The 269,398-nt window shown below is 45.0% G+C and overlaps 1 protein-coding gene across 3 annotated transcripts; it reads left to right on the plus strand.

The window, feature by feature from the left end:
* The first annotated feature begins 13,806 nt into the window (after positions 1-13,806).
* Positions 13,807-220,441, plus strand: FLI1 (Fli-1 proto-oncogene, ETS transcription factor). 3 transcript variants are annotated; one of them, XM_068240347.1, is made up of 9 exons: positions 13,807-14,002; positions 72,977-73,185; positions 91,161-91,306; positions 95,080-95,283; positions 134,288-134,356; positions 189,450-189,518; positions 196,826-196,888; positions 201,446-201,493; positions 216,317-220,441. In XM_068240347.1, the coding sequence occupies exons 1-9, from the start codon at positions 13,970-13,972 to the stop codon at positions 216,832-216,834; spliced, it is 1,359 nt and encodes a 452-aa protein (XP_068096448.1). In that variant the 5' UTR covers positions 13,807-13,969; the 3' UTR covers positions 216,835-220,441. The 3 variants fall into 3 exon arrangements, with proteins under 3 accessions (XP_068096448.1, XP_068096449.1, XP_068096450.1); XM_068240348.1 differs by lacking the exon at positions 13,807-14,002 and adding an exon at positions 15,239-15,354; XM_068240349.1 differs by lacking the exon at positions 13,807-14,002 and adding an exon at positions 51,104-51,124.
* The last annotated feature ends 48,957 nt before the right edge of the window (positions 220,442-269,398 follow it).

Here is a 269,398-nt window from a genome sequence, read left to right on the forward strand (position 1 = left end):
AGCGTAACACTAGAGTGAGCAGGTTCCGTAATTCGAACATCAAGAGAAAGTAGACTGCATGGTGGGGATGATTGAAATCTAAACCCTGGCAAGAATAAAAGGTCATAAACAGGGCTGGCCCTAGACTTTTTGCCGCCTGAGGCAAATTTAGGAGAGAGCTGCTGCCGCCGCCCCCCCCTCCTGCCGCCGAGCCGGAGGGGTAGCGGGCAGGTCGGGGGTATTGAGCCTAGCGGTGGGGAGGGGTGTCGGACCCCCCCTCCCTCGCCTGGGTCCCCCGATCTGTGCTCCCCTCCAGCCTGTAATTAGGAAGCCGCTGCCAGATCGTAAGAGGCACGGGCGGGGAGGATTCACCTTATCCGCATTCCATCGTGCGCTCCACTGACGTCACTTCCTGCATCGCCGTCCACTTACAATACAGTGGGCGGCGATGCAGGAAGTGACGTCAGTGGAGCGCTCTCTGGAACGCGGAAAAGGTGAGTCCTCCCCGCCCGTGCCTCTTACGATCTGGCAGCGGCTTCCTAATTACAGGCTGGAGGGGAGCGCAGATCGGGGGACCTAGGCGAGGGAGGGGGGGTCCGACCCCCCTCCCCACCGCTAGGCCCAATACCCCCGACCTGCCCGCTACCCCTCCGGCTCGGCAGCCGGCCCCCCCGGGCGGGTGCCGCCCTTAGAAGTTTGCCGCCTGAGGCAAATGTTTCACCCCGCCTCATGAGCGGGCCGGCCCTGGTCATAAACAGGGCATAGATTTCAATTATTGAGTATGCTTTCTAGAATAAGTTGTAGAGATCTGTGCATATATTGTCTATTCTGTCAAATTTTGTTTGTCTCATATCGCTCATGTGGGTGGCATAGTGACAAATGTGTAACTTGGAGCACTAGGGTCCTGAGTTCAAATCTGGACCAGGATACCATCTGCACGAGTGCATATTCATACTGATTTTGAGTAGATTTCCTCATACATCCCCAAAACAGTTAAGTTAATTGGTTCCTTCCTTCCCCCTTACCCCTCTATAAAAAAAAGTGGCCATAGACTTTGATAGGAATAGTTTTATGTTAGACACCATAGTATTTTTTATTATTTCTCCATGTAATGACCTCCTTTATAAGGATCACTGTCACGAAAAAAGCACATATGTATAAAATGATAAAATGTGCAATTGTTCCAGAGTAAAAAACCTTATAAAGTACTTATTCCTATGTCACTGTCACTTATAATAAGTTGTAAAAATCTGGTATGTCTGACAGGTTTTGGACTAGTCCATCTCATCATGGGGGATTCTCAGGGTTTTATTTTCAAAAGCATTTAATGAATGACAGTTGCTCAGTCCAACTGTCAAACTAGTGTGCAAGAGCACAGGGATAAAGACCGTGAAACGTGTTTGAGATTGAGAACCAGTCATCCTTTTTTCATTACAGTGCTTTCCAACACCCTTGGTGGATCTGGGTGTTTTACTGGTCGACTTTCTGGACGTGAATTTCCAGCGGTAGAGCCTGGGGACTACTGCTTTTTTCTCAAGAGCACAGAGAGGCCAGGCGGCATGTCTGTATAAATCCTTTCCATAGAGTACTTTTAGAAAGAATATAATGTATTTATTCTTAAAAGCGTGATCGAGGCATAAAGTGATTTTGTGAGTGCTTTGAGTTTTTCCTATACCTTCCATAGTAGCAAAATTGCCCTAAAAATAATACAGGCAGCGCTTTGCTGAGCGGAAAGCAGACAAAACGCGCTGATATGAACCATCCCATAAGGATTAATTGCACAAGCGATTTTAGGGCATTTTTTAAAAAATTAAAAAAAAAAAACGCAAAACGCCCTAGGTGTGAACAACCCTAAGAATCCCCATAAGGAGATGTGCTATTCCAAAACCTGTCAAATATGTCAGATCTCTGCTGGCTACTGTAAGAGGCAACAACATTGGAAAAAAGTAATTTATAGCTCATTTTTCTCTGGGAGAAATGTACTTTTTGCAGTACGTTCTCACATATTTTCAATTTTACAATTGTTTGCAATAGTTGTCCTTAAAGGGAACCTGAAGTGAGTAAAATTATTTAAAATAAAAACATAACGTAGCTGCAAATTAATATTACATACTTACCTCACTGTCAGTTCCTCTCAGAAGCTCACCATTTTCTTCATACAGTGATCCCTTCCAGTTCTGGCAATATTTTTTCAGAACTGAAATATACCAGTTGCTGTCAGTTATATATTAGTAGCTGATCGGTTACAACTGAATGTGCAAGGTAATGTCCATGTTTCCCTATGGCTCAAGTGGGTGATATTACAGTTTAACAGTGTGCTAACCAGGAAGCTGTTATGGGGTAATGGCCATTTTTAAAAAGGAAATGGGGATTTCCATTGATCACAGTGGACAAATGGGACACAGGAGAGGAGAAAGAGATTGTGGAGTAGACCACACAGGAGGTAAGTATGACCTGTGTATGGTTATTTTGACTTTTTATTTTCAGTTCAGGTTCTCTATAAATGACACCTGAAGTGAGAGGAACATGGAGGCTATCATATTTATTTCCTTTTAAACAATGCCAGTTGCCTAGCAGTCCTGCTGCTCCTCTGCCTCTAATACTTTTTGTTTTCTATTTCTGTGCAATTTATCAATTGGACTGTATGGACATCTAGGTGATGTTATTCAAGCTACACATCAATTGTATGTACAACAAAGGCCCCGTTACTTGGAATTCAGGCAACCGGAAGTCTCAACTAACCAGCATGCCTGAGAGATAACGGGACCTCTTTATTTGGGGGCTTTCTGTGGGTGCTGGCTGGCAGAAAAATACTTATCGAGGCTCCAGCGATGCCTGGCAGTCTCCCTCTATCTCCCTGCGGCCGTGCAGCAGCTCGGAGCCCGTGGGGAGATAGAGGGAAACTGTGAGACATCACTGGAGCCTCCATAAGTATTTCAGGGGGGAGGTCTGTGCTATTTCGGCCAGTTGCTCCAGCAACTGGCAAGCACATGTATCCGGCATTAGACGATCCCTGCCAGTGCTGGATACTGGGGATTTTGCTGTATCTGTACTTGTGTCACTGGTTCTCCTAATTGTATAATACCGTATATCGAACTGTTCATGTATCTATACTCTCCAGTGCACTACAGAATATGTTGGCGTTCTATAACTAAAAATAATAATAAATAATTTTAATAATGCAGGTTTCAGTGTGTGATAAAGACGTTACTGATGCCAAAGGGATTATGTGAAGTGGATTTGAAGGACTGCCAGACAACTGGCATTGTTTAAAAGGAAATAAATATGGCAGCCATCATATGCTACTCACTTCAGGTACTTTTTACCACTCCAGGTTCAGGGGTTTTTACCCCTTAAAGTGAATCCGTGATGAACTTTTACCGATTGCATAATTGTGTTCCTTTCCTACTGTGTATAGGGCATTCCTCAAGCTAAATACTTTTTTGTTTTTGTTTTAATACTCTAATTCCCTATAAACTAAACAAGCCACGCCCACAGGTTTTCAGAGAGCCAAGGCACTTTCAGACAGTAGCAAGGGCTCATGGGAGCTCAGTCTGGGCATGAGTAGGGGGAGGTATTACTAGCCAGAGATTTCAGAGGCAGAGGGGAGGAGGGAAGAGGAGGGAGGATTAGGTTTTTTTGCTCAAGATGCAGTTAAGCCTGCCTCTGTGTAATGTTTACAAACAACATGGCTGCTGTCATTGTATTACAGGAAGAAATAATCATATTCTATTAAAGCTGTTTGCAGCTAGATTTAAATAAAAGTAGGGGACAAAAACAGTAGCTGTCAAACAACACGTGTAGCGCCTCTGTCCAAAATAATGCCTCTTGCACATCGTCTTATTATCTCTTGGGAGACATCTATGTTATTTCCCATCAAAAAATTACTTGCTGGTTGAATAAAAGTAACTTTAAGTCAAAGTTTGCCAGGGGTATGAATAATAATGGGCAGCACTGTATATATATATATATATATATATATATATATATATATATATATATATTTTTTTTTTTTACGTATTTATTTTTTCTTCAGAAAGTAACAGCTGGCTTCAATTGATCAATTGAGAAAACATGTTATTTATAGACATGCTGTATTTTCTGGTTATTTCTCCATATAATCATTAGAGTTGGGCCGAACGGTTCGCCTGCGAACGGTTCCATGCGAACTTCAGTGGTTCGCGTTCGTGTCCCGCAGGCGAACTTTTGCGGAAGTTCGGTTCACCCCATAATGCACCATGAGGGTCAACTTTGACCCTCTACATCACAGTCAGCAGGCCCAGTGTAGCCAATTAGGCTACACTAGCCCCTGGAGCCACTCCCCCCCTAATAAAAGGCAGGCAGCGGCGGCCATTAGGCTCACTCGTGTGCCTGCGTTAGTGAGAGTAGGGCGAGCTGCTGCAGACTGTCTCTCACAGGGAAAGATTAGTTAGGCTTAGCTTGTTCCTGGCTGCATACCTGTTCTGTTGCATACCTGTACTGTGAACCCACCACTGCATACCTGTACTGTGAACCCACCACTGCATACCTGTTCAGTGAACCCACCACTGCATACCTGTTCAGTGAACCCACCACTGCATACCTGTTCAGTGAACCTGCCACTGCATACCTGTTCTGTGAACCCACCACTGCATACCTGTACTGTGAACCCACCACTGCATACATGTTCAGTGAACCCACCACTGCATACCTGTTCAGTGAACCTGCCACTGCATACCTGTTCTGTGAACCCACCACTGCATACCTGTACTGTGAACCCACCACTGCATACCTGTTCAGTGAACCCACCACTGCATACCTGTTCAGTGAACCTGCCACTGCATACCGGTTCAGTGAACCCACCACTGCATACCTGTTCAGTGAACCTGCCACTGCATACCTGTTCTGTGAACCCACCACTGCATACCTGTACCTTGAACCCACCACTGCATACCTGTTCTGTGAACCCACCACTGCATACCTGTACTGTGAACCCACCACTGCATACCTGTTCAGTGAACCCACCACTGCATACCTGTTCAGTGAACCTACCACTGCATACCTGTTCTGTTCAGTGAACCCGCCACTGTATTCCTGTTCAGTGAACCCACCACTGCATACCTGTTCAGTGAACCTGCCACTGCATACCTGTTCTGTTCAGTGAACCCGCCACTGTATTCCTGTTCAGTGAACCCGCCACTGCATACCTGTTGTGTTCAGTGAACCCGCCACTGCATACCTGTTCAGTGAACCTGCCACTGCATACCTGTTCTGTGAACCCGCCACTGTATACCTGTTTTGTTCAGTGAACCCGCCACTGCATACCTGTTCTGTTCAGTGAACCCGCCACTGCATACCTGTTCTGTTCAGTGAACCCGCCACTGCATACCTGTTCTGTTCAGTGAACCCGCCACTGCATACCTGTTCTCGCCATGGTGCGCACCAGTCCAGCACGGCTGTCACTACACAAACAGCTGTTTGCGGTGCGTTACACGGTGAGTTTGGTGTGTCAGTGTGAAGCAGTACTCTAATTACACTCCCTGATTGATGTATACACATGCAAGATGTTTTAAGCCCCATCTACACCATGCCATATTGCAGCGATCCGGCGGCTCGATTAGCCGCCGGATCGCCTCTTCCGCGTGCCCACCGCGTCCCCGCTCGCCGCGCGTGCGCCGCATTCGATTCCCCGCTCGTCCCCGCCGACGCCGCTTATCTCCCGCACGATTCCCTGCCATTGTCCCCTCGCGGGGAGCGAGCAGGGAATCGGCGGTGCGGAGATCCGTCCTGTCGGATCTTATCAATCGAGCCGCATCAGCGGCTCGATTGATAAGGGGCATCGCGGCCGCATCTACTCGTGTAGATGCGGCTTTAAAGCACTTTAGGCCTGTCACTTAGCATTCAATGTGATTTCTGCCGTTAAAACGCTGCTTTGCGTCAAATCCAGATTTTTCCCGGGGACTTTTGGTATGTATCCCACTCCTCCACCTGGGGGTCCAGGTGTTAGACCCCTTGAAACATCTTTTCCATCACTTTTGTGGCCAGCATATTTTTTTTTTTTTCAAAGTTCGCATCCCCATTGAAGTCTATTGCGGTTCGTGAACTTTTACGCGAACCGAACCTTATGCGGAAGTTCGCGAACCCGGTTCGCGAACCTAAAATCGGAGGTTTGGCCCCACTCTAATAATCATTGCAATTGGGGGAGAGGAAGTTTCATGTTAATGTTGCTGAACAAACAATTACCAGCATTCTTTAATTATGTGACAAGCACTGCAGGGGTGCAAAGAGAGAAGAGCACCAGACAGATGAAACAAAGAATATCTTGTGTGTGGAATAGAAAAGCAAATGGCTGTTATTTTCTGGGTAGGAGCAGTGGCATAGCTAAGAAGCTGTGGGCCCGATGCAAGTTTTACATTGCCCTTCCCCCCCCCCCCCCCCCCTCCAAGTACTCTGTACATAACAATTTATACGGCACACCAAAACCTGCCAAGAACAACCACAGTGTCAGAGGTGCAAGAAGGGGATGGGGAACAGTTTGTTAATGATTACTAATATTCAAAGCATCTATAGTAGTAAATATTGTCAGCACAGGACCAATAAAAAGGTAATTCTGTGGTTGAGGGTGGGCCCCTTGGGGCCCCTCTGGCCCAATGCTGTCGCAACCTCTGCACCCCCTATAGCTACGCCATTGGGTAGAAGCAACTGACAAGGGTGTTCATTTTAACTACTTACTGCACCACGTGCAGTATAATCATGCCCTGGGAAACTTCATTTGACGTCCCAGGGCTATGAAAGTCAGTTAATGGGAGCGGGCACCACCGGCCGCTCCCACATCGGCGCACTGCCGTTACCGTTGGTTAGCGGGGACATGAATGAATGGGAATGCAGTTCCCATTCATAAATTTGGGTCTCTGAGTCAATGAACGCTGGCAACTATTAGATGCCTGCGTCATTGTATCTTCCAGCTGTTACACTGCCACACATTATTTCCTATTCATGTCCTTACGTACGTGAATCAGAAATAATGACTGAGGACATCTTGTAGCCAAATAGTAAAAGTACATCACAACGTATTTTATTAAATAAAAATACCTACACTTACAATTAAAATTAACCATTTCCCTCCCACACTCTCCATAGTACCCAAACATTATATATATATATACAATGGGTTGCAAAAGTATTGAAGTTTTCCGCATTTTGTCACATTACTGCCACAAACATGAATCAAATTTATTGAAATTCCACATGAAAGACCAACACAAAGTGGTGTACACATGAGAAGTGGAACGAAAATCATACATGATTCCAAACATTTTTACAAATAAATAACTGCAAAGTGGTGTGTGCATAATTATTCGGCCCCCTTTGATCTGAGTGCAGTCAGTTGCCTATAGACATTGCCTGATGAGTGCTAATCACTAAATAGAGTGCACCTGTGTGTAATCTAATGTCAGTACAAATACAGCTGCTCTGTGAGGGCCTCAGAGGTTGTCTAAGAGAATATTGGGAGCAACAACACCGCGAAGTCCAAACAACACACAAGACAGGTCCAAGACAGATCAGGAAACAACTTATTGAGAAATTTAAAGCAGGCTTAGGCTACAAATTTCGAAAGCCTTGAACATCCCAAGGAGCGCTGTTCAAGCGATCATTCAGAAATGGAAGGCGTATGGCACAACTGTAAACCTACCAAGACAAGGCCATCCACCTAAACTCACAGGCCGAACAAGGAGAGCACTGATCAGAAATGCAGTCAAGGGGCCCATGGTGACTCTGGACGAGCTGCAGAGATCTACAGCTCAGGTGGGAGACTCTGTCCATAGGACAACTATTAGTCAAGCACTGTACAAAGTTGGCCTTTATGGAAGAGTGGCAAGAAGAAAGGCATTGTTAACAGAAAGCATAAGAAGTCCCGTTTGCAGTTTGCCACAAGCCATGTGGGGGACACAGCAACCATGTGGAAGATGGTGCTCTGGTCAGATGAGACCAAAATGGAACTTTTTGGCCAAAATGCAAAACGCTAAGTGTGGCAGAAAACTAACACTGCACATTACTCTGAACACACCATCCCCACTGTCAAATATGGTGGTGGCAGCATCATGCTTGGGGGGTGCATCTCTTCAGCAGGGACAGGGAAGCTGGTCAGAGTTGATGGGAAGATGGATGGAGCCAAATGCAGGGCAAACTTGGAAGAAAACCTCTTGGAGACTGCAAAAGACTTGAGACTGGGGCAGAGCTTCACCTTCCAGCAGGACAATGACCCTAAACATAAAGCCAGGGCAACAATGGAATGGTTTAAAACAAAACATATCTATGTGTTAGAATGGCCCAGTCAAAGTCCAGTGTTGTGAACTTCTGTTCACAAACACTGTCCATCTAATCTGACTGAGCTGGAGCTGTTTTGCAAAGAAGAATGGGCAGGGATTTCAGTCTCTAGATGTGCAAAGCTGGTAGAGACATACCCTAAAAAACTGGCAGCTGTAATTGCAGCAAAAGGTGGTTCTACAAAGTATTGACTCAGGGGACGACATAATTATGCACACCCCACTTTGCTGTTATTTATTTGTAAAAAATGTTTGGAATGATGTATGACTTTTGATCCACTTCTCACATGTACATCACTTTGTATTGGTCTTTCACATGGAATTCCAATAATATTGATGCATGTTTGTGGCAGTAATGTGACAAAATGTGGAAAACTTCAAGGGGGCCGAATACTTTTGCACCCCACAGTGTATATATATATATATATATATATATAATAAAAATGTACCGTACATAGTTGTCTTAGGGACTGAACATTTTTAATATTTATGTCAAAGGGGTATATAGCTGTTATTTTTTTATTTGTGGGCTTATAAATAGTGATGGACGTAAAACTGAAAAAATGCACCTTTATTTCCAAATAAAATATTGGCGCCATACATTGAACTAGGGAAAAATGTAAATGTTGCAATAACCGGGACAAATGGACGAATAAAATGTGTAGGTTTCATCCACAGTAGAATGTTTTATTTTAACACAATAAATGGGCAAAAACTGTGAAATTTTTTCCATTTTTTTCTTATTATTTCGATGAAAATGTGTTTAGAATAAAATAATTCTTACCATAATGTACCACCCAAAGAAAGCCTAATTGGTGGCGAAAAATACAAGAAATAGATCATGTCGTTGTGATTAAGTTATTGGCAAAAGAATGGGAGGAGTGCTGACAGGTGAAAATTGCTCTGGTCCTAAAGGGGAAAAACCCCTTAGTGGTCAAGTGGTTAATGCATCTTTGAGGGGCAGCATTTATTGTCTAATGTTCTATTTATTAACTGACGACATAGTTTGTAAGAGGGTTGCTTTTGTAAAGGACAGAGAATATCTTGGTTGGGAAATGAAGTACAGTTTCAATAAATTCCACAGTTAGCTATTTCTAGAGTGGGTTGATGAAGCAATATTTGAAATGTGGAAGCAGAAAAGGGTTAATAAACTATGACTGGGATTAGCCCTGAATGGATTACTCCATCACACTTGAACAATACCAGTAAGAGGTATGGCTGATTTCCCTGGATTGTGTGAATGAAAAAGCTAAGGAATTCTGGGGTAAATTGGAAGCAGACCTACTATAGATGACTTCACAGCAAATGCCAGAATTCATTCAGGCGCATCACTGACCCATTTAGAGACTGTTTTCTCAAGGTCAGTAGAGAATGCAGCCTTTCCAATAAAAATAAATCTCAAATTAATTATGGTCCAAATAGAGAGGCCAGACAGAGTTCCCTGCAGAGGCAGCAATTCACTATAATCTACAGGACTGAGATGATGGATTTTGAGTGGAGTAGTCCATGGATTATGAGAAGACCAGCCCAGGAACAGATTAGCAGGAGGGTTAATCTGGGATGGCTGGGAGTTGGATTAACGGGTAGAAAATAGAGAGGAAACACATCAGAATACTTGTTAAGGGCCCATTCACACAATAAATCGATGTTGAACAATCAGATTATGAGGCAACATATTTGAATATGGACCTACTAAGAAGAGAATAATAGGGCCATCAAAAACTGGCTGACATTGAATTATGGTCTGACCACGGCATGGATTGTAGAAGCAGGATTATAGAGCAAGCAAAATCCAGACCAGATTATGAAGTACCCAGATGTGGGATTATGATAAAAACATGAGGATTATGGAGTGACCAGTAGGTGGGTTATGGTGTAACTAGAGTGACCAAAGCTGGGTTATGGGGTTACCATGGTAAATAGGGGCTGGGTTATGTTGTAACCAGGGGAAGGAATATGGTGTGACCGGGGACAGAATTATACAATAACCATTGGCACAGATATGGAGTGAGCAATGGACTGATTAATGGGCAAAGGGCTGTTCACACTATACTTAGTGAACCTGGATGTTCGGGTTCGGGAAAGTTCGCCGAACATGGCCGAGATGTTCGGCATGTTCGGGCCGAACCCCGAACTTCCCGAACATCCCGCTTTTGGGGGCCCTATGGGGTCGCAGGCATAAGGGGGGAGCATGCCCCGATCGCGGGGGGGGGTCGGAAATTCCCCCCACCCCCTCCGCTAGCTCTCCCCCCTCTGCCCGCTTCCCCATACAAAAGTTTAAGCAAAGTACCTGTAATAGTGGATGGCCTGGCAGTGGCACTGTGGAGTGAGGAGGAGGAGTCCGGAGAGTGACGCGTTGAGGGAGGCCGGGCAGCGGGCGTGAGGTCAGAGAAAGGGCGGAAGTACCACAAGGGTACTACCGCTGAACCGCCCGCTGCCCGGCCTCCCTCAACGCGTCACTCTCCGGACTCCTCCTCCTCACTCCACACTCCTCATGCCCCCCCCTTATGCCTGCGACCCCATAGGGGGGCAGTATTCGGCCGAACAGGGCCCTGTTCGGCCGAACAGGGGCCCTGTTCGGCGGCCATTTAGTAGTTCGGGGTGAACCCGAACTTAAAAGGCCGAACACCATCAGGTGTTCGGCCGAACTCGAACATCACCCGAACAGGGTGATGTTCTGCAGAACCCGAACAGTGGCGAACACTGTTCGCCCAACACTAACTATACTCAGTGAAGTGATATTCCAAACATGTCACATCACCATTTGTGGTTTGCAAAAACATGGATAAATTGTAACCTGCATACAAATGAGCATATAAATGGATATGACAATTTAATCAGAGTGCAAATGTGTGTGTTGATAGATATAATGTAATCAAAACTAGTTTTTTAATAGTAATATTTGTACAATTTGCCACATATGCTTGGTTATTAGGGTACCGTGTATTCTCTGTGTTTTGGAATTTTTCTTTCATTCAAATATTTACAAAACTACAGCTTGATCTGTGGCGTAGGGAGGAGTAAAACTTACACGTGGGCCCAGTAATGTACGAGTAAAAGGACTGTAGGATAATAATGGGGTGTCTGCAGAATGCAGCCAAATTCAAACACTATTATGCTATACCTACTGTTTGACTCCATGTAGGATAATAATAGGGTGCCTGCAGCATGCAGCCTAGGTCAAACACTATTATGCTATACCCACTATTTGACTCCACACCTATAAACTATTGTGGCCTACTCTCTTTTTTGCACACCTCACACCTGCCCCTTCTATTTTGTCTAGAGGTACTCCAGATATTCTGGGATCCTAGACACACCCCTGTAACCTCCAAAGGAGAGCACCAGTGGCAAAGCTAAGGAGCTATGGGCACCGATGCAAGTTTTACAATGGGGCCCCCCAAGCACTCTATACATAACAATTGATATGGCTTACCAAAACCTGCCAATGGCAACTACAGTGTCAGAGTTGCAAGAAGGGGATTGGGAACAGCTTGTTAATGATTACCACAATTCAAAGTATGTCTATAGAAGTGATTATTATGAGCACAGGACCAATAGAGAGCTAATACTGTAGTTGAGGGAGGGCCCTTTGGGGGCCCTCTGGCCTAAGGGCCCTGATGTGGTCGCTGCCTCTGTACCCCCTATTGCTACGCCCCTGGAGAGCACTTATAGTAGGGGAAGTTGCAAAATTGTGAAGAAGTTGCAAAATTGTGAAGAAGTTGCAAAGTTGTGGAGAATATCCTTTCAGTCACATGTGTGCCTGCATTTACAAATGATTTATTACAGTGCAGTCAGCAAGCAGCAGGATTATAGCAGAGGCAGGGTCCATGTTACCAGTTTACCAAAGTAGCATTATGGGACAAGCAGAGTCAGTTTATGGTGTAACCAGGGTCAGATTTATGTCATAAGCCTTGTTATACAGTCACCTCAGTCACACAGGGTTTACAGCAATGATGTCAGGATAAACTGTAGAGGTTGGTGACACAATCTACCCGAGTAGGGAACCTGATATGAAAGAGATATGGAGGCTGTTATATTTATTTCCTTTTAAACAATACCAGTTGTCTGGCATCCTGCTGAACATTCTGGTATCAGAAGTGTCTAAATCACAAACCTGAAACAAGCATGTGGCTAATCTAGTCAGATTTTTGTCAGAAACGTGATCTGTATGCTTGTTCAGGGTGTATGGCTAAACGTATTAGAAGCAGTGGATCAGCAGGACAGCCAGGCAACTGGTCTTGTTTGGAATTAAATAAATATGTCAGCTTCCATATCCCTCTCACTTCTGGTTCCCTTCAATAAAACCACATACTATCAATATTGTGAGTATCAGGTTACCGACAAGCCAACAGGGAACTGCTACAAAAAGGAAATATTTGTAAATAACATAGAGTGAACCCAGCAAAGGAAGCACAGAGGACACCAAAAAGGGGTCAGTATGGACCACTGTATTACATTATTACAGGAGACAAAACACATGACAGGGCTTCCCCTTTACAAAAGGCTCCCCCTGTACTCACCAACTGAGCCAGAGGAATACCCTCCCATATAACCAGAAATGCAAAATGCTTTTGTGATTGTCCTAATATCAGTGTTATTTACTCTGGAGCTGTGAATGGTTAGTGAACATCGGCCAAATGGTAATGATTAATTTATTATGATCAGCATTGTTATTGAAGATTTATACCAATACAACTGGTTGTCATGTGATGTGTATCACTTCGCTTTGCTACACCACTTAATATCAAATGAGCTAAATCGGGTTATTTTTGGAAAGTTTATAAATTAAGTCAGAAAAGGGCACAGGGAGAAAATGATTCAAACCTTAGGTTATATCAGAGAAAATCAAGCACCCATAGAATAATATATCACTACAGAGAGGATAGAGCCATCTGCAAAAATTATATATAATACACAGCATACACAGTGGGGCTTCCACTTCCACATCACTCTCGGCTTACAACTGAAGGTAAGTTCATTCTCCAGGAGGTTTTAGTCCAAACTAAATAATAATAATAATATTACTAATAATAATTATTATTATTATAATTGTTAATAATAATAATAATAATAATAATAATAATAATAATAATAATAATAATAATAATAATAATAATAATAATAATAACCATATGAACATAATAATAATAATTAAAAAAAAAACATGTCAGGAATGTCTTATGCACGTGTAATTAATGTAATACATTAATAAATATAATAATTACACATTTAGATAGTGGGGTTGCTGGGGCATGTAGTGCTGCACTGTATCTGGATGGAAAGCAAGCTGCTCCTAGCTGCATGGAAGGAAATGGTTAAGTTCCTGTGCCCCCTCCCCCCCATACAAGGGGAGAGGTGACCCCGCAAGCAGCATCCAGATGTGCTGGACTCTGGGGACCTGGAAGCAGACCCCTGGATTGTGGAGCAGACATAGTGGGGGGGGGGGGGGGGGGGGGAGGTCTCCATCCTCCCCCTCCAGTCTACATGGAGACAGGCCCTCCCTCCCATACCTACAAGCAAGCAAAGACCCCCTGCACCCCCACTCCGCATCTGCTGCAAATTGGACTAGAATTGATGAGGATAATTCCAGCCTGACAAACTGCCAGGGAGAGCAATGGCTCCGTGATCACTACTACCTGCTGCAGACACCCCACTCCGGAGACCCCCTGTAGCCCCCAGATATGCATCTGAAGAAGCTGGTGGAACACAGGAAGGTCGGTAAGAGAATCGTCTGTGCTGCGATAGACCGATGCGTTACAATCACACTGCAACTGAAAATACACATCTAGTTGGCAAACTTTCCTATATTACATGGCAACACAGTAATAGTTAACCAAAAACCGTAAAGCCAGCAGCATTACACACCGGACTTTCAACAGAGCCACTGTCACTGTACTCCAGTATAGACAATATAACGGGTGCTAGCGGGAGCAGCACACAGGCACTTCTCTGTCACCGATGGGATGACAAGAGATGGAGAGAGATAGAACTGAAGTGGACATGGCAGAAGTTACAGTCTGTAAACTGGCAGAGGCAGATTGGCTTAGTTAGTAGTACATGCTCTATAGACGGGCAAAGGCAGTACCTGGCTGAACACAGCAGACTCTTTAGGTGGTCGTAGACAGTAGCACAGAGCAGGCTGCCAGGCTCTACAGACCGGAATAACAGTGCGGCACAGAGCAGATCGATGGATATACTTGCAACGGATGAACATTTTAGATGGATGTAGACAACGGTACAGTCCAGACTCTATGATTAGATAGTGGGCACGGGCAATAGAGCTAATTAGAACAATCAGCAGTGGAACAGTGCAGCTTCTGTACCTGACAGCCAGAGGTGGCATAGTGTCTGCTTACTAAAGCCTGGCACAGTGCAGACTAGAGGTGAACGTGGGCATTAGTGGCAGAGTGCAGACTGTGGACGAACATGGGCATTAGTGGCATGGTGCATACTATAGGCGAACATGGGCATCAGTGACAATGCAGACTATAGGCGAACATGGGCATCAGTGACAGTGCAGACTATAGGCGAACATGGGCATCAGTGACAGTGCAGACTAGAGATGAACATGGGCATTAGTAGCACAATGCAGACTAGAGGTGAACATGGGCATTAGTGGCACAGTGTAGACCCTATAGACAGATAAGGCATCACTGCAGTCTGTGGTGAAACAATATAAGCTAGTATGGAGAGTAGTGGCAGAGAGCAGGCTGTATACAGAGAGCAATAGTAGTGCAGTATATGCCCTGCGGACTGGCACTGGTATTGCCTGGCATTGAGCAGGACGCAGAGGAGAGCTGGGACTGCTGACTGGAGACAATGCAGTCCCCAAGTCCTTATCTCCATACGGCACATATCCTGTACTGGGGCTGATGCAGCGCAGCTTCCTCTTCTGAAGTGACTTCACTTCCCAAAATTAAGAAAAAAAACTTTCATCCGGTGCAGAGTGTGTGTGTGCCCCTCTCCGGCAACAGACAGACATCGGCTGGCTCTGCCGCACCGGCTCCATGTGTGGGATGATTCCAGCCTCTCTGGCACCCAGCGGCTCATGGACGGGACCATCAAGGTAAGAGGAGCGATGTGCGGGGCACAGCTGGCCAATGCCCGTCCACTTTCCCTCTTCATAATTCTCATCAGCAGCAGCAACAGTAGCCTGTGTATGTGACTTCTGTACACACCAGCAGCAGATCAACCATCCTCCTTCACAGAGGTGGCCTTAGAGTACGCGGGGCCTGGGGCGACTGTCATATGCGGGGCCTAGAGACATATACTGTGGATACACACGTTGTGAAAGCACACACTCTGTATAGGTTAGATAGGTAGGTGCCTCCAGTATAGGTTAGATAAGTAGGTGCCCCGCAGTATAGATTAGACAGGTAGGTGCCCCGCAGTACAGATTAGATAGGTAGGTAGGTAGGTACCCTGCAGTATAGATTAGATAGGTGCCTGCAGTATAGATTAGTTAGGTAGGTACCCCACAGTATATATTAGATACGTGCCTGCAGTATAGATTAAATAGGTGCTAGCCTGCAGTACAGATTAGATAGGTACCTGCAGTATAGATTAGATAGGTGCCCACAGTATAGATTAGATAGGTGCCAGCCTGAAGTATAGGTTAGATAGGTGGCTGCAGTATAGATTAGTTAGGTAGGTACCCCGCAGTATAGATTAGATGGGTGCCAGCCTGCAGTATAGGTTAGATAGGTGCCTGCAGTATAGATTAGATAGGTAGGTGCCCGCAGTATAGATTAGATGGGTGCCAGCCTGCAGTATAGATTAGATAGGTGCCAGTATGCAGTATAGATTAGATAGGTGCCAGCCTGCAGTATAGGTTAGATAGGTGCCAGCCCGCAGTATAGATTAGATAGGTGCCAGCCTGCAGTATAGATTAGATAGGTGCCAGCCTGCAGTATAGGTTAGATAGGTGGCTGCAGTATAGATTAGATAGGTGCCTGCAGTATAGGTTAGATAGGTGCCAGCCTGCAGTATAGGTTAGATAGGTGCCAGCCTGCAGTATAGATTAGATAGGTGCCAGCCTGCAGTATAGATTAGATAGGTGCCAGTATGCAGTAAAGGTTAGATAGGTGCCAGTATGCAGTATAGGTTAGATAGGTGCCAGCCTGCAGTATAGGTTAGATAGGTGCCAGTATGCAGTATAGGTTAGATAGGTGCCAGCCTGCAGTATAAGTTAGATAGGTGCCAGTATGCAGTATAGGTTAGATAGGTGCCAGTATGCAGTATAGGTTAGATAGGTGCCAGCCTGCAGTATAGGTTAGATAGGTGCCAGTATGCAGTATAGGTTAGATAGGTGCCAGTCTGCAGTATAGGTTAGATAGGTGCCTGCAGTATAGATTAGATAGGTGCCTGCAGTATAGGTTAGATAGGTGCCAGCCTGCAGTATAGGTTAGATAGGTGCCAGTATGCAGTATAGGTTAGATAGGTGCCAGCCTGCAGTATAGGTTAGATAGGTGCCAGTATGCAGTATAGGTTAGATAGGTGCCAGCCTGCAGTATAGGTTAGATAGGTGCCAGTATGCAGTATAGGTTAGATAGGTGCCAGTATGCAGTATAGGTTAGATAGGTGCCAGCCTGCAGTATAGGTTAGATAGGTGCCAGTATGCAGTATAGGTTAGATAGGTGCCAGCCTGCAGTATAGATTAGATAGGTGCCTGCAGTATAGGTTATATAGGTGCCAGCCTGCAGTATAGATTAGATAGGTGCCAGCCTGCAGTATAGATTAGATAGGTGCCAGTATGCAGTATAGGTTAGATAAGTGCCAGTATGCAGTATAGGTTAGATAAGTGCCAGTATGCAGTATAGGTTAGATAGGTGCCAGCCTGCAGTATAGGTTAGATAGGTGCCAGCCTGCAGTATAGATTAGATAGGTGCCAGTATGCAGTAAAGGTTAGATAGGTGCCAGCCTGCAGTATAGGTTAGATTTAGATAGCAAGAAGGCTGCAGCGGTGGGGAGCGGGCATAGTTGGTAAAACTCACGTGTCTTTACCGATGCTCACACTGTGAGTCACAGCTACCATCTAGTTCCTCTCCCAGCATCTGTGTATTGGTAACAGTGCCCCCCTGTGGTGACATGCGGTCACGTCATCATAGGGGGCGCTGTTACCAATATACAGATGCCGAGAGAGGAAATAGATGGTAGCTGTGACTCAGTGTGAGCATCGGTAAAGACATGTGAGTTTTAACAACTATGCCCGCTCTCCCCAGCACTGCAGAGGGTGCGGGGCCTCCTCAGGCGCGGGGCCTGGGGCGATTGCCCCACTTGCCACCCCCAAAGGCCGCCTCTGCTCCTTCACAATCATCCTCAGCACCTTCCACCATCCTTTATAATCACCCTCAGCAGTATTAGCAGTCCGAGCTCCTCAGGTACCCACTTATCTCTATATATGTAACTCTCTATATACCCTAACAATTCCACCTTCCTCTATGACCATCCATAGTATATCCTCCCATCAAAGTTCAAACCCACATCCCTCTGCCCCTCCTTCCCTCTGTGCACCCCAGTGTTACCATCTCTTCTCCTCATCAGCAGTAACTTGTCTCCATCAAGGGTGTAACTACACTATAGCCTCAGCAGACCATACAACTGCTATGGAAGTAGCGCAGACAGAGGACCCCATACTGTTGGGTTACACAATGATTTATACAAGTAGAAACAGTGTTTGACAGTTAATGCAATAGAAAAGACATTATAGCTGAAGTGGCTCAGTAGGATTGATTTGAAAGCTGTTAGCATTATGATCTGCAGTTTCTAGTGATCTACTACTGAGTGTCACAGGTTACATTTGAGATAGTGGTTAAAGAAAGCAGGGAGCTCTAAATGTTTCTGCTGTGAGGATCTAACAGGATCCATCATCTCTTCACTCTAAATAAATACAAATGTATCCATCTTACAACACTTTCCCCTTTATGACCATCAGCAGTCCGTGCCATCTACCTCTAACCCCCTAATCTGCTTCCTCCATCCCTCTGTGTACCTCAGACAGTCCTTTCACCTTCCCCATCCACTGCCCCACACTTTGACCCCCAGAACAGCCAGAAAGACAGGATATATGTATATTGCCAGCATGTTTTACAAATTGGAAATTACAATCCTTTTATGCATCTGTCAAACCTAATCACAATTTGTAAAACAAGATCAGCAAAAGCCTTGTTTTTGAACTTAGGTAACCATATAAAGCAGCATTGAACTGAATGTTCAGAAGGAGTAAATCAAGCCCTAAAGTGTCATAATCACAATAGCATGGATGTGTCTATGCTGTGCACTACGGGTGGAGTGCTGTACTGCCTACAGTTGATTCGGTGGTGACACTATATAACACAGTCACTGTTGCTTTACACTAGAACACACTGAGGTATGCATCATACCCTCACACTGCACACAGCTAAATTCTAAACCCAACCTCTACAGAGAGAATTCGGAGCTGTGTTTCCTCTCCACAGGCTTCCACCTCAAAAAGATCAGCTATTAGGGGCAAAAACACACACGCTCTCTATATATGCGTATCCTAAATAATATTTTAAAAGATGAATGGATGTTGTTTGTTGTTATCGTGATCAACACTGAAAGGCACAAGTAAAGATCTCGGACAGAAATACTAGGAATCCTGAAGTCTCAGACCTGAGGTCCTGGGTACTCCTGTGCCACACTGCCACCCATCACATGCCCCTGTATTTGCCGCGTCTTATTCTGCACAGTATTGAAATCATGAAATGCAGAGTAAAAAAAAAAAACAATCTCCCCTTTTTCTGTAACTAGTACAGAAATATACAGCGTATCTGTTCCAGTAATTAGTGTATCTAAAAATACGAAATATACATTATGTTTCTAGGCAATATTCACTTAGACAGTATTTCTATAGGTAATTGTTTGTTTAGGTGTCTCTGCATTTCTGTGCATGAGAGATTTGTGTGGCAGACTGGGCACCGTTGCCAAGGACATTCCCAGGTATCTACAGCTGGTAGTCATTTGGGCCTTCGCTATTAATGGCGGCACTGTGAGATATGGTACCTTCATTTGTTATTATTGGAATATGAGGCTCCATGTTCGTAATACTAATACATGATGGATATGTGTGGTTAAAGTGGACCTATACTCTTGCACAAGACAGAAGGAAAACAGAGAGAAATGCACCCTGTGTGTATTTAGAGTTTAGCCTGTCTAATTCCCCCTCTTCTGTGACTAAATACAAGTTGTAATTTGATCTGTCAGCTGTGTCAGCTGACTGATACAGCAGAGAGCTAATTGGTACACACAGGATTTTAACAATATGCCTGCTTCCATGAAAGCAGGAAGTAGATACACTGCAGATTTATTGCAAGATTTATATCAGCTGTAACAAAGAAATGATTTTTCTTTAAATGTTAGTATGCAATTGCTTACCTTTTAGAGCAGAGAGGAAGTTCAGAGTTCAGGTCCACGTTAACACGAATAACTGTGTTTCTTTGCACTTAGCATTGTCATGGGACATTGTACTTCCATCATTATTTATAGATTTGGCACTTTTGACAAAACCTGTGCTAAATTAAGGACACAGGCTTACAATTCAGTAGAGTTGGCATTTTTACAGCCTTAGCGGTGGCAGCATCTTAAAGCATACATGTGGATTTGATGTTAATGCCAGGTTTCAGCTACACATTTTGGGGTAGTGTTTCTGGTCTGTAATATGTTGTTGTTGACAGTATAGGAGTCTGTACTCTGTACCACAGTTGCTCGCCTTACCCCAACTCCTCTTTTTATCAAAACACTCCTTACTAACACTCAGCCTTAAAACCCTCATCCTTGATGAATATTTCCTTCTTGTTTCCTAACCTTAATCTATGCCTTGATTGAAAATCCTCTTCCCAAGACCAACCCTTAAACTTCCTGGCCATAGGTTATAGATCAACCCCCCTTCCCCCATGCCTCCAGTGGGTGCCTAAACGTAAAAGTTGTAATGGTCATCAAACCCTAATTGGTATCATTTGTCATGTTGTCCCTGTACCTATAGTGCATAATTTATTACCTCGGAGTCATAATCTTCTAAAATGCTCATCTACACAGCTGTAGTAGTTTCAGTTGCACTAAATATGTAGGTCCTCAGTAAGCTCTATTGATGGTCTCAATGTTTAGTTTTGAAGGACCTGAAAAAATATAGGGATCCTATTACAGCATATACTTCCCCATTAAGCCTAGCACCCATACCCAGCCAGTCTGGTACACTATCCTAGCTCCCCAGCCAGCCTGTATCTATCCCAAGCACCCCAGCCAGCCTCTACCTATCCTTCCTTACCTCCCAGCCAGCCTGCACCTGGGACACAGCACTAGGCTTGATATTCACTTGCAGATTTGCAGGCGTGTGTTTGCTGGTGTGAGTTTGGTGGTTCGAGTGGATGAGTTGTGACGGGGTGGCCATCCCATGTGTTTTTTACTATATATTTTTAACCTGAATTGCGGATTTAATAAATATATTTGATACCTTTCACTTGTGTTGGCTCACTGGGAGTGTATGTCCTACCTCTTAGAGATTTCCACTGCCAAGTTTGATTAGTACTGTACCCATCCATAGTGCCCCAGGTAGCCTAGTACCCATGCCTAGCTCCCCAGCCAGCTTAGTTCCCATCTCCAGTTTATTGGTTGGCTTAGTGGCCTTTAACAAACTTAATTGTTTTTAAACAATAATAAGGCGTACTGCATTAGAAGTGGACAAGCCTGTGAACATGGTGGTACGGTATATGGCCTACACTTATGGCTCTAGGCCCCGCATATGACACTCACCCCAGGCCTCTGCCGCCTCTGCCCAAGGGCAACTGATAGGGCTTAGTCTTGATGACACAAACTGTGGGTTCAGCTCAGGGCATTAACCTAATAGATCCGTGATAAAGAAGAATAATAGAGACAGGAGACTGGGCCCAATCACATCAGTAGTACATGGAAATCTGTATAATTTAAATGAAAACAAATAAAATTTACTAGGTGTTATGTAGCAGATGATTTGACACCACACAACCAGACAAGAAGTGTGGGCTCTGGTATTCTACATACAGTAGAGTCATGGTTATCTGGAATTTAACCAACCAACAGTCTCAACCAACAAGCACAAATCCCCAGAAGTGCTTACAGTGGTGAAGGCCAACTTCTTAAAAAACAGCCTGAGATGAAGGTGGTAAAAGAACTGATACCTGCTTGTTAAAAGTAACTGTAGGAGGCGCCCCAAAGATATTCTTTTCCCTAAATCATAAAATATAGGAGTAGACGTGGCCTTACCTCCATAAAAGAACTAATCAAAAGACTAAAACTAAAAGACAACGCATTACACGGATACTGGCCCACTTCCTCAAGTCAATAACAAGTGCCTAGGTCTGCAGCAGTCACGGGTGTAGGAGCCTCTTATTTGATGCTCTATGATTTAGAGAATAGAATATCTTTGGGTGCCTCCTACAGTTCCTTTTAGCAATAGTTCAACCCCTTGGGGTAAAGTATGGGACACCACGTGTTTCAATTAACCAAGGAGAGCAACTAGCCAGTACCTGCTCAGCAGACCTGGGATACCGAACAGGAATGGTTAATTTCCCATTGCCTCTGCCGGTGGTTGCAGGAGTGCAACCCACCTTTGTGAGTATGTTTTATTATTCTGTTCTTATCTATATATTTAATGATACTGCACCATCGGGCCCCTGGACTCTTTCATTACAGAATCTTGGCGGTTGGAAGCTAAAGCACCAGGAGTCATCCTAAATCTTGATACCTATTTGGGCTTTCTCCAGCCCCATGACCACCGTCTCCTCCCTTGCCATCCTCCCAGGTAGCTCCATTCGCCTGCTATATGGTAATCCTCATTCAGTGTGTCAGTTGGCCTCTTCTGCGCATGTGCAGCCTGGGCGCGCACATCTATTGTGTTCACATTGCCAGGAGCGTTCTGTGCCTGCGCAGTACTGAACGCGATGGCTGTGCATGTCAGGGCCGCACATGTGTAGAACAGCCAGGTAAATATCAATTATTTTACCCCGTTCCGTCTCAGGCTCTCTTTAAAGTGTACCGGAGATGGTACACCAGACTTAATTTATACTTACCTGGGAGTTCCTCCAGCCCCATAAGCAGCACTGAGTCCCTTGGCGTCCTCCTTGGCCCATCCGTTCTAGCACTACGTCTGCCGGTATTACGGTCAGTCACCGCCAGTCGAGGTCTTCTGCGCATGCGCAGGTCAGCCACGAATGCGCCCCCGATTCGTTCCCGTCCCCTGGAGCATTCTGTGCCTACCTAGTAGTACTGCACAGACACAAAACGCTCCAGGAAACTAGAGCGCGACGAGGAGTGCGCCAGCGGCCATGCATGCGCAGAAGGCTGCAACTGCCTGGATTACCAGGAGTCAAAGTGGCTTAACGGAGGGGGCGAGGAGGATGATGAGGGACTCAGTGTTGCTCATGGGGCTGGAGGAAGTATAAATTAAGCCTAGTGGACAATCTCTGGTTCACTTTAAGCTGCTGTGTTTAAATACGGTGTTCTCTGGCTTCCTAAATACCGTGTTCTCTGGCTGCCCCTTTAAGGACCAGAGACCACTGGTACAGAAATGGCGGAATCCAGACAAATCACCGCACATACCCGCCGCAACCGACGGGAACCTGGGCCACCAGAGTTCCTGTGAACCGGCCAGGAGCTGATTTCATTGGCTCCTGGCCCTGTTTTTCAGTGTAAGCCAATTGGAGATGCTTACATTGAAAGACAGGGCTAGGAGCCAATGAAATTGGCTCCTGACCCGCTCACAGGGTGCTGCCGTCATAGAGACAAGCAGAGTGAGTGAACTGCGACGGGAGACGGCGGGGATTCAGCGGTGAGATCGGCGGGAGAGACGGAAACGACGGATGCGCGCAGAAGCAGTTAATTGAAATCTACGCCCTGGCAGCCAGATAGTCATCAAAACGGCATAGATTTAAATTACCAAGGTCCTCAAGTAGTTAATGAAGCCATGGTTACAAGGTAGTGGAATACTAAGTGTATGGCATGTTTTGAAGCTCATAGCAAACTGCGGTTTTATTTTGTTGTTTTTTGTAGCCTGGGGATTTTGTTGATGTTCTTTACTGTTTACCTGGAAAAACCTGGAACCCCATTAAAGCCCTCGGTGTCACAAGGACAAGAAGTGAAAATCATGGGAATGCATTCCACATTATTAAACTTCAAACATTAAACATCTACCAATTATTAAATAATTGAGACACACACCACCTTGGTGGTTTACAGGCCGCGGCCATTGTTTATTGGGGGGTAAAAAGGGGGGTATAACAAACAACCAACTTTATTGTAAACTCCGTAACTATTTAACTTTATGTACACGTGAACACACATAAATTGACCAACACAACAACCGCGATCGATGGTCTGTGGACCCTACACGACCGCACACCAGTTCTTTACTTTCACCATACCCCCCCCCGCCCCCCCAATAATAAAGGCCCGCGACAAAATTTTTTAATTAAGGGACGGGTGGGTGGGCAGCAGCTTAGGTCTGTCCAAAAGTTCTCCTCAAGTGACACTGATAGTGTTGTCCGGATCATGAACGATTCGGATCTTGGATCCGAATCTATTTTATGAGTCGATCATCCGAATCATCAAAATGAACGATTCGGATCGCAAAAGGGGCGGGGCCAGGAGCGACACGCCCCCTCTCAGCGGGCAGCGGGGTCCTGGAAGCAGGGATCGCTCTGTTGGAAGGGGAGGCAGCCTTGCAGGGAGACAGGTAGATGAGAGAGAGGGGACATGGGTGCCACTGCCAGATATGTGTAGAGCACACATACTGGCTGCAATGTGCTGCTCATTATAGGCTGGCTGTTCCGTAGTGCTGCACAGTGATCACATTGGAAGCTTTTGGCTCAGCACAGCTCAGTAACTTTGCAGACAGTGTGATTGCAGGGCAAAATAATCCTCCTGCACTCGGCACTAAACAGCTACACTTATCTTCTGGGAATGCTTTCTTTCACTGTGCGACCTTTTCTTTCAAAGTGTACAGATGAACATATAGGTGAAATATATGTAAAGCATATGACTTCAGCATGTGGGTATTACGTGCAAACATTTCTGCTCTCTGCTCGTCCCTCCTCCCTTCTCTGTCCACTCCCTGCCCTCTGTCCATCTTCTCCCCTTCTCTGTGTGTCCACTCCCTCCCCTTCTCCTGTCCACAGACCTGTCCTGCTGTTCATTTCACCCCGAATGCTTCGGTAGTAAAATGATCCGAGATTCGGATCAAAGATCCGGATCTCTTCAATGATCCGATTCGAATCATCCGGATCATTGAAAAGATCCGAACTTCCCATCTCTAGACACTGACTGTTCTGACAGGGCTGGTTTTGTTTCACCTCAGCCAACCTCCTGATTGGCTAAGGGCTTTGGAGGGAACAAAGCTCCAACCAATCCGCTTTCAGCTGTACCTAAACAGCATACAGCTCAGCTTTGCATAACAACAGAATCTTCTGAGGTGATTTACCTCACAGCATCTGAAATACAAAAAAGACTGCCAGTACCAATCCTTAACATATACATCTGTGCATATATATACTGTATATCTATCTATCTATCTATCTATCTATCTATCTATCTATCTATCTATCTATCTATCTATCTATCTATCTATCTATCTATCTATCTATCTATCTATAAATACACACCTTAGTTCAATAGTTTCAGCATGCCCATGTTCACTGCCCTTCTATTGTAATGCAGCTCATCCATTCTCTCCATCTAGAACACAAGGAGTGTTATCAGCCACCCCAAAAAAAATGAATACAAAGAAATAGAATTTATGCAGAGTGTAATTTTTAATAACAGTAGCATTTTCCTATGAAGTTTTAAAGACAGGAGATGTAATGTAACTGAGTGTAGTAGGCACACGCCTGATGATGGGGTACAAAGGGGTTGAACGCCCTCTGGTTTGTGTATGCTGGGACTCTGAGTATGATTCCATAGTCCTGTCTGTACCACAGACTCAGCTGCTGAGAATGGCGCTTGTCTGCAGGCCTTGGGTGGAGAGCGCTTTTCATCTGTGTATTTTCTCACTGAAATCTGCTGAGCTGCTGGAAAATACAGTTAAGAAATAACAAACTGCACCAAGTGAAAATGTGTGATTAGATCTCTGAGTGGAGATAGCTGTGCAACAGGCAGTGATGTGTTCTGTGGCCAGGGAGGAGGCCCTGGATACAGCGATTATCAGCCTCTGCTATGCAGGCTAGTATGCCGATTACACTTCATTAGAAAGGCAGAGACACTTTTGTTGCTGCACCAGTGATTTAGGTCAGTGATAAACAGTACCTGTCAAGTGGTCACAGTGTTGTAGAACACAAATAATGTAGACATCGTTTTCACTTTTCTGGTTTATGCTGCAATTAATTAGCAGTGGAAAAATCAGCAGTCTAGTGCCTCTTACAGCCCAATAGGAGAAACAGATCCAAATGCACCCTCTATAGTTCATTAATGTACCCAATTAGAACCTCAGATCAACAGTCTATTCCTTACCTAAGAAGAGGGCCGCCTCTGGATCCTGTAGAGGTTACCCACACCGTCCTCCGATCCACTGTTGCCAAGCGTGGAACCCCCAAAAGCATTTTCCAAGCTGGTAACCGTGCTCCTTCACAAGCACTGCCATTCTTGTGCAGGTGCAGCATAGGCACGCTCTTGCATGAAGAGGCGAATGGTTGCGATGTGCAGGACGGTCACGTGCAGTGGCAGAGGACCAGAGGACAGCATGCGCCTCTCTTTTGCTAATTATTTGATTTTTAACCTAAGGTTCACCTCATGTTCTCTCTAAGTAATCAGAATTCCTCAGGGCTCTTTCACATCAGACAACGCGTGCAGGAGCCGTTCTCCTGCACGCGTTGTCTGCCTGCGGCGTGACGTCGGGTATCTGCGGTGCGACGCAATCAGCGGCGGTAGCTGGTAATTAAACCCGACGGAAAACACCGGCTCGCGGGTGCGTTGGACGAAAAACTGCGCTCGGGTGCGTCGGAACCGCAACGTATCGAAACGCAGTGTGGGGTGTGAAAGGTAAAATGAAAGTCTATGGACTTTCATTTTACCTTGGTTAACGCAAACGTTAGCCATTTGCATTAATGCACAAAATCTGCGCAGGTGTGAAAGAGCCCTAAGGCTCCTTTTCACACTACGGGGTTGATTCACTAAAGAAGATAGCGCAAGTAACCTCCTGTTACTTCCAGAGTGCAGGGATCACATCCTTTACAGTGATTGGCAGCATAGCGTGCACTCCTGTAATTACGCATGCTACTGGCCGTGTAGCGCGCGTAATCACAGTGCCAATCACTGTAAAGGACGTGATCCCCACACTCTGATTGGCCCAATAGGCTGCCTGTCACGTGACCAGTAGGGCGCATATTGTGCAGCCATTACATTTAAGCCACACTGTGGAAATAGTGCGAGTAACAGGAGGTTACTCACACTATTTTCTTTAGTTAATCAACCTCTAAGTGTTGTGCTGCATTTCAATGGGGGCTTTCACACCAGGAAAAAAGGGTGCATGCGGTAACTGGACTAAATAGGGCCTGCCATAGGTGCCAATACAAAATAGCCGTCTGATACAATGCCTATTATATATCGGGCATCGCAGACACCTAAATGCCACTATTCTGTGATGCCTGATATTTTATAGGGTGCTTTTACTTTTTTTTGTGTGCGATGGGATCATCGAACTGCACCACTCCTGCTGGGGGGGTTTGCAGTGTTAGGTAGTTTGTTCAAGGGGGGGGGGGGGTAATTTTAGGGAGTAGGTAGTTTGTGTGTGGGTAGGGGGGTTAGTTTTAGGCATGGGGGGGGGGCAGTTAGGGTTAGGCAGCGGGGGAGGGTTCTGCGTGAGAGTAGGGTTAGGTTTAGCCATAGTAAAATATTGGGAATTTATATTGATATTTTATGTTTTTATAGTAAAATATCGGTATTTCATAAAGATATTTTCCTATCGGCCCTAACTATGCACCCAAATTTCCAAGCGCCCTTAATTGTCGTACTCCTTTCACACTAGTACTTTTGTGGTGCAGTGCAACAGAATAATGCACAATGTGTTAATGGGTAATGCGCGTGATGCAAGCATGAAATCTATGAACCGTATGCTGCACTGTATGGGTCATATTGTAGTGTTAGGCTCCAATGCACCTTTACATCGTCATTGCACTGCAATCCTATTGCTAAGTATGTGTAAAGAAATGTATACAGTGTGAAAGTAGCTTAAGGCTTATTTCACACTAGGAACATTGCATTGGGATATGATTGCTATGCAGTTGAAAGGCAACAGAGCCGAAAAGTTGCACTGGTGTGGTGTGACCATACAGGAAGGAATGCAGTACAATGAAAGTATGCCTAGCTGCCACTGTATACTATACGTTACACTGTAAATGCATTTTTTATTTTTATGTGAAATTAGACAATGAAGGAGCTCATGCACAGGTAAAAAGAGGCTCTGTCCCTATATAGAACTACTCAAACAATCCTGTTAACAGAGTCATAATAAACCCATTACCTTTGCCCGATGAAGGCCAAAACAGCCTGAAACAGCTGTCAGCAAATCAGATTAAGGCCTGGAACCCACTGAAATCCGCAAACGCAAAACGCAACCGCTAGCGTTTTGTCTGAGCGGTTTGCAAGCGGATTCATGCACGTTTTCGGTCGCGTTTTGCAACAGTGTATTTTTTTGCTCAGCGGTTGTGTAGCGTTTTGCGTTTCGCGTTTTTATCCTGATTGGTCCTGTGAATTATTTTTAATTTTGTTACAGTGTGCTGAACCGCAAAACGCTAGCAAAACCGCTCAGTTTAGGTTTTGCTGAGCGTTTCTGCTAGCGTTTCAATACTTTACATTGAAGCGCTAACGCTCCCAAAATGCTGCAGGTCCTGCGTTTGCGTTTCCCAGAAACGCAAACGCTCCTGTGGAAGTTGCCCCATCCATTAACATCAGCTGAGCGTTTTGGCAAAACGCTAGCGTATCGCAGCGCTGCCAAAATGCTCAAAAAAAACGCTCTTGTGGGTTCCAGCCCTTACTGTGTTACTAGCCAGTGATTTTGCATGCATGCTGTGCTGACACGGGCATAACTGAATGATTTGCATAGCTCTAGCTGATGTGATCTATTAATTTAAGACACAAAAATTGTTGGAGCTGCATTACACAAACCTCATGCTAGTCTAGCAATTTGCAAACTATAAATTTAGAGAAAGAAAACTAGATCGCTGCACTGCAGTGTAAATAGTCAAAATAAAATGTATTTCATGGAAGCCAAAACAACATTAATAGGGGCAGTCCCCTTTAAGAAAGAGAAACATGGCTGCCCTCTCATAACTTTTACCAGTTCATCATAAATCTGCCATTGGCTCCATCAAACATATGTAAATAAGAATTGGTAAAGCAATGTCAACTTCAGACTAGATTGGCAAGGGTGTAATCTCTAGTGGGGCCGAACCTCCGATTTTCGGTTCGCGAACCGGGTTCGCGAACCTTCGCGGAAAGTTTGGTTCGCCGAATAGTTCGCGAACCGAAATAGACTTCAATGGGGATGCGAACTTTGAAAAAAAAAAATTATGCTGGCCACAAAAGTGATGGAAAAGATGTTTCAAGGGGTCTAACACCTGGACCCCCAGGTGGAGGAGTGGGATACATGCCAAAAGTCCCCGGGAAAAATCTGGATTTGACGCAAAGCAGCGTTTTAAGGGCAGAAATCACATTGAATGCTAAATGACAGGCCTAAAGTGCTTTAAAACATCTTGCATGTGTATACATCAATCAGGTAGTGTAATTAAGGTACTGCTTCACACTGACACACCAAACTCACCGTGTAACGCACCGCAAACAGCTGTTTGTGTAGTGACGGCCGTGCTGGACTGGTGCGCACCATGGCGAGAGTGCAGGTTTTGGTGGCTTTACAGCCCATATGGTCGCCTGGCTGATGTAGCTGAATGACAGAACATGTATACAGTGGCGGGTTCACTGAACACAACAGGTATGCAGTGGCGGGTTCACTGAACAGGAATACAGTGGCGGGTTCACTGAACAGAACAGGTATGCAGTGGCGGGTTCACTGAACAGAACAGGTATGCAGTGGTGGGTTCACAGAACAGGTATGCAGTGGCAGGTTCACTGAACAGGTATACAGTGGCGGGTTCACTGAACAGAACAGGTATGCAGTGGTGGGTTCACAGAACAGATATGCAGTGGCAGGTTCACTGAACAGGTATGCAGTGGTGGGTTCACTGAACAGGTATGCAGTGGTGGGTTCACTGAACAGGTATGCAGTGGTGGGTTCACTGAACAGGTATGCAGTGGTGGATTCACTGAACATGTATGCAGTGGTGGGTTCACAGTACAGGTATGCAGTGGTGGGTTCACAGTACAGGTATGCAGTGGTGGGTTCACAGAACAGGTATGCAGTGGCAGGTTCACTGAACAGGTATGCAGTGGTGGGTTTACAGTACAGGTATGCAGTGGTGGGTTCACAGTACAGGTATGCAGTGGTGGGTTCACAGAACAGGTATGCAGCCAGGAACAAGCTAAGCCTAACTAATCTTTCCCTATGAGAGACAGTCTGCAGCAGCTCGCCCTACTCTCACTAACGCAGGCACACGAGTGAGCGTAATGGCCGCCGCTGCCTGCCTTTTATTAGGGGGGGAGTGGCTCCACGGGCTAGTGTAGCCTAATTGGCTACACTGGGCCTGCTGACTGTGATGTAGAGGGTCAAAGTTGACCCTCATGGTGCATTATGGGGCGAACCGAACTTCCGCAAAAGTTCGCCTGCGGGACGCGAACGCGAACCACTGAAGTTCGCATGGAACCGTTCGCAGGCGAACCGTTCGGCCCAACTCTATGCCTGGGCCCTCATTAGCTCATGCTGCACCCCCATACTGACTCCCCTTGAGGGGAGTGCGGGGAGACTTGGGAGCCTATAGAGGTTTTGGGGTCCTGGGCAATTGCCAAGTGGCCCCTGCGGAAATGCCTTCCTTGCACAAAAGCCCAGTGTCTGTATATAATAAGAGTAATGGCTGTAACACAAGCAAAAACACATTCAAATATTTGAACGTGCCAATACATTAAAATAAATACTTAAACTACAGATGGAGTTTGATGGGTTACAACTCTTATTTTTTAATATGTCCATGGACCAGCGCTTCTATAAGATAAAATTAGGCAATAGCCCCTATAGAGGACCTCTAACGAGCCCCAAACCAGAGTTCTCATGGGACACATCTTAAATAAGGTCCCTGGTTCTGAGTAAGGGCTGACAGGAGCTCACACGTCCTTAATCCCAATACTGAACATGGGTTGGCAGGGAAATGTGAAAATCTGCCATATTTAATATGTTCTCTGTGGTCCTCCTCTGTCTGTTCACTTGTCTGTTGGTTTGCATTGCAATATGGGCATTATGGCTGCACTATATGTTCTGGGACACATACTAGTTGAATTTAATTTACATTATGACATTATGTATGCACTTGTTTTAAAGAGACTCTGTAACAACATTTTCAGCCTTAGTTCTTCTATCCTATAAGTTCCTTTGCCTGTTCTAATGTGCTCTGGCTTACTGCAGCCTTTCCTAATTGCACAGTGGCTATGTTACCTCTGTTATATGATCTAATCTGTTTCCTTCTGTCAGCTCTGTCAGGCTAAGGCTTGAATGTGTGGAATGTGCAGGGCTCAGGGCCGGCCCGCTCATGAGGCGGGGTGAAACATTTGCCTCAGGCGGCAGATCTGGGGGGGCGGCACCCGCCCGTCCATGGACGCTGGGGCCGCCCGCCGAGCTGGAGGGGTAGCGGGCAGAAAGGGGGTATTGGGCCTAGCGGCGGGGAGGGGGGTCGGACCCCCCCCTCCCTCGCCTGGGTCCCCCGATCTGCGCTCCTCCTCCAGCGTAAAGTACCAGCCAGCGTGCATATGAGAAGAGGCAACGGGCGGGGGAATCACTCACCTTCCGCGTTCCATCGCGTGCTCCACTGACGTCACTTCCGGCAACGCCGCCCACTGTATTGTAAGTGGACGGCCTTGCAGGAAGTGACGTCGGTGGAGCGCACGATGGAACGCGGAAGGTGAGTGATTCCCCCGCCCGTTGCCTCTTCTCATATGCAGGCTGGCTGGTACTTTACGCTGGAGGAGGAGAGCAGATCGGGGGACCCAGGCGAGGGAGGGGGGGGGTCCGCCGCTAGGCCCAATACCCCCTTTCTGCTAGCTACCCCTCCAGCTCGGCGGCACCCCCCCCCCCACCCACGGGGGAGGGGGGGTAGCGATTTTTTTTTCTAATTTTGCCTCAGGCGGCAAAAAGTCTAGGGCCGGCCCTGGCAGGGCTGCTTGTGATTGGATAGAAGCGACACACACCCTCTGCAGGCCCCCTGCAGGCTCTGTATGACTCACACACTCTGCTTATGTGAGCCTATCACAAGCTGGTTAGTTTGTTTAAAAAAACTGCCTAAAAGTGTTAATTACAAGCCAGGATTGCAGCAGAGAGTGGCAGAAACAGCACAGAGGGGCCCAGGAGAACATAATGAATAGAATGGTATGCTTTTTGCTGTAAACATTTTAGAGTACAGATTCTCTTTAAGGGAGGCCTGATGGCTGCATTTGTTATATGAAAATCATTGTACATGAAATGGCTTTAGAATGGTTTGTAATAGTGTATTGGCTCTTAAAATCTGGTACAGCATGCAATATTCTCTTTCTTCATCAGCATAATATAAGTATCACTTAGAATGTGGCACTTTTTGATAGTTGTCGTTTAAATAAGGATTTAAAGCTGTATATGGGCAGCATGGTGGCTTAATGGATAGCACTGAAGTCTTGGGTCCCTGGTGTGAATCGCAGTCTGGGTGCTATCTGCATGCAGTTTGTATGTTCTCCCTGTGTCTGTGTGCGTTTCCTACGGGTGCTCTGAGACCCTCCCACATCCTTAAAGAGGAACTCCAGTAAAAATAAGGTAATAAAGAAGTGCTTAGTTTTTACAATAATTATGTGTAAATGATTTAGTCAGTGTTTGCTTATTGTAAAACATTCCTCTCCCTGATTTACATTCTGACATTTATCACATGGTGAAATTTTTACTGCTGGCAGGTAATGTCAGTGGAAGGAGATGCTGTTTTTTTGCCAGTTGGAAACAGCTGTTATTTCCCACAATGCAACAATGCTCCCATATTGTGATGTCAGGACCTCAGAGCTGTGAGGCGCTGACATCACACTGTGGGAGAGGTTTCACCACAAAATCAGCCATACAGAGCCCCCTGATGATCCATTTGTGAAAAATAATAGATTTTTCAAGGGAAAGGGGGTATCAGCTACTGATTGGGATGAAGTTAAATTCTTGGTTACGGTTTCTCTTTAAAAACATACACACACACACATATATATATATATATATATATATATATATATATAATTGGCTTCCCTCTAAAATTGGCCCTTGATTATGATGGACATATCACTATGGTCAGGATTAGATTGTGAGCCCCCCTGAGGGACAATTAAGTAACAAGACAATATACTGGGCAGCGCTGTGCAAGATGTCGGCAGTATATAAATACTTATTAATGTTCATCTCTTTTTATGCATCAGAATATAACCATTCATGTTATGTTTAAATCAACTTAAATAGTTCTCGCATGAATGCATTCATGGCACTTTATCTTCAATGCAGTTTTACAATAGGTTTCTAGGGGCTGGAGGAAGCCCCAGGTAAGTAAATCTGATTTTCTTGGATTTGTCTCATGCATCCTTAAAGCTCCCCTTAAAAGAAGAACCAAACTTTAAAAAAAATAACCTTTGTTCATATTGCAGCATTATGAATCGAAAATACAATAATACTATCTAGCTACTTGTCTAAAATTTTTAAAAAGTGGGTTGCTGGCTGCACAAAATGCAAGCTACCACAATTTTTAAATCAAAAATGCATGTAAAATACAAACGCAAGCAATTGTTCTGCTATTTTGTTTGCGTTTGTGATCCTGGGAGCCTGTATGCCAGCATGCAACACACTCCTGCCTCAGCAGGATGCTCTGGGGGTAGGGTGCATGAGACCTCAGTCTACAACTAGTTAAATGAATGTTGATACTTAAAATAAATCAAGATTTCATATTAAAATGTAATGTTAGTTATTTTGTAAGGTACGGTCAGTTTTTAGTTTGTGCAGGGCGTGTCCTTCCCTCCTCATGAGCCACAGCATTGTGCCACATCCTGCCCACACCAGCAGCTGCAACCACATCCCCCACACACATCCATGCTCAAATCAAGCAGTCCTGCACAATACATATTGGGATCTGTGCTGGAACGATCGATATCTACCAGCAAATATGATTGTTAAATGACAGTTTGTCCTTTTTTTAAAATTGGTCAGCAGAAGAATACATTCCCAGGCAACAGACAATCTGAAAATTTTGATCGGTTTGATTGCGAGTGATTATTGGATGCCGTGTACAGGCACTAATGCTAGGTACATACCATACAATTTTGTGGCAGATTTACCTGCCAGATTGATTATTTCCAGCATGTCGACATCTGAATTTCGATCGAGTTTTGGATTTTTTTTTTCAATCGATTTTCGTTTAGTTCTATGGAAAGCGGTAACAAAAATCAGAAAATAAAAAAATCGGACATGATCGAACATGTTGGAAATAATCGATCTGGCAGGTTTGTATGGTGTGTACCTAGCATAAAGATGTTTGAGATCACAAGACTTTTCTGTTTCTGGCTGACATCACATGAACCATAGTCACCGTCTGTCTCACAGTCACATTGCAATAGCAAATAATACTAGGAATAATGCTAATATTTGTGTAACCCTTTTCTCCTAATGAACTCAAAGTGCTTGAGAGCTGCAACCAAGGGTGCGCTCAACAGGTCACTGTGCAGTGTTAGGGTGTCTTGCCCAAAGAGTCCTTACTGAATAGGTATACTGTAGGCTGCAGCCAATATTTGAACTCTGATCCTATGCCAGAGGCAGTGCCCAACCAGTACACTATGCAGCCAGCAGCTGGAGTTAGTTTGTTGGCTGTTACTGGATGACAGCAGTATTATTAGGAAATAATATAGCACCATCACAATGTCGGAAAACCCTTCCCCACACTGGCAAAATAATGCACAAGTTGTAAATGGGTTTAAACCAACCCCGTTATTCTACATATGTCTATAGGTGCCCATTAACTGTACAATTTTTTCACCAAATGAGATCTTTTGATGCGATTTTAATGATTGGATTGTATAGAAAATTCACTGTTTATGAAGACAATTGATAAGGAATGATTCTTTGGTTGATTGCGAAATAAGAAAAAAATCTATCCGAAAGTTAGATTTTATGATTGAATTTGAAGAAAGAAACGTTCAGTAAATGTGAACAATCGATAATTGGCTTCCGATTAGTTACGATCGTTCAAATCGCATCGAAAGATCGCATTTGGTGAAAAAAATTGTACCGTTAATGGGCACCTTATTGTTAAACACAATTTACCAATCAACCAATTACTGGTCTGAGTCATGCCCATGTGCTTTGACTTCTACAGGAGAAAAGCTCTTTACAAATGTTGTTTGTTGTTGTTAAACAGGACCAGTCATATAAGGTGCTACTGTAGACTTGTTTGTAAAAGTGAGTCCCTAGGCTGTTATCAGTATACTTCTTTCAACTTAGAGAGTCAATGACCCAGAACTAGCATGCAGGTCAGGTTACTCAGGACATTACTAGCTGCATGAAGGGTCATTGACCTCACAGGAGCCACAGGTATTGAGCAGGCACAGAGATGGGTATCCTGCAATCTTAAAATGATTACCTAGTATCAGATTTCATCATGCGTTTTCTTTCACTGACGTAATTTGAATCTTCCTGGGTTCACTGATGGATTTTAATGTGTCCAGCCAGTGGTGAAGCCGACATGACATGAAGCACCAGTAGCTTATGTCCAAGGACAGCTGCAATGTGAGAGAGATGTAAGCAGGAGGAGGAGTATAGTTTTCCCATAACTACCACTATTTATAGGACATATACTGTGGCATCAGTGGATCAGATCATTCCTGACTGACAGAACACAGAGAGTATCCCTAGGACCCATAATGTCCAAACCTGCACCTCTAAAATTCGGAGTGCCACAAGGATCAATCCTATCCCCTCTGCTGTTTGCAATCTACATGTTGCCACTCGGTACACTTATCCAACGACATGGCCTGACGTGCCACTGCTACGCCGATGACACACAGCTAAACCTGTCCTTCAAACCTGGTGGAACAGACCCTACTCCAAAAATAAACTCTTGCTTAGCTGAGCTACAGGCATGGATGAATGATAACTGGTTGAAACTGAATGCTGACAAAACTGAGGTCCTTTTTGTCCAAAGCCAGCGCTCGCCATCAAAACAGCTCTATCCTAAAGCAACACCAATCAGGATTGGGAATTCAGACATAAACAGCTCCAACCTTGTGCGCAGCCTTGGCGTACTAATCGATGGGGATCTGAGTTTCAGAAACCAAATTTCATCTGTAGTTAAATCTTCCTACTTTCATCTTAAGAACATTGCAAAGATTAAACATCTGATTCCCCCAGAGGCTCTTCCAACCCTAGTTCACTCCTTTATCACATCACGGCTGTACTACTGCAATGCCCTTTATGCTGGCCTCCCCAAAAAGGACCTGCGTCGCCTGCAATTAGTGCAGAATGCTGCTGCCAGATTACTAACAAACACAATCTGGGCCCTGGATACATGAAGGACTTGCTGAAGCTGCACCACACCTCTCACAACCTCAGATCAGCAAGTTCTATAAACTTGGGCACTCCCAGAGTGCACCTCAAAAAATCTGGAGATAGAGCCTTCCGTCATGCTGCCCCTACTCTTTGGAACTCCCTGCCACACCCAATAAAGACAGCACCATCCCTGGAGCTATTCAAATCCAGACTGAAAGGCCACCTGTTTAGCCTGGCATTTCCAGACTTATAAAATTCTTCCTCTGTATCACGATGGTCTGAGCCATGCTTATGCGCTTTGAGTCCAACGGGAGAAAAGCGCTTTACAAATGTTGTTTGTTGTTATTGATGATATAAAGGGTGATCATTATCTTTACAAAATCAAGAGCTAGTGTGGTTACTGATGGAGTGCCTTATGTGGGCCCAAGAGTCCAGTGCCCTGGGAAATGCTGGGAATACACGGCTCGATTCTGATCCATTTAGATGGCTCAATAGATAATTTCCGACATGTCCGATCTCCCGCATGATCGTTTCCATGCTCGATTCTGCATGGAGGACAATGGGAAAAGATAAGAAAAACGAGCGGTAGATAAGAAAATCACCTGCAGAATCGAGCGTGGAAAACGATTGGGCGCGGAATCGAGCGGCAAAATCGAGCAGTGTATGCCCAGCATTAGGAGCCACATCAGAATGATTCTACATAAGCTTTGTACTGCGGTGAGCAGTAGGAAGCTAGCACCTGCAGCCGGGAAAGAGATATCAGCAAGATTGTTGGAGGGGGGGTGTATTGATTTTCACATAACAATTACTCACTTCCACAATCAGTGCAAGGGGCTCCTTCTCTGGACAGCTTTAAGAAAAGGCTAAAAACCGACTTCTTTTCCGAGCCTTTGAGACTGCATAACGCAGGTCACTGCGCTTTGAGTCCCAAGAGAGAAAAGCACTATCAAATTATTATTATTATTAAAAACTAAATACAGTTTTTGAGAGATTGCAGCTGTATAGCACCTCCCGACTTTTTGTACATAGTTGCAGATCTCAAAAAGTAATATAGACCTGTGTATAAAAGACCAATGTGTTTTTGCAGCGGAAGAATACTGCTGGTATATGCAGCATTGTTTGTCCTCTGGCTGCCTCTATCGACCGGACTGGGTCACATGACACTGGAAATATCATGTGACCCAGCTGAGAGAATATATTTCCCTCTCATTGAGAGAAATGGACATGAATAAAGGCTGAGAATAAAGGCTGAGAATAAAGGGCAGCACGGTGGCGTAGTGGTTAGCGCTCTCACATTGCAGTGCTGGGTTCCCGGTTCAAATCCCTGCCAGGTCAACATCTGCAAGGAGTTTGTATGTTCTTCCCGCGTCTGCGTGGGTTTCCTCCGGGCACTCCGGTTTCCTCCGACATCCCAAAAAACATACAGAGAAGTTAATTGGCTTCCCCCTACATTGGCTCTAGACTACAATTCATGCACTACACAATACATACACAGACATATGACTATGGTAAGAATTAGATTGGGAGCTCCTCTGAGGGACAGTTAGTGACAAGACAATATACTCTGTACAGCGCTGCGGAAGATGTCTGCGTTATATAAATACTAAACAATAATAATAACAACAGTGTAAAGCCTTACGTAGTGTTACTTCTGCCCTGCAGCATATGTGATTGAACGGTGCTGTGTGTGAAGAACATCAAACTGCAGGAAATCCCTGGGATCTGGTGCTGTTTTGTACATGAAATAAATCTGAAACACCACCTATGCACCAAGGCTTCGAATTGACCTTTTCACGTTCATCAGCTGAACTGTTCCTTTTATATTTTCATTTTATTTTTTTTGACTAGTTAGATTCGATTCAGTGCTATTTTCCATTTGAAATGTGTTGGCTTCATATTCTGTAATATGGCTTTAGCAGTATTGGACAAGCATTCCCAGAGATAGGCTACATAATGTTGTAACAATTCTGATCGTGATTCTGCTGAATGTTAAAGATACAAACACATAAATACATATTGGAAACATATAAAAAATCACAATTGCTTGTGTTTGCCCTTAGAGCCATTTTCCATTGGCCGCATAGTGCAAATCACAAGGTCACTTCAATTAAGATGGTAATCTCGATGTCCCTTTTCCACCGGTGCACTTCAATTTTTGCCCATATTAGATTTTTCAATAGCCACTGTGAATCAGCAGTAAAAACGCACTAGTTTAAATATTGAAAATTACAATTGCTGCCAATCAGGATTTTTGTTGAAAAATGGCCATTATAGTAGGACTTGGAAGATAAATGTATTACATAGGACCCAGTTTGATTATGGAGAACCTGACACACTAGGACAGTGGTCCTCAAACTGCGCCCCCCCCCTCCCCCATGAGGCTTTTTTACTGGTCCCTCAAACACAAAAATGTATAACTTACATGTGGCCCACTGCACCTTTAAATATCAGTGGCCCGCATATAGAATAGCAGTGTAGGCACCACCCATCCACATACTGTAGAAGCCAGGGAGCAGTAATTCGCTGGCTTCCAATCCAATTCTGCATCAAGTTACACTGCTGTCCAACTGGACGGCAGGTTGTCACCAGGATATGCTTCACTGGTGCACAAAGACTTTCTTCGGGCGCCGCATGACTAAATGGCTGCTGCTGGGAGTTCTCCTCTGTGCATGATTGGGGGAATCAATACCTAGATTCAATGTAATGTCTTTCATCATAATTTTATGTATGCTCCGGGCCCCCCAACAGTCTGACGTATGTTGACCCGGCCCTTGACCGAAAAAAGTTTGGGGACCCCTGCACTAGGATGTTTGCAGAGGACAAGGAAGGCACGTTTGTAGGATGAGTGTAGCTACAGTTGAAAGCAAACCAGAATTGAAAATAAATGTATGAGGTAATTGATTGTGTGAGTAGCAGCAATAGTATTTAGAACTATCCTGCAAAAACTTTTTGCACTTTTCAGATAGTATAAACGAAAAATAAAACATTTTGTCTGGATTTCCAGTATTAATCTTGTGTAGTTGCTAACCGCATTGTCACACCAGCTGAAACTCATAACTGTGTAAATGTGTATTGTAGCCAACCACAGATCTTTATTGCAAAGTTTCTGGGATGACATAGTCATAAAACATATTAAAACAGAACTCCAAGATGTGTTAAATAAAACTATCCCATAGTATTATGCATTAGCACAATGCAATATGAAGTTGCCTTACAAACTGCTTCAAAGGGCTTCTGAAAGCTAGGAATGGTCGATCAGATGCATATTTTATGCAAATATAGGTAGCAGGAGTGTAGCAATAGGGGGTGCAGAGGTTGTGACCGCATCGGGGCCCTTGGGCCAGAGGGATCCCAAGTGGCCCTCCTTCAACCACAGCATTAGCTCTTTATTGGTCTTGTGCTCATAATAATCCCTTCTATAAATGCTTTGATTAGTGGTAATCATTAACAAATTGCTCCCCGTCCTCTAATTGCACCTCTGACATTGTAGTTGCCATTGGCAGGTTTTGGTGCACCGTATCAATTGTTATGTATTGAGTGTTGGGGGACCCCAATGTAAAACTTGCCCCTCCTCCTGGGGGCCCCAGAGCTAAGAGGGAGGGGGCACAGCTTGGAAGGGGGGGGGATTGGGCACAGAGCGGCGGGGAGGGGGGGAAGCGTCCTCCCCCCCTCTCTCACCTAGGGGCCCCCCCTTCCGCGCACCCCCCCTCCTCCAGAAGTGCAGCCAGCAGCGAGCGGAGAATAGCTACAGAGATGATGCTAGCTCCGCTCCGCTCCGAGTCCGCATGCCGCTGCCCTGCTGGTCACTGTCTGCTGTAGTGACGCTGTCCCATCACGCTCTCGCAGTACTTCCTGCAAGAGCGTGATTGGACAGCGTCACTACAGGAGACAGAGACCAGCAGGGCAGCAGCGACATGCGGAGCGGAGATAGCATCATCTGAAGCTCGGTAAGCTATTCTCCGCTCGCTGCTGGCTGCACTTCTGGAGGAGGGGGGTGCGCGGAAGGGGGGGCCCTAGGTGAGGGAGGGGGAGGCTTCCCTGCTGATCTGTGCCGGCTGATCTGTGCCCTCTGCCCCCCCTTCCAAGCTGGGGGGGGACTTGCATTGTGTGGGGGTATCTCTGCCACCAACCTGATTGCATTGTGTGGGGGTATCTCTGCCACCAACCTGATTGCATTGTGTGGGGGTATCTGCAGCCAACCTGATTGCATTGTGTGGGGGTATCTGCAGCCAACCTGAATGCATTGTGTGGGGGTATCTGCAGCCAACCTGATTGCATTGTGTGGGGGTATCTGCAGCCAACCTGTTTGCATTTTGTGGGGGTATCTGCAGCCAACCTGTTTGCATTTTGTGGGGGTATCTGCAGCCAACCTGATTGCATTTTGTGGGAGTATCTGCCGCCAACCTGATTGCATTGTGTGGGGGTATCTGCAGCCAAACTGATTGCATTTTGTGGGGGTATCTGCCATCAACCTGATTGCATTTTGTGGGGGTATCTGCCGTCAACCTGATTGCATTGTGTGGGGGTATCTGCCGTCAACCTGATTGCATTTTGTGGGGGTATCTGCCGTCAACCTGATTGCATTTTGTGGGGGTATCTGCCGTCAACCTGATAGCATTTTGTGGGGGTATCTGCCGTCAACCTGATTGCATTTTGTGGGGGTATCTGCCACCAACCTGATTGCATTGTGTGGGGGTATCTGCCGTCAACCTGATTGCATTTTGTGGGGGTATCTGCCGTCAACCTGATTGCATTTTGTGGGGGTATCTGCCACCAACCTGATTGCATTGTGTGGGGGTATCTGCCGTCAACCTGATTGCATTTGTGGGGGTATCTGCTGCCATTTGACTACTTGATGAATTATCATGAGGCATGTAACTACTTGAATATTTTATCTATAATGTATCTGGTCAGACCTAATCTCTGTGAATAACACTGCTACTTATTTTGTATTTTGTATTTTTTTTTGTTTTAAGTCTGCCCATGACTCATCATGACCACGCCGATGTTCCAGTGCATGGTGACACCCATTTAGCTTCACTGAGGCGCGCTGCGCGCGCCGCATTTAGACATATCCCTATTGGAGACTGTCCTCAGAATTGCTCACAATCTATTCCCTACCATAAAGTCATGCAAAATTTCTAGAGTACATGTGTATGTGAGCCCAAATGGGGGGGGGGGGGGGATGGAGGAGGAGAGGGGGGGGGGCCCAGGCTGAAACTTCCTTGGTGGGCCCTTGGTGTCCCAGTCCGACCCTGCCCACAGCTCCTTAGCTGCGCCACTGATATGTAGCTTGGAGTCTTAAAATTTGTGTGAATTTTTCATCAGCTCAAAATCATTAGCATATAATTCACCATACCTGCTGAAAACAGCCTTTGTGTAATCTAGCTCTGCTTTACAACAAAAGCTGGAAATATGGAAAATGTCATTTGCTGATTTTGTGTTTAAAGATGGTCTGTCATCCTGATCCTGGGCTGGCTGTACTATCTGGTGAGGAAATGTCATATAACAATGAAGTAAGACAATTTAAACTTTTCAGTATTCTTATATATACATTCTACTCTCCAGCCTGGGCTGGCTGTACTATCTGGTGAGGAAATGTCATGTAACAATGAAGTAAGACAATTTAAACTTTTCAGTATTCTTATATATACATTCTACTCTCCTCCCCCAGCAGTCACCAGGCATTTGTATTGAAACCTGTGTGGCAACACCAGAGGTGGGGTTTGGTATACACTGGTTGCTACTATCAAACCTCCCCATTATTTTTTCTACCCTTTATCCCCATGTTTTACATTATCATACTATGTCTAGTGTTCCCCAACCCTGTCCTCAAGGCCCACCAACAGTACATGTTTTGTGGAAATCCACACAGGTAATTAATCAGCTCTGCTGCAACACTTATTGCATCACCTGTGCATCGTTGTGGTTTTCCACAAAACATGTACTGTTGGTGGGCCTTGAGAACAGGGTTGGGGAGCTCTGGTCTAGAGGATGCATTGTGGTAGGGGGATGACATCACACTTAAGTGTTCCTGGGCCAGCATGTTTCCTAGATACAGTTCTTGTGCCATTGCTGATGGAGGTTTAAGGTTTACTTGATAACAGAAAAATAGAGAAATCATATGACACAAAGATGAAAATAATTGGTAAATAACTGCACATAGTATAGCCAAAATGTTAACATACACGGTCAGTAACTTAACGTTTACTGTTCCAGTAATTATTCACGTGGGCCTCCTACATACCCCATACATACTTAGATTAGACTTAGATTACAGCCATGAATACTAGTATTCATTTGTTTTAACTAACCTTTACAAGGAATGATTTTTATAGTCTTTGATTTCATTTTGACCTATGTACTGTATTTCTCCCAGCTGACAGGCATACACAACACATTACGTTAGTCCGGGTATACCTATATCTGTTGCAGTAGTAGGGTTTAAAGAAAACCTGAACTGAAAATTAAAAGTCAAAATAAGCATACACAAGTCATACTTACCTTCCATGTAGTCTACTCCTCAGTGTCTTTCTCCTCTCCCGCATCCTGTTTGTTCACTGTGATCAAGGGAATTTTCCATCCTCCATTTTGAAAATGGCCATTACCCATAACAGCTTTCTGGTCAGCACACAGTTAAACTGTAATATAGCCCACTTGAGCCATAGGGAAACATGGACATTACCTGGTACATCAGTTTTCCTCTCAGCTATAACCGACAGCAACTGATATTTTATTGACAGCAACTGATATATTTCAGATCTGACAAAATATTGTCAGAACTGGAAGGGATAATTGTCAGAAAAAAATGGTGAGCTTCTGAGAGGAACTGATGGCAAGGTAACTATGCAATGTTCATTTGAAGTTACCTCATGTGTTTATTTTAAATATTTTTACTCAGTACAGGTTCTCTTTAAGTCTGGGCTTATGTCCTTAGTGTTAATGCCATGTAAAAGGTTAAAGTTATCTGAAAATATGTTTTATTCTCGTACAAGCCGCTGGTCCATGAACTGTGTCCAAAACTACCTCCCTCAGGCAGCTTTATCAGCAGCAGCGAGACTTCCGCTAGACACATCCAGAGTTTCCTGGCCTACTTCCTGTCAGAGAACAAAGGGAATGTATGACCTTCCTTTCCGATGTCCTATCCCAGAGCAGTTAGAATATGCAGATGGTGAACAATGGGGATCAAATTCACTAACAAGCTCAAAAACAACCATAAAGTTACATAATGTCAGATAACTATATTTTCAACAGCTTGTTGACTTTAGGGGGTCTTTAAACAATCATCTTGTAACTCCCTTTCAACACTTTTGAAACGTCTATACTGTTATAAATATAAGAAGATTAATATAAGAGTACTTTCTCTAAACCATATAAAAAGATCTAATATTGCTTTTATCCTATAACGGTGATGTTAACTTGTCAAGGTTGGGTGAATCCTGACAAATGTTTCCAGCCTGTATTTAGATTCTGTGACAAATATAGAGGCATGGAGTAAATGTTGCACACATCACATGCTGAAGGAATTGGGCTAACCTTTCGCGAACTCAGTGCATGTATGACTGGCAACATTTTTATAAATTTGGGTGTTAAAACCTGGTATCAAAAGAAGGGGAGAAAAACAGTTTTTTTTGGAATTATTTCTGGACAGAAGAAAAGTAGGATATTAAGACGGGGATACTTTAAAATTGTATGTACTTTATTCATGGGTAAAAATGTAATATTAAAAAATACAAACACTGATTAAAAATGGAGGACCAATAATGCTGGGTGGCTCTAAGAGAGAAAAAAAATGTTTCTGGATAATGTGAATTTGGCAAATCTTTTCTACTTGGGGTGATTTGTCTATAGTGGATGTGAGGCAATCCTAGGGTGGAGGGTGGATGAATGAGACCCTTTAAATAGCCTACAAGGTCTAGCACTAGACATGTAGACTGGAGAAACAGCTTAATGGACTGGCCCACCCATTAGTGATGGCTCTGAACATGTATGTGATTACAATCCCATCTGGAGGAATCTGGGCACCATTTCATCTTTTCTGCCTCTGAATGAGACACAAAGGAAATCTGGCATAGCCGGATCTTAATATGCATTTCTCCGTCTGAACAGCTTATTCTTGGCATTCTGGCTATACAGACTTGGAGGATAAAGTTATAACGTTTAAACTACTTGTGAACAAAGAAGACTGAGCAGTGTGTGCTTATGGCACCAGGCAGGATGCCATGGGATGAGGAACAGCGGGCACTCCGCAGTTGGCTCCGATGATTGCACCAGTCAGGAGTTCCATGCAGAACAGCCAGCAGCATCACTGTTAAGCTGTGTAAAGGACAGGACTTTCCGTACCACAGACTGATGGCCTGGCCATCTATACAAATAGACAGGCATTCACTTGAAATATGCACACTCTTTTTTGCAGAGTGTAAACGATTGCTCCATTCCTTTAAAATCACCAACATTTCATTAGAGGCAGCCATATTGCAAGTATAGCTGAAATTCTCAGCATTACTCATAAATTGATCAGAATCCTCAACTATCAGGAGCACAATGCTTAAGAGGCACTGTAGTGACATATATATATATACAGTAGTAGAATCTAGTAAATTCTACATATAGTCATTCTACATTATTCATCTTTTTCAGAACCAGAATCACCTCCTATATATCAAGTCCTAAACCATATATTCCCCTATATTGATACTGGTATGTAACCCCGTCCTCCCAGTGATGCCGAGCCTAGGCTGTTTAGCTATGAACAAATAAAAACCCCCCAAAGAAAAATAAATAAATAAATCTGGTTGACCCCGGACCAGGTATTATTTCAACTGGCTTCAGAAAACACAGAGTAAACAAACTTTTGCAGTGATACACCTATCAGCAGTACAGATGTCCCCACCCGTAATACATTTCAGAATGTAAATCAGGGAGAGAAAGGAGTTTGGGAAATATTTTACAATGGGCATACACTGAATACATCCTTTATAAATGAATATTGTAGAAAATAAATAATTGTTTTCATTACATTGTTTTCAGTACAGTTCTTCTTTAAAAAAATTATCAGAATGGTTTTAGAAGTGTATTTAGGTGTGCCCAGACAGCTCATGGTGACCCAGAAGGTATAAAGGGCTTAAAGAGACCAAAATTCCCTCTATTAAACATCAATGCTAAATGCAATTTTGCCTTCTTAAAACAGAAGGTATTTGCAATAATTCAGCTGTGGTTTCCCATGATGCATCACTCCTGAAGATTAAAATGTTTTTTTAGAGAAAATAAATAACAGTAGTATTTTCTACACAATAGGTTGTGTCTCAGCCTATCCCTCACAAGGCAGAGTTTGCCAAAGTAGTTTGTGTCTCTACCCCTCTCACAGTTTTGAGATTTCCCAGCTATGGGGTAAGTAGTATCTCTGCCCTTCGTATAATAAGAGATTTTCCTGCTAAAGGTTGTGTCTCCACCCCTCACTCAATATTATATTTTCCAACTATATGTTGTGTCTCTGGCCCTCCTTCATTATGATATTTTTTTAGCTATGATTTGTGTCGCTGACCTGCCCACAGTGGTGAGATTTTCCAGCAGTGCTTAACATCTGTATCTCTTCCATCATGATTTTTTAATGGTTTTGCATTATGGCAAATCAATTAGGGGATAGCTCATGATGTAGTTGTGTAGTGACAAAAGTGGATTTCTGGAAGGGAGATCTCACTATGGAAGTTCATGGCAATTATATTATGTAGACATTTAATGCTACTCGCCAGCATCGGAAGGTAAACATCAGTAATGGCTGGAGTTATAGATGTACATTTTTAAAGTGCTTTCAAGGTTGAATTTATACTTTATGCACTCCTAGGCCAAATATGTTGTGGCTCCCCTTCCATGTGCAGCAAAACCCACCCCATTCCATGTGCAGCCAACTCTTCCATGTATAATAATGTCTATATAGTGCAGACCCTCTTCTGTATTTTCTGTATTTGACCTCTTTGTATTTAACCAGTTGCCATCCCAGAGGATGAGTATTTACATCCCTGAAAACTGCACTATGAGCTCCCAGGGACATAGATACTGGCCCCTTCCTGTTTGCGAGCAGTGCACAGATTGGTGAATGGGAACACATGTTCTCAAATCCAATCAAGGTGTTTAATGTATAAATGATCACTGTTGCAACAAGCAACATTGATCAATCCATTGTAAAAATAAATAACTGTCATTTCCTGGCTGGAACACAGAGATTCAGCGTTCCAACCAGACAGTAGACTGTGTGCTAACATCTAGTGGCCAAACAATATTATTATTACAATAAAGATTACAATATAATTTTCTTATACCTATAACAAGGCTATTACCTTAGTCCTTTCCAACCCCTCCCTGCCCCCATATAACAAAAAAAAAACAACTAATGTAACAGAATTTAAAAGTCAAGGCAAAATATAAATTGTTAACTTAGAGACTTAGCTTTTTAAATATGTATGCCATGAGGGTGAACTATTGTTATTTTTGCAAATAAGAGCTTGTAATGCATTGTTGCAATGCATTGTACTAAGGACATCATTTAACAGTGCAATTACTGGGACAAATGGGCAAATAAAATAGATGGGTTTTATCTACAATAGCACATTTTATTTTAAAACTATAATGGCTGAAAACTGAAATAATGATTTTTTTTCATTTTCTTTTCCTCTTATTCCCTTTAAAATGCATGTAAAATAAAATAATTCTTAGCAAAAAGACCACCCAAAGAAAGCCTTATCTGTGTTGAAAAAAAATGTATAAAGTAAATCTTAAAGGTGTGATAAAATGATTGGCGAATTAATGGAAGCATCGCTGAAAGGCGCAAATTTCTCTGGATTTTAAGGGAATTAACCCTTAAAGGTAAAGTGGTAAATTCTGTGAGAAAGACTGATGAAATTACAAGCCAAGTACATAATTTTAATTACCTTATGACCATATTTATATTAGTAAGTATGTATACATTGTGCCCTTTGGTAAATGTTTCAGCATCGGAAAAGTAATGGGAATATCAGGATTACCTATCCGTCTGTCTGTCTGTCTGTCTATCTATCGATCTAATACAGTTTAAGGATACAGTCAATGATGAAAGTTCCCATAGACACAGCACTGGAGTATTTCTTGAATTTGTTCAAACTGGGTGCAGGGAAAATGTTAAAACATGGTACAATTAATTTATAATAAATGCCATAAAAATGACCCCCCCCCTTCCCCCGAAGATTAGCAACAATGCATTGGCCGCCATAAAAGTGGGTGCGGTAGTAATAAGTATGGTTATGATGTGGGTATGGCTAAATTACAAACTTAATGTCAGTTGCAAACAGGGCCAGACGGAGGCAGAGGCGAGAGAGGCTCCAGCCTCAGGGCGCAGTGTAGGAGGGGGCGCACAACTCACTCAGCTATCATTCCCCTATTGTGTTTTAAAGAGACACTGAAGCGAAAAATAATATATGATATAATGAATTGGTTGTGTACTATGAATAATTACTAGAAGATTAGCAGCAAAGAAAATATTCTCATATTTTTATTTTCAGGTATATAGTGTTTTTTCTAACATTGCATCATTCTATAATATGTGCAGATTACACAACACTCTGCATTCAAAATGATTCTTTCAGAGCAGTCTGTGAACTAATGACCTCTCCTCTGGCAGATAAAAAGAAAACTGTTCACTTACAGCTGAGATAATAAAAGTCAGAAGACAGCCCTCTTCTGAAAGTCATAGAGGTTAATGGCTTTTTTTGCATATAGATAACAACTGGAGTTTCTTAACTCTTCCTGTACTGGAAACAATTAGACTGATGTATCTGATCTTAATGTTTTATTTCTTAGCTGTACTACACATACAAATCATAATATCATCATTTTTTTTTCGCTTCAGTGTCTCTTTAAGCAGAGAAAAATAAGAAAATGGGATACATGGCAGTGACTACAAGCCAGATAACTAGAGATTAAGGTGTTCTGGGTTGTTTTAAATTGTTTTAAATCTTACGTCATCTTACATTATATATTTTTAATCAAAATCTTCATAACAATTATGTGACTGCTTACAGTATTTCTTAAAGAGGAACTACAGTGAAAATAAAGTAGTAAAAAAAAGTGCTTCATTTTTTACCATAATTATGTATAAATGATTTAGTCAGTGTTTGCTCATTCTAAAATCTTTCCTCTCCCCGATTTACATTCTGACATTTATTACATGGTGACATTTTTACTGTGGGCAGGTTATGTAGCTGCTCCTAGCTGTTTTGGCTGTTAGGGACAGCTGTAAACAGCTAATTCCTGTCTGTGAACCTTGTTACATTGTGGCAGTTTGCCCAGAGTACCGCGGTCCCAGAGCTTCTTGTGAGAGGGGTTTCAGCACAAAATCAGTCATACAGCGCCCCCTGATGGTCTGTGTGAAAAGCATTATATTTCTCATGTAAAAGGGGGTATCAGCTACTGATTGGGATAAAGTTCAATTCTAGGTTGGAGTTTCTCTTTAAAGTAAGACTGGAGGATAATTCTAGCGACTCGGGCACAAGCAGTGTGTCTCACGCTTTTGTTGCTAAGGAAGCAAACTGACAGTTCCCATTCTTAAAATGACAGTGAAGTGAAAAAAACCAAAACCTTATGATATAATTAACCTCCCTGGCGGTAAGCCCGACCTGAGCACGGGCTGTGATTTCTATGTGCACAGCGGTAAGCCCGTGCTCAGGTCGGGCTGTGAAGAATCTTGCTGCTGCTTTGTTTTCCTGGGTCCCCCACTAACCTTTTTTTCAAGTTTTTCGGCCGCCGGGATCCCCAAGTCCCCTCTATTCTTCCGGGGACCCGTCGGCCAATCAGTGCGCGGCAGCAGCAGGGGCGTCGTAATGTCACGCGGCGGGGGCGGGGCTTATTCTTAAAGTGGAGCTGAAGATGTTCAGGTCCAAAACGTAAAGAAAAGAGTATGTATATATATATATATATATATATATATATATATATATATATATATGTATGTATGTATGTATGTATGTATGTATGTATGTATATATATATATATATATACGGGCAGCACGGTGGCGTAGTGGTTAGCTCTCTCGCCTTGCAGCGCTGGGTCCCTGGTTCGAATCCCAGCCAGGGCACTATCTGCAAAGAGTTTGTATGTTCTCTCCGTGTCTGCGTGGGTTTCCTCCGGGCACTCCGGTTTCCTCCCACATTCCAAAAACATACAGATAAGTTAATTGGCTCCCTCTAAAAAAATTGGCCCTAGACTACAGTACTTACACTACATAATATAGACATATGGCAATGGTAGGGATTAGATTGTGAGCTCCTTTGAGGGACAGTTAGTGACAAGATATATATATACACTGTACAGCGCTGTGTAATATGTCGGCGCTATATAAATACTAAATTATATATATATATATATATATATATATATATATATATATGTGTGTGTGTAAGTACCAAGGGGTAAGCAGCACAAACCAAAATTTTTTATGCAATTCTATGCAAAGCATGCACGCAGCACAGGAGGTCCCCAACCTCCATAAGAAATATATAATTACAGAGGGGCTGCAGCACACAACAGGAAAACAGTGACAGGGGCTCTTGGTTACGCTTTAACGCACTTAAGCTCACCAACTGCGCCAAAGTGTCCCCGATCTGGTGAGTCCTACTCTATCATGCAAAATGCCAGTTTATAAGCAGTCTAGTGGGAACTAAACCAAAAACCCAAGAGTCAACTAAATGGGAAAAAAAAGGAAATTAAAAACACCTTACCTTTCACTAGCTACCAAATGAATTCTCTGAACATGTGCAATGCACTCATTTATATGCGTAACTGTGCTAGAGGTAGGCGTGGTTATGCAGGCTTACAGGGGAAAATTATAAATAAATACCAAGGGGTAAGCAGCACAAACCAAATGTTTTTATGCAATTCTATGCAAAGCATGCACGCAGCACAGGAGGTCCCCAAGCTCCATATGCTTTGCATTGAATTGCATTAAAAAATTTGGTTTGTGCTGCTTACCCCTTGGTACTTATATATATATATACATACACACACACACACACACACACACACACACACACACACACACACACACATGTAGGTACATGTATGCATATGCTTGGACATACATGTACATACATACATGTACGTACATGTATGCATGTACATGTATGTATGTATGTATGTACATGTATGTACATGTTTGTATGTACTTGTATGTCCATGTTTGTATGCACATGTATATATAGAGAGAGTTTAGCCTCATTTGTCTCTAATCACAAGTTGAAATTTGATATCTCCCCTGTGTCACCTGACTGCCATGGCAGAGAGGGCAGAAAAGCTTATTTGAAAGCAGAGGATAGTAACAATATAGCCATTTGGTTCCCAAATGCTTCTGAGCTAAGTGCTTCTGCCATACTGTAACCAATTTTTGCCCTGATTTTGACTACTCTCTTATTTGTACAGTTTCAACATTTTTAAGTGTCTTCATAAATTAATTAATTCACAAAATTTGTGTTCTAGTCTTTATTTATATGCAGAATGTCTACCAGGCTTTTATTCTGTTATATTTTGGTAAATTATGACTTAAGAATTGGAGGCCGAAAATTCTAGAAAAAAATTTACCGCTTTTGACTCTATTGATTTTAATTAATCCTGACAGAAATGCACCGCCAGGGAGGTTAATTGTATGTGTTGTACGTATAGTTAATAGAATATTAGTAGGAAAGAAAAGTCTCATATTTTCATTTTCAGCTATATAGCTTTTTTTTTTTTTTTTTTTTTTTTTTTTAAACCTTTCATTATTCTGTCATATTTGCAATTACAAACGACACTCTGTATTTTACTAATGACCCTTTGAATGTCCCTGCAGTAACCTTATCTGAAGTTGTCTCTCACTGTTTCTTTGATGTATAAATGCTTCAGAAAATAGGACTGTCTTCTCAGTTGGGTTGGAGATCTCAGAGAAGCTTTTTTTGCATAGATAACAACTGAAGTTTCCTAACTCTTCCTGTACTGTAATGTTCTATTTCTTAGCTTTACTACACATATAATTCGTTAAATCATTTATTTTCAATAAGTTTATTTTCACTTCAGATTCCCTTTAACACTTATTTAACTCCAATGAGACCCTCGCCCTACCCTCTACAATGCTGTTCAGAGACAATCCAACATGCCAAAAATTACACAGTGAGTAAATAAGTGCTGAAATTATGTCCCTCAACAAGTGCTCCATTTATGTGTTACCTCACTCTCAATGCAAGTTACTATTTTGTGTGTTTCTTCCAGTAAGTGCCACTTTGGTGTCTGCCTTCCCCATACATTTTGTGCCCTACCTCAGCAGATGCCCCCCCCCCCCCCCCCCCCCCCTGAGTTCAAAATAGCACAGCCAGGGAAGTGGAGAGGATGCAGTTATATGTACCTGTCCAGCATCGTCAGGTGGTTTTCTCAGGTATCATGTGCAGGCTCTGTACTCTCCTTCCAGCTGTCACGTGTGTGACATTTTTAATAACAACCTAAAGAATCAGAATTCCCCCTCTAAATCAATTATGACCTCAGAGTGGGTAATTCTGATTCTTTAGGTTGTTTGTATATGTTTATGTAGGGGTTGATTGCCCCCAATTCCCACTCATTCACCCATTTCCCGCATTCTGGGATTCACTATCTTCTTATTAGGATAGAGATTTGATTTGCTTTGCTCGCTTTTTCTTTTATTAGTGTGTGACATCTTTATGCACAATGGCTGAGGAATATGACCATACTCTGTCCTGACAGCAGAAAGAGCTGGTGTACACATAAACACGGCTGGTGGTACAAGCAACAGGCTCTGATTTTACATGCTGCATAATGGGCTTGTAATTTATAAATACCAGAAGTGGCCTAGAGAGTAATTTTACCAGCTACTCCAGTGATTTGCCAGCTATGTGGCACCTCTACATTCAGAATCTTGGAAAGGATCATAGCATCATTGTGAATGGGCACCAATTTAAAGAAACATACTGGGAAAAGGATGCAAGCTGTCATTGCTGGTTCCCTTCAGAAAATTCCACTTTTCATGATCCATCTTATCTCACTCACTGGCCTGCACAGATGCAGCTAGTTATTTATTTTTTTATATTACGCAGCGCTGGACATTAGTGAAGGTTACAGACAATATTTAGAGGTGACATACAGCAAAATGACAATACAGGAATACATGCAATCCAGATCAGGCAGCACAGTACGAGTACAAGGTAATGCTTAGTCAGTCACTGGATGGGAGCATGCAGATTAGGACAGTCGAGTTCACTCAGATCCATAGGATGGGTGTACGGTAATGGAGGTGCATGAATAGGTAGAAGACACAAGGAGGAGGACCCTGCCGAAGGATTACAATCTAGAGGGAGAGGTAAGGACACGAAAGGTAGGGGACCAGAGTTTGGTTGCGGGCTTAGAGCACTGGAGGGGTAGGCCTTAGTGAAAAGGTGCGTTTTGAGGGCCTCTTTGAAGTTGTTGAAGGAGGGCGCAGCCCCAATGGGGGAAAGTAGGGAGTTCCAAAGTGTTGGAGTAGCTCTTGAGAAGTCCTGGAGTTGTGCATGGAACTGGTTGATGCGGAGGGTGGTCAGGCGAAGTTCATTGGAGGACAGATTTGTAGGCCAGACACAGTATTTTGAATCTTATTCTGGACTGGATAGGAAGCCAGTGGAAGGATTCACAGAGGGGAGCCGCCGTAGTAGATAGATGGGAGGAGTGGATTATTATGGCTGCCGCATTCATGACAGACTGCAGCGGGGCAATTCGGGTCATAGGGAGACCAGACAGAAGGGCATTGCTGTAGTCAAACCGGGAAATTATAAGGGCATGGATGAGGAGTCTGGTGGTGACAGAGGTCAGGAAAGGGCGGATCTTGCAGATGTTGCGGAGGTGGAAGTTGCAGGACTTTGTGAGGTTTTGGATGTGGGGGGGGGGTTCAAAGGAGAGTGTGGAGTCCAGAATGACACCCGGACAGCGGCCTTGAGAGGTAGGACGAATGGTAGTGTGGTTAACAGTGACATGAACATCTGGGAGGGTCAGGGATGGCTGAGGTCGGAAGATCGTACATTCCGTTTTGTCCAGGTTTAGTTTCAGGTACATCCTGGACATCCAGGAGGAGATGGCTGATAGGCAGGAGATAGTTATGCCAGAAACCCTGATCTGTGCATTACTGCTCAGTCTGAGATGTTGACTTACTGACAGACGGAGATGCACTGAAAAATAGTGCAGTGTACACCAGGCCAACACCTGTCTCTTGTATTTTTACCCAAATACTTTTCATTTACCCCTTTTAAACTATTTGCAAATTAGGTCCATCGTATCACAATTTATCTACTGTCTTTCATGTGTATTCGAACACAAGTTGCTGGAATTGGTTCTTTAAATTTTACCACCAGTCTCAATTACATGATCCTCTGTGAAAGTATTTTTGTAACAATGACATGGTCAAATCACCTTACATAAAGTAATATCAACTACTTTATTCATACAGTGATTTTGCATCTGAACACTAGCACTACCCAAAAAGGGCCATGAGATGAAAATAATTCCAATTTGCATGCAATTGTAATGACAATTGTATACAGCCAATAAAAATCAACAGAAAGTGCATTTAAATGGGCCATTTCCAAGACTCATAGAATTTTTATTAAATATGCATGCAAGTTTAAATTATTTGCATGTAAATTGTCATCTCTACTGTACAATATGCATTGCCGAAGTTGTAAACCTTTAGACCACACTTGTGTGTTCAGTTACCTTTTAAGGCTCATTCCTAAACTCACATTTTTTTTAAATCATTAAACTGACATTATATAAGCTCTCTTATACGACTTACTTCTCATTTGTAAGGTGGAAATCGCGCACTTTCAATATTTCTTGTGTCAATGATGAGCGTATTTTTCTCTCCGACTGGTGCTAGCTTCTGGTAGGAGGACAGTAAATTGTGATCTCCTTTGTGAGATGGTGAGTTGTGCAATTAGCAAATTCAAACAGTATGTCAGTGTTAATTTTTTATCCAGCCAGAATCCAGGCTACCTGACTGAGGCCACTCAGTGTTCAGAGGTAAAAAGATTCACAGATGTCCCTGACCACACAGGCAATATTATGACATCCGATACTGGTCATACAATTCCCAAACTTTTATTTAATAAAACAAAAGTACCAATAATAAAACTCACAGTCCATGCAACCAGGGTCCATTGGCATAAAATTGCATATGTCCATTTGCTTACTTTTTTTTTTTTGTTATAATGCGCAACCAAAGTCCTGTAAGGGGATAACAGAAAAACTTGCCCACTCTCCATCCTGACTAGGTTTTGTCCTTCCGGCATCCTCAGGGGTAATCTGATCTGAATAATTAGTTTAGTGTTTTCTGTAAACCAAAGTGCAACATGTGTCAGTGCAGTATAAATGTCTAAGCTAGAAAAAAAAAATACAAACAACATGATTATGGAGCCATTCCAGAAGCCCACATGCTACATATACATTGTGCCTGACCACCAGGAAAGGAAGAAATCTGAAGGTGAATTCATGATGTAGAAACATTATAAGATCTTCTGGACTGGATACATAATAAATCATTTGGTGATATTAGACATATATCTGGATAAATAAGACAAATAATTATCATTGATATAAAAATAATAATTGTGAAATATTGTAAAATTGCTTGAAATGTTACAGCATTGGTGGTTTAATTATTAAGTATACCATAAGGCGAGTGTGAATGTAAAGTGACAAATCTTGATGCCATGGCATCTTGTGGCAATCTGTGAGACTGAATGCAAACTGTTCCTTAGTGGCTGGATCTATCGTGAATGCTGTGGTCAGCGAAAATGACATAATATAAGAAAGATATTATTTGCAGACACCAGAGCCCAGCACTATTTTATTTAGGATGAGACTGTATTTTCCTGACCAGGGTCCATTAGCTGCTTAGTAAAGTAAGTTGGTTGTCTACCCTTATGGCCAGGGCTGGTGTTTCCATAGCATCAAACTGAGCAATAGCCCACTGCCACAGGCTTCCCAGGTGCCACACAATTCAGGGTCGTGTTTACTGTCAGAACAGTATGAGAATGTAAGGGTCCCCACGTCCATTTTTGCCCAGGGCTCAGTTTTACCCAAAACTGTCCCTGCTACTAATGGCTCTTTGTCTTCACCTGCATCTTAAATGGAATTGTGGGCGCTCACCTCTATAGCATCCTCTGACCCATGTACCAATGTAGAGTACAGAGCATAGTCACATCAATGGATAAAGCAAGGCTGGCAGTGCTTACATCCTCCCAAACTCTATGAGTATGTATACAGCCTGTATTTCACACTGTGGTGATCATCTTTCACATAGTACAGTTCAAGCAGAGAGAGAATGCTATAACAGAGAGCACCATGGTTATACTTTGCCTCATCATCTTTTCTGCTGCCTGTGTTTTGCAGTTTCTAGACTGGCTTTGTGGCTACTGCATCAAAATAACTATGCGTATCATCAATGCTTCACAAAGGAGTTTTTTTCTTCATCTATAAATACCAGCGTTGCTTCCTGTTTTTTTCACCCAAGACAACATCTGCATCAGAGCTAAGCACACCAAAGACATTTATATTCAGAAGACAAGTGTGCAAGAGAGAAATAAATACAGCAATCTACAGTCAGCTCTAAAGTGACACATTTCAGGTGCAAGCCACTCTCACTAAACATAGAAGGTTTAATAATAGGCCAGCCCTCCTAGGGATAGATCACTTCCCAATCAGAAATAGAATGGATAGTAGCTACTATCAATATACCTCATGAGCCCGCTCAGATATCAGCAGCGATCTGATTGTGAATTGAATGATCCATTGCCTCCAATAGCACTGAAGCACTCAATGCACTACATTGTTATTTAGCCACTGATCTCCTGATGCTCCTACCTCCACTGGCGAATTCAGCTGGGGGTTACCAATATCTGGAATACCGCCTTGAGACTCCTGTACCTTTAAAAAAAATTCCCTGAAATTGCTGAAGCGGGCAAGCTGGTAAATTTAAAGAGGCTAGCCTCCTGCAGGGTCTGTGGGAAAAACTCAGCTCTCTCACCATTGTTTTTTACAGTCCCTAAATTTCAGGAGGGCTGCCTGCAGCTTGTGTGAGAGGCTGGCAGGGACAGGAGACACATTACAGGTAAGTAGCCTCTGTGTGATGTGGGACTGCAATACAGAGAGCAGAGAATGCAGAGAGCGTGCTCTATCTCAGTCTCTCCACTCCTCCTCTCTCCCTCATTCACCCTTGTTTTCCCCCTTCCCCTAGTGCTGGCTGGATGTGTCCATGCTGCCATGAATTGCACCTTTGTGACAAAAAGTGTGTCTTCTGATATGAACATTAAATGTGGAGCTATGTTTGCTTTCTATGCTGTGTTGTAAAGTTAGGTGTTAAAAGGCCCAGCACAACTGCGAAGGGTTTTTTTGTCTATTCAATGCTGAAGATACTATTTCGATGGCAGTTGGTATTGTTATTGCTTTAAAGTGAACCAAAGATGAAGCACCCTCATGTATTTACCATATATATCAGTGGGAACATTAGAGAAAACACCTACCCTGCTCTCTGTTTCATTCTTCACTGTTCAGCTTTCTTATTATCAGCCCTGATAAAATCCCCAGCATTCATTCTGGCTTTGCTATGATGACTCAGCTACAATTTCTGAGCAGAGCCACAAGGGGGCAGGCTTGGGCTTGAAAAGACATCACAGAAGTCAGACTCACCTATAACCATTCCTAAGCAAAGCCAGACTGAATGCTCAGTCGAGGATTTTATCAGGGCAGATAAGAAGCAAGCTGAACAGTGAAGAATGAAACAGAGGGTAGGTGTTTTCTCTAATGTTCCCACTGATATATATTGTAAAATGCATGAGGGTGCTTCGTCTCTGGTTCACTTTAAGGCTCATTCACACTATGTGCGGTGAGTCATGACAGACAGCACCACACATAATGCCTGCAATGCAGGTAGTATGAAAGTCTAAAGACTTTCATGTTACCATTCACACTACAGTTTGCGCTCCCGTGTGCTGCGTTGTAACTTAGCCGAGAACATCATTGCACACAACGTATGCATTGTCATGCATTTTTTTTATAGAATGGAAGCTGCTGACCTGTGCGATTTAGCACATTGCAATGCATGTATGAAATTGCGTTCATGCATGCGTTGCCTAGTGTGAATGAGCCCTTTGTATCATTTTTAAAGCTTTGTAAAAACTGGGTGCTAGCTGTTCCTTTTATAGAGGAACAGGTCTTTTGGTGGCAAATTCTTTCGCCCCTTTTCAAGCCTTGGAACTGATGTACTGATCTATATACTGACAATATATGTACCCTTCTACTGGAATTGGTTTGTGAGACTTGAAATTTGTTTCTATTCTCTGAATTGAGATGTAGCTTATTTACAGATGCTAATTTTATTATTATTATTATTTAGTATTTTATATAGTGCCAACATTTCTGCAGATGCATATATCCCTGCATCATATGGCTATCGCTTGCGCTATGAGACACTATGTGGCATATTCCACTGAATTGTCCAAACTAAGTCTATCTCCCGTTCCACTTTCGGGGAGTTGTTCCAGCGCTGTCCCCCGTTCAAATTTGCTGCTTCCAGAAGCCCTCAGAAACACTCGTACCCTTGAGTACTTCCAAAGATAGGCAGCTCCGTAATATGCCAGCGCACTTTTGAGCATGGGCAGTATGGAGCCAACTGTCTTCGGAAGCACTCGGGGACAGAAGTGCTTCTGGACCTTTCAGGAACCCCCCCCCCCCCCCTTAAAAATCCTGTGTTTGCCCCTGTACCCCGGCTTGCTTGACAAAAATTAACTTCTGATCATCCATTTAGTCAATAAACTGTCTGATATGTATTGGGAGTTTATCAAACAGATATGTTGGAATTAACTGAACACAGGTAGGTTCAATCTAGTGATCTAGAAAAATCGACCCATGTGTGCTCACCTTTACAGAGGTGCTGCAATATACGTTCTGCTGCTGCACCTCTAAGTATAGTTTTTATTTGTTGTTGTTTTTTAGTGTGTGTGTGTGTGTGTGTGTGTGTGTCTGTCTGTCTGTCTGGGGCGGAGATGATTGCAAGTTTTTCTGAGCAACAAGTGTCGTGAGAACAGCTCTGTTTGCTCAAATGTAAAACGGCTTCTCTAAGGGCTGGAACCCACAGGAGCGCTTTTGGCAGCGTTTTGGCAGCACTGCGATACGCTAGCAGTTTGCCAAAACGCTGGGCTAATGTTAATGGATGGGGCAACTTCCACAGGAGCGTTTGCGTTTCTCAGAAACGCAAACGCAGGACATGCAGCATTTTGGGAGCGTTAGCGCTTCAATGTAAAGTATTGAAACGCTAGCAGAAACGCTCAGCAAAACCTAAACTGAGCGGTTTTGCTAGCGTTTTGCGGTTCAGCACACTGTAACAAAATTAAAAATAATTCACAGGACCAATCAGGATAAAAACGCAAAACGCAAAACGCTACGCACCCGCTGGGCAAAAAAATACAATGTTGCAAAACACGACCAAAAACGCGCATGAATCCGCTTGCAAACCGCTCAGACAAAACGCTAGCGGTTGCGTTTTGCGTTTGCTGATTTCAGTGGGTTCCAGGCCAAACTGTTGGTTTGCTTTTAGGTTTTTGAAATGCATAGAGGTCCAAGTAGGTCTTACTGCTTAATTTATACATTTCTAAAGTTGCACAGATTTCTTAGAAATCAAATATACAAATTACCATTGCTTAATCTATAGGAAATGTGATTTACATGTCCATTTCTAACTGTTTAAAGGAAAACTGGCCTGAGAGGGATATGGAGGCTGCAACATTTATTTCCTTTTTCAACAATACAACAACATCAAACAACATTTGTAAAGCTCTTTTCTTCTGTAGGGCTCAAAGCACATATGCATGGCTCAGAGCAGTAATCGCAGTCCAAAGAAACAGAAGATGATGGGCATCTGCTGCATAAAAACCCTTTATTGTGGTGGGTAGGCACAGTGGTTACAGCAGTGGGGGGGAAAAAGAGATGTCTGACAGCTGTTTCGCAGAGATAAACTCTGCTTCTTCAGAGACCTTCTTCAGACCAGTAATCGGTTGAATGATAAATTGTGGTACATAGGAAGAATTGTACAAGTCTGCAAATGCCAAATGAAATTTTAGAGGTGCAGAGTTGGAAATTATAGGTTCTAGGAATACTCTCTGTTCTGTTCTGTCAGTTAAGAAAGATCTGAACCACTGGAGGACTGCGCGACTAATGCCACAGTGCTCCTGCAATCTGTTGAGCAAAATTTCACGGTCAACTTGCTGAGAGATCCAACAGGATTAGGATGGAGCACTCCCCTCTGTCCCTTGTCGGGAGCAGATTGTTGCAGACCTGGATGAGAGCTGATTCACAGCTGTGGTGTTTCTTGAAGCCAGATTGTAGAGAGTCCCAGGTGTTGTTTGCGGAGAGCCTGGCTTCAAATTGCAGATAGACAGCCTTTTCAATTACTTTCCCTAAAAAGGGGAGATTGGAGACAGGTCTGTAGCTGCCCATTGCATCTGGACACATGGAAGGTTTTTTGAGAAGGGGCTTGACGGTAATAACCTCCCTGCTTGCAGAGAACAACTAACTATTTTGTGAAATGCTGGTGCAAACAGGTAAGGGCATTTCAGCATGAGCTTAGTCCAGATCACAGGTTGTCTGGTGGAGATCTCTTCTTCACTAATTCCTTTGAAATGAGCCCAGGGTGTTAGGTTGTTCTTACATCTAATATGTTCTGTAGATTGAATGAAAGACCATATAGAGGACACTTTGTCAGAAAAGTAGCAGGCAAATTTCTCACATAGGCCCTTTCAGCGATTTATACTACGTTTTTGTCAGGATGGGTTGCAGAGACTATCAACTGTGCATAGTAATTGGGCTGACTTGTTGGCGGTTTTTGAAATGTCCTGTGATAGGTAGGAGGATTTTTTTCTTGAGGGTTCACTTTTTGGTAGCTTTCCAGGTGAGAGACCAGGGTGTGGTTGTCTTTTAAGGGGCGAGAGTTGTTCCATTTTCTTTCTAGTCTGCACACTTCTTTCTTTAGTTCCTTTAATGAGCTATCAAACCAACGTGCATGGTGAAGTGGTGTAGACCAATTGATGCATACTGGAGCAATGACGTCAAAAATAGATGAAAAAGCATGGCTATACTTCAGGATCATGGAGTCAAGTTCTGAGCAATGATCTGTCAGTCAAGTTGAAGATATTCTGAATATGCTGGGGTGAAACATCTCTCAAAGAACAGTATTATATAAGTTCTTTTACTCTGTGTTTCAACACTTATGCTGCCAGAGCAAAGTGGATGGTGTGGTGGTTTGACGATACCACTGGGTTGATTCCCATGTGGCCTCCTTGCTGATTTATTTGGCTGCAGTAGTGTCTGAAACACCCACCTGAAACAAGCATGTTGAAAATGCAGTCAATCGTAAGTTAAACATTTGATCTTTGCACTAGGCACCTGACATGGATGCAGGTCATGGACACAGATTCCTGGGCTTTTATTAGGAAGGGAGTACGGTGTTGTGTGGTATGTTGATGCTTTACAAAGAAAGGATCATATTAAGTGACTATAAGGCCTCTTTCACACTTACTGTGTTTATTGTGTCCTGATACTGTCCCCTGCTGCAGCTCATCACATGGGCAATGTTAGTCTACTGGGACTTGCACACCACAGCGACGCCGCGCAACAGAAGTAGCAAATTTGCTGCATTGCCTATCACATGGATTATGCAGCAATGCAAGTCAATGGCAACGTGGTAAGAGTAAAAGTACAATCGTGGTTACAGTGCAGAACGTACAGTGGGTGCAGAGTGACAAAACTTGCATGACATATTTCCTGTTCAGCATGCAGCACGTCATTGAGTGGGTATGGCTCTATGCATATTACGCTGTCGGTCTATTCTGCGGCAGGGTAATGTGCAAGCGGAAATGGAGCAGTGTGATTGTCCTATCCTGGGCTATTATGCTGCAAGACAATTGCACCATTCAGGCCCGGATTTACATCACAGGAGCCTATAGGGACAGATGTCCTGGCAGCATAGATTTCGCCCTCCATGAACCTACAAACTCCCACTGAACCACACCCAAGTGTGCTGGCAGGCTCAGCTGTCCCTTCTCCCTTACTTCCCTTGCCCGTCATAGGTAGCTACAGGTGTCCCTTAGTATTAGGTAGCCAAAGGTACCCTCAATGTTAAGTACCTAGAGGTGCCCCCAAGTATTAGGTAGCCAGAGGTACCCTCAGTATTAAGTTGCCCCTGACTAAAGGGAAATCTCATCAGTGGAATGCCAAGCGCAGGGTGATTAGCCTCTCATTTACACTCTCATCAGGACCCTGCATAGGGAAGGAGGGAGGGAGGCCCTCTGGGAAAGGAGTGAGCCACCTCTCCATCATCAGGCGCCTGTAGGTACGTGCCTACAGTGCCTTATGGTAAATCCAGCCCTGGCACCACACCATGTCTGAAAGTAGCCTAAAGGTGAAGAATGAGGAAGAGTCACGTGTGAGGCCCTCATCTGAAATGCATCAGTGTTCACTGTATGACATTGTGAAATATATTAGAATCGTATAATAAGAATATTAATGTGTGTGTAACTGAATGCAAAGAGAGTGTTCTCTAGACAACATTGTAGAATGTCAGAGCTATATACAGTGGGATGCAAAAGTTTGGGCAACCTTGTTAATTGCTGTTGGTTGTTACGATAAAAAAAAGTCAGTTAATATATCATATAGGAGACACACACAGTGATATTTGAGAAGTGAAATGAAATTTATTGGATTTACAGAAAGTGTGCAATAATTGTTTAAACAAAATTAGACAGGTGCATAAATTTGGGCACCACACAAATGAAATTAAATCAATATTTAGTAGATCCTCTTTTCACAGAAATTACAGCCTCTAAACGCTTCCAGTAGGTTCCAATGAGAGTCTGGATTCTGGTTGAAAGTATTTTGGACCATTCCTCTTTACCAAACATCTCTAGTTCATTCAGGTTTGATGGCTTCTGAGCATGGACAGCTCTCTTTAACTCACACCACAGATTTTCAATTATATTCAGGTCTGGGGACTGAGATGGCGATCTCAGAACGTTGTTCTTGTTCCTCTGCATGAATGCCTTAGTGGATTTTGAGCAGTATTTAGGGTCATTATCTTGTTGAAAGATACAGCCTGGGTACAGCTTTAGCTTTGTCACTGATTCCTGGACATTGGTCTCCAGAATCTGCTGATACTGAGTGGAATCCATGCGTCCCTCAATTTTGACAAGATTCCCAGTCCCTGCACTGGCCACACGGCCCCACAGCATGATGAAAGCACCACCATATTTGACTGTAGGTAGCAGGTGTTTTTCTAGAAATGCTGTGTTGTTTTTTCCTCCATGCATAATGCCCCTTGTTATGCCCAAATAACTAAATGTTAGTTTTATCAGTCCACAGCACCTTATTCCAAAATGAAGCTGGCTTGTCCAAATGTGCTTTAGCATACCTCAAGTGGCTCTGTTTGTACTGTGTGCGGAGAAAAGGCTTCCTCTGCATCACTCTCGCATACAGCATCTCCTTGTGTAAAGTGCACCGAATGGTTGAATGATGCACAGTGACTCCATCTGCAGCAATATGATGATGTAGGTCTCTGGTGCTGGTCTGTGGGTTGACTCTGACTGTTCTCATCATTCTTCACTTGTGTTTATCTGAGATTTTTCTTAGTCTGTCACTTTGAGCCTTAACTTGAACTGAGCCTGTGGTCTTCCATTTCCTCAATATGTTCCTAACTGTGGAAATAGACAGCTGAAATCTCTGAGACAGCTTTCTGTATCCTTCCCCTAAACCATGATGGTGAACAATCTTTGTCTTTACATCATTTGAGAGTTGTTTTGAGACCCGCATGTTGCTACTCTTCGGAGAGAATTAAAAGAGGAAATAAACTTACAATGGACCCCCTTAAATACTGTTTGTCATAATTGGATTCACCTGTGTATGTAGGTCAGGGGTCACTGAGCTTACCAAGCCAATTTGAGTTCCAATAATTAGTTTTAAAGGTTTTGGAATCAATAAAATGACAACACTGCCCAAATTTATGCACCTGCCCAATTTTATGTAAACAATTATTGCGCACTTTCTGTAAATCCAATAAACTTCATTTCACTTCTCAAATATCACCGTTTCCTATATGATATATTTAACTGACATTTTTTATCATAACAACCAACAATTTATACAGAAAGATCATGACAATTAACAAGGTTGCCCAAACTTTTGCATCCCACTGTAAGTGTACACTAATAATAGCATGTTGTTTGATATTACATTGTAATCTCCTTTGGTGATAAGACTGATGGGATTTCTGCTGAGGTTTTGGATGGAATATAAAGGAAAATAAATTAGATGATCTGGGAGGGTTCACAGTGCTCAGCCCATACAATTCTATGGGGCTGTTCACAGTACTGCATTGTAACTGATCGCTTTATTCTAACTCGCTGCATGCAAGCTTTGTAATAAAGCATATGTCCAGTCTCTATTGCAGTTTACACTCATTATAACGCGTGTGTTATGCAACAGACCACTCTGAACCTAGCTTGGTGCTAATGAGTTTTCAGAGTCCAGTTGTCACAACTCAGTTTAATATCATCATCATCTGGAAAACTAACAGCAAAATATGAATGATAATCCTGTGTGATTGACTTCTAGGATAAGGGGGTATTGCAGTATGAACAGTGACTGTTTTTAAAGGCTCTTGCTGGATGGCTTACGTTTACACTCTGAGATTTGGTGCTGGTGGTGATTGCACTCTACTGCAGCTATGTGATAGAACAGTTCTGGTTGTGCTTTTGGATGGAATGTATAACATCATTGAAGGCCAGGCCTCCCAGGGGCCACATAAACAGCTCTCGGGCAGAATCCGCACAAAAGACCTTGTGTCAGCTTCACGCAAGAAGGGCGGGAGCAGGGAGCCAGATGCAGAAATGTTATTGGTCATCACCATAACAACTCCATACGCGAACATTAATCGTACACAAGGTGGAACTGGATCCTTCCATGTCTACTGTAAAGCTGGAGGTAGTTATTCTTTTTGTAAGAACAAGTATTGTAAAAATATTAGCAAGCTTTCTCCTCCATACTGACTTCTGTGATATAAATTGCGTAGTCATAACGAGAAAAAACTGAGTAATGTAAGAGCAGAAGAAACTGTTACACACTACAGAGTAAACAATCCCACGCAATTTGCTCTGAAATGTTATGCAACAAACACATAACAGCAATGACACTGTAGGAAATAAGTCTGGAATACTGCTGGCTAATGCTTTTCTGTTGAACTGCAAAGGAACCAAAATAATAAAAAAATCCTCTAAAATAAGTACAAAACAGTGTCTTCACAAGTAATATCTATGAGACAGGACTAAGGTTGGTCAATGAGATGCAAATAATCCCGAGTTGGTGCAGGATTGCGTAAATTTTGTATGCAAATTTGTGCAGCTTGAAGATGATATAATCAGGTCCCACCAAAATTTTAATGGATTGGTCCATTTTAAGTTGCCTCGGAATTATTTGCATCTTACTAGGACCTTGCCAGGATATTGTTACTGTGATATGCTTTTATTTTAATATTACTCAATAAATGCTGTTTTGATTATGATGTTGTCCCCTATACAATACCCTCTTTATAATTGATATATATATATGCAGGGGTTGGACAAAGTAATGGAAACACCTAACATTTTGGCATCATAATCTTTGAACATGTTTTAAGCAATCACAACTTGTTTTACCTGAAGAATGGTCTAAAATTCCTTTGGAAACAATTCACAATTTGTATGAATCAATACCTTGGAGAATTGAGGCTGTAATTGCCGCAAAAGGCGGGACCTAACACCATATATGTTGTCCAACCCCTATATATATATATATATATATATATATATATATATATATATATATATATATATATATATATATATACACTGTATGTCTGTTTATCATGTACTTCTTGATCTCTGTATGCAGAGCAGCATAGCAGGTATGCATGCAACAGCAGCAGCTACCTTTTTTGGCAGGCCAGTCAATTCGACTGTCATGTCTCTTGCTTGCAATGCGATGTCTTACTAGTGTCAGTGATTTTCCTAAGAGCTAGTAATCAACAGAACAGGCAGCTATGCCAATTCCATACTTCCTTTCTGAACTACTCTGTCTATACTGTAGGTGGCCACACGCGATACAATAAAATGATCCGATTTTACGGCAATTCGATAAAAACAATCGGATCTCCCGAAAAAATCGAAAGCTTTTTTTTCATTTGACTGAAAAATCCGATTGGATTTCCATTTTTTCCGATTTTTATCTATCCGGAATGCCAGATATTTTTCTTCAATTTCTCTAAAGATTGTATGGTGTGTGTTAGCTTGTCAATTTATTAATATACACGCCCAAGCAATTTTCTCAGAGTTTCCAATCATTTTTATCATAATTGGGGAAAAATTGAACATACTTGTGTGGTACATTGGTCATATTTTTGAAATGTTACAATCAGTCAGAAAAATTGATTGCAATTCTTAAATTGAACAGATATTTAAAAAATTGTATGTGTGTGGCCACCCTATGAGGGAGAAAGTGGGAGCAACACTTGTGATGGGGGCAGGTAAGACAGGCTGGCAAGGGTGAAAGTGAGGCAGAAGGGATGCACCTATGGATAGCAGACACAGAAATCTTCCTGTTCCAGTTCTAATTTTTTTTTTAAAAAAGAGAGCAGCTTAGGAAGGGGTGGGGATGCCTCTCTGCCCCATAGCCTAGTACAAGCAAAGAGTGATACAAGTGATACAAGTGGTCAATGCAAATAATAATAATAATAATAAATCAGTTTAATCCATCTATATACAGTACCAGATCCACTTATTTACAGCACAGACCAAACCTGAATACAGCCATTTACTGTATGTAACTCCATGCTCAGAACGGCTGGTTTATAGCACAGGTAAAGCCTGAATATAGAGCCGTTTACAGCACAAAGCATAAATATAGATCGATTTATTCTGGGTGTAAGACTAGTTTTAAGTGTATTTATTTATTGTATTTATAAAGTGCCAACATATTATGTAGAGCTGGACATTCATTTTTGGATCAAATGTGGATGGTCACAGCAGATCCAATGTACGATCTGCTGTGCCCAGGGCCGGATTTACAGCTCAGGAGCCTATAGGCACAGAAGTCTTGGCGCCTTAAGCCCCGCCCCTCACTACAGGCCACACCTCCATGCCACACAAAAATTAAGAATAAAAAAAGGATCAGATACATACCTTGGGAGGGGGAAGCCTCTGCATCCTAATGATACTTCCCCTGTCTTTCTCAGCAGAGGGGATCCAGTGCTGGCAGCCCCCAAAATACAATAACAAGTGGCCAGTGCGCATAGGCACAATAGCGGCTTCCCGCTTGGGTGGAAATAACTGAACCTGATCGGGTCCACTTTACAGTGCAGACGTGAGATGACTGTGCAGTAGAGCGAACACGATCAGGCCCAGCTATTCCTGCCAGAGCCTGAGTGGAAAGCCATTACTGTGCCTACGTGCAACACCAAGAAGCAGACTTTTGAGGGTGCCAGCGCTGGATCCAGGAGACTGAGGAAGACTGGATTCTGGAAGCCTCTTTAGGCTTCCCTCTCCCCAAGATAAGTACCCCAAGGTGCACTTTTTTTTCTCCCTGTAAAGTGTACCTAAACAAGAAGCGTCTCGGATACCATACTTACATGGTGCTTCCTTAAGCCCCCTTAAGGCTGCCCATCCTTTGCCATCTCCCTGGCAATTCAGCCCAAAATCCTGGCTGAGTCGCACTTCACCACGCATGCGTGGCCTGGCAAGCTCCCGTCCCTGGGAGCAATCTGCACCTGTGGGCTGAATTGGCAGGGACCGGAGCCACCCAGGGAGATGGCGAGGGACGAACGACCTTAAGAAAGCTCCAGGTAAGTATGGAACCGGAGACTCTTCTTGTCCCGGGTTCCATTTAAAGGAACCTTAACACAAAAAAAAAAGTTTCACTTACCTGGGGCATCTACCAGCCCCCTGCAGCCATCCTGTGCCCTTTACGTCAGTCACGTCTCCTCTGGTCCCCCACTGTCAGCTTCGATTTTGCCGCCTTGAAGTAGGCAGGCCGCCACGCGTATCTTTGCACACGTTCCCACTGGTGCAGGGAACACGGTGCAGTGGGAACACGTATCTTTACAGGCGAAACTAGCTGACAGCGGGGTACCAGAGAAGACGACGTAGAGGGCACAGGATGGCTGCAGGAGGCTGGTAGATGCCCCAAGTGAGTGAAACTTTTTTTCCAGCGTTAAGGACACAGATTCCCTTTAACTATAGAATCCCCCTTCCCCATCAAAAAAGCAATGAAAACAACCACAGAGCACCCTATAAACACACACACTGTATACAACACAAACACACATACAAATACTAAGCCATTGTAACAGCCCCAGCCCCCCTAAGGAACACACACACACACCGTAACAGCCCCAGCCCCCCTAAGGAACACACACACACACACACCGTAACAGCCCCAGCCCCTCTAAGGAACACACACACCGTAACAGCCCCAGCCCCCCTAAGGAACACACACACCGTAACAGCCCCAGCCCCCCTAAGGAACACACACACCGTAACAGCCCCAGCCCCCCTAAGGAACACACACACCGTAACAGCCCCAGCCCCCCTAAGGAACACACACACCGTAACAGCCCCAGCCCCCCTAAGGAACACACACACCGTAACAGCCCCAGCCCCCCTAAGGAACACACACACCGTAACAGCCCCAGCCCCCCTAAGGAACACACACACCGTAACAGCTCCAGCCCCCCTAAGGAACACACACACCGTAACAGCCCAAGCCCCCCTAAGGAACACACACACCGTAACAGCCCCAGCCCCCCTAAGGAACACACACACCGTAACAGCCCCAGCCCCCCTAAGGAACACACACACCGTAACAGCCCCAGCCCCCCTAGAGAACACACACCGTAACAGCCCCAGCCCCCCTAAGGAACACACACACCGTAACAGCCCCAGCCCCCCTAAGGAACACACACACCGTAACAGCCCCAGCCCCCCTAAGGAACACACACACCGTAACAGCCCCAGCCCCCCTAAGGAACACACACACCATAACAGCCCCAGCCCCCCTAAGGAACACACACACACACACTTTAACAGCCCCAGCCCCCCTAAGGAACACACACACACACACACTGTAACAGCCCCAGCCCCCCTAAGAAACACACACACACACACACACTGTAACAGCCCCAACCCCCCTAAGAAACACACACACACTGTAACAGCCCAAGCCCCCCTAAGGAACACACACTGTAACAGCCCCAGCCCCCTGAGGAACACACACACCCAGGGGAGGACTGGGACCTTTTGGCCTGGGGGGACAACACAAACTAGAGGCCCGTTTCACGGCATCCCCAGCCCAAAGCCATATCTTTCTTGTGTGCAAATCTTCAAATTGTGATGACTAACAGCCCCAGCCACACACACACACACACACACACACACACACACACACACACACACACACACACACACACACACACACACACACACACACACACACACACACACACACACACACACACACACACACACACACACTATGTACCTGATGCCTAACCCCATTTCTCCGCACAATCTACCTGTCTGTGTCTGATGCCTAACCTTAAAGGAGTTATCAGGCTTTTTTTTTTTTTATGAAAATAAGTGCTACTTACCCAGGGCTCGTCTAGCCCCAAGCTCTCAGCATGTCCCTTGCCGCAGCTCTGCAGTCAGCTGTTCGCTGCCGCTGCCTCCCAGCCCCCGGCGATGACGTCAGGCCGACTGCGCCTGTGCGAGCGGCGCTGTCAATCACCGCCACATGGACCAGAGCGTACTGTGCAGACGCAGAACTACTGCCCCTGTACAGTACACTCCGGTCCACATGGCGGTGATTGACAGTGCTACTCGCACAGGCGCAGTAGTGGCCGACATCCAGGTCGGACTGGTGCCATCGCCGGGGACTGGGAGGCAGCGGCAGCGAATGGCTGACTGCAGAGCTGCGGCAAGGGACATGCTGGGAGCATGGGGCTGGAGGAAGCCCCGGGTAAGTAGCACTTATTTCATTAAAAATGCTTGATAACTCCTTTAAACAACCCCCCCCCCCCCCACACACACACACACACACAAACCTACCTACCTGGTGATGCCTAACCCCACTCCTGCCCACCCACCATACAAACTACTTGTCTGACACCTACCCCCCCCCCCTCCAACTACCTGTTTGACAGTGCCTAACTGCCTGCCTCCCCCCTCCCCTGCCGCCAATCACACCACAAAAAGAAAAAGCGTTTCCCCTCAGGCCAGGGTCAGAATGGGGATGATTATCACATAAAAAAAACTCAGAGGGCACTGGCCTGGGCAGAGAATTGAATTTGACAGCAGTAGCAGGCAGGCAGGCAGCAAAGTGTGTGTAAGTCAGTGACAAGAAGGGAGAAGAAGTACAGAAACAAAATTTATAAAAACCACCTTCTCCTCTGGCAACCTGGACCCGACCTCCTCTATCCTCCTGTCTCCTCAGTCCTACACCTCCTCCTCCTCCACAGCAGTAAGCAGCTATAGGTGGCATCTCCGACTCCCAGCCCCCAGAGTGTCCGACTCCTCCAGCCAGGACAGCCAGCCAGCCACTCGTAGCCGCAGCTTCAGGCCCCCAGCCCCCCCAGCACAGAAAGCTGAAGAGTGAGACAGCTCACTCCGATGACACCACAGGCACAGCAGCACGTTGCGGGCGGCAATGGCCCCAGGCGGGGGGCTGAGTCAAACAGGGTCAACCCACCGGGCCGGAGAGGACCTAAGCTATTTGTGTCCTTGTGCCGCTCACATCCACCGCAGGCGCGGCCACGCACAAGGGCACACCACGGCCAGCAGCCTCAGCCCCTTCTCTGATTGGATACTTCAACTTGCCGGGAAATATCGCGCGAGGTTGCGATCCCCACTGCGAACCTGTCACCTGTGGTGTGTCTGCGGCCGCTGCGTATAGCAGCGGGGATTCGGGTGGCCCGGGGGGCAATTGCCCCCCATCCCCCTGGGCCAGTCCTCCCCTGCACACACCGTAACAGCCCCAGCCCCCCTAAGGAACACACACACACACTGTAACAGCCCCAGCCCCCTAAGGAACACACACACACACCATAACAGCCCCAGCCCCCCTAAGGAACACACACACACACACTGTAACAGCCCCAGCCCCCCTAAGGAACACACACACACACACACACTGTAACAGCCCCAGCCCCCCTAAGGAAAACACACTGTAACAGCCCCAGCCCCCCTAAGGAACACACACACTGTAACAGCCCCAGCCCCCCTAAGGAACACACACACACACACACACTGTAACAGCCCCAGCCCCCCTAAGGAACACATACACACACACACTGTAACAGCCCCAGCCCCCCTAAGGAACACACACCATAACAGCCCCAGCCCCCCTAAGGAACACACACACACACTGTAACAGCCCCAGCCCCCCTAAGGAACACACACACACACTGTAACAGCCCCAGCCCCCCTAAGGAACACACACACTGTAACAGCCCCAGCCCCCCTAAGGAACACATACACACACACACTGTAACAGCCCCAGCCCCCCTAAGGAACACATACACACACACACTGTAACAGCCCCAGCCCCCCTAAGGAACACACACACTGTAACAGCCCCAGCCCCCCCTAAGGAACACACACACACCAGAACAGCCCCAGGCCCCCTAATGAGCAGGAAACAAGGGGCGGGGAGCGGAGCTGTAACAAATAAACAGTGCAGTGCTGTGCAGCCGAGGCCGGGCTATCTCCTACGACCTAAAGGGGCAGAGCTGTTTCGTCCACCCCCTCCCCGCCTGTCACTTCTACACATGTTGGCTGATTTAGAACAGGACAGGAGAGGGGGGCGGGGCGGACCTTTTTGCCTACCTGTGCTGTACGGCTCCGCCGCTTGATTCCTCCTCCACCTTCTCTCCAATTCTCCCACTCCATCAGGGGGCTCTGGGGCTGGGAGCACTGGCGCAGGCAGGGCAGGCTAATCACGCTGTCCCCGGCAGTAAGTGATGCCATGCCCGCCTCGCCTCGCCTCGGCCGCCCACGTGGTTCTTCAAAGTTTAAACTCCCAGCCGGCAGAAGATGGACAATCGTTCCGCCCCCCCCGCCACCTATGCACGCAGCAGCTGTTTGCAGCGCTGCGTGCAGCCATGGAAACGGCGGCCGGTGGGTGGGGAGAGCGGCGTTATCTATGCTGTCACTAGCTGCCCGCCCCTGTCTGTAGTTGCGGCCGCCCGCTGTTCGCTGTATTATTATGTAAATAAGGACGCGAGCGGCCGCTATTGTTTTTCACTATTTTAAATTTAAAGGGGACATGAAAGAGATGCCGCCTTTGACCAATCAGGCGCCTGTAGGCACGTGCCTAGTGTGCCTTATGGTAAATCCGGCCCTGGCTGTGCCCATCCATGTTGTTGTGGTGTATGTTGTAACAAACATGTCTTAGATAGAAGTGTCATCTGTGATATGTCTATGTTCCATGCTGTGTCCAGAAAAGTCATGCAGGATGAGACTTTGAATATGTTCATTGTGTTAATAGGTTACAAACAAACAGTTACATGGGTTGAAAAAAGATATACATCCATTGAGTTCAACCAGAAAATAAGGTACAATACTAGCCTACACCCTCACATATCTCAGTTGATCCATACCTGTGTGATACTGTAGATACCATAGAATCACTCAACGCGGCCATTTTTCTGTTGGTGTCCATTGTGGAAAATGGCCCTTTATCATTCGTAGTGTGAACCTAGCCTAACAGCTGCTTTGGTCCGATTCAGAGCTCTCCTCACACTTCCCCACCACAGTGTCCTTCACTGCATTACAAGAACACACTTGTTAATCCTGCATTGCTTCACCCTCCACCCATTACACACCCTCCCAGATGTCACAGCAGAGGGCTGGGTTACTGCAGTAATACGGTGGTCCATCTGCTGAAGCAGATGGAAATCTTGGTACAGCCTGAGCACAACGTCATTATTTGAACTTTTAGGCATTCCAGTAAGTATATGGGGGGGGGGGGGAGATGGGGCACAATTGGGTATAGTTATGGGGGCATAAACATAAACCTCTGGTGCCAAGCGTCTATTGGACCCACAGCTGTGTGATACTCTGGTTGATTAATGCCTGATGAAGCGGGGTTGGGCCCGTGAAACGCGTTGCAGTTTTTTCTTGGAGCATGTGAATAAATTGTCTTTATCTCAAGCGAAAGCATCGTGTCTATTTTGGAGTGGCTGGTCCACCACCGCCACCCGAATATTTTAAACTTTTTCGCATATTTTATCCTTTTGGCGCCTCTGTACATCCACTTGTCGAGTTTTCCACCCTTGGTGGAAGGGTGATACACCCTCCTTTCCTTCTTCAGAGAGCAACATCTTATTCCTGAGTGGGGACAGGCCTAATCTCCCCACCTGCCTATACAGTGGTTGCCCAAGCGGTAACCCATGTTTGTGAGTATAATACTTACTTGCCATTGTTCCTCCTTGTTCCAATACATACTACACTATATTGGGCCCTCGGTTTTTCTGTTTTAACTCTCCTCCTCAGTCTGCGGTAATCCGAGGCTGCCCCCTCATCTAGGATCCAGCTGTTCAGTGTCTCAGCCGCCGTGCTCCTCTTCGCTCCAGTCTCGGTATAAACTGTAGACTGCAACCTTCTGGAGTACACGTGCTTCTGCCGGCATCCTTCCTGGTTACAGCATCATAGACACTTCCTGGTCACAGTGCCTCTTCTGTGTGACCTGCAGCGCAGGTGCGCCAGATGCCAAAAATACAGTATATGGCGTTCTGCTGATTAATGCTGAAAACTTGTTTTACAGCAAATTGTACCATATGAATAACATTCCTATGTTACAAATATCTGTTCTTCTTGATGATGAATAGTTGATCACGGCAGTTTGCTTTTCTTCTTGCAGGAAGCTCTGTCTGTGGTGAGTGACGACCAATCCCTTTTTGAGTCAGCATATGGAGCGACAGCTCAGATAGCCAAGGTGGAGATGACAGCCTCGGGGAACCCAGATTATGGCCAGCCGCACAAGATCACTATGCCGCCCCAGCAGGAATGGAACAACCAGCCCATGCGGGTCAACATCAAAAGGGAATACGATCACATGAATGGCTCCAGGTAAGCCAAAAACCCAAATTATCATTCTAAATAAGAGGATGAGGCGCAAGAGAGAAATGTCAACACGGGATGCTCTCCTGTTACAATTTATGGTGTGCCTAATACTGTTATGCAACAGAATAAAGAGAAAATAATTTAAAGGGTAGCTCCAACAAAACATGTTAAATGCACAGTTCACACAAAAAAAGCTGGGCAGCAGTGCAGCTACCGAAGTGTTGTCCCTGGTGGTTAGGCCTGCCTTGTACCCCATCCTCCCTTCTTATTTTCAAATTTGGCAGTAGCACCCAAAACTTCTGTAGTTGTGAATAACTGGTGGGCGTAAAAAGCAGAGGTACTTAGTTTGCCTCCCCTGATAAAAATCCAAACGCTTAGTGATTTGAAGCCGAATACTCGCCCCACAACCCAGGAAGATGGATCTCAGTGACATCCCATGATGACGAGCGCTTTCCAATCCATCTTCCTGGCAGTGGGTGTATGTGACATCATGCGAGGGTACATGACAGGCACAAACAAGAGTCCAAGCGATCGCAGTACTGTACATTGAACAGGAGTCTTCAGGGATTTTAATCATTTCATAATTTGATCACATGCAACTAAACAAATTAATGGATTTAATCAATTGTTTCTCAGATTATGCTTCAATTACTTAAAGAGTAATCGTATTTGAGTAGGTAAAAAGTATCACTTGAAGTAATTAATTTTGTGGCCAACATTGTTCCAGGATGAATGACCTAGTTTTGTATGCTGAAAGGGTAATTCTGGGGACACACATTACGATTTTCTGCTCGATTTTCCCACCCGATCGTTTTTTCCGCTCGATTCTGCACTCGATTCTGTGCTCGATTTTCTTATCTTCGCTCGTTTTTCTTATCCTTTTCCATTCACTTCTATGAGAAATTGAGCGCAGAATCGATCAAGAGTAATATCGGACATGAGGGAATGTATCAATCGGAGATACATCTATTGTACGGAAAATCGTAACGTGTTTACCCAGCATAATGCTTCCAGTTAGCAGAGCCTAGTCCTTTGTAAATGCATTAATGATTGACACTGAATACATGTTGGTGGCACTGGCAATTTTATTTATGGATCACTCTCTTTCCAACAGACTGGGCTCAGCCTTTCTGAAATGTCTGGAGTGTTATCCCGACCCTTCTGTTGATATGCATGGCCATTTTGTCACCAATTATCTCTTGTTATGTTTGAGGTTTATTAGCTTATTTGACACTTGCTTGATTGGTAATGTTCACAACCACTCCTGCTGGTATTGCAGAAATAAGTCAGCACTCAGCAGCAGTTGCTCTCCATACTGATGTACACAGATGTTATCAGAACTTGAACAGAGAGATAATAATGAGTGTTATGATTGTGTTTAATATTTTAGAAGCTGTGGTGCCCAATCGTGTGTAACCTATTTGTAAGTAGGGGACGTCTTTACTGCCACAAAGTGCAGTGCAATTTTCAGTACTAGAAATTAGACTGAAGAATCATTAAATATAGAGAGGGGCAGGTCCATTATATAATTAACATAGTGATTACAGCAGCAACATACTTAAAGGGGAACGTCAGCCTAAGCAAACATACTGTAATCAAGTTACATCAGTTATGTTAATTAAAGGGGATTTCTGATGTTGTTGTTCTCGTTCTGCTGTTTTGATGCAAACATTTTTTTTTTCCAATTTTGAATTTGAGATTTGAAGCCTAGCGCGTGCAGCTAGGAGGGGTGATCAGGACACAGGGCAGTTGGAACCACCCTGGCGTTCTATTAGAACGGCCAGGGCGGCGGCGCAGCACATTTTTTTTTTAAAATCATGTAGCTAGCCTAGCGCTAGCTACATGATAGCCGCTGTGCAGCGGCATCCCCCCACACCTTCCGATCGCCTCCGGCGATCAGAGCAAACAGGAAATCCCGTTCAGAACGGGATTTCCTGTTTGGCTTCCCCTCGTCGCCATGGCAACGATCGGGATGACATCACCCATGTCATGGCGTCGGAGGGAGTCCCGATCCACCCCTTAGCGCTACCTGGCGCTAATAGGCCAGGCTGCGCACGGGGTCTCGGGGGGGGGGGCCCTGTTACGTGGCGGGTAGCAGCACATCGGCGGCGATCGGTATAAACACGCAGCTAGCAAAGTGCTATCTGCGTGTTTTTTTTTTTAATTATGAAAATCAGCCCACCAGGGCCAGAGCAATCCAGCGCGGCGGTCATGGACGAGCTGAGCTCGTCCATACCGCTGAGCTGGTTAATTATTATTAATTTTACAAAATTAATTTATATATTAAGTCAGTGTTTGCCTATTGTATAATCTTTCCTCACCCTGATTTACATTCTGAAATGTATCACAGGCGGTGATATCTTTAGTCCTGCCATGTGATCTGTGTGTAATGTTCGTTTACTGAGAGTTCTATGCAAAGAAGGAGATAGAGGTTGGCAGTTGGAAAAAGCTGTTAATTCCCACAATGCAATGAGGTTCACAGACTGTCAGGACCAAGGTCATGACATCACACTGTGGAAGGGATTTAACCACAATATCAGCCATACAGGCCCCCACGATTATCTTTTCAAGAAAAGGTAAATATTTCTCATGGGAAAGAGGGTATCAGCTACAGATTGGGATGATGTTCAATCATTGGTTAAAGTTCCTTTTTAAGCTATGCTCACAGTATTATTATTATTACGGTGATGCATTGTGGTGTATTGCATTGTTACAAGTGCTGTGCGACTCATTCGTCAGGCATAACGTGATGCATGCAGTGTATTACTGCATAATGCAAGCATTAACATTGGCATTAAATTAAGCGTTATGCTTAACACTGCATGCATAATGTGCCATGCAACTTTTCTCCTTTTTTTGTGTTTCTGTTTTTACAGTTAATGCAACACAACTACCCACTGTGAACATAGCCTAATGCTAGGTACACACAATGAGATTTTCTGGCAGATTTCCTGCCAGATCGACTATTTCCTGCATGTCCAATCTGATTTCCGATCCATTTTCCGATCCATTTTCCATAGAAGTGAATGTAAATTCTATCAGAAAATCGATAGGAAATCAGATCGGACTTGCTGGAAATGATTGATCTGGCATGAAATCTGCCAGAAAATATCATCATGCACACCTAGCATTAGATATCTGTCTTCAGTGCAGCAGCAGATTCAATGAAAATGATCAAATCATCCAAAATTAGTATTTTTTTTCAGCAAACTGTAAATTACCACCTTAAAGCAAACATACCTGCTAAAGGGAAAATACAGAGATGGTTGCTGACTGTCACCCAGAAAGACTGTTCATGATCCTTGTAGGAATGACTGATGCACAGACACTGCTCAGCCCTCTAGGCCCCGCCCAGTTCTGTGGAGAAGGGAGTCTCTGCAGTGTGCTGCACTATAATATAAGAACAACAGTGGTCGCTCAGTAGTGATATAATAATGACAGATCACTAATGGCACCATTGATGGCATCAGTGGACACCTCTACTAAGAATACATTTTTTCACACTGCCTTTCTATGAATGATTATTTTGGTTGACAGTTGGCCAGCGAAAATCTAACGTGTGTACATAGCTTTACTTGGGATCAGTGAATCAAGGGAGTCTTAAAAGCAGAAGAACAGTATGACGGCCAGGGAACAAGCACTTTTTAACAAGCCTGCTAAGATATCCTTCCTGTTATTATATGAACAGGCAAGACAGTAAAAATATTCAATGGAGAGGCGCCACGGAACAAGCCAAGTGTAATCTGACAGCAGAGATCACACGTAATTCGTGCGCCAAGTGATATTAACCTTAACCGCTTCCATGTAGAATGTTATTGTGTAATCGTGCCTCCCGTCCACTCGGGAACGGCTCTTCCATAATGCCTCTGGGGGATGACAAGAGATCTTTGGTCGGCTGCCTGGAAAAACAGTAGCCAAAAGATGAAAACTTAAATTCAAACACATGTTAGTCAACATCTCCCGCCCGCACCGCACATTCGCCAGACTATTGGAGACATTCGGAAAAAATTACAAATGAACTGTTAACCCTCTGGAGAGATGAGAAACACATTACAAAGCAAAATCCGGCATCTTGCTATCTTCAGACCAGCTCTGCTCTGTTTCCATCTGTAAAATGCACAGTGATCAGGCCCTATTCAGCCATACTTGGGGGAGAGAGAGCAACTCAAATATAAAACTCACCCAATACACCAGCTATGAGTTCATTCATTTACTCAGCAGAACATAATAAACATAAAAGTCACCTATACTGCATCCAAACATGACTGCTTGGCAAAAAAATAACTAATAATCACCCTCTGTTTATAAAACCTTTCTGCCATCAGAAGTCACAAAAAAAGTCACAAAAAAATGTATCAGTTCATAAAACACCCCTCAAACATTTCTCTCATGTTAATGCTGGTTGCCTAAACTGTTCTGTAATTATATTATATTTTTCCAGTCTTGCACCAAGTGAGGAATAGTTAAGCTATATACACATAGTGTTGTCACCCAAAACAATTTTTACTGTCATCTTTGCCCAGTCAGAGAGAGTGACCCTCCTTTCCTGTCCCTGTGAAAGTTGACATCAGGGCAGAAAGTGAGATGAAAGCCAAAGCTTAAAGAGAAACAAGCACCATTTTTAGCACCCACGGCATCTCAATAGCATTTTAAAAATGCATGCCAACAATGTGTCTTATTATTAAAAAACCCTTCCAGTTTACTTTTTTTGTATATATATACTTTTAAAAGTTTAGCAGAAATTTTATTAGCCTACTTCAGCTGGACTTCACGACCTCAGAAATTTCAGACAGCTAAGGACTATTGTAATTGTTTTATTGCATACATTAGTAAACAATACAATTCATCAACAGAGGGGTGGGTAATTAGGACAACTGCGTCAAAGAGTTTACAGAAGTCACAAATGCTATCTTCACACATTCCCTCTGGAGTCATAAGGGCAGTTAGAAGGAGAGGATAGAACATATAGCTATTAGAAATTTCAGAAAAAAGGGTCCTTAGTTTCCTTTACAGCCTGGTTCACACTTTCAATTAAAATTAGCCAATCACTGACCACTTTTACCACCTCCATGTAGTATGAGAGTCAACAGATAATGAATGCTATTGTGTAGGTAAACCCTCATTATACATGAAGGTGGTAAAATTGGTCAGTGATTGGCCAATAATAGTTGAAGGTGTGTACAAGGCTTTACATTTGTCACGAGGAGCAGGAGTTGAGGAAAAATGATTTAAAGCTATGTAAACCTATGTATGTACACACATTTCACACATTAGATTTTTGCTGGCCAACTGTGACATTTACCAAAGGTCGCATCTACCCTGTTTTTAGAGGAAGTTTCTTCCTGTTGTGAGACAGGAAACTAGGATAATCTAACCACTAGGGACAGAGATAGCAATAAGATACAATAGCAATCCGCCCAAAAAATCCAAACAGCTGTTTCCTAATCTCCTGAGCACTGCCAGCTAAACAGGATGTGGTACATCTATACTTACATGATCTGATCTAAATTACTGTCACCTCAAATGCATTCGTTTAAGGGAGAGAATTGCAACTGATTAGCTGCATTGGCCGGACAGAAACGTTTTCTTATATGTATACATTTGCGGATCATGGATTTGCCACCAGGAACAGTCCTGTTTTCTAGAATTGATGCCTGTACATAGGAACAATTTTGGTGCAGATCTGATGAGCTGATGAAATCTACAATTTTTGGACCCTTGCATTCCCAAATCAGTGGAGTAGCAATAAAGGATGTAGAGCTGGTGACCACACTGGGGCCTCTGGACCCAAAGGGTCCACATGGGTCTCCTTCAAGTGCTGTATTAGTTCTTTATTGGTCATATTGGTTGTAATGATCACCTCTACAGTGGTGTGAAAAACTATTTGCCCCCTTCCTGATTTCTTATTCTTTTGCATGTTTGTCACACTTAAATGTTTCTGCTCATCAAAAACCGTTAACTATTAGTCAAAGATAACATAATTTGAACACAAAATGCAGTTTTAAATGATGTTTTTTATTATTTAGTGAGAAAAAAACCTCAAAACCTACATGGCCCTGTGTGAAAAAGAAATTGCCCCCTGAACCTAATAACTGGTTGAGTCACCTTTAGCAGCAATAACTGCAATCAAGCATTTGCGATAACTTGCACGAGTCTTTTACAGCGCTCTGGAGCAATTTTGGCCCACTCCTCTTTGCAGAATTGTTGTAATTCAGCTTTATTTGAGGGTTTTCTAGCATTAATCGCCTTTTTAAGGTCATGCCACAACATCTCAATAGGATTCAGGTCAGGACTTTGACTAGGCTTCTCCAAAGTCTTCATTTTGTTTTTCTTCAGCCATTCAGAGGTGAATTTGCTGGTGTGTTTTGGGTCATTGTCCTGCTGCAGCACCCAAGATCGCTTCAGCTTGAGTTGACGAACAGATGGCCGGACATTCTCCTTCAGGATTTTTTGGCAGACAGTAGAATTCATGGTTCCATCTATCACAGCCTGCCTTCCAGGTCCTGAAGCAGCAAAACAACCCCAGACCATCACACTACCACCCCCATATTTTACTGATGGTATGATGTTCTTCTGCTGAAATGCTGTGTTACTTCTACGCCAGATGTAACGGGACACGCACCTTCCAAAAAGTTCAACTTTTGTCTCGTCGGTCCACAAGGTATTTTCCCAAAAGTCTTGGCAATCATTGAGATGTTTTTTTAGCAAAATTGAGACGAGCCTTAATGTTCTTTTTGCTTAAAAGTGGTTTGCGCCTTGCATATCTTCCATGCAGGCCGTTTTTGCCCAGTCTCTTTCTTATGGTGGAGTCGTGAACACTGACCTTAATTGAGGCAAGTGAGGCCTGCAGTTCTTTAGATGTTGTCCTGGGGTCTTTTGTGGCCTCTCAGATGAGTTTTCTCTGCGCTCTTGGTGTCATTTTGGTCGGCCGACCACTCCTGGGAAGGTTCATCACTGTTCCATGTGTTTGCCATTTGTGGATAATGGCTCTCACTGTGGTTTGCTGGAGTCCCAAAGCTTTAGAAATGGCTTTATAACCTTTACCAGACTGATAGATTTCAATTACAGTACTTTTGTTCTCATTTGTTCCTGAATTTCTTTGGATCTTGGCATGATGTCTAGCTTTTTAGGTGCTTTTGGGCTACTTCTCTGTGTCAGATAGCTCCTATTTAAGTGATTTCTTGATTGAAACAGGTGTGGCAGTAATCAGGCCTGGGGGTGACTACAGAAATTGAACTCAGGTGTAATAAACCACCTTTAAGTTATTTTTTAACAAGCCAGGGCAATCACTTTTTCACACAGGGCCATGTAGATTTGGAGTTTTTTTTCTCACTAAATAATAAAAACCATCATTTAAAACTGCATTTTGTGTTCAATTAGGTTATCTTTGACTAATAGTTAACGTTTTTTGATGAGCAGAAACATTTAAGTGTGACAAACATGCAAAAGAATAAGAAATCGGGAAGGGGGCAAATCGTTTTTCACACCACTGTATATGTGCTTTGAATAATGATGATAATTAACAAACTGTTCCCCTCCCTCTGCTTACACCTCCTTAACACTGCAACCCTTCTTGGCAGTTTATTTTTTTTATTGTTTCAACAGTGGCGTAACTAAGGAACTTGTGGCCCCGATGCAAGTTTTACATGGAGCCCTAAGCACTCAGTTGATATGGAGCCCCAAAACCTAACAAGGACAGTTGCAGTGTCCAAGAGGTGTAATCAGAGTAAGGAAACAGTTTGTTAAGGATTACCACTATTCAATGCACATATAGAGGTGTTCATTATCAGCATAACACCAATAAAAAGCTAATAAGATGGATGAAGGTGGCCCCTCTGGCCCAAGGGCCCCAGTGCGGTCGCAACCTCTGCATCCCCTATTGCTACGCCACTTTGTTTGAAATAAGTTATGTATAAAGTGCTTGTGGAGCCCAGTGTAAAACTGGCACCCTACCCAATTGTTTAATAAAACTCGCACTCACATCCCTTTACCCAATTGATAAACTTCTGATTTGTATAAGATTATTGTTATAGGTTTATTTATTTGAAGAGTGATCAGTTGTATTTGTAAATGATCAGCAAGTTGGCAGTGGAAGGAATGGTGTGTGTGTGTGTGTGTGTGTGTGTGTGTGTGTGTGTGTGTGTGTGTGTGTGTGTGTGTGTGTGTGTGTGTGTGTGTGTGTGTGTGTGGTCAATGGACATGTAGCTTTGTACTGTACTGAGCAGTATAATGCTAGCAGAGTGATGGGTTTGATCAATTATTGTTCAGGTATCTGCTAAAGTGCTGCATTCTGATAAGCAACTATTCAGATTGTAGCTTATGTTGATGGTTCCTGTGATTGTAACAACCCCAGGATCATCTAAAAGACAGAAGGAGACCGGGAGACCAATGGTGCAGTATCATTTCAGAAAGGCAAATTGCTAAGGATGTATATACTCACAAAGGTGGGTTGCAAATCGCAAGAAGGATGGAAAACTGAGCGGGGATGGATAATTTCCCGCCTGCTCTGACAGTGGTTGCAAGAACCACTGTCAGAGTAGGCGGGAAATTAACCATCCCCGCTCAGTTTTCCAGGCCTGTAACAGGAACTGGTCAGTCACACTCTGAATGTTCTTTAGGACAAACTAAAAAACTATCACCTCTAAAGAGGTTTTGACAAGACAGTAAAACAGGTGTGGAGGCCCCCCAATGCATAAAAGATAGGCTGATAAAGCTGTCGATCTTATAAACAGAGAGGTAATCTTACCTGTTTTGAAGAATTTGGACCAGTTTATTGAAAAAAGGTCTTTTATTTGAGCACATAAAATTGACGTTAATTGAAGTAAATTTTATGTGCTGAAATAAAAAACCTTTTTTCAATAAACTGGTCTAAATTCTTCAACAGAGGTAAGATTACCGCTATGTTTATAAGATCAACAGCTTATTAGCCTGTCCTTTATGCATTGGGGGCCTCCACCTCCGTTTTAATTATTAAGATTGGGTTTCCATTCCTGTGCATGGCTAGCTGTAGAGATGCAAGGCCTTTGTAGTCATGTGCTTGCTAATAACAGATGGAAGTGACTGTAACACTGCAGAAGACAGTTTGGTGTAAGTGAGCGTGCTGCATGTGACCACTGATCTTGGTGTAATCCTTTCATTACATTATATCAGATCTGTCCTAATGAGGAGAGTAGGCATATTATTGCTTACATTTGCCCAGGAGTGATGTCAGACTCATATAATTATATATACAGCCTAGCAGAGATGACATCATCCACATTTGGCACAGAAGGTTATTTGTCATGTGACTTATTTTGAAATGGTATAAAAATTTCCAATTAACTACTTGCAGTATGTGTGATAAACTCATGTGCAAAGACAACCTTCCAGACATAAGGAAATCTATTTAATCCATGGAACGCATTTAGGCTTAAAGGGAACCTGAAGTGAGAAGGATATGGACACTGCTATATTTATTTAATTTTAAATCTGATCCTCTGCCTCTAATACTTTTAGCCATAGACCCCAAACAAGCATGCAGATCAGATGGTTCTGACTGGTTTAGCTGTGTGCTTGTTATGAGTGTGTGGTTCAGACACTAGTGATGTCATAGAGATCATCAGGAAACAGAGGCGTTGCTAGGATCCTAAAAGATCCGGGGCATCCTGGGGCACCAAGGGCAGAGAGAAGGCAAAAAAATGGGCGTGGTCATGGCTGTAAAAGTGGGCATGGCTATGATGTGGGCATAGCCAACTGTAATGTACCAGAAACTCAAAAGGGCGCAGAGTTTTTTTCAAAACACAGTTAGGCGAAGTGACCCTAAAGGCGATTAGACAAAAACTTTTCCCTCCAAAAGCACACATACTGTATAAGGCAGCATTCCCTCCTGCAAAAGAAAATGCACATACCAAAGAAGTGTTTCCCCACATACTGGAAATGCATAAAACGGAACACCACAGATTTGGATTGCATAAAACGGAACTCCACAGATTTGGATTGCATAAAACAGAACACCACAGATTTTGATTGCATAAAACAGAACACCGCAGATTTGGATTGCATAAAACGGAACACCACAGATTTGGATTGCATAAAACGGAACACCGCAGATTTGGATTGCATAAAACGGAACACCACAGATTTGGATTGCATAAAACAGAACACCGCAGATTTGGATTGCATAAAACGGAACATCACAGATTTGGATTGCATAAAACAGAACACCGCAGATTTTGATTGCATAAAACGGAACACCGCAGATTTTGATTGCATAAAATGTAACACCGCAGATTTTGAATGCATAAAACGGAACACCGCAGATTTGGATTGCATAAAACGGAACACCACAGATTTGGATTGCATAAAACGGAACACCGCAGATTTTGATTGCATGAAATGTAACACCGCAGATTTGGAATGCATAAAACGGAACACCACAGATTTGGATTGCATAAAACGGAACACCGCAGATTTGGATTGCATAAAACGGAACACCACAGATTTGGATTGCATAAAACTGAACACCACAGATTTGGATTGCATAAAACGGAACACCGCAGATTTGGATTGCATAAAACGGAACACCGCAGATTTGGATTGCATAAATCGGAACACCACAGATTTGGATTGCATAAAACGGAACACCGCAGATTTGGATTGCATAAAACGGAACACCTCAGATTTGGATTGCATAAAACGGAACACAGCAGATTTGCAAGGCTGAGGATGCCATGTGTCCGTGGGGCAAATGGCTCTGCATCCACACGTGCAGGGGGCAGAGCTGCTCACACTCTCTCCAGCCCCCGGCCTCTTGACTTCACATCACCACCCCTGCCAAATGCTCATGAGTGGACGGGGGGCGGTGTTGCTGACACGCATGCTGTGAGTGGGGCTTCCAGCAGCCATCCACCCTCTCCTCAGCCTCCGCCGCTGTGTAGCTTGGCCCCCCACACGCTGTGCATACACAAGGAGGCTGGCCGGGCAGAAGGCTGTAAAGAGTTCAATCTGACACTGTGTAGCGTGCGCCGCCTGCGCCCACTATCATGGCGGCGGCGCTACCATGGCAACGCTGCTGAGGTTTGGGGCACTTTATGTGGGGTTGGGGCCCGGGCCACTTATAAAACCCCCTAGCGACACCGCTGTCAGGAAAGCCAGGCAACTGGTATGATTATCAATTAAAAGGAAATACATGTCTGTCTCCATAAAACCCTCACTTTCAGGTTCCCCTTAAAGAAAACCTGAACTGAGAAATAAAAGTAAAAATAAACAAACTCAGTCTCTTTCTCCTCTCCTACATCCTATTTGTCTACTGTGATAGATGGAATTCTCTGTCCTCCATTTTTAAAATGGCCATTACCCCAAAACAGCTTCCTGGTCAGCATACTGTTAAAGGACAACTGTAACGAAAGAGATATGGAGGTTGCCATATTTATTTCCGTATAAGCAATACCAGTTGCCTGGCTATCCTGCTGTTCCTTTGCCTCTAATACTTTTAGCCATAGACCCTGAACAAGCATACAACAGATCAGGGGTTTCTGACATTACTGTAAGATCTGACAAGATTAGCTGCATGCTTGTTTCTGGTGTGATTCAGACATTACTGCAGCGAAAAAATCAAAAGGGCTACCAGGCAACTGGTATTGTTTAAAAAGAAATAAATATGGCAGCCTTCATAACCCTCTCACTATAGTTATAAAAAGCAGAAACCCGTGAGCCCAATATAGTGTAGTATGTATTGGAAGATGGGCGAAAATATGAATCGTAAGTATTATACTTACAAACCAGGGTTACCACCAAGGCAACCACTGTAAGGGCAGGTGGGGAGTATAGGCCTGTCCCCACTCAGGGATAAGACGTCGCTCTCTGTGGATAGAGGAAGAAGAAGGTGTAACACCCTTCTACCAAGGGTGGATATCTGAATATTTGGAGATGTACAAAGGCACCAGTAGGATAAAATTTGCTAAAACGTTTAAAACGTTCGGGAGGCGGTGGTGGACCAACCAACCCAAAACAGACACAATGCTGTAGATTGAGGTATGTCACACAGAGGTACCAATCTCATATTGGACCCCTAGCTGTGTGATACTCCTGTTGTCTATTGCCTGAGGAAGCGGGTTTGTGCCTGCGAAACGCATTGCCATTTGTCCTAGGAGTATGTGAATAAATTGTTTCTACCTTAATCTACAGCATGTTGTCTGTTTTGGGTTGGTTGGTCCACCACCGCCTCACGAACGTTTTAAACGTTTTAGAAAATTTTATCCTACTGGCGCCTCTGTACATCTCCAAACTCTTACTATAGTTCTCCTTTAAAGGGACTGTAGGCCGTGAGGTCCCCCCAGCGGGACCGGGAGAGGAGCCAGGAGGACTTCGATGAACCTCACGGCTTACGGTGGGCTGGAGGAAGCCCCAGGTAAGTACCAGTCTTATTTTGTGACTGCTCAGGGTCCCTTTAAACTGTAATATTTCCCACTTGAGCCATAGGGAAACATGGGCATTACCTTGCTGATCAGTTGTCCTTTCAGTTATTACTGACAACAACTGATATACAACTGATAAGAACTGATACATTCCAGTTCTGACAAAATCTTGTCAGAACTGGAAGGAATCTACGGAAGAAGTAAAATGAGAGGAAATGACAGCAAGGTAAGTACGTAATATACATTTGCAGGTACATCATGTGTTTACTTATAATTTTACTTGGATCAGGTTCACTTTAAGGTGAATACACACATACACACAATTACTCAACCACTCACCCGACAGTTCGGGCTGAGTTCTGAACACATGTAGGCTAGCAATGCATTCTGTTGTTATGGAAGGGGGAGGTAAGCCAATGGCACAGGCCACCATGCATTGAGTAGAGTAAGGAGGAGAACAACAGAATTAGCCTGCACTCGGCTGAGGTGATCTGCCAGCCCAGACAGGCATAGTAAGGGCCTGGGCCCACTAACGCAGTTGTGTCCACTTCTGTCCACTTTTCAGTATCTGTAACACTGATGTGTAACTGAAAAGCAGACACAACTGCATCATTGGGCTCTGACCCTAAGGGCTCGTTTCCATGCCGTGCGACTCTGCATTGCGTGTCACTACCGGGGGCGGAGCTTGCAATCCCGTTCATTATACTGAATGGGATCGCGGGCGCAATCGTCCTGAAATGCAGGCAAGCATGTGCTGCGATTCAAAAGTGAATCACAGCGCATGAATGGAAACAGCAGACAGTGCAGTCTATGTACTGCCTGCTGTCCCTTCAACCGCATTTCCATAAGCTCAGTTGAAACCGCGCTATATTGGCTGTTGGCAGGTTACCTTTATTTGTAACTGCCTCGGTATCTCCTTCACTCATTATACCAAAGGGCTCGTTCCATTAGGGGCAATTCAATATCACAATAGACTGTGTTTCCCTGTCAAATGTGCATGTGGGGGGAAAAAAGGACGGTATGCAGCAATAAAATCACATCACATGCATTGCATGGCTAGAGGAATTGGGAAGTGTTGGCACATCACAGCAAGTGCCAGGATGCATCTTGCAAGACGCATGCCAGTACAGTGGAAACACGTGACACAGAAGCCTGTAAGAGAAATAAAACATTTTCTAGAACAAAAAGGTGACCAAGTGAAACTACCTATTCTTAGGCTTAGTTTATACTATAAGCATTGTGTCACATTCATGCTATAATGCCCTGTAACATAATGCAAGGCGCACTCTGCACGTTATAAATAGGGCCGATTCTAGAGTTTTTGCTGCCTGAAGCAATACATTGTGAGGACACCCTCCCCCCATCACTCACCCGCTCTCAGCAGATTGGCGATGGGATCACCACCAGCTACACGTGAAGTCCTGCTTCCTCTCTGACTACAGCAGCGCCTGATGTGACCCAGCAGCACGTAACAGGTCACGTGAGGCACCTCTGTAGCCATGGATACAGGACGCTGGATGGGCGTATGGAGATGTCACTGCTGAAATGCTGAGGGCAGGTGAGCGAAGCAGCGTCACACATCTAGAGAGGGGGAGTGGGAGGAGAGGGACATTTGGGGAGTGGAACCGTCTCTTGCTGCCATATAATTGTTGCTGCCCAGAAGCACGGATTCATGTTGCTTCATAGAAGAACCGCCCTGGTTATAAAGTGCTGGTCACTTCTCAAAGCATAAAGAATTGCTATGGTAACATGTTCAGTAATACACATTATCCAATAACTCAGTGTAGAAAGTGTGTATAGATAACGTGGTCTTGCAACTTCAAGATGTAAAAATGCCCATACAAATGTACTGGCGGTGCATTCACATTTAGCAATGCAGCACACAGCAACACGCATAGTGAGAGTGTACCCTTCATCTCAGAGCAGTTAAGTTTCACTTGTAAATGAAAGCATTCTGCATGAATGCATTGGATAACTGCTCCAGTTTAGTATACTCCTGTCTTAATAAGTAAGCTTTGGTAGCTCTGAGGAGAAATGAGCCTGATTACAGTCAATTAATTTTTGTACACTAAACTGTTTTTTTGGTCACTTCATCAGTTTTGATAGTTGGATTTTATTAAGATAAATAAGCAATCAAGTTTTAAAGGACACCTGAAAGGGAACCTAAACTGAGAAGGATATGGATTTTTCTTTTTAAAATAATACCAGTTGCCTGACTTTCCTGCTGATCCGGTGTCTCTAATACTTTTATCCACAGCCTCTCAACAAGCATGCAGATCAGGTGCTCTGACTGCAGTTAGACTGAATTAGCTGCATGCTTGTTTCAGGTGTGTGATTCAGCCACTACTGCAGCCAAAGAGATCAGCAGGACTGCCAAGCAACCGGTATTGTTTCATAGAAAACATCCATATCTCTCTCAGTTAGGGTTACCTTGAAGTGACAGTGATATGGAGGCTGCTATATTTAGTTCCTTTTAAACAATACCAGACGCTTGGCATCCTGCTGATTTTTCTGGCATCAGTAGTGTCTGATTCACAGGCCTGAAACAAGCATGCGCATGTCCAGATTTACATCGCAGGAGCCTATAGGCACAGATGTTCTGACACCCTAGTCTTCACCCACCTCAAACCCGCAACCCTCACCAAACCACATCGCAAGTGTGCTGGCACCTCTCCCCTACCCAGCAGCCACAGGTGTCCCTTGGTATTAAGTAGCCAAGGGTACCCTTAGTATTAACTAGCTAGAGGTGCCCCCAAGTATTAGGTAGCTTGAGGTGCCCCCTATTGAAGGGGGATTTAGCCAGTAGAATGCTGGGAGCCAGGTAAATACCTTTTATTTACTAAGGACTGCATATGGAAGGGGCCTACATAGGGAAGGTTGGAGAGAAGCAGCCAGGAGAGGTGAGTGAGCTGCCTCTTCATCATCATGTGCCTATTGATACAAGTCTACAGTGGCCTATGGAAAATCCAACCCTGACAATGCAGCTTATCCAGTCAGACTTCGGTGAGAAACAGATGATATGCATTCTTATTTAGGGTCTATGGCTTAAAGTATTAAAGGCAGAGAATCATCAAGAATCATCCATATCCCTCTCACTTCAGGTGTGTTTTAAAAACTGTTCGATAAACTTCAGAAAAGTTGAGAAAGTTTTTAATATGAATTCTGAGTAGCTCCTTCTTTAAAGATTATGGGATAATGTAATCAGAATTGTGGCACCTCCATATTTAATGGAGTTAAATGTTGATTGAAGTTGGCACCATGCTGATTGAAATTGGCTCCAGAGCATGGAGCAATAAGTCTGATTCAATGCAGGGCTGTGCCATGGCTTTAAATATGGCAGACATAGAGGATGGTTGAAAAAACAACTTGGCATCATCACAGGGTAGAAACCAAAACTTGGTGCTGACAAACATGGCTGAGGAACTGATACTTCATCATAATGATGCCAGCTTCATATTTGTATAATACTGCAATTATATTGTTATACCCCTCTCAGTGCATGTCTGTCTATGCCATTCTCCTCTGTGTCCTCCATGTTTACTGGAATGGATGCCACCTGCATTAGGAGAAACATAGTCCTCAACCCCACATGATCATCTTACAACTTTAGCACGCCTTCTTCAAAGACACATCATCATTGCATATCGCCTCTTTACTTCGGCCTTTGACCTCAGCCTTTGCTGCCATGTTAGGACTCCCAAAATAAATATACCACACTGCCATTTCCACTGCAAGCTGCCCAGACATCACACAATTCTCATAGGCCCCTTTGCCATTTACCTGTGCCCAGCCACCTGGTCCCATATTTTCTATTCAGGTCAGGAAAAAGGGACAAGGGGATTTTTGTTCAAAAAGGGGAGCCGCTGTGAGTTATGCTTTGTCTCGTAGGTTATAAATCCAAATACTGTATCTTTATAATATTCAGAAGGGGTTTCATACAGACTACTTGGCAAAAAAAAAATAAAGGTGTGAAGCTGGCTGCACACAGACAGACAGTGGGCCAGTTTATCAGATTGATCCGGGACCAGCGATCAGTGTTTTGCTGTGCAAGCTGGATTCTCATGAGAGTTAACACAATCCTGATCAGAGTAAACCAAAACCACAGCTATGCATGGAGTGTACTACTGTATTTGTTGCAGAACAAAACCAGCACTTGGAATGACAAAACACAGAGACAAGACTAGAGCCCAATCTAGTGTAGTTTATACGTAGCAATTGAAGAATTATAACAGAAGCCATAGGAATATTCACAAAGGAGGGTTGAACTATCAGGCAACCACTATATGAACATGTGGCAAATGACCATTCCCACTTGGCCTTAAACACAGATAGCGGTTGTTCTCCCAAAAATATATTTTCTGCAATAGAACATGAAAAAAACCCTCCCAAAAAAGCGACCTGATTAAACGGGTACAGGAGAAAGCCACTAGTAGAATATCGGTAAAATTACCAATATTCTACTTCTTAATATCATAGCAAAATATTGGTAATCTTTACTGATATTTTACTATGACCTAATCCTACTCTCAACACAGAACCCTACCTCTACCAATGCCTAACCCCCCCCCCCCCAGTGGTACCTTCCCTAAACCCCCGCCCCCCCCCCCCCCCACCACCATCATAGTGGTGACTATCCTTAACACCCCCCCCCCCCATGCTTAACCTGATTCCCTCCCTGGTGCCTAACCTTAAGCCCTAAAGTCCCCCATACACTCCCAATATTAAAGACCCCTTCCTCTTAACCCTAACCCCTGATATTTTTGTTAAAATGTATGTTAAAAGCTGCAATTAGCAGCTATAAATAGTAAATGGTGGTTATAAGTGGCTAAGTAGCAGCTATAACTGGTTATAACTGGTAAATAGGGGCTATAAACCTCAGGTGCCTCCGGGCGACCAAATTACCATTTGTAGCCTTTTTGAACGGGCGCCTCCAGTGCCCTTTTTATCTGCTTCAACTAGAGGCACCCAAAAATCATAAAATAGACTAAAAACCGTTTAAAATTAGGTGTTGGTCCTACCTTATATAAAGAAGCTTGTAGATTTTGAATAACTTTTAGTGGATATAAGCACAACAAAAACACAATAAGTTTCATGAGTGCTCATGCTGTATGCTGCTCTCTGAGGCATATTTTTATTGACCTAAGGAAGAAGTGTTTACTGTGAAATGCGTTGTCTCTTTGTTGTGCTTATATCCAGTAAAAGTGAGTGAAAATCTACAAGCAGTCATCTATAAGGTAGGACCAACACTTACCTTATTTTAAAGGGTTTTTAGTGTATTTGATGATGGGCGCCTTTAGTATCTACTTATAAAACCAGTACTTCCTTGCTAGGCCCTTACATCTCACAGCTTAATATTTTCAGTGCTGCTGATCATGGTCCTTGTAGTTTTTGCTAAAGAAACTGAGTACTAAGCGTTTTGAAGGAATTGGTAGACAGGCACCAATCATTCCACCCAGTGTCAGGGCAGGATCTGTCTGGATGTCATCAGCTAAAAAACATGCAGTTTGGCAGATTCTGAATGATGTGCAGTAACTAAATCTCTTTTGTACGGTTAATGCTACAACTTAAAACTCTCTCCTTTCTTAGGGAGTCCCCTGTGGATTGCAGCATCAACAAGTGCAGCAAACTGATTGGATCCGAGAATAATGGGATGACTTATAGCTACATGGATGAAAAGAGTGCACCTCCACCAAACATGACCACCAATGAGAGAAGAGTCATTGTGCCAGCAGGTAAAGTGTGTGTGTATTCAAATCTTTCACAGAGTATATGAATCCCCTACTATTTTTGGAGAGATGTTTACAAAAAGTACAGTTGCTGTTGCTTGCACTGTAAAAGGAACCGGTGGTGAGAGACATATGGAGGCTGCTGATAAACTGTGTTTGTGATATGGGTCGTGTGTGTGTTTTCACTTTTATTTGCATTTTTATATGTGTTTGTATGTGTGTGTGTGTGTGTGTGTGTGTGTGTGTGTGTGTGTATGTGTATGTGTGTATATGTATGTGTGTGTGTGTGTGTATGTGTGTGTGTGTGTGTATATGTATGTGTGTGTGTGTGTGTGTGTGTGTGTGTGTATATGTATGTGTGTGTGTGTGTGTGTGTGTGTATGTATGTGTGTGTGTGTGTGTGTGTGTGTGTGTGTATGTGTGTGTGTGTATGTGTGTGTGTGTATATGTGTGTGTGTGTGTGTGTGTGTGTGTGTGTGTGTGTGTGTGTGTGTGTGTGTGTGTGTGTGTTTTTTTTCTGTTTTTTGTTTGTTTTTAATTCTGTCAATTTCCTAGTCTATCCAGAGTAGGAAATAAACAGGAAGAGGAAACATATCAGAGTGAATTTAAAATAAAATAAAAACGTAATAATGCAGTAAAATGCACCACTTCTGCATCTCTATATTAATACATTTTGCGGGATTCACATGCATTTAACAGAAATAAGCAAGCGTTTTCTAAAAGCACATTAGAAAACGCATTTTTCTATGCGGCCTATAGACTTCTATTGTGTGTGATTGATAACGCATGTGTTTTCCACACTCTTGAAAAACAAATGCAGTTCTGAAAATGTTGCTCCCAGCCTCAGCCATAGACCCTGAACAAGCATGCATGTCTGACAAAAATCTGACTTGATTAGCAGCATGCTTGTTTCAGGTGTGTGATTCAGATATTTCCAGACCAGAAAGATAATTAGGACTTCCAGGCCACTGGTATTGTTTAAAAGGAAATACATTGGCAGCCTTCATGTGTCTCTTACCTTGGGTTCCCATTAAATGTTTGCCAGTTCAAGCTAGCTGAAAACTGTACTGAAATAGTCTGGTTGGTTCTGCAACAATATTCAACCTCCCTACTAAGTCTTTCTTTACCCCTGATGAGTCATGCTGTCTACTCAAATGTATTCAGAGACAGGACAGCTGCTCTGTGTGATTAGTGTTTTCTCTGGAGGGACCCTGAGGCCCTGGGAAGAGAAAAGAACTGTAAAGGTAATGAAAAGTTACATTTCTGTAAAATCACTGAAAGTGGCACAAACTCTCTTCTAGGTTCACTAGTATTACAGTGCCCAATAAATGAATCATATTAAATTTGCCATTTTTCTGGATCAAAATAATTACAATGAGAAAAAAAATGCTTCTATACTAAAATACATTATTTGAGAATAATTAACAATTTACTGTTTCTTTCTGTAGGGCCTGTTCACACTACAAGAGCTTTTTAAATGCTAGAGATTTTAAAAGCTCTTGCTAATGCAATGCTATGGGGGATTTTTACAAAATCACATCGCTCCAGTGTGAACACTCACATAGAATAACATTAGCAAGAGCTATTAAAATCACAAAGTGCTCAGAAAAGCTCTCATAGTGTGAACGAGTCCTCCCTATTCATAACCTGTATACTCCTCTGCTCTTCTCAAACTCACTCCCAATACAGCACTGAACCCACAGAGCTGCTGCCTTGTCTCTTCACACAGATGAGCAGCCAGCATGACTTATCAGAAGGGGGGAATAAATAGAAAGCTGGTAGAGAGCTGCAGATCTGCCAATGCTATGGTCAGATTTCAGCACAGTTTTCAGCTGACTGGATTATGAACAGGAAAACATTTGCAGGGTAAGCAACAATGCTTTTAAAAAAAGACCTCTTTTTCAGGACATAGAAATACTTAAAGTGTACCTAAGATGAATTAATGAAAAAGTTTTATACATACCTGGGGCTTTCTCCAGCCCCTTTCGACCTGATCCCTCGCTGTCCTCCTTTGCCTCATTCCTCTGCTACGTTCCCGGTAACGTCGGCTAATCGGGCTAGTTGGAGCAGTGCATCAGTGCAGGTGCAGTGCATCAGCTCATACTTCCTGTCGCGCTCCTGTGGCCGAATGCTCCCTGCTACAGGACCATGGCCGGGCCAAGCATGCGCAGTAAGTACTGACTCCCAAAACTACCAGGAGCCATAATGAAGTATGGAGGAGGCTGAGGATGGCGTTGAGGGACAGATCAGGCCAAAGGGAGTTGAAGGAAGCCCCAGGAATGTATAAAACTTTTGCATTCATGAATCTCAGGTTTACTTTAAAGTAAACCTGTGGGGTTGGGGGGAAAAAAAGAAAAGGTAGATTGTTACCTCAGTAGAGGGAAGCCTCTGGAGGATCCAGTTCCTCCTCCACCCCACAGCTGCTCACCGGGACTCTCCTCTCCAAGCAGCCGTGATCCTGTCCATGTATGAGCAGAAGTGGTAGAGTGAGATTATATTCCACAAATCCTTGTTGAATCAGTTCAGAGGGTCCCAGCACTGGATTGGTGGGCAGAAGGATCATGCCAGAGGTTTCCCACTACTAAAGTAAGTATTAAGTTTCTCTCTCTTTGGCTTCAGGTACACTTTATCCCACTACTGGGTTCCTTCATAGGTTTAAAATCGAGTAAATATTTGAGTTGCTAAAATGTGGGCATAACACGGTGTCTGCGCTGCATGTAAAAATGCACACATTTCATAGCATGGTTAGTTGCTATAGAATATGTGCGTTTTTGTGCATGTTATCTAAAAATGCACTGTAGACATGCAGAGGTGTGAACATACCTATAAAATCGGGTACCACAATGCCTAACACACCACAATTGAACATATAGTAGAATCAACATTGGGGCATATGCAGCAGTGGCCAAATGGAACGCACACAAATGGAATGCTCACTTGTGCATCTTTGGCTCAACACACACCATACAATCTTGGTTGTACAGATTTACCAAATGTATGTAGTATAAGGGTCAACAGATTGAAAATACCTTGAATGATTGATTGGATAAGTTCTTATACTACATGAAAGTGGTAAGATTGAACAACCAAGATTGTATGGTGTGTGTTGAGCCTTAGTCTATTTAGACATTGGACAGAGGTCAGCATGAGCACTTTGCCTGGTCATTGCCTATAGAGCAAGGTGGGATACTTTGTGTGTTCTGATACCTGTCTCAGATTGCAAGCAATAATCTGTACTGCAGTACCTCTTCCATGGGATTGTAGGGGACAGGCTAGCTTTAATTCCCCATGTGCATCAGTGTTTCTTGGTTGCTCATGGCCCTGTTGCCAGTTCACCCTTTGTCCTTCCTTTGGCAACTTTTAGTAGGGATTAACCACTGCATATATAATGCTCAGCAAAACATTATAAAGATGCTATGACCCAGTAATCGAATTGCTGAAGTCTTACCCCTTGCCACCTAAAATATTTCATGAAGAAACAAAATTGATACAGAAATGCTCCTGAAAGGACACATAAAATGAATTGGTATAAATTACAAATGTTATTCCCATTTGAGTCTTAGTTCAATGATACTTGGCGGAATACTCCTTTAATATTGTAGCTTATTGGTATAGATAACAATGATCAAATTTTGCCAAACACCATGTTAAGGCTCTTCTGTAAAATATTCTCTAACTGTGATGTATGAGAGTACTATTATTAGAAAACATACAGTATAGCAAAAACAACTAAGAATAGAAATCAGCAGATACTGATTGGTTATGTTTGTTCTCTCCAGATCCTACACTGTGGAGCCAGGAGCATGTAAGACAATGGCTGGACTGGGCTATTAAAGAATATTCACTCATTGATATTGATTCATCCCTTTTCCAAAATGTGGATGGAAAAGATCTGTGCAAAATGACAAAAGAGGATTTCCTACGCAGCACCTCAGCCTACAATACAGAGGTTCTGCTCTCTCATCTCAGCTACCTCAGGGAAAGTAAGTGCCTCACATTGTCTATCTTCATAAAGTCAACCAGCTATGTCTTGCAGAGGACAAGCCCAGGTCTAACAAAAGTATAGTAGAGTCTCGGTTATCCAGCACTGATGGGGATCAACTGATGCCGGATAAGTGTGCTTTCTGGTTGCTTGAGACTCAATGTTAAAAATAGGCCTAGCTCATACAGTACTGTACCCCACTTTATATACATACCATTAACTCTGTATTAAATGTTAAAATACAGTAATTGAACATGAATTAAAAAGTTCAATGTGCCTAAAAGTAAAAAATGTCCACTAGCAGCCAGAAACACACAAAGGTGCCATATCCAGTGTTCCAGAATTGTATAACAACAGTTCAACGTTTAGTAAATAAAGTTCAATAGCAGATACATCCAGCAGCAGTTACCACCATCGCCTTCCCCACACAGGTGCAGACTCACCGGATAAACAGACAGAGCAAATGGTCATGTAGCACTCCAAAGATAATCTCAGCCTATCTGGTCTAATGGAGGCTGAGGGAACTCGGGATCCTCTTTTTGGCCATTCATAGACCAAAGTCCGTTAATCCGGTGAGTCTGTACCTGTGTGGGCTGAGGGGATGGTGGTATCCGCTGCTGGATCTATATGAAAGTATATTAATCTTGCCGAAAAACCCAGTCTTTAACACCAGCAGAGCCCACAAATAGCCTAAGAAGTTGGCCTTCATCACTGAGTACTACCGAAGATTTGTGCTGGTTGGTTGAGACTGCTGGTTAGTTGAGTTCTAGACAACCGGAACGCTACTGTAATCCTAGGATGAGCTGTAAGAGAGTGAGAAAAGCTAAGTACACACATACAGTGATTGTTACCCATCGTGGATCAGGAAACAATCCCTCGGGTAATAACTTGAGGCCCAATAATGTACAGTAGCATCACTACCCTTCAGTCTAAGGTGGGGGCAGAGGGATGACGATTGCTGCATGACGGAGCGGCTTCCCGCTGTTGGGGGTAGTGAAAATGACAATGCAATTAGGGCTGCTCAGGTGTCTGGGTTCATTAAAGATCCAACATATTTAATCCTTAAACTATGTCGGACGGACGCTGTACGCAAACTAGATAGGTAAGCGATCATCGGCCAAACCTGTCGTTAATATATTATTCTATACTTCGCTACTACACTTTCCTGTACATTATACTTCTGTACTCTACTGTACATCACTACTTCTGCATTGCGTTGTAGTTCACCACTACATTTTACTGTACAACCCTCTGTACAGCTCTGTCTGTGCATTGTTTTGTACTTCACCACCACACTTTCCTGTACATTGTACTTCTGCATTATTCTTTATTTCACCACTACACTTTCTGGTACATTGTGCCTCTGCATTATTCTGTACAGCTGCAGCTTGGCATTATTCTGTATTTTCCCATTGCACTTTCCCGTATCTACTACAGTGGCGTATCTAGAGTCGTGCAGGCATGGTTTGTGCCATGGGCGCCATAGCTCCATGGGCTCCATGCCTGCCCCTGTGCCTCACCATCACTCAGATCAGATTAATTCCGTTATCTGCCCCTGTCCCGGACCCTCACCATCACTCAGACCTCAGATCAGATTAATTCCGTTATCTGCCCCTGTGCCTCACCATCACTCAGACCTCAGATCAGATTAATTCCGTTATTTGCCCCTGTGCCTCACCATCACTCAGACCTCAGATCAGATTAATTCCGTTATCTGCCCCTGTGCCTCACCATCACTCAGACCTAAGAACAGATTAATTCTGTTATCTGCCCCTGTGCCTCACCATCACTCAGACCTAAAAACAGATTAATTCCGTTATCTGCCCCTGTGCCTCACCATTAGAGTTGGGCCGAACGGTTCGCCTGCGAACGGTTCCATGCGAACTTCCGTGGTTCGCGTTCGCGTCCCGCAGGCAAACTTTGCGGAAGTTCGGTTCGCCCCATAATGCACATGGAGGGTCAACTATGACCCTCTACATCACAGTCAGCAGGCCCAGTGTAGCCAATTAGGCTACACTAGCCCCTGGAGCCCCACCCCCCTTATATAAGGCAGGCAGCGGCGGCCATTACGGTCACTCATGTGCCTGCATTAGTGAGAGTAGGGCGAGCTGCTGCAGACTGTCTCTCATAGGGAAAGATTAGTTAGGCTTAGCTTGTTCCTGGCTGCATACCTGTTCTGTGAACCCACCACTGCATACCTGTACTGTGAACCCACCACTGCATACCTGTTCAGTGAACCCACCACTGCATACCTGTTCTGTGAACCCACCACTGCATACCTGTTCTGTGAACCCACCACTGCATACCTGTACTGTGAACCCACCACTGCATACCTGTTCAGTGAACCCACCACTGCATACCTGTTCAGTGAACCTGCCACTGCATACCTGTTCTGTGAACCCACCACTGCATACCTGTTCTGTGAACCCACCACTGCATACCTGTTCAGTGAACCCACCACTGCATACCTGTTGTGTTCAGTGAACCTGCCACTGCATACCTGTTCTGTTCAGTGGACCCGCCACTGTATACCTGTTCAGTGAACCCGCCACTGCATACCTGTTGTGTTCAGTGAACCTGCCACTACATACCTGTTCTGTGAACCCGCCACTGCATACCTGTTCTGTTCAGTGGACCCGCCACTGTATACCTGTTCTGTTCAGTGAACCCGCCACTGTATACCTGTTCTGTTCAGTGAACCCGCCACTGTATACCTGTTCAGTGAACCCGCCACTGCATACCTGTTCTGTTCAGTGAACCTGCCACTGCATACCTGTTCTGTGAACCCGCCACTGTATACCTGTACTGTTCAGTGAACCCGCCACTGCATACCTGTTCTGTTCAGTGGACCCGCTACGGTATACCTGTTCTGTTCAGTGAACCCGCCACTGTATACCTGTACTGTTCAGTGAACCCGCCACTGCATACCTGTTCTGTTCAGTGGACCCGCTACTGTATACCTGTTCTGTTAAGTAAACCCACCACTGCATACCTGTTGTGTTTAGTGAACCTGCCACTGTATACCTGTTCTGTTCAGTGGACCCGCTACTGTATACCTGTTCTGTTCAGTGAACCCGCCACTGCATATCTGTTCAGTGAACCCGCCACTGCATACCTGTTCTGTTCAGTGGACCCGCTACGGTATACCTGTTCTGTTCAGTGAACCCGCCACTGTATACCTGTTCTGTTCAGTGAACCTGCCACTGTATACCTGTTCTGTTCAGTGAACCCGCCACTGTATACCTGTTCAGTGAACCCGCCACTGCATACCTGTTGTGTTCAGTGAACCCGCCACTGTATACCTGTACTGTTCAGTGAACCCGCCACTGCATACCTGTTCTGTTCAGTGAACCTGCCACTGCATACCTGTTCTGTGAACCCGCCACTGTATACCTGTACTGTTCAGTGGACCCGCCACTGTATACCTGTTCTGTTCAGTGAACCCGCCACTGCATATCTGTTCAGTGAACCCGCCACTGCATACCTGTTCTGTTCAGTGGACCCGCTACGGTATACCTGTTCTGTTCAGTGAACCCGCTACTGTATACCTGTTGTGTTCAGTGAAACCGCCACTGCATACCTGTTCTGTTCAGTGAACCTGCCACTGCATACCTGTTCAGTGAACCCGCCACTGTATACCTGTACTGTTCAGTGAACCCGCCACTGCATACCTGTTCTGTTCAGTGGACCCGCTACGGTATACCTGTTCTGTTCAGTGAACCCGCCCCTGTATACCTGTACTGTTCAGTGAACCCGCCACTGCATACCTGTTCTGTTCAGTGGACCCGCCACTGTATACCTGTTCAGTGAACCCGCCACTGCATACCTGTTGTGTTCAGTGAACCTGCCACTGCATACCTGTTCTGTGAACCCGCCACTGCATACCTGTTCTGTTCAGTGGACCCGCCACTGTATACCTGTTCTGTTCAGTGAACCCGCCACTGTATACCTGTTCTGTTCAGTGAACCCGCCACTGTATACCTGTTCAGTGAACCCGCCACTGCATACCTGTTCTGTTCAGTGAACCTGCCACTGCATACCTGTTCTGTGAACCCGCCACTGTATACCTGTACTGTTCAGTGAACCCGCCACTGCATACCTGTTCTGTTCAGTGGACCCGCTATGGTATACCTGTTCTGTTCAGTGAACCCGCCACTGTATACCTGTACTGTTCAGTGAACCCGCCACTGCATACCTGTTCTGTTCAGTGGACCCGCTACTGTATACCTGTTCTGTTAAGTAAACCCACCACTGCATACCTGTTCTGTTCAGTGAACCTGCCACTGTATACCTGTTCTGTTCAGTGAACCCGCCACTGTATACCTGTTCAGTGAACCCGCCACTGCATACCTGTTGTGTTCAGTGAACCCGCCACTGTATACCTGTACTGTTCAGTGAACCCGCCACTGCATACCTGTTCTGTTCAGTGAACCTGCCACTGCATACCTGTTCTGTGAACCCGCCACTGTATACCTGTACTGTTCAGTGGACCCGCTACTGTATACCTGTTCTGTTCAGTGAACCCGCCACTGCATATCTGTTCAGTGAACCCACCACTGCATACCTGTTCTGTTCAGTGGACCCGCTACGGTATACCTGTTCTGTTCAGTGAACCCGCTACTGTATACCTGTTGTGTTCAGTGAACCCGCCACTGCATACCTGTTCTGTTCAGTGAACCTGCCACTGCATACCTGTTCAGTGAACCCGCCACTGCATACCTGTTCTGTTCAGTGAACCCGCCACTGTATACCTGTTCTGTTCAGTGAACCCGCCACTGTATACCTGTTCTGTTCAGTGAACCCGCCACTGTATACCTGTTCAGTGAACCCGCCACTGCATACCTGTTCTGTGAACCCGCCACTGTATACCTGTACTGTTCAGTGAACCCGCCACTGCATACCTGTTCTGTTCAGTGGACCCGCTATGGTATACCTGTTCTGTTCAGTGAACCCACCACTGCATACCTGTTCTGTTCAGTGAACCTGCCACTGTATACCTGTTCTGTTCAGTGAACCCGCCACTGTATACCTGTTATGTTCAGTGAACCCGCCACTGTATACCTGTACTGTTCAGTGAACCCGCCACTGCATACCTGTTCTGTTCAGTGAACCTGCCACTGCATACCTGTTCAGTGAACCCGCCACTGTATACCTGTACTGTTCAGTGGACCCGCTACTGTATACCTGTTCTGTTCAGTGAACCCGCCACTGCATACCTGTTGTGTTCAGTGAACCCGCCACTGTATACCTGTACTGTTCAGTGAACCCGCCACTGCATACCTGTTCTGTTCAGTGAACCTGCCACTGTATACCTGTTCTGTTCAGTGAACTCGCCACTGCATACCTGTTCTGTTCAGTGGACCCGCTACGGTATACCTGTTCTGTTCAGTGAACCCGCCACTGTATACCTGTTCTGTTCAGTGAACCCGCCACTGTATACCTGTTCAGTGAACCCGCCACTGCATACCTGTTCTGTTCAGTGAACCTGCCACTGCATACCTGTTCAGTGAACCCGCCACTGTATACCTGTACTGTTCAGTGAACCCGCCACTGCATACCTGTTCTGTTCAGTGGACCCGCTACGGTATACCTGTTCTGTTCAATGAACCCGCCACTGTATACCTGTACTGTTCAGTGAACCTGCCACTGCATACCTGTTCTGTTCAGTGGACCCGCTACTGTATACCTGTTCTGTTAAGTGAACCCGCCACTGCATACCTGTTCTGTTCAGTGAACCTGCCACTGCATACCTGTTCTGTGAACCCGCCACTGTATACCTGTACTGTTCAGTGGACCCGCTACTGTATACCTGTTCTGTTCAGTGAACCCGCCACTGCATACCTGTTGTGTTCAGTGAACCCGCCACTGTATACCTGTACTGTTCAGTGAACCCGCCACTGCATACCTGTTCTGTTCAGTGGACCCGCTACGGTATACCTGTTCTGTTCAGTGAACCCGCCACTGTATACCTGTACTGTTCAGTGAACCCGCCACTGCATACCTGTTCTGTTCAGTGAACCTGCCACTGCATACCTGTTCTGTGAACCCGCCACTGTATACCTGTACTGTTCAGTGGACCCGCTACTGTATACCTGTTCTGTTCAGTGAACCCGCCACTGCATACCTGTTGTGTTCAGTGAACCCGCCACTGTATACCTGTACTGTTCAGTGAACCCGCCACTGCATACCTGTTCTGTTCAGTGAACCTGCCACTGTATACCTGTTCTGTTCAGTGAACCCGCCACTGTATACCTGTTCAGTGAACCCGCCACTGCATACCTGTTGTGTTCAGTGAACCCGCCACTGTATACCTGTTCTGTTCAGTGGACCCGCTACTGTATACCTGTTCTGTTCAGTGAACCCGCCACTGCATACCTGTTGTGTTCAGTGAACCCGCCACTGTATACCTGTACTGTTCAGTGAACCCGCCACTGCATACCTGTTCTGTTCAGTGAACCTGCCACTGTATACCTGTTCTGTTCAGTGAACCCGCCACTGTATACCAGTTCAGTGAACCCGCCACTGCATACCTGTTGTGTTCAGTGAACCCGCCACTGTATACCTGTTCTGTTCAGTGGACCCGCTACTGTATACCTGTTCTGTTCAGTGAACCCGCCACTGCATACCTGTTCAGTGAACCCGCCACTGCATACCTGTTCTGTTCAGTGGACCCACTACGGTATACCTGTTCTGTTCAGTGAACCCGCCACTGTATACCTGTTCAGTGAACCCGCCACTGCATACCTGTTCTGTTCAGTGAACCTGCCACTGCATACCTGTTCTGTGAACCCGCCACTGCATACCTGTTCTGTTCAATGGACCCGCTACGGTATACCTGTTCTGTTCAGTGAACCCGCCACTGTATACCTGTTCTGTTCAGTGGACCCGCTACTGTATACCTGTTCTGTTAAGTGAACCCGCCACTGCATACCTGTTCTGTTCAGTGAACCTGCCACTGTATACCTGTTCTGTTCAGTGAACCCGCCACTATATACCTGTTCAGTGAACCCGCCACTGCATACCTGTTGTGCTCAATGCACCCGCCACTGTATACCTGTACTGTTCAGTGAACCCGCCACTGCATACCTGTTCTGTTCAGTGAACCTGCCACTGCATACCTGTTCTGTGAACCCGCCACTGTATACCTGTACTGTTCAGTGGACCCGCTACTGTATACCTGTTCTGTTCAGTGAACCCGCCACTGCATACCTGTTGTGTTCAGTGAACCCGCCACTGTATACCTGTACTGTTCAGTGAACCCGCCACTGCATACCTGTTCTGTTCAGTGAACCTGCCACTGCATACCTGTTCTGTTCAGTGAACCCGCCACTGTATACCTGTTCAGTGAACCCGCCACTGCATACCTGTTGTGTTCAGTGAACCCGCCACTGTATACCTGTTCTGTTCAGTGGACCCGCTACTGTATACCTGTTCTGTTCAGTGAACCCGCCACTGCATACCTGTTCAGTGAACCCGCCACTGTATACCTGTTCTGTTCAGTGGACCCGCTACTGTATACCTGTTCTGTTCAGTGGACCTGCTACTGTATACCTGTTCTGTTCAGTGAACCTGCCACTGTATACCTGTTCTGTTCAGTGAACCCGCCACTGTATACCTGTTCAGTGAACCCGCCACTGCTTACCTGTTGTGTTCAGTGAACCCGCCACTGTATACCTGTACTGTTCAGTGAACCTGCCACTGCATACCTGTTCTGTTCAGTGGACCCGCTTCTGTATACCTGTTCTGTTCAGTGAACCCGCCACTGTATACCTGTACTGTTCAGTGAACCCGCCACTGCATACCTGTTCTGTTCAGTGAACCTGCCACTGTATACCTGTTCTGTTCAGTGAACCCGCCACTGTATACCTGTTCAGTGAACCCGCCACTGCATACCTGTTGTGTTCAGTGAACCCGCCACTGTATACCTGTTCTGTTCAGTGGACCCGCTACTGTATACCTGTTCTGTTCAGTGAACCCGCCACTGCATAGCTGTTGTGTTCAGTGAACCCGCCACTGTATACCTGTACTGTTCAGTGAACCCGCCACTGCATACCTGTTCTGTTCAGTGAACCTGCCACTGTATACCTGTTCTGTTCAGTGAACCTGCCACTGTATACCTGTTCAGTGAACCCGCCACTGCATACCTGTTGTGTTCAGTGAACCCGCCACTGTATACCTGTTCTGTTCAGTGGACCCGCTACTGTATACCTGTTCTGTTCAGTAAACCCGCCACTGCATACCTGTTCAGTGAACCCGCCACTGCATACCTGTTCTGTTCAGTGGACCCGCTACGGTATACCTGTTCTGTTCAGTGAACCCGCCACTGTATACCTGTTCAGTGAACCCGCCACTGCATACCTGTTCTGTTCAGTGAACCTGCCACTGCATACCTGTTCTGTGAACCCGCCACTGCATACCTGTTCTGTTCAGTGGACCCGCTACGGTATACCTGTTCTGTTCAGTGAACCCGCCACTGTATACCTGTTCTGTTCAGTGGACCCGCTACTGTATACCTGTTCTGTTAAGTGAACCTGCCACTGCATACCTGTTCTGTTCAGTGAACCTGCCACTGTATACCTGTTCTGTTCAGTGAACCCGCCACTATATACCTGTTCAGTGAACCCGCCACAGCATACCTGTTGTGCTCAATGCACCCGCCACTGTATACCTGTACTGTTCAGTGAACCCGCCACTGCATACCTGTACTGTTCAGTGAACCCGCCACTGCATACCTGTTCTGTTCAGTGAACCTGCCACTGCATACCTGTTCTGTTCAGTGAACCTGCCACTGCATACCTGTTCTGTGAACCCGCCACTGCATACCTGTTGTGTTCAGTGAACCCGCCACTGTATACCTGTTCTGTTCAGTGGACCCGCTACTGTATACCTGTTCTGTTCAGTGAACCCGCCACTGCATACCTGTTCAGTGAACCCGCCACTGTATACCTGTTCTGTTCAGTGGACCCGCTACTGTATACCTGTTCTGTTCAGTGGACCTGCTACTGTATACCTGTTCTGTTAAGTGAACCCGCCACTGCATACCTGTTCTGTTCAGTGAACCTGCCACTGTATACCTGTTCTGTTCAGTGAACCCGCCACTGTATACCTGTTCAGTGAACCCGCCACTGCTTACCTGTTGTGTTCAGTGAACCCGCCACTGTATACCTGTACTGTTCAGTGAACCCGCCACTGCATACCTGTTCTGTTCAGTGAACCTGCCACTGCATACCTGTTCTGTGAACCCGCCACTGTATACCTGTACTGTTCAGTGGACCCGCTACTGTATACCTGTTCTTTTCAGTGAACCCACCAGTGCATACCTGTTGTGTTCAGTGAACCCGCCACTGTATACCTGTACTGTTCAGTGAACCCGCCACTGCATACCTGTTCTGTTCAGTGAACCCGCCACTGTATACCTGTTCAGTGAACCCGCCACTGCATACCTGTTGTGTTCAGTGAACCCGCCACTGTATACCTGTTCTGTTCAGTGGACCCGCTACTGTATACCTGTTCTGTTCAGTGAACCCGCCACTGCATACCTGTTGTGTTCAGTGAACCCGCCACTGTATACCTGTACTGTTCAGTGAACCCGCCACTGCATACCTGTTCTGTTCAGTGAACCTGCCACTGTATACCTGTTCTGTTCAGTGAACCCGCCACTGTATACCTGTTCAGTGAATCCGCCACTGCATACCTGTTGTGTTCAGTGAACCCGCCACTGTATACCTGTTCTGTTCAGTGGACCCACTACTGTATACCTGTTCTGTTCAGTGAACCCGCCACTGCATACCTGTTGTGTTCAGTGAACCCGCCACTGTATACCTGTACTGTTCAGTGAACCCGCCACTGCATACCTGTTCTGTTCAGTGAACCTGCCACTGCATACCTGTTCTGTGAACCCGCCACTGTATACCTGTTCTGTTCAGTGAACCCACCGCATCAGTGCGCATACCTGTGCAGTTAAGTGAACCCACCTACCTACGTGAGTGCACGCAGTGTGATATACCACTCCGTGCATACCCGATATGGACAAAACAGGTAGAGGAAGAGGTAGTGCCAGAGCCAGAGGAAGGCCACCCGGCAGGTCTGCGCGAGGTCGTGTAAATGTAATTTCGTGTGGACCTGGCCCACAGTACAGTGCTCGGAAGAAGGCACGTCCCATCACCTCCCAAGATTGTCAGGACGTGGTTGAGTATTTAGCGACACAGAACACCTCATCTTGCTCAGCCACCAGCGCTACTACTAGCACCACTTCCGCTGCATTTGACACTTCGCAAGAATTATTTAGTGTTGAAATCACTGATGCACAGCCATTGTTGTTACAGCCAGATGAATTTTCACCAGCTCATATGTCTGAGTTACGCGGCAACACTATGGATGTAACGTGTAAGGAGGATGAAGGACCTACTGATGGTGCATGTTTGGATTTGTCTGAGGCAAGCGAAGCTGGGCAGGAGGATTACGATGATGACGATGATAGGGATCCTCTGTATGTTCCCAATAGAGGAGATGAAGAGGGGGACAGTTCAGAGGGGGAGTCAGAGAGTAGTAGGAGGAGAGAAGTTGCTGAAAGAAGCTGGGGCAGCTCTTCGTCAGAAACAGCTGGTGGCAGTGTCCGGCACCATGTATCGCCACCTATGTACAGCCAGCCAACTTGCCCTTCAGCATCAGCTGCTAAAGGTCCCCATAGTGCCCACATCCCAGGGTGGCTCAGCGGTGTGGAAATTTTTTAATGTGTGTGCCTCAGATCGGACCAAAGCCATCTGTTCGCTCTGCCAACAAAAATTGAGCCGTGGAAAGGCCAACACTCACGTAGGGACAAGTGCCTTACGAAGGCACCTGGAGAAAAGGCACAAACAGCAATGGGATGGCCACCTGAGCAAAAGCAGCAGCAGCACACAAAAGAAAAGTCACCTCCTTCTCCTCTTCCTCCTTCAGGTGCATCATCTGCTTCTGCCGCTTTCTCCCTTCCACCTTCACAGGCACCCTCCTCCACTCCGCCTCTGCCCTTGAGCGCTTCCTGTTCCTCTGCCCACAGCAGCAGTCAGGTGTCCGTGAAGGAAATGTTTGAGCGGAAGAACCCAATTTCGGCCAGTCACCCCCTTGCCCGGCGTCTGACAGCTGGCGTGGCGGAACTGTTAGCTCGCCAGCTGTTACCATACCGGCTGGTGGACTCTGAGGCCTTCCGTAAATTTGTGGCCATCGGAACACCGCAGTGGAAGATGCCAGGCCGCACTTATTTTTCGAGAAAGGCCATACCCCAACTGCACCGTGAAGTTGAGAGGCAAGTGGTGTCATCTCTTGCGAAGAGCGTTGGGTCAAGGGTACACCTGACCACGGATGCCTGGTCTGCCAAGCACGGGCAGGGCCGCTACATTACGTACATAGCCCATTGGGTCAACCTGGTGGTGAACGATGGCAAGCAGGGCGCAGCGGACCAAATTGTGACACCTCCACGGCTTGCAGGCAGGCCTCCTGTCACCACCTCTCCTCCTGCTACATGCTCTTCGCTGTCCTCCTCCTCCTTGGCTGAGTGGCAGTTCTCCTCTCCAGCTACACAGCCCCAGCTCCGCAGGGCCTATGCTGCATGCCAGGTACGACGGTGTCACGCCATCTTAGACATGTCTTGTCTCAAAGCGGAGAGTCACACTGGAGCAGCTCTCCTGGCTGCTCTTAAGAAACAGGTGGATGAGTGGCTGACCCCGCACTAGTGTTGGGCGAACACCTAGATGTTAGGGTTCGCGAACGTTCGCTGAACATCGCCGCGATGTTCGGGTGTTCGCGCCGAACTCCGAACATAATGGAAGTCAATGGGGACCCGAACTTTCGTGCTTTGTAAAGCTTCCTTACATGCTACATACCCCAAATTTGCAGGGTATGTGCACCTTGGGAGTGGGTACAAGAGGAAAAAAAATATTTGAAAAAGAGCTTATAGTTTTTGAGAAAATTGATTGTAAAGTTTCAAAGGAAAAACTGTCTTTTAAATGTGGAAAATGTCATGTTTCTTTGCACAGGTAACATGCTTTTTGTCGCCATGCAGTCATAAATGTAATACAGAGAAGAGGTTCCAGGAAAAGGGACCGGTAACGCTAACCCAGCACCAGCAGCAGCACACGTGATGGAACAGGAGGAGGAGGCGCAGGAGGAGAAGGCCACGCTTTTTGAGACACAACAACCCAGGCCTTGCATGAGGACAAGAAGCGTGCGGATAGCATGCTTTTTACCGCCATGCAGTCATAAATGTAATAAAGATGAGAGGTTCCATAAACAGGGACCGGCAACGCTAACCCAGCAGCAGCAGCAGCACACGTGATGGAACAGGAGGAGGCGCAGGAGGAGAAGGCCACGCTTTGAGACACAACAACCCAGGCCTTGCATGAGGACAAGAAGCGTGCGGATAGCATGCTTTGTACCGCCATGCAGTCATAAATGTAATAAAGATAAGAGGTTCAATAAACAGGGACCGAGCGGCAACGCTAACCCAGCAGCAGCAGACGTGATGGAACAGGAGGAGGCGCAGGAGGAGAAGGCCACGCTTTCAGGCGCAACTCAGGCCTTGCATGAGGACAAAAAAATGCGTGCGCAAAGCAATGCAATGAGTAGTTTTCAGGACACAATGGGCTATTCGGAGGAGCTATTCCCACCCCCACAATCTTCTACCTGTGAAAGGTCAATGGAACAGCCACAAATGTTGTGCCCGGATTCACAACCTTTTTCTGTGGAAAATGCACCTCGCACTGAAATGCAAGGCGAGGCCGAGGATGAACATGACGTCAACAACTCAACATGACGCAAAATGGGGGTGGAACAGAAAGCTGCTTTCAATGTTTTGAAGGCCTTAATTGCCTCCGGTGGCCAGTTAGATGCATCATTCATCACACCCAAATCCCAGAGCAATGTGTGCAGGAATTTGAATCGCAGGAGGTGTACCGAGATCATCTGGACAAGTGACCAAGTGACAAGTGACAAAGTGAAAAGTGACAAAGTGACCAGTGACAAAGTGACAAAGTGACAAAATGACAAAGTGACAAAATGACAAAGTGACAAGTGACAAAGTGACAAGTGACAAAGTGACAAAGTGACAAGTGACAAAGTGACAAGTGAGAGGTTGTTCTGGGGAGCTCTACTCCACTGCACACAGTCACATATGAGGAGAGGTCTCGTCGGGACTGCTGATCCTCCTCAGCTTGCTCAAAGCCTTGAGGGTTCCTGAAGATCCTCTGCTTGGAGTTCGCCGGGGTTCAGCTTGGTGTTGGGGTCGGCGGCGTCCCCCTCACTCCAACGCGGCAGATCTTCTGTTGAAGTAAAAAAAAAAAAAAATTTTTAAAGTCCAGTACCGCTTCTGAAGGACTCACCAAGAGATGCAGGAGCGCTTCAATCTAGCGCACCATCGCTCGCTGGGTGATGTCCCTCCCTACGCGCTGGAATTCTACGCTGCACATGCTAGCACGCTTTTGCGCAGTGCCGAGGCGCATTCCAGCAGCTAGCTACCAAGCTTCTGTGGATCTGATTGGGCCACCATGTTGGATCTCTGCCAAGTCCTCCAAAATTTTGAGCAATCCACGTTGCTTGTGACTGAGCAGTGACAACTCTACAGTCAGCATTACAATACCACTTCTGTGTTTACTGAAGAAATAAATGTTGAAGATGGAAACCGCTGGCATGATGCAAGTGGGGGAATCTGAAGATGAAAACGATCAGCGTGATGATACCAACATCAGGCAACCTGCCTCAGGAAACGCTGGTCCCAGCTATGACAAAGAACAGGACGAGGAACAGCTGGAGTTGGAGCAGGAATTGGATGCCCCCACTGCCGAGGGACAGAGCGGTGCACGTTGGACTTCCACAATTTAGCGGGAATGGACAGCAGAAGAGGAAGAAAGTGATGCTGGTGACGAATATGGTGCATCACAACAATCACAACGCTCACAAGAACATGAAGACAGAGGAGTCTGGCAGGATTCTCTGGCACACATGGCTCAATTCATGCTAGACTGCAGTGAACGCGGCCCGCGCATTATTCACTATTCATTATTATTCATTATTCTGGACAACACCAATTACTGGGTTTATACCCAGTTTATACAAACACAATGTTAAAAAACTGATTGAAGAAAGTGTCAGACAGGTCAAAAATGGAACAATTCCAGCAGGCCCTTGAGGATGGAGACTTTAGAGAGGAGATTGACATCCTCCTCCTTCTCTAGCCAGTTGTACGCCGACAGACTGACTTCAGCAAACCCAGGAGGACCAGGAGGGCAGCAAAGAACACAAGCTGCTGCTAGTGCCCAAAAGGGAATGGTATTGGCAGTGTCCTTGGAGTGGGAACATTTTCTGACACCCATGCAGCAGCCCACAGAACAGCAATCGGGCATTCCCACGTCCTCCAACACCAATCGCCTGGAGAAGATGGTCAGGGACTACATGTCAGATGGCGTAGCTGTGTTGAACAATCCATCTGCAGACAGACAGTGAGTGTGACAGCACAGAAGGACCATGGCAACTCACTCATAGTACCACAGTTTGATAGTGCTGCCCAAAAAATTATATGGATCCGTGGACCGGGGCAGTACTGGGAAGTGGGAACGCAGATTTTACTACCTAAACACATGATACAACATGTTTTCTGGGGTCAGACTCTGAGGCACATACAGATGGTCCCGATCATCATCCTCATCATACAACTCTTCTCCTGAGTCTGACCCACCCACCACCTCTGCCACCCCAACATCCCCAGACACAGACCCCTCATCGTCCTCAACATTAACTTGGGATGCTGGCCTGAGCCCGACCTCCTCCTCCACATCAGGCCCCATCATCTCCTCAGGGCTCTTTCACATCAGAGCTTGCGTTGGAGAACGCTCAAAGCATATGTTTTGTTGTATGCGTTTTGAAATGCGTTGCACTGCAGTGAGTGTGCGTTTTTAATCCGTTTTCAATGCGTTACAGGACATAGGAAAACGCAGGTAATTTTTTTTTCTTTTAGTTTTCAACTTTCTACATTGTTCCTCTGTTGCATTCTGGGACTGATTGCCTGCGTTAACGGATTAAAAACGCGCATAGTGTGCGTTTTACATTGACTAACACACAAAGCTAGCGTCGGCCTAAAAACTGCGCCTGGGTGCAGTGTAACGCAACGCACAAAAAGGCTGCGTTATATGTGAAAGCTAAAATGAAAGTCTATGGACTTTTATTTCACCTTGGGTAACGCAAACTTTACCCGTTGCGTTGAAACGCAGAAAATCTGCCCTAATATGAAAGAGCCCTCAATGGCAGCCCTCAATAATCGCTCTGGCGCCGGACCGATGGACACAACGTTCTCCTCCGGAGAGGGCTGCTGCTGACCACTGGCTGCTGGGGTGGATGTTATAGCTTGCGTGGGGAATTGGCTGTTGCTGTTGTTGGGAGTGCTGCTCACAGCGGAGGTCTCTGAGGAACTCATGGTGAGCTCATATAGTGGTTGACGTTGAGTGGAGTATTACTGATCCCAGCAATATACACACTGACTGGCAGAGTACGCAATGCTATATAGTGGTTGACGGTGAGTGAAGTACTACAGATCCCAGCAATATACACAGTGACTGGCAGTACAATGGTATGGGTGGGTGAGCAGAGTACTACAGATCCCAGCAATGCTATATAGTAATGGGGTGACTGAGTGAGCGGCAGTGTACTACTGTTCCCAGCAGACACAGAGTGGCAGTAAACACAATGCTATATAGTGTGGCTGAGCGAGCGGTGTACTACTGTTCCCAGCAGACACAGAGTGGCAGTAAACACAATGCTATATAGTGTGGCTGAGCGAGGTACACAGAGTGGCAGTAAACAGAATGCTATATAGTGTGGCTGAGCGAGCGGTGTACTACTATTTCCAGCAGACACAGAACAGTAAACAGAATGCTATATAGTGTGGCTGAGCGGTGTACCACTATTCCCAACAGCGACACAGAGCACAATGCTATACAGTGGCGGGTGAGCGGTGCACCACTATTCCCAGCAGTGACACAGAGCACAATGCTATACAGTGGCGGGTGAGCGGTGTACTACTATTCCCAGCAGACACAGAGTGGCAGTAAACAGAATGCTATATAGTGTGGCTGAGCGAGGTACACAGAGTGGCAGTAAACAGAATGCTATATAGTGTGGCTGAGCGAGCGGTGTACTACTATTCCCAGCAGACACAGAACAGTAAACAGAATGCTATATAGTGTGGCTGAGCGGTGTACCACTATTCCCAGCAGCGACACAGAGCACAATGCTATACAGTGGCGGGTGAGCGGTGGACTACTATTCCCAGCAGACACAGAGTGGCAGTAAACAGAATGCTATATAGTGTGGCTGAGCGAGGTACACAGAGTGGCAGTAAACAGAATGCTATATAGTGTGGCTGAGCGAGCGGTGTACTACTATTTCCAGCAGACACAGAACAGTAAACAGAATGCTATATAGTGTGGCTGAGCGGTGTACCACTATTCCCAGCAGCGACACAGAGCACAATGCTATACAGTGGCGGGTGAGCGGTGTACCACTATTCCCAGCAGCGACACAGAGCACAATGCTATACAGTGGCGGGTGAGCGGTGTACTACTATTCCCAGCAGACACAGAGTGGCAGTAAACAGAATGCTATATAGTGTGGCTGAGCGAGGTACACAGAGTGGCAGTAAACAGAATGCTATATAGTGTGGCTGAGCGAACGGTGTACTACTATTCCCAGCAGACACAGAACAGTAAACAGAATGCTATATAGTGTGGCTGAGCGGTGTACCACTATTCCCAGCAGCGACACAGAGCACAATGCTATACAGTGGCGGGTGAGCGGTGGACTACTATTCCCAGCAGACACAGAGTGGCAGTAAACAGAATGCTATATAGTGTGGCTGAGCGAGGTGCACAGAGTGGCAGTAAACAGAATGCTATATAGTGTGGCTGAGCGAGCGGTGTACTACTATTTCCAGCAGACACAGAACAGTAAACAGAATGCTATATAGTGTGGCTGAGCGGTGTACCACTATTCCCAGCAGCGACACAGAGCACAATGCTATACAGTGGTGGGTGAGCGGTGTACCACTATTCCCAGCAGCGACACAGAGCACAATGCTATACAGTGGCGGGTGAGAGGTGTACTACTATTCCCAGCAGACACAGAGTGGCAGTAAACAGAATGCTATATAGTGTGGCTGAGCGAGGTACACAGAGTGGCAGTAAACATAATGCTATATAGTGTGGCTGAGCGAGCGGTGTACTACTATTCCCAGCAGACACAGAACAGTAAACAGAATGCTATATAGTGTGGCTGAGCGGTGTACCACTATTCCCAGCAGCGACACAGAGCACAATGCTATACAGTGGCGGGTGAGCGGTGTACTACTATTCCCAGCAGACACAGAGTGGCAGTAAACAGAATGCTATATAGTGTGGCTGAGCGAGGTACACAGAGTGGCAGTAAACAGAATGCTATATAGTGTGGCTGAGCGAGCGGTGTACTACTATTTCCAGCAGACACAGAACAGTAAACAGAATGCTATATAGTGTGGCTGAGCGGTGTACCACTATTCCCAGCAGCGACACAGAGCACAATGCTATTGTAACGATTGTGGAACTTTCTCCGTGATTAGCGCACAACGCGTGCGCTGACACGGCGGAAATCCTCCACAAGCGTGTAATTGCAGGCACCCAGCAAAAGGTGCTACGCACCTGTAGAGGGAAATTCCTGTCGGCAGATGGCGCTGGGGAGTGCAGAGGAACCAATCCTCTGTGCCTCCACAAATTCCAGACAGGAATTGTACGAAGCGCAGAACGCAATCGCAAGAGAAGCGATTGCGAATGAGAACGAGCAAAGGGACAGGTTGTATGTGTGTGCGCCAATCTAGTCGCCACCCCGCGACCGCGCACACACAACAGCAGGTGCGAAACAGAAACGCAACCGCCAAGAACGGCGATTGCCAGAAGTGACACAAGGCAGATCAGAACAGAATACGAGGATAGCAAAGGCACAGCAAATCATACAATGAGAAGATACGGAAAATAAAAAACGCTAGCTAACCGCGAACACCGCACTCATTCGCAACAGTGCACGCGGTTATGCGCGGTCTCCACGTGATAAGCACAATAGAGACAAGCACGCCTAACTAACCATCAACAGACAAACACGAAACAAAGAACGTGAACGCTTGCTTAACGGTTACCTCATCGAGCCCACAGCAAGCGCCGGTATCAGACAAGACAGACAAACGAGAAACAGGAACTAGGCAGAAAGGATCCACCGCTCTTCCGCCAGAGCAAGTGTGATCCAAGCAGGAACACAGATCAGAAAGATCTACAGCCGCTAACGCTAGCGGCTAGTGCGATCTAAACAAGACAGATCAGATGAGGTAGCTGGTAGCAACCGCTGCTCCAGCTTACACTCCAGGAACTAGATCAGAAGGATCCACAGCCGCTACCGCTAGAGGCTAGTGCGATCCAAACAAGACAGAGCGATTCGCTATCAACCGCCGCTGGTTACAGTGCAATCGCGACAGACAAGACAGGACAGAATAGGCAGTACAAATTATACACAAACTGACTGCACTAACTAGGAATGCAAGGAGCACTCCCCAAGAATTAACTATACTAAGATAGCAGTGGCTGACACTCCAGGTGAGTCCAGCAGGAACAAACCTCTATGAGCAGCGAAGCATTGTGGGACAGACATAGTACTTATAGTACACGCCTCCAATGAATGTGGCCAGGCAATTTGCATGACAGCGTATGCAAATTCCTCAGCAAGCACAAGCTGCAAAACTGACAGAAGGTCTTCTTTCCAGAGTCCTGCAGCATGCAGACCTGAATAATGATCAAAAGGCTGCCTGCCTGCGCAGGCAGCTGAGCGGATCGTTACAGTACCCCCCCCCTCTAGGGACGAATTCCAGACGTCTTTCAAAACTGGCGTTACCAAAAAACTCTAACTGAAGACTCATGAAGGTCGGGGCAGCCCGACAAGGTCCAATTCCAGAGTCAGTCCACCCGAAACCGACCTCATCGGAAACAGAAGCCACCGAAACATGCCCATCAGTACTACCAGTCTTAGCGTAACACCCATCAGCACTGTGGATACCAGAGAAAAAGCCATCGACACCCTCCAGACAATACCCACCACCTTCCAAGGAGCGTCCGAAAATACCAAACCTGCCACAATAGCTGTTCGAAGTGTCCCTTACAACACAAAAGCCACCGTTGATCTTATCCAGGGGACCAAGCAAAATCTCTCCCGGAATCTCCCAGAACCTTTTGAAGCTCCACAGAGATCCCAAGAGGGCAGAACAATCACCAGGCTCACATGGAGAATTACCAAGAACCCCCATGGAACCAATGACAATTCCGGATTCAGAATTACGAGGACACCCATCAAGATCAAGACATTCAGGGACCACTTCTGGGCATGCAAGCAGGCAGGCTAAATCAGAGCATGTCTCCACCGAGGAAGCATCTGAGTACGCTGGTAACCGAGGCACACTTGGGCTTTCTGGGTCACAGAGCACACTGGGGTACACCAGCACAGGAGAAACCTCAGTACATGTCAGGGAACTGCCAACCTCAGAGTCCGGCACGACAAGACCAAAACCAGTACCGGACAGAGAATCATCATGAGTGGAGGTCACAGGCACTGGACTTTCACAAGAAGACTCGGATACAAATTCAGAAATTTCTGTGACAATAATATCATCATTGACTACATATGAGTGAAGCTCCATCAGAGCTGAAAAGGTAGCCAGCAAGGCAGCAATGCCTACGGAAGAGGGTAACACCTCAGAAGGACTTGGGGGGCAGGAGACATCTCCTACAATTTCTGCACCCTTTGGGAGGAACTCGGAGACCTCCAGAACATCAAACAAGACCTCAGGAACATCATTTTTCAAGTTTTCTCGGAAGGATTCTGAACTATCCATGTTACAGGGCAAAACTGGAACTTTGTTTTGTGGACAGGGCAGATGTCCCAGGAATGGTTCCACCATAACCTGAGACTGGATCTCTTCATCATGAGGGGAATGTACAGGTATATTTACTGGAACACACACTGACTCCCTAACTTCAATCTCACTGTACCCAGAATTCTGTGTGGCAGTCAAACTAGCTTGTAACTCCAAAACTGCAGAAAAACAGGTGAGTATAGTGGCAATACCTAGACGAGCCTCTAGGGACACTGCAGGAGACTCTAAACAAGGCCATCTTAACTCATCCAGAGTACAGGGTGCAGAATCAGCACTTTCCTCAGAACAAGAAAGGGACTCACAAATGTCAGTGTGATTGGACATCATATTGTTATTCATGGTACAGGGCAGGCTCAGAGAAACTTTCTCTGGACCCAGCAAAGATGTTTCAGAGTCAGATTCGCAAAACCGAAGCGCTGTCTCACTCTTAGATTCGGCTAACAATGTCAAATCCGAGGAGCCAGAACGCAAAACCTGCGAATCCAAGATCGCTTTAGGTTGTGAAACTGACGCTTCCATAGCGCAAATCTCCGCGATCTGCGGAGCAGACTGCAAGGCATCTAGGGTCGAAACACTGGAGCAATTGTCCCCAGGCAACGGGCCCTTACAGGTGTGAACAGGGTGAGACAGAGACTCATCTGCAGAAGAAATAGCGACATCAACAGAATAAACTTTATTAGGCATATTAATTTCACTTTTGATGCTGCATAGTTTAGGAATTTTTCCCATAGCAGGATCATAGATGGAAGATCTTAAAGATCTGTTCTTAGATGACAAGGGATCCCACATATCTTTGAGAAAACTGGCACATTCATGTTGATCACAATCTGCAGGAACATCTGAGAAACAGGCATTACATCGCATAGATTCAAACTTCACGCAATCAGGAGAGAATCTTTCAAGATTCGCACAAGAATCAACCACAGTAGTGCACCCATTCATGTCAGGTCGCACAATATCTAGACTCACATGCTTTACCCCAGAAAGGCAGGAACAATCATCCGATAACGATGTCTCTTTATTGAAGTCAATTGATTGGTGTGTGTGCAATTCATCCAAAATCGTCTGCCACACATAAGTCACCGGATTCACAAAACATTCGTCACACTCATCAGAGTCAATCAAAGCGTAGACCGAATCAAGACAAGCATAAAGAATCTCTGCGCTTTTTGCGATGTAAAAATCGCAAAACGCCTTCCAATCAATCTCGAACTCCTCAATTAATGCTCCAATATCCCATGGAGCAAATGGGGGTTCAAACAACTCGGTTTCCAAGAAACCCTCATAAGGGTTGGGGTCAGGAACATGCAAAGACTTTCTTACTCCTTTAATATAGAAAATAATTCTGCCTATCAAAGGATCCACAAATGCCCTTTCTTGGGGTAATGAAACCTGAGACTGAGAAATTTCAGACTTTACAGAAACAATTTTTTTATTTGTAGTTGCTATGGGCAACGGATTTTTCAGCTGAGAAGTCTTCCTTTTTTTCCTGCTTTTAGTCCTTGCTGCTTTAGGTGGCTGCTGTTTAGACACAGGGGAATAGTTACTGCATTCATTTTCAAACTGAATGGTTTTGCATGAAGTAGGTAGAGCAGCTGACTCATTAGCAACTACACACTCATACAGGGCAGGTGGCAAGCAAGGCAACTCAAACCAGTAGGAGAATGTAAATGTAAGAAACTGATATAGATTATCATTCCAAGAATTGTCTTGCAAGATTTCATGAGCCCATACAAACAGATCGTCTTTCAAAAGCACATAAGCTAATTGGAGAGCAGACGTGGACGGATCAGTAATTTGAAAAGTAGGATTCAGACAAAATTTTATGCATTCAGAGAGAAAATCCTCTTTCGTCTCTGAATTTAATATTTTGAAACTCTTAAAGACACAGGAACCATACTCAGCAAAATCGTACAAATCAGAAATTCCCTCTACACTGGGGTTTTGGGTTGGGCTGCTCATAATGTAACGATTGTGGAACTTTCTCCGTGATTAGCGCACAACGCGTGCCCTGACACGGCGGAAATCCACCCAGCAAAAGGTGCTACGCACCTGTAGAGGGAAATTCCTGTCGGCAGATGGCGCTGGGGAGTGCAGAGGGACCAATCCTCTGTGCCTCCACAAATGCCAGACAGGAATTGTACGAAGCGCAGAACGCAATCGCAAGAGAAGCGATTGCGAATGAGAACGAGCAAAGGGACAGGTTGTATGTGTGTGCGCCAATCTAGTCGCCACCCCGCGACCGCGCACACACAACAGCAGGTGCGAAACAGAAACGCAACCGCCAAGAACGGCGATTGCCAGAAGTGACACAAGGCAGATCAGAACAGAATACGAGGATAGCAAAGGCACAGCAAATCATACAATGAGAAGATACAGAAAATAATAAACGCTAGCTAACCGCGAACACCGCACTCATTCGCAACAGTGCACACGGTTATGCGCGGTCTCCACGTGATAAGCACAATAGAGACAAGCACGCCTAACTAACCATCAACAGACAAACACGAAACAAAGAACGTGAACGCTTGCTTAACGGTTACCTCATCGAGCCCACAGCAAGCGCCGGTATCAGACAAGACAGACAAACGAGGACCAGGAACTAGGCAGGAAGGATCCACCGCTCTTCCGCCAGAGCAAGTGTGATCCAAGCAGGAACACAGATCAGAAAGATCCACAGCCGCTAACGCTAGCGGCTAGTGCGATCTAAACAAGACAGATCAGATGAGGTAGCTGGTAGCAACCGCTGCTCCAGCTTACACTCCAGGAACTAGATCAGAAGGATCCACAGCCGCTACCGCTAGAGGCTAGTGCGATCCAAACAAGACAGAGCGATTCGCTATCAACCGCCGCTGGTGACAGCGCAATCGCGACAGACAAGACAGGACAGAATAGGCAGTACAAATTATACACAAACTGACTGCACTAACTAGGAATGCAAGGAGCACTCCCCAAGAATTAACTATACTAAGATAGCAGTGGCTGACACTCCAGGTGAGTCCAGCAGGAACAAACCTCTATGAGCAGCGAAGCATTGTGGGACAGACATAGTACTTATAGTACACGCCTCCAATGAATGTGGCCAGGCAATTTGCATGACAACGTATGCAAATTCCTCAGCAAGCACAAGCTGCAAAACTGACAGAAGGTCTTCTTTCTATTGTCCTGCAGCATGCAGACCTGAATAATGATCAAAAGGCTGCCTGCCTGCGCAGGCAGCTGAGCGGATCGTTACAGCTATACAGTGGCGGGTGAGCGGTGTACCACTATTCCCAGCAGCGACACAGAGCACAATGCTATACAGTGGCGGGTGAGCGGTGTACTACTATTCCCAGCAGACACAGAGTGGCAGTAAACAGAATGCTATATAGTGTGGCTGAGCGAGGTACACAGAGTGGCAGTAAACAGAATGCTATATAGTGTGGCTGAGCGAGCGGTGTACTACTATTTCCAGCAGACACAGAACAGTAAACAGAATGCTATATAGTGTGGCTGAGCGAGGTACACAGAGTGGCAGTAAACAGAATGCTATGTAGTGTGGCTGAGCGAGCGGTGTACTACTATTCCCAGCAGCGACACAATGACTGGGGGACCCTGGCTAGCGTGGCTGGAGCGCGAACTACCCTGCCTGCCTACCCAAAGCTAAACCCACAGACAAATGGCGGAGATATGACGTGGTTCGGATATTTATTTACCCGAACTACGTGACAGTTCGGCCAATAAGAGCGCGTTCGGGTCCGAACCACGTGACCCGTTCGGCCAATCAGCGCTAGCCGAACGTTCGGGGAACGTTCGGCCATGCGCTCTTAGTTCGGCCATGTGGCCGAACGGTTTGGCCGAGCACCATCAGGTGTTCGGCCGAACTCGAACATCACCCGAACAGGGTGATGTTCTGCAGAACCCGAACAGTGGCGAACACTGTTCGCCCAACACTACCCCGCACCACCTGGAGATAGGCAACGTGGTGTGCGACAACGGCAGCAATCTGCTTGCCGCTTTGCATATGGGGAAGCTGACACACATACCCTGCATGGCACATGTCATGAATCTAGTTGTTCAAAGATTTGTGGCAAAGTACCCTGGCTTAGCGGATGTCCTGAAGCAGGCCAGGAAGTTCTGTGGGCATTTAAAGGCGGTCTTACACAGCCATGGCACGCTTGGCGGAAATTCAGTGGAAAAACAACATGCCGGTGAGACGCCTCATTTGCGATAGCCCGACTCGCTGGAATTCGACCCTGCTTATGTTCTCCCGCCTGCTAGAACAGAAGAAAGCCGTCACCCAGTACCTCTACAACTACAGTAGAATGAAACAGTCTGGGAAGATGGGGATGTTCTGGCCCGACAACTGGACACTGATGAAAAATGCATGCAGGCTCATGCGGCCGTTTGAGGAGGTGACCAACCTGGTGAGCCGCAGTGAGGGCACCATCAGCGACTTAATTCCCTACGCTTACTTCTTGGAGCGTGCTGTGCGTAGAGTGGCGGATGAAGCTGCGAATGAGCGTGACCAGGAACCGTTACGGCAGGAACAGGCATGGGACCAATTTTCATCAGACCCAGCTGTTTCCTCAACACCTGTGGCAGCACAGAGGGGGGAGGAGGAGGAAGAAGAGAAGTCGTGTGCAGAAGATGAGTCAGACTCAGAGGATGATGAGCAAGGTGTTTCTTTGGGGGAGGAGGAGGAGGAGGGGACGGTGGCAGGAGAACACCCGCAGCAGGCGTCGCAGGGGGCTTGTGCTGCTCAACCTTCCCGTGGTATTGTTCGCGGCTGGGGGGAGTAGGTTGACTTACGTGACGTCACTGAGGAAGAGCAAGAGGAGATGGAGGGTACTGGATCCGACTTTGTGCAGATGTCGTCTTTTATGCTGTCCTGCCTGTTGAGGGACCCCCGTATAAAAAACCTCAAGGGGAATGAGCTGTACTGGGTGGCCACACTACTAGACCCTCGGTACAGGCACAAAGTGGCGGACCTGTTACCAACTCACCTGAAGGTGGAAAGGATGCAGCACATGCAGAACCAGCTGTCAACTATGCTTTACAATGCCTTTAAGGGTGATGTGACAGCACAACGCCAGCAAGGTACCACTGCCACTAATCCTCCTCCCGTGTCCACGCAGTCAAAGACAGGACGCTCCAGCGATCTCATGGTGATGTCGGACATGCGGACGTTCTTTAGTCCAACGCCTCGCCGTAGCCCTTCCGGATCCACCCTCCACCAACGCCTGGAACGGCAGGTAGCCGACTACCTGGCCTTAAGTGTGGATGTAGACACTGCTGTGAACAGCGATGAGGAACCCTTGAACTACTGGGTGCGCATGCTTGACCTGTGGCCAGAGCTGTCCCAATTTGCCATTCAACTTCTCTCCTGCCCTGCCGCAAGCGTCCTGTCAGAAAGGACCTTCAGCGCAGCTGGAGGCATTGTCACTGAGAAGAGAAGTCGCCTAAGTCACAAAAGTGTTAAGTACCTCACCTTTATCAAAATGAATGAGGCATGGATCCCGGAGGGCTGCTGCTCGCCCCAAGACTAAGTCAGTCCCCGCACACACAGCATCTCTGCCTGCACGCCGTGTGACTGGCTGCCTGGCCTGCCCCAAGAAGACTAAGTCGCTCCCAGTCCCTCCACACGGCATGTCTGCCTGCAGGCCGCTTGACTACCTTCTCCGCCACCACCAACCGGGTCCGAGACTCCAGGCGGATTGCTAGCAGCGGCCGCTGTAATAATTTTTCTGGTGCGTGTACATGTCTGCCTAATTTTTCTGGCTGTACTGCGGGCAGCTGCAACAACAAAAGAAAAGGCATGTACATGCGCCCATTCCCCTTCGTGATCATTACCTTGCCATGGTGAAGGGGCTTGCGTATCACAATGAAGCAATGACCGGCGCCTAGATGAGTGTCTCGGGGGGCACACAAAAGATAATAAGGTCGTTGCTTCATTGTGGTCAGACCAAATTTGATCAGCTGGACAGTCACTGTTCTGTCATTCAGCTACATCAGCCAGGTGACCATATGGGCTGTAAAGCCACCAAAACCTGCACTCTCGCCATGGTGCGCACCAGTCCAGCACGGCCGTCACTACACAAACAGCTGTTTGCGGTGCGTTACACGGTGAGTTTGGTGTGTCAGTGTGAAGCAGTACCTTAATTACACTCCCTGATTGATGTATACACATGCAAGATGTTTTAAAGCACTTTAGGCCTGTCATTTAGCATTCAATGTGATTTCTACCCTTAAAACGCTGCTTTGCGTCAAATCCAGATTTTTCCCGGGGACTTTTGGCGTGTATCCCACTCCGCCATGCCCCCCTCCAGGTGTTAGACCCCTTGAAACATCTTTTCCATCACTTTTGTGGCCAGCATAATTTTTTTTTTTTTCAAAGTTCGCATCCCCATTGAAGTCTATTGCGGTTCGCGAACGTTAACGCGAACCGAACGTTACGCGAAAGTTCGCGAACCCGGTTCGCGAACCTAAAATCGGAGGTTCGGCCCAACTCTACTCACCATCACTCAGACCTAAGAACAGATTAATTCCGTTATCTGCCCCTGTGCCTCACCATCACTGGGCAGCACGGTGGCGTAGTGGTTAGCTCTCTCGCCTTGCAGCGCTGGAAACCTGGTTCGAATCCCAGCCAGGGCACTATCTGCAAAGAGTTTGTATGTTCTCTCCGTGGCTGCGTGAGTTTCCTCTGGGCACTCCGGTTTCCTCCCACATTCCAAAAACATACGGATAAGTTAATTGGCTCCCCCTAAAAAAATTGGCCCTAGACTACAGTACTTACACTACATAATATAGACAATGGTAGGGATTAGATTGTGAACTCCTTTGAGGGACAGCTAGTGACAAGATATATATATATATATATATATATATATATATATATATATACACACTGTACAGCGCTGCGTAATATGTCGGCGCTATATAAATACTAAATAATAATAATAATAATAATCACTCAGACCTCAGAACAGATTCATTCCGTTATCTGCCCCTGTGCCTCACCATCACTCAGACCTCAGATCAGATTAATTCCGTTATCTGCCCCTGTGCCTCACCATCACTTAGACCTCAGATCAGATTAATTCCGTTATCTGCCCCTGTGCCTCACCATCACTCAGACCTCAGAACAGATTAATTCTGTTATCTGCCCCTGTTCCTCACCATCACTTAGACCTCAGATCAGATTAATTCTGTTATCTGGGGAACATGGTTACTTTGTATTTGTATATAGGGCGCACTTGGCTATTCAATTATTTTATCTTGATGCACCTGGCTATTTAATGTTTATCGGGATACTGTAATGGTGAAGGGAAAGGTTAGCGTTAGGAGGGGAGAGGGGGGAGGTTAGTATTAGGAGTCAAGAGGGGAAAGTTAGGAGCGGAGTGGGAGGTTAGTGTTAGGTGTTAAAAGAGGGAAAGGTTAAGGTAGCCATACACTGGTCGATTTGCCATCAGATTCGACCAACAGATAGATCCCTCTGTGATCGAATCTGATCAGAGAGGGATCGTATGGCTGCCTTTACTGCAAACAGATTGTGAACCGATTTCAGCCTGAAACCGTTCACAATCTGTTGTGGTGGTGGTGGTGGTGCTGCCGCCGCTCCCCCCGCCCGCATACATTACCTGCTCCGCTGGTGCGACTGCCCCCGGTCACCGCTGCTCCGTCTCCGATCTGGTCTCCAGGTCCGGCATGCTTTACTTCTTCCTGCCCAGCAGGAAGTTTAAACAGTAGAGCACCCTCTACTGTTTAAACTTCCTGCTGGGCAGGAGGAACTGAAGCATGCCGGAGACCAGCGCAGAGACGGAGCAGCGGTGACCAGGGGTAGTCGCGCCGGCGGAGCAGGTAATGTATTGCCGCTCTATTGCGTCGGTCGTCGGGCACTCGAACGCCACTAGCGACGCGCTCCCTACCCGCGGGCGATCGACGGTAATTTTCCGCACGGAGCGATCGACGGGATCGGACGAAATGGATCGAAATTCGGTGTGTAGCGCGAACGATTGGCAGCAGATTCGATCCCAGTGATCGAATCTGCTGTCGAAACGGTGGCAAATCGGGCCAGTGTATGGCCAGCTTTAGTGTTAGAATAGAGTACAGAGAGGGAATAAGAGGATGAATTTACAAAAAAGTAACTTTGGCAACATCCCAAGCCAAAACACACAGGCAACCATAACAAATGTACAATTTGAATGCTGTATTTAGAGGGGATTGGAGCTCTGACTGGGGGGTTGCAATTTCAGTGTTTGCCCTAGGCTCTATGCTGCTACCCAGATCCCCCCTGATCCCCACATAAAAACACCTTTTCACCAAATTCATTGAAGCCTAAGGGAATGAGAACGTTTTATTTTCGTGAAATTATGGGCCATTACAAAATTATATGAATGTGCTAAATACATTTCATACTAGTTTCAGGTTTGCATTACAGTTTTGCCTTGTAATTGTAAATTATGTTGCAGATGTACCACCATGTAAAATTCTAGCTCATACCTACTTTACATTGTACCTCTATACTCTCCTGAACAACTCATCCTCTTCACCTTACTGCATGTTGCACTTTCTAATACAGTGTGTCTCTGCCCCCTCCTGTGCATTGTTTCTCTGCATTCTTCTATATTTCTCCACCACTACATTTTCATGTACATTATACGTCTGTACTCCCATTTACAACTTCACCTCTGCTCTTTTCTACACACTGTATCCTTCACATGTCTGTTTATAGTACCAGTATATACTGTGTCCTGCGTATTGTACCTCTGCTTTCTCCTGCACAGCTGCATCTGCAGTCTCTTGTCTAGTTGCATGTCTACATTGTTTTGAAGATAATTATTTCTGCTGTTTGCTGCCCCACACAAAGAGAACAGGAAATGTCTGTGTCAGCCTTCTCTTTGCCCAGGATACAGCACACATCTGCATCCCATGTGCCACAGATCTGACCAATCTCATCTACTGAACAACCTCTACTGACCTCTGATCTATGTCCCACTGAGGTCACTGAGCAATGGCAGTTAGGACTGTGTGTATTTTGCAAATTAACCCTTCCATGATGAATGACTAGCTGCAGATGAAATGCCATTACATAGTCATATGATCTAGAGCTGAGGTTCTCAATGGAAAGTAGTGTTGGGCGAACATCTAGATGTTCGGGTTCGGGCCGAACAGGCCGAACATGGCCGCGATGTTCGGGTGTTCGACCCGAACTCCGAACATAATGGAAGTCAATGGGGACCCGAACTTTTGTGGTTTGTAAAGCCTCCTTACATGCTACATACCCCAAATTTACAGGGTATGTGCACCTTGGGAGTGGGTACAAGAGGAAAAAAAAATTTAGCAAAAAGAGCTTATAGTTTTTGAGAAAATCGATTTTAAAGTTTCAAAGGGAAAACTGTCTTTTAAATGCGGGAAATGTCTGTTTTCTTTGCACAGGTAACATGCTTTTTGTCGGCATGCAGTCATAAATGTAATACATATAAGAGGTTCCAGGAAAAGGGACCGGTAATGCTAACCCAGCAGCAGCACACGTGATGGAACAGGAGGAGGGTGGCGCAGGAGGAGAAGGCCACGCTTTGAGACACAACAACCCAGGCCTTGCATGAGGACAAGAAGCGTGCGGATAGCATGCTTTGTACCACCATGCAGTCATAAATGTAATAAAGATAAGTGGTTCAATAAACAGGGACCACGCGGCAACGCTAACCCAGCAGCAGCACACGTGATGGAACAGGAGGAGGCGCAGGAGGAGAAGGCCACGCTTTGTGAGACACAACAACCCAGGCCTTGCATGAGGACAAAAAGCGTGCGGATAGCATGCTTTGTACCGCCATGTAGTCATAAATGTAATAAAGATAAGAGGTTCAATAAACAGGGACCACGCGGCAACGCTAACCCAGCAGCAGCAGCAGCAGCAGCAGCAGCACACGTGATGGAACAGGAGGAGGCGCAGGAGGAGAAGGCCACGCTTTGTGAGACACAACAACCCAGGCCTTGCATGAGGACAAAAAGCGTGCGGATAGCATGCTTTGTACCGCCATGTAGTCATAAATGTAATAAAGGTAAGAGGTTCCATAAACAGGGACCGGCAACGGTAACCCAGCAGCAGCAGCAGCAGCAGCAGCACACGTGATGGAACAGGAGGAGGCGCAGGAGGAGAAGGCCACGCTTTGTGAGACACAACAACCCAGGCCTTGCATGAGGACAAAAAGCGTGCGGATAGCATGCTTTGTACCGCCATGTAGTCATAAATGTAATAAAGATAAGAGGTTCCATAAACAGGGACCGGCAACGGTAACCCAGCAGCAGCAGCAGCAGCAGCAGCACACGTGATGGAACAGGAGGAGGCGCAGGAGGAGAAGGCCACGCTTTGTGAGACACAACAACCCAGGCCTTGCATGAGGACAAAAAGCGTGCGGATAGCATGCTTTGTACCGCCATGTAGTCATAAATGTAATAAAGATAAGAGGTTCCATAAACAGGGACCGGCAACGGTAACCCAGCAGCAGCAGCAGCAGCAGCAGCACACGTGATGGAACAGGAGGAGGCGCAGGAGGAGAAGGCCACGCTTTGTGAGACACAACAACCCAGGCCTTGCATGAGGACAAAAAGCGTGCGGATATAGCAGCAATGCTTTTTGCCGCCATGCAGTCATAAATGTAATACAGATGAGAGGTTCAATAAACAGGGACCGGAAACGCTAAACCATCCCAGATGTTCATCGGTCATGTTACTTGGTTGGGGTCCAGGAGTGTTGCGTAGTCGTTTCCAATCCAGGATTGATTCATTTTAATTTGAGTCAGACGGTCTGCATTTTCTGTGGAGAGGCGGATACGCCGATCTGTGATGATGCCTCCGGCAGCACTGAAACAGCGTTCCGACATAACGCTGGCTGCCGGGCAAGCCAGCACCTCTATTGCGTACATTGCCAGTTCGTGCCAGGTGTCTAGCTTCATGCCCGGTTTCAGGTCCAGCGGTGCCAGCCACAAATCCGTCTGTTCCTTTATTCCCCTCCAAATTTCCTCCCCTGTGTGCTGCTTATCCCCAAGGCAGATCAGCTTCAGCAACGCTTGCTGACGCATGCCAACAGCTGTGCTGCACTGCTTCCACGATCCTACTGCTGCTGGTGCTGGGTTAGCATTTCCGGATGAGGTACAGCTTTGAGATGCGTTGGAGGAGAAGGAGTCAGAGAGGTAGGTGCTGCTGTTGTTATCCAGCTGTTTGCGGCGTGGGCAACACCCGCGCCGTAGCAGGTGAGGAATCGCTGCCAGGCTCCACAAGGTTCACCCAGTGCGCGGTAAGGGAGATGTATCGACCCTGGCCGAACGCACTCGTCCAGGTGTCAGTGGTGAGGTGAACCTTGCAGGCAACGGCATTCTTCAAGCTTCGGGTTATTTAGCTGACCACGTGCTCATGCAACTCAGGCACTGCAGAGCGCGCAAAGTGGTAGCGGCTGGGAACCACGTAACGTGGGATGGCCACTGACATCATGCCCTTGAAGCTGTTTGTCTCCACCACTCGATATGGCAGCATTTCGCAGGCCAGAAGCTTGGCTATGCTGGCTGGCTGTTACTGCCACGGCCCGGGGGTCATTTGCTGGCAATTTCCTCTTGTGCTCAAACATCTCAGAGACAGACAACTCAACCGTAGCGCTGCACACCGAAGGGCTGTTGGTTGTTGTGTTTGATGAACACTGGGAGACCTCAAGAGCACTAGTCCGGAAAGTGACAGTGTCAGCATCGTCTGATGTTTGTGAATGTTGTGAACCACGCAATGGCTGGGCTACTGCTGCTGCTGAGGCGGGTCTGGTGGTGAGTCTGGTGAACCCAAGGGAGGCAGTGTTGCTGGTGGTACCCTGTCCTGCCGCGTTTGCCCACAGAGTGGGATGTTTGGATAGAATGTGGCGGCTCATGCTGGTGGTGGAGAGGTTGTTAATACTTTTCCCCCTGCTCAGGCGGGTCTTGCACACCTTGCAAATCGCCATGGTAACATCCTCAGTGCAGTCTTCAAAGAAAGCCCAGACTTTAACTGGCTGAGGACTCGGACCTCGTGCGTGATGTGCTGGTGCTGCTTAACCCACTGCTGGACGCTTGAGAGGTCATCCAAGTAATTATCTGGTCCTGTTCTTTTGGATCTGTGAGGGTTGTTGTCCTGGACAACATGGGCAGTATTGAGTGGGTTTTCTTGGGTGCTCCCCTGTGGCCTGTACGTGAACCGTCAGGGGAAACACCTCTTCCCTTGCCCCTCCCTCTTTCACCGGATTTCTTCCTCATTTCACTTATCCTTAAAGTACACGCTGACTGGCAGCAGTACAGTGGCAGTACAGAAATGCTATACAGTGGTGGGTGAGCGGTGTACCACTATTGTCAGCAGTGACACAGAGCACAATGCTATACAGTGGCGGGTGAGCGGTGTACTACTGTTCCCAGCAGACACAGAGTGGAAGTAAACACAATGCTATATAGTGTGGCTGAGCCGTGTACACAGAGTGGCATTAAACACAATGCTATATAGTCTGCTATATAGTCACCCCGAACAGGGTGATGTTCTGCAGAACCCGAACAGTGGCAAACACTGTTCGCCCAACACTACTGGGAGGGAACGCAGATTTTAGTACCTAAACACACGATACAACATGTTTTCCGGGGTCGGACTCTGAGGCACATACAGATGGTCCCGATCATCATCCTCATCATACAACTCTTCTCCTGAGTCTGACCCACCCACCACCTCTGCCACCCCAACATCCCCAGACACAGACCCCTCATCGTCCTCAACATTAACTTGGGATGCTGGCCTGAGCCAGACCTCCTCCTCCACATCAGGCCCCATCATCTCCTCAATGGCAGCCCTCATTAATCGCTCTGGCGACGGACTGATGGACACAACGTTCTCCTCCGGGGAGGGCTGCTGCTGACCACTGGCTGCTGGGGTGGATGTTATAGCTTGCGTGGGGCGTTGGCTGTTGCTGTTGTTGGGAGTGCTGCTCACAGCGGAGGTCTCTGGGGAACTCATGTTGAGCTCATATAGTGGTTGACGGTGAGTGGAGTATTACTGATCCCAGCAATATACACACTGACTGGCAGAGTACGCAATGCTATATAGTGTGGCTGAGCGGTGTACACAGAGTGGCAGTAAACACAATGCTATATAGTCTGGCTGAGCGAGCGGTGTACTACTGTTCCCAGCAGAATCAGAGTGGCAGTAAACAATGGTATATAGTCTGGCTGAGCGGTGTACACAGAGTGTCAGTAAACAATGGTATATAGTCTGGCTGAGCGAGCGGTGTACTACTGTTCCCAGCAGAATCAGAGTGGCAGTAAACAATGGTATATAGTCTGGCTGAGCGGTGTACACAGAGTGTCAGTAAACAATGGTATATAGTCTGGCTGAGCGGTGTACACACAATGCTATATAGTCTGCTATATAGTGTCAGTAAACAATGGTATATAGTCTGGCTGAGCGAGCGGTGTACTACTGTTCCCAGCAGAATCAGAGTGGCAGTAAACAATGGTATATAGTCTGGCTGAGCGGTGTACACAGAGTTTCAGTAAACAATGGTATATAGTCTGGCTGAGCGGTGTACACAGAGTGTCAGTAAACAATGGTATATAGTCTGGCTGAGCGGTGTACACAGAGTGGCAGTAAACACAATGCTATATAGTCTGGCTGAGCGAGCGGTGTACTACTGTTCCCAGCAGAATCAGAGTGGCAGTAAACAATGGTATATAGTCTGGCTGAGCGGTGTACACAGAGTGTCAGTAAACAATGGTATATAGTCTGGCTGAGCGGTGTACACAGAGTGTCAGTAAACAATGGTATATAGTCTGGCTGAGCGGTGTACACAGAGTGGCAGTAAACACAATGCTATATACTCTGGCTGAGCGAGCGGTGTACTACTGTTCCCAGCAGACACAGAACAGTAAACAGAATGCTATATAGTGTGGCTGAGCGAGCGGTGTACCACTATTCCCAGCAGACACAGAACAGTAAACAGAATGCTATATAGTGTGGCTGAGCGAGCGGTATACCACTATTCCCAGCAGACACAGAACAGTAAACAGAATGCTATATAGTGTGGCTGAGCGAGCGGTGTACCACTATTCCCAGCAGACACAGAACAGTGAACAGAATGCTATATAGTGTGGCTGAGCGAGCGGTGTACCACTATTCCCAGCAGACACAGAACAGTGAACAGAATGCTATATAGTGTGGCTGAGCGAGCGGTGTACCACTATTCCCAGCAGACACAGAACAGTGAACAGAATGCTATATAGTGTGGATGAGCGAGCGGTGTACCACTATTCCCAGCAGACACAGAACAGTAAACAGAATGCTATATAGTGTGGCTGAGCGAGCGGTGTACCACTATTCCCAGCAGACACAGAACAGTGAACAGAATGCTATATAGTGTGGCTGAGCGAGCGGTGTACCACTATTCCCAGCAGACACAGAACAGTGAACAGAATGCTATATAGTGTGGCTGAGCGAGCGGTGTACCACTATTCCCAGCAGACACAGAACAGTAAACAGAATGCTATATAGTGTGGCTGAGCGAGCGGTGTACCACTATTCCCAGCAGACACAGAACAGTAAACAGAATGCTATATAGTGTGGCTGAGCGAGCGGTGTACCACTATTCCAAGCAGACACAGAACAGTGAACAGAATGCTATATAGTGTGGCTGAGCGAGCGGTGTACCACTATTCCCAGCAGACACAGAGTGGCAGTAAACAGAATGCTATATAGTGTGGCTGAGCGAGGTACACAGAGTGGCAGTAAACAGAATGCTATATAGTGTGGCTGAGCAAGCGGTGTACTACTATTCCCAGCAGACACAGAGTGGCAGTAAACAGAATGCTATATAGTGTGGCTGAGCGAGGTACACAGAGTGGCAGTAAACAGAATGCTATATAGTGTGGCTGAGCAAGCGGTGTACTACTGTTCCCAGCAGTGACACAATGACAGGGGGGACCCTGGCTAGCGTGGCTGGAGCGCGAACTACCCTGCCTGCCTACCCAAAGCTAAACCCACAGACAAATGGCGGAGATATGACGTGGTTCGGGTATTTATTTACCCGAACCACGTGACCGTTCGGCCAATCAGAGCGCGTTCGGGTCCGAACCACGTGACCCGTTCGGCCAATCACAGCGCTAGCCGAACGTTCGGGGAACGTTCGGCCATGCGCTCTTAGTTCGGCCATATGGCCGAACGGTTTGGCCGAGCACCGTCAGGTGTTCGGCCGAACTCGAACATCACCCGAACAGGGTGATGTTCTGCAGAACCCGAACAGTGGCGAACACTGTTCGCCCAACACTAATGGAAAGTACGTGGACTCCCAGGCGGCACTTATAGCTCAAGGCTACTAAGATTAAACATGATAAATTATATATAAGCAAACATGATTAAGTATTTCCTTAGTTAATACAAATCATAAGGTATTGTTTGGAAAATATTCAAACACAATTATGGAGCAATCCTTAAGAAATAAGAATGTGTGAAGGGCTTCTAGAGATTATTTTATCCACTACAGCCAGTGCCTTGTAAGCACTGTCATTCATAAACTTTCTTAACAATATTGAAAAAAAACTGCTCTAGAGGCAGGCACAAATCCCCAATTTGTTTTAGTGTAATTTAATAGTGAGAAAAGTTCTCAAACATTGGAATGCTTACAGACATGATTATGTGCCTCTTATCCTTGGGTTGTAGTTTTCAAACTATCTAGACAAGACACAGAACATTTATATCGAGATTTTCTCCTGGTGGACTCAAAGCGCCAGAGCTGCAGCCACTAGGACACGCTCTATAGGCAGTAGCAGCGTTACTGTCAAAGCGCCAGAGCTGCAGCCACTAGGACACACTCTATATAGACAGTAGCAGCGTTAGGGAGTCTTGCCCAAGGTCTCCTACTGAATAGGTGATGGCTTACTGAACAGGCAAAGCCGAAATTTGAACCCAGGTCGCCTGTGTCAGAGGCAGGGCCCTTAACCATTACACTATCCAGCCGCTAATACCATCTCCTATAATATTCCCTAACGTTCCACTACACTAAAGGTGCTGTTGCCTTTCTAGCTTCTAGAGGTGCATCCCTCCATGGAAATGCCTCAGACTATCAGTGACCATCAGTGAACCACCACTAAATCGATCATGCTGAACAATGTTACAGAAAGCATAACACTCTCCATGGCTTTTCCAGATCCTTTCAAGTCTGTTACATGTACTCAGAGTAAACCTGATCTCTCATGTAAAGAAAAGCACAGGGAGCCAGTGGTGGACCTGCTAATACTGTTATTCTGCGGTAAATGCCAATCTAACTCTATGGCACCAAGCATTGAGCACAGGGCCCACTAGAGGTTGGGCCATCAGACCACCCTCATGAATTCTGTTTCTAATTGTTTGGTCAGAGACATTAATACCATTGGCCTGCTGGAGGTCATTTTGTAGGGTTCTGGCAGAGCTCACCCTGTTCTTCCATGTCCAAATAAGAAAATACTGGCTCTCCTGATGGGTTAAAGACCGTGTACGGAACAGCTCTCCTAGAGTAACTGCCTGTCTCCTGAAATCTCCTCCATGCCCTTGACACTGTGCTGGGAGCAGGGCTGGGCCAAGGCAGAGGCATGGGCTCCCCAAGTGCCCACCCCCCTTGCCTGGCCATTGCAGAGTATATTGCCCAAAACTGGAGGGGGTTATACTTAATACTAGGGGCACATCTGGCTATCGAAACTAGGCAGGAGCTTTCCTAACATGGGGGGTGGGGCACATCCAGCTGCATAAGGGAGGAATCGACGCAGGAGACTTGGGCGCAGGAGAGGAGTGGGAGCAGGATACTTGGGCGCATGAGAGGAATCGGCGCGGGAGACATGGCTGATCCTGCTGCTGCACAAGTTGCCGGCCGCGTTAAATACTATTCCCCCTCCAGGCGTCCATGAATAGTGGGGAATGAAATAATTTGGCTTCCAGCAATTGCTAGAGGCCGAATTATAGTGTTTTAAAAATAACTTCAGCTCCGTCTTCTGACGGCGCCGAAGTTACTCCCTGTGCTCGACTATAGCCATAATTCCTATTTCAGTCTATGGTGACACCGGCTGCATCCAAGTCTCCTGCGCTGTATGCAGCATGTTCGCATCCAGCTACCAATACTGGGGTGGGCTACTTAATACTGGGAGCACATTTGGCTATCTAAACTGGGCAGAGGCCTTCCTAATACTGGGGGTACATCTGATTGTCTGAACTGGGGAGGGGGTCTACCTAATACCGGAAGAGCATTTGCTACCTATATTTGGAATGAGGTAGGCAACCTACATAATATTTGTGCACATTTGACTTTCTGGCAATGGCAGGTGGATGTGCCATCTTGGAGGAGTTGGGCTGCCTGTGCAACCTCTGTAGGGAACAGGAGTCACATCAGACATCTGATCACATACTGCAGTTACAAAAAAATTAACCTGGAAAAAAATGCATCTCTCTGGCAGTTCAAAGGTCTGGGATCTCTACGTTTTTTTTTTCTTTTTTTTTTTACAATTGCATCGCTCTTGCTTTTTAATATAATTAGAAAACAATAGCTTGCTCCCCCATGGTTGTCCCTCTCCAAGCAGGAAATTTGGGAGCCCACAACAGATAATTTGGGCGCCGTTATAGGCACCAATGCAAATATCGGCTATTGGGTGCTGAAAGCAGAAATTTGGGCGCCCGATAAAAATGGTTTGAAGATAAGAACGTTATAGTTTTTGAAATTTTCATTGCTCTGACAAGAAAGTTATTATTTTTTTAAAAAAATTGTCTTTTGAATTTACAAATCATTATTTGAAAATTATCATTTTGAAATTTATCGTTTCAACAAGTGTAGGGTTAGGAATGGGGGTTTTAAGGTTAGGAGTCAGGAAGGGGAGTTTTAGGTTTAGGCCATAAGCTATAATAATTTTTCTGGTGCGTGTACATGCCTGCCTAATTTTTCTGGCTGCACTGCGGCTGCAATAACAAAACAAAAGGCATGTACATGTGCCAATTCCCCTTCGTGATCGTTACCTTGCCGCGGTGAAGGGGCTTGCGTATCACAATGAAGCAATCACCGACTAAATGAGTGTTTTGGGGTTGGGGGACCCACCTGACCCAAGAAGATAGATAATAAGGTCATTGCTTCATTGTAGACAGACCAAATTCGATCAGCTGGACACTCAGCCACTGTTGTTCTGTCATTGACCAACCTCAGCCCGACCATATGGGCTTGAATACCACCATCACCTGCACTCTCGCCATGGTGCACACCAGTCCAGCATGGCCATCACTACACAAACAGCTGTTTGCGGTGTGTTACACAGTGAGTTTAGTCTGTCAGTGTGAAGCAGTACAGTAATTACACTACCTGATTGATGTATACACATGCAAGATGTTTTAAAGCACTGTAGGCCTCCAATTTAGCAATAAAATGTGATTTCTGCCCTTAAATCCTGCTGTGCGTAAAATCCCGATTTTCTCCTGGGACTTTTGGTATGTATCCCTCTCTGCCATGCCCCCCTACAGGGGTTAGACCCCTTAAAACATCTTTTCCATTACTTTAGTGGCCACAATTAGTGTTTGTAGTTTTGAAGGTTCGTCTGCCCATTGAAGTCTATGGCGGTTCGAAAGTTCGCATGTTCGCGAACTTTTTTTGCGTGTTCGAGTTCGAGGTTCGCGAACCATCATTGGGTGTTCGCGACAACTCTAGTCAGGAGGGGCTTTAGCGTAAGGTATCGGAGGTTCTTTGTTAGAGCAGGGTTAGGTTTATTTGTAAAAAAAATAACCGTAACATTTACCAATGTTTTACTATTGTCATTACCACTGTAAATATTTCTAGTTTTCATTTGTCACCCGATTCACAACGGTATTTATCATTTACACTTACGGTATATCGGCTTCACCCGACGCCCATTTTTCCTTGCACCCCTGTTTCATGCATGTATCCCTCTTCCCTTTTTCTCAGTGTAAGAAAGGAATGTATATACTATGTATAATACAATAATTATGTCTCTGTCTGCCAAGTATAATCATACAGTCTAATATTCTGAATTTCTTCCAGGCAGCTCGTCATTGGCATACAATTCATCATCACACACAGATCAGCCAAACAGAGTGACCCCTAAAGAGGGTAAGTAAACATTTTACTATATCTTGTTTTGGAAAATTTAGCAGCATTGAATGGTTGATGTTTGGGGAAACATTTGTGTACAATTTATTTGTGAATAATTTTATTGCTTAATACTGTGCATTATCATTACTGATTTTATAAAACATCAACACATTCTGTGGGTTCTGTACAGAGTTAGAAATAAACATGGGGGACATAATAATACGTCAAAGGAAAAATATTGGTAAAAGATTCCAGTATTCTTCAGCCTAAACAAACATACTGTCATTACGTTACATTAGTTATGTTAATTAAAATAGATAGGTAATATAAGCTCTTACCCACCCTGTTTTAAAAGAACAGGCAAATGTTTGATTTCATGAGGGCAGCCATCTTTTTGGTTGAAAGGAGGTGACAGGGAGCATGAGACACAGTTCCAACTGTCCTGTGTGCTGATCACCCCTCCCAGTTGCTAGGCAACATGAATAACAACATAGGAAATCCCATCATGCTTTGCACAGTATCAGGGAAAAAAAGCCTGGGCACTTTTCTTTGATGGGTGGAGCTTAGCTAAAAATGCAGCTAAAAATGATGCTTTGGTAAGAAAAACAAAGTTTTGATGCTGTGAAACTGTTAAAGAAACACCAAGCCTTTTCAGTTCTGCTGAGTACATTTTTAGTCCGGAGGTTCACTTTAAGTGATTTGTGTTTTTTGCATCCTGTCTGCTAGTGTTGGCCTAGGTGTCAGTAATTCCACAAGAGCCACTTTATATTGTGTGAAGTTTTTATGGCTAGTAGGTCTAGAGGTGTGACAAGAGGCTTGTCTTTTGCTTAAAGGTTCTGGTTTAGAAAGGTGTTCCAATTACCTATGTCAGGCAGATGCATATCTTATTGATGCTGGTGTATGTTGTTCCTTTCATACAGAATTAAGAGGATAACTAGATTTGCAGCAGAATTTGTAGTTGTGTTCAGATTTCTGCACTGACATTGCAGCTCTATGTGGAAGTAATGTAGCCCTCTAGGTCTGGATGGAGTGCACAGACTATGGCTGGGGGGAGGTATGATGAAATCACAAAATGTCTGGTTGAGAGAAGCTCTCAAGGGACCTACAGAGCTGCATTAATAGCATTAGTCAGTCTCGAGAAACTGCAACACCTTCATGGGTTGCTTTTAGAAAAAAAAGGATGAATAAACATTGTTTCTATAATGTAACACAAAGATTCTGCTGTAGGAATAACAAGTGACTAATACGAGAGGAATCTGCAGAACTAGAGACTTAAGCTTGGTACACACTTTCAATTATGGTTGACCAATCACTGACCAATTTTACCACTTCCACATACTATGAGGGTCAACAGATATTGAATACTACAAATACATGGAGGTGATAACATTGGTCAGTGATTGCCCAATCATAATTGAAAGTGTGAACTGGAACACATTTTCGATTATGATTGGCCAACCACTGATCAATTTACCACCTCCATGTAATATGAGAGTTTTCCTACACAATGGGCTTGATTCACAAAAGAGTGCTAACTGTTAGCACGGCCGTTTTCGTGCGCAAACACTTATTTTACCGCAAAATTGATATCGGTTTGCGCGCGAAACCGTTATCGTTTAGCGTGAAAATTTGTGATCGCAAGCAATGCGAAAATTCGCGCGGAAACGGGCATGCTAACAGTTAGCACTCTTTTGTAAATCAAGCCCAATCTGTTTATAGTATTCAGAATCTGTTGGTCCTCATACTACATGGAGGTGGTAATCACTGACCAATCAAAATTGGTTGTGTGTATGCACCATAAGGCTACTTTCACACTGACACATTGAGCTGCCCAAAATAATTACATGGCAAACACCATACACATGCATTAGTGGTGCGAGGGAGCAATCTGTTAGAATAAAGCAAGGCATGCTGTGCAGTACTGGACAACGTGAGCGTTTACAGTTGAAGTGAAACATACTCTATATTTTGCATGCTTCACTGTATGTTTGAGGTAGCGGTTCTCCCCTTTGTTGCATCTTCATCCTGTTTTTACAGGATGTGCGACGTAACTGCAGTGTGAAACTGATCTCCAATTAACCCAGATATCTTCAGCTCTTAATACACTGATGAAAAAGTACCTGCACTGGGACTGTTCAGTTACTGGCTAAACTACAAAATAAATGTGCAATATTGTTGTCCATGTTAAAGAGGCCTAAAAGTAATCAGCTAATCAGAGTTCTTCTACTCAAACTAAAAAAAAAAAAACAGAACAAAATAAAAAAAAGTTCTGCCACTAAGTGCCTACACGGGTCTAGGAACACATTTTCACCTCTAAGCAATTCTTCTAGTTACTTTCTCAGCATGACAAATGATACTGAAACCATCATTTATATAGAAGGACAGAATACGTCCTGGACACACTGGTGAGTGTTATGAATGAATTCAGTTATGTGTAGAGACCCCTCTTGTGAGAACAGACCTCCTCAGGTTTGCAAAGGTCTTGGCTGCTCTCTCAGCGTCTCTAGTAAAATGCTCATTATTATAAAAGGTGTTTTGTGGCATGTACATGGTTTGCCAGAGCTGGCATACTATATAAAACCTTTCTGTACAAAACTGTGCAGCCTTATAATACCACTGGAGAGTATTAAATCTCACACTTCACAGCCTTCTGTAGATTTATTGCTGGCAGCATTGAAAACTATTTATAAATGTCTATGTTGTTAGAGATTAGGGAGAATAGACCAAACTGTGTACAATGCCAGCTTTAATGCGCACTGAGCTTCTGGGTGATAATTACCACCTCCCAACTTTCTAAGATGAGACAGTCAGACCTTGGCACCTCCAGTCTGGCCTTCATCACACTACCATCACTGATGGCCCGAACAATTCAGCGATGGACTATTCGGGTCACATTTTTACATTAAAGTCACTGCTTTAGCAGTTAATTGCAAAGCCCCAGTACGCGCTAGAAACACCATGGGCTGATGGGCTTAATTCACTAAGACAAATAGCGCAAGTAACCTGCTGTTACTCGCAGTATTTAACCCTGCATGCCTTAATGCACGCTATTGGCAGCATAGTGTGCATTATTCCAAACAAATGAAGAGACGGCACACTACTGGCTGCAATCACTTTGCTTGTATTCAGGAACAAGTACACACTTCAGTTTCGGATTTACATCCTTCCTCAGGTGTTAAACAGCAAGCAAATGTACATACAATCCGGCTCAGACTAGGCACTGGCAACTCATACAGGTTTTATACACCTGTTCACCTGCTATCCAGGCATCCATTGTTTGAAGTAGCGAGCATTATTACTTGTTGTCAGAGGAGCACTCCCTATGCCCAGCATAGCAAGCGCTTGTAGCCAACGCCGCCTATTAGCCAGTAAGGGGCGTTCCGATCATCCCGCCCTGGACCCCTTCAGATCCAGTAACTTTAAAGGAAGTGATCCTGGCACTCTGATTGGCCCAATAGACTGCCTGTCAAGTGATTTGATGTTCACTACATCACTATTCATCACACCTCAAGTCAGTTCTTCATCACACCGCCAGTCAGGCCCTCATCGCACATCCATGCATCCATGTAATAAAGGTGTCTGGAAAAAAAGGGCACAGGGGATTGCCGCTAATAGAATATCTGTAAAATTACAGACATTCTACTACTTCATTTAGATATTAAAATATTGGTAATCTTTACCAATATTTTGCTATGACCTAACCTAAGCCTACTCTCATTCAGAACTGTCCCTCTACCATTGTTTAACCCTTAACCCTCTCTCTGCTGATTCCTAAACCCTCACCTATGCATAACCCTTAAAGAGGAACTCCAGTGAAAATAATGTAATAAAAAAAGCTTGATTTTTACAATAATTATGTATAAATGATTTAGACAGTGTTTGCCCATTGTAAAATCTTTCCTCTCCCTGATTTACATTCTGGCCTATCATGCCTTCATCGCACCTCCAGTCAGGCCTCCATCGCACCTCCAGTCAGGCCTCCATCGCACCTGCAGTCAGGCCTCCATCGCACCTCCAGTCAGGCCTCCATCCCCCCTCCAGTCAGGCTTCCATCCCCCCTCCAGTCAGGCCTCCATCGCACCTCCAGTCAGGCCTCCATCGCACCTCTAGTCAGGTCTCCATCGCACCTCCAGTTAGGCCTCCATCACACCTCCAGTCAGACCTCCATCCCACCTCCAGTCAGGCCTCCATCCCACCTCCAGTCAGGCCTCCATCACACCTCCAGTCAGGCCTCCATCACACCTCCAGTCAGGCCTCCAACCCACCTCCAGTCAGGCCTTCATCCCACCTCCAGTCAGGCCTCCATCACACCTCCAGTCAGGCCTCCATCACACCTCCAGTCAGGCTTCCATCCCACCTCCAGTCAGGCCCCCATCACACCTCCAGTCAGGCCTTCATCACACCTCCAGTCAGGCCTCCATCACACCTCCAGTCAGGCTTCCATCACACCTCCAGTCAGGCCTCCATCACACCTCCAGTCAGGCCTCCATCACACCTCCAGTCAGACCTCCATCACACCTGCAGTCAGGCCTCCATCACACCTCCAGTCAGGCCTTCATCACACCTCCAGTCAGGCCTTCATCACACCTCCAGTCAGGCCTCCATCACACCTCCAGTCAGGCCTCCATTTCACCTCCAGTCAGGTCTCTATTATAATTTCAGTCAGACCTTTAGCATACCACCATTCAGGCTTCCCATCACACCTCCAGTCAGGCCTCCATCACACCTCCAGTCAGGCCTTCATCACACCTCCAGTCAGGCCTCCATCACACCTCCAGTCAGGCCTCCATTTCACCTTCAGTCAGGTCTCTATTATAATTTCAGTCAGACCTTTAGCATACCACCATTCAGGCTTCCCATCACACCTGCAGTCAGGCCTCCATCACACCTCCAGTCAGGCCTTCATCACACCTCCAGTCAGGCCTCCATCACACCTCCAGTCAGGCCTCCATTTCATCTCCAGTCAGGTCTCTATTATAATTTCAGTCAGACCTTTAGCATACCACCATTCAGGCTTCCCATCACACCTCCTCAGGAGCGTCATGAAAATGTTTAAACAAATTATACTTTCATTTTTCAAATCGGTCACTGGTCCTTTCTTCTGTCACTAATATCCCTTTATATTGGCACCTGAAGATAAGCAAGGTAATAGTTTAGAGATTGGACATAACATTTAGAACAATGTAACCACTTTTTAACCCCTTCAGTACCAGCGGTCTCTGCCCCAGTAAAGACCGGAGACCACTGGTACCAGAAACCGGAACATAACGAAGAATCACCGCACATATTCGCTGCTCCCGCCATCCACGCCGCACACCTGTCACCTCAGGCCACCCACTCTGCCATCTCTATGATGGGAGAGCTTGGTGAACCGGACAGGAGCCGCTTTCATTGGCTCCTTACTGTGTGATTAATGTAAGCCAATGGGAGTTGCTTACATTGATGACAGGGTCAGGACCGGTTCACAGAGCTCTGTCGTCATAGAGACGGCAGAGCGTGTGAGTTGTAGCGGGCAGAGAGTGACTTGATCGGCGGGAGACACAAGAGCGGCCAGAGCATGCGGCAGTGAGGTGAAATCTACGCCCTGGCAGGAATAACAGAATCAAATCAGGGCGAAGATTTCAATCACCACCATCTGGAAGCAGTTAATTAGGTAAATTGTATTTATTTATACAAACCTGTGTATGAGGCCAAAAGTAAAGAGGACTAGGGGGATAGTATCTTCTTAACTACTTTTTAAAAACCATTTTGCTTGCTAGTTGCTGACACATTCAAAACGTTTGCTTTTACTGATGGCTAACACTGTACAATACTCAACTGATACTAGGCTCAGGAGAAAGGTTAATTAATTCATGGTGTGCTTCACTGTATTTTCATAATAGTAAACACAGATATGTCGCATAGTCAATCACAAGCAAAAAAAAAAAAAACTCTTTTCATAAAGCATGTTTGTCATCTTAACACATTCTTGCTAATGTAATTTCCGATTTTGGAACGTTTGTTGTGTTTATTAAGCAACAAACATTATAAGACTTTCAGCATTTGATAGTTGTCCCCACATGTTAGTGAATCACTGAAGCCTGACCGACAACATGACCGACACCACGACAAACAATTTACACAACTTGTATTTTCTGTGCTGCAACTAACTTATTTACATACTGCATGTGCAAGTAAGTGGTGGGGCAAGAGGTCTCCAGCTGCAAGGGAATATAAAAGCAAAAACAACAAAAAACCCAATATGGCCGATTTCTATTTCAAGCAAGGCTGGTTGCACAGTGCGCTGCACAGTTTGAGGGATTCCTGTATAAACATCAAATTGTTGAGTATAAATATCCAGTTCAAGCAACAGAAATCTTATATTTGTATCTTACCAGTAACACAATACTGCATGGCAGATTAAATTACAATGTCTCTCTATTAAGCCTTTGAGGGATTTTTCAGGTTGACTTTGGCAAATACATTTGAATTTCTCCTACACTTGAATAATTGTTGAATTCTTCCTCTCGGTTACAGATTTTCCTGTAAAAACACTGGATATCCATCATATTGCATAGAAATGGGAGTATTCAGTATCAGACCTCTATTCACCATCAGCAACAATATAAGTTGGTTGGTAACACACAGCTAACTGGAACTGTGGTATCCCTGATTTGCCAGTAGTGCAGCTCTCCAAGTAACTACAGCTATAGAAAGTATTCACTAAGTGTCTGGGTAGAGAGCCTAATTACTCTGCCAGCAGCAGAAGCAGTGTGGAGGGCCCAGACTGTGAAATGTATCCTGAGGTTTGAACTGCAGACTGCTGCCAGAGTTATAGTGTGTGCCAAACAGAGGTTGCCTGGGAAGATCAGTGCAGTAACGTGCTGATCACACACCTCAAAGCTGACCAGTCACTGACATTACACAGTGATCACATATGGCACATGTCCGCATCACCAAATCACTAAAACTTAAAATCTACCACATTTTGGATTAAAGACACTTGGAGGGGACTAGGTAGATCATTAGCAGTTGTGATGGTGTGATGGTAGTTTATGAAGGGTGATGGGGCAGTGCCCTTGTACTCCATGGCAGGCCCAGTTATGTAAATGTGCTAAATTTGTGTTTGGAGAGAAACATTTTAGAATTTACTGCTACATCGCACGCCTACAGAGTCTTAGGCTAGGGCTGCACTGTGCATTTCTTTTTAATAGATTAGACAATATATGGAAGAAAAACATTGAATACAATATACAGTATATATATTAAACTCTTGGACATTTCCACTTGATATCAGATTAAAATATTCCCTGAGCATTGGTTGGGAATGCCCTTCTTTGTACGAGCAATGCAGTTCTGTATGCTTTTAATGGATCCATAGTTCATAGACTTGCACTGCATTGGGCAGTTCAAAATTAGTGGCAGTGCCTGCGCAATCAACACTAGGCAAAGGTGGGAACACTGATTGTACAATAAATGCCTAGTGTTATATTTACATTTGTACATATCTATGCAGATCAGGATGGATCAGAGGTGTGGCATGCATTAAAATATGGGTGAAAAATGTAAGTGTATTGTGCATGCAGGTAACCTTACAGTTCTCATGGAATATGGAGCTGGAGATAGATTTCCCATTAGGGATACCTATTCTGGTAACTATTGTCAAAGACACAATCCCTCCTCCCTTTTGGTTACATTTCCTTTACTGAAATCATTTTCGGTCTCTGCTTCAGAAAGTATAATAAAATCTCTCCAGTCTCTCCAGCCAATGGGGAATAGGGCAGAAGTAAAACCTTGTAGAGGCTCTCATATTGTCATTTCTATCTAAAAAAAATGCTTTATCTGTACAAAGAGTCAGTTCACACCATCATCAATGACCCCCATGTCTAGGAGGTTTGATTCACACTTTGCCAGCATACTAGAGTGTCTCCCTGCATTGCTGGATGAAAGTAAAGCCAAGAACTAGGCACAGAATTCTTAATTTCTGGTTATTGGTTGCGATACCAATGAGCGCTTGGTCCAGAGTTGGCTGGGATGAAGCAGAGCTCTGAAAGCTTGATTGCTGCATTTTTAGTTGAGATGCAGCCAAGTAGTGGTTCCAGAAGAGTTCATCTCTGCATTTTTGGTGGGGATGCATCTAAGCACTGAGTCCAGAAGGGTAATCCCTGCACTGATTATTGGGTTACTGCAGAGCACTACGTCTGGAAGATCAATCTCTGTATTATTGGCTAGGGTGAGACTGAGCACTGTGTCTGGAATGCTTAATCTGTACAATGCTGGCAAGGATGAGGCTCAGCACTGGGCCCTTAAGGTTAATCCCTGTGGTAGAGGCCTGCGCGGGTCTAATTTTTCAGACCTGCACCCGGCCCGCAACCCGCTTTTTCCATTTTCTTCTAAAATACACAATTAAAGTATCATTGGGGAGCTGTAAAGTAAATAAAACTTATTTTTATACACAAAACCAAAGCCAAAGAAGTGTTTTAAAGATAATTTTTTACTCCTATTTGAATCAATAAAAAACAAAAAGTAACAATAGTTCTCACACAACAAATATCAGAACAGAGCACCCACATACCTGTCCCCATAGGTGCATACACACACACACACACACACACACACACACACCTACACACACACACACACACACACACACACACAATCTTGATGGGTTAATTTTACAACCTCCATGTAGTATGAGGCACAGATTGTGAAAAGCAAAAGATACAGAATTGTCTTATGCTTGCTTGACTACCCGCAACCCAACTCACAACCCATTTAGATTCAATTCGGGTACCCGGACCTGACCTGCATTTGGGTAACCCGCAGGTAGCTGCAGGTACCCGACCCAATGCAGGTCTCTACCCTGTGGTGCTGTTTGGTATGAGGCCTAGCACTGGGCCCAGAAGGGTTAATCCCTGTGATATTTGCTGGGATGCAGCTGAGCAGGCAGATACTGTATATTTCACTCAGCCTCTCTGCAGGTGCAGCTTTTGTCTATAACATAATAGGCTCATCAGCTGAAGAGCTTGCACACGCCGCCTCATTCTGGCCGCCTCTTTACCTGGATGCGCTGGAGACGGACTCTGAATCAAGGTGCATTAGCAAAACAAAAGCCTGTGAAGCGGCTCTTTTTCTGGGCCCTGCTTTGATGGCAAATGGGAAAAAAGGTTCCTTCAGCTTCATCACATTAGGCCTCAGACACACACGTGTCACTAGTCACCGGCTTTGTTTTCCCCACTCCAGTCTAACTCCCTCAAATCTACCGCAGCCCTCATCATTCTGTGCATTATTCTTCTTCCTCTCCATGTCACTAGTGACAGACAGGTGCTCACAGCTTTGTAGCATTAATGCTAGAAATAGAATGGAAGGACTTTCCGCCACTTCTCTTATAAAAAAAGATGGGAATGCAGCACTACCTATTCACTCTGAATCTACTGGTTATAGAAAAGAGAAATCTGTGTGTGTGAGGGGGATGGGGAGACAATCAACCTTTGTAAGAGCAACAACCCATGTAAGATTTTGGTGCTACGTGATTCAGACTTAAAATTTGTTTTCAGCACTTTCACTGTCCCTTGTTTTCAGTAACTAATGCGAATCCTCCCTGATTGATTTTTAATTTAACATGGAATTCTAATAAAAAAATTCTGCTCTGCTCCAGACTAACCACACAATACAAACTTCTAGAAACTTTGCTGAGAAGATTTATCAGTCACTTTGCTACTACTACAGGAGTTCCACAGATTGTTCTTTATCCTTAATTGCAGTTGATGAGACAGAGCAAACACAGCAGAGAATATTTCAATGCAGGACTCAGTGACTATAAATACTGATATTTGTTTTTGCTTGGCCCTAAAGCCCAATCTACACGATACGATTCTTTGTGCGATTCGATTACGATTCTATTTACGATCCGATTAAATCCGACATGTCTGATCGGGATTCGATTCGCTTGAATTGAATCCCAATCGGACATGTAGGATTTAATTGGATCGTAAATAGAATTGTAATCGAATCGCACAAAGAATCGTATCGTGTAGATTGGGCTTAAGATTTGATTCTTATATTATAACAAGGGTGAATTGAACACTCCTGGCTTTTCAGTCAATCGGGCAAAAATAGGGCTAAAATCAAGAAACTGTTGATCAAGAAAAATCTCATTGCAGCTTGAAACACTAATCGATCAATTATTTGGGTAAAATCTAACCAATATCGCCACCAGTGTGTGAGGCTTCGATCGATTTTATTTCTCGACTGACATTTCAGCTCGTTTCCTTTACCTCGTCTTCACCAATACGTGGTAATAAGACTAGTTTCATATACCTTGTCACCTTTTCTGAATTCTTCTTTTCAGCACCTAATCCTGACCTTTTAATACTTGCAGATTAAACTAAATTTTCCCTACCTTTCCCCCTCTAATGGCCCATACTCACGGGATACAATGGGCGCGCACCCCGAACCATCGCTCGTCGCTGCTGTCGCCAGGCGATTGGCGTGGTTAATCGCCCGGCGACAGTTGCCGCCGCAACTGTCGCTAGTCCGCGTGAGTATGCGGACTAGCGACAGCAACCAGCAGGGAATACCCTGAGCTTCCGGCGGGGGGAGGAACATCAGCGACAGCTTCCTTCGCGTCAGTTGCCAGGTGCCTCCGCCGTGTGTATGCGGAGGGACCTGGCGACGAGCTGTCACCGGCCTGTCGCGCACATGCTCCCGTGTGCTAGCGACAGGCCAGAAATGTTGCCCATGAGTATGGGCCATTACCCTCAAAGCAAATGGTAAGCCCAAGTCCACAAATTAAAGCTTATAGTAAACAAAAATTTACCGTATATTAATTCAAACCTGTATCAAAAAGACATGGTTTAAAGATAGTGGCCCAGTGAAACAAGCTGGTGAGCGTAAATATTACATCTTAAAAGATGGTTCACATGTTTAGTAAAGCAATCTTCACAGAAAAATGGATCTGTAAACCTGAATAATTCAGGCATCATCTAAAATCTCTTATTGAATGCCTGCTTTTTATTTTAACATTCTTACTTGTACATATATATCTCCTCTACCTGGAACCATCATTCATATGATGACTTTTATTTCTGTATTTGGTCAACCTGTTAAAAGACAAGTAAACTTATAACTTGATGGGCACTTTGTCTCTCCCTCCTGTCTTACTGACTAAATCATATTATGCATTAACCAATTTAGAACTGGGAGCACCTATCTAAGATGCAAGGGAACCTAAGGTGAGAGGGATATAGAATCTGACAAATGTATGTATTTTCTTTTAAAGCAACTCTGCAGTCAGAAGGGGAAAGCGGTAGATACTTATGTCATCCCCCCAGAGGCTTCCCCGATCTTCCTAGACCCCTTTGCAGCCAGCCAAGCCCCTCTTCATCTTTGTGGCCGCATTCTCCTCCATGTTGGAGTGCGGCCGCACAGCAAAAGCACTGAAGCACGGAGCTGCTTGTGCATGAAGAAAAAAGCCATGCACAAGTGGCTCTGTGTTACTGCACAGGTGTGGGTCCTGAGCCTACACAGTGCGGCTCAGGCAACAGATAATTGATTAAAAGAAGATAAAACAGCCTCAATATGCTTTTCACCTCAGGTTCAAACCCTTTTAGCTCCTCTACACTAATTTGATCAGCTTTTTGTCTACAGGTGAGCCTAGATTTCTCTGTTTTTAGTTGTGTTGTATAAACTTTGTGATCAGGTTTAACCCAGTGCTCTCTCTTGTGGCACTATTAAGACTGCAGTCACATTGGTGAGCATCAGCAAAGCTCCATGGTGTGAATGGAGCATATGTTTGCACCTTTATACGGTAACACTCTTGGAAATGTGCTTGCAGTCATACATTTGTAGCTGTATAGTACGCTTGCTTGCAGGATCATTCATGTTACAGGGCTAGTGTTATACACATGACATGTGCCATCACACAAAATGTTGCATTTTTTTGTAAGCCAAATCCTGGCGCACACATTCCACATCCAATTTTGATTTGCCACTTCCATGTAGTATGGCAGCTTACCTACACAATATTTTCATAGGATTCAAAATCTATTAACCTTCATGCTACATGAAGGTGGTACAATTGGACAATCATTAGCCAATCGAAATTGGATGTGTAAACACACTTTCTTTTTATTAGTTTTAGCGGGCAGCTGAATTTTCACTGTTATTGAGTGTACAGAGGGTTAATTATTTGCACGGTTTGGGATTTAGCCACACCCTTTATCATGTCTCTGGAATTATCTTTAATGCCCCTGTGGTCTACAGAAGACGCCTCAGGCTGTGCACCCATCATTGCAGTATTGCGGGCAATACCATTATACTGCCTTTGCCACTAGTTCCTCAAAGCTACAGGTGGAAGGAAAATAACTAAATGGCAGAAGCTCCTAGGGTTAGTTTTTAAATTGGAAGGACATGGATACGAATATGTGAACTTTACATCATAAGTTAATTTATCCTTGAAAGTGAACTTGTGTCCCAACCGTTCATGGCAGTAGATTCAGGTCTCAGTCGTGAATTGTGACTGTCTCTTCCTCATTAACTAAGCTACTCCATTGGCCAGTGGTCTCTAGATTGGTGCTGGCTAATCCTGTCACCAATATCTTATGGCTAGAGATAGTTACAATTACCCATGGAAAGCAGTTTTGTAGGGTGTATGGATAGGGGCACACTTTGTGACTTAGGCCCAAGTCTCACGCTAGGTAAATTTGGAAATAGGAGCACTTTAACCACTTAAGGACTGTAGTCTTAAAACCCCTTAAAGGGAACCTATACTGAGAGGGATATGGATGTTTCCTTTTAAACAATACCAGTTGCCTGACTCTCCTGCTGATCAATTTCCTGCAGTAGTGGCTGAATCACACACCTGAAACAAGCATGCAGCTAATCCAGTCTGACTCAGTCAGAGCACCTGATCTACATGCTTGTTAAGGGGCTGCAGCTAAAAGTATTAGAGACACAGGATCAGCAGGAGAATCAGGGAACTGGTATTATTTTAAAAGGAAAAATCCATATCCTTCTCAGTTTAGGTTCCTTTTAAGGACCAGACACTTTTTTTCCATTCAGACCACTGCAGATTTAACGGTTTATTGCTCGGTCATACCACCTACTATCTAAATGAATTTTACCTCCTTTTCTTGTCACTAATACAGCTTTCTTTTGGTGCTATTTGATTGCTGCTGTGATTTTTAGTTTTTATCATATTCATCAAAAAAGACAAGAATTTTGTCAAAAAAATGATTTTTTTTTTTACTTTCTGTGCTGACATTTTTCAAATAAAGTAAAATTTCTATATACATTTTTGTCTACATGTCTTTGATCAATAAATAGACACTTATTGGATTTTTTTTTTTCGTTTGGGTAAAAGTTATAGCGTTTACAAACTATGGTGCAAAAAGTGAATTTCCCCAGTTTGAAGCATCTCTGACTTTTCTGACCCCCTGTCATGTTTCATGAGGTTCTAGAATTCCAGGATAGTATAAATACCCCCAAAATGATCCCATTTTGGAAAGAAGACATCCCAAAGTATTCACTAAGAGGCATGGTGAGTTCATAGAAGATTTTATTTTTTGTCACAAGTTAGCAGAAAATGACACTTTGTGACAAAAAAAATAATTAAAAAAAGTTTCCATTTCTGCTTACCGTATATACTCGCATACAAGCCGAAGTTTTGACCCCCAAAAAGGGGGTCAAAAGTTGGGGGGTCGGCTTGTATGCGAGTCTTCCCTGGTGGTCTAGTGGTGGGTGGTCCACGCCCTGCTCCCCCCCTCCCCGCTCCCCCCGCGGCCGCCGCTGCTATAACCTGCTTAGGCAGCGGCCGCTTCCTAATCTGCGTTCCCCTTCTGAACTTTCAGAGTTTATCACAGCAGCGCGCCCGGCGCTGCTGCTGTGACGATGCAGGGGGCAGGAAAGAGCGGTTCCCCTGGTAACGGCGATACAGATCGCCGCTATAGGGAGCCGCGCTCTTTCCTGCACTCTGCATCGTCACAGCAGCAGCGCCGGGCGCGCTGCTGTGATACACTCTGAAAGTTCAGAAGGGGAACGCGGATTAGGAAGCGGCCGCTGCCTAAGCAGGTAATAGCAGCGGCGGCCGTGGGGGGAGCACTACCTACCTATGCTGGGCACTATACTGGCTAAACTGGGCACTATACTGGCTAAACTGGGCACTTTACTAGCCATACTGGGGCACTATACTAGCTAAACTGGGCACTATACTAGCTAAACTGGGCACTATACTAGCTAAACTGGGCACTATACTGGCTAAACTGGGCACTATACTGGCTAAACTGGGCACTTTACTAGCCATACTGGGGCACTATACTAGCTAAACTGGGCACTATACTAGCTAAACTGGGCACTATACTAGCTAAACTGGGCACTATACTGGCTAAACTGGGCACTTTACTAGCCATACTGGGGCACTATACTAGCTAAACTGGGCACTATACTAGCTAAACTGGGCACTATACTAGCTATACTGAGGCACTACCTACCCATACTGGGCGCTATACTGGGCACTATACTGGCTAAACTAGGCACTTTACTAGCCATACTGGGGCACTATACTAGCATTACTGGGCACTATACTAGCTAAACTGGGCACTATACTAGCTAAACTGGGAACTATACTAGCTAAACTGAGGCACTACCTACCCATACTGGGCGCTATACTGGGCACTATACTGGCTATACTGGGCACTTTACTAGCTATACTGGGCACTTTACTAGCTATACTGGGCACTATACTAGCTATACTGGGACACACTGGGGGGCTGCACCAATCCAGCATTTCCTACCCCCGGCTTATGTGGGGGTCTATCATTTTTCCCTGGTTTTTCAGAGAAAAGTTGGGGGGTCGGCTTATATGCGGGCCGGCTTATATGCGAGTATATACGGTACTTGTGACAAAAAAAAAAAAATCTGCCACGGACTCACCATCCCCCTCTCTGAAAACTTTGGGCTGTTTACTTTCCAAAATGGGGTCATTTGTGGGGTGTATGTACTGTCCTGGCATTTTGGGGAGTGCTAAATTATAAGCACCCCTGTAAAGCCTAAAGGTGCTCATAGGACGTTGGGCCCCTTAGCTAGTGTTGGGCGAACATCTAGATGTTCGGGTTCGGGCCGAACAGGCCGAACATGGCCGCGATGTTCGGGTGTTCGACCCGAACTCCGAACATAATGGAAGTCAATGGGGACCCGAACTTTTGTGGTTTGTAAAGCCTCCTTACATGCTACATACCCCAAATTTACAGGGTATGTGCACCTTGGGAGTGGGTACAAGAGGAAAAAAAAATTTAGCAAAAAGAGCTTATAGTTTTTGAGAAAATCGATTTTAAAGTTTCAAAGGGAAAACTGTCTTTTAAATGCGGGAAATGTCTGTTTTCTTTGCACAGGTAACATGCTTTTTGTCGGCATGCAGTCATAAATGTAACACATATAAGAGGTTCCAGGAAAAGGGACCGGTAATGCTAATCCAGCAGCAGCACACGTGATGGAACAGGAGGAGGGTGGCGCAGGAGGAGAAGGCCACGCTTTGAGACACAACAACCCAGGCCTTGCATGAGGACAAGAAGCGTGCGGATAGCATGCTTTGTACCACCATGCAGTCATAAATGTAATAAAGATAAGTGGTTCAATAAACAGGGACCACGCGGCAACGCTAACCCAGCAGCAGCACACGTGATGGAACAGGAGGAGGCGCAGGAGGAGAAGGCCACGGTTTGTGAGACACAACAACCCAGGCCTTGCATGAGGACAAAAAGCGTGCGGATAGCATGCTTTGTACCGCCATGTAGTCATAAATGTAATAAAGATAAGAGGTTCCATAAACAGGGACCGGCAACGGTAACCCAGCAGCAGCAGCAGCAGCAGCAGCACACGTGATGGAACAGGAGGAGGCGCAGGAGGAGAAGGCCACGCTTTGTGAAACACAACAACAACGGCCTTGCATGAGGACAAAAAGCGTGCGGATAGCATGCTTTGTACCGCCATGTAGTCATAAATGTAATAAAGATAAGAGGTTCCATAAACAGGGACCGGCAACGGTAACCCAGCAGCAGCAGCAGCAGCAGCAGCAGCACACGTGATGGAACAGGAGGAGGCGCAGGAGGAGAAGGCCACGCTTTGTGAGACACAACAACCCAGGCCTTGCATGAGGACAAAAAGCGTGCGGATATAGCAGCAATGCTTTTTGCCGCCATGCAGTCATAAATGTAATACAGATGAGAGGTTCAATAAACAGGGACCGGAAACGCTAAACCATCCCAGATGTTCATCGGTCATGTTACTTGGTTGGGGTCCAGGAGTGTTGCGTAGTCGTTTCCAATCCAGGATTGATTCATTTTAATTTGAGTCAGACGGTCTGCATTTTCTGTGGAGAGGCGGATACGCCGATCTGTGATGATGCCTCCGGCAGCACTGAAACAGCGTTCCGACATAACGCTGGCTGCCGGGCAAGCCAGCACCTCTATTGCGTACATTGCCAGTTCGTGCCAGGTGTCTAGCTTCATGCCCGGTTTCAGGTCCAGCGGTGCCAGCCACAAATCCGTCTGTTCCTTTATTCCCCTCCAAATTTCCTCCCCTGTGTGCTGCTTATCCCCAAGGCAGATCAGCTTCAGCAACGCTTGCTGACGCATGCCAACAGCTGTGCTGCACTGCTTCCACGATCCTACTGCTGCTGGTGCTGGGTTAGCATTTCCGGATGAGGTACAGCTTTGAGATGCGTTGGAGGAGAAGGAGTCAGAGAGGTAGGTGCTGCTGTTGTTATCCAGCTGTTTGCGGCGTGGGCAACACCCGCGCCGTAGCAGGTGAGGAATCGCTGCCAGGCTCCACAAGGTTCACCCAGTGCGCGGTAAGGGAGATGTATCGACCCTGGCCGAACGCACTCGTCCAGGTGTCAGTGGTGAGGTGAACCTTGCAGGCAACGGCATTCTTCAAGCTTCGGGTTATTTAGCTGACCACGTGCTCATGCAACTCAGGCACTGCAGAGCGCGCAAAGTGGTAGCGGCTGGGAACCACGTAACGTGGGATGGCCACTGACATCATGCCCTTGAAGCTGTTTGTCTCCACCACTCGATATGGCAGCATTTCGCAGGCCAGAAGCTTGGCTATGCTGGCTGGCTGTTACTGCCACGGCCCGGGGGTCATTTGCTGGCAATTTCCTCTTGTGCTCAAACATCTCAGAGACAGACAACTCAACCGTAGCGCTGCACACCGAAGGGCTGTTGGTTGTTGTGTTTGATGAACACTGGGAGACCTCAAGAGCACTAGTCCGGAAAGTGACAGTGTCAGCATCGTCTGATGTTTGTGAATGTTGTGAACCACGCAATGGCTGGGCTACTGCTGCTGCTGAGGCGGGTCTGGTGGTGAGTCTGGTGAACCCAAGGGAGGCAGTGTTGCTGGTGGTACCCTGTCCTGCCGCGTTTGCCCACAGAGTGGGATGTTTGGATAGAATGTGGCGGCTCATGCTGGTGGTGGAGAGGTTGTTAATACTTTTCCCCCTGCTCAGGCGGGTCTTGCACACCTTGCAAATCGCCATGGTAACATCCTCAGTGCAGTCTTCAAAGAAAGCCCAGACTTTAACTGGCTGAGGACTCGGACCTCGTGCGTGATGTGCTGGTGCTGCTTAACCCACTGCTGGACGCTTGAGAGGTCATCCAAGTAATTATCTGGTCCTGTTCTTTTGGATCTGTGAGGGTTGTTGTCCTGGACAACATGGGCAGTATTGAGTGGGTTTTCTTGGGTGCTCCCCTGTGGCCTGTACGTGAACCGTCAGGGGAAACACCTCTTCCCTTGCCCCTCCCTCTTTCACCGGATTTCTTCCTCATTTCACTTATCCTTAAAGTACACGCTGACTGGCAGCAGTACAGTGGCAGTACAGAAATGCTATACAGTGGTGGGTGAGCGGTGTACCACTATTGTCAGCAGTGACACAGAGCACAATGCTATACAGTGGCGGGTGAGCGGTGTACTACTGTTCCCAGCAGACACAGAGTGGAAGTAAACACAATGCTATATAGTGTGGCTGAGCCGTGTACACAGAGTGGCATTAAACACAATGCTATATAGTCTGCTATATAGTCACCCCGAACAGGGTGATGTTCTGCAGAACCCGAACAGTGGCAAACACTGTTCGCCCAACACTACTGGGAGGGAACGCAGATTTTAGTACCTAAACACACGATACAACATGTTTTCCGGGGTCGGACTCTGAGGCACATACAGATGGTCCCGATCATCATCCTCATCATACAACTCTTCTCCTGAGTCTGACCCACCCACCACCTCTGCCACCCCAACATCCCCAGACACAGACCCCTCATCGTCCTCAACATTAACTTGGGATGCTGGCCTGAGCCAGACCTCCTCCTCCACATCAGGCCCCATCATCTCCTCAATGGCAGCCCTCATTAATCGCTCTGGCGACGGACTGATGGACACAACGTTCTCCTCCGGGGAGGGCTGCTGCTGACCACTGGCTGCTGGGGTGGATGTTATAGCTTGCGTGGGGCGTTGGCTGTTGCTGTTGTTGGGAGTGCTGCTCACAGCGGAGGTCTCTGGGGAACTCATGTTGAGCTCATATAGTGGTTGACGGTGAGTGGAGTATTACTGATCCCAGCAATATACACACTGACTGGCAGAGTACGCAATGCTATATAGTGTGGCTGAGCGGTGTACACAGAGTGGCAGTAAACACAATGCTATATAGTCTGGCTGAGCGAGCGGTGTACTACTGTTCCCAGCAGAATCAGAGTGGCAGTAAACAATGGTATATAGTCTGGCTGAGCGGTGTACACAGAGTGTCAGTAAACAATGGTATATAGTCTGGCTGAGCGAGCGGTGTACTACTGTTCCCAGCAGAATCAGAGTGGCAGTAAACAATGGTATATAGTCTGGCTGAGCGGTGTACACAGAGTGTCAGTAAACAATGGTATATAGTCTGGCTGAGCGGTGTACACACAATGCTATATAGTCTGCTATATAGTGTCAGTAAACAATGGTATATAGTCTGGCTGAGCGAGCGGTGTACTACTGTTCCCAGCAGAATCAGAGTGGCAGTAAACAATGGTATATAGTCTGGCTGAGCGGTGTACACAGAGTGTCAGTAAACAATGGTATATAGTCTGGCTGAGCGAGCGGTGTACTACTGTTCCCAGCAGAATCAGAGTGGCAGTAAACAATGGTATATAGTCTGGCTGAGCGGTGTACACAGAGTGTCAGTAAACAATGGTATATAGTCTGGCTGAGCGGTGTACACAGAGTGTCAGTAAACAATGGTATATAGTCTGGCTGAGCGGTGTACACAGAGTGGCAGTAAACACAATGCTATATACTCTGGCTGAGCGAGCGGTGTACTACTGTTCCCAGCAGACACAGAACAGTAAACAGAATGCTATATAGTGTGGCTGAGCGAGCGGTGTACCACTATTCCCAGCAGACACAGAACAGTAAACAGAATGCTATATAGTGTGGCTGAGCGAGCGGTGTACCACTATTCCCAGCAGACACAGAACAGTAAACAGAATGCTATATAGTGTGGCTGAGCGAGCGGTGTACCACTATTCCCAGCAGACACAGAACAGTGAACAGAATGCTATATAGTGTGGCTGAGCGAGCGGTGTACCACTATTCCCAGCAGACACAGAACAGTGAACAGAATGCTATATAGTGTGGCTGAGCGAGCGGTGTACCACTATTCCCAGCAGACACAGAACAGTGAACAGAATGCTATATAGTGTGGATGAGCGAGCGGTGTACCACTATTCCCAGCAGACACAGAACAGTGAACAGAATGCTATATAGTGTGGCTGAGCGAGCGGTGTACCACTATTCCCAGCAGACACAGAGTGGCAGTAAACAGAATGCTATATAGTGTGGCTGAGCGAGGTACACAGAGTGGCAGTAAACAGAATGCTATATAGTGTGGCTGAGCAAGCGGTGTACTACTATTCCCAGCAGACACAGAGTGGCAGTAAACAGAATGCTATATAGTGTGGCTGAGCGAGGTACACAGAGTGGCAGTAAACAGAATGCTATATAGTGTGGCTGAGCAAGCGGTGTACTACTGTTCCCAGCAGTGACACAATGACAGGGGGGACCCTGGCTAGCGTGGCTGGAGCGCGAACTACCCTGCCTGCCTACCCAAAGCTAAACCCACAGACAAATGGCGGAGATATGACGTGGTTCGGGTATTTATTTACCCGAACCACGTGACAGTTCGGCCAATCAGAGCGCGTTCGGGTCCGAACCACGTGACCCGTTCGGCCAATCACAGCGCTAGCCGAACGTTCGGGGAACGTTCGGCCATGCGCTCTTAGTTCGGCCATATGGCCGAACGGTTTGGCCGAGCACCGTCAGGTGTTCGGCCGAACTCGAACATCACCCGAACAGGGTGATGTTCTGCAGAACCCGAACAGTGGCGAACACTGTTCGCCCAACACTACCCTTAGCGCGCCTAGGCTGCAAAAAAGTGTCACACATGTGGTATCGCTGTACTGAAGAGAAATAGTATAATGTGTTTTGGGGTGTATTTTTACACATACCCATGCTGGGTGGGAGAAATATCTCTGTAAATGAGAATTGTTTTATTTTTTTTACACACAATTGTCCATTTACAGAGAGATTTCTCCCACCCAGCATGGGTATGTGTAAAAATAAACCCCAAAACACATTATACTACTCCTGAATGCGGCGATACCACGTGTGACACTTTTTTGCAGTCTAGGTGCGCTAAGGGGCCCAAAGTCCTATGAGTACATTTAGGATTTTACAGGTCATTTAAGGCATTTGGTTTCTAGACTACTCCTCGCGGTTTAGGGCCCCTAAAATGCCAAGGCAGTATAGGAACCCCACAAGTGACCCCATTTTAGAAAGATTACACCCCAAGGTATTCCATTAGGAGTATAGCGAGTTCATAGAAGATTTTATTTTTTTTCACAAGTTAGCGGAAATTGATTTTTATTGTTTTTTTTTTCACAAAGTGTCATTTTCCACTAACTTGTGACAAAAAATAAAATCTTCTATGAACTCATCATACACCTAACGGAACACCTTGGAGTGTCTTCTTTCTAAAATGGGATCACTTGTGGGGTTCCTATACTGCCCTGGCATTTTAGGGGCCCTAAACCGTGAGGAGTAGTCTAGAAACCAAATGCCTCAAAATGACCTGTAAAATCCTAAAGGTACTCATAGGACGTTGGGCCCCTTAGCGCACCTAGGCTGCAAAAAAAAAATTGTCACACATGTGGTATCGCCGTACTCAGGAGAAGTAGTATAATGTATTTTGGGGTGTATTTTTACACATACTGATACTGGGTGGGAAAAATATCTCTGTAAATGAGAATTTTTTTATTTTTTTACACACAATTGTCCATTTACAGAGATATTTCTCCCACCCAGCATGGGTATGTGTAAAAATACACCCCAAACACATTATACTACTTCTCCTGAGTACGGGGATACCACATGTGTGACACTTTTTTGCAGCCTAGGTGCGCTAAGGGGCCCAAAGTCCTATGAGTACCTTTAGGATTTCACAGGTCATTTTGAGACATTTGGTTTCCAGACTACTCCTCATGGTTTAGGGCCCCTAAAATGCCAGGGCAGTTTAGGCACCCCACAAGTGACCCCAGTGACCTTTTTAGAAAGATAACACCCCAAGGTATTCCGCTAGGAGTATGGTGAGTTCATAGAAGATTTTATTTTTTGTCACAAGTTAACGGAAATTGATTTTTGGGTGCCCGCAAGGAGCAGATTAGGGTCTGATCTGATGGGTAGCAGTGACAGGTGGTGATTGATGGGTGATCAGTGGGTGATTAGAGGGGAGAACAGATGCAAATAATGCACTGGGGAGGTGATCGGAGGGGTCTGAGGGTGTGGGCGGGTGTTTGGGTGCCCGCAAGGGGCAGATTAGGGTCTGATCTGATGGGTAGCAGTGACAGGTGGTGACAGGGTGATTGATAGGTGATCAGGGTGTGATTAGAGGGGAGAATAGATGCAAGCAATGCATGCAAGCAGGGGGGGTGTCTGAGGGCGATCTGAGGGTGTGTGCGGTTGATTGGGTGCCCGCAAGGGGCAGATTAGGGTCTGATCTGATGCGTAGCAGTGACAGGTGGTGACAGGGGGGCTTGTAAATATATATAAACTTGTAAATATATATATTTCTGTACTAAAAATGTGTTTGATTGACTCTATTCCTGTTTTTTAAATAGATATATTTCTAATTTTAAAATTAAGGAGAATGAACCAGGATGGAAAGAACCAGAACATATTTTTCTTATGAAATCTTCATTGTATGCGTGACTAGAGGTGTGATCAGGGGCGTGGCTTAAGTTTCCCTCTTTCTCATCTCAAAAAGTTGGGAGGCATGCTCTAAGGTGTGCACATAATGTAAAGCTTTGAGAATGGAGACAGGGCAGTGGCACAGTGAAAAGTGTTGGCATCCATCTAATGCTAATGCAGTCATGCAGTGTAGCAGGACTGACTAGCTCACAAAAATAAGTGCATTTCTTTGCAAATCTTACAGCAAGCAGTTTTAGCATAAACATGTTTTAGCCATGAATTTAGCTATGGGACTATAGCTTCTTGTAAATTCGAGAATCTGGCTGGGGGTTAAATGGTTTTCCATGTGAGCTCCCAGGACATTCCTGTTTTTTCCATGTGTACCATACATTGGCAGCAATACATGTTTCTCTATACAGGCCAGAAACTTAAGTAAGGTGGGCGGATGATAAACGTCGGGCTGTATTTTACCATTTCGCACGGAATTCTATGGGAATATATACTGTGCATGGGAATACCTTCTGCAATCTGTGACTTAAATCTACTCTGTTTTACTAAAGTCATCTTAATAGACTGCTTGTTGAGTGTCTGATGTGCTACGTTTCTACAAACATCAGATTCTGGGCTGGAACTCACTAGCAAAAGCAATGAAAGCAATTTGGCATTGCCTATTCTCGATTGATAAACAATTTCTGCCTCCATGCAAGACTTTAATTGCTAAACATTATTAACACTTATAATGCCACTTGATAACCCTCATACTGCTTGCCAAAGAAAGTTTTCAGGGAGACAATGGCCCTTATTCTCCTATATGGTTTTAAAGGGAACCTAAACTGATACGGATATGGATTTTTCCTTTTAAAATAAAACCAGTTGCCGGACTCTTCTGCTGATCCTGTATCTCTAATACTTTTAGACACAGCCCCTCAACAAGCATGCAGATCAGGTGCTCTGAATGACGTCAGACTGGATGAGCTGCATCATGCTTGTTTCAGGTGTGCGATTCAGTTGCTGCAGCCAAAGAGATCAGCAGGACTGCCAGGCAACTGGAATTGTTTAAAGGACTTACGAGGCGAAACGTAAAAAAAAAAAAGTTGTGTACCTGTAGCAAATTTGAATGCACGGAGGACGCCATCCGCGCCCTCCGTGCAGTTACGCCGGGTCCCTGCTGCTCAATAGCCCCCCGGGCAGGCTCCCGACCCCACAGCCCGGGTCAGGCTCTCATGCCTCCTCTACAGTGTCCGCCTGAGCTGGCCGCGGCTGCACTGACCGCACAGACGCGAGTGCAGCTGCGCAGCTCTAGCGTGGATCGGGGGGAGGCCCTAGAGCTGCGCAGCCACACTCGCATCTGTGTGGACTGCGCAGCCGCAGCCAGCTCAGGCGGGCATTTTAGAGGAGGCATGAGAGCCCAACCCGGGCTGTGGAGTCAAGAGCCGGCCTGGGGGGCTATTGAGTAGCGGGGACCCGGCGTAACTGCATGGAGGGCGCGGATGGCGTCCTCCATGCATTCAAATTTGCTACAGGTACAGAACTTTTTTTTATGCTTCGCCTCGTAAGTCCTTTAAAAGGAAACATCCATATCCCTCTCAGTTTTAGGTTCCCTTTAACTTTTGTTTCCAAAAAGTAGGTTGGAAAGTTCTGTTAAAATTATTCTGAGCATTTTTGTTGCTTGCTGGTGGCATAAAAGGTATTCTATTTGCCATCAGTACAGTAACACATACAATTAATTATCTCATAGGTATTAAAATCTCTCTCTCTCTCTCTATATATATATATATATATATACTGTATATATATATATAATGGAATATGGGTCACTCACTTATCTCCACTGGGGCCTTCTCATGAGCCTAATGCTGGAACTCTTCTTCTCCCTTAGGGCCCGTTCAGACTGCAAAACGCGGACGGCCACGCATGCAGAACGCAACGCGTACGAACGCACGCCATCCGGGTTCGTATGCGTTGCGTGGCTGATCCCATCACTGAAAAGTGAATGGGACAGCCGCGCGTTTTTGTAAAATCTGCGTGCAGCATGCGTTCCCGGACCGCACAGGTCCGGAACGCATGCAGTGTGAACATCAGACAGTGCACTCTATGCACTGTCTGATGTCCTGCGTGTCGGGCCACCCACACGCGTTTCCAAAACGCGGCTGGAAACGCGTGTAGTGTGAACGGGCCCTTAGGCTGAAGACTAGGGAGAAATCGCTGCACACCTTCCTGGGCAGTTATTCAGTCATATAAATGCCAGTGCACCCCTGGAAGACAAGGTCCCAGGGCTTGGCCTTGATTATCAGGGGAAGGAAAGATCCCGCAAATGTTTCTTGTGGAGGCGAGTGAACGACAGTTAAGATATATTCCCTTTGCGAGATGTCTGGCTAAAGCTCAGCTTTAACGTTTGATATGCATAATAAGCCAGACTCTTTCAAAGATTTCCTACAAGTACATTCTAGATGTAAGTGTCAGACTGCCTAGTTCCAGGTTTGTGAAAATATTAAAGCGAAGCACTTGGTCTTACTTCTAGCTGTAACCACAATAACAAGGATGATTGTGCCCATGTATTTATATAACATCTGTAAAAACAGTTGTAATTTCACACCTTTTGAATTCCCACTTCTAAAGCAGCAGGGTCAGCCATACTATGCCAGGAAAAAAACACATTTATAAGTAGATAACTACTTGCTCTACTTACAAAACAGATGTATTGTACTGTCCACATTTTTATTTCAGTGAATTGTTTATAGTAAATAAAGAGAATTATGTTCCTCGCATTTGTGATCTTGATTCCCTCTGACTGAAGTCAATACTGATGTCATTTACTTCCTTATTTTTTTCTCCTAGAATCTGTCGTCTCATAGCTAGCTTGCTTTGTAAACATGTGAGTACAGCAAGATCTAATTTCAGCCTTGTGTAACACTGAACTTCTCTCAGCCAATCAGTGAGGAGCAGGAACGTGGGAGGGGATATGACAAGCTTCCTTGTCATCTGCAATGTACCAAATAGAGCCAGTCTGACTGAGATAAATGTATTGCAGCAGAAACATTTCTGATTAGATTGGAGTGCTTGCAATGCAGGGTGAGGTTCCAGGCTACAAAATGAACACAGTGGTAATTGGAATTTGACTTTGTGCCTGACAAGCCCTATTTAATCACTTGAGGACTGGCATATAAAACCCCCTTAAGGAGCAGAGCAGTTTTGTCATTTTACAGGTGTCGCCAGTTTAGATAGCCAGGCATAGATATTTCCAGTATAGATAGCCAGGCATAGGTATCGCCAGTATAGATAGACAGGCTTAGGTCTTCCGAGTATAGGTAGCAAGGCATTGCTCACCTCCCCAGGTCTAACAACGAGCAGCTCTCCCCACCATCCAGCCTTGCACTGTCGCTCACTACCGGGTCCCGGCTTGATGACATCATTAAGCTGGGACTCGACAGTCGACAATAGATGCAGTGCAAGGCTGGATGCCACGCAGAACAGAGAGGGAGTGACGATCGCCAGAGGAACATCAGGAGAGGTCAGTCCCGGGCCTCTTCTGCCGCCACTGCCTTTAGAGATCACTATGATCTGCGGCGATTGTAATGATCATGTGATCAGGAGCCCATCGCCATGGCTCCTGATCAGTGAGGGGAGATATCAACTGTTATATGATGTCATCTTAATCTCCCCGTTCAGGTGTGTGCAATCGCATAAGGAGCGGTGGGTCTTCAGGGACATTACAGTTACATCCTGTCAGCAGCAGACAGCCGCACAGAGGACGTAATTGTAACGTCCTTGGTCCCAAAGGGGTTAAGAAAAGTTGTTAATACCCAAACCACCACACAGTTTGTAAATGTCTTGTGAGATATTCCAAATGGCTAACATTTTTATTCAAACATGAAAAGAAAAAAAAAAACTTTTCACTTGTTTGGCTGACATGTGCAAGATTGCTTGCAAACTACAGTGCCTTGAAAAAATATTTATCCCCAAAAATGGAATGTTGGAGAATTTCAACTATCTTATTGACAGAACGTGCCTGCAACTTTAAAAGCGGTTTTATTAGGTTTATTGTAAAGCTGTGAAAGTTCAAGTTCTTATAAAAGTCTGTCAAACATCATATGTATATGCACTCTTGGTCCAATATTTTGGAAAACAATCTAAATGTATATGATCATTTCATGCATAAAACGACCACGGTTAATTTACTTTATTGAAAAAACCTAATAAAAATTATTTGAATATAGGTTTATTGTAAAGCAAACAACAAATGGCAAAAAAATAACAGAAAATCTCAGCATGCATAACTATTTCCTCCAACCTCCCCCCCCCCCCCCCCCCCCCCACACACACACACCTCTAAAGTCAGTTCTTTGTGGAGCCAACTTTTGTGGCAATTACAGCTACAAGTTGCTTTGGATAAGTCTCTATGAGCTTGCCGCATCTTGCCGCTTGGATTTTTCCTCAAGGTAAAACTGCTCCAGCTCTTTCATGTTGGATGGGTTTTGATTGTGAACAGCAATCTTCAAGTTTAACCAGATATTCTTAATTGGATTGAGGTCTGAACTTTGACTAGGCCGTTCCAACGCATTTAAACTTAAAGGGATACTGTAGGGGGGTCGGGGGAAAATGAGCTGAACTTACCCGGGGCTTCTAATGGTCCCCCGCAGACATCCTGTGTTGGCGCAGCCACTCCCCAATGCTCCGGCCCCGCCTCCGGTTCACTTCTGGAATTTCTGACTTTAAAGTCAGAAAAACACTGCGCCTGCGTTGCCATGTCCTCGCTCCCGCTGATGTCACCAGGAGTGTACTGCGCAGACACAGACCATACTGGGCCTGCGCTGTGCGCTCTAGATGACATCAGCGGGATCGAGGACACCGCAATGCAGGCGCAGTGGTTTTCTGACTTTAAAGTCAGAAATTCCAGAAGTGAACCAGAGGCGGGGCCGGAGCATCGGTGAGCGGCTGCGCGGGCACTGGATGTCTGTGGGGGACCATTAGAAGCCCCGGGTAAGTTCAGCTCATTTTCCCCCGACCCCCCTACAGTATCCCTTTAAAGGAGTTATCAGGCATCAGGAGTAAAATAAGGGCTACTTACCCGGGGCTTCGTCCAGCCCCAAGCTCCCAGCATGTCCCTCGCCGCAGCTCTCCCCGCAGCCGTTCGCCTCCTCTCCTTCCCTGTCCGCGGTGATGACGTCAGGCCGACCTGTTACTACCTAAACTATCCAGGCCAGCCAGCCCAGCATCACCACTAGCCACCCAGCCCAGAATCACTGTCAAAAAGGCCACAGCATCACCACCAGTCAGGCCAGCATTTACTTCAACCAGCCAAGCACAGCCCAGCATCACCGCCAGCAAACCCAGCCACAGCATCACTGCCAGCCAGCCCAGCCACAGCATCACCGCCAGCCAGCCCGGCCACAGCATCACCGCAAGGCCTTTCAGCCCACACATAATCCCCAATCCAGCCAAAAAAAGTATTGCCAGGCCATCCAGGCACAACAGCCAGTAGAGGAGAATTCAGAAGCCAGGTGAAAGGTGTCTACCATATTAAGGGGGCATTCTGCCTATTTATGTAAAATGCTGTCTATTTATGTGCCTCATGACTGCTGAATTTGTCTTGTAGGGCGCCTCATGATTGCTGAATTTGTCTTGTTGGGGGCCTATTGATTTGTTGGGTGCCTCAAGATTGCTGAATGTGTCTTGTTGTGGGCCTCATGATTTGTTGGGGGCCTCATGATTGCTGAATTTGTCTTGTTGGGGGCCTCATGATTGCTGAATTTGTCTTGTTGGGGGCCTCATGATTTGTTGGGGGCCTCATGATTGCTGAATGTGTCTTGTTGGGGGCCTCATAATTTGTTGGGGGACTCATGATTGCTGAATTTGTCTTGTTGGGGGCCTCCCAATTGCGGAATTTGTCTTGATGGGGGCCTCATGATTGCTGAATTTGTCTTGTTGGGGGTCACATGATTGCTAACTGTGAGACTATGGGAAAAGCTGAATCATCATCATTTGAGACAATAGCATTAAACCTACTTTTTTAGCTTTTTGAAACAGAAAATAAAACTGGGAGGTTCTAAAAAAAATGAATACATTTTTCAGGAGTAGGATGGATGAAATTGTTTATCTTCACAGTTTATTTTCAACTTGGATTTTCCATAATGTTCATGTATGAGTAAAACGTTTGTATTTAGTTTAAATTGCTGTTGCCACTTTGCGATAGATAAGTGACTTTTGGGATGCAGTTTGGGCACTTGGCCTCCAAAAGGTTCGCCACCAGTGTCCTAATCTAATGTCCCACATTGCCAAGTTCATGTAAATTTGTCTCCACTTGTAACCACACCCACATTCTGGTCCATGGCCACACCTATTTTTCGGCTTAACCCTCATATTTTTGCCAGAATCTTTGGTGCGGCGCCCTTTTGCCCCCCCTCAAAATTCTCTGCTGACGCCCATGCCCTCCTTTCCTGGTCTGTGAGCTTTGCTTGTTGTGGTACCATGTTCTTCCCATTTGAAGATGATGAGTTTGATTTTGCTCCAGGGTATATTCAAAGCATTGGATATTTTTTTTACAATCCAAACCCTGACTAGTACGTAACAACTTTGTCCCTGACTTGTTTGGAGTTCCATGGTCTTCATGGTGAGATGCCTCTTGCTTAGTGGTGTTGATGCATCTAGGGCCATTTTGAAAAGGTGTGTTTATACTGACAGACCATGCACCATGTAGATGGCACAGAGGTGGACTTCATTTCACTAATCAAATGACTTTAATGGTAATTGGTGGCACAAGGACATTTTAGGAGCTTCATGGCAAAGGGATACAAATGCACATGCCAATTATCAGTTCATTATTATTTAAAAACAATAGTTTTAATATATATTTTTCTTATTTCACTTCACCAACATACATTATTTTTTTGTGAATCCATCACATACAATAAGACTAAAAAACATTAAAATTACGGGTTGAAATATAGCAAAACTGGTACAAAGCCAAGGGGGTGAATACTTTTGCAAGGCACTGATCATCACATAGTTAAAAACAAGTAACAAATACCAGTATGATTGCAGAGAAATTAATGTGGATTGATAATTATAGTAATTATTTCTCTGCCTTTTTAGGAACACATATGGGTACTTGGATTCTGCATCCAGCTATATTTCTCTGCTTCTTAGGAACCCAAATAAGTACCGGGGTGCTGCATCCGCGGGCACCGTGATGAGGGGGGGGGGGGGAGCCGCAGCCTCACTGGGACTCAGTCGTGGGGAGGGTCCTTCCCCTGGCTGAGGCCAAGGCTCCCCCCTCCATCACCTATGGGGGGGCACCTACCTATCTAAACTATACTGCGGGCAACTACATATCTAACCTATACTGAGGGCCCCTACCTATCTAACATATACTGGGGGCTCCTACCTATCTAGCCTATACTCGCGGCACCTACTTATCTAATGTATAATGCGGGCATCTACCTATCAAACCTATACTGGGGCCACCTACCTATCTAACCTATACTGGAGGCTCCTACTTATCTAACCTATACTGCAGGCACCTACCTAACTAACCTATACTGGGAGAACCTATCTATCTACCTGAACTGGTGGCAACTTTACTGGCTACCTACATTGGAGGCCCCTACCAAGTTAACCTATACTGGGGGAACATACCTATCTAACCTATACTGGGAGCAACTATACTGGCTACCTATATTGGAGGCACCCACCTAGCTAACCTATACTGGGGGGGGGCACCTACCTATCTAAACTATACCGGGGGGCACCTGCCTATCTAAACTATACTGGGGCAACTATACTGGCTACCTATACAGGAGGCACCTACCTGGCTAACCTATACTGGGGTCAATTATACTGGCCACCTGTACTGGGGGCACCAATGCTTGGCTACCTATGCTGCAGGGAGCAATTTTTATACCCTCGCCCTAAGTGCAATTTAGCCTAGAAACTGCCCTGGTCTAAGTAACACAGACACCTGTGTGTGGCAGCAGCAGGAAAATGTGAGGTCACTTTGTAATCATGGTCTGTTTTATTTTTACCCTGGAAATGACACTCAGCACCAGAGTTGGCACTGTGCAGGCTGCTGTTTGGACTGTACCTGTTCTATCCATATCGTGAGGTTTGGCAGCTCAGTTAATGAGTGGGTGGAACCACTACTTTCAGTTGCTTACATTTTTGCAAGCCTACGCCACTTAACAGATTTCACGGCCCTGTGACTCAACCCAAAGAGCTCCAATGTGCTAAATGTTTGGATGAAGTCTTATTTTCATCAGGGAAACCTTCAATTATGCACTTTGCTACGGAAAGTTTACTCACGGCCTGTAAACATCATTTCTGTTGCTTACTTAGCTGCAGTGAGAACGTTACAGGACATTACTGTTATTTTTTTGTTATCGATTTGTATATTCCATGCCACTTTACAATAACAGTGGTGCGACATATACAGAGAACAACACAAAACAAATGTAATCCTGATAACACATAGTCATGCACTGTGCCTGGTAGGAAATGCATAGCAGACTGGCAAGATAAACATTAGGCCCCGATTACACTTAATCAGTTGCTCTCAGTTATAACTGAAAGGACAACTGATTTTCAGAGTAAGTCCCATGTTTTCCTATGGCACCTTTCACACTTAAAGAAAACCTGAACTGAAAATTAAAAGTCAAAATAAACATACACGGGTCATACTTACCTTCCGTGTAGTCTACTCCTCAATATCACTCTCCTCTCTTGCATCCTGTTTGTCCACTTGATCAAGGGAATTCTCCATCCTCCATTTTGAAAATGGCCATTACCCCATAACAGCTTTATGGTCAGCACTCTGTTAAACTGTAACATTGCCCACTAGATCCATAGGTATACATGGCACATCAGTTGTCCTCTCAGCTATAACTGACAGCAACTGATATATAACTGACAACAACTGATATATTTCAGTTCTGACAAAATGTTGTCAGAACTGGAAGGGATCATTCATTGTCAAAAGAAAAGGAAAATGGTGAGCTTCTGAGAGGAACTGATGGCGAGGTAACTATGTAATGTTCATTTGAAGTTACCTTGTGTTTATTTGAAATATTTTTTCTTTGTTCAGGTTCCCTTTAACACGTTTTAACTGAAAAATTTTTCACAATGCATTGCTATGGAGAAGAAAAAAAAACGTGTACTAACTGATTAAGTGTAAACGGGGCCTAAAGCTGGCCACTAACGGTCCAATTTCTAGCGAAAAATCGTTCGAGCAATCAGAAATTCTGATCGGATTGGTTGTAAATCTCCATTGGTGGACACAATCGATTATGAACGAGTGAAAAAAATGTCGCCCGAATTAATTTTCATCGAACGAAAATTTGGATTTTCTTGGTGGTCGTGATAGATAGGAAGCAATGATTGGTTAGTTGATGGTGTAGTGAACGATTTTTCGTCCGATCAGAATTTCTGATCGCTTGAACGATTTTTCACTAGAAATTGGTCTATTACAACAACAACAACAAAAAATAACATTTGTAAAGCGCTTTTCTCCCGTGGGACTCAAAGCGCATAAGCATGGCTCTGACCATCGTGGTACAGAGGAAGAGTTTTATAAATCTGGAAATGCCAGGCTAAACAGGTGGATTTTCAGTCTGGATTTGAATAGCTCCAGGGATGGTGCTGTCTTTACTGTCTTTACTGGGTGTGGTAGGGAGTTCCAAAGAGTAGGGGCAGCATGACAGAAGGCTCTGTCTCCAGATTTTTTGAGGTGCACTCTGGGAGTGACCAAGTTTATAGAACTTGCTGATCTGAGGTTGTGAGAGGTGTGGTGCAGCTTCAGCAAGTCCTTCATGTATCCAGGGCCCAGATTGTGCAGGGATTTGAATGTCAGCAGTCCAATCTTGAAGAGTATTCTCCATTCTACTGGTAGCCAGTGCAGTGATCGAAGGATCGGTGTAATGCGACAGTGGCGAGGCTGGTTTGTTAGCAATCTGGCAGCAGCATTCTGCACTAATTGCAGGCGACGCAGGTCCTTTTTGGGGAGGCCAGCATAAAAGGCATTGCAGTAGTCCAGCCGTGATGTGATGAAGGCATGGACTAGGGTTTGAAGATCCTCTGGGGGAATCAGATGTTTAATCTTTGCAATGTTCTTCAGATGAAAGAAGGAAGATTTAACTACAGATGAAATTTGGTTTCTGAAACTCAATTCCCCATCGATTAGTACGCCAAGGCTGCGCACAAGGTTGGAGCTGTTTATGTCTGAATTCCCAATCCTGATTGGTGTTGCTTTAGGATAGAGCTGTTTTGATGGCGAGCACTGGCTTTGGACAAACAGGACCTCAGTTTTGTCAGCATTCAGTTTCAACCAGTTAATCATTCATCCATGCCTGAAGCTCAGCTAAGCAAGAGTTTATTTTTGGGGTAGGGTCTGTTCCACCAGGTCTGAAGGACAGGTATAGCTGTGTGTCATCGGCATAGCAGTGGTACGTCAGGCCATGTCGTTGGATAAGTGTACCGAGTGGCAACATGTAGATTGCAAACAGCAGAGGGGATAGGATTGATCCTTGTGGCACTCCGAATTGTAGAGGTGCAGGTTTGGACATTATAGGTCCTCGGGATACTCTCTGTGTTCTGTCAGTCAGGAATGATCTGAACCACTGGAGGACTGATCCACTGATGCCACAGTACTCCTGCAGTCTGTTAAGCAGGATTTCATGGTCAACTGTATCAAAAGCAGCTGAGAGATCCAACAGGATTAGGATGGAGCATTCCCCTCTGTCCCTTGCCATGAGCAGATCGTTGCAGACTTGGATGAGGGCTGTTTCACAGCTGTGGTGTTTCTTAAAGCCAGATTGTAGAGGGTCCAGGATGTTGTTTACTGACAGCCTGGTTTCAAGTTGCAGATAGACAGCCTTTTCAATAACTTTACCTAAGAAGGGGAGGTTGGAGACAGGTCTGTAGCTGCTCATAGCATCTGGATCCATGGAAGGTTTTTTAAGAAGGGGCTTGATGATTCCTTCTTTTAGAGAGGTAGGAAACCTCCCTGCTTGCAGAGAGCAATTTACTATTTTGTGAAATGCTGGACCAAGCAGGTCAGGGCATTTCAGCATATGTTTAGTTGGTCCAGGTCGCAGGTTGTCTGGCGGAGGATGTCTGAGATCTCTTCCTTACTAATACTTTTGAAATCAGTCCAGGGTGTTAGGTTGTTTTTGCAGCTATTTCCATTAGTTGCATGAGTCTTGGGTGCTGTGGACTGAATGAGAGACCGAATAGAAGATACTTTGTCAGCAAAGTAGCAAGCAAATTTCTCACATAGCTCCTTTGAGGGAGTTATAGTGGGTTTTAGACAGGATGGATTACATAGTCTATCAACTGTGCGGAATAGTTGGGCTGGTCTGTTGGCGGCCTTTGCGATCTCCTGTGATAGGTAGGAGGATTTTTTCTTGGTGATCGCATTTTGGTAGCTTTCCAGGTGAGAGACAAGGGTGTGTTTATCTTTTGAATTCTGAGATTTTCGCAACTTCCTTTCTAGTCTGCGCACTTCTTTCTTTATGTCCTTTAGTGAGCTGTCAAACCACCGTGCATGGTGAAGTGGTGTAGATCGTTTGATGCGAACTGGAGCGAGGACGTCATAGGCAGATGACCAGCTTTAGAATAATAATTATAACCATACAGCAATTATGTTACTCATACCCTGTATAATTAATGCTTGTCGGTCTGACCTCAACAGGGTCCAAAACAACATAGTGGGGGTTTAAAGAGCATATTGTAGCATACAAAAATATTATGCCTATTTACACTTATTAAAACTACATCAGCATGGGAGTATGCATACAAAATTGTCACAATAAATTTAAAAAGAATTTGAAGATGCTGTGCTGGGGCTTGCTAGACTTTAGAATAGCGAGTGCCAGTAGAGTGGAGCGACATGTGCAGGTTTGTTGATCGGGGATCTTTAATCAAGGTATTGAGAGGATATTAGCATGGGACCTTTCGGGAGTATATTGGCACGTTCCACCATACCCCCCGGGCCACCATATCCTCCTGGGCACTGGAGGTGGGAAAGAGCACCTTGTCCATGGATTGGACAAGAGCTGAAGGGGGGAAGGGAAGGCTTTTCTGCCCTCTCTTCCAGAGCTGCCTCCCTTCCCCTTTCCCAAAATCATGGACCATGCAGGCTGGCAGGGCCGGGCCGAGGCATAGGCTGGAGAGGTTCCAGCCTCAGGGCGCAGTGTAGGAGGGGGCGCACAATTCATTCAGCTGTCATTCCTAATTGTGTATGAAGCAGAAAGAAATAAGAAAAGGGGATAAATAGCAGTGACTGCAAGCCAGATAACTAGATATTAAGGTGTTGGGGAGGTTGTGGGCCCTGTGGCCCTCTTAGTCTAATAGCAATCAGTGTGTGACAGCTGGGATGGGAGGGATGGAGGGGCGCACTTTGGTGTCTCAGCCTTGGGTGCTGGAGGACCTTGTCCCTGCTCTGCAGGCTGGTGCAGATCAGTCTGGGCTCCAAATTTTGGCTATACCAACCTGCATGGGGGACAAGGAATTAAAGAGGCTTGGGAGGGGAGACCCTACCTTTTTTTTGTATTATTATTATTATTATACAAATAATAGGTGTATTTGTCAGGGATCCTTATTTGGAAATATTGTGGCTGTACAGTGATTCCCAGCAAAAGCGTTTCAACTTACCCCAACAGAAACTCCACTGCGGTTTCTGAGCATACTGTATATGTAAATTTTCAATACTGATTAGTAGATACATTATCTGTCATTTATTTGAAAAATTCCGATCGTAACTTTAACCCTTTCAGGACCAGACTGTTCTGGTAGATTCAACTACGTTTGTCCAGAAAAGGTTAACATTGATTTTCTCAAAAACTACAGGGTCTTTTTATAAAAATTCTTGTCCCCCTTGTTCTTACTATTCTCGTTAACATACCTGGTAAATTATAGCATGTAGGGGGGCTTTACTACAGTCAGCGGTATTATTCATTGCAATTTCACCTCAAAATCTGCCAATGAATTTGCAGAAATGTAAAAGGCAAATTTTAACTTGAAATTCGCGTCACTACTACCACAAAAAGGTTTGGTAAGTGAAAATGGGTCAATTTGCCAAATTTCTAAAGGGGCCCATACACCTAACGATTTTCCCGCTGATATACAGCAGTTTCCATCACAGTTATCGAAACGGCTGTAAAATCGCCGCGCACACCGCTGACAGAACGATCGATTTCCGTCCGAAATCGATCGTTCCCGTCGACCCATCCGTGCTGAAGATTTTTCTCGGTCGCCGGCGGGTCGGGAGTGTGTCGTTAGCGGCGTTCGAATGCCCAACGACCGACGCAATACAGCGGTAATACATTACCTGCTCCAGCCGGCTCGAGTCCCCTGGTCTTCTTCTCCGCTTCGGACTCCAGACCGTTTCTTCTCTGCTTCGGGCTCCAGAGCTACACAAAACAAAGTAGCCGGAGCGGAGAAGAAGACAGCGGGGACTCGCGCCGGTACAGGTAATGTATGCAGGGGGGGGGGGGGTGGCAGCAGCGGCAGCTCCACAGATTGTGATCGGTTTCAGGCTGAAATCGATTCACAATCTGTCTGCAGTAAAGGTGGCCATACGATCCCTCTCTGATCAGATTCGATCAGAGAGGGATCTATCTGTTGGTCGAATCTGATGGCAAATCGACCAGTGTATGGCCACCTTAAGGCAAAGACTTGGACCTAGAAAGTGATGAGAAATCACACTGCAGGTTGCTGATTAACCACCCTGGCATTGTATTTATTTGTGCCATGCGGCCGCGGGTGGCTTTTTAAAAAAATAAATGTGTTTACGTTGGTGTAGCTAGCACTAGGCCCCCTCCGATCGCCGCCGGCGATATTTACCTGGCCGCGATCCCGCGATGGCCGAGACTTCCGCCATAGCTTCAGGCGTTGCTATGGCGACGATCGGGCATGACGTCTGTCGTCATCGACATCATGCGCAGTTCCAATTGCCGCCATAGCAACCCCTGGAGGCTATGGAGAGGCTGCGACGGCACTGGCTCTGAGGTGGGTATGTATTCCACGGTGATTGGGGGGGGGATCAGAGCGGGCCGGCGGCGATCGGGGGGGTGATGTAGCTAGCCAAGTGCTATCTACACACCCCACAGAAAATTTCATGAAAAAAGACCCTCCAGGGGCTGAGCAATCCGCCGGTCATTAAGGCCAAGGTGGTTAAATCCCAAGTTCATGTTCAGATCTTTTAGGTCTTTGTAGACCCACAATTCCAGAGCTTGTTTCTGTCTATATGGAACATTATTGATGAGCTAAATGCTAAATAAATGGTGAGAAGTTCAGATACTACTCACTTCCTGGACAACAGGCTGCCTGTGCTGTAGGCAGAACAGGATCATCCACCAGGCAACCTAGGCAGGTGCCTGGGAACTAGTGTGTGTCAAGGGGCCCACCTGCCACCTTCGATAACCTCTCTCCACTTCTGCTGACCACAAGGGGGTCCCATATCTACTATCTTGCCTAGGGCCCCATTACATCTTAAGCCTCGTTCACACCAGTGCGCTTCTGTCCGCTTCTTTTCAGCAACATGTATCTGTAACATGATGTGCTGAAAAAAAGTGGACAGAAACGCACAAAGTGTGAAAGAGCCCTCAATCCATCTGTGGCTGTAGGCTGCAGTCTTTTCTTTCCAGCCTAAACAGGAGATAATGCAATGTAAACATCAGAAACAGCCATATTGCTCAACTATTAGATGGTGTTTTTAGATCAGTGTCTGAGGATGGACTTAAAGAATATTACTCTAACAATAACTCTTTATTGTTACCCAAGAGTATGGTTTTTCATCAGCTGACTGTATACTTTATTTACTATATTATTTTAATTACTTATATGGATTACTTACTGTGACAAGACAATGTACAGTGCTGCAGCCTGCAGAAGAGGTCAGCGCTATATAAATACTAAATAATAATAAATATGTCGCTCAAGAGCAATGTCAACGGAAATATGGTTGGTCATGTTAGATTTGTCTTCTGAACATAGACTTGTTTACTAGAAACAGGTCTATGGATTTGGAGCAATAGACTTCAACTCTGAATGTTCGAGTTGTCATACCTCTGACTCTTACTTCTCAATTTTTTATATACTAATGTATTTTCCATGTTGATTTAAAAACACAACATACAAAGCATTACATCACTGCCAAAGATCAGGAATTGTAAAGGTATATGAATGTGTGTGTGCGCGTGTGTGTGCGCGTGTGTGTGTGTGTGTGTGTGTGTGTGTGTGTGTGTGTGTGGGGGGGGGGGGGGGGTCTGCTTTTGACAACAAGCAAAATAATTCGAAGAAGAAGCTAATGTACAACCCTAAATCGGTCAGGACCACCTCTGCTGAGAATGTAGCATACATTTGGCAGGCCTTGATCCACCCTAATGTGTCAGTGAGAAATCCGACTTGGCACATCATGTCATCCGAGAAAAGCACATTTTTCTTCTGCTCAACCCAAGCCACCCTGTCATACAGCACAGTCGCCCCTCCATAGCAACATACTGTCGCTAGCATACATGCTAGTGATGGGCCTGCAGAAAACTCGTCCCCAAAACAAGCACTTGAGCGACTGAGTCTCAGCCACCCAAGCCTGTCACTGCCTACATGAATTCTGTTAGAGTTTGGGTCTTAAGCCTGGAACACACATCCAGTTATGATTGGCCAATGATTGCTCAGTTTTACCACTTCCATGTAATATGAGAGCTTACCTAAACAATCAGTTCTTTAGGATAGTATTTAAAGAGACACTGAAGCGGAAAAAAAACTATGATATTATGATTTGTATGTGTAGTACAGCTAAGAAATAAAACATTAAGATCAGCTACATTAGTCTAATTGTTTCCAGTACAGGAAGAGTTAAGAAACTCCAGTTGTTATCTCTATACAAAAAAGCCATTATCTCTACGACTTTCAAAGTCGTGGAGAGGGCTGTTTTCTGACTTTTATTATCTCAACTGTTTAGTTAACTATTTACTTTTCCTCTGGCAGAGGAGAGGTTATTAGTTCACGGACTGCTCTGAAAGAATCATTTTGAATGCTGAGTGTTGTGTAATCTGCACATATTAGAGAATGATGCAATGTTAGAAAAAACACTATATACCTGAAAATAAAAATATGAGAATATTTTCTTTGCTGCTAATCTTCTAGTAATTATTCATAGTACACAACTAATTCATTATATCATATATTTTTTTTCGCTTCAGTGTCTCTTTAAAGTCTGTTGACCCTTATATTACATGGAGGTGGTAAAATTCAATGGCCAATCAAAATTGGATGTATGTATGCACCTTTAGGCTGGTTTCACAGTGGGACGTTAAAGTCCCACGTTACAGCAGCCAGTAACGCAGCCTAACTCACAGCACTGTAAAATCAATGTGCTGTTCACAGTGCACACGTTACGTTACATTGTAACGCAGCACGTTTAAACAAAGTGCTGCATGCTGTACGTTATACTGGGCTAAGCAGCGTTAGACTGTTTGCACATGCTCAGTAATGTTGGAGGAGGAGGTCTCCCCTCCTCCTCCACGCCAGCCACATGGCTAATTAATATTCACTGCACTGTGGCACTCGTAGTGTTGTCCGGATCATGAACATCCGGATCTTTTTTGTGAGTCGAATCATCCGGATCATCACAATGAAAGATTCGGTTCACAGTGGATGTCTGTCTGGAAGAAACAGAAACATACAGAATGTACAGTGCAGGGAAAGTCCTGTCCTGCTAATCATTTCACCCCCAGTCTGCTTCCCTAGTAAAATGATTCAAATGATTTGGTTCAAAGATCTGGATCTTTTCAATGATCCGATTCAAATGATCCGAATCCTTAAAAAGATCCGGACTTCCTATCACTAACCTGGAGCGGCTGCTTTGAGAGCTGCATAACGCAGCTCAATCTGACGTCCAACTTCAACACCACCATAGGTTGCGTTAGGGGCACGAAAACGCAACGTCTTGGTGGGAAAGTAGCCTTAAAGGGTTTCTAATAGCAAAAGCAGCTGCCATGTTCCCCCATCGCCTTCTAGCTGCCCATTATTTATCCAGGGACGGTGTGAAGACAGCATCTGTGACTTCTTTAAACTCTATGAAGCATAGTGTATTATGTCCCCAACCCCCCTCTCCCATTGATGAAAGCTTTTGTTTGCTCTCTGCTAATGTGTGCAATAAAATAATTACATCAGTCCTTATCTGCCTGAAATTTCTGCGGTCGGGCAGGCCTCGGAAGTAGGGTAAAAATCCTCTGCTAAACTTGTAAATGTAAAAAGATAAGGTCAAATTGAAGGTTTTTTTTAAACAATGAGCTAAATTATTGGCGTGCATTTATGTGCTATTGAAATGCCCTGGGTGCTAAAAATGGTGCTGGGTTCACTTTTAATAGGTCATCTCAGTTGGTACAAGGGAGACAAAGGGCAAACTCATCCTTCAAGGGGGTTGCTTTTCTGATTGCTAATCCTCAAGTGGTGTGCAAAAAGTTATGCTATGGTGCGTTAAATCAGAAAAACCCTGGTGTGGTGCATGTGAACACAGCACACTCAGATAACAATCTTTACATCTACATGAGTGCTATAGTACCCCATAGCTAGTAGGGCTGAAACTTATAAAGTATGTACTGTACAGCCTTAACTAAGTGCATAGTGGATGCACATCTCTCCCCCACCAGTGGTAAAGGTACCACAATTTAACCCCCACCCCCTCCCCCCAACACACACACACCTTATTCTGTGTGACAATAATAGTAGTCAGGGTAAAATAACGTTTTACCTAATGCAACTGCGGCAGCAGCTATAAATGTCACCTGACATGGCAGTAAAAAAAAAAAACCACCAGCACTTTATTACATGAAAATAACTATCACCCAACTGCCTTCCCCCAATCTCTCATTGTTTCTGTTGTTTTACCTTTCCAGTGTGTGACTTACATGAACCAACACAAGCTCAGGCCTCACTGTATCCCCCTCTTTTTTTCCATCTCTCTCTATTTTCTTTACTTGTTTTCCTTTGAAATTCCACTGCCAATGTTTTGTCTGATTTCTCTCTCTGACCCACCTCAGCGGCCGGCCACTGTGTTTTTTCACAGGAAGTTAGAAACAAAGGCCGGTTGTGTTAAAGTTGGGGGGAAGGCAGGAAGCTGAATTCACAAGGGAGCCTCCCAACTTGGCCTGTCCCAGAGTCCGACTCCAGCATGTGGAATTAGACCTGACAGGCTGTCTGGGACACGTTCTGAGCAATGATTACCGTATCTATCCCTCGCCCCCAGTGAAAGGGACACTATGTTATTAAGACTACAGACATGCAAAGGCTGCCTTGCCTTTCTTTTCTGCTCTCAAACAAAAACATGGAACGGCTGCTACGAAAGCTGTAGTTTTTTTTTTCATCAGCATTTAAATCTCTTCCCTTGCCAGCAAGGTTTCCCCACACAGAGCTCTCTGATTCCACCATAGACTTCTGGTCTAAAGCATACAATGGAAGTGAGGACTGCCACTACTGGGAACATGTGTTTGCTGACATTTATGTTTTTTTCTAACGGATATTTAGTTTACTTAGATTATTACTTAACAGCAAATTTGAAAAACACAGATTCAGGAAAGAGACCAAATTGATAGTAGTAGTAGTTATGCTGAGGTTCCAAGCCGTGTTGAGCCCCACTGGGCTAGTCGGTGGGCTGTTGGTCTGCAATTGTTACAGACTGCCAATTATTCTCAGAAGCTTGCATGGCTGTCATGTGGACACTAGAGTAGAAGATTCTTTGGGCAGAGATCCAGAGATCCATGTGTTTGGTACAACAGGTTCAATAAAGATTACAAAGTACTATACTAATAACAGTAATAAAAAAATAATGACAAATTGGAAAACTAATAATGATGAATCCTCAGTGGACTTCAGAAAAACCTGCCAAAACTCTCAGCTGTACATCTTTAGGACTCATTTCTGTGGCCCTCTTTCCTCTGCAACTCCACTTTTTAAATTATTAATCTAAAGATATAGATGCTGGGCCATTTTCAGGATATGTGGTCAGCGGAAAAACAGATGCTTTAAATGGATATTGCATTCCTCACTCCTTGCAGCCCTTCTTGCAGCCTTCATGTAAAGTAACGTGCACCAGGTGCCACAAGGAGCTAGACTGTACAGCATGGCTGAAGAGAGTAGTAAGGAGAACGTGTAGCTCCGCCCCAAACGCTTTTACTGCCACACTCTGCTATATCGGCGTATGAGGGGGGGGGGGGAGCGGTAGTGCAAGGGGTCCCGGACAAAATTTTATCCAGGGAAAGGGCTTAGGGGGGCACAGGGTTTTGAAAGGGGCCCAGCCTGCTCAGCTTTGCTTGGGGGCCTGCTGAGTTCTCTGTACGCCCCAGGGCCTGTTCACAAAGTCTGTTTGTAATATATCCATGTTTGAACATTGCAATACAGCAATAGACATGCCTGACCTGCATGAGTTTTAAAAATAGTAGATGCATTTCCGTGTACCCTATATCATATGCTTCCATTCCATAAACGGATCACCCCAAAACCACCAGAATGGTTATAATACATTGGGCCTGATTCACAAAGCGGTGCTAACCTAGTTAGCACGCCTAAAGGCTTTGGGCATGCTAACTAGGGTGCTAAGTAGTTAGCACGCACAAAGCTTCAAGAAATCGCATGCAAACTAAACACGCTGAATATGCATATTTAGCGCACAAACGGTGCAACGTTTCACGCGCACCACGCAGTGCAAAACTTTACGCGCTTTTTTTTTTTTTACTGAAATGAGCTCACCTACACACATTAAATTCATATTTGGAGACACAAAAAGAAAACCAAGAGCCCAATAATGTAGTATGTTAGGCAGCAAAGTATATTAAAGTAACACTATGTGAAAATACACAAACATGGTTTACCTCAAAGGCAACCACTGTAGAGGCAGGTTAGGAGATTAGACCTGACCCCACTCAGGTTAAAAAGTCACTCTCTGTAGAGAGGAAACAAGGGGTAAAAACTCCTCCATCAAGGGTTCACCAGGCAATAAACTTGTAGATAGGGACAGAGGCGCCAAAACAGGATAAAATATGTTAAAAACTGTTTAAAAAGAGGAGGTAAAGGTGGACTTACCTCCTCATTTAGTAGACCCAAACTCTGTTGGTTATTGATCAACAATATGTTTTATTTAAATACTACAAAAGTGCAGTGCATTTTGCAGGCACACTCCTGCTTCATCAGGCAATACTAGGAGTACAAAAAGCTAGAGATGCCCTGAGGCGCTTCCCAAACCTGTTCTAGTTTTTCGTTCCATTTTGTTGCATCTGTTTTGAATGCAAGTTGTGTAACCTGCCTATAATTAGGCTCTGCACATCCATGCTGCTGGTCAAATAAATGCAGCCTGTCCTGGGAGCTCTGCGTAACAATAGGGGCTGCAAGGCCTGCGCCCAGGGCTGTTTTGGGAGGCAATAGGAGTCGCAGCGCATGAGGGAAGAGCATTGGCCACCCGCATCGGCAAGGAGGGGGGCCACTCCCCCCTCCCTCATCTCGGGCTCTCCCCTCAGCGCTGCCCCTGCCAGCATTAATCAGTGGCAGCAGGACGGGCTCCTATACCTGGCTATACTGGGGATGGGCATCTATACCTGGCTATACTGGGGATGGGCACCTATACCTGGCTATACTGGGGGCACCTATACCTGGCTATCTGTACTGGGAGCACCTGGCGGTGAGCTCCATGCACCAAAACCACCTACTTAGGCACCTATACCTGGGGTGGGGGGGGGCATCCAAATTTTTGCAGGGTGGCCCAGTGATTTCTAGTTCCGTCTCTGCACTTCCCCCTGCTGTATGAATAGTATGATATCTACAAACTATACATAGGATTTGCTTGAACACACCACAATGTGGGTATGCAGCTGAGAGGATTTCTGATTTCATTGATGTGATCAATAAAAAAGCTTTATGATCATCAGCAGTGTCTGTTTGCCCCAACACAGTGGTTTCAGGCGCTACAGCTGCAGCATAAAGAGAGTAAAAAACTATATTATTATTATTATTATGGATTTCAGAGTCAAACTTACATTTTCCAAACTAGAATGCATAACACATACCCAATGCCCCCTAACACACCCTCTCCCAGCAACCAGCACTGATATGCAAACAAGTCGCCTGCATTCTGACCCTTACCCTAACATTTCACAATTTCACTAACCCTCCACTATTGCTTGTGTAAATCCACCGTATTGGATACAGCAACTAAAACAGTGCCTGAATTGACTTTGCTGAATACACAGTGAGAATACACATACTGTACTTTGTATATTATTGATAGCATCACAAATCTAAACACAAAAACAAATAACAAATGCATACCTGATGCACATACAATCTGATGATGATTTTATCGGTTTGCAAAATCACCTCTCACTCCTGTGCAGCATGTATAGCATACAACGGGCATGATAGCTCGCGGACTTCTTGCGCGTGCAAAGTGCTGCGATCGCGGACATTTGCGCCCGATAACGCGGACTTTTGCATGGAAAAGTTATCGCGCGCAAATGTCCACGATCGCGGCACTTTGCGCGCGCAAAACTCCGGCGAACGGCACTTCACGTGCTAACTTTAGCACGCCCTTGCTAACAGTTAGCACGGGTTTGTGAATCAAGCCCAATATAATTATACTGTTCCATCTACACAGGAATCTGCATCAATAAGTGTTAAACTACACGTATACATCTTCGTCTTGTGCAGAAATGTGAAATCAAAGTAGATCAGTGCTGATGAGTTGGTATTTTTCCCTTTATTTATTATACAATTGCTTGCTCTAACATATGGAAACTGTTCTGGAGAGCTGCTTGTAAAGCACAGAGGCTCCATTCATCTCCCCCTCACTTAAATATATTCTAACATTAACAGAACGGTGGCTCTAGAGGGATCAGTTGCTTGCCAGCAGTAAGAAGTGTGCCCAACAGAGGTACTTGGGTGGCCTGGTGACGTATGTACAAATTGGCCCACAACATGATGAATTGTTAGCAGAAATATAGGGGAAGAAAACACAGAAACATTTACAGCTGAACAGAGAGTAATCTAGATGTATCTGAGAATGTATAAGTTTGGCAGAGGGTAAACCTGATAGATGTGTATCATCTTACAACATGAATAACAGGGAGGACGATTTACAAATGCACTGTAAAGCTGTGTAAGCGCAACTACCTCCTCACAGGTATGGCTTTCTAAAATAAGGAGTTGGGCTCGGTCCACACTATATGCGGTTGCAGAAGGCTATCTGTGGTCAGGACTTCGTTTTTCTAAACCGGAATGTAAACGAATAGAAAGCGGATCCGTGCTGCACTTTTCCAGTCTGTTGACGTTTTCAAAAACAGATCCGTGCCCCATAGCCGTGGTTGGGGAGGAGGCCGCCACGCTGGAGGGGGTAGCAGCAGGGAAGGGGGGCAGCGGGCACAGCGGAAGGGAGAGGGGGGTCAGACCCCCCTCCCTCACGTGGGTCCCCTCTTCCGTGCTCCCCCTTCGGCTAGTTTCCTTAAAATCAAGCATATAGCGAGCGGCAAACTCACTTCCTTAAACCAGTTTAAAAAGGGGGAAGTTGGTGGACTTCCCTCCCTCAAGGAAAGGTACCTTTTCCACGGCCGCGCAGCCGCAGTGCTATTCATCTGGTCAGACAAATAATTGGCAGGTGACTTGCGGCAACAAACGGGGGAGGGGGGGAGGTTTCAGTGACGGCGTGGGACTTGATAGCTGCAGGGGGCCGGTAGAAGCCCCAGGTAAGTGACACTTTTTTGTTTTTGAAAAAGGCCACAGAACCCTTTAAACTTAAAAAGAGAGGTGAGAAATAAAATCTAGCTTTACTACCTGGGGCTTTTTTCGGCCCCTAGAAGTCATTTGTGTCCTTCGCCGCAACTCTGTTCTTTTCTGGGGTCCCATTGGCAGCCTCTAAAGATTGCAGACTCCCGATGGGATGGTGTCTTCTGCACATGCGCGGGTGTAGAAGGTCGCTGACCCGTCAGGGGTCGGCGATCCTTAGAGTATGCCAGCCAGTGGTGGCTCCAGCTTCAGTTTTTTTTCGGGGGGGGGGGGGCTTTGCTCAAAAGGGGCACAATGGTCAGCAGGCAGGGCTCACAAGGGCACCCTACCCCCCCCCCCCCAAAAAAAAGGAAAGGAGCGAGTGCGGCATACTAAGTGTGCCACGTCAGGTAATGCCAGGTATAGGTGCCACCAGTATAGGTATAATAGCTGCCCCAGTATAGGTAGCATAGTTGCCCCCAGTATATGTAATAAAGTTGTCCTTAGTATAGGTAGCTAGTATAGTTGCTCCCAGTATAACTACTATAGTTGCTTGTAGTATAGTTGCCCCACTATAGGTAGTATAGTTGCCCATAGTGTAGTTGCCCAGTATAGCTAGTACAGCTGCCCCCAGTGAAGATAGTATAGTTGCCCCGGGAGGGAGAAGGAGGGGCAGTGGGTACAGCGGTAGGGAGGGGAGCCAGAAAACCTCCCCCCTCACCTGGGTCCCTTCCTCCTGCTTCTTTCCTCCTCCTTAGATCGGCCTCAGGCAGGCGGGTGGAGAATTACTCACCTCACTTCTGCATTCCAAGCGCTGGGCAGTTGGGCAGCATTGGCGAGACCTGTGGCGCTGGTGACGCTGCGCTCCAGGGCTTGGAATGCAGAAGTGAGGTGAGTAATTCTCTGCCCCCCTGCTTTCCGCCGATATAAGGAAGGGGAGAGAAGCAGAAGGAGGGGACCCAGATGAAGGAGGGGGGTTCTGGCCCCCCTTCCCACCGCCCCTCCCTCTAGCGCTGCTTCCCATCCTGCTCTGCCTCTGTGGGGGGGGGGGGTCGGTCAGGAGCCGGTGGGCTTTTGGAGGGGCTGACAAGATGTCAGCTGGGGCTTAAGCCCCGGTAAGCCCCAGTGCGCAGCCGCCACTGATGCCAGCAGAACCCCGGAGAAGACCAGAGCTGCAGCGAAGGACACAAATTATTTCTAAGGGCTGGAAGAGGCCCCAGGTAAATACAGCTAGATTTCATTTCTTGCCTCGCCTATCTTTTAGGTATACAGATGATAGGCCTAGCATGTGTAGATTTGTTTATAACCCCTAAAAAAACTACTGAATCAAGGTCTACTGGACCTGTCTAATCTAGAAATTTCACTCACCATCATGCTGATGCTATAGTGAATGGAGATTCTCCATTTACTGTTGGGGATAACACAATTAGTTGTCAAAAAAATATCTTTCCAAATAGACTGGGATCTTGGCCAGGAACAATCATGATCAGCTAAAATGGTCAATATCGATCTTTTCAGCCACAATATTGGCATACCTCGCCATCTGCAACATTATCCTTTCTGTAACCTTTCTACTATGTAACCTTCCTACTATTGAGCTGACTGCTCCTGAATAGAGATAGCCAAATTGAATGGAAACTGTATGTAGCTTAGAACTGCGTCAATCAGAATTGACAGGAAATGCATTTGATTGGCCCAATTTTAAGCTGCATACAATCTTACATAAAATTTGCATGCAACCAAAAATTATTTCTCATTTACTGCAACAATAAGCGCAAAGTAGAATGTCTTGCACCAAAAATTAACATCACCCAGGAAACCATGTGACAAATCAATACCCACCTATAGTTTGTTTTTTCAGTCTCTACCAGCTATATTTCCTACAACATTCTAATGCTAGTATGACCAAGAATACAGGAGGCAGAACGGAGCAGAATGTAGATGTATGGCCAGATGTGTGTTGTATATTTGAGGTAAGGCCAGACCAGTTCTCAAAGCTCCATGCATTGAAAATTCAGCCTCACACTCAGACAGCAGAGCTAGTAATGTACATTCTCAGTGTGGAAAATGTTATATTCCTGAGGGGCCAGAAACCCCCCACATCTCTCCTGCACAGCAGCACAATCTTCCCCGCCATGCAGACACTGAGATCTAGAGTTGGCCATCAGCCCTGTTGTGTTAGGCTAAAACTTTCTTTTCTGAAGGCAGCCTCTATTTATGTGGGTGGTGACTGAATTTCTGGCATTGCATCGCCAACAGGCCCTAGTGATCGCTGTCCACATTAACCTGCTAAGTCCAGGAACATAAAACTATTTTCACATACAGCAGCTATGAAATACCTTTGGCTCGTACAGTGGTTTGTTCCGATACTAAACTGAGTCCTTTTAAACTGCAAAGACATGAACTACAGCTTAACCACAGAGAAGCTGACTTGTGCAAGACATAAAGGTGGACCTGTCATTTATAATCAAACTTAATATGACTCAATAGTTGCTTCTGAGTTTCCTCATGTGACCTAAAGCCTAGGCAAAAGATCACATGGACGCTGACTACCATGATTATTGTGGCCAGTTCTCGTCATTATAAACAGAGGGCAGAAAACCAAGTTGTTACCCCCAGTCATGTAGCATAAAGGAAAAATTCCACTTTCCTTTTACAATAAGTATAGATGGGTGTTGCAGTAGAGCAGCTAAACATCATAAGGAGGCGGGTGGAAGAGAGACCACCAGCAGAATAGCTGTAAGTAACACTGTTTACTGTGTCAAATATTGCAGAGAAATTGTAGTTTCCTCAATCAAGCTGATAATTACAATGTGAGGAGCTCAAGAGACTGGGCATATGAATACTGGGCAAAACCTAAAGGGAACTCGACCGAAACCCACTTGAAGCCAGAGGATACACAACACAAACTGATGGCCGCCTGTGCTAATAATGTGGGTACACCACTGCCACATATACTGTCCGACACTAATCAAATGTTGCTCAAGAGGCTCACTGCTGGTATAAATTTCTGTTTGTCAACAGAATGAACCTCACTCATATACGCTAAAATCTATTAACTCTAAGCAGGGAACTACACTTCTGCTCTACCATTGTCTAAACCAATACATACAGTACATATCCAGTGTCAGCTTAATGATACGCCATCCAATTGTTACCTGCAAAGATATAAAAACACATCTCAGAAAACTAATTCAAACATTTAGGAGAAAAGCAGTCAAACGTTTTAATGCACCCATTTGTAGGAGAGCCCTATTCCTATCTCCATGTTTCGGTGGCTTCTGAAACAATCCCAATTGGAAATGTGTACACCTATTTGTTGAACATTAAACATTTATGGCTCCTCTTTTACCCGCTTCACTTTTCAATAGGGACTCACTCTGTTGACAATTGCATTGCCTGTCATTCCTCCTGAAAAACTTTTCAGCTCCTAAATATTACCTTAATTTCTGACAAATGTTTCAAACAGTTGAATTCTGAAATTGGCTTTTCTATTACTCAGTGAGTATATCTGAAGAGAGCAGCATTCAAGAAGATATACTGAATCAGCAACTGATTATACTCAAACATTTGCATATGATGTTGAGTAGACAACAAACCTTGACCCATATGACAAAAGAAAAAAACAACAGAAGATGACCAATCCAAGGATTTAACAGAAAAAACAAATACAGGCGGTCTGAAGAAAAGAAACAGGAACAGTATTAACTTTACCAAAATACCTTAAACAAAGACAAACAAAGACTACTTTTTTAACCCAGAAAAATCTTTTCAAAAGTCAGGGGTCGTCTTATATGCCAAGTCAAACAAAGACTACTTTTTTAACCCAGGAAAATCTTTTCAAAAGTCAGGGGTCGTCTTATATGCCAAGTCAAACAAAGACTACTTTTTTTAACCCAGGAAAATCATTTCAAAAGTCAGGGGTCGTCTTATATGCCAAGTGTCATCTTATAGAGAAGGTTTTGAAACTTCCGAGCCGGACTGGAGAATCTGCGGTTGCCATATATGGTGGCGGGAGCTCAAAAAACATCTGCATCCCCGCTGTATGCTGCGACCATATGAAAGCAGGAAGAGCGGTGCTGTACAAGTGTGGTAGAAGAAAATCCACTCACCAGGTTTCTTGGAAAGAAGTGACTGAACGCGGTCCCGTTGACGAGGTGAGTTGGCACCTCACTGGGAAGGTGTAAGTGAAGAGCAGAGCAAGCTGCAAGTGTCTGGGATGCCCAGGGTATGGAAAAAAAGAGAGCGGCACTGTGCCCAGAAAAACACTCCTCTTTCACCCGTCTGGTCCGCCCTTAAAGTGGACATGAACTCAGAACGTCCTTTCTGCTCTAAAGATACACAACAGCATAATAAACTTTAAACAAAAAAAATTTCTTTGTTACAGCTGATGCAAATCCTAAAAAAAATCTGCACTGTTTCTACTTCCTGATTCATGGAAGCAGACATATTTTTAACAGCCTATGCTTTCAAATGAGCTTATCTGCCATCTCTGTCATTGGTCATGTGACACAGTGAGAGATCAAATTACAACACGTGATTAGACACAAATGAAGGGGTATTAAACATGCTAAACTCTCTAAATACATACAGGGTGCATTTCTGTATGTTTTCATTCTGTCCTGTGCAGTGGCTACAGTGCAAAGTATTATTAAAAAATACAAGATGTTCTGCACTGTGGAAAATCTCTGAGAACGTGGTCGGAAGCCAGAAGTGACACCTGTGCTGGCCAGGAGTATAGTGAGAGACGTGATAAAGAATCCAAGGATCACCACCAAGGCCGTCCTGGTGAATCTGGGCTCTGCTGGTGGCAATGTCTCAAGGCAGAAAATCCAACAGACACTGCACACGCGTACGTTAAAAAAGGGCGCCGGGAAAAAAGGGCGCAGGGTTTTAAAAGATAATCATGAATAACGTTTAAAAAAAATTGTGTTATATTTCGTTTAAAAATAATGTTTTATAAAGTTATAAATCATTAAATAATGTGTATAAAATCGGCAATTTTAAAAACGTTAATCTTCCCTGTTTAAAAATTGAAATTTATAATAACGTTTTATAAAACATTAATAAGAATTTTACTAAAGCTATACCTAACCCTACTCTCACACAGAACCCTCCCTGTACCTATCCCTAACCCCTAGACCCCCCTGTTGGTGCCTAACCCTAAGACCCCCCTGTTGGTGCCTAACCCTAAGACCCCCCTGGTGGTGCCTAACCCTAAGACCCCCCTGTTGGTGCCTAACCCTAAGACCCCCCTGGTGGTGCCTAACCCTAAGACCCCCCCTGTTGGTGCCTAACCCTAAGACCCCCCTGTTGGTGCCTAACCCTAAGACCCCCCTGTTGGTGCCTAAACCTAAGACCCCCCTGTTGGTGCCTAAACCTAAGACCCCCCTGTGATAAGCATTAATAACGTTTTTAAAAAAAATATTGCGGTTTTTCGTTTAAAAATGAAAAAAAAAAAAAAAATTGTACGGTTTTTCGTTTAAAAGTAATGTTTTAAAAAATATTGTACTGTTTTTCGTTTAAAAATAATGTTTTAAAAATTATAAATCATTAAATAATGTGTAATCATGAGAAACAGTTATAAAACATTAAAAGTCTCCGGGCGCCGCTTTTAAAACGTTATTTTTCTCCGGCGCCCTTTTTTCCTGTTGGGCGCCGATTTAAACGATATTTATTATGGGAGTGAATGGCGGCGCCCTTTTTGTCCACCTGCCTCATGCGCCCAAATTTCCTGCTTCCACTGCACACTGCTGGGTTCCACTGATGCAGAACAAGGAGGACACTACTTCTCCAGATAAGGCACACAAAATGGACAAGGGAACCTAATCACAGTAAGCATTAAAAAAAAGAGTAATAAACGAGGATTTTTAATGACAACATCAGGTAGTCTGCAGAGAAACTTGGCCCTGGCCACCAATGGACATTTCAGCATGACTATGACCAAAACACGCAGCAAAAGTGGTGAAGAAATGGTTAGCAGACAACAACATTAACGATTTGGAGTGCCCCAGTCAGAGTCCTGACTTGAATCCAATTGAGAATCTGTGGAGGGAGCTAAAGATCAGAGTGATGGCAAGAAGACCCTCCAACCTGAAAGATTTGGAGCTCTTTGCTAAAGATGAATTGGCAAAAATACCTGTGCAGACATGCAAAAAGCTGGTCTGCAATTATAGGAAGCGTTTGGACTGGACACTTTTTGCTCAAATGTGAATAAAAGCTGAGAATTACCACCCCCCCCCCCCCCCCCCAATAATGCCTCTTGTACATCATCTTATTATTTTTTGGGAGACACCTATATCATTTCCCATTAAAAAAAAAAAAATACTTGCTGGTTGAATAAAAGTAACTTTAAAGAGAATAAATCTCGCTTTAGAGCTCATAGTTAGCAGGGGCATGTGTGCCCCTGCTAAACCGCCGCTATCGCGCCGCTAAACGAGGGTCCCTTTACCCCCAAACCCACCCCCGCAACACTTGGTCGTGGAATTAGTCGTTCCTGGAGGCAGGGCTAACGGCTGCAGCTCTGCCTCCAGTCGCGTCTATCAGCGGCGCATCGCCGCCTCTCCCCCGCCCCGCTCAGTGAAGGAAGACTGAGAGGGGCGGGGGAGAGGCGGAGATACGCGCTGACAGACGCGCGTGGGGCAGGGCTGCGGCGGTTAGCCCTGCCCCAACCAGGAAGAGGGGATGCGCTTCACGGAGGGGGATTTGGGGGTGAAGGGACCCCCGTTTAGCGTCGTGATAGCGGCGGTTTAGCAGGGGCACACATGCCCCTGCTATCTATGAGGTCTGAAGTGAGATTTATTCTCGCTTCAGACTCTCTTTAAGTCACAATTTGCCAGGGGTATGAGTAATTATGGGCACCACTGTACATTTGGTAAGGTTAAACAATCCAGATTTTATCATTGATTTGCACCTTTAGACCTATCCAAGCTGGCTATAGAATGGGATGAATATCCGTTGGGAAACAAAAAAAACAAAAAAAAAATAGAGGTGAGCATTCAGGTCCTTTTATACTTCCTACTATTTACTTACATCAGCAGAGCTGTCTTTCTTGGCTTTGTGCACAAATGTACAGTACTGTATTTTTGATGGGGGGGGGGGGGGGGGAGGGTATCTTCAGCTCCTCTTTAGATCAGTCAAATGCTTGAAAGGAAAGGAGGACAGTTTTTTTGTTTGTTCTTTGCAAAAACGACTGGATTCCAAAAAATGAACTGCTCTGCTATAGACATGTTTGCAGCACTGGCTAGAAATATTTTTGGGAACATAATTGAATTGAAGTGTTTAATAATGCCTCTCAAGCAGAAACATCGAACAATACAATTATTAAGAGAAAATGAGTCCTCGTTGATAAGTATAGAAGATGAAGGAGGAGGAACAACAGTGGTACAATACATTATTGAAAACAAGACTGTCAAATGAGATTAAACACTATGAGAAGTGTGAATGTGACCTTACATGAATAGCTGAAAAGTGATTAATGTTGTACAGCAAGCTTTCAATAATAGTTATACAAACATATGATAAGATCTTGGGGCTTTATAAATAAAAGATTATACAAATAATAAAGTCCCTCCTCCTATATTTTTTTTTAACTCAATAAAATATATCTCTCTCTTAACTGTTTGGTGTACTGTTACCACAAGAGTGTCCAGAAACTCTTACTTTGATACATGATAAATTAGTTGCACAGTGCTACTCATTTACAAGTAAACCTGCAGACATCTCCTACTTCTATAATAAATACTGGTGAATAACATATGTTCTCTGTGCAAATAAGAACTAGGTTATCAAGCAGAAATTATATTATTAATACTTTACTGATGTAAATTAATATTTGGAAGGAATAGGGCCTGAAAGCACTCTTTTTTTTTCTCAACAAAAGTGTAATTAAAATTTAGGTAATGTCCGAGGTATCAGGGGTAACGACAGAGGAAACAGGGGTAACGACAGAGGAAACAGGGGTAACGATAGAGGAAACAGGGGTAACGACAGAGGAAACAGGGGTAATGGAAGAAGTTTCGGGGGTAATGACAGAGGAAACAGGGGTATTTTTGATGTAATATTTAGTGCAGTTAGTTTTGGGTGCGCCAAATATAATTTTAAGTTACTGCAAGCCCATAAAATATTGGTAAGATAGTAGGAGGTTTTGGAAGGAACAATGTTAGGGATAGATTAAAGGATGTTTTAGACATATGGGAGGGATATAGTTTAGTGTAAAGTTGCTCTGCCCACTAATTATACAATCAGGGCCGGATTTCTGGCAAGGCCACATAGGCCATGGCCTAGGGCACCAGAAATTTAGGGGCGGCTCAGTGAGGGGCAGTAAAGTTGTTCTATACAGCCATCCCTACCTACAAGGACAGCTTTAAAGGGACACTTAAGCGGCAGCCACTTCCTGTTTCGGTGACAGGAGCGGACAGACTGGGAACGCGAGTGATTCTTCGCGTTCCCAGACACATTAGCACCCTCTATGCTGCTATATGGTATATGATATATGCTATAGCAGCATAGATGGCGCTATTGTGGCCAGGAACGTGAAGAATCACTCGCGTCCCCAGCCTGTCAGCTCCTGTCACCGATACAGGAAGTGGCTGCCGGCGGGGCCAGGAGGTTCGGAGGGAGACGGCGAGGGCACCGGACAGTTGCAGGGGGCTATTGGAAGCCCCAGGTGAGAAAAACTCTTTTTTTTTGTATGACTTAAGTGTCCCTTTAACCTTTGAACTCTCTGTCCTGTACTTGTGTCATCCCTGCAAGTCCTGTAAGCTCTATCCTGCAGGTACACATCAGCCTAACTCACATGGAGACACAATGGGTCCATCAATAACGAGCTGGCAAACATAACATAAAAGTTCTTAAAGAGAACCAGAGATGAAGCACCCTCTTGTATTTTACCTTATAAATCAGTGGGAACATGACAGTAAACACCTAATCTGCCCTTTGTTTCATTGTTCTCTGTGTAATCTGACTGTTATCACGTCTGATAAGAATCCCCGACTGAGAAGTCAGGCTGCTCCGTCTAGCTTTGCTACAGAAAGATTATAGCTAAGTCTGTATTCTGTGGTGTTATTTCAAGCCCAAGCCTGCCCCCTTGTGGCTTTGCTATAATGACTCAGCAATAATCATTCCCAGCAAAGCCAGATTTAATTGCTCAGTCTGGGATTCTTGTGACTGCTGTTAACAGACACTTTTAGCAGTGAGGAGGAAACAGAGAGCATGGTAAGTGTTTTCTCTAATGTTCTTACTGATATACATGGTGAAATACACAAGGGTGCTTCCTCTCTGGTTCCCTTTAAGGAAAAAACGTATAATCTATACGCGTATTACTGAAATAGTTATTGTCTGTGACCTCCAATGATGGAAAGTAAGTAGAATTCTCATTGGGGCACACAGAGATAACAACCAAACAGATGGTATAGTTGGCCTTGGGCGGTAAAAATTACAAATCCGGCCCTGTATACAATATTGATTGTACGATCTTACCAAATCAATATAGTAAAAGGGTAACGTAAACTGAGTGAATATACTTTGAATGCATACTTAATACAGCCCCTCATATTACATTGTACAATTCAACACTGTTTCATCAGTGCCCCCCCCCTGACCCCCTCCAATAGAAAAAGAAAAACGATTAGTTTGAGGCACACCTACCTGCATTTTACAAAATTAATACTTATTATTTTTTATATTGTGCAGTGCTGACACTTTCTGCAGTGCTTTAATGAGTGCATTGATAATTCGCCATTCTTATTCTAATCCCTATAACAGTTACAGTCTTTTATCCCTACAATACATGACTGTGGTATATATGGAGGTGAGGATACCAATTAACTTGCCAGTATGTTTTAGAGATATTGTAAGAGATTGAAGTGCCCGGAGGACACCCATGCAGACAATAAGAGCATAAAAATGAAATAGAAGTAGCATCCTTGCCAAGATTTGGACCTAGGACCCAAGTACTGTAGGGCAGGGGGCTAGGCACTTAGGGATTGTGTGGCCAAATTATTATACTTCCTATATTTATTTTCATTTCAACACACAAATGTCAAGCAGAAAAAAGATCTGTGGTCAGTGGTATATACAGAGCTTATTATAATCATTAATGATTCTTTCTCCACAGACCCCTCCTCCTATGACGCTGTGCGAAGATCCAGCTGGACAAATAATGTGAACTCGCCTGTTACAAAAAGTAAGCAAGCCATTTTATTTTCCTGCCTATTTTATTGTCAATCCCACCAAAGGCTATTCATCTTTGGACAAAACAATTGTAAGACCATCATTGAAGTTCTAGTTCAGGCTCATGTTTTGGTATAGGTTCAAAATTAAACCACCCATTCATTACTCACTTCTGTTTTTTGGGGCTCTAATTGGTGAAATTTCTGTTCTTTCCTTATCTTTATTTAATTTCATATGACCCAGAACGCAATAGGAGGAACAAGGCTAGAAGGCTGCATACATTTTCATCGGAAGGTATTCGTATTCAAAGTCCAAATATAGAGGAACCAAAATGATGCAACTTGCTGGACTCCATATTGGTGTAAAACTTCACATTTAAGTTGTCGGGCTCTTTGATTGCTAGATTGGAATTATAATTACCGGTATAGTAAAAGACTAGAATAAATGATCAGGACTGTCTATTTTGTAAGATGCTGAGGCTTCAAGGATTCTGATATTTGATGATTCTCTTTTTGTACCACTGTTTTTATTAGTATAACCCAGTATGGACAAGATATAAAACAATGACATTTCAAAAGTAGACCAGTAATCAGAAGATCTTCAGTAGAGGTAGAGCATAATAACCTATCCATACAAGAAGTGTCAGATAGATTCCACAAAGCCTGGCAAACACATATCAAATAAATACAGCTCAATTCAAAAACAGGTTTTCCAATGTAACCCACAGAATAACAGTTTGGGATCAAGAAACCAGAGAAAGACCACTGGCATAGCACATGATGGTAATGTCAATACCAGTGCAAGGAGAACCTGAAAGAAGTGTTTGATGCTACTGAAGAAAATAAAATAAACTAGTAATAATAATAATAAATAAGGCGACAAGACAAGACAAATAACATTTATATTGCGCTTCTCTCCTGGCAGACTCAAAGCGCCAGAGCTGCAGCTGCTAGGGCGCGCTCTATAGGCAGTAGCAGTGTTAGGGAAACGTGCCTAAGGTCTCCTACTGAATAGGTGCTGGCTTACTGAACAGGCAGAGCCGAGATTCGAACCCAGGTCTCCTGTGTCAGAGGCAGAGTCCTTAACCATTACACCATCCAGCCACCTATAACTGATAGGGAGGGTCATATCGGTTTCCACGGCATATAGAAATTAGTCACGAAAATAATTCTGTCAAGAGCTAGGGCTCCATATAGCCAGAAAAAGTTAGGAGGGTGGAAGATTTGGTGTACAGAGATTTCCAACACTACTTTCCCATGGTCCTTATATTTTGTCATCTCTAGCCCCTGTATTCCTCAGAGTGGCCTTAAGTTTCTCCATTAATTTTATCCAACTGATGTGCCGCAAGTCCTCTGGAATTTCTTGAGGTGCGACTTTCTTCCAATTAGAGGCTATAGTGTGACTGGCAGCAGTAAGAATGCAGTTAGTTAAAATTCTATTGAGCTTATGAATATTAGGCACGGTTTTACCCAGTAGCATATTTAAGGGATCTAGAGGTATTTACATTTCCAGCACCTGTAGTATAACTTTCTGAATTACTTTTCAACACAGGGCCGGCACTACCATAGAGGCAAATGAGGCAATTGCCCCAGGGCCCCAGAGCCTGTAGGAGCCCCCAGTGGCTACAAGAAGAAAAAAAAGTTTTCAAAAAGACCTTATAGTTTTTGAGAAAATCGATTTTTAAAGTTTCAAAGGAAAAAAAATACACATTTAAAAACCTGCCGACTTTAACAGTTAGTAGCAAATCCACCTTAAATGCTAGAAACCCCAAATTTGCAGGATATGTTACGGAGATCATTGGGAATAAGAGGAAAAAACAATTTTTCAAAAAGACATTATAGTTTTTGAGAAAATCGATTTTAAAGTTTTGAAGGAAGAAAGTATACTTTTAAATGCGGTAAATGTCACTTTTAGTAGAAAACCTACCGGTAGTGTAATTTTACATGGATCAAAAGAAAGAGTAAAGAATTTTCGGACGGGGTTTCCAGGGGCTGGAAACTCCTCCGCAGCTGCAGCACTTTGGCCAGGGACCGCTATACAGCCACAGTATGGCTGTAAGAAGATCCCTGGCATTATTTCCTATTTTCCCAAATTTTTTTTTTGGGGGGGGGGGGGGGGGGGGGAGTGTGGGATTTTTTTTTTTTTTTTTACAAATTATGTGGGGTCCCCCCTCCTGAAACTTTTTAACCCCTTGTCCCCCATGCAGGCTGGGATAGCCAGAATGTGGAGCTCCGACTGATTGGGGCTTCACACCCTGACTATACCAGCTGCAAAAAGGTCCCTTAAAGGACTTACGAGGCGAATTGCTTAAAAAAAAGTTATGTACCTCATTGCTAAAGCAGACCTCAGGGCAGTCGAACAGCACCTTCCTTTTCACTATCAGGTGCTTTATCAGTCTAATCCAGGTTACATTGCAGCTCCTTCGCTCAGCAGGTACTCACTCGCTCAGCGCTTGTATTCTCTGCTGAGGGGGCGCGGCTGGCTGGCAGTGTAGTTCGTCATGTGGGTGGTCATGTGGACCTGCCCACATGATGTATAATAGAGCGCACGGAGTGACAGCGGACACGAGCGGGGCTGTAATCCTGCGCAGCCACGGCTATGCGAGCTGCGCAGGAATTAGATTTTTAAATCGGCGATTCTGCTCGGGCGACCCTGTGGAGGATCGGGAGCTGCAATGTAACCTGGATAAGACTGATAAAGCACCTGATAGTGCAAAGGAAGGTGCTGTTCGTCTGCCCTGAGGTCTGATTTAGCAATGAGGTACATAACTTTTTTTAAGCAATTCGTCTCGTAAGTCCTTTAATGCCGATTTTTGTTCCGGGGTATCTATTGGGGGGCCCCCAGGTTTATTTTACCCTGGGGCCCCATTGTTGCTAAAACCGGCCCTATTTCAACAAAAAGATAGAACTGCACAATACCAAAACATATGGTCTAAGGTCCCCCTATTCCTGCATCCCCTCCAACAAAGCTCAGAGGATTCTGGATATAAGCATGAAGGTAGAGCAGGAGATAAATACCATCTGAATAAGATCTTATAGATATTTTTTTTAATTTGCACACATGGAGGAATCTTTGGCATTTTGCCATATTGAATCCCAGTCATCTGTTTAAACTGTCTGAGATGGGGTGTGTTCGCATTTCACCATACAGCCATAGGAAGAGACCAGATCATATGAATTTGTGCTTAATAACATGTATATCTGAGATATTAGACCTTTTTGGTAACCCTTAGAAGCACATAGATCTTCAAAAAATCTAGTATGGCTTATGTCTGCAGACATGGGGATTAGGGGCATTAGAAAGTGAGTAATTTGATTAACTACTTTGGCCTCCTGGACGTACTAGCTACGCCCAGGAGTCCATGTGCGTGCACGCGTGCTCCCGGCCCGCGGTTCGCTAGCCAGGCAATCACTGAATCGGGCTATGGTGCCCGATCACTGATTACTCTCCCCCGCAGAAAAAGCGACAGCTTCTCTCAGAAGCTTCGCTTTTTCTGGCTGTTACGCCCCCCATGCGTCTCTCTAAGCGTATGTTACGCTTAGAGTGACATCATGTAAACAAACTCATGGCCGCCATCTTGTGGCCAAAAAGTAAAACTACACCTAAAAGTAAGAAAAATAAAAGTCAACACACATTTACATTAGAAAACTACTGTTTACATCTCACCCTCCCAAAAATACCCAAATAAAATGTTTAATATATAAAAAAACAACAACATTACAATAAAAAAAACATGTAAATATTTACCTAAGGATCTAAACTTTTTAAATATCAATGTAAAGATTAAATATTTCTATATTTTTTTATTTTAAACTTGTAAATAGTGATAGATGCAAAATGGAAAAAAATGCACCTTTATTTCCAAATAAAATATAGTCGCCATACATTGTGATAGGGGCATAATTTTAACGGTGTAATAACCGGGACATATGGGCAAATACAATACGTGAGGTTTAATTATGGAGGCATGTATTATTTTAAAACTATAATGGCTGAAAACTGAGAAATAACGAATTTTGTCCGCTTTTTTCTTATTCTTCCTGTTAAAATGCATTTACAGCAAATTGGCTCTTAGCAAAATGTACAACCCGAAGAAAGCCTAATTGGTGGCGGAAAGAACAAGATATAGATCAGTTCATTGTGATAAGTAGTGATAAAGTTATAGGCTAATGAATGGGAGGTGAACATTGCTCGGATGCATAAAGTGAAAACGACTGAAGGCTGAAGTGGTTAAACTCTATTAAAAGTTTTGGTGTGGGGGAAACTTTCACAAAATTTATCAGAGTCTATGAGGGTAGTCATACTGAGTTGCAGCCAGTCCTGAAGTTTAAAGTATCCTAGAGAGAACCATCTATCCATGAGATATTTGCAGATTTTCTAATTAGGACATGTCTTAGTTGTGTGCAGTATAAGATATCTGAAGGTTTTGAAAATCTACCTGGAACAACGACAAGTTTGCATCTATCTGTCTGTCTGTAGGCGATCAATGAAATTTAGACTGCAACAATCACCAGCTGAATAACAAAACTGAAAATTAAGAGTTTCTAATGAGAATTAAAATTGAAATGGGGACCCTGTTGCTTTAAAGGGAATCTGAAGCGAAAATAAACTTATGATATAATGATTTGTATTAGTAGTACAGCTAAGAAATAAAACATTAGCAGCAGAGAGGAGTCTAATATTGTTTCCAGTACAGGAAGAGTTTAGAAACTCCAGTTATTATCTATGCAAAAGAGCTTCACTGATCTCTCCGGACTTTCAAAGTGGCAGAGAGCTCTGTCTTCTGAAGCTTAATATCTCAAGTGTCTGTCACTGTATTTTGCTTTTTCTGCAGAGGAAAGTAAATTAGCCTGCTCTGTTAAATCATTTAGAATGTTGAGTGTAGTGTGTAAATTGCAAATATTAGAGAATGGTGCAATGTTATAAAAAAAACAGCGATATAACTGAAAATAAAAATATGAGACTATTTTCTTTGCTACTAATGTACTATTAATTATCCGTACTAAACAACCAATTCTTATATCATAATTTTTTTTTTTCGCTTCAGTGTCTCTTTAAACTATGAGAATAGACTTAGAATAGAGTAAGAACTCAGGCGTTTGATATCTGTAAGGAGCTGAAAAAACAGGCCTCTTAAAAAAAATCAGTTAAAATACAGGTAAACAAAATACAATGTAGCTCACATAAAGAAATCCAAAATACATTAAAAATAATATGTCCAATTAGCTGCCCTCTAATACTTCTTGAAATGAGGAATATAATGTCTTCCTCTTCACCTGTTGCGTGAATAGGAAATACTCCCCAGTCATTTGCAGGAAGTGATAGTGTTCAATGATTCAGAACTGTCAATTCACTTTCACCATATCAATGGCTGACCAGAGAAGTGTAATTATGTGGGGTCACTGCACAGTTCTAGGCTTTTTGAAGCCATCTACCTATCAGTACACTCATCAGAGCATAGCAGGCAGCAAGTCACTTCCCGAAAACAATACAAATCTCTTTCCTCAATAAAACTCTTCCCTAATGCTCAGGCTATTAACATGGGGTGGAATATATAACATAACTCAGACACACTGACAGATTTTAGGGAAACTCTACTTTTGTCTAAAAATAAGCAATCTCTTTAGTTTATCTCAACAGCATTATTTGAAATTCTCTGATTATTGGGCCCTGATTCAATTAGCGTTTCTTCCAGAAAAGGTTTGCTTTTTTCTTCTGCAAATTATCTTCTCTGCACCTAACAAGTAAAAAAAAAAGGCTCTTACAAAGTAGGCAAGAAAAGTAACATCAGATGTAAATTTATTTGGGACAACCTATTTTAAGTACTTTTAGTTGCTGGAAGTTGAAAAGGTATTTTATGGATCAGATGTGAAATCATCTCTTGTGAGAAAATTCAAGAGATAAACTAAGGGCTCGTTTCCACTATTGCGATGCGGAATCGCCTAGATTCCACCGCTGACGAAATCGCATGCGGATGCGATTCCGCATGCGTTTTTTGCCGCGATTTCGCATAGGTAAGGGTATATGCAATTGTAACCATGTCACTGCCTGTGTAAATTAACATTGATTTTTATGCGGAAAAAACACATGCGATTTCCCTATTAAATACATTGCCTGCGATTCGCCTGCATTCCACACGCAGGCGAATTCTGCGGGGTCTACCGTGCAGAAAAATCCTGCACAGAAAAACGCAAATGAAAACTGACAAGTGGAAAAAGTCCCATCCACTTGTATTGCCTATGCGAATCTGCATGCGTTGTCTGCATGCGGATTCGCGCTAGTGGAAACGGGCCCTTAGGTATTTCAATATGTAACAGGGAATGCGGCTGTATGGTGCACCTGGTAATTTAAACACGAAGCAGCAGGGAATGCGGCAGTGGCTGAAGCCGATGTTCGGTTATAGGATAGCCGAACTCTGGCTACAAATAGTGGCTCCGGCATTTGTACAAATGTCTTTGCGGTAATGGACACTGCGGTAATGGACACTCTGCTATATTAGAGTCGAGCACTAGGTTAATCTGGGGGCCAGAAATAGCGGTGGGAACTTGGCCATCGCATGGCAGACCACCAGAAATGCAGGATATTGGCGGGCACAGTGGCAGAAGTAACTAGGCACTCAGGGATCAGTTGCTGTGTAGCCAAACCCCACCTATAAGTTAGTGTTAGGTAGGTAGGGAGGAGGTTAGTGTTAGGAGTAGGTTGGATGAGGTTACTGTGAGAGGTAGGTTAGTTAAAGGGAACTAGAGAGGATGAACTATACATTCCTGGGGCTTCCTCCAGCCCCATACGCACGGATCGCTCCCACGCCGCCGTCCTCCGCTGCCTGGATCCGCCGCCACCGGGTCCCGTCATTGCCGCGAGTCGGCAAGTCGGCCGGCGGACGCGGCCAATTCTCCGCATCACAGGGTGCTCTCCCCATACAGATACGCATGTGGCTGCTTACTGCGCAGCCGCATGCGTACATGTATGGAGGGAGCCCCTGTGATGCGGACAATTGGCCGCGTCCGCCGGAAGTGACGGGCCCGGTACCGGCGGATCCAGGAAGCTGAGGACGGCGGCGTGGGAGCGATTCAGGCTTATGGGGCTGGAAGAAGCCCCAGGTATGTATAAAATCTTTGCCTTTTTTCACCCCTCGTTCCTCTCTGGTTCCCTTTAAGGAGATAGTAGAATATGGGTAACATTACCCATATTCTACTATCACCATTACATGGCGCCTGAATTCTTCCATGTACACATTTCAGTATGTCTCAGTGCCATTTGTTTATGTTGTATTTCACAGTTTATGTTGTATTTATTCTAAAAGATGTGCTGCATTTACAGGTCCACCTGTAGGAGGAACACCGAGTGTGAATAAGAGTGCAGAACAGCAGCGGCAGCAGCCAGGTACAACTCTCCCGATATTCTCCTTATGGTGCCCATACACGATACAATAAAAATGTTCAATTTTCTCGTTTATTCGATCTAAATTATTGAATCGAAAGAAAGTTGAAAATATAATTTTTTTTTTCGATCAAGAAATTCGAACGATTAACCTGTTTTTTTTTCAAGAAAAATCTGATCGGACATGCTTTATATTCAATCTAATGGAATAATCAATCGAAATTATATAATTAAAAAAAAATGAAAAATTGTACCATGTATGGGCACCTTTTTTTATCAAAAAAACAGGCCTCAAAAGAGGTGAGGTGTATTTCACCAATCAGGTTCCAGGTAGTGTTGGGCGAACAGTGTTCGCCACTGTTCGGGTTCTGCAGAACATCACCCTGTTCGGGTGATGTTTGAGTTCGGCCGAACTTCTGATGGTGTTCGGCCAAACTGTTCGGCCATATGGCCGAACTAAGAGCGCATGGCCGAACGTTCCCCGAACGTTCGGCTAGCGCTGTGATTGGCCGAACAGGTCACGTGTAGTGTTGGGCGAACATCTAGATGTTCGGGTTCGGGTCGAACATGGTCGCGATGTTCGGGTGTTCGAGCCGAACTCCGAACATAATGGAAGTCAATGGGGACCCGAACTTTCGTGCTTTGTAAAGCCTCCTTACATGCTACATACCCCAAATTTACAGGGTATGTGCACCTTGGGAGTGGGTACAAGAGGAAAAAATTTTTTTAGCAAAAAGAGCTTATAGTTTTTGAGAAAATCGATTTTAAAGTTTCAAAGGGAAAACTGTCTTTTAAATGCGGGAAATGTCTGTTTTCTTTGCACAGGTAACATGCTTTTTGTCGGCATGCAGTCATAAATGTAATACAGATAAGAGGTTCCAGGAAAAGGGACCGGTAACACTAACCCAGCAGCAGCACACGTGATGGAACAGGAGGAGGGCGGCGCAGGAGGAAAAGGCCACGCTTTGAGACACAACAGCCCAGGCCTTGCATGAGGACAAGAAGCGTGCGGATAGCAATTTGCATTTTGTCGCCATGCAGTCATAAATGTAATACAGATGAGAGGTTCAATAAACAATAAACAGTAATTGGTGTTGTCCAGAATGCGCACAATGCGTGGGTCGCGTTCAATGCAGTCCTAGGCCGAAGAGGTCATAGCCTAGGGTCACAAAAACCTGTTTATTTGGGCAATTTCAATGGTGGCGAGTCTGACGTACATAAATCGCAGCAATGGCCGTTAGCAACGTCTGAATCTCACGAAATGTCTCATGCAGGTAGAAGACATATTGTTAGACTTGGGCTCCAAAGATGGGTTCCCTACATCTCTGCAAACCAGAGTTACAGGGCTCCAAATTTGGTAAAATCCCCCATAGGCTTTCATTGGGCCTCCTATTTACAGTTCCAAAATCTCACATCTTTTCAAAGGGCAATTGCTCAGCAGTGGCAAATTTTCTAGCATTGTAGGGACCCTTAGGGGGAACATGACTGGTGAGTTTTGGGCCCCTAGGCCAAAGAGGTCATAGCCTAGGGTCACAAAAACCTGTTTATTTGGGCAATTTCAATAGTAGTTATGCTGACGTACATAAATCTCAGCCATGGCCGTTAGCAACCTCTGAATTTCACGAAATGTCTCATGCAGGTAGAAGACATATTGTTAGACTTGGATTCCAAAGATGGGGTCCCTACATCTCTGCAAACCAGAGTTACAGGGGTGCAAAATTGGAAAAAAAACCCATAGGCTTTCATTGCCTCCCTATTTCACTTTCCAAAATCTCACATCTTTTCAAAGGGCAATTGCTCAGCAGTACCAAATTTTCTAGCATTGTAGGGACTCTTAGGGGGATCATGACTGGTGAGTTTTGCCACTGCTGAGCCATTGCCCTTTGAAATGGTGTGAGATTTTGGAACGGTAAATAGTAGGCCCAATGAAAGCCTATGGGGGATTTTACCAATTTTGGAGCCCTGTAACTCTGATTTGCAGAGATGTAGAGACCCCATCTTTGGAATCCAAGTCTAACAATATGTCTTCTACCTGCATGAGACATTTCGTGAGATTCAGACGTTGCTAACGGCCATTGCTGCGATTTATGTACGTCAGACTCGCCACCATTGAAATAGCCCAAATAAACAGGTTTTGTGACCCTAGGCTATGACCTCTTTGGCCTAGGGGCCCGAAACTCACCAGTCATGTTCCCCCTAAGGGTCCCTACAATGCTAGAAAATTTGCCACTGCTGAGCAATTGCCCTTTGAAAAGATGTGAGATTTTGGAAAGTGAAATAGGGAGGCAATGAAAGCCTATGGGGGATTTTACCAATTTTGGACCCCTGTAACTCTGGTTTGCAAAGATGTAGGGACCCCATCTTTGGAATCCAAGTCTAACAATATGTCTTCTACCTGCATGAGACATTTCGTGAAATTCAGACGTTGCTAACGACCATGGCTGAGATTTATGTACGTCAGCATAACTACCATTGAAATTGCCCAAATAAAGAGGTTTTTGTGACCCTAGGCTATGACCTCTTTGGCCTAGGGGCCCGAAACTCACCAGTCATGTTCCCCCTAAGGGTCCCTACAATGCTAGAAAATTTGCCACTGCTGAGCAATTGCCCTTTGAAAAGATGTGAGATTTTGGAACTGTAAATAGGAGGCCCAATGAAAGCCTATGGGGGATTTTACCAAATTTGGAGCCCTGTAACTCTGGTTTGCAGAGATGTAGGGAACCCATCTTTGGAGCTCAAGTCTAACAATATGTCTTCTACCTGCATGAGACATTTCGTGAGATTCAGACGTTGCTAACGGCCATTGCTGCGATTTATGTACGTCAGACTCGCCACCATTGAAATTGCCCAAATAAACAGGTTTTTGTGACCCTAGGCTATGACCTCTTCGGCCTAGGACTGCATTGAACGCGACCCACGCATTGTGCGCATTCTGGACAACACCAATTACTGTTTATTGTTTATTGAACCTCTCATCTGTATTACATTTATGACTGCATGGCGACAAAATGCAAATTGCTATCCGCACGCTTCTTGTCCTCATGCAAGGCCTGGGTTGTTGTGTCTCAAAGCGTGGCCTTCTCCTCCTGCGCCGCCCTCCTCCTGTTCCATCACGTGTGCTGCTGCTGGGTTAGCGTTACCGGTCCCTTTTCCTGGAACCTCTTATCTGTATTACATTTATGACTGCATGCCGACAAAAAGCATGTTATCTGTGCAAAGAAAACAGACATTTCCCGCATTTAAAAGACAGTTTTCCCTTTGAAACTTTAAAATTGATTTTCTCAAAAACTATAAGCTCTTTTTGCTAATTTTTTTTCCTCTTGTACCCACTCCCAAGGTGCACATACCCTGTAAATTTGGGGTATGTAGCATGTAAGGAGGCTTTACAAAGCATGAAAGTTCGGGTCCCCATTGACTTCCATTATGTTCGGAGTTCGGCTCGAACACCCGAACATCGCGGCCATGTTCGGCCCGAACATCTAGATGTTCGCCCAACACTAGTTCCAGGTGCCATATCCCAAGTGCAGATCAGAAAACATGATTGCTTAAATTATACTTTTTCTAAAATTCTCTGGTTTTAGAGACATACTGTATCTTTAAGGCTTCTTGCACAAAGGGACATTACAGGCGCCAGTAGTGCAGCCTGTAACGCTCCCCCAACGCACAGCAATGTAACACAAGTGGGCCGTTCACACTGCCCATGTTGCGTTACATTGTAACGCAGCAAAGTGCTGCATGCTGTGCGTTCTACGCGGCTAAGCCGCGTTAGACTGTTTGCACATGCTCAGTCATGTTGGGGAGGAGGGGAGAGCGGCCGGGCACATGGCTAATTAATATTCACTGCACTCAGTGACGTGCAGTGTTTACTTCCTGGAGCGGCCGCTCTGTGCGGCGATTGGCTGGGCGGGACCACGTGATGCCACATGCGTCCAAGAGTACGCATCACGGCAGCCAGAGTGAGCTGCACAACGCGGCTCACTCTGACGTCCACACCAGAGAGCACCAGGCGTTGCGTTAGGGGCATGTTATGTGCCCTATAACGTCCCCTAAACGCAACGTCCTGGTGTGTAACTAGCCTAAGTTTGTTTTACGAATAGTATACTATTCAGAATTCTGATTAGTATTCAGCCCTTTAAAGGAGTCTAAATGTATTCTACTTCTGTCTAAAATTTGTACAGTAACCAAAAAAAAGTGTGAAGTATAACAGTGCTTCATGGCAAATATGGGAGTAGAGAGGGCTGTGTGTGTTTATCAGCTTCACTTGCAGCAGAGCTTGCTGCACAAAGCTGATGAACTACCTGCCTTGGGAGTTAGTCAGTGAAAGTGTGATGGGGGGGGGGGGGGGGGGGTTGTTGATCGCCTTAACACATATATACAATCCGCCTTGGGTGCTGTTTAATGAGACTGATAGGATCCAATAGTCCAGGGACAAAGTAAACAATATACAAGGCAGAGTTTCTGCTAAACAGAGTACCAAAACCTCATACAGCAACTGTGTTAAGGTTATCTGCTGGATTTTATATATTTTATAAACATATACATTATTTTTCTCCTCTTTAGACCCCTACCAGATTTTGGGACCCACAAGCAGCAGGTTGGCCAATCCAGGTGAGGAAGATGAGTCTTTAAAAATTATTCATAACGGGAACGTTTTTTCACAAGTCAGGAAATCTCCGGTATAAAATAGGAGCTCCTGGTGGTTCACTATGGAGTACTACAATTATTTTTGCAACCTATGCAATTTAAATGCATGCTTTGTATGCATTTGAAAATCAGTTATTATACAGTAAAACGTTAGTAAGTTTGTCTATGTTCACGTGACATCCACCACAATTTCAAAATCTGTATAGGCTTAACATGTCTGATAGGGGTTTAACGGTTCTACAGTTTATATGTGGTAATTTATGTGGTCATTTCTCATTTCTACACTGATTGAGGCACTGCAGTACTCACTCCATTCAGAGTAATCAGTAATGATCTTCCAAATACTGAATATAGTTTTTTTCCAACTATAGCATCACTTTCCTATGCAAAGACTGCCCCCGTGTGGAAACACTTGTGGATGCAGAGACTACTATTAAAGCAGATAGTCGTATAAACAAAGCAGCTCAGTTTCAAATGAACAAAGCAGCTCAGTTCAGCATACTAAATTTCTTTAAAGTCTATTTTTGAAAATAAGTAATTTAACCTTCATTAAAAAAAACATGCTGTGACATATTTGCAATGCAAAAGTAATTCTGTAGTATAAGAATATTAAAAAAAGAAGTCTGGAATAAGAAAAGTACGGTTATCCTTAAAATGAACCTACCATGAAAATGACAGATACACCAAAAACCAGGAAAAAATCGCGTCTAGTGAAAAATGGCGCCGGCAAAATAATGGCGCCCCCTTCTGCCAGATATATGTTTAAAACGATATTTATCGTTTTAAAGGTTAAAATAGTGCAGCCCTTTAAAAACGAAATGTATCGTTTTAAAACTTTTTTTTTTGTCCTGCCTGAACGATATTTATCGTTTTAACCCCTGCTTTGCTGTCGTTTGGAAAATATCTGCCCGCCGGCTTTAATGTTTAATAGCAAAGCCCCCTTAAAAGTTAAAAACACCAAATTTGCAGGGAATGTTAACCATTTCACCTCGAAGGGCTTTTAAAAATAATAAAAATGTATTTCATTTTTCTATGGGAAGGTGTATAATAAGGTATTTGGATGTGGTTTTACTTTTTGGCTACAAGATGGACATACAGAATTAGTGTGTTCTAAAAATAGAAATAGAACCAAGTGTTTGTATTTGTTTATATTTGTGTAAATACAGGGACGTAGATACTCGTGCTGGGGGAGGTGAAAAGGTTAAGAAGAAAATTGTGAACAAGAGGAGAATTTTTTTTTTCAAAAAGACCTTATAGTTTTTGAGAAAATCGATTTTGAATATTCTTCTTCTGACCGTGGGAAAATTAAACGCCCGCCGACTTTAGCGGTTAATAGCAAAGCCCCTTTAAATGCCAGAAACACCAAATGTGTAGGGAATGTTAAGAAGAAAATTGTGAACAAGAGGAAAACATTTTTTTTCAAAAAGACCTTATAATTTTTGAGAAAATCGATTTTAAATCTTCAAAGAGGAAAATGTATCTATTTAAATGGCGTACTGACATTTCCGCGGTGGAAACAATTCCCGCCGACTTTAGCAGTTAATAGCAAAGTCCCCTTAAATCCTAGCAACACCAAATTTGCAGGATATGTTCAAAAGATACTGGGAAACAATATTTTAAATTTTTTTTGAAAAATTGTATTTATTTTTTTATTAAATTTAAATTTTTGGGTTATGTTCAGAGTGTGGGAATTTTTTTGAAAAAAATTACGTGGGGTCCCCCCTTACCAAGCCTCTGTAACCCCTTGTCCCCCATGCAGGCTGGGATAGCCAGAATGCAGAGCCCCGGCCGACTGGGGCTTCGCACCCTGAGCTATACCAGCCCGCATGGTCCATGGTATGGGGGGGCCTCGGGGGAGAGGGGCGACCAAGCCTTCCCCTCCCCCCCGGAGCCCTTGTCCAATCCATGGACAAGGGGCTCTTCCCCACCTCCGGTGCCCCAGGAGGAGGTGGGGGCGACGACTCCCTGGGGGTGGGTTCATGGTGGCATCTGGGAGTCCCCTTTAAGAAGGGGAACCCAGATGCCTGCCCCCCTCCCAGGAGAAATGAGTGTAGGGGTGCACCCCTTACCCATTTCCATAAAGGGTTAAATGAAATAAAAATGCAACAACGAGAAAAGTCCTTTAATGTTCTAAATTAACCAGAACTACTTACCTGTACCTTTAAGAAAAAAATCCCAAGCCAATTAGGTCCCATGACAGTATCCTCCATCTTGCGATCTTCAGAAATACTTACCTGTACCTTTAAGAAAAAAACCCACGCCATTATCCTCGGAAAAGGTCCCGCGCTATAATCTGTTATGTCCCACGACGACAATATCCTCTGTCTTGCGATCTTCAGAAATACTTACCTGTACCTTTAAAAGAAAATCCCACGCCAATCAGGTCCCACGACAGTATCCTCTATCTTGCGACCTTCTGATACATGCTTATTGAAGATCTCCGCCGCCCCGACGCCACACACGCCGCCCCCGCCGCACTGCTCTTAGCTATACTTAGTATAGCTAAGAGCAAAAAGCATCTTTAAATTTTAGCTCCAATGGTCCCCATTGGTTCCTTAACAGACCAATGGGGATCAGGAGGATCCCCATTGGTCGATAAGGAACCAATGGGGAGCCTTGGAGCCAAAATTTAAAGATGCTTTTTGTTCTCAGCTATACTTAGTATAGCTGAGAGTGCATCTATATAGACGCATTACCGCTGGCTGCCGCTGCCCTCCCTGCCTCTCTCACACCTGTCACCCTCACCCATGCTGGCACCCATGGGTGCACTGGGTGCCAGCATGGGTGAGGGTGACAGGTGAGAGAGAGGCAGGGAGGGCAGCGGCAGCTAGTGGTAATGCGTCTATATAGACGCACTCTCAGCTATACTTATAGCTGAGAGCAAAAAAGCATCTTTAAACTTTCGCTCCAAGGCTCCCCATTGGTTCCTTATCAACCAATGGGGATCCTCCTGATCTCCATTGGTCTGTTAAAGAACCAATGGGGACCATTGGAGCTAAAATTTTAAAGATGCTTTTTTGCTCTTAGCTATACTTAGTATAGCTAAGAGCAGTGCGGCGGAGGCGGCGTGTGTGGCGTCGGAGATCTTCAATCAAGATGTATCAAAAGATCGCAAGATAGAGGATACTGTCGTGGGACCTGATTGGCGTGGGATTTTTTTCTTAAAGGTACAGGTAAATATTTGTGGTTAATTTAGAACATTAAAGGACTTTTCTCGTGGTTGTGTTTTTATTTCATTTAACCCTTTGTGGAAATGGGTAAGGGGTACTTTGTACCTCTATACTCATTTCTCCTGGGAGGGGGGTGGGCATCTGGGGGTCCCCTTCTTAAAGGGGACTCCCAGATGTCACCATGAACCCCCCTCCCAGGGAGTCGTCGCCCCTCGCCTCCACCTGGGGCAAGGGAGGCGGGGAAGAGCCCCTTGTCCATGGATTGGACAAGGGGCTTCGGGGGGGGAGGCTTGGCCGCCCCTCCCCCCGGAGCCCCCCCATACCATGGACCATGCGGGCTGGTATAGCTCAGGGTGCGAAGCCCCAGTCGTCCGGGGCTCCGCATTCTGGCTATGCCAGCCTGCATGGGGGACAAGGGGTTACAAAGACTCGGAAGGGGGGATCCCACGTCGTTTTTTTTTAAATTTGGTATCAATTTTTATTTTTTTAATGTTCTGAGTGTGGGAAATAAATTTAAAAAACGACGTGGGGTCCCCCCTCCCGAGCCTCTGTAACCCCTTGTCCCCCATGCAGGCTGGGATAGCTAGAATGCGGAGCCCCGGCCGACTGGGGCTTCGCACCCTGAGCTATACCAGCCCGCATGGTCCATGGTATGGGGGGGCTCTGGGGGGGAGGGGCGGCCAAGCCTCCCCCTCCCCCCCCCGGAGCCCTTGTCCAATCCATGGACAAGGGGCTCTTCCCCACCTCCGGTGCCCCAGGAGGAGGTGGGGCGACGACTCCCTGGGGGGGGGTTCATGGTGGCATCTGGGAGTCCCCTTTAAGAAGGGGACCCCCAGATGCCCACCCCCCTCCCAGGAGAAATGAGTATAGGGGTACAAAGTACCCCTTCCCCATCTCAACAAAGGGTTAAATGAAATAAAAACACAACCACGAGAAAAGTATTTTAATTATCTTAATTAACCACAAATACTTACCTGTACCTTTAAAAAAAATGTTCCCACGCCAATATATCCTCGGAAATGATCCAACGAATAACATTATCCTCTTATCTTGCGATGAGGGGTGAGTGATCGCAAGATAAGAGGATATTGTTATTCGTTGGATCATTTCCGAGGATATATTGGCGTGGGAACATTTTTTTAAAGGTACAGGTAAGTATTTGTGGTTAATTAAGATTATTAAAATACTTTTCTCGTGGTTGTGTTTTTATTTCATTGCATCAAAAGAAACAGAATGCGTGCATCTTCCGTCTATAGCATATACATTTATTGCCAGTGTTCGACATTCAAGTGAATTCTGTGCATAGCATCATTCCATCGTTGCATATACAACTTGTAAATATTAAGGATGTGGTACCTTACAGTTCCTGGTACTAGCCTGTCAGCATGGGAGGTGGGAGTGCGGGACAGATGTGGGCCTGGCTGTGTTTTTATTTCATTTAACCCTTTGTTGAAATGGGGAAGGGGTACTTTGTACCCCTATACTCATTTCTCCTGGGAGGGGGGTGGGCATCTGGGGGTCCCCTTCTTAAAGGGGACTCCCAGATGCCACCATGAACCCCCCCCCAGGGAGTCATCGCCCCCACCGGGGGTGGGGAAGAGCCCCTTGTCCATGGATTGGACAAGGGCTCCGGGGTGGGGGGGGGGGAGGCTTGGCCGCCCCTCCCCCCCAGAGCCCCCCCCATACCATGGACCATGCGGGCTGGTATAGCTCAGGATGCGAAGCCCCAGTCGGCCGGGGCTCCGCATTCTGGCTATCCCAGCCTGCATGGGAGACAAGGGGTTACAGAGGCTCGGGAGGGGGGACCCCACGTCATTTTTTTCAAAAAAAAATTCCCACACTCTGAACATAACCCCAAAATTTAAATTTAAAAAAAAAAAAAATTTCAATTTTTTTTTTAAATATTGTTTCACAGTATCTTTTGAACATATCCTGCAAATTTGGTGTTGCTGGGATTTAAGGGGACTTTGCTATTAACTGCTAAAGTCGGCGGGAATTGTTTCCACCGCGGAAATGTCAGTACGCCATTTAAATAGATACATTTTCCTCTTTGAAGATTTAAAATCGATTTTCTCAAAAACTATAAGGTCTTTTTGAACAATTTTTTTTTCTTCGTGTTCCCACTATTCTTAACATTCCCTACACATTTGGTGTTTCTGGCATTTAAAGGGGCTTTGCTATTAACCGCTAAAGTCGGCGGACGTTTAATTTTCCCACGGTCAGAAGAAGAATATTCAAAATCGATTTTCTCAAAAACTATAAGGTCTTTTTGAAAAAAAAATGTTTTCCTCTTGTTCACAATTTTCTTCTTAACATTACCTGCAAATTTGGTGTTTATAGCTTTTAAGGGGGCTTTGCTATTAAACATTAAAGCCGGCAGGCAGATATTTTCCAAACGGCAGCAAAGCAAGGGTTAAAACGAAAAATATCGTTTGGGAACAATACAAATATAAACAATAAATATTGTTTTTAAAGCCGGCGCCGTTTTTTAGCTGTCAAAAACGAAAAATAACTAGCGATAGTGGTTCTCTATGGGGCGCCATTTTTTAACTACGATAATTGGCGCCATTTTTAACGGACCCCGAAAAAAATCACATTTTAAAGTTACAAATTGATTTGCATGTCAATGAGCGAACTAAGTTTTTGAACCCCTACAACCCATCCAGAATTCTGGCTCCCACAGATTGGTTATGTGTCCATGCGGCACGAAGATTATAGTCAATCGATTACAGATAGTTTTGATCTTTAACTAGTTATGTTTGAAAAGGACAAGGGTCCACAGAATCAATTTCTTCTTTTACAACCTTTCCATTACCATATGCAAGACCAAAGAGGCATCATAGGACACCTGGGACAAGATTGTAGACCTGCACAACGCTGGAATGAGCTACAAGGCCATTAGCAAGAAGCTTGGTGAGAAGGTGACAATTGATGGTGCGATTTGTCAGAAATTATAAAATGACCATCAATCTCGAAGGGTCTCTACCTCCTCGCACCAGTGCAAGGAGATGGCCCAGCATCAGCAAGGGGACAGGGCCGGCACCATCTCCAGTACTGTACCTCTGCCCCATTGCATACATACCAGTATAATTATGGTATTACCACCACAGCATTGTACCGAAGGGGATATAGATATATATATATATATATATATATATATATATATATAAATATAACCTTGTTTGACCCTTTAGGCTGATGCAGTGCTATACTAGATCCAGCAATGGTGCCCCAAGCTGTGAGCCAGAATGCGCCCATGTAATATTTAATCACATAGCGCAGTGGCAGTGCGTGAGGCCAGCAGTGACCAAAGTGTCAGACTTAGTCCTACCCTTTGATCTAAAGGGGGCAAACACTGTGCTGCATTTTATCCGGGAACAGCACCCCTAGCAGGAGTCATGTTTTCCTGTAACTATATCCAACACTGGAGCTTTGCTGGAAAATGCCAATGTCGATCACAGGATTGGAAAGCATTAAGTTTGCCAATTAACATCAAAATAATCCAGAGAAGGCTCGGGAGAACATGCTGTAGTCAGATGAGACAAAAGTATGGCTTTTTGCCATGAACTCAATCCACTGTGTTTGGAGAAGGAAAAATACCAGTAGGAAAAATTAAACATTTATGCTCATGCTACAGTACAATCACATCCTCTCTGACACTGGTTGTAGGAGAAGGACATTATTGTTAGTCTGCAGCAGTTGTTGAACACAGCACGCATGCTAGCATGTGCCTGTTCTCATCACCAGGCGCAACAATTGGGGAACTAACAAGGGTGTACTATCCACCATGGAGAGTTGTGTAAAAGAGGGGTGTACTACATTACCATGGGATGCCTTAAATGGGAAGGGGGAAATACTAGGCTACCAGGTAACACCGTAAAGGGAAAGGAGGGGGCACCACTAGACTACCCCCAAAAAGATATGAAGAGGAGAGGGACCATTAGACCCCAGAAAAAGGTATAAATAAGATGGGGGCGGGGTGTCTATAGCCCTGCCCACTTTGAAACCACACGCCCTGCATAATAAAGCAACTAATCATGTTTTCTATAAACCTTTTATACCCAGTTTACCATTAGATGTGTTTTTATTGTCATTGCAGTAAAAGGGAAAAAATGCATAATGCAGAAATATAAACCTTTATTTCAAAATTAAATATGTTCACCCAACATTGTAGCAGCAACAAAATAAATGGAATAATTAGCCAAATTTAATTAGTGTTTATTATGTACAGTAGCACTTTTTATTTTAAAAATAATAGTACTGTAGCTGAAAACCAACAAACTCTATTTTTAAAATGTATAGGAAATGAAATAACTCCTGGGAAAAACAGTACCCAAAGAAAGTCTAGTTTGTCCCCCCCAAAAATTATGAATGTTACAACCAGAACCTGGGTTCTGGCCAGCAAAATGCAAAGTGGCCAGCCACTGCAGTCAATGAGTAAACCACATTCCCCCTTCAGCAAAAATGGCACAAGTTTTAGCAGGGCTCCGTCATTCCTTGCACTGCCAGGTTGCAGGTTTGGTAAAGCTGGACATGTGTGAGCTCCTATCCCTGCCCCCGTGTCCTCCACTCACCTCTTTCTGCAGGGAGGAAATATTCAGGGGCAGCCAATGCAATGTGCGTGCTGTGCTCTCTCGCTCCCTGCTGTGTGTGTGTGTGTGCCGTGTCTCCATGGGCTTTTATTGCAGCCTTTGTATCTGGTATTTGGTGCCGTAACACAGGCTGTAATGAAAGCTGGAGACACCACACCTAGCAGGGAGGTAGAGAATGCAGGCACGAGTTGCCCTGCAAACGGTGCTGTTTCTTGCACTGGCTGCAGTAGCCTGGCCACTTCCCATATTGGCCAGCCAGAACGCTAAGTGGCCAACTTTAGGATCTGGCCTTAACATACAGTATATATCACTAATGTCATAAAAAGGAATAAAGATATTGCTGATTAAATAGGGGCACAGCTAAAATGTCAAATCTGCTCCAGTCCATGAGAGGAAAACAGGTCTAGGACCGAAGTGGCTAAAAGCAAAACATTGTGCTTAATCAAAGTAATTATTTAAAAACATTTTCATTACCTACTGTAAAATACAGAGTGGCACACGAAAGCTGCCCGCCACAAGCAGGAGCAGGGCCGGATTTACAGCTCAGGAGCCTATAGGCACAGAAGTTCTGGCGCCCTAAACTCCGCCCCTCAGCAAAGGCCACACCCCCAAATGTATGCCGCTTGAAAATGGACCAATCAAGTCTCACCCAGGTTTAAATTGATTGGTTCCTTCTCAAGCTGCATACATTTACATAATCATGCATAAACTGAACTATTTGCATCTCATTGATCATCCCTAGTTTGGAAGGTAGCAGGTAACAGATGACAAGTAGTGATAAATTGTGGCCTAGGCAACAAACCCTTTTATAAAGTACAGGGTGGTGCACAAAGCACTGTCCCAGTTGCCTGTCATAAAGGCAAGTATATAGGCAAATGCTGGGCAGCCTATAGCCAAAGGTCGCCCTTTGCACTGGCGAGGACCTCGGGCTGAAAACTGAGTGCAGAGCTGCGGTGTGTCATCTGCAAGGGGCCGGAGGAAGCCCCAGGTAAGTAGAGCGGTAGACCCATATTTTTGCCAGATGACCCCTTTAAAGCCTAGACAAGGACCACCCTTCCCAGATCAATTTGCCCAAACAGCCCCTGGCCTAGGTATTAATACAATCCCCCCCCCAGGTAAACTGCAGCCTGGACAATAGCCATTCCATTACCCCCCCCCCCCCCCCCCTTTCCCCATGCAATAAAGCATGCTTGTTTAAAGTAAACTTGAGAGGTTAAATACTGTGGGATATATACTTACCTAGGGCTTCCTCCAGCCCCATGTAGGCCACGGGCTCTATCCCTGTCCTCCGGGGCCGCTCGGTTGTCCCCTGGTCACCTCTGCACGTGTGTCCTCCCCAGGCAGAGAACACTCCCAGCCGCAGGAGTGTGACAGGGGTGCGTACACAGCAGGGTTGTACATGCATTGTGAAGAGCAACTGGCCAATTTACCGGAGGTAACAATGGAGCGACTGGTGAGGGCATCGAGGAAGCTCAAGGCCTACATGGGACTAAAGGAAGCCCCACTAAGTATAAAATGCTTCAGTATTAATGCTCTCAATAACACTTAAAAAAAACACACCTTACACACCCACACAAGCTCACAGTACACCCACACAAGCTCACAGTATACACACACACACACACACACACACACAGACACAGACACACACAGACACACACACACACACACACACACACACACACACACACACACACACACGCTCACAGTACACCCCCACAAGCTCACAGTATACACCCCCAAGCTCACAGTATACACACACACACACACACACACACACACACACACACACACAGAGCTCACATTACACACACACACACACACACACACACACACACACACACACACACAGAGCTCACAGTACACACACACACACAGAGCTCACAGTACACACACAGCTCACAGTACACACACAGCTCACAGTACACACACAGCTCACAGTACACACACACACACACACACACACAGCTCACAGTATACACACACACACACACACACACACAACTCACAGTACTCACACACACAGAGCTTACAATGCACACAATACACACATACTCACAGTACACAATACACACAGCTCATAGTACACACACATTCTCACCAATGTCAGCAGAGACTGGCTGCATCAGTTTTCTCTGTGTCCCCTCAACTTAGCACAATGCTGCCACTGGACCTGTTCCTCCATTCCTGCACAGATTCAGCTGAAAGGGGGGAGGGGCGGGGCAGAGTTGATCAGCCAGGTACCATAGGGGTGATCCTTTTTCGGCTCACAGGAATATGCTGCTGAGGCAGCTGAGCTAATGCAGTGCACCCTGGCTGGTCACAATGTACACACACACAGCTCACAATACACACACACAATCCAAACACACAATCACTTACCCCACAACCAGCAGACTGGCTGCATACATTTTTCTCTGTACATCCTAGGGTCCAGCTAGTGTGTCCCCTCTCCACCAGGTACCAGGGCACTGTGTCAGTCACACATGCACAGCCACAGACAGCCTCAAGCCCCCAATAGTATACACACGGGGCGACGTTGTAACTATAAAGTGCAGGGCTATCTCATGAGTCCTACCTACAGTGTTTCCTCCGCACCCCCTCCCCGCCTGTCACTTGAAAACACATGCTGATTGCTGATGGACAGGAGAGGGGGCGGAGCTTCTTCCCTACCCGTGCTACTGGATTCATCTTCCTCCTCTCTGTCCCCCTTCCATCGCACCGGCAGGATAATTTTCGCCGGTAAGTGATGATTATTCATGCCCCGCCTCGCCCGCCCACGTGCTTTATCAAAGTCCCAGCCAGGAGGACTCCAGGGCAGCAGGGACAGACAATCGCGCCGCCCATGCACGCAGCAGCTGCTGTTATAAGTTGCAGCACTGTGTGCACTGTGCAGACAAGACATGAATACGGTGGCCGGTGGGCAGGGAGAGCGGCACATAATTGTGTGTGCGAGTGTCACTAGCCGCCCGCCCCTCACTGTAGTTGCGGCCGCACACGTGGCCGTCGGATCATTATGCAAAGAGAAGGAGGCGGGTGGCGCTGGCATTAGTGTTGCTTTTTCAGCCTTTTCATCTTAAAGGGACATGATTTACACCCGCCCCTTGTCCAATCAGGCGCCTGTAGGCACGTGCCTAGTGTGCCTTATGGTAAATCCGGCCCTGAGCAGGAGAGTATACAGGAAGACTCTGGCCAGCTGGTCCCCAAGTGCTTCTTACTCTATTCCTGCTATGTGTGTCATCTCTGACTTAATTGAAGCCTGTATCACTTGCATTTGCTGCTGTATGAATAACCTTCTTATACGGCAGCAAATGCAGGCAACACAGACTTAAAGTAAGCTGGAGAGGTCACACACAGCAGGAATAGAGTAAGAGGCACATAGGGACCAGTCAGCCGTCACCTGTCCGTATGCTTACACTCATGGCAGGCAGCTAGGACAATCTTTAGTGCGCTACCCTGTACAGGTCTTTCTAAAAAAAATAGCATCTTGTGATAAAGTTCATTATTTTCTGTAATGTACTGATAAACATTAGACTTTCATATATTTTAGATTCATTACACACAACTGAAGTAGGACAAGCCTTTTATTGATTTTGGCATACAGCTCATGAAAACCCCCAAATCTCAAAAAATTAGCATATTTCATCCCACCAATAAAAGAAAAGTGTTTTAAAACAAAAAAAGTCAACCTTCAAATAATTATGTTCAGTTATGCACTCAATACTTGGTCGGGAATCCTTTTTGCAGAAATGACTGCTTCAATGCGTCGTGGTATGGAGGCAATCAGCCTGTGGCACTGCTCAGGTGTTATGGAGGCCCAGGATGCTTCGATAGCGGCCTTAAGCTCATCCAGAGTGTTGGGTATTGCGTCTCTCAACTTTCTGTTCACAATATCCCACAGATTCTCTATGGGGTTCAGGTCAGGAGAGCTGGCAGGCCAATTGAGCACAGTAATACCATGGTCAGTAAACCATTTAGTAGTGGTTTTGGCACTGTGAGCAGGTGCCAGGTCATGCTGAAAAATGAAATCTTCATCTCCATAAAGCTTTTCAGCAGATGGAAGCATGAAGTGCTCCAAAATCTCCTGATAGCTAGCTGCATTGACCCTGCCCTTGATAAAACACAGTGGATTAACACCAGCAGCTGACATGGCACCCCAGACCATCACTGACCGTAGGTACTTGACACTGGACTTCAGCCATTTTGGCATTTCCCTCTCCCCAGTCTTCCTTCAGACTCTGGCACCTTGATTTCCGAATGACATGTAAAAGTTGCTTTCATCCGAAAAAAGTACTTTAGACCACTGAGCAACAGTCCAGTGCTTCTTCTCTGTAGCCCAGGTCAGGCGCTTCTGCCGCTGTTTCTGGTTGAAAAGTGGCTTGACCTGGGGAATGCGGCACCTGTAGCCCATTTCCTGCACACACCTGTACACGGTGGCTCTGGATGTTTCTACTCCAGACTCAGTCCACTGCTTCCGCAGGTCCCCCAAGGTCTGGAATCGGTCCTTCTCCACAATCTTCCTCAGGGTCCGGTCACCTCTTCTCGTTGTCCAGCATCTTCTGCCACACTTTTTCCTTCTCACAGACTTCCCACTGAGGTGCCTTGATACAGCACTCTGGGAACAGCCTATTCGTTCAGAAATTTCTTTCTGTGTCTTACCCTCTTGCTTGAGGGTGTCAATGATGGCCTTCTGGACAGCAGTCAGGTCGGCAGTCTTACCCATGGTTGCGGTTTTGAGTAATGAACCAGGCTGGGAGTTTTTAAAAGCCTCAGGATTCTTTTGCAGGTGTTTAGAGTTAATTAGTTGATACAGATGATTAGGTTAATAGCTAGTTTAGAGAACCTTTCCATGATATGCTAATTTTTTGAGATAGGAATTTGGGGTTTTCATGAGCTCTATGCCAAAATCATCAATATTAAAACTATAAAAGACTTGAACTACTTCAGTTGTGTGTAATGAATCTAAAATATATGAAAGTCTAATGTTTATCAGTACATTACAGAAAATAATGAACTTTATCACAATATGCTAATTTTTTTAGAAGGACCTGTATATTGCACACTTGGCGCCCGTTTCCACTTCATCTGGCATTTGCATTTATGCTAGATTAGGGATTCTCATACATCACTCTACTTTTGCTGCATGCTTTCCTATTTTTTTCCCCCACATGTGAATCAGACGACAGCCTATTGATTTTAATATGCTGCATTTCTCAATCTGAATTTGCATTTGTGGAAATGCAGCAAATCGCCTCTAGTGTAAATAAGCCCTCAGAGGGAAGTTCATTTTTCATTGCCCAATTTGATATGCAGTCATGCAATTAAATTACAATAATTGTTTGCAGAAACTAAATTCAGAATCATTTGGTACAGTAGGTAGTGAAAGTGTTTTTTTATAAAAATACTGAGTATGACTTAAAGCACACCTTGCCCCACACTCAAGCATAGAGATGGTGTTTCTCTGCTAAGAGTACAGGACAACTTTACCACACTGAGGGGCCATTGGATGGGATCATGTTCTAAAAATCTTCCCACAATCAGAACACTGAAGATGGGTTGTGGATGGGTCTTACAGCAGCACAATGACCCAAAATACACAGCCAAAGCAACAATGGAGTGGCTAAAGAAGAAGCACATTAAGGTTATGAAGTGGCCTAGCCAGGCTACAGACACCAGTCATATAAAAAAAAAATCTGTGGAGGTAGCTGAAGTTTTGAGTTGCCAAGTGGCAGCCAAGAAGCCTCAAAGATTGATAGAGATTCTGTAAAGACAAATGGGCTTAAATCATTCTTGAAATGTGTGCAAATCTGGCAAACAAATTCAAGAAATTACTTACTGCAGGTGCTTGCCAACAATGGTTTCTCTACTAAGTGCCAAGTTCTACTTGAGGATCAAATTACTAATTGCACCCAATAACATGCAAATCAATTGATAGTTTTTATGTCAGTTTATTGGGGTTTTTTTGTGGTTAATTTGTTTTGTTACCATTAAATGGCTTATTTCTTTGTAAGTGGAGTCATTGATAAATCTGCATTTGGTGGATGCCCCAAGAACAGTACCTGCCTGACTGCATTGTGCAAAGTGTACAGTTTGGTGGAGAGGGATTATGGTGTGGGGTTGTTTGTCGAGGGTTAGGCTTGGCCTCTTTGTTACAATAAAGGAGCTCTAAAAACTTCAGGATACAAGACATTTTGGCCAATTGTGCTTCCAACTTTGTGGGAACAGTGAGGGAATGGCCCCTTCCTGTTCCAAAACAAAGATGCACCAGAGCACAAAGCATGGCCCATAAAGACATGGATGAGCAAGTTTGGTGTGGGCTTGACAGTCTCCCCTGAACTCAACCCAATAGCATAGCTTTCGGATTATTTATTATTAATCATAGTTGAGACTGTGAGGGCTTCATGTCTCACAGTCTCACATCAATGTCAGTCTTCACAAATGCTCCTCTGGAACAATGGTCAGAATTTCCCAGTAAATACACTCCTAAACCTTGTGGTAAGCCTTCCCATAGAAGTTAAAGCAGTTATAGCTGCTAATAGTGGGCCAGCTCCCTATTACAACCTACTGATTAAAAATGGGATGTTAAAGTTCATATTTGTAAGCTTGGGCATCCCAATATTGTTGGCAATATAGTGTACGTGTACTCAAAAGAGTAATAAAAGTTAGGTTAGAGATGAGTAGCAGTGGCTGGATGGTGTAATGGTTAAGGGCTCTGCCTCTGACGCAGGAGATTAGGGTTTGAATCTCGGCTCTGCCTGTTCAGTAAGCCAGCACCTATTCAGTAGGAGACCTTAGGCAAGTCTCCCTAACACTGCTACTGCCTATAGAGCGTGTCCTAGTGGCTGCAGCTCTGGTGCTTTGAGTCTGCCAGGAGAAAAGAGCGATATAAATGTTATTTGTCTTGTCTTTGTCTAAAGTTTTGCTGACTATCCAGACATGCACTGCATGTATTTCTGGTGGATGGTGAAAAGATACTGATTACATTTCTAATTCAAAATATGTTGTTGTTTTTTTGTCTCACACAGGCAGTGGCCAAATCCAGCTATGGCAGTTCCTCCTTGAACTCTTATCTGACAGCGCCAATGCCAGCTGCATCACTTGGGAGGGCACAAATGGAGAGTTCAAAATGACAGACCCAGATGAGGTGGCGAGGAGATGGGGTGAACGGAAAAGCAAACCCAATATGAACTATGACAAGCTCAGCCGGGCACTGCGATACTACTATGACAAAAACATTATGACTAAAGTTCACGGCAAGCGTTATGCCTACAAATTTGACTTTCATGGCATTGCTCAAGCATTGCAGCCACACCCCACTGAGACCTCAATGTACAAATATCCATCTGAATTTTCCTATATGCCACCTTACCATACTCACCAACAGAAGGTTAATTTTCCTCCGTCTATGCCAGTGACATCATCTGGCTTCTTTGGAGCAACCTCACCTTACTGGAGTTCACCCAATGCCAACATCTACCCAAACCCAAGTGTTCCACGGCATCCAAACACCCATGTCCAGCCTCATCTGGGAGGCTACTATTAGGGTTCTTGGACCAGCTTACATATTGTTTCTTTGGTGGCTCACCTCAAAATACATCTCATTTTTGGACATAATCCTCAAGTAGCTTTCGAGACCAAAGTGAAGAAATCTGATGAAGCACACAAATTTATCATATTATATTGCCCTCTAGTTCATCATAATTATGGCGAAAAATGACTTGAGAGCCAAAGTAAACTTAAGCTTTTTCTTGATGGGATTTCAAAGCAAGATCATTGGATTACACCTATGTGTATGATGTAGGAGTTTAACCAGCCAACAAAGTATAGATTCATACCAGCAAATTATTCTATTGACTTTTACTTCTGAATTTTTTGAGCTTTGAACCTTGTATTCTCAGATGCACTGGATAGCACACAAATAGTCTTCAAAGCTAACTGGAACACCAGCATATAAGGGCTGTATGTACTCTCTCTGGAGTATTGTAAAAGCCACGATAGACATACCAAAATGCCAGATACATTGCTTATTCCCAAAAACATCTTCTGAAAAATGGGCCAGATTTCTGTAAAGGCCACAAATATAACAGTCTACATCCCCATACACATGCTCAGTCAATGGAGGTAAGAGGGCAGAGAGGCGCAGGAATGATGTCAGGCGGCAGGGTAAGTGGGGAGAATAATGCTCTCATCCATGGTTTAGCCAAAGTAATCCCCCAGGATGCTGGCCGAGCGCTAGAGAGGAGTCTGTGGCTGCCACACATGCTGGATTTTCTGCAGCCGAGAACTACTGCACTTGGGTTCTATACGTTGAGTTGGGCCTGTTGTTACACATGAGGAGATTTGTGCACATCACAGACAAGGCTGATGCACAAGGAAATGTGGGGCACTAAGGGCAGGGGTAAAAAAAATCCCATTTTATCACGGCTTTATAAATCAGCCCCAAGACATTGCCTACTAAAATTAAGGAAGAGACAAGCCTGGTAGCCACACACAGACACTGCCTCTATTCTCTATAGCTTGCTTTCTCCAGATAGCTTTTTATTTGTAACAAGCTGAAGAATTAACAGCAATTTGAAACTGAATCACCAGGTGACTATTACTCCTTACAGAAATACATTGGAAAAGCCAAATCTATCTCTGGGGTTCTGTCACTCATGTGACAAAAGGCCATCAGTCACTGTTCACAACCTGTTTGTACAAGCAACTAACTAATAAAGTGCCTTATATACTTGCTTGTCTACTTTGGGAAGATTCCCAGGTCACAGAGTGTCTACACATAAAGGCTTTCTTAAAAGTACAGTGAGTGACAGATTTAGTTCATATTCACCATCAGAAAACGCCACTTGATTAGCAAAAATGCCATTACCATTTAACAATAATGTCACACCTCCCCGTAAAGAAAAAAAAACTCTGTAGGAAAAGTTTATACTTATCCAAGGCCATATATATATATATATATATATATATTTATAAAGAGTTGTGCAGCCAATCATGGTGATGATATCAACATATTGCCCACCTCCCTGAATGGAAGGGAGGAATGTTAGTGCAGTGATGGAGCTGCCTGTTCTAATAAAAAAAAAAGAAAATTGTCTCTAATGCGTTACTATCTAATTTGGATTTGGTGTGTTCCTGACATAGCTGCACAGGAGTGCCTCTAACATTTTGTCACTCCAGGCGAGAAATCCTGTGAACCCCACCCCCAAGACCCCCGAAAATCATAATGCAGCAACATTTCACCAGAAAATCAGAAAATACACTTATTGCGGCATGGGTTCACCAGAAAATAGTTGTAATGCAGCAGAGCGTTTCACAATTAAAATATACTTATTGCGGCATGCACTCACACACACCACACACAGTATACACACACACACACTATATACACACAACACACACAAACACACACACACTATACTCGCGCACACACACACTATACACACGCACACAGTACACACACACTATACACGCACACACACCGCACACAACACACACACTATACACACACACACAGTACACACACACTATACACGCACACACACCGCACACAACACACACACTATACACACACACACACAGTACACACACATACTACACACTACACTATACACACACACACCATACACAGCACACTATGCTGCTACCAGGGGAGGACTGGGACCTATAGGCCTGGGACCTATTGGCCTGGGGGGAAACACAGACTACAGGCCCGTTATCATGGCAGCCTCAGCCCAAATTATGTCACACACTCACCCCATGTCGTATATGCCAGTAGTCACGTGGAGTGCCAATGCGGAAATACAGCAAGGACACTCTGTGAACAGTGTGACAGGTAAGTACAGGCATCAGGGGGGCACAATACATTTTGAGGGACAATGGCTGGGGTTTCCGTCTTGTCTATAATTCGTGGTTATTGCAAGCCATGATTATCGCACCTGACAACCACATTGGCCCAAGATTTCCCAACATCTCAGATTGATACAGTCAACCAATTTCCACCCAAAAAATTTTATCCGATTCGCTAATATCAAAACGGTTGGTCTATCAGCTGTCAAGTCAACAGAAGTATGGCCACTGTAATTCCCTCAAGGCCAATCCCCCCATGCCTCCCCCCCACACAAACACACCTACCTATGTCCTCCCCTTCACCACCATCTCTATTAATCCCTGTTTTCACTACCTTATAGTGTGTCTGAGCCCTTATGCAGAGAAATAATGAGGAGAGAAAATCTGAAAGAGAGGGAAGAAGATATTTGCCTCACCAGGATTGCCCTTTTATTTAGCTTTCCTGTATGACAAGAGGGAAACAAAGGTGAATGAAGGAGGCTGGTGCACACCAAGAGTGCTTCTGAGCGCTTTTCAAATTTACAGCGATTTGAAAAGCGCTGGGCTAATGTTACCCTATGAGGGTGTTCCAACAGCAGCGTTGTGATTTTTTCAAAATCGCAAACATGCTGCAGGTAGCATTTATTGGAGTGATTCTTTCAAAAATCGCTTCACAAAGTCGCATTCGCAAATTGCTAGAATGATGTCACATAGACCCTTCCAGCCCCATTGTCTTCTGAAAGCAGATGTCCCTGTGTTATAAGGAGTCCCTGTGTAAGAGTAAAACAAGAGCTACCTATTGCAACTTAATGTACCTGAATTTCAACAACAATGTCAACTTACATATGCTGCAACCCCTCTTCACTGTCATGTTATATAAGAAATCATAAACAGAAGCTTTACGGACAATATAAATAGAAGCTTTACAGACAATACTGAGGTGGGATCAGTATAAAGTAATTATATCCCTCACTCATGTCGATTCACAAACGCTGAGCGTTTGTCAGAGCAGTCTCCACTAGTCACAGGACAAAATTTACTGTATAAATTATAAAGGGTTTGCTTGTATTTTACTTCACTAACTGACCTTCGTCCTCAGAAGTGAAGATATATACAAGGCTTATAGACTAACGAGTAGACCTCGGTCAGAAAAACGCTTTTTCATTTTCCTTATGGAAATGTATTTTGAATTTTGTACAGATGTTTTTCAGTTATTTTTCTAATCTTCTGAGCGTTTTGTACATTTTGGCTTTATATCTTTGTACTGACATCTCTTACTCTTTGTATTGAAGACAAAATGTAAATAAAGTTATTTTCATATCGTTGATTTTCTTTTGTTACAGTATTTTCATATTGTGAAATTTACTCTGACAGACAGATCTAATTAAAAGCATAACTGTCACAAAAACCTATAGTTCACCTTTGCTCCAGAAAAAAACATTTTCAGTCAACTGTATACACAGATGTCCAAACTAACATTATTAGTCAGGGTCCTGTCCAGAAGTGAATAGCAAATTAGGTTTTATGGCCACTTCCTGTTTATGATAAATCTGTTGGATGGACTGATTACTCCCTCTGAAAAATACAAAAAAATAAAGTAATTTTTTGGATCATATGACCATTCATAGCAAGCTAAAAATTTACTGTGGGTGGAGTCCAACATGGTGGAGTAAAAAGGCAAGCCAGATGGGAGTTCTTCCGATAAAGCACCTAGTCACCAGCTAAAGTCCTATACGATTCCTTTGCCAATGTGTAATGGCAGAAGCAATCAAAAGACAGGCATCCTCGTAGGTCCTCACAGAACTTCACAGCACATTGTAACTCACGTATTCGCAGTGAGCACCTCAAGCCATGCAGGCAACAGTGGAATTCCCTTTGCTGCATTTTCCCCAAGTTCCGACAGGGACAGACCACGAACTTTAATATATATATGGAAGTTTCTTAGATCCTGACCTACTAAGCAGGACATCTTGGCCCAGATAGAGCAAATTGTGTGGAGCTCTCCGGCCTGTTCCTGCTGGGGTAGCTCTGCAACAGAGACATAGTTGAAACTGCCCTGACACAGAGACCATAGTGCTACCAAAGGCAGTGGCTGGATGCTCTGTAAGTAACAACCCCTTTGTGGAAGGTCCTGACTATGTCACCTTTAATTCTCATTGTGGTTGAACTACCTCCTACAGCCCTAACCCCTATGACTTAGACTTGAAAGTAGTGATGCAGGTCCTGATTCAAAGAGGCAGGTTACATAGCTTTATGCCCGTAATGTTTCAGCATAGCTTTTATTTGAAAGTCCACCTATTTTAACGCCTATCGGCCTTCACTTAAGCCTGGTACACACATCCAATTTTGATTGACCAATCACCGGCCCATTTTACCCCCTCTACATAGTATGAAGATTTTGAATACTACGTACAGAATGTACAGGTAAGTTCTCATAGGACATGGAAGTGGCAAAATTGGCGAATCAAAATTGTAAGTGTGTACCAGGCTTCAGAGTATCTTGATCACGCACCCAACATTGTTTCCTGAATCAACCCCTGTGGCTTTAAAGATTGTTCCCACAATGTCAGGGATCTGAACAGTCCCAAGAAAAAAAAATACCTCACCGAGCAAGCACTCTCCTATAAGACCATCAAAAGATACAAGCAAGCTCTGCTGAAAACACAGTCAATGAGTGGCATATAGAGACGGCCCAAGCGGTTCGCCGATTAACGGTTCCAGGCGAACTTTGGGTGGTTCGCGATCGCATGCAAACGCGAACTTTCACGGAAGTTCGGTTCGCCCCCATAGTGCACCATTAGGGTCAACTTTGACCCTCTACATCACAGTCAGCAGGCCCATTGTAACCAATCAGGCTACACTATATCCTGGAGCCACCCCACCCATTATGTAAGGCAGGCAGCACCGGCCATTACATTCACTCATGTCCCTGCAGTAATTAGGGAAAGCTGCTGGCAGACTCTCATATGGAAAGATTACTTAGGCTCTTGTTCATGGCTGATTCTTATTCTTAAAGGGAAGGTTCACGCAGGAGCTGTAAAAAATAGAAATCCAAATCCACTTACCTGGGGCTTCATCCAGCCCGTGGCAGGCAGGAGTTGCCCTCGCCGCCGCTCTGCAGGCTCCCGGTGGTCTCCGGTGGCGAGCCCGACCTGGCCAGGCCGGCTGCCAGGTCGGGCTGCTTCTGCGCTCCAAGTTGCGAGTCACTTGTGCGCGCTGACGTCATCGGACGTCCTCCGGGCTGTACTGCGCAGGCGCAGAACTTCTGCGCCTGTTTGACTACAGAAGCAGACTTAAAAAAAGAACAAACAGTGGAGTGGTAAGGCTGATCTTATCCTGTTTGAACTGATACACCAAGCCATATAAGAGAACCCAGCTGAGACGTGTATTTGTGACTGAGGAGTATTATACAATTCAGCTGGAGGGCAGCCTCTGTGCAGTTGTAGGCGCCGTCCCAAAGAAATGTGATCATTATAAACAGAGCTTTGATTATCCAAAGTGTGTGGGCATTGTTTCCAAGTTTTTGACATTGCTATTGGATTTACAAACTTGTACATTTTTTACCATGCATTTGTTGAAGTCTCCGTCACAGAGAGATTTTCTAATTGTTTCTATGGTTCTTCTTGTTACCTGAACTGTAGCTTCTTTGTGAATTGTGCTGAGCACATTTCTCACAAAATTTCAGTGCCTGCAGCTCATTGCTCCAAAGCATTATAGTCTCCCCCTTTTTGAGCCAATGCTTTACCAGTTCCTTTGGGAAAACCTGTCAGCTGGTCCTAATGGTACCACATTCCATGGTTTTCCTTTCACAAAAGTGATTGAAAAGATGGATACCAGTATTGAATTTGTCCAGGTAAACATGGTATCCTTAATTTAGGATTTATTAATTTATTCAGCAGTGTTGCACTGGGAGACATCTCAAGCTCACTCCAACCTGAATTATCGCAAATTCTTTCTGTTTTAGGAAAGCAAACTTTTGTTTTTAATTTAGGAGGGGGGAGAGTAGGTCCAGTGTTTTGGCATTAATGTCCACTTATGGGCACCCTGGTGCATTCAATTCTTGGTCCTTTCCTTTGTATGCCTGAAATTGAGAGGTGTACCTTGTGCCACTCTCGCGCAACTTGTATAGTTTGACAGCATGCCTTTAACACATTAACTTGGAATAAACAGCTTGATGCCCAGTCTACCTGTGAAATGCATTAGGTATTCACCTACCACAATATTTTATTGGGTGTGCAGACCTCAGCAAATTTTTGTATAAATGGATTAAGAAGGTGCAGAATGTTAAAAAGGCGGTAAAAATTTGGGAGGTTTTGGATGTTGTCGCTAAAATGTAGAAACCTCATCAGGATTTCAAAATGTGCCCGCTGCATGTTAATGGAGTATAGGACGAATGAAATCCTTAGACTAATAAGATTTGTAACTGTTTTTTAGTTAGGCCCATGTTAAGCATGATCCCTGAAAACTGCTTCAGTTCTCCAATATTTGTTGATTTGCAGAGGTCAGGCTTTGAATAATGGAAGATGTGGGATTAGATAAAATAAATTGTTGTGCATACTGGGTTACTTCCAGGACAATGCTCTCTAGTAAATTATCTGATATATAACTGAAAAAAATAATTTCAGTTAAATGTTCTACTGGCACGTTTATACCAGGCATTCCCATAGAAGGTCTGCATGTTGCAGGGAGACCACACTGGTTTCCACATTTCTTCTGGTACACTTCCCCCCTACATTCTATGCCCTACACCTTAAGTCGGAGCCCTGTGCCCCATTTGCAGATGGCAACTCTGCATTCAGTGGTGTAGGAATCACCATAGCAGGGATAGCAGCTGCTATGGGGACCAATGCCACTAGGGGGCAGAGCACTTTCTTTTTTTCAAAACTCCTTGAGCGTCTGGTTCACAAACGCCTGGCCAAGTACCTCAATGCCAACTCACTGCAATCTGGATTTCGGCCTGCCTACTCAACCGAAACTGCTCTCACCAAAGTGGTCAATGACCTTGCCTTAGCTAATGCTGAAGGTAAATACTCCATTCTCCTCCTCCTTGACCTTTCAGCAGCTTTTGACACAGTAGATCATCCCCTACTCCTCCAGTCCCTCCAGTCCATGGGCATTAACGATCTCTGTAAGAAGAAACAAAACAGTTATTAATTGGCCTCACGCTCCATGTCATCTTGGTTCAAACAACGATTACTTTTATTGCACAAAACATGATTCAATTCACAAAAGGGCTCCTTTATTGGAACCAATACACAGGTATCAGTTAAAAACTTTTTTCTGCGCAGAAAGTTTCGATCTCTCCCTGACCTGGCTTTCATCCTACCTCTCCAACCGCTCCATCACGACCGCCTTCAATGAGTCCTCGTCCACCCCTCAACCACCACTCGGTGGGAGTACCCAAGGCTCGGTCCTTGGCCCCCTACTGTTCACCCTATACACATCCTCCATTGGCAAGGTTATCTCCTCCATGGGTTTTAACTATCATTTGTATGCAGATGACACCCAGATCTACCTCCACACCCCTGACATATCCACCACTACCATGGACAAGGTCTCCTCCTGCCTATCAGCCATCTCCTCCTGGATGTCCGCTGACCCAGTCCCATGCACGTCTCCAGTACTTCTCAAGAGCTGCTCCAACACTATGGAATCCCTACCTCCACCCATTAGGGCAGCCCCCTCCTTCAACATCTTCAAGAAAGCCCTCAAAACTCACCTTTTCACTCTGGTCTACTACCCCTCACAAGTGCTCTAAACCCACAGCTGAACTCTGGCCCCCTACCTTTCGTGTCCTTACCTCTCTCCCTCTACATTGTAAGCCTTTGGGCAAGGTCCTCCTTTTGTGTCCTACATGATCATGCACCTCCATTACTGTGAACCCATGCTATGCATCTGAGTGAACCTAACTTGCCTAATCTCCATGCTCCCCTCCAGTGACTAAGCATTACCTTGTACTCATATTGTGCTGCATGATCTGGTCTTTCTTGTATTCAGGTATTGTCATTTTGCTGTATCTCACCCCTAAATATTGTCTGTAACCTAAACTAATGTCCAGCGCTGCGTAATATGTTGGCGCTTTATAAACACAATAAATAAATAATAAATAAATTAATAAAGTTATTAAAATACAGTATATAACACAACATCATTCATCAGCTGTCTTCCTGAGGGCTGTAGGAAGCAGGTGAAACTGGAGAGGTAGAGCTGCGTTTCTCACGATGATACTTACTATATACATATATAGCCACCCACACTACAATGTATATTAATCTATGCTACAAGCACCTACAGTATGCTAAACAATACCGAACTATAATACATTATATTGCACTACACTACACCTATACTGCATTACACCTATACTATAGTTTTATATCACAATTTAAAACACAAAGCTCTCCTCCTTCTGTTATGATCACAGGGATAGGCTTGTCACTGCAATCATGTGACCTGCAGAGCGCCGATTGGCTGCTCTCTTAAGGTGGGAATTCACCTTTGACGGATGTCTCCCATCAGGAATCAGGACCTGATCTCCTAGGGTGACATTGCTGGGCTGGGCTGTGCACACACGTGTGTAAGCTGTGTGGGGGGGCATGGAGGGATGACGTCACGTGGCAGACAGGTTGGGGTAGGGGGTTGACGGCTGATGTACATGCTTGATTAATGGCTGAGGCAATCATTATTGGCTGCCTCAGCCCACTTAAGTCAGGAATGCGTATGAGGCTTTACTCCATGTGGGCCCCAGCAACTGTGTAGTGCCTTGCCTTGTGGGATGTTACCGGCAGGGGGGATGGGAAGCTGCACTTACCGATTGCCATTTATATTCGGCAATGTGGCTGAGAACTGACAGCAGAGCACCATATACAAATGGTGCTTGGTAGTAAAATTGAACACGTTATCTGCAAAAAAAGAAAATCATTGCTGTATTCACATAGTCATTCTGTTGCCTGGTGCTGGCTAGCCTATATTTAAGGCCTGATTCCCTTTTTAACTCTCTAACCTACATACAAAAGGTCACCTACGTCATGCCTGGCAAGATTGTCCAATTGTATATAATGCCTATTCTCCAGGCCAGAGTGCACCACAGATTCTCTAGCTTCCTCAGTAGTTTGCTGTGTGTTGTGCATATCATCTGAATACAATTTTTTTTTTTGACAAAGCCTCCATTAACCAAGGGTTTTATCTTGGCATTTCCACTGCCAAGTTGCACAGCAATTGTGACAGTAGGCACAGTCGTAGTCTTGTACACATGCTAGATGGTTCACGGCTAAATGGTTATCACATAGCCCAAAAGACACAGCACATCAATATTACCGTTACTTCCGGAAGCATGTATCGCAAGTTATTCAAGTAGCATGACCTTTCCTACGGTAAGGAGTGTAACTAACTGCTTGTTAGGAGGTTAAATAACAGGAGCGTGGTGCAAACGATGGTAGTATAATATCCAGAGCCTTCCCTCTACATGGTTATGTACAGTGCTGCCCATAATTATTCATACCCTTGGCAAATTTTTACTTAAAGAGACTCTGTAACAACAAAAACCTCCCCTGGGGGGTACTCACCTCGGGTGGAGGAAGCCTCCGGATCCTAATGAGGCTTCCCACGCTGTCCTCTGTCCCACGGGGGTCTCGCTGCAGCCCTCCGAACAGCCGGCGACAGAGCCGACTGTAGCTTCAATATTTACCTTTGCTGGCTCCAGCGGGGGCGCTGTGGCGACTTTCGGCACGGAAATAGACGGAAATACCCGATCTCCGTCGGGTCCGCTCTACTGCGCAGGCGCCGGAAACTTGCGCCTGCGCAGTAGAGCAGACCCGACGGCGATCGGGTATTTCCGCCTACTTCAGCCATCAGAGCACCTGCGCAGGAGCCAGGAAGGTAAATATTGCGTCACGGCTGTATGGAGGGCTACAGCGAGACCCCCGAGGGACGCAGGACGGCGTGGGAAGCCTCATTAGGATCCTGAGGCTTCCCCCACCCGAGGTGAGTACCCCCCAGGGGCCGTTTTGTCGTTACAGTTCCTCTTTAAGGTTACTTTTATTCAACCAGCAAGTCATTGTTTGACGAGAAATGACATAGGTGTCTACCAAGAATCCATCTGAAAATGGCACCTGCGAATAATGGCGCAAGGTGTTGCCGCTAATCCATTTGTCGCTTATCGCTATTTATCATTAAAGCCTTATCGTCATTTAGCTCTGTTTATTTTATTGAAAATTAGCGTTAACACACAGAACCCTCTCTGTACCTATCCCTAACCCTAAGACCCCCCTGGTGGTGCCTAACCCTAACCACCCACATGGTGGTGCCTAACCCTAACCACCCCCCTGGTGGTGCCTAACCCTAACCACCCCCCTGGTAGTGCCTAACCCTAAGACCCCCCCCCTGGTGCTACCTAACCCTAACCACTCCCCTGGAGGTGCCCAACCCTAAGCACCCCCCTGGTGGTGCCCAACCCTAAATCTCCCCTGGTGGTGCCTAACCCTAACCTTGACAGTGTTACATTAAATCCATTCACCGTTTTGCAGTTAAATAACGTTTGCAGTTTGGCTTATGTAGGTTAGCTATTGATAAATAACGTTACTGTGCGCAATAACGTCTGCTGTTTGGCATATGAACGGCGCTATTGATAAATAACGTTACTGTGTGCCGTTTTTCTTCTTTTTTCCCTGTGCGCCATTATTATGCAGTACTAACGATAAATAGCAATAAGCGTATCTTTTTAATGCGGCGCCATTTTTATGCATAGGTGCTGTGCGCCATTATTCACTGATCCGGTCTACCAAAAGTTAATAAGATTATGTACAAGAGGCATTATTGTGGAAAAAAAATATTCTCAGCTTTTATTTACATTAGAGCAAAAATTATGGGAGAGTGTGGGAGGTAAGAGGTTACTTTTAAATTTATGTATAGGTCATTTATAACAAAAAAAAATGTATGTAGATGTAATTTTACCATTTGGCCACAAGATCTACTCGTACATTATTTTCCTGCACATACTATTAGTACGCTAACAGGAAATAATTCGTAGATGTTTTAGTTTCTGTTTTTGTCAATGACCACAGCATCTCATTGATGCTGGCGATCATTGACATTCTCCAAAGAGATAATTTTTGATCTTCAGTTCAAAATAGTCTTTTAGAAGTTTGCAAAGGAAAAAATATCAAAAAGAAGGTGAAAAAGTACTGTCAAAATTATGTTGAGTATTTGTTTGCTTGCTGGTGGTTTAAAAGGCATTTTATCTACAAGTTGTGAAAATCTCACCTAGGAGAAAACTCAGGTGAAAAAGTTAATTTCATATGGGTCTGGGACTTAGATCAATGAATGGGAACTGCATTCGCATTCATTGAACTCCCCTCTAATGATTGGCGTAGTGAACGAGCGGATTGAACAAGGTATTTTGCAGGGACGTAGCTACTCGTCCCAGGGGCAGGGGAAGTTATTAATTCACCAGTCTCCAGCTAAATGACTGGAAATTAATGTTTGTGTAATTTCTCTTTTTCTTCCTAGTTCATTGGAAATTTTCATCTTAGGATAATGTTTTACTCAATATACTCTGTACAGCACTGCGGAAGATGACAGTACTATATAAATGCTAAATAATAATAATCAATCTTAAAGAGAACCTGTACTGAGTAAAATTATTTAAAATAAACACATGAGGTAACTTCAAATGAACATTACATAGTTACCTTGCCATCAGTTCCTCTCAGAAGCTCACCATTTTCTTCTGACAATGATCCCTTCCAGTTCTGACAATATTTTGTCAGATCTGAGATATATCAGTTGCTGTCAGTAAAATATCAGTTGCTGTCAGTTATAGCTGAGAGGAAAACTGATGTACCAGGTAATGTCCATGTTTCCCTATGGCTCAAGTGGGCGATGTTACAGTTTAACTGTGTGCTGACCAGAAAGCTGTTATGGGTAATGGCAATTTTCAAAATGGAGGACGGAAAATTCCCTTGATCACAGTGAACAAACAGGACGCGGGAGAGGAGAAAGACACTGAGGAGTAGACTACATGGAAGGTAAGTATGACTTGTGTATGCTTATTTTGACCTTTAATTTTCAGTTCAGGTTTTCTTTAACTAAGACATGAGAAAGTAATAAAAGTTAAAATACAGACAACCTTCAAAAAAGCATCAATTAAAGATAAGTCACTTCTCATTATACAAAGCATATAGTGGCAATAGGTCAAATGTGCCAAAGGTCACATCAATTGCACATAAATATTCATTATCCAAAAACTATTATGTTTATTTACTGAGCTCTTCAAACCATGTATTAGTAAGCTCTAATTATAAAAACAGCCACCCATACTGGTTTTCATGTAATAAGACAATTCAGAAGAAGTAGTATGCTCTCAGCAAGCAAGAAGCTCAGCAAGGTTCTAATGCACTAACCGCTAAACTGTAATAGATACACACAGGTGAAAACACATAAGGACTTGAACAGATGTAGATAGTGCTAATTATAAATCATAATTCCCCCTATACCAAGATTAGTGTAGATTGTGAGACACGGGTTTATTGTGTTTGATTCATCTACGAACTCACTATTACTCCAGTCTGTAGCACTCAGCAGAAAAAGACCTTTGGTGAATAGTAAGTCACAATGAATGCACCACCACAGTCGGTCATGTTTTTTTCTCAATCCAAAACATGCGATTACTGGTGCCAGGAATCCCCTTCAGACTGGGGCTGGTACAGTGTCTGGGGACAGGCACAAGTTGAGACACCAGAATGGACTACAGGCATCATGCAGCTGACAGCACTATGCTGCTGCCTGCACTATATACTGCCCTGCCCCCTTCTTTCCCGGCTACAGTAGCGTTTGTATAGAGCATGGAGCGGTTATGAGGAACTTGACAGAGCACAGAGCCAGGTATGAGCACAGCCCTGCGTCCCTGCTGTATGCTAGAAAAGAAGGAAGTCGGACCTTACAAAAGGCTTCACTTCCCCCTTCATTACAGATGTTGCCTGCAGGGCCGGGCCGAGGCAGAGACGAGAGACGCTCCAGCCTCAGGGCGAAGTGTAGGAGGGGGCGCACAACTCACTCAGCTATCATTCCCCTATTGTGTTTGAAGCAGAGAGAAATAAGAAGAGGGGATACATGGCGGTAACTGCAATTACCGAAATGTCAGATCTGATTTTCAATTGTTTTCCTGATTGATTTCTCATAGAAGTGAATGGAATTAGATCAGAAAAACGATCGTAAAATTGATCAGACAGTAAATCTGCTGCAAAATCTCATTGTGTATTCCCAACATAAGACAGCTGAATACTTCCTGGTCTTGGGCTGCTCACGTGATAGCTAGTGTTGGGCGAACATCTAGATGTTCGGGTTCGGGCCGAACAGGCCGAACATGGCCGCGATGTTCGGGTGTTCGACCCGAACTCCGAACATAATGGAAGTCAATGGGGACCCGAACTTTTGTGGTTTGTAAAGCCTCCTTACATGCTACATACCCCAAATTTACAGGGTATGTGCACCTTGGGAGTGGGTACAAGAGGAAAAAAAAATTTAGCAAATAGAGCTTAAAGTTTTTGAGAAAATCGATTTTAAAGTTTCAAAGGGAAAACTGTCTTTTAAATGCGGGAAATGTCTGTTTTCTTTGCACAGGTAACATGCTTTTTGTCGGCATGCAGTCATAAATGTAATACATATAAGAGGTTCCAGGAAAAGGGACCGGTAATGCTAACCCAGCAGCAGCACACGTGATGGAACAGGAGGAGGGTGGCGCAGGAGGAGAAGGCCACGCTTTGAGACACAACAACCCAGGCCTTGCATGAGGACAAGAAGCGTGCGGATAGCATGCTTTGTACCACCATGCAGTCATAAATGTAATAAAGATAAGTGGTTCAATAAACAGGGACCACGCGGCAACGCTAACCCAGCAGCAGCACACGTGATGGAACAGGAGGAGGCGCAGGAGGAGAAGGCCACGCTTTGTGAGACACAACAACCCAGGCCTTGCATGAGGACAAAAAGCGTGCGGATAGCATGCTTTGTACCGCCATGTAGTCATAAATGTAATAAAGATAAGAGGTTCAATAAACAGGGACCACGCGGCAACTCTAACCCAGCAGCAGCAGCAGCAGCAGCACACGTGATGGAACAGGAGGAGGCGCAGGAGGAGAAGGCCACGCTTTGTGAGACACAACAACCCAGGCCTTGCATGAGGACAAAAAGCGTGCGGATAGCATGCTTTGTACCGCCATGTAGTCATAAATGTAATAAAGATAAGAGGTTCCATAAACAGGGACCGGCAACGGTAACCCAGCAGCAGCAGCAGCAGCAGCAGCACACGTGATGGAACAGGAGGAGGCGCAGGAGGAGAAGGCCACGCTTTGTGAGACACAACAACCCAGGCCTTGCATGAGGACAAAAAGCGTGCGGATAGCATGCTTTGTACCGCCATGTAGTCATAAATGTAATAAAGATAAGAGGTTCCATAAACAGGGACCGGCAACGGTAACCCAGCAGCAGCAGCAGCAGCAGCAGCACACGTGATGGAACAGGAGGAGGCGCAGGAGGAGAAGGCCACGCTTTGTGAGACACAACAACCCAGGCCTTGCATGAGGACAAAAAGCGTGCGGATAGCATGCTTTGTACCGCCATGTAGTCATAAATGTAATAAAGATAAGAGGTTCCATAAACAGGGACCGGCAACGGTAACCCAGCAGCAGCAGCAGCAGCAGCAGCACACGTGATGGAACAGGAGGAGGCGCAGGAGGAGAAGGCCACGCTTTGTGAGACACAACAACCCAGGCCTTGCATGAGGACAAAAAGCGTGCGGATATAGCAGCAATGCTTTTTGCCGCCATGCAGTCATAAATGTAATACAGATGAGAGGTTCAATAAACAGGGACCGGAAACGCTAAACCATCCCAGATGTTCATCGGTCATGTTACTTGGTTGGGGTCCAGGAGTGTTGCGTAGTCGTTTCCAATCCAGGATTGATTCATTTTAATTTGAGTCAGACGGTCTGCATTTTCTGTGGAGAGGCGGATACGCCGATCTGTGATGATGCCTCCGGCAGCACTGAAACAGCGTTCCGACATAACGCTGGCTGCCGGGCAAGCCAGCACCTCTATTGCGTACATTGCCAGTTCGTGCCAGGTGTCTAGCTTCATGCCCGGTTTCAGGTCCAGCGGTGCCAGCCACAAATCCGTCTGTTCCTTTATTCCCCTCCAAATTTCCTCCCCTGTGTGCTGCTTATCCCCAAGGCAGATCAGCTTCAGCAACGCTTGCTGACGCATGCCAACAGCTGTGCTGCACTGCTTCCACGATCCTACTGCTGCTGGTGCTGGGTTAGCATTTCCGGATGAGGTACAGCTTTGAGATGCGTTGGAGGAGAAGGAGTCAGAGAGGTAGGTGCTGCTGTTGTTATCCAGCTGTTTGCGGCGTGGGCAACACCCGCGCCGTAGCAGGTGAGGAATCGCTGCCAGGCTCCACAAGGTTCACCCAGTGCGCGGTAAGGGAGATGTATCGACCCTGGCCGAACGCACTCGTCCAGGTGTCAGTGGTGAGGTGAACCTTGCAGGCAACGGCATTCTTCAAGCTTCGGGTTATTTAGCTGACCACGTGCTCATGCAACTCAGGCACTGCAGAGCGCGCAAAGTGGTAGCGGCTGGGAACCACGTAACGTGGGATGGCCACTGACATCATGCCCTTGAAGCTGTTTGTCTCCACCACTCGATATGGCAGCATTTCGCAGGCCAGAAGCTTGGCTATGCTGGCTGGCTGTTACTGCCACGGCCCGGGGGTCATTTGCTGGCAATTTCCTCTTGTGCTCAAACATCTCAGAGACAGACAACTCAACCGTAGCGCTGCACACCGAAGGGCTGTTGGTTGTTGTGTTTGATGAACACTGGGAGACCTCAAGAGCACTAGTCCGGAAAGTGACAGTGTCAGCATCGTCTGATGTTTGTGAATGTTGTGAACCACGCAATGGCTGGGCTACTGCTGCTGCTGAGGCGGGTCTGGTGGTGAGTCTGGTGAACCCAAGGGAGGCAGTGTTGCTGGTGGTACCCTGTCCTGCCGCGTTTGCCCACAGAGTGGGATGTTTGGATAGAATGTGGCGGCTCATGCTGGTGGTGGAGAGGTTGTTAATACTTTTCCCCCTGCTCAGGCGGGTCTTGCACACCTTGCAAATCGCCATGGTAACATCCTCAGTGCAGTCTTCAAAGAAAGCCCAGACTTTAACTGGCTGAGGACTCGGACCTCGTGCGTGATGTGCTGGTGCTGCTTAACCCACTGCTGGACGCTTGAGAGGTCATCCAAGTAATTATCTGGTCCTGTTCTTTTGGATCTGTGAGGGTTGTTGTCCTGGACAACATGGGCAGTATTGAGTGGGTTTTCTTGGGTGCTCCCCTGTGGCCTGTACGTGAACCGTCAGGGGAAACACCTCTTCCCTTGCCCCTCCCTCTTTCACCGGATTTCTTCCTCATTTCACTTATCCTTAAAGTACACGCTGACTGGCAGCAGTACAGTGGCAGTACAGAAATGCTATACAGTGGTGGGTGAGCGGTGTACCACTATTGTCAGCAGTGACACAGAGCACAATGCTATACAGTGGCGGGTGAGCGGTGTACTACTGTTCCCAGCAGACACAGAGTGGAAGTAAACACAATGCTATATAGTCTGGCTGAGCGAGCGGTGTACTACTGTTCCCAGCAGAATCAGAGTGGCAGTAAACAATGGTATATAGTCTGGCTGAGCGGTGTACACAGAGTGTCAGTAAACAATGGTATATAGTCTGGCTGAGCGGTGTACACAGAGTGTCAGTAAACAATGGTATATAGTCTGGCTGAGCGGTGTACACAGAGTGGCAGTAAACACAATGCTATATACTCTGGCTGAGCGAGCGGTGTACTACTGTTCCCAGCAGACACAGAACAGTAAACAGAATGCTATATAGTGTGGCTGAGCGAGCGGTGTACCACTATTCCCAGCAGACACAGAACAGTAAACAGAATGCTATATAGTGTGGCTGAGCGAGCGGTGTACCACTATTCCCAGCAGACACAGAACAGTAAACAGAATGCTATATAGTGTGGCTGAGCGAGCGGTGTACCACTATTCCCAGCAGACACAGAACAGTGAACAGAATGCTATATAGTGTGGCTGAGCGAGCGGTGTACCACTATTCCCAGCAGACACAGAACAGTGTTTATTGTAGATTGTAAGCCTTTGGCAGGGCCCTCTTCCCTTGTGTATCATACTTGACTGTGTGCACTTTACCCAGAATTTGGAACTGGTAATTTTTTACCACTACCATTCCAGTTTATGATCTGGCATTGTACTATTATCTGCATTGTGTTGTGTATCTTATTGCTATTACCTGTATTGTTGTATCTATGGTCCGTTACCTGTATTGTTCTGTCAACCCTGTTATCATTGTCTGTAAGCCTATTTATTGTACAGCGCTGCGTAATATGTTGGCGCTATATAAATCTAATTAATAATAATAATAATAATAATAACAGTTAACAGAATGCTATATAGTGTGGCTGAGCGAGCGGTGTACCACTATTCCCAGCAGACACAGAACAGTGAACAGAATGCTATATAGTGTGGATGAGCGAGCGGTGTACCACTATTCCCAGCAGACACAGAACAGTAAACAGAATGCTATATAGTGTGGCTGAGCGAGCGGTGTACCACTATTCCCAGCAGACACAGAACAGTGAACAGAATGCTATATAGTGTGGCTGAGCGAGCGGTGTACCACTATTCCCAGCAGACACAGAACAGTGAACAGAATGCTATATAGTGTGGCTGAGCGAGCGGTGTACCACTATTCCCAGCAGACACAGAACAGTAAACAGAATGCTATATAGTGTGGCTGAGCGAGCGGTGTACCACTATTCCCAGCAGACACAGAACAGTAAACAGAATGCTATATAGTGTGGCTGAGCGAGCGGTGTACCACTATTCCAAGCAGACACAGAACAGTGAACAGAATGCTATATAGTGTGGCTGAGCGAGCGGTGTACCACTATTCCCAGCAGACACAGAGTGGCAGTAAACAGAATGCTATATAGTGTGGCTGAGCGAGGTACACAGAGTGGCAGTAAACAGAATGCTATATAGTGTGGCTGAGCAAGCGGTGTACTACTATTCCCAGCAGACACAGAGTGGCAGTAAACAGAATGCTATATAGTGTGGCTGAGCGAGGTACACAGAGTGGCAGTAAACAGAATGCTATATAGTTTGGCTGAGCAAGCGGTGTACTACTGTTCCCAGCAGTGACACAATGACAGGGGGGACCCTGGCTAGCGTGGCTGGAGCGCGAACTACCCTGCCTGCCTACCCAAAGCTAAACCCACAGACAAATGGCGGAGATATGACGTGGTTCGGGTATTTATTTACCCGAACCACGTGACCGTTCGGCCAATCAGAGCGCGTTCGGGTCCGAACCACGTGACCCGTTCGGCCAATCACAGCGCTAGCCGAACGTTCGGGGAACGTTCGGCCATGCGCTCTTAGTTCGGCCATATGGCCGAACGGTTTGGCCGAGCACCGTCAGGTGTTCGGCCGAACTCGAACATCACCCGAACAGGGTGATGTTCTGCAGAACCCGAACAGTGGCGAACACTGTTCGCCCAACACTAGTGATAGCCATCTTAAATCTAATTACCTCTATTTAAATTCTCAGTGAAGTATGTGTCTCGTTCTCCCTATGTCATTTTTATCCTTTCTCCCTGGTATATCCTCTCTCCCCTTTACCCTATGTCTCTCCTCCACTGTGCAATATGTCTGTGTGTTATCTCAGTATGGCCCTGCAAAATATTATATTGCAATCCTGGTCCGGTACCTCTCACCTATTTCTGTTTTGCCTCTTATTCCCTCTGTCCTGTGTGTGTCTCTCTGTCTCTCATTCTTCCCCTCTCCTCTCTCGCTTTCCCCCATTCTCTTCTTCCTCACAGACAGGGGCGCCGCCAGGCACCAAGTAGCCGCTTGCGGCCTCATGGTTTTAGAGGCCTCGGAGGCTACGTGACATCGCCATGACGTCACTGTCTGTCCACAGCAGCTGCTTTGGACGGGGAGGGGAAGGCTCTGTCGCTCTGAGGAGCGAGGAAGGAAGACTAGGACCCAGGTGCGCAGGCGCAGGCTCAGCCCAGCCCATTTGCTTAGCCTGACTGGAGGGGCGGAGCTGAGCACGCTGAACTATTCGGAAGTAAGAGTCGGGCCAGGCTCAGCCCAGCCCAACTTGCTGACTGACTGTCTGGAGGGGCGGAGCCGAGCGCGACAAACTAGAGGCCGACTCTGACATAATATAAGGGGGAAGCCCAGGCCAGAAGAGCTCAGCTCCGCCTCCAGTCCACCACCGCCGCCTAACACACTGCGCAGGTGCATATTCTATAAAGTCTCAGTGCGTGCCGCCACCATTTTGACTCGACTGAGACACTCAGTCAGGGACTCAGCGACAGCAGCAGAACAGCACACTGCAGCACATGGACCATGATGGAAGCACTAGGAGGAGGAGGACAAGATGGGGGCCTCCCTGAACCTGCAGCCACAACCAGAGGGCTCTTCTAAGACCACCAACAGTATCATCTATTGACCCGCACCTAATAAATTGCTGGGCCTGGCTACTGTAAGTAAAAGTTAAACTTTTCTTCTCAAGTTCTCAAACTATTTGATGTGCTGCTGCAGGCAGTTCAGGCTTGTGTGTATTGAGCTGGGTTGGGCTGGCTGCCTGTGATCATCAGGTCTGAGTGAGGCCTGCTGTGTGTCTGTGTACTGGGCTGGGGGGCTGTGTTAAGCTCGGAAGCTGGGCTGGCTGGCTGTGATCATGCCTGAGGCCTGTGTGTACTGGGCTGGTGGCTGTGTTAAGCTCTGGGACTGAGCTGGCTGTGATCAGGCTTGTGGCTGGTGTACTGGGCTGGCTGTGTGCTCTCTTGCGCATGCTTGGCCGTGTTTGCTCCTGTATTTCGAAGCATTCTGTGCTAGTGCATTACTACTGCCGTGACCTCTTGTGCAGCACTTTACAAAGTACATAGTCATGCCACTGACTACCCTCAGAAGAGCTCACCATCAAATCCTACTTAACGGGCTCTATTCAAAATAACGTGCGTTAATTATTTTTTTTTTTGGGGGGGGGGGGGGGGTCGCAAAATTACCTCCAGTGATAATTACTGACTTTTTTGAGTGTTCACTGAACATGATTTTCCGAGTGTGATAAATGTTCGATAAATGTGTGGTTAAACGTTTGGTAATCGTTTGGTAATGTTGCAGGAAATGTGTTAAGTGTTCGGTAACTTTGCAGTAATTGGTCGGTAATGTGCGGAAATACAGCTTTTTTGACCATATGCTTGCCACCCATAGTGTTGGGCGAACACCTGGATGTTCGGGTTCGGGCCGAACAGGCCGAACATGGGCCAGATGTTCGGCATGTTCGGCCCGAACGCCAAACTCAATGGAAGTCAATGGGACCCCCGAACATGCCCATTTTGGGGGCCCTATGGGGTCGCAGGCATAAGGGGGGAGCATGCCCCGATCGCGGGGGGGTCGGAAATTCCCCCCACCCCCTCCGCTAGCGCTCCCCCCTCTGCCCGCTTCCCCATAAAAAAAGTTTAAGGCAAGTTAAATAGTACTTGGTGGCTGGCCTGGCACTGGCAGTGGAGTGAGGAGGAGGAGGAGTCCGAGTAGCAGAGTGACGCGTTGAGGCCGGGCAGCGGGCGGTTCAGCGGTAGTACCCTTGCGGTACTTCCGCCCTTTCTCTGACCTCACGTCCTCTACGTGATGACGCATACGAGGGTACGCGTGACGCGTACCCTCGTATGCAGAGGACGTGAGGTCAGAGAAAGGGCGGAAGTACCACAAGGGTACTACCGCTGAACCGCCCGCTGCCCGGCCTCAACGCGTCACTCTGCTACTCGGACTCCTCCTCCTCCTCACTCCACTGCCAGTGCCAGCCACCAAGTACTATTTAACTTGCCTTAAACTTTTGTATGGGGAAGTGGGCAGAGGGGGGAGCGCTAGCGGAGGGGGTGGGGGGAATTTCGGCCCCCCCCCCCGCGATCGGGGCATGCTCCCCCCTTATGCCTGCGACCCCATAGGGGGGCCGTATTGCGGCATGTTCGGGCGAACAGGGCCCTGTTCGGCCGAACAGGGGCCCTGTTCGGCGGCCATTCAGTAGTTCGGGACGAACCCGAACTTAAAAGGCCGAACACCATCAGGTGTTCGGCCGAACTCGAACATCACCCGAACAGGGTGATGTTCTGCAGAACCCGAACAGTGGCGAACACTGTTCGCCCAACACTAGCCACCCATTACACAGAGATGATCCAGGATAGCCCGTCACATTTAAAGTTAACCTAAACTCTTGCCCAAGACAGAGGGAAAACATATAGAAATTCACCCTGTGTGTAGTTAGAGAGTTTAGCCTGTCTAATTTACCCTCATCTGTGACTAATCACAACTGTATTTGAACTCTCAGCTGTGCCATCTGGGTTCCTCAGCAGAGCAGCTAATGCAGGTTTTTAACAATATGTCTGTTTCCACAAAAGCAGGAAGTAGACAAACTGGAGATTTATTGCAGGATTTATATTATTATTATTATCATTTAGTATTTATATAGCGCATATAGTATATATATATCTCTTGTCACTAACTGTCCCTCAAAGGAGCTCACAATCTAATCCCTACCATTGCCATTTGTCTATATTATGTAGTGTAAGTACTGTAGTCTAGAGCCAATTTTTAGGAGGAGCCAATTAACTTATCCGTATGTTTTTGGAATGTGGGAGGGAACCGGAGTGCCCGGAGGAAACCCACGCAGACACGGAGAGAACATACAAACTCTTTGCAGATAGTTCCCTGGCTGGGATTCAGCTGTAACAAAGAAATTTGTTTTTTTAAAGGTTGTTATGCTGTTGTTTATCTTTTAGAGCAGAGAGGAATTTCCTCCTCGGCATCTATAAAATCATCTAAAAGACTGTACGAGGTCTGAAAGTGCGCCATGAGATTAGACACACTCGTCTTCTCTGCCTCCTATGTAAACATTTTGTGGAGGGGGTAAAGTCTATCTTCTACATTTTTTTTCCATATTGACATGTAAGCATCATGCGGTTGGCTCCACCCCATGCCATGGCCACACCCCAGCTCCACCCACATGTAATGGCCAAGCCCACTTTCTGCGGAATAGCCATGCCCATTTTTTGCGTAAGGCCACTTCCTGCAGTCCGCTTGGGGCCACAAAAACTTAGCTGCACCCCTGCTCACAGACACACTGACACTCACTCATGTCTCTTTTCCTTTACTGTATTTCACTTTCCTCTCTCTACCTTACCCCCACTCTCTTCTCTTTCTACCACTCTCCTGTCTTTGTCTCAACATCTCTTCTCCCCCCCTCCCCCCACAAAATAAAAGCACATTACATAGTACATGCCCATGTCAATGACTGTCCTCAGGCTCATAGGAGCTCACAATCTAATACTGAGAAAGACCGTTTAGGAACCCCCCCCCCTTGAAAATCCAGGATTTGCATATGTGTACAAATTACCCTCATGGCTGACAATCTACACTTTACAGTATTGGTGTAGAGGGGAATTGATCCAGTTTTTGTCTGTCTATTTCAGTTTTAGATTTGGGATAAAAGTTATGTAACAAATTCATTTTTAAGATATTTTTCACATGCATGAAAAAAAGGGCATGCAGAATAAAGGGCTCGGCTGGATAACAAATTGATGCAGGTGGATAACGAAATCTCAATAACAATAAACATCGTTAACAAAATTGGTTAACAATCAATACCATTTTAAAACACACGGGAAATCAAATTGAAAATGTATTTTCTTTGAAAACTGTTACAAAATTCATCAATACAACTTAACCTAACCCTACTCTCACACAGAACCCTCCCCTGATGGTGCCTGAACCTAACCACTCCCCTGGTGGTGCCTAACCCTAAGCAACCTCCCTGGTGGTGCCTCACCCTAACCACCCCCTGGTGGTGCCTAACCCTAACCATCCCCCCTGCATAAACACCTGATACGTACACAGAGAAATTATAACATATTTGATAACGTAAAATCTGTGCATACAAACAAAATAACATGACGAAAACTATAATGTTGCAATTTTCTAAAACAATAACATGTTAAAAACTTTAATGTTCTAATGTTGAAAATTATATCCATCCTGCGCCCTTTTCTCAGCTTTGGGTAACGTATTGGCGATAAATACATTAGAGTCTATGGTGCCAAAATCGTCTATTAGCCATTGGCGCCCTTTTTTCCTGCTACTGATTTTTCTACAGTGGTTAGTCTATTAGTAGGGTGCATGAGTACATGCTCGAATTTAGGTCCACAAACCTGCTCACCAGATTACACATGAGATTGCCAGGGCTCAAACTCCATAACTGCACCATGGCTGTGACTGCCAAACCATAGCAATCATTGGCGATGCAAACAAGCTACTATCGTACTGTACATAAAGCCCTATTCATTTCAAAGAAAGAAAGATATGCTTTTAACTGTAGTAAAGTATGATAAGATTAGGCTCAGATAATCACATTCACAGAAAACACAATGTTCTAACATTATCAGTCAGAACAATTATTATAAATTGGCTATTTGGTAAATTGCAGAAAGCTGCAATCCTATGTTCATTGCTGCATTCCACTAGAGATGTCGCGAAGGGTTTCGCCGGCGAACGGTTCCAGGCGAACTTCGGTGGTTCGCGTTCGCCTACCAAAGGCGAACTTTCCCGGAGGGGGAGGGGGCAGGGGAGGAGGAGGGTGGAGAAGGGTGGAGGGAGGAGGAGGAGGAAGGAGGGGGGAGGAGGAGGGAGGAGGTTGGAGGGTGGAGAGAGGAGGGTGGAGGGAGGAGGGGGGAGGGAGAAGGGGGGAGGGAGGAGGGTGGAGGGAGGAGGGTGGAGGGAGGCAGGTGGAGGGTGGAGGAGGGGTGAAGGAGGGTGGAGGGAGGAGAGTTGAGGGGGGAGAAGGGAGGAGGGTGGAGGGTGGAGGGAGGCGGGTGGAGGGAGGAGGGTGGAGGAGGGTGAAGGAGGGAGGAGAGTGGAGGGGGGAGAAGGGAGGAGGGTGGAGGGAGGAGGGGGGGAGGGAGGAGGGTGAGCCTAAAATAGGGGCTTATGTGAAAACTAGATTTTTGCCTGGGACTTTTGATGTGTATTTCATTGAATCATGTCTGCCTCCAGGTATTAGAGCCCTCGAAACATGTTTTCTATCATTTTTCCAGCCGTCAGAATTTTTTCTATTTTTCAAAATTCGCCTCCCCATTGAAGTCTATTGCGGTTCGCGAACTTTTTCGCCAACCGAACCTTTCGTGGAGGTTCGCGAACAGGGTTCGTGAACCGAAAATCGGAGGTTCGCGACATCTCTACATTCCACATGCTGTGCATGGCTGCAATAACTACATGATTAGCCAACGTGACAGATGACAGGTTACAATCGTGAGGCCTAGTAAACCAGTCATATATATATATATATATATATATATATATATATATATATATATATATATATATATATAGTTATATATATATATATATATAGTTATATACATATATATATATAGTTATATATATATATATATATATATATATATATATATATATATATATAGTTATGTATATATATATATATATAGTTATATACATATATATATATATAGTTATATATATATATATATATATATATATATATATATATATATATATATATTATGCTTGTAATCCAATGGAAAACACAAACTAGCTTTTATTTTTGTGAAGAATTTAATACTTGGAGCACATAGGAAATCAGGGACAATAACAAACATTTTTAAAGGAATACAGAAAATCCCACTTGTCAAGGTCATGGATTGCGTTTTAGAAGCAAGTGTGAGTGGTCCTAGCAGTTATCCATGATGCCAAAACCCCAAGAGCCAGCCACACCCATCCTATCAACAGACAATTACACGCAGGTTGTTTTCTAATATATTTATAGATGATCATAATGAATCCTTGTAACTCCTGTTATTTTAATATGCATGAAGTGGTTACTGTATTGCAATCATCTGGCCTGGCTGAACTAGTTCCAAACCAACACAAGCCAGATAGGGCTGGTTTCAGAAGGGGAGGTGCAGCAGCATGGTTGCTATAGGTCCCACTCTTGATGACACACTTCACATTACAGATTATTATTTTCTAATTATAAAGCACCATTATTTCCTGCTGCGCTAAATAAAATACAATAGAGACAATGGCGGAGACCATAAATACCCACATAGTTCACGCTCAGTACAGTTGGAACATCCAGCAACGCGAGTACAAATTACACAGAGAGGTCATGCATGGTATGAAAACATCCAGCAATACAGGTTCATGTTCATTTCATAAGTACCATATAAATGAGAAACAGTGAGAGGTGTGTGGGGGGGGGGGGGGGGGGGTGGGGGGGCGAGTACTCTGACCTTGTGAGCCTACGAACTAAAGCAATCCATAATTGAGACATTTTTTTGCAGCTGGATTGTGATGCCGCAATGTATTTTTGTCTTTTTGGATTATTGCTGCAGCAACTACATTCCAGAGAGCATTAAATCAGTGTGAAATGTCAAAGTGAAAAGAATGTGATGATTTGCAAATTAAATGTATTTATGGTAATTTAAAATAGTACGACAAAATATGAAAAATGAGTTTTATAAGAAAGATATGACCATTTTGAATCTGTCAGAAAAGTTGCTACAGAGACAACAAACTGGAAGTTCTGATATGCTCACAGCTAAATAGGCAAATAGGCAACAGGTCAGTAACATGATTGGGAATAAAATAGAAACGCATCCCACAAAGTAAAGAGTAGGATTGGTATACCACTCACACTGCACAAAGAAATTAGGAACAATTTAAGAGCAACATTCAACACAAACTTGCAAATTTTCTTTGTGTACAGTACAGAACACCATTAAAAGATTAAGGGGTTTCAGAGACAAGGGAAAGCCAATATTAGCTGTAAATCATTGCAAAAATCATTGTCTGTTTGCTGATGCATCCACAAATGTACATTAAAGCTCTACCAGGCAAAGAAAAAAATGTAAAGCTTATCCAGAAAAATTGCTGCTTATTGAGCTGCTACTGCCGAGATCATTTTAGATGGAGTAAGGTGAAATGTCCAGTGGTTTGATGAACCAAAATTAAAATTATGGAAGCTGCATTTGCTGGGCTAAAAATGAGGACTCATTTGGCTTATCAATGCCTAGTTCAAAGGCCAGCATCCCTGATGATTTGGGGTGCATCAACCTACATGGCATGGATAGTTTTGGCACTAGAGGTTCTGGAGCAAAACATGCTACCATCAAAACCATTGTAATGCCTGGCGTACATTAAAAAAGGGCGCCTGTAAAAAAAAAAGGACGCGTGGTGTAGCTGAAATGTAATGATTTTGCCAATAACCATATTTTATTGTTTCTTGTTGTAGTAAAAATCTGAAAATATTGTTTATATTGCTGAAAACGGTAATATATGTAGAATTGTATAATATTGTGGATACCCTTCTTTTATCGTTTCTTCGTGTAAAAGAATCTGAAAATATTGTTTATAACACTGAAAACAATATTATATGTATAATCGTTATAATTGTATAATATTGTGTATAACCTTCATTTGTTTCTTCATGTAATAAAATCTGAAAATCTAGTTTAGAACAATGAAAAATATAAGTATGTTCTTAATAACAGTAGTAAAACATTAGTAAATATTACTAACAATTTACTACAAGTCTTTGTGGGCCAGACAGTGAAGCATATCCAGGTGACAACCTGCAGTCCAATTGGACAGCCGTGTCACCTGATGTAGAATTTGATTGGAAACCAGCGAAATTACTGCTTTCTGGCTTCCATGTGGATGGGTGGTGCCAGCACTGCTATTCCATATGCAGACCACCCAGGGGCTTCTCTAGCCATTTTGTCACTCCAGGCGAGAAATCCTGAGGCCCGTTATCATGGCAGCCTCAGCCCAAATTATGTCACACATTCACACCCATGTCGTATATGCCAGTATTCACGTGGAGTGCCAATGCAGAAATACAGCAAGGACACTCTGTGAACAGTGTGACAGGTAAAGTACAGGCATCAGGGGGGCACAATACATTTTGAGGGACAACGGCCGGGGTTTCCGTCTTGTCTATACTTCGTGGTTATCGCACGCCATGATTATCGCACCTGACAACCACATTGGCCCAAGATTTCCCAACATCTCGGATTGATACAATCAACCAATTTCCACCCAAAATTTTTTATCCGATTCGCTAATATCAAAACGGTTGGTCGATCGGCTGTCAAGTCAACAAAAGTTTGGCCACTGTAATTCCCTCAAGGCCAATCCCCCCATGCCCCCCCCCCCCACACACACACCTACCTATGTCCATAGCCGGCCTTTGACATGAGTGACCGGAGCGGTCGCTCAGGGCGCCAGCTTCCAAGGAGGCGCCTATAGCTGGTTACCTATACTGAGGGCACCTACACCTGATTTCCTATACTGAGGGCACCAACATATGGCTACCTATAATGGTGGCACCTACGTCTGGCTACCTATGGGGGGGGATGGAGACCTTCAACTGACTTCCTATATTGGGGGCACCTATGCTTGGCAACCTAAATTGAGGGCACCTACACATGAGATCCTATACTGGGGGCACCTATACCTGGCTACCTATCTATACTAAGTCTGAGGGCGTTTTGGGAGGGGGGGGGGGGCGCACTGCGGCTATAACGCGTGGTGCAAATTGTCAGTGCTGTGCTATCATTCTAAATGGGGAGGAAGTGGCTAACTGTCCCACTGTTTTTATTAATATTCCTGAAAGGTTCTAGCCTTCATTTTTAAGTGTATTCAGGATAATGCGCTCTTTCCATCCATTCGTGGTTATTAATAGTATTTTTTCTATTATACATACGTGACACAGAGATCTGAGCATTTGGTGTGATGTGTCACAACGTCAAAAAGGTTGTTAACCACTGTTCTAGGAGATATCTCAGGAGAAAAGGGGAATTGCATATGGGCCTGTGTGTGTGTATACGTGCGTGCGTGTGTGTATATGCACGTGGGAGGAGGATGAATGGGGGGGGGCACAAAAATCAGGTTTCGCTCATGGCGCTGTGAAACCTAAGGCCGGCCCTGCCTATGTCCTCCCCTTCACCACCATCTCTACTAATCCCTGTTTTCACTACCTTATAGTGTGTCTGAGCCCTTATGCAGAGAAATAATGTGAAGAGAAAAGCTGAAAGAGAGGGAAGAAGATATTTGCCTCACCAGGATTGCACTTTTATTTAGCTTTCCTGTATGACAAGAAGACACAAACACCCATCACTAGGGAAAGAGGGAAACATAGGTGAATGAAGGAGGCTGGTGCACACCAAGAGTGCTTCAGAGCGCTTTTCAAATTTACAGCGATTTGAAAAGCGCTGGGCTAATGTTACCCTATGAGGGTGTTCCAACAGCAGCATTGTGATTTTTTTAAATCGCAAACATGCTGCAGGTAGCATTTATTGGAGCGATTCTTTCAAAAATCGCTTCGCAAAGTCGCATTCGCAAATTGCTAGCGATTGCTATTGCGATTTTGTCGTGCACTAGCCCAGAGAGAGGAGGAGTGGAGTGAGACTGAGAATAGTCGGAGATGGAGCAGAGGGCTAATCTGTATTGCAGTCCCACATTACACAGAGGCTATTGCCTGTAATAGTCCCTGCCAGTCTCTCACACAAGTCAGAAAGCAAAACTTTTAAACCTGTTTAACACCTTATCTGCACATGCAGTCATTTTAACAATGGGCAGAGACCAGACAGATTTTTTTCCCATGGACCCTCCTCCTTGCCTGCCCTCTAATTGCACTTTTATCAGCTAGCCTAGTGTTTCACATTGCCTTATAACTACAAACCTGAATACACCAGACACAGGACCAGCCCTAAATCACTGAATAAAAGGTGGCCTGGGGGGCAGTCCATGCCTGGTTGCTACACTCAGTCTCTACATCCACACAGTTACCAGTAGCAGAGAGAGAGGAACTGAATGAATCAGTGAATCAGTGAATCAGTTAAGAGTGAAGAGTCAGGACTCAGGAGCTGATGCTGTACTAGGATGGATCCCTGAGTGAGCTGGAACTGAGTGAGCTGGGAAAAGTACCTTCTCTCACTGACTCATTCATTACTGTGGTTCTTTGAATCATTGAGCTGAAGGAACTGAATGAATCAGTCAGTGAATCAGTTATGAGTCAAGTCAGGCGCTGCTGTAAACTGATACCTGAGTGAGCTGAGAGGCATTTCTTCTCTCACTACTCAGTGCAGCAGTGCTCCTGCCTCCTCCTGCCGCTCTAGGCAAGAATTTATACCTGCCTGGTGGTTGAGATGGCTGTGAGACCACCAATATTTAAAGATGTAGCTGACCGCATCAATGAGTAATACATTTTGTGTGTGGGGGGCCGGTAAAAAAGCCTCAGGGGGCCACATCTGGCCTTAGTTTGAGGACCACTGGCTTAGTCAGTCACTGGATGGGAGCATGAAGATTAGGTGATTTAAATTCACGCAAATGCAAAGCATGGGTGCACAGTAATGGAGGTGCATGATCAGGTAGGACACCAAAGGAGGAGGACCCTGCCCAAAGGCTTACAATCTAGAGGGAGAGGTAGGGACACGAAAGGTAGGGGACAAGAGTTCAGCTGCGGGTTTAGAGCACTTTTGAGGGGTGGTAGGCCAGAGTGAAAAGGTGATTTTTGAGGGCCTTCTTGAAGATGTTGAAGGAAGGGGATACCCTTGCCCTACCCTAAATACCCCCTGGTGGTGCCTAACCCTAAGACTCCCCTCGATGGCGCCTAACCCTAAGACCCACCCCCCTGGTGGTGCCTAAACCTAAGACTCCCTAGTAGTGCCTAACCATAAAACTCCTATATCATTTATCAAATCATTTTTAAATCAACACATTTAGCTATAAACTCCCCTAGTAGTGCCTAACCCTAAAACTCCCATATTATTTAGCAAATACTTTTTTTTAAATCGATATATTTAGTTATTTGAGGAATTTTGTATTTTCCACTATTCCACTATTATGAAACTTTACGTAGATAGAAACAATAACTATAGTAAGTATGCTTGTAAATGTTATTAATGCAAGTATGTTTGTAAACGTTATTATTCACTGGGCGCCCATTGAAAACCTTATTCATCAGGCGCCCACATTTCCTGTCAGGCGCCCATTAAACGATATTTAACGTGAGAGTCAATGGCGGCGCCCTTTTTGTCCACTTGCCTCATGCGCCCAAATGTCCTGCTTCCGCTAAACCCCCTCCTGTGGTCTGTACCTTTCATTGAAAACAGAGCATTATGAAACCAACCCTGAACAAAACAGAAATCTTTCATTGGGATTGGGAAAGAACGGGACAACATTTGACTTTCAGAGCCACAGGAATGTTCTCCTTTGTTCCTAGACACTTATAGAGGTGATGTAACACAGTGGTAAGCATTACACTGTCCCAACTGTTTTGAAACGTGTTGCTGGCATCAAATTGAAAATAAGCATATTTTGTGAGAGAACAAAGAGTAACACAGGCACACCCCTCCACGCCTCTAATCAAATCCCTGCCACATCCTTAGTTGCACATACCATAGGGGTTTATAAGCAAAAGACAGTTTTATAATTAGAACCACACCATTCCTTTCTATCATTACTGGTTTCCCTTCATATTAAATTGATATGGTATATTTATTATTTTTAAATGATTGTGATAAGGTTTAGCGTCAATAAAATAGAAAACTACATACGGTATATTTAGTCACATCTGTACATCAGTATTGGAAGAGGGAGACGTGAATAAGAAAAATGTGGTCCCTAAAGAGGTACTACCCCTCTGAAAAAGGAAAAGGGACAATTGTGAGCTTTGATAAAATAAAAGGGTCTGAGAAATGCAAAAATTGTCACAAATTAATTGAGATTAAAAAGAGATGACATGGCCTACTACTGTAGTAGGTAACTAGTTGTAAGTTTTAGAATGTTTTGTTACTGTTTTGTAATAAACTGTCTTGTTGGAATGACACAAAAAAAAAACAATAAAAATTTACCTTTTAAAAAAAAAAAAAGATTTTTTTTACCCCTCACAAAAGTGGAGTTTCATTTTTATCTGGTTTCCCAGTAATATTGTACGTCATAACATGTATAATGCAAGCTGAAAATTAACTTTGTTATTTGTTATACGTTTCAGCACATGCAAGTTCCCTTAAATAAATTGGAAACACTGATCTTCGTCTGGATTACCTAGCTGTCATTACGGTGTATGGGCACTAGTGACATAAACACAAGGGATATAGAGGTTGCAGCTGGGTCCCTGGAGTAGAGGAACCACCTAGAAGCCTCTTCCAGTGTACAAACTCTTAATTGGTTCTGTAGCAGTTATGAACACCTGTATGATGATTGACTAGTGAAAATTAACAACAGTTTTCCTTCTCCTGCTTACATCTCTGTCGCATTGCAGTTGTCCTTGGAGATCAGGTTTTGGTGTTCCATGTCATGTGATTGGTTATATATATACAAAGATATGTGTTGACGCCCGCAATAGCATCCTGTACCTCCAGGAACGCGTGCAATGATACGTGTGGTGGCCCGCCGATTCCGCAAAAACGAAAGTAGCTGGAGCATCCGGGAGAGACTTCGAGGGCACAGGATGACTGCAGGGGGCTGGTAGAAGCCCCAGGTAAGTGAAACTCTTTTTTTTTTAAGGGACTTATCTATTGACAATTGCTGTTGATTACTTTTGAGAATTTCACGGAAATGTGACATTGTACAGTCCCTACACTCAGGTTAAGAACAATCCTGCAGCATCAAGGAGAGAAGAACCATCGGCTCAGTTCTAATGATGTGACACATGTAAATGTTTTTTGCTTTTATATCAAGACGTTGCTTGTATATCAAGTCAAAATTTCTCAAATTTCAGAGCACTCTCAAACCAAGTTACTCTGAATCCAAGGTTTTACTGTAATTAATTTGTAATTTTGCATAATTACTCAAAATGTTATATCATTTCATGCCAACTTTAGCCTCCGTGCATACCATCATCACCAATAATGCTACTTATGTTAAGGGGACTAGACCTTGTAGTTTTTGAGAAAATTGATTTTAAAAATTCAAAGAAACATTTGAATCTCTGTAAGCTGTAATTTTATGAAGTTTGAATATTATTTTCAAACTCGATAAAATAACATTTTGCTGAGTTTAAAAGACATTATAGTTTTTTTTCACTTGTTCCCAATATTCCCTTTAACATACATACCAATTTTGTTGACGATTGCATGTATTGGGGTTTTGCTATTGACCGTTACAGTCAGCACAAAATAATGCGAAATTACACAATGGCAAAATTACAGTTCTTTCTTTTGATTACAAATTAAATTAATTAAGCTTTTTCCCAAAATTTTGCATTGTAATTGCAAAGTAAGATGCATAATTACCATTATGCAAAATTTGTACACATCACTAACAAGTAGTTATTTGAACTTTAGCAGAAACTCCGACACCAAGCAAAGCAACGTAGGTTTATTTTGAGGAATGTTACTGTTGCTGGAGACTGTTGTTCCTCAGGGTGATTTTTAGATAAAATGGGGAACTGAACAAAATAAATGTAAGGATCCTTACATTTTATATACTGCCCTGAAACAATGAATGTAGTTTTAAACATGTCATGAATGCTTATTTGCGCATTTAAAAAACAAAAAACCCACACCCTAAAGCAAGTCAAACATAAAACTCGACATTCGACAGAGAGAGAGAGATGGTCAAGACTGCAGAGAGGTTACTAATAGAGGCCAGTAAGTACTGGATTTTGTACTAATCCCTGTTGACCTCTGCATTGGTATGTGAAGTGGGGGGCGGGGGGGAGGCTCAGCCAGAACCTCCTCTGAACCAAGGGCGTGGACAAGGTTACTAAATCATGACCAGAGACAAGGAAATTCCCAAAGTTCTTGGGGCCCTGGGAAATTGACCAGCTTGCCCTTATGGATGTGCTGACCCTACTGCGCCTATTCAAGTCTACCAGATGTAACATCAAATTGCAGCAGTAGTCAACTCTGTGAAAAAGGAGTTACAAGTCCTGAAAGATGCAGAAATGCTAATAATTTTATAATTTGGAAAACATGTTGTAAAAACATTTTACACAGCACGAAAACAACAGAGCACTGCTTTCCTTATGTGTGGTGTGCCTGGTGCTTATTGGCACAGGGATTGTATGCAACTGGTGAAGCAGAGGAACCTCAAAAGGCTCACAACCCCCCTGGATGAAATCAGGGCTGGCACAGGTCAATATTATCAGGTAAACCAAGGTCAATGCAGGCAGTTCAGAATCCTATTCAGAAGCTAATCAACGGTCAATGCTTGCGTAATAAGATCGAAGTCAGGAGACCAGCAAAACTGGGTGACCAAAATCAGCACAGAATGGAAGACAACACAGGGCCAAAGTGTCTTCCAGCATCCATGTTTGAAGATTTATGTCCTGTCATTGATGTATCTGGGTAAAATTGTGCCAAGCATTGAGACCCCTTTTCTGGAGGAAGAGGTGGTCGTGTGGTCAGCTTGAAGTGGGAATGCCTAAGATGGGGCATAGCCACTTAGAACGAGGTGGCACAATGGGTTAGATATTAAAGGAAACCCGAGGTGAGAGGGATATGGAGGCTGCCATATTTATTTCCTTTTAATCAAAACCAATTGCCTGGAAGTCCTCCTGATCCTGTGTCTCTAATACTTTTAGCCATAGACCAGAGACAAGCATGCAGTAGATCAGGTACTCTGACTCAAGTTTTATTGGATTAGCCATATGCTTGTTCCAGGGTTCTGACTAAGACACTTCTTATGCAAGAAGATCAACAGGGTTGCCAGGCAACTGGCATTGTTTACAAGGATATAAATATGGCAGCCTCCATATCTCTCTCAACTCTGGTTCCCTTTAAGGGCCTGATGCAGGAAGCAGCAATAGACAGACCCTACCACTTTTATCAGTTCAGTTGCAGGGTAGCGAACTCATAACCTTTGCGTGCTCTTGGCTATGTGATAGCCAAGCGCCTGTGCCCAGAATACCCCCCTGGCGTAATGTGTGTGCAAATTGCATTGTGGTCCTTTGTTTTGGGGAATTGGACCGGCGAATCAGAGCTGACATCCTTGGACCAAAAAACCCTGCTTTGATTGACATTTCTTATAGTCAATGGGCTCTATTCAAAAAACTTCTCATAAATGATGTATTACCGAATTGATAACAAATAACCTTTCAGCACATTTACAAGCAAAATAATCACTCAAATTAAGTTGTTCCTGATTAAAGTTAATGGGAGATGGAAGGTCCTCAAAAATGATTTGCAGGTACTTGGAGATAAACTTAAAGCAATGACCTCCAAGGTGGTGTTCTCTGAAATACTGCCAGTGCTACTTCTGAGAGACAGAGGGAGCTTAGGGAGTTAAATAAGTGGCTGAGAAATTGGTGTAGGAAGGAGGAGTTTGGGTTCCTGGAGAAGTGGGCAGACTTTGCAGTCGGCTACAGGTTCTACAGCAGGGATGGGCTGCACCTTAATGGGGAGGGTGCAGCTGTATTGGGGGAGAAGATGGCTAAACGGTTGGAGGAGATTTTAAACTAGGATCTGAGGGGAGGCGGGAGGGTAAAGTCTCAATATGTAGACAAGATAAGGTAAAAAGACAGTGGGAGCCTATCATTATGGGGGTGGAGAGGGGGGTGGGGACAGTGTAAAGAGTAAGGAGGTTGGTAAAACTACAAGTAGCCCATTTCATGTAACCAAAATTGGAAAATGTGGTGGTAAAAACAAAGTGCATAGTAACTAATGCTAAGAGCCTTACAAATAAAATGGATGAACTATAGTTCATTCTGATTGACAAAGGCTATGACATTATTATTATTTTTTTTATTTATATAGCGCCAACATATTCCACAGCGCTTTACAAAGCACAATAAAACGACAAGGGGAACATAGATATACATTGTGGGAATAACCGAGACATGGTTGAATGAAAGCCATGACTGGATAGCAAATTAAGAGGGATACAATGTGTTTAGGAAGGTTATAACAGGAAAAAAAGGTGGAGGGGTTTGTCTCTTTGTTAAGAATTCTTTTACAGCTGTCCTCAACGATGAGATGGAGGAAGATTGTGAAGATGTTTAGTCCGTTTGGGTAAATATTCATGGTGGAAATAAAGGTTGCCAATTGCTTATTGGGGTATGCTACAGGCCACCACATATTCATGAAGCTGTAGAACTGCAATTACTACAGCAGATTGAAAAAGCTGCAAGTAAAAATGAGATCATAGTTATGGGTGACTTCAACTTTCCAGACATTGACTGGAGTATTGAGAGGCTACCCATTCTGGTAAAAGCAGCAGATTTCTGGCATCACTACAGGACAATTACTTGACTCAAATGGTAACGGAACCAACTGGGGGAATGCATTACTGGATTTTATCCTTTCAAATAGACCAGATAATGTATCAAATGTGCAGGTTCAAGAACATTTGGGAAATAGTGATCACAACATGATAACGTTTGATCTGGTGACTGATAGACCACGGGGCGGCGGGACCACTAAAACTATGAATTTTAGAAGAGCTAAGTTCAATCAACTCAGGCAGGCACTAAGTTTGGTGAACTGGGATAATGTACTACAAGGGCAGGACACTGAAGGGAAACGGCAAGCTTTTAAACTTATTCTCAATCAATATTGTAGTATGTGTATCCCATATGGAAACAAAATGTCTAGGAATAAAAAAAAGGCCTCTATGGATGAATAGAAAGGTTAGAGATAAAATGAAGGGGGAAAAGAATGCCTATATGATCCTAAAACAGGAGGGGGCCGAGGCTGCATTAAGCAATTATAAGGAGTGCAATAAAAGTTGTAAAAAAAGAAATTAGGCCGACAAAGATTGAAGCTGAAAATCAAATCACTAGAGATATCAAATCTAACCCAAAGAAGTTTTACAAGTACATCAACTCTAAAAAAAGAAAGGTTGACTGTATTGGACTCCTAAAGGATGAGGGTGGGAACTCAATGGTGGATGACCAAGGTAAGGCAGAGTTATTAAATGCTTTCTTTGTTTCTGTCTTCACAAGGGAAACATCACTGTTGCAAATTACAGATGCAGAAGAGTCTCAATCTTCCAACTATAATATTAAATACTTAACGCAGGAAGAAGTGAAGGCAAGACTAAATAAATTAAAAATAGACAAGGCACCTGGCCCGGATGGCATGCATCCTCGGGTCCTAAGGGAATTAAGTTCAGTTATAGATAACCCCCTTTATCTTATCTTTTGTGACTCTCTTTCAACTGGCAGAGTCCCAGTGGATTGGCATACAGCCAACATTTTCCCATTGTTTAAGAAGGGCAAAAAATCAGATCCAGGAAATTATAGACCTGTAAGCTTAACATCAGTTGTATGCAAACTATTTGAGGGGTTACTAAGAGATACTATACATGACTTCATAGTAGAAAATAAACGTATTTCTCAGCATCAACATGGGTTTACTAAAGACAGGTCCTGTTTGACTAACATGCTCAGCTTTTATGAGGTAGTGAACGCTAATGTGGATATTGGGAATGCTGTAGATGTGATATACTTGGCAAAGGCCTTCGACACCGTTCCACACAAAAGTCTGGTGCAAAAGTTGAGGATGCAAGGACTGGGGAAGAGTCTGTGTGCATGGATAGGGAACTGGCTAATGGACAGAAAACAAAGAGTTGTGGTCAATAGATCATACTCAAAATGGGTGACTGTTAGCAGTGGGGTCCCACAGGGGTCTGTACTGGGTCAAGTGCTCTTCAATTTATTTATTAATGACCTAGTAGATGCAGTAGTAAGCAATGTTGCTATTTTTGCAGAGGATACAAAATTGTGCAGAATCATCAACTCTCAGGAAGATAGGGACATATTGCAACCGGATGTGGATAGGATGGCTATATGGGCACATAAATGGCAGATGAAATTCAATGTTGGAAGATGTAAAGTTGTGCATTTTGGTTGTACCAATGGTATAGCACCATACAAAATAAATGGGATACTGTTGGGGACATCAATCTTGGAGAAGGACTTAGGAGTACTCATCGACAACAAGTTAAATAATCGTACTCAATGCCAAGCCGCTGCAGCTAAAGCTAACAAAATTTTGGGATGCATTAAAAGGGAAATAAAAACTCGAGATGCTAGCATAATATTGCCCGTTTAACTCTCGGGTAAGGCCACATCTGGAATATGGAATTCAGTTCTGGGCACCACATTACAGAAAAGATATTGCAGTTTTAGAGCAGGTGCAGAGACTAGCAACAAAATTGATACGTGGGATGGAAGGTCTCACTTACAAAGAAAGGTTAAATAAACTGGGTTTATTTAGTCTAGAGAAAAGACGCCTTAGAGGGGATCTTATTAACATGTATAAATACACCAGAGGGCAATACAAAAGATTGGGTGGCCTTTTTTAAAGGACTAGAGGACATGATCTGCGCATGGAGGAAAAACGTTTTAGCCATTTATTTAGGAAAGGGTTCTTTACAGTAAGAGTGATTAAGATGTGGAATGCATTGCCACAAGAAGTAGTTATGGCAAATTCTATACCGGCATTTAAAGGGGGCTTAGATGCTTTCCTTGCGTTGAAAGACATCTATGGCTACAATTACTAGGTAATGCCCAATGATATTGATCTAGGGATTTTATCTGATTGCCATCTGGAGTCGGGAAGGAATTTTTTTCCCTTTTGGGGCTAATTGGACCATGCCTTGTAAGGGTTTTCCGCCTTCCTCTGGATCAACAGGGATATGTGAGGGAACAGGGTGGTGTCGTACTTTGTTCTTTGGTCGAACTCGAAGGACGAATGTCTTTTTTCAACCCAAATTACTATGTAACTTCATTTCAATATTACTTTTTTTTACCTTAATTAGATTATATTTTTGCTCTTAAGGAGCTTAAAAATGTAACATAGATCAGGTGAAAACAGAGGAAGGTGAAAAATCTTGGTGAATCATGCCCGTTGTGATTTGATGCCCTGCTATTGTAGAGAAGACGATTTTTAATTTTACAAGTGTAATTATAGGGAGGTATGTCTTGTATATTTTATGTCTTTTTGAAAACTTGATTAATGAAGTTTATTGGTGGCATCAGTTTTCTTATTAGATTTGTCAGATTTTAAATATAATGTACCCATTTACCCCAGTGTTCCATATACACACAACGCACACACTTTTTTGTCCCCCTTTTGCAAATGAACATGTTACATTACCAAACACCCAATAAGTGCTAACTTGCAATTAGAGTTGGGCCGAACCTCCGATTTTAGGTTCGCGAACTTCCGCGAAAGGTTCGGTTCGCGAAAAAGTTCGCGAACCGCAATAGACTTCAATGGGGAGGCGAACTTTGAAAGTTTAAAAAAATTCTATCAACTGGAAAAATGATAGAAAACATGTTTCAAAAGCTCTGATACCTGTAGCCACACCTAATTGAGTGAAATACACATCACTGCTGGAGGACCCGCCCACCCTCCCTCCTCCAAGCAAGGTCCTTTATACCATTTGCCTGCCTACACTAATTAGTTATGGGACAGCTGCTACACACTCTGCTAGGGAGATTTTAATTGGCCTCCTCCCTACCCTTCTACCCTTCTACCTATTCCCTCCTCCCTCCGGTAGGTCTCTTCTGCCAGGGAATTATACTATTTTAAAAACCAGTATACATCATACCATAGCTGGGAATACATACATGAGTATATATCATACCATAGCTGGGGATACATACATGAGTATACATCATACCATAGCTGGGAATCGAACCCAGATCTCACTGTGTGGTGGGCACGTCACCCTAAGCACTGTACCACTACAGAAGTAAGTGAAGCTAGCCTAAAATTTAACATTTATGCTCAATGCAATAGAACAATTAGGTTGCTTAAAGGAGAACTGTAGTGAGAGGTATATGGAGGCTGCCATATTGATTTCCTTTTAAGCTATACCAGTTGCCTGGCAGCCCTGCTGATCTATTTGGCTGCAGTAGTGTGAATCACACCAGAAACAAGCATGCAGCTAATCTTGTCAGATCTTACAAAAATGTCAAACACCAGATCATACCATAGCTGGGAATCGAACCCAGATCTCACTGTGTGGTGGGCACGTCACCCTAAGCACTGTACCACTACAGAAGTAAGTGAAGCTAGCCTAAAATTTAACATTTATGCTCAATGCAATAGAACAATTAGGTTGCTTAAAGGAGAACTGTAGTGAGAGGTATATGGAGGCTGCCATATTGATTTCCTTTTAAGCTATACCAGTTGCCTGGCAGCCCTGCTGATCTATTTGGCTGCAGTAGTGTGAATCACACCAGAAACAAGCATGCAGCTAATCTTGTCAGATCTTACAAAAATGTCAAACACCAGATCATACCATAGCTGGGAATCGAACCCAGATCTCACTGTGTGGTGGGCACGTCACCCTAAGCACTGTACCACTACAGTAGTAAGTGAAGCTAGCCTAAAATTTAACATTTATGCTCAATGCAATAGAACCATTAGGTTGCTTAAAGGAGAACTGTAGTGAGAGGTATATGGAGGCTGCCATATTGATTTCCTTTTAAGCTATACCAGTTGCCTGGCAGCCCTGCTGATCTATTTGGCTGCAGTAGTGTGAATCACACCAGAAACAAGCATGCAGCTAATCTTGTCAGATCTTACAAAAATGTCAAACACCAGATCATACCATAGCTGGGAATCGAACCCAGATCTCACTGTGTGGTGGGCACGTCACCCTAAGCACTGTACCACTACAGAAGTAAGTGAAGCTAGCCTAAAATTTAACATTTATGCTCAATGCAATAGAACCATTAGGTTGCTTAAAGGAGAACTGTAGTGAGAGGTATATGGAGGCTGCCATATTGATTTCCTTTTAAGCTATACCAGTTGCCTGGCAGCCCTGCTGATCTATTTGGCTGCAGTAGTGTGAATCACACCAGAAACAAGCATGCAGCTAATCTTGTCAGATCTTACAAAAATGTCAAACACCAGATCATACCATAGCTGGGAATCGAACCCAGATCTCACTGTGTGGTGGGCACGTCACCCTAAGTACTGTACCACTACAGAAGTAAGTGAAGCTAGCCTAAAATTTAACATTTATGCTCAATGCAATAGAACCATTAGGTTGCTTAAAGGAGAACTGTAGTGAAAGGTATATGGAGGCTACCATATTGATTTCCTTTTAAGCAATACCAGTTACCTGGCTATCCTGCAGATCCTCTGCCTCCAATACTTTTAGCCCTAGACCCTGAACAAGCATGCAGCAGATCTGGTGTTTGACATTTTTGTAAGATCTGACAAGATTAGCTGCATGCTTGTTTCTGGTGTGATTCACACTACAGTGGCTGGAAAGTGTACTGGTTAAGGGCTCTGCCTTTGACATGGGAGACCAGGGTTTGAATCCTGGCTAGGTCAAGTACCTATTCAGTAAGGAGTTCAAGGCAAGACTCCCTAACACTGCAGGGTGGCCTCTTGAGCGCACCCCTGTGGCTGCAGCTCTTGAGCGCTTTGAGTCCGACAGGAGAAAAGCGCTATACAAATGTTTGGATTATTATTATTACTGCAGCCAAATAGATCAGCAGGGCTGCCAGGCAACTGGTATAGCTTAAAAGCAAATCAATATGGCAGCCTCCATAAAAGGAAATCAATATGGCAGCCTCCATATACCTCTCACTACAGTTCTCCTTTAAGCAACCTAATGGTTCTATTGCGTTGAGCATAAATGGTACATTTTAGGCTAGCTTCACTTACTACTGTAGTGGTACAGTGCTTAGGGTGACGTGCCCACCACACAGTGAGATCTGGGTTCAATTCCCGGCTATGGTATGATGTATAATGGTTTTTAAAATAGTATAATTCCCTGGCAGAAGAGACCCTCCTCCCTCCGGTAGGAGGGAGGAGGAGGAGGGAAGCCAATTAAAATCTCCCTAGCAGAGTGTGTAGCAGCTGTCCCATAACTAATTAGTGTAGCCAGACAACTGAGTCAAATGGTATGAAGGGAGGGTGGGTTCTCTAGCACTAAAAGCAGTGTGTTTGACAATAACATGTCTGCTGACAGTGAAATGGAGGCTAAAAATTTTGCTCAATACAGCATTATGGGGCGAATCGAACTTCCGCAAAAGTTCGCCTGATGCAGGCGAACGCGAACCCCCAAAGTTCGCCTGGAACGGTTCGCCGGCGAACCGTTCGGCCCATCTCTACTTGCAATGTGCAACAACATACCATATTTCTGGTGCCTAGCTTGTCTGACACAGTTCAGTCCTTTTTTTTTTCCTGGGTGGCATTAGGAGCACTCCCTTGGCTAGTATGGAACTTACAGTGGTTTGAATTGGTAGGGCTTGTTCACACTAGGGGTATGTGGAAAACATGTATTATACCACAATTAAAATCAATCAAATATACATTTTATTGCATTAAAAAAACGCTTTCCAAGACGTGTATGCTTATATTCCCCATCCCCAAGTGAGAAGTAACTGTTCCTTTAAAGGAACGGCCCAAGCAAAACAAAAAACAAAAAACAGATCGAACTACTAACCTGAGGCTTCTCTCCAGCCCCTGGCAGCTGATCTGTCCCTCGCCCCAGGTCCAGGGACCCCTCCATTGCAGATACCAACCTCACCAGGTCAGCATCTTCTGCGCCTGCGTGAGCATGCCGTTGGCAATCGCGCTCCCATGGTCAGGAGCAGAAGTCCTGTGCCTACATAGAACTCTCCAGGCCACATGAGCGCGACTGTGAGTGACGCGGCGTTGTGCAGAAGATGCCAACCTGGTGATGTAGGCATCTGCAACGGAGGGGATACCAGAGCTGCGGCAAGGAACAGGTCGGCTGCCAGGGGCTGAAGGAAGCACCAAATAAGTGTTTTTTTTATGCCCGGATATTTTCTTTAAGCTTAAAGTACCCTGAAGCGAAAAAGTCACACTTCACATTAATCAGGAAGGCACAGTCACGGTGACTGACTCATGTTGTTATTCTAATTGAAAAAGTACACAAACTCTGGCCTGCTCTGAATACAAAATATCACTAACATGTTTTACTGCCATTGCCTTCAAGCAGGAGCTAGAAGTAACTGGGTAGAAACTGTCGAGAGAAAATACTTTTGTTTACTTGTTACTCATCACTTAACACTTTTAGGCAGATAAAGGAAGGCTATTTTTTTCCATGTAATAAAATCTGCTGGAGCGAGAAAAAGGCTGTGTACTGCTGTGTTACCAGCTCCGTTTAGATTAGACATGTACTCTAGAAGCATCTGAGGTTTAGATCTATGCTCCACCAGTACAACTTAAAAAGGACAGATAGCAGGCATGTTCAAATTAAAATCCCAGTACGTCATACAGAAGTAAAGCTAAAGAAAGGAAGCAAGAGAACAGGCTGGTAGTCCAACAAAGGAAATTGAGAGTGCCAGTAGTCGATGACATAATCAGGAATCAGAGTGCAATAAACTGACCCTATGGACAAAGTATCTGGGACTAGAATCCTCCTTGTTGATGCACCAGCCAGATGTTTTGAGCCTCCCTTTAGCTTGACTTTGTTCAGTTTGTCGATTAGCCACAAGATGGTGCTGCTCAGCTGCTGGCATGAATGTATTAGTTGCAGTTCTAGAGATAGTTACACTGCAGTGCTTTAAAGAGGAAGTGACACCCATGCTAACCTAAAAATAAAAAACACATATTTAAGTAGATAAATACTAGTTCAACTTATATATCAGATGTATTGCACTGTCCACGTTATGATTCCTGAGAATTTTATAATGAGAAGCAGAAAATCCTATTCCAGGCAGTGGCCATTTTGCCAAGCTGAAGATGACATCATATCCTCCCTGACTCTTGTTTTCCCCCCTCCCTTCTCTTGCTCATTGTATATTCATTACCTGCCCTCCTCCCAGAGTCTTCAGACACTCCCACTGAGGTGTATACTAGGAAGTGCACTGTCTTATGTCATCATTGTGCGACTCAGTACAGCTGTGTTTACATCACAAAAGCAGGGTGATTTCAGAGCACACTTCAGAGATCGGATTTCAGCTATCCCTTCAGGAAGTGTGTGTGCTCTTTACTCCTGGAAACAATGCTAATGAAAGAATGGTAATCTTGATGGCGTTTTGAGAACAGAACTAAGAAATCTTATTGAATCTTTGTTCATGCCACACATGGTACAAGCTCAGTGGTATTGTACATTGTTTTCGTGATTAACCCATCAAAGGGGAGACCTCCTTCTCAAACATTACTGCGCATGTGCAAACAGTCTAACTCGGCTTAGTGTGTGAGAGAGAGTGGGCGTGTGAGAGAGAGTGAGAGTGTGAGAGAGTGTGTGTGAGTGAGAGCGAGTGAGTGAGAGCGAGTGAGTGAGAGTGTGTCAGTGCTTCTCCCTCCCCTCTCCATAGCACAGCACGCCCTGCTGTTTCTCCCTCACCTCTCCATAGCACACCACGCGCTGCTGCTTCTCCCTCCCCTCTCCATAGCACAGCACGTCCTGCTGCTTCTCCCTCCCCTCTCCATAGCACAGCACGTCCTGCTGCTTCTCCCTCCCCTCTCCATAGCACAGCACGCGCTGCTTTCTCCCTCCCCTCTCCATAGCACAGCACACACTCCTGCTTCTCCCTCCCCTCTCCATAGCACAGCACGCCCTGCTGTTTCTCCCTCCCCTCTCCATAGCACAGCACGCACTCCTGCTTCTCCCTCCCCTCTCCATAGCACAGCACAGCACGCCCTGCTGCTTCTCCCTCCCCTCTCCATAGCACAGCACCCACTGCTGCTTCTCCCTCCCCTCTCCATAGCACAACATGCCCTGCTGTTTCTCCCTCCCCTCTCCATAGCACAGCATGCACTCCTGCTTCTCCCTCCCCCCTCCATAGCACAGCACGCGCTGCTGCTTCTCCCTCCCCTCTCCATAGCACAGCACCCACTGCTGCTTCCCCCTCCCCTCTCCATAGCACAGCACCCACTGCTGCTTCTCCCTCCCCTCTCCATAGCACAGCACGCGCTCCTGCTTCTCCCTCCCCTCTCCATAGCACAGCACAGGCTGCTGCGTCTCCCTCCCCTCTCCATAGCACAGCACAGGCTGCTGCGTCTCCCTTCCCTCTCCATAGCACAGCACAGGCTGCTGCGTCTCCCTCCCCTCTCCATAGCACAGCACAGGCTGCTGCGTCTCCCTAACCTCTCCATAGCACAGCACGCGCTGCTGCTTCTCCCTCCCCTCTCCATAGCACAGCACCCACTGCTGCTTCTCCCTCCCCTCTCCATAGCACAGCATGCCCTGCTGCTTCTCCCTCCCCTCTCCATAGCACAGCATGCACTCCTGCTTCTCCCTCCCCTCTCCATACCACAGCACCCACTGCTGCTTCCCCCTCCCCTCTCCATAGCACAGCAATGACAGCACGCCCTGCTGTTTCTCCCTACCCTCTCCATAGCACAGCACGCGCTGCTGCTTCTCCCTCCCCTCTCCATAGCACAGCACGCCCTGCTGCTTCTCCCTCCCCTCTCCATAGCACAGCACACCCTGCTGCTTCTCCCTCCCCTCTCTATAGCACAGCACGCGCTGCTGCTTCTCCCTCCCCTCTCCATAGCACAGCACACACTCCTGCTTCTCCCTCCCCTCTCCATAGCACAGCACGCCCTGCTGTTTCTCCCTCCCCTCTCCATAGCACAGCACGCACTCCTGCTTCTCCCTCCCCTCTCCATAGCACAGCACGCCCTGCTGTTTCTCCCTCCCCTCTCCATAGCACGGCACGCACTCCTGCTTCTCCCTCCCCTCTCCATAGCACAGCACGCCCTGCTGCTTCTCCCTCCCCTCTCCATAGCACAGCACCCACTGCTGCTTCTCCCTCCCCTCTCCATAGCACAACATGCCCTGCTGTTTCTCCCTCCCTTCTCCATAGCACAGCACGCACTCCTGCTTCTCCCTCCCCTCTCCATAGCTAGAGATGAGCGTAATGACCTAATTACGATTTTGCGAAATTTCGCGTAATTAGTGTAATTACGATTATGGCCGTAAGTACATAATCGTAATGAAGAAGGATTTCGCGAAATTTCGCGTAAGCGTAATTTTCGCGTAATTTTCGCATTACAGTCGTATCATGCCGTAATTTCGCATTAAACGCTACCGTAATTTCGCGTTAAACCGTAACGCTCCGTATAATATAAAAAAGCCGCCGACTTTAAGGGTTAATAGCAAAGCCCCCTTAAATGCTAAGAGCCTCAAATTTGGAGAATATATTAAGGAGATCAGGAGGAATAAGAGGAAAAAAATTTTTTTCAAAAAGACCTTATAGTTTTTGAGAAAATCGATGTTAAAGTTTCAAAGGAAAAATGTAAACATTTAAAAACCCGCCGACTTTAACGGTTAATAGCAAAGCCTGCTTAAAGTTTAGGAACACCAAATTCCCAGGGTATATTAAGGGGATCAGTGGGAATAAGAGGAAAAAAATTTTTTCAAAAAGACCTTATAGTTTTTGAGAAAATCGATTTTTAAGTTTCAAGGGCGAAAATGTCTTTTAAATGCGGAAAATGTCAGTTTTTTTTGCACAGGTAACAATAGTGTATTATTTTCATAGATTCCCCCAAGTGGGAAGAGTTTTACTTACTTCGTTCTGAGTGTGGGAAATATAAAAAAAAAACGACGTGGGGTCCCCCCTCCCAGACCTCTTTAACCCCTTGTCCCCCATGCAGGCTGGGATAGCCAGAATGCGGAGCACCGGCCGCGTGGGGCTCTGCACCCTGACTATACCAGCCCGCATGGTCCATGGATTGGGGGGTCTCGGAAGGGGAGGGGCAGCCAAGCTTTCCCCTCCCCCTCCGAGCCCTTGTCCAATCCAAGGACAAGGGGCTCTTCTCCACCTCCGATGGGCGGTGGAGGTGGAGGCCGCGATTTCCTGGGTGGGGGGTTCATGGTGGAATCTGGGAGTCCCCTTTAAAAAGGGGTCCCCCAGATGCCCACCCCCCTCCCAGGAGAAATGAGTATAGAGGTACTTGTAGTACCCCTTACCCATTTCCTTTAAGAGTTAAAAGTAAATAAACACACAAACACATAGAAAAAGTATTTTAATTGAACAAAAAACATAACCACGAAAAAAGTCCTTTAATATTCTTAATTAACCATTAATACTTACCTGTCCCTTTAAATAAATGATCCCACGCAATATCCTCGGAAATGTTCTATCAGTTACAATGTACCAAAGTTATTATGTAACAACTTTGTTACATTGTAACTACGCCGCACCCGACGCCACTCGCCGCTCAGCCGCCGCATACGCGTCCGTGCAGGACGCTAAGTCCCCGCAGCTCCCGCTGTCCACCCCGCCCACATCTGTCACCCACATGTCACCCACATGTGGGTGACATGTGGGTGACATGTGGGAGAGGCGGGGAGGACAGCGGAGCCGGCGGGGACTTAGCGTCCTGCACGGACCCGACAGAGCTCTGAGCTATATAGCTCAGAGCTCTGAGAAGCATCTTTGTATTTGGGCTCCAAGGAGCCCCATTGGTCCTTAGCAGACCAATGGGGTTCCTTCAAATCAGAAGGAACCCCATTGGTCTGCTAAGGACCAATGGGGCTCCTTGGAGCCCAAATACAAAGATGCTTTTGAGAGCTCTGAGCTATAGCTCAGAGCTCTGTCGGGTCCTGCAGCGCAGACGCGGCGGCGGCGGTGAGTGACGTCGGGTGCGGCGTAGTTACAATGTAACAAAGTTGTTATATTGTAATAACTTTGTTACATTGTAACTGATAGAACATTTCCGAGGATATTGCGTGGGATCATTTATTTAAAGGGACAGGTAAGTATTAATGGTTAATTAAGAATATTAAAGGACTTTTTTCGTGGTTATGTTTTTTGTTCAATTAAAATACTTTTTCTATGTGTTTGTGTGTTTATTTACTTTTAACTCTTAAAGGAAATGGGTAAGGGGTACTACAAGTACCTCTATACTTATTTCTCCTGGGAGGGGGGTGGGCATCTGGGGGACCCCTTTTTAAAGGGGGCTCCCAGATTCCACCATGAACCCCCCACCCAGGAAATCGCGGCCTCCACCTCCACCGCCCATCGGAGGTGGAGAAGAGCCCCTTGTCCTTGGATTGGACAAGGGCTCGGAGGGGGAGGGGAAAGCTTGGCTGCCCCTCCCCTTCCGAGACCCCCCAATCCATGGACCATGCGGGCTGGTATAGTCAGGGTGCGGAGCCCCACGCGGCCGGTGCTCCGCATTCTGGCTATCCCAGCCTGCATGGGGGACAAGGGGTTAAAGAGGTCTGGGAGGGGGGACCCCACGTCGTTTTTTTTTTATATTTCCCACACTCAGAACGAAGTAAGTAAAACTCTTCCCACTTGGGGGAATCTATGAAAATAATACACTATTGTTACCTGTGCAAAAAAAACTGACATTTTCCGCATTTAAAAGACATTTTTGCCCTTGAAACTTAAAAATCGATTTTCTCAAAAACTATAAGGTCTTTTTGAAAAAAAAATTTTTCCTCTTATTCCCACTGATCCCCTTAATATACCCTAGGAATTTGGTGTTCCTAAACTTTAAGCAGGCTTTGCTATTAACCGTTAAAGTCGTCGGGTTTTTAAATGTATACATTTTTACTTTGAAACTTTAACATCGATTTTCTCAAAAACTATAAGGTCTTTTTGAAAAAAAAAATTTTCCTCTTATTCCTCCTGATCTCCTTAATATATTCTCCAAATTTGAGGCTCTTAGCATTTAAGGGGGCTTTGCTATTAACCCTTAAAGTCGGCGGCTTTTTTATATTATACGGAGCGTTACGGTTTAACGCGAAATTACGGTAGCGTTTAATGCGAAATTACGGCATGAACGAAACGCGAAATTTCGCATTGAAAATTACGCTTACGGTATTTTCAATTACGATTTTAATGGCAATTTCGCGACGCTAATTTCGCATCGTAATCGCAAATTTCGCATGCGTAATTATAGTAATGCGAAATTACGAAAATTTCAGCTCAACTCTATCCATAGCACAACACGCGCTGCTGCTTCTCCCTCCCCTCTCCATAGCACAGCACGCGCTGCTGCTTCTCCCTCCCCTCTCCATAGCACAGCACCCACTGCTGCTTCTCCCTCCCCTCTCTATAGCACAGCACAGCACGCGCTCCTGCTTCTCCCTCCCCTCTCCATAGCACAGCACGCGCTCCTGCTTCTCCCTCCCCTCTCCATAGCACAGCACAGGCTGCTGCATCTCCCTCCCCTCTCCATAGCACAGCACAGGCTGCTGCGTCTCCCTAACCTCTCCATAGCACAGCACGCGCTGCTGCTTCTCCCTCCCCTCTCCATAGCACAGCATGCCCTGCTGCTTCTCCCTCCCCTCTCCATAGCACAACATGCATTCCTGCTTCTCCCTCCCCTCTCCATACCACAGCACCCACTGCTGCTTCTCCCTCCCCTCTCCATAGCACAGCACACACTCCTGCCCTCACCATAGCACAGCATGCCCTGCTGCTTCTCCCTCCCCTCTCCATAGCACAGCATGCACTCCTGCTTCTCCCTCCCCTCACTCACCATAGCACAGCATGCCCTGCTGCTTCTCCCTCCCCTCTCCATAGCACAGCACCCACTGCTGCTTCTCCCTCTCTCACCATAGCACAGCATGCCCTGCTGCTTCTCCCTCCCCTCTCCATAGCACAGCACCCACTGCTGCTTCTCCCTCCCCTCTCCATAGCACAGCACTCCTGCTGCTTCTCCCTCCCCTCTCCATAGCACAGCACACGCTGCTGCTTCTCCCTCCCCTCTCCATAGCACAGCACGCCCTGCTGTTTCTCCCTCCCCTCTCCATAGCACAGCATGCACTCCTGCTTCTCCCTCCCCTCTCCATACCACAGCACCCACTGCTGCTTCTCCCTCCCCTCTCCATAGCACAGCACGCGCTGCTGCTTCTCCCTCCCCTCTCCATAGCACAGCACGCGCTGCTGCTTCTCCCTCCCCTCTCCATAGCACAGCACTCACTGCTGCTTCTCCCTCCCCTCTCCATAGCACAGCACCCACTGCTGCTTCTCCCTCCCCTCTCCATAGCACAGCACGTGCTGCTGCTTCTCCCTCCCCTCTCCATAGCACAGCATGCCCTGCTGCTTCTCCCTCCCCTCTCCATAGCACAGCACCCACTGCTGCTTCTCCCTCCCCTCTCCGTAGCACAGCACCCACTGCTGCTTCTGCCTCCCCTCTCCGTAGCACAGCACGCGCTGCTGCTTCTCCCTCCCCTCTCCGTAGCACAGCACCCACTGCTGCTTCTCCCTCCCCTCTCCGTAGCACAGCACCCACTGCTGCTTCTCCCTCCCCTCTCCGTAGCACAGCACGCGCTGCTGCTTCTCCCTCCCCTCTCCATAGCACAGCACGCGCTGCTGCTTCTCCCTCCCCTCTCCGTAGCACAGCACCCACTGCTGCTTCTCCCTCCCCTCTCCGTAGCACAGCACGCGCTGCTGCTTCTCCCTCCCCTCTCCATAGCACAGCACGCCCTGCTGCTTCTCACTCCCCTCTCCGTAGCACAGCACCCACTGCTGCTTCTCCCTCCTCGTAGCACAGCACGCACTCCTGCTTCTCCCTCCCCTCTCCATAACACAGCACGCGCTGCTGCTTCTCCCTCCCCTCTTCATAGCACAGCACGCGCTGCTGCTTATCCCTCCCCTCTGCATAGCACAGCATGCACACCTGCTTCTCCCTCCCCTCTCCACAGCACAGCACCCACTGCTGCTTCTCCCTCCCCTCTGCATAGCACAGCACGCACTTCTGCTTCTCCCTCCCCTCTCCATAGCACAGCATGCGCTAGGTATAGCCAGGGATAGGTGTAGCCAGTATTAGGTGGCCACAGCATAGGTAGTCAGGGATAGGTGTAGCCAGTAGTAGGTGGCCACAGCATAGGTAGCTAGGGATAGGTGTAGCCAGTAATAGATGGCCACAGCATAGGTAGACAGGGATAGGTGTAGCTAGTAATAGGTGGTCGCAGCATAGGTAGACAGGGATAGGTGTAGCCCAGTGGTGCCCACACTTTTTCGGCTTGCGAGCTACTTTAAAATTTGCAGAGTCCAGGAGATCTACCAACATTTAGGTAGCAGGTATACGTGTCTTCAGTATAGGTAAATAGGTATAGGGGCCCTCAGTATAGTTAGCCAGGTATAGTGTAGTTAGGTGCAGGGGCCTTCAGTATAGTTAGCCAGGTATAGTGTAGTTAGGTGCAGGGGCCTTCAGTATAGTTAGCCAGGTATAGAGTAGTTAGGTGCAGGGGCCTTCAGTACAGTTAGCCAGGTATAGTGTAGTCAGGTGCAGGGGCCTTCAGTATAGTTAGCCAGGTATAGTGTAGTTAGGTGCAGGGGTCTTCAGTATAGTTAGCCAGGTATAGTGTAGTTAGGTGCAGGGACCTGCAGTATAGTTAGCCGGGTATAGTGTAGTTAGGTGCAGGGGCCTTCAGTATAGTTAGCCAGGTATAGCGTAGTTATGTGCAGGGGCCTTCAGTATAGTTAGCCAGGTATAGTGTAGTTAGGTGCAGGAACCTTCAGTATAGTTAGCCAGGTATAGTGTAGTTAGGTGCAGGGGCCTTCAGTATAGTTAGCCAGGTATAGTGTAGTTAGGTGCAGGGACCTGCAGTATAGTTAGCCAGGTATAGTGTAGTTAGGTGCAGGAACCTTCAGTATAGTTAGCCAGGTATAGTGTAGTTAGGTGCAGGGACCTTCCGTATAGTTAGCCAGGTATAGTGTAGTTAGGTGTGGTGCCTTCAGTATAGTTAGCCAGGTATAGTGTAGGTAGATTCTGACAGCCGCAAAATGTTACATGACGTGATCTACCAAATAGGCGGTCGCGATCTACCGGTAAATCGCGATCAACCTATTGGGCACCCCTGGTGTAGCCAGTAGGAGGCCGCAGCATAGGTAGCCAGGGATAGGTGTAGCCAGTAGTAGGTGGCCGTAGCATAGGTAGCTAGGGATAGGTGTAGCCAGTAGTAGGTGGCCACAGCATAGGTAGACAGGGATAGGTGTAGGTATTAATAGGTGGCCGCAGCATAAGTAGACAGGGATAGGTGTAGCCAGTAAGAGGCTGCAGTATAGGTAGCCAGTATTAGGTGGCTGCAGCATAGGTAGCCAGGAATAGGTGTAGCCAGTAGTAGGAGGACGCAGCATAGGTAGACAGGGATAGATGTAGCCAGTAGGAGGCCGCAGCATAGGTAGCCAGTATTAGGTGGCTGCAGCATAGGTAGCCAGGAATAGGTGTAGCCAGTAGTAGGAGGTCGCAGCATAGGTCGCCAGTATTAGATGGCCGCAGCATAGGTAGCCAGGGATACCCAACCCTACCTCTGGCTGCACATCATCACCTACATTTGCTGTATAACAAGCATTGAACAGTTGTTGCATGAAACCAAAGGTATATGCTTTCAAAGTCAGTGTCCAATTTTACAAATTTAATTATTGTTCATTGACGACATAGTTTTCCTGTTTTTACAGGTTGTGTAAGAAATAAAATTTATTAAAAAATATTTCAGCACAAAAGTTTTTACATTAAGTAAAAAAAAAATTACAGATCATTTACATTTTCATGGGAACAAGGAGACATTTAACTACAACATGAGGATTTTGCGCAAGAGTTTGTATCCACAAAATCTACCATGAAGTAAGAGGTCACTTTTTATCCTCATCCAACCTAATCAAATCCTAAGGTGGCTGCGTCCACCAGTGTCCGTGTTTTCTTCAGTGCCCAGGCATCTCAGTGTCCGCACCGATGCACTTAGTTCCTCTGTGCCGCCACACCGTCCCCTTCCGATGCCGGTCTTGCTCTGTGACCCCTCCAATGTGACCAGTGCTAATGTCCACTGCTGCCGACATTCAACTTTTTCCCCCTCCATACTCTAAAATACATAGATAGCTCTCTTCCACCTTTCTTTTTTTTTTTTTTAACAAAAGACAGGATTAGTGTTAGACCTTACTGACAGTTTATGGAATATTTGAAAAGGATTATGGGAAGCAGCAGGCAGGGGGGGGGGGGCTACAGTATAAGTATAGGCAGGTAGGTCCCCCCAGTATGAGTATAGGCAGGTAGGTCCCCCCAGTATGAGTATAGGCAGGTAGGTCCCCCCAGTATAAGTATAGGCAGGATAGTCCCCCCAGTATGAGTGTAGGCAGGTAGGTCCCCCCAGTATGAGTATAGGCAGGTAGGTCCCCCCAGTATAAGTATAGGCAGGATGGTCCCCCCAGTATGAGTGTAGGCAGGATGGTCCCCCCAGTATGAGTGTAGGCAGGATGGTCCCCCCAGTATGAGTATAGGCAGGTAGGTCCCCCCAGT

The sequence above is a fragment of the Hyperolius riggenbachi genome, chromosome 6, assembly GCF_040937935.1.
Source record: "Hyperolius riggenbachi isolate aHypRig1 chromosome 6, aHypRig1.pri, whole genome shotgun sequence".
NCBI lineage: Eukaryota > Metazoa > Chordata > Amphibia > Anura > Hyperoliidae > Hyperolius > Hyperolius riggenbachi.

What these genes read in the sequence shown, in the direction of transcription:
- FLI1 (XM_068240347.1), top strand. Translation starts at nt 13,970, where the DNA reads ATGCATCTGAAGAAGCTGGTGGAACACAGGAAG. An exon ending in AGCTGGTGGAACACAGGAAG is followed by an intron (nt 14,003 to 72,976) that starts GTCGGTAAGAGA and finishes TTCTTCTTGCAG; the next exon opens with GAAGCTCTGTCTGTGGTGAG. An exon ending in TCTCAGCTACCTCAGGGAAA is followed by an intron (nt 95,284 to 134,287) that starts GTAAGTGCCTCA and finishes AATTTCTTCCAG; the next exon opens with GCAGCTCGTCATTGGCATAC.